The sequence below is a fragment of the Lathyrus oleraceus genome, chromosome 2, assembly GCF_024323335.1.
Source record: "Lathyrus oleraceus cultivar Zhongwan6 chromosome 2, CAAS_Psat_ZW6_1.0, whole genome shotgun sequence".
In the NCBI taxonomy this organism is placed as follows: domain Eukaryota; kingdom Viridiplantae; phylum Streptophyta; class Magnoliopsida; order Fabales; family Fabaceae; genus Lathyrus; species Lathyrus oleraceus.
In genome coordinates this window covers 277875394-278163751 of record NC_066580.1, presented here as the reverse complement: position 1 = coordinate 278163751, position 288358 = coordinate 277875394, and the positions used below count along the sequence as shown (strand labels likewise).

At 39.2% G+C, this 288358-nt stretch overlaps 2 protein-coding genes across 2 annotated transcripts; both read left to right on the top strand.

Moving 5' to 3' along the window:
* The first annotated feature begins 138938 nt into the window (after positions 1-138938).
* Positions 138939-139940, top strand: LOC127122897 (uncharacterized). The gene has a single exon (XM_051053172.1). It carries the CDS (start codon positions 138939-138941, stop codon positions 139938-139940), a length of 1002 nt encoding a protein of 333 aa, XP_050909129.1.
* Positions 139941-141342: 1402 nt separating this feature from the next.
* On the top strand, positions 141343-142332 carry LOC127122896 (uncharacterized). The gene has a single exon (XM_051053170.1). It carries the CDS (start codon positions 141343-141345, stop codon positions 142330-142332), a length of 990 nt encoding a protein of 329 aa, XP_050909127.1.
* The last annotated feature ends 146026 nt before the right edge of the window (positions 142333-288358 follow it).

Here is a 288358-nt window from a genome sequence, read left to right as displayed (position 1 = left end):
CATATAGAATATATAATAAACGATTACTTGCTGTGAAAGAGTCTGTACATGTCACTTTTGATGAATCCTATCTGAGAAACGTCGGAAAAGGTAGTGTTGTTCATGGTGCAGGTACATCTACGGAAGACATACTCAAGGGTGGCGAGCCGGGGATTGATCAACCCGACAAAGTCAAAGTTGAGGAGGATAAAGATGTACACCATGAGGAAACCGAGGTAGCTCATCCGCCTTCAAACGATGATCTCCCTCAAGCTTGGAAGTCTTCCAAAGACCATCCAATTGACAACATTCTCGGAGATATCTCAAAGGGTCTTACAACTCGATCGAAGCTAAGTAATTTCTGTTATCACTTCGCTTTCGTTTCACAAATAGAACCTAAAAACCCTAAAGAAGCCCTACTCGATGAACACTGGTTTTTGTCAATGCAGGAGGAACTAAATCAGTTTACTAGAAATGAGGTTTGGGACCTTGTCCCTCCTCTGCGAGGTCATCGAGTAATCGGCACCCGATGGGTGTTTAGGAACAAGTTGGACAAAAACGGGGTAATAACCCGTAACAAGGCGTGTTTAGTCGCGCAAGGGTATAACCAAGAAGAAGGCATCGACTATGAGGAAACTTATGCGCTGGTTGCCCGACTCGAGGCTATACGCCTTCTCCTTGCCTTCGCTTGTGCGAAAGACTTTAAACTATTCCAAATGGATGTTAAAAGTGCGTTCCTTAATGGTCACATAAATGAAGAGGTCTACGTCGCACAACCTCCGGGTTTTGAATCTCATGAGTATCCCGATCATGTTTACAAACTAAAAAGGGCTTTATATGGTCTCAAACAAGCTTCTAGAGCTTGGTATGAGCGACTAAGTAAATTTTTGCTTGATCAAGGTTACTCAAGAGGAAAGGTTGACACAACACTCTTCATTAAACGTCAAGGAAAGCACTTGATATTAGTACAAATTTATGTTGACGATATTATATTTGGGTCTAGTAACATGAATCTCGTGAGAGAATTTTCTGATCTTATGCAGGGTGAATTCGAGATGAGTATGATGGGGGAGCTCACATACTTTCTCGATTTGCAAATTAAACAACTCAATGAAGGAACATTCGTGAGTCAAACAAAGTATTGTTTGGACCTTATCAAGAGATTTGACATGGCAAAAGCTAAGGCCATTGACACCCCCATGCCAACATGTGCAAACTTGAATAAAGATGAAAACGGTAAGGACGTAGAGGTAAAAAGGTATAGAGGTATGATTGGATCTCTTCTCTATCTTACTGCTTCTCGTCCCGACATTATGTTTAGCGTGTGTATGTGCGCAAGATACCAATCATGTCCCAAGGAATCCCATCTAAAAGTTGTCAAACGGATACTTCGATACCTATCCGGTACTCCGAAGTATGGACTATGGTATTCCAAAGGGAATGATTGCTCATTGGTAGGCTTCTCCGATTCCGATTTTTCCGGTTGCAAATCGGATAGGAAAAGCACTAGTGGCACTTGTCACTTATTTTAAAATTCTTTGGTCAGTTGGCATAGCAAGAAACAAGTTTTTGTTGCTTTGTCAACCGCCGAAGCGGAATACGTTGCCGCCGGTAGTTGTTGTGCACAAATCCTATGGGTTAAGCAACAACTATTGGATTTTAATCTCAAACTCGAACGTATTCCCATTTTCTGTGACAATACAAGTGCCATTAACCTTACCAAAAATCCTGTGTTGCATTCTCGCACCAAACATATCGAAATTCGACACCATTTTCTTCGGGACCATGTAGAGAAAGGCGATGTTGTATTTCAACATGTTGACACTAAAAACCAACTAGAAGACATTTTCACAAAGCCGCTAGCTACTGAGCCTTTCTTTCATATTCGCCGAGAACTTGGTATTCTCGATATTTCGGAACGGGCATTATAAATTGCTGGTTTACCATTTCAAATTCAGTTTTTCTCTGCAAAAAACCTTCAAACTTCCCATGCATTTACCATTTCAAATTTTGAATTCATTGTGCATTCAACTCATTACATCATAAGTTGCATCTACCTAGTGCCTATTGTCTCTTGGCCTCTCCTCTTCCCAAAACCCTAAATCCTCATCTACAAAAAGGGAAAACTTCTTTCTTGACAATCATTCTCAACACACTTACACCAACCTTCACTCTCTCTTTTGCAAAAAGCCTCAGAACCATTACCTATGGCTTCCTCATCCCGAAGACCTACCGGTAAGAGATCAAGGGAAACATCCTCTGCCTCCTTACTCATCACCGCTGTGTCATTAGTTCCACCAGCACTTGTCGACACCTTCAACAAGGACATTGGTAAAAGAGGAGTTGTGCGGCAACATGCTTTCTACAAACTCACAACAGAGCGGATGCATCTCGTAGAAATCATGTCTCTGCTACAGTATCACGGCATTGTCAACTTCCTAGAATGCAATGCCAAATATAGTGAGGACCTGGTCCGTGTGTTCTACACCTGTCTTCATGACAAGTTTCGTGGTCAAAGGTTTCACTCCAGAATCGGCACAACAAAGGTATCCTTTAGGTCTACCGTTTGGAATAAATTTTTTGACACGACTGTGGCTGCTGATGAAAATCCTCTCGCTGAGGTAACTGATTCTAAAACAATCGAAGGGTATGAACTTAAGAGCGCTCTGAACGCTATGCTGAAACGACCCTACCAGGACCACATTGTAAACAGTGACGCGTTCCCACGAACTGTCACTGCCGGGAAACTGAAAACAGGTGAGCGCATTTTCCAGTGGATTGTGTCACGCATACTGCAACCTAAGAAGGGTGGTCTCTCCCGAGTTGAACAAGCTGAAGTTCATCTCATATACATCTTAAAGAATCAGCGGAAAATAAACTGGCCCTACTACATTGCTAGTAAGATGTTCAGCTTACAAGACTCCGGACGAGGAATGGCTCTGGCCTATGGATCTTTCATTCAATAGGTCCTTACGGCAGCTGACGTTGATTATCCGTCCTTTCCGTATACCTCCATTTCCTCAGACAAAGAATTCAGCCCAAAAACTTTGTCTATGATGGGATATTTTTGGTGTGATGAACGGAGAATATACAAGTTTGTTCGCAGAGGGTTTGTTCCTACGAGTGTTGAAGAAGATGATGAAAGTGATGAAAGTGAAGAAGATCAAGAGGATAACGAAGAAGAAGGAGCAGGACAAGCCTTTGACCAGCATGATAGTCCTCTACAAGCGGACACACACGACTACAATCACTCCGCTTGGGTTCAGAGTTCACATTCAACTGAAGAAAATGCTCCCAACCAGGGTGGCTGGGGTGAATGGCAACATATTGGCTGGTTAACACAACGACAATTCTATCAGCCATATCAACATGGTGCTGAAGCATCTCCACCGTCTCCTCCGCAACAAGGCAACTCGTCTGAGCTTTTAGATATGATGCGAAATATGCAGCTGGCTCAACAATCCTTCATACAAACTCAGGATGAGCGCTATGCTCATATTAGCAGCCAGCTTCAAGCACAAAATGAGAGGCTCGATTGCCTCTCTACCAGCATGAGTGAACGGTATGCAGCGTTCACCGAAACGTTTGAACGACATGAGCGGTCCGTCGATGTGGGCCTCAAGTATCTCGGTAGTGTTGCTGATCAAATAACGGATGCTTGTTTCAGTCGAGGACGAGGCCATTAGGACATCGAACCACATATGCATCTACATTTTTGTTGTTTGACTGTATTCATTTTTCTGTTATGCTTGTTTGTGCAAATCAAATTTAATGATTTACTCCGTTTAATTAATGATTATCATTCAGTAATGATATTTGGTGTGATATTGTTATCTGATATTGTTATCTCCTGTTGTATTTTCTGTTACGTTGACTACTCGTTCTTTTTCTCTTTTTTCTGTTGTCAAAGGGGGAAAAGACCATGTACCAAACCAAAGCCAAGATGATATTCACAACAGTTTGTTAGACAGTCTTAGATTACAAAAGAAAGGGGGAGTGTGTAAAATATGTGTAAATATTGCATGTTGTTTTCTCTTTGGTTTCACACAGGTTGTCATCATCAAAAAGGGGGAGTATGTAAGGGAAAACTGTCATACAACATACAATCATAGGTTTCGATGATGACAAATGACCACCATGGATGAATCGGCAATGTCGATTCCACCTCTACAAAACAAATGCAACGTATCACCTATCATATCCTTTTCATTGCTCATCTGTACTGGTATATTTTGTATAACATATGTGGACAAAGTGTGGTCATGACAAAAGGCATGAAAACTACAAAAATGTTATTTTTTGCAGATCTGCAGGGGATGAGTCGACCGTAGGGTCGGCGCATGACATAACACATTCCCCACGGGTCAGCGCATGAACACAGCGCTTTTCCCACGGGTCAGCGCACAAGATGCTTGCATCGACCGCAGGGGTCAGCACATGAACCACGGGTCAGCGCACGCCGACCTATGGTCGACGCATACTGAAGCATTGTTCAGTCTGACCAAAACTGCAGGCCATGCGTCGACGCATAGTCCTGTTATGGTCGACCGTTCGTGCGCAAATTCAGTTTTCTGATGTTTCCCACTCTGTTTGAAAAGCTGTTAAGTGGGTTGGTTGGTTGGTTACTATAAATAGAATTTCAAGTTACTTGTATCAACTAACATTTTGATATTTTGATTCAAGTGTTCAAAGAACAAGAAAAAGTGAAATAGGTGTCCAAGATTCTTCATCTTCATCTTCAACATCTCACAACACATCAACTACACACAACCATTTTTGAGGTGCTTTGTGATTGGTTAAAGGTGATAAGGTTCGAAGCCGTGATTGGGGAATCCGATTCGGGTTGAAGCTTGTGATAGGTTTTTTCTTGAATAAAACCTTTAGGGTTTTGTCCTCCAAGATAGGTTTGATTTTGGGGGTTTTTGGACGAATTGCTTCATCAATTTTCAGCTGAGCGAAGGTGATTGAGAAGAGGAAGTCTTCATCAGTCTAGTAGCGGATTCAGTGATATTGAAGGGAAGAATTCGGGTTCGATTTGTTGTAGTTGAGATCAGCCGGGCCGAGGGTTTGAAGAACTGAGGGTTATTCAACAAAGGGGCTGGAATCGGAGGTATATCAACAACAATCGAAGGACTTGATTCATCTTGAATCAAGGAACAAGGAGTGGAAGCAACATTCAACGTCTTGAGAGTTCTGTTGTATATTTGCTTTGCAATCCTTGTATAAACGGTTAAATTCAACAGGTGATATCTATTAAATCATCTCAATTCTAGTTTTAGAATTGAGGGCAGACGTGCCACGAAGCGAGGATGGTGGGGGAACTGCCTCATCAAATCTTTGTCTTCTCTAATTTTCTGCATAATTGCTTTCAGCTTAAAAATTAAGTGATTTTTGTATAAGCACTTTTATCAAACCTTGATATTAATTGAGTAAGGGGTTAAAACTCTGTTTTTGAATCCAAAGTACAATAGGATATTGTACTAGATTAATTGGAATCACTTACTCAACACAAATATCACTTGGAGTGTTTTCACACACCAAGTGTTTGATAATTTGCCTAAACCAAAATTATCTTAAGTGTGTATCTAGTTTGATTTGCTATTTGAATCATTGGAACTAGGAATCCTAGTAAGTGAAACAAATCATTGATTGTGTGACTAGTGTAGTGATTCTTCTTCCACATTATCACTAATCCATAGGCTTGACGCATATCCGGTTTTCCAATAACAGTTCGTTTTAGACTATTCAACCCCCCCCCCCCCCCTTCTAGATCCGTGCCATAGTCTAACAAAAAGGTGAGCAACTCAACCATTAATGCTAAGTGTCCAAACCTGAAACACAAGACAAGGTTAGTTCATGTACAAAACACTAGTACAAAGACCAAGTTCAAAACCAAACCAAATGATCCAAACAGAGGCCAATCTTTTGCACAAAGCACATTTAAACATGTCATAAAATGTCCTCAAAAGGACCAACATCAATTCACAAGGAAAGTGGCTCAAATGATCAATGTAAAGCAAAGGCAAGCAAATGTGCACAAAATGGACATCCAACTTAGAAAATCCAAATCAAAACAGAAATGCATGCAATGACCTTGATATTTTTATGTAAGTTTCTCATGTCATGAATAAGCAATGTGCAAAATACCAAATCCAGAAAGATTCAAATGATAGATGAACAAAAATGCACAAATGCAATGCAAAAAATGTGACACAAATTGTCACACTACATCCTCATGTGTCAAAAACAGTGATAGCATATGAGAAAAATTCCAAACCAATTCTCAAAAATCATATCATGAGTGAAGATCAAGCATGCAAAAAATCAGATCAATTGGCTCAAAGATAAGCATTTCACAAAGCAATGATCACAACATATCAACTTAACACAACTTCAAATCAAAAATTCCAAAATAAAAATCCAAAAACAAACAATTCATGAAAATAGTCCTATAAAAAACTAGACATTAAAGCAAGACTATGAAAAAAAATTGGAGTTAATTTGGAGCATTTTACTATTTTTTATGAATTTCCAAAGATGAAGAAAACATTTGAAATAATAAAAGAAAATATGGAAAGAAAATGATAATTTGAATTAACTCAGAATAAATGCCAGCCACACGATCAAGCGTGAAATCATGATCAACGGACCAGGTTTGAAACTCCAAAACGCACAGTTTCATTAAATTACATGGCAGCACAATCAGCAGTCAACAACATACATGGCATGGTCAAAGGAACATACACCAATCAATTGGACACGCAGGTGCTAGCATGGAAGCACAGTTGGATTAAATGAAACGAGGCGTTTCACTAATGATTCATCATCACACATCATCATTCAATAGCAAACGTGGCACGGTCAAACAAATCAGGACCAATCATATGGCCACGCAGGGTAACACATGGCACCACAGTGGACAAAACCCTCAGCAAACCAGACGGCGGTGACGGTCGTCTTCTCCGGCCAACCAGGCGGCGGAGCTCCATCAAAATTTCCAGAATCAAACAAATCTTATATCAATCGAAAGATCTTTCAACATACAATCCAAATATCATGTTCATATCATCTAAATCATCATGAATTGCACGGATCGAACAAAAACATAATCATGTTCAAAAATTCCAGTTCATCATACATGTTCATTTCTAAGCCAAATCAAAATCTAATCATATCAGCATGCTTAGCACAAAGAGATCTACACATTTATGTACATAAAATAGCAAAAGGAGAGGATCAATTTCAACCTACTTGGAAATGGTAGTTGCTGAATTCGTGTCCTCAAGCTCTCATAATCTCCAGATCTTCTTCCTTAACCTTGCCTTGAATCTTTAAGCACAAATCACCACTTGAAACCACCTAGATCTAGCTCAATTTCAGAAATCCATTTCCATGAAAGTGTTCTTGATCTGCTCGAAATCCAGTTCAATTATCCAATCCAAGGGTTGATTCTTGTTCAATGAAGCATGCTGAACATGATTATGCAAGTATATTGAAGAATTGTGTGGAGAAATGCAAGAATCGAAGAGAGAGAAAAATGGAGGGAAACTTGAATTTTTGATCTGAATTTTCTGTTATGAGCAAATGAGATTAGGGTTTGGCTTTTATATGGTGTGTTAATGACACTGAAAATCCAATTAGGCTTTGGTTAATCAAGATTAGTAAGATTTGAAGTGAATTGCAAAAATTTCAAATGGAGCTAGCATGGCCAATCCACACGTGCACTTGCTCATGTAAAGCTTGGATTTCACTTAAAATCAACCAAGGATCATCATGGAATTATTGGTTTGCTTGTACCATAATCAATTTTGAATTATGAAATTTCCCTCCAAAATGAACATGAATGGAATAGTGAGCATACAAGCTTCTCTCATGCATGGCAAGGCTTGTTTTGAGAAGTATTGGTCATGAGGAGTATTTTTCAAAAAGAATGGACCAATTTGGAGTTTTGTATCAAAAGTTATGCTACTTTGAATTTCCATGCACACCTTGAAATGCCCTGATCAGCTTGAGCCTCTACCACTTGGGGAAATTGCTCAAAAATGAAACCCTAGCTCATGTAAGCTCCTTATGATAACCCTGTGATCCTCGTCCCAATAAAATACCTCATCTCCTTGAGAAACCCTAGTTGGAAGAAAGTCATTGATTAGGGTTGACCAGAGGTCAGAACCCTAATCCAAAGGAACTTGAGAATGAACAATGAAACCCTTGATGATGATAGAACCATGATGATGGTGATATACCCTTGCAGATAAGATGATGCTCAAGACCTTTGAAGAACCAAAAACCCTAATTGAAGCAAACCCTCAGATGGTTGACAATCAATTCATAGAAACCCTCAGGCTTGAATCATGTAACTTCCCATCTTCTGAAAAGACTTTGGAGGATGACTTTCTTATTTCCATATGATATGCAAAATGCAATGCCTAATGCTCTAAGATATGAAATGCAAAGACCCAAGCTAGTCTCAAGAAGAGGAGGGCAAATTTTGAGGTGTTACAGCTGCCCCTATTCAATCCACTGTGAACCTGTCGATATGAACAGCCTCGGCTTTCAGATGATCAAGGTGAAGAGTGGTTGAATACAAAGAACAGACGAACAATTTACGCTCCGCTGGGAATTATTATTATTTTTTCGCTTTTCTTGAACCCCAAAACTTTTTTGATTTGATTTTTTTTGCTTTTCTTGAACCCCAAAACTTCTTTGACTCTTTTTTTTTGCTTTTCTTGAACCCCAAAACTAATATTTTTCTTCCGCGCGGATGATCCCTGATCACGCATTTGAACCCCGACAACTTCATGTCACTCTTGCTGCTAAACAATGAACCCCGTTCTCCATTTGAACCCCAGTCGCCGGACGATAGCTCTCGATCGTCATTGTGAACCCCGTTCTCCAGAAAACACCCCGTGTCTCCTTTTCTCCATTTGAACCCCGTTCTCCATTTTCCTGTGCTAATTCCGTTGGCAACGCCAGAAATAACACCAACCACCACTCTAACGGCGACATATCAGAGGGTACACCTTCACAAAAGGAAGGTAACATGTGCGTTTCTTCCTCGGAAGACACCCATAACGACTTCTCTTGGCCTTAGCCAAAGTCTAAGGTGACACATGATCAGAAGACAATCCTGAGGACCTCATCCCGGATACAATCTTCAACTCCAATCTCCAGTTGAACCCCGTTCTCCAGAAAATGCCCAGCACTTCCTTTTCTCCATTTGAACCCCAATTTTCGCGCTGATCGCGTAACGTTCTCCGATTTTCATTTCCATCTCCGCCCGACGGAAATTCTTCCTCCAATATCGCGCTACTGGGGAATATTGTTGATCCAACGTCTCGATGCTAAACTCCTCAGAGTAACATCTTCACCAACCAGCTAAACCAATTCTCAAACAGTAACCACGACTCGAGACTAGTTTATGCTTGCAATGCTGATGCATGAGTTTTTACAGCGTAATGCTCCATAACCATGGAAATGCTAAGCAATTAGCTATGCAATATGTTATGCTTCTCTAAATGATGAATGCATAAAAAGTATCCCCCTCAGGGGACGACACAAGCAACTCTGCTGAGGAACTCGATAGTGCTCCAATCTCCAACCCTGCTTGGGATAACACTGTTGTTGGGGAGATATCACTGCTGCTAGGGAAAGGATAATCCTCACTGGGGATGACCTCCATCAAAATCGATCCGCTTGGGGACTTCGCTGGGGAAAAAACTACCAACGCAAACCTCCGCTGGGGAAACAACAACCTTTAGGCCTGGTTGCTGAAAGAACACCGACCTCGAACCTGCTGGGGAGATAACAATCTCAAACCTGGTAGGGAGAAACAACAACCTTCAGGCCTGGCTGCCTAAGAAATACCGATCTCGAACCTGCTGGGGAGATACAACATATTTGACACGGAACGCCCGTCGACTCATCGAGTAATGGCATTCACCATCTAACCACAGTGTCAACTTTCCACTTCTGAGAGCTCCCAGACTCATCCGGTATCTTCTGATTCATCACCTTGTATTCTCGACTTCTCTCTACTCCGAGACAATCGACCTCCTCAGATTCGGGCCAACTCTCCAGTCCTCAGACTTTAAAGAGTCTTCTTGATTAACCCTTTAGGATCGTCGCAATTCTTTCGCCGTCTCTTCACCATTCTACAATTTCTTGTCCCTGATTGGGCTTCAAAGGAATCTTTTGTCAAAAAGACTCATATCACAACCTGCAAGGGAGTGAAAATAACCAACAGCACCTGCAAAAGAGACCGTTAGATAAAACGTTCCCCAGGCGTGCCAACATTTCAACACCCAGGTCACTCAACCTTCCGAATAAGATTTCAAGTTTTCAGCCCTATAAACATGCATTGGAAGGGACCCCTATGTCTCAAAATGCAAAGATTCTTTATCAAAATAAACAGATGTTTTTGCAATCAAAGCAGTAATGAAAACAAAAACAAAATTATTTGACTGAATATGCATTTTATTGATTGAAAAAGGTGGCTCGTAACTGACCAGTACACAGGAAGCAATCCCTGAAAAGAGGTAATTGCGCTCAAAAGGAAAATCTATCCTAATGACAATGTGAACCCATGATCTCATCGAGTTCCAACCCGGTTACAACCCATATGTCCTCAAGACTCTCCGTGCTTTCCGCCTTCTGAACAAGACGCTTCTGACCGATCTCTGTCGGAGATTACCCATGTGTCATATCCACAGTATAAACGATCACGCTAGACACAGTTGTTCGTTTCATTCCCCCTTTTGCCTGGACCGCCCTTTCGGGTTTTCAGTCCACCGGGATACCCTTTTTTGCCCAAACCGCCCATGTGGGGTTTTCGACTTGCCGGGTGTACAGTTTTTTTCTTTTTATCCCTAATTTTTGCCCAAACCTTTTCATTCATTTTTTTGGTTCGCCGGGATGCCCATTTTTGCCTGGACTATTTTATTCTTTTCGTCCAGCGGGTCTCTTATACGAAGTATTTTTTAACTGCGTCCGCATTCACAGGGGATGGAAAATCCTCACCATCCATGGTCGTCAACAACAAGGCTCCGCCAGAGAAAACCTTCTTGACCACGAATGGACCCTCATAATTGGGTGTCCACTTTCCCCGACGATCGTTCTGAGGAGGAAGGATCCTTTTCAACACCATATCTCCCACATGGTATACACGAGGTCGCACCTTTCGGTCAAAAGCACGCTTCATTCGTTGTTGGTACAAATGGCCGCCAGCCTCTTTTCCTCAATCAAGCTCAACTCTTCATACCGAGTCCTTACCCATTCAGCCTCTTCCAACTTCACGTCCATAAGGACTCTCAATGACGGAATCTGGACCTCAACCGGTAGCACGGCTTCCATCCCATACACAAGTGAGAAAGGCGTTGCCCTAGTAGATGTACGCACCGAGGCTCGATACCCATGCAATGCAAACAGTAACATCTCGTGCCAATCTTTATAGGTCACGACCATTCACATTAACGACCCCATCAAACATCAGAATCCATTCGGACTCAAGGTCGGGCCCCTCCTCCGGGATAGGTTCCTCACAATCTTTCGATTTGAGAAACATGATGTCCTCATCAGGGAATTCAAACTTCATCGGTTGATAATCCTCAATGGGTTGTTGTGCGAGGTAATCAGACAATACACTCCCCTTTATTGCCTTCTGAGAAGTGTACTGGAGATCGTACTCAGTCAAAATCATTTGCCATCTCGCAACCCGTCCGGTCAATGTTGGCTTCTCAAATATATACTTGATCGGATCCATCTTGGAAATTAACAAAATGGTATGAACCAGCATATACTGTCTCAGTCGGCGAGCAGCCCATGCCAAAGCACAACAAGTTTTCTCGAGCAGTGAATATCTTGTTTCACAGTCGGTAAACTTTTTGCTAAGGTAGTAAATTGCATGCTCTTTTCAACCAGACTCGTCATGCTTCCCCAGTACACACCCCATAGACCCCTCAAGGACTGTCAAGTACAGGATTAACGGTCGTCCCTCCACAGGAGGCATCAGAATCGGAGGCTCCTGCAAATATTCTTTTATTTTTTCAAATGCCGCTTGACAATCGTCATTCCACCTGACCGTTTGATCTTTTCTCAACAACTTGAATATGGGTTCACACGTGGCCGTTAGATGAGATATGAACCGTGAAATATAGTTCAATCTACCTAAGAAACCACGAACCTCCTTCTCTATTCTCGGTTCAGGCATTTCTTGTATCGCTTTTACTTTAGCAGGATCAACCTCGATTCCTCTTTCGCTTACAATAAACCCCAGCAACTTACCGGACCGCACTCCGAAAGTGCACTTATTCGGATTCAACCTCAATCTGAATTGTCTCAACCGATCAAACAATTTGGCCAAGTCTACCAAATGCCCATCTTCTGTTTGGGACTTTGCTATCATGTCATCAACATAACATTCAATCTCATGATGAATCATGTCATGAAACAAAGTCACCATAGCTCTTTGATACGTGGCACCGGCGTTCTTGAGACCAAATGGCATCACCTTATAACAAAAAGTGCCCCATGGTGTGATGAACGTTGTTTTCTCCATATCATCTGGCGACATTTTAATTTGATTATAACCAGAAAAGCCATCCATGAAGGAAAACACTGAGAATTGAGTTGTATTATCTACCAACACATCGATGTGAGGTAATGGGAAATCATCTTTCGGGCTAGCTCTATTCAAATCCCGATAGTCCACACACATACTCACCTTTCCATCCTTTTTCGGCACCGGCACAATGTTCGCGACCCAAGACGGATAATTAGTGACAGCTAGGAAACCAACATCCAACTGCTTCTGCACCTCCTCTTTAATTTTCATGGCCATCTCAGGTCGAGTTCTGCGCAACTTCTGCTTCACTGGAGGACAATCTTTTCTCAATGGTAACTTGTGCACAACAATATTGGTATTCAACCCTGGCATATCCTGATAAGACTAGGCGAAGATATCAACATACTCTTTCAACAGTGCTACCATTCTGCTCTAGACATTCGCCTCCAAAGCGGCCCCAATTTTCACCTCTTTTCTGACCTCCTCGGTGCCTAGACTAACAATCTCGACTTGCTCCTCGTGCGGTTGAATCACCTTCTCCTCTTGCTTCAACAACCTGGCTAATTCTTCCGGCAGTTCACAATCTTCTTCGCCTTCTTCTTCGGCATGATAGATCGGATTGTCGAAGTCATATAAGGGTGTAACAGGATTGTTATCAATGAGATCCGGAGAATGATCGCATCCGCATGAATGTTGATTCATGTGTTGCTTTTAAAGTCGGAACAAGATAAATTAAAAGGAGTGGAAAATGAAAACAAACATTGCCATTTTATTTATTTTTATTAAACTGCAAAAATAAATGGAAAACAGGGAACACCACTTTTAATGCGAAAAACATCATCATATTAATGATGCAAATGTTGCAAAATGAAACACATGAGGTGGCCCTTACAATGAACCATTACGTTTCGGGCAAAACGTATGGCTTTCATGCAAACAGAATTGAAAAAACAGAAATATTACTCTTCACGCAGAGTGACAGTGATGATCTTTTCGGCCTTCCAGTTCTGGATCTCCATCCCTGGAACACACGATTTTATCCATGAGTCTAGCTCGCAGTCACTGTCAATCTCTTCACCCGCCGCACAAACGCGATCTGGATCCTCAACAATTACATTCACCGTCATCTGACCATGCGTCAGCATGGGATTAGCATTAACATTCGGCGTCGGTGCAAAATTGATGGCTTTAGAATCTACCAAGTCCTGAACAACATGTTTAAAGGCCTTACAACCCTCAATGTTATGCCCGGGAGCACCAGAATGGAATTCGCACTTGGCGTTCTCATCATAGTTCGCAGGCCTTTCATCTGGTCTTACCGGAGCTAACGTCCTCAGTTGTACCAACCCAAGATCCTTCAACTTATTCAACAAAAGGGCATACGTCATTGGTGGCCTGTCGAACTGGCGATCAGTCATCCGTCCTCTCACTTGATACCCGGCCCGTTGTGTTCTCTGCTGAAATGGTTGTCGTTGCTGTTGTGCAGGTTGATTACCGACAGGAATCGTCACTGCAGCAGTATGCTGGTAGTAATGATTCCTACCATGTCCTCTCTGGGTATACACAGCACTCGTGTCACCCTCCTTCTTACGCTGATTGTTCCCAAATGGCTTCTTCGATCCAGACGACGAAGCATTTCCCTATATCTTCCCCATTTTTAACCAGCTTTCGATTCTCTCACCAGCCACTACTATGTCTGCAAAACCAGTGACAGGAGAACCCACCATCCTTTCAGCAAAAGTCCCCTGAAGGATACCCATGAACAGATCAGACATCTCCCGATCTACCAACGGTGGTTGAACTCTGGCGGCCAACTCTCTCCACCTTTGTGAATACTCTTTAAACCCTTCATTCGGCTTCTGACACATACCCTGTAACTGGGTACGGCTAGGTGCCATGTCAGCATTGAATTGGTACTGTTTAAAGAAAGCATCTCCCAAATCCTGCCAGCTCTTAATATCTGATGATCTCAACTTGGTATACCACTCAAGAGACCCACCAGATAAGCTATCCTGGAAGAAGTACATCCAGAGCTTCTGATCCATAGTGTAGGCAGATATCTTTCGGACAAAGGCCTGAAGATGAATTTCCGGGCAAGAACTCCCATTGTACTTATCAAACGTGGGCACTTTAAACTTCTGTGGGATCACAATCCCCTCGACTAGCCCCATGTTTGTCATATTAATAGCCCCGGGAGAGGTATGGCTTTCTAGAGCCCTGATCTTCTCTGCTAGTACCTGAATCTCTTTGTTCGGCGATTGAACACCATATTGACCAAATTTCTCGTTCAACACAGAGAACTGATCTTCTTCTCTATCCTCCACAGCCCCAAAGAAAGGAGGAAACTGATTATCCTTCAGAGTATTGCCCGCAGGACCTAGTCCACCACCTGCAGCGAAACCAAAACCACCACCATTGTTGATAACTACACCAGCAGTAGTTGCCTTCCTTTTGGGATCGCCACCATCCCTAGAACCACCAAGACCATTGTTGGAGATACCCTCTTGATTATTGCCACTATTGGCGACCGAAGCCCGCTCAAGCTTCTCCACCTTCTCAACAAGTGCTTTCTGCCCCAAGGCGAACCCTTGCATGACGTTGATCAGCTCACTCATCTTCTCTTTCAGCTCGAGAATGTCAGCGTTGGGTGGATCCATCAGTTTGGGTTTGTTGCGTCTTGTAGGGTATCTGTGCGGACGAGCTACATGCAAAGGAATGATTCTGCGTGCGCGAGCAATGATTCCTGTAACATTCAAACACGTTAGAAACCGACACCTGCAAAATAGAAGACAAGTTATTATGATTCATGCATGAATGCAATGTCTATCCATATGAGGAACACTCTGTCTTTCGATCCTGGTTTCATTGAGACGGATAATAATCCGACAACAACATTCTGACATCAATCATCCGGTTTTACCATGCAGAGCAGAGAGTTATGATTTAGCAAAGATATCACCCGACCATGTGTGTGTTATGTGAGTGTACACAGAAAAGCAAATAAAGCTTTGAGATCAATCACTAACTGATAATAACCACTGTATAGCAAAAGTGCACTACACATGCGAAACTCATACATCATGTTTGATACAAATCAACTTTACAATTCTCCAGAATCAGAAAGAAATACAAGCAAGTGAATTCCGTCAACATGCTTGACGGTAATCCAACACATGATAACAACTGCAATAAAAGCTAATCTGAAGAAGGTCTCACAGAAGGCTCTGCACCATCAACCATCCTGGTAAACTTCATAGCGAATCTGAGCTCAGTATTCTCCTGCTGAAGTCTTCCCAACTCTTTTTGATGAATCTTCATCTGACGGAAATAATGGTCCCTCTCAGTAAGATAGTGATCTCTCTCGGCCATAATCTTCGCTTTCTCTTCTTCCTTAACCCTTAGCTTCGCTTCCCACTCTGCAGTAAGGGCTTTGGCTCTAGCTTCCCTTTGAGTCTTCACAAGGACTTGTCTCTTCTTTTCATCTTCAATGACCTTCAAAGCTCTAACCAACTTCTCTTTGGTAATGTCGTGCTCCTTCGTGGATGACTCTAAAGCTTGGTTAATCTTACAGTAATAGGCGGTGTCTATCTCAAAACGCTTCACCTCCTGAGCATGTCTCCTAGCCTGGTCTTCTGCTTTCCCTTTGATTTCCTGATTAGCCAGTTGAATTCTAGCAACACTCATTTCCAACTCAGTCTTCTCTGCTTGCAGTTGATCTCTTTCCCTCTTCATCTCGAGAAATTCTTCCATACTAACAGAAGAGCGGGACTCCTCAATCAACGGGTACCAAAGATCACCCACAAGAAATGGCAAACGAGTGAGCTCAACCCTCCTTCCGAGCCAATCATCAAACGGAGGAAAAGACCTGTTATTAGCTCTACCAAAAGGAATCTTGCCTTTCCTTTGAATGTGGCGCCATGCACCAAACACTTGCCTCAACGATGACTGATTACCCTCAACCGGGAAGTAGAAAGACTCCTGAATCTCACACTCGAGAGGAGGAACCTCCATAGCAAACCCCATTTGCCTCTTAAGAAGCGTCGGGTTATAATTAATACAACCTTGAACTCCTATAAGAGGCACATTGGGAAAGCTCCCGCAACTGTAAATAAAAACTCGTCCATCCACACCACTGTGAGTCCAAGCGATGTCCTTGGCTCGCAAACCCATTAACTTGGTCGCCCAATTTACAGTATGGTCAAGAAAGACAAAGGCACCTCTGGTAGGCAAATATCCCATGAACCATTTATATAACAGTTGAGCACAACATCTAACCAATCCTCCACGCCGCTTCTCGTTCCGATTATGGACCGAGTAATAAACATCCCTGATCAAGGTAGGAATGGGATTCCTTTGAGAAAACACCCGGATGGCATTAATGTCCACAAAGTTCTTCTGATTAGGGAACAAGATGATTCCATAAATGCTTACGGCAAGTAAAGCACAGACAATCTTCCAATCACCCAAAATAGCATGCTCCTTGGCTTTGGCCTCCAAGAAACTCAGATGAAAATTGGGCAACTTTCCTTTCTCCTTTAAACCTCTCTTAGTCACTTCTGGGCTCAAATAAAGAGCACGAGAAATCTCACTAATATCAGGTTCTTCCTTAGTAGCATAAAAAGGAATCTGGTTTCTGACCTAAATACCCAGGATACGCGCATAGTCCTCCATCAAAGGTCCCAACAAGTAATCCGGGAAAACAAAGCATCTCAAACTCGGATCATAAAACTGGAGAAGAGTATGGATGGCACTCATATCCTCATCTGTGAGCCTGAAAACCATCTTCAGAATACCATCATAAGCCTCACGGAACATCCCCACATGGTCAGGCGTAATCAATGCTATCATATCTTTCAGCACACTAATCTCTGGATCAAAGAAACTGTAGACAACATCATCTTTCAAGCCGATCCTCATATCTGGAACAAGGATGTCTCTCAACCAGGATCTCAATCAAGAATGTACCCTGCATATGGATAAACATGAGTTAGATGCGGATAAATGCAAAATGGGAATGATGCAGATGCATGAATGCAATGCATAGTGCCATCCTCTAAGTCATCTGAACATCAACTATACTGGAGTCCGGTCTCTGAACTGATCACAACCACCTAAGGGACTAAGTAACCACAAATCCAACTCGGGGTTCCGAAATAAACAGAATCGGAGGATACATCACCATCATCACAGGTAAATCACTGAACGGATAACAACAAGATCCTCTGAACAAGTAACCTCAAATCCAACCCGGGGATCCGAAATAAACGGAACCCGCTGATAAATACCACGGACAGAACTCCGGCGTGTCAGAAATAAATATCCATAAATCCGACTTATAAATAGAACTCAGATTGCAAACCGAACCAAAGTCACCATCAAAGAGTCACCAACAGAACCTGTATCTGTAAGAATCAAACCCCTCCCCTCACAGGTGAATTCTAATAAGGTCATCCTAAGGCGGATAATGGTCTCGACAATCGGACAAGATACTCAACGGGTTTGCCCTTTCGGGTGTGCCGTTACAGCTCTCATAAGATCGTCTAAACCAAAGATTCGGGAAAGAACGGTCACCGAAGTCAACAACTCAAAAGAGCTAACTCAACCATAGTGGAGACTCCACCAGGAAGAGCTCTCTCAAAAGAACCTCGTCCGGCTGTGGTATGTCACGTCGCAACAACATGCTGATCCAACATGTGAGGAGACGTGAGACCACGCTAATCCTAGGTGTATACTCGGGCCTGGGTTTTAGCCCCACTCAGAACACCCACCCCAAATCATAGGAACCAAACCTGTCCAGAATCCAACACAGTGATAATATGATGCATGCGAACATATATGCAAATATACACAATCATAGTATAATAATCACAAATGCATAAATAAGCAGTAAAAGCAACCCAAACTACTCTAAATCTACGCTAGAGAGCGCTAGGATTGACTCGCTTAGGGAAAATGGACCAGCAAGAGGTCAATTTATGTCCCCTGCAGAGTCGCCAGCTGTCGCAACGCGAAAAACAACCGGCGGAAAAAAATAGTTTACAGAGCCGCCACCGACGCTATTCATCCTATGACGGAAAGGGAGCGCAGGACTAACCTCAGAAAGGGAAAGGAACGGTCTTACGACCAGAGATTGTAAGGTACGGGAGTCGGTTACGCAAGGGGAAGGTATTAACACCCATCACGTCCGCCGTACTCGACGAGATCCATGCTCAAAAGATAGTCCAAAGAATAGGAAAAGGTTGCTAATAAAACTGCTCAAAGAAATTGCACAAACTGGAATAATAAACAGGCGAAAGAAGATGGAGGAACTGGACTCGGCAGGATGTCGCATCCTGGGCCTACGTAATTTGTCAGAAACAAACATCAGAGTCAACGTAGTTCAAGGAAAGGGAGGCATGCTCGCTAGGACATCGCATCCTATGCCTACGTATCTCCTCTATCCTGAGGAGAATCAGAGCACTCGTAGCTCGACTAACGCACGCCGAAACGAAACACCAAACGGAGACGCTGAGACGTCAAAGAAATACTCAAAAGGAAACAGAATGCCAATACATGGACTTATATCCGACTCCTAACAACAACAAACAAAAGGAAACAGAATGCCAATACATGGACTCACATCCGACTCCGAACAATCAACACAAACAAGGAAACAGAATGCCAATACATTGACTTACATCCGACTCCGAACAACAACCAAACAAAAGGAAAAAGAATGCCAATACATGGACTTACATCCGACTCCAGACAAATACAAAACAAAGAAACAGAATGCCAATACATGGACTTATATCCGACTCCTAACAATAGCAATCGCTAACCAGCGAACACCAAAGAAAAGGTTATCAGAATGAACCCCAACAAAGTAACCAAATATCCAAAGATGAACCCCAAGTGAGTGACAACCGTCACAAATGAACCCCGAAGATGAACCCCAAATGAGTGACAACCGTCACAAATGAACCCCAAGATGATAACCATCATCATAAATGAACCCCGAAGATGAACCCCAAATGCGTGACAACCATCACAAATAAACCCCGCAGATGAATGATAGAAGAAATCCTCAAGGTATAAACATACCACACACGCCCACGCTGGACAAATAAGTACTCACACCAAAGAAGACAAACAAAGGGTGAACACACACAAAACAACAAAAGAAAAAAGAAAAGGTTGCCCAGAGAGATCTCGCTCAATCTCCTGCCTACGTATCTCATCTGGTATGAGAATCAGAGCGACGTAGTTCCCCTTAACAGGGGTACAACTCTCTCCTAACCAGAGACCAGGGAAACAACAAACTAATAGGGAGACTGACTCGAGCCTAATAGTTGTCATGCAAACAAATATCCCTAAGTTGAGGTCTCTAACATGCATCCTACTTCCTCAGAAGCGAATCAACTCAAACAGCAAATAAACATCAACACAAGTGAACAAACATCACACACTATATTCACACAAGAGGCCCCAAACAATGGGTAGGCTTTAGTCAAGAGGGGTCATATCAACCTCGACAAACAAGCCAAACTGTACAAGGGTAATCTGTAGCTCTTAACCACTAACATTGAGAGTTAGGGTGAAGTTGATTAAAATGGAAATGAGGATGAGACCTCATGCTCTTAACCTTGGCCTGGGTGAGCTCAAAACAAAGAAAGTGTGGGGATCCAGAAAGAGGGACCCTATTCCACTTGACAGACTCTGGACAGATCTTGGGTTCATGTTCAGAAGCATCAACACGTAGTGCGAGCATAAAGAACGACTCACTGAATAACGGGGGATTGATTGCTAATCCCTTTTATCCGTCAATTTCCTCTTCACTTAGGAGGACTTATCAAGTAGCACATGCCTCATCTTGGAGGTCTTTGGCACAAATGTAAACAAACACAAACAGAGCCTCTTAAGGAGGACTTCCAGCAAAATGCCTGCCAAAAAGGTGACAGGACTTCCAGACTACATGGAGTAAGAAGGTAGCTACCTAAGTGGTGTATCAACCACAATCCAAAGCTCAATCAAGAGCTAAAAGCAAGCAACTAATGTACCTGTACAAAAGCTAACCAATTAGTATTTCAGACAACCAATCAGAAAACAAACAGAGAAACCATCCAACTGTTACACAACTCAATGTACAATGGTCAAGCAATCAAATAAAGCAATGAGCTCACACATCAACTTAAATCCCTACAAAACATAAAGAAGTTAGAACATAATCCAATTTGCATCTCAAAAGGTGAGCAACTCATCCATTAATGCTAAGTGTCCAAACCTGAAACACAAGACAAGGTTAGTTCATGTACAAAACACTAGTACAAAGACCAAGTTCAAAACCAAACCAAATGATCCAAACAGAGGCCAATATTTTGCACAAAGCACATTTAAACATGTCATAAAATGTCCTCAAAAGGACCAACATCAATTCACAAGGAAAGTGGCTCAAATGATCAATGTAAAGCAAAGGCAAGCAAATATGCACAAAATGGACATCCAACTTAGAAAATCCAAATCAAAACAGAAATGCATGCAATGACCTTGATATTTTTTATGTAAGTTTCTCATGTCATGAATAAGCAATGTGCAAAATACCAAATCCAGAAAGATTCAAATGATAGATGAACAAAAATGCACAAATGCAATGCAAAAAATGTGACACAAATTGTCACACTACATCCTCATGTGTCAAAAACAGTGATAGCATATGAGAAAAATTCCAAACCAATTCTCAAAAATCATATCATGAGTGAAGATCAAGCATGCAAAAAATCAGATCAATTGGCTCAAAGATAAGCATTTCACAAAGCAATGATCACAACATATCAACTTAACACAACTTCAAATCAAAAATTCCAAAATAAAAATCCAAAAACAAACAATTCATGAAAATAGTCCTATAAAAAACTAGACATTAAAACAAGACTATGTAAAAAATTTGGAGTTAATTTGGAGCATTTTACTATTTTTTATGAATTTCCAAAGATGAACAAAACATTTGAAATAATAAAAGAAAATATGGAGGGAAAATGATAATTTGAATTAACTCAGAATTAATGCCAGCCACACGATCAGGCGCGAAATCATGATCAACGGACCAGGTTTGAAACTCCAAAATGCACAGTTTCATTAAATTACATGGCAGCACAATCAGCAGCCAACAGCATACATGGCATGGTCAAAGGAACATACACCAATCAATTGGACACGCAGGTGCTCGCATGGAAGCACAGTTGGATTAAATGAAACGAGGCGTTTCACTAATGATTCATCATCACACATCAGCATTCAATAGCAAACGTGGCACGGCCAAACAAATCAGGACCAATCATATGGCCACGCAGGGTAACACATGGCATCCACAGTGGACAAAACCCTAAGCAAACCAGACGGCGGCGACGGTCGTCTTCTCCGGCCAACCAGGCGGCGGAGCTCCATCAAAATTTCCAGAATCGAACAAATCTTATATCAATCGAAAGATCTTTCAACATACAATCCAAATATCATGTTCATGTCATCTAAATCATCATGAATAGCACGGATCGAACGAAAACATAATCATGTTCAAAAATTCCAGTTCATCATACATGTTCATTTCTAAGCCAAATCAAAATCTAATCATATCAGCATGCTCAGCACAAAGAGATCTACACATTTATGTACATAAAATAGCAAAAGGAGAGGATCAATTTCAACCTACTTGGAAATGGCAGTTGCTGAATTCGTGTCCTCAGGCTCTCACAATCTCCAGATCTTCTTCCTTAACCTTGCCTTGAAGCTTTAAGCATAAATCACCACTTGAAAACACCTAGATCTAGCTCAATTTCAGAAATCCATTTCCATGAAAGTGTTCTTGATCTGCTCGAAATCCAGTTCAATTATCCAATCCAAGGGTTGATTCTTGTTCAATGAAGCATGTTGAACATGATTATGCAAGTATATTGAAGAATTGTGTGGAGAAATGCAAGAATCGAAGAGAGAGAAAAATGGAGGGAAACTTGAATTTTTGATCTGAATTTTCTGTAATGAGAAAATGAGATTAGGGATTGGCTTTTATATGGTGTTTAATGACACTGAAAATCCAATTAGGCTTTGGTTAATCAAGATTAGTGAGATTTGAAGTGAATTGCAAAAATTGCAAATGGAGCTATCATGGCCAATCCACACGTGCACTTGCTCATGTAAAGCTTGGATTTCACTTAAAATCAACCAAGGATCATCATGGAATTATTGGTTTGCTTGTACCATAAGCCAATTTTGAATTATGAAATTTCCCTCCAAAATGAACATGAATGGAATAGTGAGCATACAAGCTTCTATCATGCATGGCAAGGCTTGTTTTGAGAAGTATTGTTCATGACGAGTATTTTACAAAAAGAATGGACCAATTTGGAGTTTTGTATCAAAAGTTATGCCACTTTGAATTTCCCTGCACACCTTGTGATCATTTGGCCATAACTTCTCAACCATTCATCATATGGACATGAATTAGGACTTTTTGGAAAGGGAAGACAAAGATCTACAACTTTCATGTTCACCAAAAATCCATTTGAAACTTTTTGGATGTTGATAAGTCAAGTTGAATGTGGACCAGAAACTTGCCATTTTTGGAAACTTTGAATTACAGGTCACTTTCCATTTTTGGAAACTTTTGCCATGACTTCAAAATATTCAAGATAGATGTTTAGAATGACAAATGGACCTCTTTTGAACATGACTGAGGTGTCTCAACTCATTTCCCCACCTCATAGCCCTCAGTTGACTGCACAGTTGACTTTTTGGTCCTCAGATGACCTTGAAATGCCTTGATCAGCTTGAGCCTCTACCACTTGGGGAAATTGCTCAAAAATGAAACCCTAGCTCATGTAAGCTCTTTATGATAACCCTGTGATCCTCGTCCCAATAAAATACCTCATCTCCTTGAGAAACCCTAGTTGGAAGAAAGTCATTGATTAGGGTTGACCAGAGGTCAGAACCCTAATCCAAAGGAACTTGAGAATGAACAATGAAACCCTTGATGATGATAGAACCATGATGATGGTGATATACCCTTGCAGATAAGATGATGCTCAAGACCTTTGAAGAACCAAAAACCCTAATTGAAGCAAACCCTCAGATGGTTGACAATCAATTCATAGAAACCCTCAGGCTTGAATCATGTAACTTCCCATCTTCTGAAAAGACTTTGGAGGATGACTTTCTTATTTCCATATGATATGCAAAATGCAATGCCTAATGCTCTAAGATATGAAATGCAAAGACCCAAGCTAGTCTCAAGAAGAGGAGGGCAAATTTTGAGGTGTTACACCAGAGTGCATTCGATAAAATCAAACAGTATCTGCAAGAACCACCAATCTTAGTGCCACCAGTTCCAAGAAGGCCTCTCATTATGTATTTGACAATACTCGATGAATCGATGGGATGTGTACTGGGGCAACATGATGAGACGGGTAGAAAAGAGCATGTTATCTACTACCTGAGCAAGAAGTTTACAGAATGTGAAATCAGGTACTCCATGCTAGAAAAGACTTGTTGTGCATTAACATGGGCTGCTCGTCGTCTGAGACAGTATATGATTTGTCATACAACAATGTTAATATCCAAGATGGATCCCATCAAGTACATCTTCGAGAAACCTGGATTAACTGGCAGAATCGCTCGTTGGCAAATGTTGTTATCAGAATATGACATTCAGTATGTAACTCAAAAGGCCATTAAGGGTAGTGTGTTATCAGAGTACCTTGCGCACCAACCAGTGGAGGACTATCAATCGATGAGACTCAACTTCCCAGATGAAGACATCATGTACATAAGAGACTATGAGATTCCAAGCTCGGAAGAAGGACTCGAACCAGGATCGCGGTGGACGCTCGTGTTCGATGGTGCCTCAAATGCATTGGGTAACGGAATTGGGGCTGTTATAACTTCTCCAAAGGATTTTCATCTTGCCTTCACGGCAAGGTTATGTTTCCAATGCACCAATAACATGGCGGAGTATGAAGCATGTATCTTGGGAATTGAAGCAACTATTGACCTAAGAGTCAAGATTCTTGAGGTGTATGGAGACTCAGCACTTGTCATCTATCAAATCAAAGGAGATTGGGAGACCCGCCATCCCAATTTGATCCTATACCGAGAGCATGTCATGAAGCTAATCCCCTACTTTGATGAGATTACTTTCCATCATATTCCTAGGGAGGAGAATCAGCTAGCCGATGCCTTGGCTACTCTGTCATCTATGTTCAAGGTCAAGTGGGCTAACGAATCACCTGTTATTACAATTCAACGTCTAGACGAGCCAACACATTGCTTGGCAGTTGAAGCAAAAACAGATGGCAAGCCTTGGTTTTATGACATCAAACGATATCTTGAGAAGCACGAGTATCCAAATGATGTATCCATCACAGACAAAAAGACCTTAAGAAAGTTATCAGCCAATTTCTTCCTAAGTGGTGGTGTTCTATACAAAAGAAACTTTGATTTAGTTTTGCTCAGATGCGTGGATAGACACGAAGCCGACCTACTCATCAAAGAAATCCACGAAGGTTCTTTCGGAATTCATGCAAATGGACATGCAATGGCGAAGAAAATCCTTAGAACTGGTTACTATTGGTTGACAATGGAAACAGATTGTTACCACTATGCCAGGAAATGCCACAAGTGCCAAATTTATGCTGACAAGGTGCACGTGCCACCTACTCCTCTGAATGTTTTATCATCTCCATGGCCATTCTCAATGTGGGGCATAGACATGATTGGTATGATTGAACCTAAAGCTGCAAATGGACATCGGTTCATTCTGGTTGCCATTGACTACTTCACTAAGTGGGTAGAAACAACTTCTTATGCCAATGTGACAAAGCAAGTCGTCACTCGATTTATCAAGAAAGAGATAATTTGTCGCTACGGAACTCCTAGCAAGATTATCACTGATAATGGATCAAATCTGAGTAATAAGATGATGAAGGAGTTGTGCGAGAATTTCAAGATTGAACATCATAACTCGTCACCTTATAGGCCAAAGATGAACGAAGCTGTAGAGGCAGCTAACAAGAATATCAAGAAGATCATTCCGAAGATGGTGAAAACTTATAAAGATTGGCACGAGATGCTACCCTTTGCTTTGCACGGATATCGAACATCTGTTCGCACTTCAACAGGGGCAACCCCTTTCTCACTAGTCTATGGCATGAAGGTTGTGCTATCGGTAGAACTTGAGATCCCCTCGTTGAGAGTCTTGATGGAGACAGAATTAGAAGAAGCGAAATGGATTCAAACCAGATTTGACCAGCTCAATCTAATCGAAGAAAAGAGGATGACAACGTTGTGTCATGGTCAGTTATATCATAGGAGGCTCAAGCGGGCATTTGATAAGAAGGTTCGACCTCGAAAGTTTAATGTAGGTGAACTAGTTTTGAAAAAGATAATCTCCCTCCATAAGGATTCACGTGGCAAGTGGATTCCAAACTATGAAGGACCATTTATGGTGAAGAAAGCTTTCTCTGGTGGAGCTTTAGTTCTCACGAACATGGACGGAGAAGAATTGACACACCCCGTCAATTCTGATGCAGTCAGAAAGTATTATGCCTAAGAAAAAGAGATGGATAATAAAAGCTCGCTAAGTTGAAACCCCGAAAGGGCGACTTAGGCAAAAAATGAGCATCCCGGTGAGTTGAAAACCCAAAAGGGAGGCTCATGCAAAAATTAGGGATAAACAAAAAAAATTTAAGCCCGGTAAGTCGAAAACCCGAAAGGGCGACTTAAGCAAAAAAGGGTAAAATCTCCCGGTGAACTGAAACTCTTAAGGAGCAGTTAGCGCAAAAGTTAGGGAATATCCAAAAGCATGATACTACAGCGACATAAGTCAACACTGCAACAAAGCTCAGATGGAAGAGAAAAGTCCAATTACCATCTCCAGAAGCAAAGTAATGAGGACTAGAGGACATAGGGGAAAGTAGCAAAGTTGTATTTCGTTGGAAAATCAGTTAAATTTTTTGTTGCCATTTACTTGCTTTCTTTCTCTGTAATCTCCTCTTAGAGGGGTTTACATCTTCATGAACCCCATGTATGAGTTATTCTTCTCATCAAATAAAATTGTTCAGTTGAACATTTCTTTACCAATTATTTCTGTTTTTCTGCTTAAATGTCGCTTTTTATTTTTGATAAGATAAAAACATTTAAATAGTGGAAACGACAAAGCTTTTGAAAACTTTAATTTGTTTTGATTTTGAAAGTATAAAAGGAATTTTTGTTGGTTTACAATAATGCATCTAGTTCACAAGACGTGGGACATTTCTTAGATCATTGTAATCTAAAGCAAGTTTGAAATGAATTTTCTTCCAGAAGCAAGAAGTCCTCATTGAAGCCCGCTTGGCGGAAAAGCAGAAATCAAGATATTTTGCAACAAAAAAAGCATCTTCATGATGACAGAACTATCCAAGACAAGGTGTTGGGGAATCCGAGCTTGATACCCACAAATGCATAAACTAATATATTCATGCATTCACATTCATTTTGCATATCATGTACAAAAACAGATCATGCATAAACCTCAGCAGAATTCAGCAACCTCTCAAGGAAGTTCAATATAATCCTCAAAAAACCAAGATTCAAGGGGTGTGTGTTCTCAGGAGTAGAACAATTATTCTCTTCAGTAAGTACTTTCAGAATTTGATCATTGTTGGCATTGATTCTTAAGATGAGTTTCTTCCCTAGCAAGGTGATTGATGTTCTCCCATTGGAACTCTGGTGTCAACGGAATTTCTGCTTGGTTTCCCCAGTAGATATCTGTAGCACCTCAAATTTGCACCCATCATTGTACATACATTCTCATATTAGATCATAGCATATCATGGTCCATCTGCATAGCATTGCATTGTCCTTTTTGCCTCAAGTGCAAGCCAATCAAGAAATTAGGTCAAACTGGTCAGGAGATCAGTCAGTCAAGCAAGCAAGCACAAATTCCATTGAGCCAAGGCCCTAGGGTTGGTCCAACATGTTCACATGACTTGGGGGTCCATTTGAAGTGATTAGGTCAAAGATTGGAGGCTCGGAGGTCATCAGTCAATGCACAGTCAGTCAGAAACCCTAAAAGTCAACTGTTGGTCAACTGTCCATTTAATCAGTGATTTGATGGTTGGATTTGGTTTGAGAGGTCTCATTCATGTCCATATAGGCCTCATATATCATGGTAAACACCATCATGGAAGAATTTGAAGCCAGATCAGAAATTTCCAAAAATGGAAACTGGACCTGTAATTGAAACTTACCCAAAATGGAAAGTCTTGATCCTCAAACTTACATCATGATACAAGCTTCAAATGAATTTTTGCCCAACATGAAAGTTGAAGATCTTGTTCTCCCATTTCCAAAAAGTCCAAGAACACTCAATTCCCATGTATGGTTGGCAAGTTATGATCAATTCATTTTCAAAAATTCTTGAACTTCAAAAGGCCATATCTCTCAAACCATTGGGCCAATTTGGGTGGGGTTTTTTCCTACAAGTCACATTTGATGCCCTCTTTCCAAATATGTCATCCTCATGCACCAAAACCTCATGGATCAAAATGGCATTTTTGAACTTGCCTTAATTAATTTCAAGTGAGTTGAATTTTGACTTTTCAAAATAATCATTTCTAACCAATTCTACCAATCAAACATGTTCTGAAAATGCATTTAAAACTTGTTGGAGGCCCATTCTTGTGCAGTACATACACACATTACCTACTTGCTTGAAAATTGGAAAGAAAGTACATTTTTCAACAACTACATCCCACATTTTCATGGACCATGGTTTGTACCATCAAACAGAAGATTAAAACATCATTTTCTGCAAGAAGCAACCCTAGAAGCAGCCACCAATTACAAACAGAAAACTCACTTTCTCTCATTTCACCATTTTTCCACTTTTGCATTTTTCTGCCAAGAACACCTAAGAACTCGAGTCATGCTTGCTTGTTCCATCATCCATTAACCATTTGGAAGCTATTGTGAGCCTCACATCCCAACTGTAAGCAAGAGAAAGGCAGCTGCAATATCAACTTCCATCCATGGCAGTCCACGATTTGAGCATTTTCCAACATTCTTGAGCCAAACTCCTTCACTCATTCATCATTTGGAGGCTTATTGAGCATCTGTTTTAGGCCAACAACATCAAAAAACCACTGTACCACGACTGTTCTTCAACTTAGGTGAGTTTTCGACCTCAACCTTTTTCAAAATCATGTTGTGCTTTGTATAGATCTTGCAATGCTGAACACAATGAGCTTTAGATCATGGAAAATGGTTGAGTATTTCGAAAGTTATGTTGTCATGAAATTTCATTTGTGAATGTTATGTTGCTTGTTGCTTCCTTGTTAGTTCGAACTAGGGTTAATGATGGTTGTAATGTTGATGTATACTGCAAGATGAACACATTGATATATTGCTTTTTGATTTTGGCTACCATTTGTTCTTGCTGGAAATTTTCGTGGAAGAACACTTTGAAAATGCATAAACCCTAAATTTCCTGGCCAAAAACCCGTGTTTGATCTTCCAAACCGTGCCCTGCATGAATTTCCAAGTTTCTGGGCCATGTGGCCAATGACCGCTTGCCACGTCTGGGAGCGCTGCGCTGCGTTTCATTAAACGCCCAGCCAAATTACAAGTTTGCCACCGTGCCCTAATTAAACCATTAAATCATGTTATTTTTCAATTTTCATTCCATTTTTTGAACTCCAACTTTGAAAAATCATAATTCATCCAATTTTAATCCAAAATTCATGGGACTTGTTGCATTGTGTTCATATGGATCCCTAGTTTTTTATCATGATTTTTCCAGAATTTTGTGATCAATGGATTTTAATTGGTATTAGGGTTTGTGACATGTATGCATATTTTGTACACTTTGCCAAAACACTTGTGAAATGGTGATACTTTATCCGATGGCTCCCAAATTTTTTGTGCTTAAACTAGACACACTCATGGTGATTTTGGTGTAGAGTTTGTGAATTTATCATTGCTGGCTTGTGAGTTATGATTTTTTGAAGTAGGGTGTGACAATTTGTGTCACACCATTGATGTGCAATTTCATGATTTTTGATACCATGCTTCTTGACCTCCAAATGAATTGATTTTTTGCATGAACCTACTCTTGTATGTCTAGTTTACATGTGAATTTTCTTGGAATTATTTGTGGCATTTCCTAATTGTTTGAGATTTTCTCCCCTGTTTAGTCATATGTTGACTTTTTGTGACACATGTTCCCATTTCATTTGTGAAATTCTCATACATTATTAGATGGACATGAAATTTTACATGAGATAACTAGACATCCTCATCTTTGCCATGGTTTTAGTCCCATTCATTTATCATACACCATCTCTGACTTATGATTTTTCTAAGTTGATGCATGTTTGGTTGACTTCTTTGAGCATGTTCAAAATTGCTTTGACTTTCTGATTTTCATTGACTGCCTTCCACTTGTCCAAATGGGATGAAATTTGATATGCATGTCATGCTATGGATTGTGATTGATCATGAATTATTTGATGATTTTTGGAATTGATTATGATTGGTTTTGAGTTAAGTCTTGCTGTTGACTCCTATGAGCTCTCATTTGCCATGCTTTGACTTCTTTTGCTTATGAAATGATGATGATGCATGATATGAACATGAAACCAATTGGATTTGCTTCCTAAATGTTTGAATTTGATTTTGATTGGACATTGCTTGCTGTTTTGACTTTCTCATTTATTTTTGACCCTAGGCTTGTCCTAGTGGTCCTGTTACTCACCTTTGAGCTTATGTTTTCAGGTTGACCAACAAATGACCAATGAGACCAACTCTTTTTGATTGAGCTTGCTTAAATATCATTGTCTAACTTGTTTGTTTTGTAGGTGGCTTGGCTCACATGCCTTAAGCCTTGTGCCTTGCACATCCATTTGCTTCTGACTGACTGTTGACTTCTGTTTCCTTTTGCTTTGTTTGAGGTTGTATACTAATGTCTGCTTGACTGTTTCAGGTACTTTAGTTGCTCAGTTCCTTGTGAACTTTTGCTTTGCTTTGCTTGTATAAGCAATTTGCATTGAGGTATATTTCTAATCTTCATGTAGTCTGGAAGACCTGGCCCGTTACTTGGCCAGGCAACTGTCTGAAGTCCTCCTTAAGAGGCAATGTTTGTGATTGTTTACATTTGTCCTTGTACAGAGTCAAAGACCTCCTAAGTGAAGAGGCATTGGCAGACACAAGGGATATGCAATCTATCCCCTGCTATTCTGTGTGTCATCTGCTTTGCTCACACCACTGTGTTGATGCATTGCAGATACAAACCCAAGATCTTGTACGATTGTACAGTTGAGTCAGTTTCAAATGTGTAGAAGGGTTCCCACTTTCTGAACCCACACATTCTTGTCTTAAGCTCTCCCAGGCCAGGGATAAGAGCTGTGAAGTCTTATCTTCACTCACCTTTCATCTGCTTCACCTTAGCCCCTCAATGGCAAGGTTAAGAGCATATTCACCCAGTTCCAGAGGTTTGTTTGTTGAGGTTGATATGACCCCTCGACTAAAACCTAACCCTTGTTTGAGCCACTTGCTTGTGTATAGTGTGTGCTATCTGTGCTTGTATGTTTGTTTGACTTGCTTCCTGTGCAAGTTAGGGTTAGTTTAGACTTGCTTCCTGTGCAAGTTAGGTTTTGCTTGGCTTGCTCCCTGTGCAAGTTAAGTGTGTGTGTGGCTTGCTTCCTGTGCAAGTCATGATTAGGATAGGCTGGCTCCCTGTGCCAGTTAGCTAGAAACCTTAACTTAGGGATGATTTGCATGATAACATCTAGGCTCGAGTCGTAGTCTCCCTAGTTGTGTCTCCCTCTGTTATCTGGTTAGGCTAATCCTTTATCCCTCCGTAGGGGAACTACGTCGCCCTGATCCTCATACCAGATGAGGTACGTAGGCAGGAGATGAGCAGATCTCTCCGGGCGCCTGTGTCTTTGTTTTGTCTTGTTGTGTGCTTGGAAGCTGATGTAAGTCCATTGAGTGGCATTTGGGTTCCAGTGTGGGTTTGTTGGTTCGGATGCTGATGTAAGTCCAGTGATTGGCAGTCAGGCTCCATGTTTGCCTTCTTGTGTGCGTTTTGGTTCGGATGCTGATGTAAGTCCAGTGATTGGCGTTCAGGCTCCACGTTTGCCTCTTTGTGTGTGTTTTGGTTCGGATGCTGATGTAAGTCCAGTGATTGGCATTCGGGCTCCACGTTTGCCCCCTTGTGTGTGTTTTGGTTCGGATGCTGATATAAGTCCAGTGATTGGCATTCAGGCTCCACGTTTGCCTTTGCCTGCATTTGTTCGTGTGCGTGTCAGCCGAGCTACGAATGCTCTGATTCTTCTCTCGTCCGAGAAGATACGTATGCATAGGATGCGACATCCTAGCGAGCATGTGTCGTTTCCCCAGTCCGAACTACTTCGACTCTGATGTCTATGCCTGATAGACTAAGTAGGCCCAGGATGCGATATCCTGCCGAGTCAGTCTCTTTTGTTTTCTTTTGTCTCTTTTCAGCCAGTGTGTGTGAGTTTGAGCAGTGTTTAGCAACCATTTATCCTTCCTTTTGTGCGTGGATCCCGTAGAGTACTACGGATGCGTAGGGGTGCTAATACCTTCCCTTCGCATAACCGACTCCCGAACCCATCCTCTTTGGTCGCGAGACCATGTTCTTTCCTAGGTTTACTCTGAGCGTTTCCTTTCCCTCTTTTGGGATAAATAACGCACGGTGGCGGCTCTGTTGTTTCTTCCTTTTCCCGCCGGTTTTTTCGCGTAATGCGACAATATCTCCCCACAGAGTTTCTCCAACATTATATTTTCTCCAACAAAACTTCATGAACTTCCCAAGAGAGTTTCATAGCAGTATGATTCCTTAATCAAGGGATCCCCCAATAATTTTATCTTCAGCAAGTCTTTTTGAAGTAGCTGTCTAAGATGGACATCTCTTTATAAGTTAGAAATCTCCTCAATGAGTTTAATGGACGAGAGTTCCATGAACAAACAAGTTTTACTGAATGTTCCTCAGTATATCTCTAGCAAGCCTCCTGAGTGTTTATTTCCCAAAGAGTCTCTTGTATTCCCTAACAGGTTTCTTCAATCAATCCTCGGAAGAGTTAGGGTTCCATGTTGATCTACTATGTGATGGAGCATTAGATTGGACATGTCAGTTCGATATTTGAGAGTAGGGTTAATCCTTTTGAATATCATTAACTTTTCATCCCCAGCAAGTCTCTAGGATATTCTCATTCACCAAAAGAGTCTTCTGTCAGCCAAGAGCAGCTGAATATGCGGTTATTCCCCAAAGGAAGCATTTTGTTTATTTCCCAACAATTTGCATCAACTAAGAGCAGTTGAATGCATTAGTTTCAGCTAAGAGCAGTTGAACACTATTTTATTTTATAGTTTTTCTTCAACCAAGAGCAGTTGAATGCATTAGTTTCAGCCAAGAGTAGCTTGACACCATTTTATTATATGCAGTAGTTTCAACCAAGAGTAGCTAAACACTATTTTTATCTCCCAGTTTTGCTTCAACCATGAGCAGTTGAATGCAGTGGTTTCAGTAAAAAACAAACTGAACACTATTTTATTTTACTGTTTTTCTTCAACCAAGAACAGTTGAATGCATTTGTTTCAGCCAAGAGTTGATTAATATGACATCTTTAGCCAAGAGCAGCTGGATATGATCATTTATTCCCCCAAGAGTGTCTGCCTTCAACGAAGAACGTCTGAAAACCAGTCGAGCATGTTACTTTATAACAGATCCAGCTCAAAGATCTAATGTCAGTCAAGAGCAACTGAACATGATTCTCTCATCCCCAGCCATTTGGATGTCATCTGAGAAATCAAGAGCATTTCCCACTTAAATTCATGATTAAGGAATCAAGAGTATTTCTTAATTCATCTGCATTTTCATGATTAAGAAATCAAGAGTATTTCTTAACTCATACATATCTCATTTACATCTGTGATTAAGAAATCAAGAGTATTTCTTAACTCATCTGCATGTCATCTGAGAAATCAAGAGCATTTCTCAATTCATTCACATTCATGATTAAGGAATCAAGAGTATTTCTTAATTCATTTGCATTTCATCTGAGAAATCAAGAGCATTTCTGAATTCATTTACATTCATGATTAAGAAATCAAGAGTATTTCTTAACTCATTTGCATGTCATCTGAGAAATCAAGATCATTTCTCAATTCATTCACATTCATGATTAAGGAATCAAGAGTATTTCTTAATTCATTTGCATTTCGTCTGAGAAATCAAGAGCATTTCTCAATTCATTTACATTCATGATTAAGAAATCAAGAGTATTTCTTAACTCATCTGCATGTCATCTGAGAAAATCAAGAGTATTTCTCAATTCATTTACATTCATGATTAAGGAATCAAGAGTATTTCTTAATTTACATTCATATCTTTTGAGAAATCAAGAGCATTTCTCAATTCATTTACATTCATGATTAAGAAATCAAGAGTATTTCTTAACTCATACCATTTCATATTTAAGAAGTCAAGAGTACTTCTTAACCTGTATAGCATCTGAGAAATCAAGAGCATTTCTCATATCATTTATCATCTGATGATTAAGAAATCAAGAGTATTTCTCAATTCATCTGCATTTTCATTCAGCCATATGATTAAGAGATTAAGAGTATTTCTTAATTCATTCATCTGTAAAGAGTCAAGAGTATTTCTTAACATCCATATCATTTTTCATTCATATAATTGAGAAATAAAGAGTATTTCTTAATTCATTTGCATTCATTTTTTTAAGGAGTCAAGAGTACTTTTTAACCTTCATTGCATCCCTATCGCCCGACAATTAGGAAATCAAGAGTATTTCTTAAATCTCGTTGCATTCATTTGCATTATCGTCTGTTGATTAAGAAATCAAGAGTATTTCTTAAATCCAAATGCATTCGGTCATAATCATAAGCATATCATTCTTCTACATTAGAAGGGCAAAATTTGGGTCTGTTTGGTATTTAAACTATCTTTTACCATGATAATTTTGAAGACAAGAGTTCTTGATATCCTCCGGTCAAAGATGTTTAAATAGGGGCAGCTGTCATACCCTAAATTTTACCCTGAATTTTTCACTCGCATCAGCATAGCATGAACCGATCCATTTTGTCGTGCATTTCATTAGTTAAAAAGCATTTATCAGAGTTTATATAAAAAGTTAGGAGTTCTGGCATTTTATCTGATCTTGATAATATTCATTTAGTCATATGTTGATTGAGAAGTCGAAAGACTTGATTTCTCGATCTCAGTGCATAATTTATTCTGGTGCATTTTGTTTCAGAGGTTTAGAGGGTGATAATCAAGAGTGTTGTCATTGTCTGAATATGTATAGGGTTTTGTTTGTGTTTGAGAAAGAGAAGCAAATGGTTCAAGGGTGATTCATTTGCGTCCATTGTCTGCTTGTATTTATTTAATCATTGAATCAGTATATTCACCAGACATTTGCATTTTATTACTTGTCGCAACATGCATTTTGTTTCGCATAGTGCTTGAAATTTCAGCCAGGTTAATTTTTTGGATCTACAGACATATCGGTCTCATCGTTTCTCAACTGTACGTCAAATTAGAGGGCGACAATTTTCAAAATTGAGCTTGAAGACGTCAGTTTTCTTAATCTATGGTTCGCGTAGTTTAACTTGGTGTGCTCATTTTAATTTTTCGACTACTTTTTCAGTCGCATTTTTTGTCCGCCTGAGCCTTTCAACCGATATTTATTTATTTTTATTTTTTTTCATTTTATTTCAAAATTTGATCAAAACCTGTCTATTTTCCAAAAGTTTGTTTCACGTTGGTCATTTTAGTGTTTTTCATTTTTAATTCTTCGAGCATTTTTTTGTCAAATTTTTAATCGTTTTGAATCATTTTATTTGAATGATCGAAATAATAAATAGATTTTTTTATATATATTTTCAGTTCAATTTTGATTATTTGAATAATATATTTTTTGTTTGGTTTGTATAATTTAACTCTTGTCGTCTTTTAAAATATCTAGAGGATTCTTTTATTCATTTAAAAAATAAGAAAAATTGGAGAAAGGACCACTAATTACTCCCGCGCGGCGTAGTTCAAGAAGAGCCGGCAAAATATTTAACTTGGGGGAGACGTGTGAGTGACTCTTCTTAAAGATGGGTGAGGGGCCAAGAAAAACATCATATCATATCATGATACTCTCTTTTTTTATTAGAAGAAAGATATTAAGGGAAAGCTTAGAAAAGTGCATAGAAAAAATAATAAGAGAATTTTAGTAAAAAGGAAATTGAATCCTCTCTCACCAATAACATCCACCGCCTATATCATTGTCATCTATCTATTTCAATTTTTTTTCAAAGAAAATATAATAAAATATAAGTGGAAGACCATTTTATTTTGCTATAAAAAAAACAGAGTACCTTCGAGTTCTCCTCTGGTCACTAACTCTCTTTCTGAATATTGAAGCAAACAACCCTTGTTTCCAACTCCACAAAAATCTCTCTATTTTTCAACCACAATAAACCATTTCATTTTCTTCTTCATGCTCCCATAACACACCATATGTTTTTTCTTCCAACCATATATCATACACTACATAAACCATTCACACCCACTCCATACACAAAAAATAAAAAAAAATGTTAGAAACATGAGCAACAACAACTTTCATCATCATCACCTCCATCTTTCATTATCATCATCTTCCAACACAACTAAACCATATTCAACCATCATCTTCTTTCTCCCTACTTACCATCCAAAGATCTTATGGTATTTCACTCTCTAAACTCCAACAAACAACCAACAATCTTCAACAACAAAAAAACTCCAAACACCTATTCGCAACTTCGACGGCCACCGGAAACGAAACTCAATGACTGAGCATCACTTCACCGCGTCATTGGCCAAATTCGACGCAACCACCACTACCGGCGAGTGTTGAGACGGTGAGCGGAGAGAGTTTGATATACTTATTTTATTCTTTTTATTATTATTGTTGTTTTTGAAATTGAAAAAAGTTATTGATTTTTTATAAAAAAAAAAATAGGTAGAAAAAGTGAAGAAAGAATATGTTGTTGTTATTACTGAACGATACAAGGGAAGGAGAAGAGGAAAAGAATTTTGTTTTTTTTTAAAAAACCTCTTCATGTCTGCCACGTGTCGCGTAGTGGGAGGTGTTTCTTTTTTTATTTTAAAATTTTAATTTTTATCTCTCTGCCATATTAATCTCACCGTCTTTTTATTTCTATTTTATTTATTTATTTTGTGTATTTTATTATTATTATTATTATTATTATTATTATTATTATTATTATTATTATTATTATTATTATTATTATTATTATTATTGTTGTTGATTATTATTAACAGTATTTATTATGATTATCGTTATTATTTTTGTTCATTACTATTATTATCATCCTTATTATTAGTTGTAGTATTATATTATTATTATTATTATTTATTGTTATTATTTGATTATTATTATTATTAGTTATCATTATTTATTATTGTTGTTATAATTTTTTAATTATTAATTGTTATGGTAACCACTAATTATTAATTTATTCATTATTGTTAATTTTATTGTTGATTATTGTTTGTATCTATTTACTATTATTAAATATTATTGTTATTATAATTTTTATATTATTAATATTTATTTGACTAATTATTTATTATTATTATTTATTTGTTTTTATTATTATTTATCATTATTTCTATTATTATAACTTTAATTGTTTACTATTATGGTTATTATTATTTATTGAGTTAATTAAATTATTTAAATTGTTAAATAGAAAGATTTGATTTATTTGTTCCAATCGGTTTTTCGCATATGTCTAACAATTTCGGGGTTAAAAAATTCAATTTAACTTCAGATTTCTTTTTAGTTTCGGGGTTAAAAAATTCAATTTAACAATTTCGGGGTTTTTCGCATATGCTTAACATAGCGCTAGATTTCTTTTTAGTTTAATTTCTAATTTTTATTTTGAGTCCCTTGGCTTTCTCTTGAGCCTTCTTACAATGAGATTCTTTTATTTTTACAAATGTCTTTCAAAACTTGTATGATTTAATTATTGTGTTGTATCCCCATTCCCAAAAATGTACCCCCATTCCCGAAAATGTGTAATAAGTTTTACTGCTTTCGTTTATTTTTATTGTATTAGTTGATTGTTAATTCCAAGATTAAAATCAACCCTTTTTTAGAAAAGAACAAAAAACAAACACTCGATCCAACGTCGAGTCTTTTGTCCTAAATCAAATCCAAATTGATTACAAAGTCAAATATACCCCCGTCACATCCAAATTATTTTCATAAGTCAACTTCTGACACTTGATCCAACGTCAAGTCGTCCCACTGTTTTTAAAAGCTGTTCACAATAAAAATGGAAGAAACTAATTAAGTTTAGACTTTCTCTGTTTCGAATGTTAGGATACTGTGGTAGAGCTCAATGTTCAAACATTCGTCTTCCATATTAATGTACAGTAATTACCAGAATTAGGATATTTCTCTTATAGAAGAAAAAGATTGATCGGGTATCGACCTTCTCTTTCCCGATTATTTGGACATTGCTGTAGAGCTCTCTGTCTGACTAATCGTCTTCCGTTAATGAACTTTGATCTAATTTGCCACAGATTTTCATAATAAACTTTTGGATGAAAAGAGAGTGATTGGGCTTAGGCCTCTTCCTTTTCGGGCATCTGAGTACTGCAGTAGAGCTCCCTGCTTGGATGCTTGTCTCCGCTTAAAATCAACTCAAACTCATCAAACTTATTTTCCGCCCTCGTGCGACCCCGAAAACATTTTCAGAAAAGAGTATGCAACATCTATTTTGATGCGAAACAAACAAAGACTTCAGCCTCCAAGAGTGAGCAGCAAGTAAAGGTTTAATCGCTCAAATGTGATCCAAGCATCACTCTCTTTAAAAGCAATCCATCTAGTAGTTCTCTTTGGGTAGAACTACGTATGCCTTGAGTTCTTCATAGCACCTGGAGATACGTAGGAGCAGGATTGCGAAATCTTGTCAGGCACATTAATATTAAAAAACCCTAAGTCTTTCCTTTCTTCCTTTCTCTTTCCTCACCCGATAAGTAGAAGATCGCAAACGATATCACGCTAACACTCTAACACAAAACTAACTAAATGGGTCCCATCGAGTACGATGGATGCGAGGGGTGCTAATACCTTCCCCTTGCATAACCGACTCCCGAACCCGATTTGGTTGCGACGACCATTTCTTTTTGATTTTTGTGGGTTTTATCGATATTTCCCCTTTCCCTCTTTGGAAATAAATAAAGTTCGGTGGCGACTCTGTTTTATTTATATTTCGAGCGTTCCTTACGCTCGGGTATTCCGCGACAGTGATCTTGATGAGGCACGGGTGGATGCACACACTACCTACAAAAGAAATAATACTACACTAGACATATTTTTGGTATTTTGGTTAGTAAAAAAATAAAAATAAAGTATAATACAATCACAAATGTGCTTGGTGATATCTCCCAATGCAAACCCAATGAATGAGGGGTTAGGAGGATACCAAGGTGTGTTCCCAAAGCCAATGCAAATTGATGAGATGGCATGAGGGATCTTAGGGTCAAAATTGGGGTCTTACTGCTATGTTAATTTCATTTCAGTTAATTGTAAGTTGTTGGTTTATGTTAGAAGAAAACAATTAGGCTAGTTGTTTATGGACTTAGATATTTATTAGTAGTTAGTGAATAGATGATGAGTTGTTAAGTTTGTTGAAATACTTGGTTAGGTTATTACGCTGTCAATCCTGTTGTTGCCAGTATGAACTATGCTTCTGAAAAGGTTAAATGAATTGCTACATATGTGAATTGGTGACGATGAATGGGATGTTGTGAATTTAGTTATACTAGGACGAATGATTGAAGTTATGTTGTTATGACGATGAACACTTGGCTGCTAGTTAGTAATGTTATGAATGTTGGTGAATTGCAAGGTGATGTTGGTATACTTATTTGGACATGTATGGTTTGCTGATGGTCAAATCATGTATTTGATAACACGAAAATGTATCATATATTTGCCTTGATTTACATTCAAAAATCATACCGTTTTCATTTATATTCCGATTATTCCGCAAGTGTTCGAGTTATTTTTGCAGGTATTTCAATTCCCATGCTTAAATGAGCAAAGTGTAGAAAAGGAAGGAAAAGAAGAAGAAACAGAAGAGAAACAACAGAAAAATCAGAAAATATGAATTTTGTGCATGTGACGCTCGCCACACACCCCGTCACAATCGTCACGCCTTGATTGTGACGAACGCCACAAGCCCAACACGACCGTCACGAATGCAAAGTCAACGTAATGAGTTTCAAACATAAGTGAACCACGTCGCCACAGTTTTCGCTCCTTAAACCATTTTCCCGTGAATCTCTCACTCAACCAAGTCATCCTTATTTCTCTCAAGCACGAAGACCAAGGGGTACTATAAAAGAATGGAAGTTGGAAACCTCCAGGGGGACTCTCTCAAGCCATCTCTTTAGAATCCTATCTCTCTGCATTTATTTTTCCAGTGCAATTTTGTTTTCACGTTATTTTTCTTCAGCAAGCATTGTTTTCTTTTACTGCAATTTGTTTACCGTTCCGTTCAGAGCTTTGATTTTTCCCTTCCCTTCCCATTTTTAGCTTAGCCAAAAGTAGTAGTTTCCTACATTGGGGAACTATTGCAGCTTAGTTAGTTTAGTTTAATCATTTGTTTCGAAGAAGCAGCATCCTACCGACTTGTGGAGGTCTGCTCAAGTACTTCAAGATTCAGGATATTCACTTAATTAAAGTTCCAGGTTTTTATTCAATTATTATTATTATTGCTTTATTATTAAATAATCATGTTTGCTTTATTGTTAATTCGTTTCTGTTCGTATGTGTTTGCATTATTTAACATGTCCGACTAAACTACCGGTATCGGTATGTAAATAATTTAATTAGACGGGATTTAATAATAATTGGTGTAAACTTCTTTTCTCAAATAATCTTTCTGGCTGTGGTTTTTAATTTGAATTTAATTAACTTTGTCACGAGAGTGAGAAGCTATTTAATATAGTTTTGCCACGAGAGTGGGAAATTAACTAAGGTTAGAACTGACAATCGTGAGAGCGTGAGGGTCGAACTGGATAGTAAAAACTAGGCATTGATTTTAAAAACAGCGAGAGCACTTTAAAAGCAATTAGAACTTATTTATTTTCAAAAAGTATTTTTAACTTCAAATGGGACAGCGAGAGCATAAATTCTGACTTAAAAGTATAGTCCGAGTCAACAATCATGAGAGTGTGAGATAAAGCCTTTTAAATGAGTATTTTCTACTGAAAGGTATTTGGTAATTAAAATATTCACCGGCGATTTATCGAATCCCTGAAAATTAATGCATTGCATATTGATATCCCTTCATTAATATTTTCTTAAAACTTAATTTTCTTTAGATTTAATTTTTATTCAACCAAACCTCTAAAAATCACCGTCTTAGCTAAACATAGTAACGTCGATAACATTAGTTTGACCATCGGCCCCTGTGGGTTCGATATCTTTTAAAACTAAATGACTAGACTGTGCACTTGCAGTCAAGTATCTGATAGACTATATTTTATATACAGTCACGGCCACGTATCAAGTTTTTGGCACCATCGTCGGGGACCAGATTTAGTCAAATAGTGTGATTATTTCGTTGCGCAGTATAGACTGAGGTAAAAACCAATTTCCTTTCCCTTATTTCTTGGTTGTATGCCAAGTACTCGCTCACAAGGCGAAAACTTAGTACCACCAATCGCAGAATTAGAGCGTTTCTTATATTTAAGACGCCGAATACTAGAGTACCAACGGAGGTACAATATTCCCGATATCTTCTTTCCTACTACTAAACCAGTTAAAAAACCAACCATGGCTGCAGTGGGACCACAAAATTGTCCTCTTAAGTTTTATGCTACCCCGTCACAACAAGAACCTCACAACAGCATTGTTGCCCCTGCTATCGATCAAAACGATTTCGAGTTGAAACCCTCATTGTTATCAGCTGTCCAACAACATCAATTTGCTGGAAATCCTATGAACGACCCTAATGAACATTTGACCAAGTTTGTGCAGTACACAGACACTGTGAAGGCGAATGATGTATCTCAAGATGCGATAAGACTATGCCTTTTTCCTTTCTCTCTAAGAGACAGGGCTTGGGCTTGGTTGCAATCCTTGCCATCCAACTCAGTCACTACATGGGAAGAACTAAAGAACGTTTTCTTAGCCCGATATTTTCCGCCGAGCAAAAATGTTATGCTGAGAGCTCAAATTAACAAATTTCGATAAAAAGATGCAGAATCTCTCTACGACGCGTGGGAGAGATACAAAGACATGATGAGGATGCGTCCACATCACGGTCTCGAAGACTGGGTGATTATTCACACATTTTACAATGGGCTTATGTATAACACAAGATTGACAGTAGACGCTGCCGCGGGCGGTGCACTTATGGACAAGCCATACAACGAAGCCTATCAACTCATTAAAAACATGGCCCAAAACTATTGCCAATGGGGAGGTGAAAGAACTCCAGTAGAAAAGTCCCAAACAAAAGGTGGAATGTACGAAATCAGTAGCCTTGACCATGTCCATGCAAAGGTAGATGCCATTGTTCAAAAGTTAGACAACTTGACTATACCACCCGCAGCCACTGTGGCTGCCATAACTCCAAACTGCGAGTTATGTGGAATTCCTGGACACACTGCACCAGAATGTCATATATTAGCAGGAGTCTCCACTGATCAAGTAAATTATACACAAGGAAACCCTTATTCGAATACCTACAACCCAGGTTGGAAAAACCATCCTAACTTTTCGTACAAGAACAACAACGCCTTGTATGCACCTGGCTAAGCACCCGATGTTCCACCTGGATATCAAAAGCCAACTACTAATTCTCGTAACATTCCTAGGAAGTCCAACCTTGAACTAATGATGGAAAGTTCATAGCTACCCAAGCTAAAAAAAACAAAGACTTCTTGAACCAAAACATACACACTAGTGAGAAACTTAAACAATTAACGAGCAAAGTAGACGATTTAGCGACCCACAATAAAATGCTTGAAACACAGATTTCACAAGTGGCTCAACAACAAGCATCTACTGCTGCTCCCGTTGGCACATTTCCTGGACAACCACAACCTAGTCCAAAAGGACATCCAAATGTCATTATATTGAGAAGTGGAAAAGAACTAGACGAACCCGTAGATCCAAGACTTCAAAATCATGCTATGTACCAAAAACCTGACAAAACAACAACTGAGAAGGTAAGTGGACCGAAGGAGAAGGAAGATAATACCCAAGAGGCCGAAGAGAAAGAAAAACCTTAGGTGCCTCCACCACCTTATAAACCACCCATTTCGTATCCTCAAAGACTCTCAAATTCTAAAACTGCAGGGAAATTTAAGAAATTTGTTGAACTTCTGAAGCAACTGAATATTACAATCCCCTTTACAGAAGTTATCACACAAATGCCCTCATATGCCAAGTTTCTTAAAGAGATCCTATCCAATAAGAAAAATATCGAGGATAACGAAACAGTTACACTTAATGCTATGTGTAGTGCAATAATCCAAAATAACATGCCTCCCAAACTAAAAGACCCATGTAGTTTCTCCATACCCTGTGTCATTGGAAACTTCGTCATAGACAAAGCTCTATGCGACTTAGGAGCCATCATTAGTGTAATGCCCTTATCCATCTGTAAAAGGCTCAACATGGGAGAACTAAGACCAACCAAGATGTTTGTTCAACTAGCTGACCACTCAATCAAATATCCTGTTGGTATACTAGAGAATGTCCTAGTACATGTAGGACAATTCTACATTTCTACAGACTTCATAATCATGGACAGCAAAGAAGATGCCACTACACCTATTATATTAGGAAGGTCATTCTTAGCTACCGCTGGAGCCATAATAGACGTGAAAAGAGGTAAGCTAACATTCAAAGTTGGAGAAGAAAAAGTTGAATTCATCTTGACACAATTCTTACAAGCGCCAGCTATAGACGATACTTGTTATCTACTTAATGTCATAGGCGAGTGCGTAAGAGAGACGGAGATGCAAGAAACCACATATTCTGATATAATGAAAATCCAAATCCCTCAAATCTTTGAAGATGATAATTGGCATGAACCATACCAAAATGATAGTCTAAGAGAATGCTTAGCCCTTACACCCAATCACATGCCATGCCCGAAGAAACCAGACTTAGAATTACAAACACTACCCAAGAACCTAAGATACGAATTCCTAGACACTGAACTCAAAAGACTAGTAATAGTCAACGCAAACTTAGGACATATTTAAATTGAAAAGTTATTATATGTCGTAAGAAAATAACCAACTGTGTTAGGCTACAACATTGCTGATCTAAAAGGAATAAGTCCTTCTATCTGTATGCATCGCATTGTGCTAGAGGAAGATTGTAAAACCTCTAGAGAACACTAGAGAAGGATCAACCCAATCTTAAGTATTGTAGTCAAGGATGAGGTAAAGAAGTTATTAGATGCAGGAATCATATACCCGATCTCCGAGAGTCAATGGGTTAGCCCCGTTCATGTAGTACCCAAGAAAGGGGGTGTTATAGTTGTTAAGAACTGTAAGACCCCAATTTTGACCCTAAGATCCCTCATGGCATCATAACATTGCTTTGCAAAGCCTCAAGGATCAAGAGCATCTTGGTTCCCTTTGCCTTTGGGCGGGGACCTCTTGTGAGTGGTTTGAGATCACCAAGCATGCTTGAATTGTATATAATTGTTTTTCTCATTTTTATTTACTAACCAAAAGCACAAAAATATGTCACTAACATTTCTTGTTTGCAGCTTGAGCAATCACAAGGTCTAAAGGCTTCTAGGAGATCCTTTGTGCAATGAAAAGGTCAAGAGAAGATGAAAGCAAGCATGGAAATGGTTCCCAAAGCACTCATCCATCATATATGCCTCCCTAGTATCTCAATTCATCATTTTTGATCAAATCAAGTCAAGGGGTTTGAGGTTTGTTTCCCAAGGAAACCCTAATTCATCTATTCATCAACTGTGCCTTGCTCATGAAGCAACCTCAGCCCATGGTCAAATACCATTAAGGTAAGTTCTTTAATTCATCATTCCATGCATATTTGAACTTATTTGAGTGCCCTCAATCATCAATTCATCAAGATATGAGTGGTGGAGTTGAGAAGTTGATCAGTCAATTCATCTCTCTATTTTGAAATGCACTGAGACCTAACTTTTTATGTGTTGGTCAAATGGAGATGATCCCAAGAGAAACAATGTTCTTAAGGACAATGTGAACAACTTTCATGTTCATCAAAGATTCATTTGAAGCTTGTAAGATCATCATCCATTCCAAGCCATTATAGGTCATTTTGACTGAAACCCTAATTTTGGGTCAACTTCCCAAGAACATAACTCATTCATTTTTTATGATTTTGAGGTGGGAACAAATGAACTGGAAATATTATTGTGTCTACTTCAAATGTTATGTTGAGAAAAATTTCAAAATCTCAAAATAAATACATGTGATAATGCAAAACATTATAGGTCACTTTGGGCCAAATGCATTGAAATGGAAAAAAGTCCAACTTCAAATGCCCATAACGTCTTCACTAAAAATCCAAATGATGCAAAATTTAAGTCCAAATTGATTGTCTTGAAAAGATATACAACTTTTATGTTTAAGGTTTTATCATTTGGAGCTTGCATCATTGAGACAGAAGGGCTTGAACATTGGCCGAATTTGGAAACTTCACTTATGCATGTTTTGCACCCTACACTTTACGTTCAAATTTCACTAATTTCCAAGGCCCAATTGGAATTTTGATCAACATATCATTTGTTCCTTATGCAACAAGCTTTCTAACCATTACTCACAAGGTTGCATTTGGAGTTTGGAAGCACCATTTTCGAAGGCATGAAGGATTAAGTGCATTTTGTGAAATTCAATCCAATTGCCATGCATGAGCTGATTACACTTAATGTACACGTCCATTTGCAATTCACATGAACTCAGCATGTCATTTCAGTCTTCATTGGGACTTCCACATGATCGCACAAGCCCATGCAATGAAAAATCCATTTGCCATGCACACGAGTTAACTCATGCACTCAGCCCTTTCCAGCTATAAATACATGTCCTATGCTTCATAATTCTCCAACCTGAAGACGCCTGAAATGCTGCAAGAGTGAATCCCTAACCATACCAAAGGAATAAAGTTCATTTTTCTTCAATAATTCAGATATGAAATTCAATTGCGTTTGGTTGAATTTTCAGATCTAAAGTTCCTAGACCTTCATCATTTGATCTATTGAAGTTCTGTTTTGCCAAAGGAACCAAGGAAAGGGACTCAAATCTTCATAATCCAAAGGTTTTGATCAACTATTTTTTGCTTCGAATCTCCTTATACTTTGATCCATTGGCCTTGATATTGTGTTGTCTGAAGTCCTCTCTATAGAGGCATCATTATTGAGTGCTTAAATGTTGAAATCGAGCAAGTTCAGTTGAACATCACCAAACTTCCATCTCTGATTTCTCTCTTAATAGGAATCTAGAGTGGAAGTGAGTGGTATAAGAGTGATGTACATCACTTCACCTTTCGAATGGTGCATGGATCGTTCATTTTAGTTAGCATTTAAACCTCTGTGTTTTTTGACCTTCGCCGGAGCTCATCGGAGAAGACGGTGGTGTTGGCCACCGTCTCATTGCCAGATCAACCCTGAGCCGTGTGATGCATTCTCCAGATTTAATCTCCACGCTCCATTCTTATGACTTTTTTAAATACCATGTGTGGTTGCATTGATTGTGGAACATGTTGGACGCGCGCCTCTGGATGCTTGGATCTGCCAGCTCAATTAATGAGCTCAGATCCAAGGGCTCACGCTTTTTGCCATTTTTAATTCTGATTTTATTTTCCATTTCATTTTTAATTCCATCTTATTTTCAAAAATTCATATCTCTTTTATTATTGGTCCAAAAAATATGGGACCAATTGCGTTATTTCTCTTTTAATTTCTAGTTTCTAAAAATGATTTTTAATATTTTTTATTTTATCATTTGCTACTTTTTAATAATTTTCTCTTTTCTGGTTATTTTTAATTCATTTTAAATAGTTTTTGATATTCAAAAAATACAAAAATATTTTTCTAACCTCTTTGAATGATGATGGATCTATGAAAAATATTCTCATCAATTTATTAATTGATTTGAGACTTATTTGAGATTTTAGTTCAATCAGGTTATTTTTATTCATTTTTAATTGATAAAAACTAGTTTCTGACTTTTAAAAATGCTGAAATTTTTTGTCAAACTTAGTTTGACCATGTTGAACTTGCGATAATTCACTTGGACTTTTTAAAGTTGATTTGAAGTGATTTTGAAGTTTGACCTTCTTTAATATTTTAATTCAAGTTTATTTTCAAATATTAAAATGCCAAAAAATATTTTGTTTATTTCTTGACTTCCAATCTTCATCCCATTTCTGATTTTTATGGTTTGACCTTGATCTTCCCTATCTTTGGTCAATATTTATGGATTGGTACGTTCCTTTTCATTTGATGCACTTTATTTTCTTCATTTCCATTATCCATCTTCTTCTTCTTCTTCTTCTTCTTCTCCTTCTTTTCTATTTGATCAATGAGTTAAAGGTTGATAAGTTAGCATTGATTAGGGAGGTTTAATCTTCCTTGATTCAAATCTAATTCATCTTGATCAAATGATCAAGTGAATGGCTTTGCATTAAGGATAGGTTGCTTTCTAAATCATGCAAAGGACTTAAACCAATACAAGATCATTTCTCTTCTTCTTTTTGGCATGGCAAGTTGTTGGAACTTGGTTCACTAATCAAGACTTCTAACTTGTGTTGTTGCCTACATTATTATTGACCGGCCTCAGATAGTTGTGACTTCTACATAAGTCCAATTACGATTGCTTAAGATAGCGCTAAATTTGCCTTATGGCACACTAACTACTAAATTTAACCATTAACAATTAACATTTACTTTTTGCTCTTTACTTTTGTGAAATTTACTATTCTTGTACATATTATTTATTTGCTTTTTCCTTTGCTCATTTGAGCACATGTTTATGTTAATGCAATTTGCCTTTTGCTCACTTGAGCACATAATTGTGTATATATTATTGTGCTTGTGCTTTTGTTTTGATTATTATGGACCAAAATGCAAAGAAATGGGCAAATGGACTTAGTTTCTAGGACTTTCCCTATGCAAAGTGGAGTAAAAGGATCTTAATATGAAGATGGATTAGAATGACCAAACCTCTAAACTCACTCTTGTCCATTCTTGATTTGTTTCATAAAACTTTTGATGTGTGTGCTCTTGTGCTAGGGAATCCTATGAGAGCTCAAATTGAAGAACCATTGCCATGTTCATCCAAAGTGAAAGATACAAGATGCATTAAGGATCTCTTAAGAGACTTGTTTGATTGTTGCTTGAGCTTACTATTATTTTGCTTTCATATTCCAAAGGATGGGAGCTACTTGGATCATCAATATGATCTCAAGAGAGGAACTCCATTTGTGGTCTTGTTTCTTATCCCTTATCTCTTGTATGATTAGGACCTTAGCCATTCTTCTTCTTCCCTCCACTCTAACCCAAGCCAAAACTTTTGTGCAAACATTTAACACTTCTTTTTCAAACATTAGAAACCTAAGCCTTATGCTTTTGATTTTCAAACTTACTTTTGATAACACTTATTTTGAATTGAACTTCTAAGTCAACTTTGGCCATATTTTGTACATACTTTTCATTGGTAAATATAACCCATTCTAATGTCTTTTTGTGGTTTCAATGGCCACTTTCTTAAGCAAACTTTTCATAACCTTTAGCTATTAGGTTTGAGTTATCCTTGAGGTAGATGTAATACTCACCTATATCCTTAGTGATGGACAATGAGTCTTCCATGCTTATTATAGGGTTAACCCCTCACTAGCATGTTGAAGCTATCCTCACATGGAGGATTTGTGGTTTTAGGTTGAGTTTTCTCCCTTGGATAACAAAAGACCTTAAGGCTTTTGGACCAATCAATTCACCAACTTATTTTGAGATTTTTACCCCGAACTACGAGGTTTTAATCCTAATCTTTTTAAGATGGTACGTAGGCAATGGGTTTATCCATCCAAACACAAATTGTAAATAAACTTGTATATTCTCTTCTCATCTCTTGAATCATGTTTGCACAAACAAATTTTCACAAAAATACCAACCTTACAGCAAGTATGAAAAGGGGGAATCTATAGCACAAAGATTTGTGACCGAAAGTAGAATGTGCATCGACTATAGGAAACTGAACAAATCCACTCGAAAGGATCATTTTCCTCTACCTTTCATTGATCAAATGCTTGAACGATTGGCTAAGCATTCCCACTTCTGCTATTGTAGCGGTGTATTCGTCACCATTGGAAATATTGACTAGATCCAAGGTAAATCATACAAAGATAGAGTCGCCACCGCACTTCTATTTATCCAAAGGAATGGCTAGAAAGCGAACAAAAGCCTAAGAAGTTTTGCAAAGAAAACTAATAAAACGGGGTACAGAGATCTGGGTAAGGGGGTAATTATGTTGTGGGAAGGTGTTAGGCACCCACATCATCCTAGGTACTCCTAGGGAACCTCTTTTCACAAATGTTGTATTATTATTGTTTATGAAATATTTATTATGCAAACATTGATTGAAGAGATGAGAAAAGAATGTACAAGTTAGTTATTTTTGTGTTTGAATGGATGAACCCATTGCCTACGTACCTTTTCATGAAAGATAAGGATCAAAACGCCGTAGTTCGGCTAAAAGATTTCCAAAAGTGAGTGGATTGATTTTAAACAAAAGCCTTAAGGTCTTTCATTATCAAAGGGAGAACACTCGACCTGAACAATAATCCACCATGTGAGAATAGCTTCGACATACTAGAGGGGTTAACCCTGTTATCAGTATGGAAGACTTACGATTCGATCACTAAGGATGAGGTGAGATTTACATCAACCGCTAAGATAATTCAGATCTATGGCTAATGCATGAAAATTTGATTAAGAGGTGGACAAGGGCCACAAAAGCAATTGAGTGAGTTGAATTAACCAATTAGCATTATTCACAAAGATGGTCAAAGTTGACATTAAAGTTCAATTCAAGAGAAGTATTGTGAAAGTAAAGTTTGAAAATCAAAGGCCTATGGCCTAAGTTTCTAGTTTTGAAAACAAGTGAGAATGTTTGCACAAAAGTTTTCTGGTTTGGGTTAAAGATGGAAAACAAGTCAAGGTTAAGCACAAAAGGGGTGAGGGTTAAGGGATGCAACCACAGATAGGAATTCCTTTCTCAAGATCATAGAGATGATCCAAGTAAGTTCCTTTGGAATTAGGAAACACAAAGCAATAAGCAGATAAGCAGGTTCAAAAAGAACAAAGCTGGAAATGGAGTGCCAATAAATGGTCTTACGTCCAACTCCAAAAAGAGATGGGAAACGGAGTGCCAATAAATGGTCTTACGTCCAACTCCATAAAGCAACATGGGAAACAGATAGCCAATCAATGGTCTTACATCTAACTCCACAAAAGAAAATAGAATAGGAAACAGATAGCCAATCAATGGTCTTACACCTGACTCCACAAAACAACACAAGAAAGGAAATGGAGTGCCAATAAATGGTCTTATATCCAACTCCCCAAAAGGAACAGGAAACAGATAGCCAATCAATGGTCTTACATCTGACTCCTCAAAAGAAAACACATAACAAATGCAAAACACATATGCAAATGCAAACACAAGCAATCACATCAATCAATTAGCACACTCTATACACAAGCAAGAGGCTCAATCAAAGTTGGGTTTTAGTCAAGGGGTCATATCAACCTTCACTACGCTAAAAACTGGAATAGACAACGCCCCTTAGAGGGCGCTTTATTACAAAAGCGCACTCTAAAGTGAAGAGAAAAAATAAGGAGCATACTATTGGAATAGACAGCGCACTTTAGAGAGCGCTTTTATAACAAAGCGCACTCTAAAGTGAAGCGAAAAAATAATGAGGAAATGGAGGGACACCAATAGAGGACGCTTTATTGAAAGCGCCCTCTAAGGGTAACCTTAGAGGGCGCTTTTTAAAAAGCGCTCTCTATGTCCATGTACATTTCCAGTTTATAAGGCGCTTTTGGAAAGCCTTAGAGAGCGCTTTTAGAAGCGCCCTCTTAGGCCCCCTTTAGAGGGCTCTTTTGTAACAAAGCGCCCTCTAAAGTGAAGCCAAAAAAAAATAATGAGGAAATGGAGGGACAACAATAGAGGGCGCTTTAGTGAAAGCGCCCTCTAAGGTTACCCTTAGAGGGCGCTTTTAAAAAAGCGCTCTCTAAGTCCATGTACATTTCCAGTTTAGAAGGCACTTTTGGAAAGCCTTAGAGAGCGCTTTCAGAAGCGCCCTCTTAGGCCCCCTTTAGAGGGCGCTTTTTTTACAAAAGCGCCCTCTAAGGTCCCCTTTAGTAAACATTAAAATTATAACATATACTGCATGTCTCTTTATTTTCCCTCTCTATAAGCTATTTCGTTTACGTAACTGGGTTTTCTCTCTACTGCGATTACTCTCTACTGCGATTACTCTCGTCCTCCATTCGTTCTCCCTCCCTCACCGTCATCGTCGTCGTCGCCTTTTTCTGCTGCTGCGTTCACGTTCACTGAGTTATTTGCGTCCACCGTCACTGTTCACTTTCTTCTCCATCGTTACCGTCACCTTGAAGGTATTTCTCTTCTCCATCGTTACCGTTCACTTTCTTCATGTGTTTGATTAGGGCATTTTCTAAACTTAGTTTTACATTTTGTGCATTATGTTGATTAATGTTGTTTAAGGCAAACTGAGTTTTTTATTTTTGATTGAAAACTGATATCATTTGAAGTGTGTTTGAGCTTGTGCTTGGAAGTTTGATGATTATGGATGCAAGTTTGTTCATGTTCCAAACACCATAAGTTTGCATTGGTCTTTTGCATGCAGTAGGTGTGTGTGAGTTTATATTCAATAATGATAAATAAAAAAAGAGTTTAGATTGTTGTAACATGAGAGAAATGAAAGGTATATGAATGTGTTCACGTATTGAATCATTGTCTTACTTGGGTCTTATTGAATCATTTCTATATTACAGATAAAATGGCTAACGAAGACGATACCCATGACGCGAATGGATCATGTAACAATGTTGAAAAAGAAATCAAACGAGGATTGACTGTTATGATGTCAATCATTCGTGCAAGAGACAAGGGTGTAAAATTTGAAGTACATTGGAGTGCTGAAGACCAACTAATTGAGCCTAACGGTTCAATGTTGGCAAGTTACATTGGTTTCCTTGTTCGACAACATATTCCGATTACATGTGATAATTGGAGAAGTCCGGACTTGAAGGTTGGCAAAGAAAAAATATGGTCGGAGATACAGGTACTTACCATATATTGTTATATGTTTTTTTTGTTGACTATTTGTTGACCATATATTGTTATAATATTACTTTATAATAACACACTCCATGTGTATGTTTTTTAGAGATCCTTTCACATCGATGAAAGTCGGCAAAAATATTGTATTCAATTGGCCGGAAAAAGACTCCGAGGATTTCGATCCTTTTTGTGCAACAAACTTCTCAAGGATGAGGAAGGAAAATTTGTTGAAGCAGAACGGCCAATGAAGTATGCCGAGATTATTTCAGCCGATGAATGGGATAACTTTGTCGCCAAACGAAGAAACGAAAAATTCCATGTAATGTCTATTAATTATGGTATTATACAATTGTTAAGTTACTTGGTTCTAATATGCCTTAAACTTTTTTATCCAGGAAGTAAGCGACAAAAATCGGAAAAGGGCATCAAAACCTGCGTATCCGTACAAAAAAGGGCGTACGGGATATGCACGGTTACAACAAAGAATTGTGAGTATATTCAAATGCTATGAGCTTATACATTGTCACAATATGTTATAATTGATGATCTTATAATCTAATTCAATGTGTAGCTAGCCGAGGAGAAAAGTGACGCAACATCTCTTCCGGAGCACGTATTATGGGAAGGATGGGGTTGTCGTTGAAGCGGTCCAAAATGTTTATGACGAATGTGTAAGTATATGTAACATTATTTCTTTAATTATATCGAAAATTTTGTTAGACATATAATTCATTTTTAATCTCCTCTAATAATATTTCAGGAGACTTTATCCCAAACCTTACCTTCAACCGAGGTCCAGGATTGCAGGAGCGTACTTAGTCGAGTACTAAATGTTCCTGAGTATTCCGGTCGTGTGAGGGGTAAGGGTTTTAGTGTGACTCCGTCGTCATTTTATAAAAAACCAAAAACAAAAAATCCTACCAACAAAGAGGTGATGGAGACCTTGGCGGAGTTAAGGGCACAAGTACTCCAACTGCAAAACGAGAATGCAAGGTATAGAGAGGAAAGGTGCGCCTCCGAGGCAAAAGATACTAGTGACAGAGCTAGTATCAATTGTCAACCGAAATTTCCCGAGGTAATTATATATGTTATTATGAAATTAAAACAGCACTTTTTTACTTGACACATATACACGTTAACAATAACATTTATTATTGGTTTAGGGCATTTCACCTTGTCAGCTGTATCTATTGTCACCAACTTATCGCATGGTTGGCAAGGGAAAAGTGCACAACACTTCGGGTGAATTACTTCACCATAATCCCCTCCCGGTGGGATATATGAAAGTTTCGGTTGACCTTGTATTAGATACCGACGCGCTTCTACCATTACCTGACGTTGTTTCAGAGACAACGTTGATGCGAGAAGCAGTCGGATCCTTTGTTGGATGGCCGTCAGATCTAATTTTCCCAGATGCCGAGGTATATATGTTCTAAATGATTATGAATATTTAGTATTCACATTTCAATTCAGCTACAATTATGATATTTAACCAATCCTTATTACATGGTAATGTTAAACTCCTACAAGACCCACACATAAAGTTGGTAAAGGGATTTCAAGACGCATCGAGTCGGTTGCATCTCAAAAAGAGGTACAAATATATATACCCATTGAATTATATACGCAACGATTCTGTTGCATCACAAAAAGTCATGATTTATTTTATATGAATTTTTAGGTTCCCGGTCGAAAGTTGAAAAGCGCTGCTAAGGATATTCCAACGACGTCCGGGACAAAATCTCAAATTATGATGCGTCTTGAGAAAATGGTGGATGAGTTCGATATTATGCAAGGGGCCATTCGTAGTATAGATTTTGATGAAGGTGTTTTCGGAGCTGCTCATTTCGAAATAATTGCAAAGGAGGACATGCAACAACTTTTTGAACACGACGAATTGGGCATCGCTGTCATTCATACATACATATGGTACTCCGATCAATCTATAATTTACTTAGTTGAACAATTTATTTACACATTTCAATGAGTAGTCTAATATTTATTATGTTTCTATTTAAGGTATATGTATGTAACATTGATGCGGGGAACTGAATTGTGTAACCGTTTCAATTTTATTGCTGCTTCCCGTATCAACGCAACGTTAATAACGAAAAATCCAACATCCGTAAAGAATGATCTAGTCGATAGATTCATGGCGGCCGGCGATAATACTACACCCAGTTTGTATTTTTTACCGTTTAATTCTGGCAACGGGTTAGATTTTCTTTCTAATAATTTCATTCTAATCTATGTATATCTTTTACGTAGAAAATTTTCATTCATCTAAATTTTTGTTTTATTTTACAGTGGTCACTGGGTGTTGGTTGCTATGGATCTTTCGAGACTAATAGTGTATTATCTCGATTCGTTATCAGGTGATTGGAATAAATATCCGAGTATGAAGAAGACGGTTGACGCGTAAGTGAAATTCCCCTAAATATTCGTGTGTATTTGTATATTTAATTATGTCTGTCAGATTGATCTCAATATACATTTTTATTTTGTTAGGGCAATAATAAAATTTAGATCGAAAAAGAATTATCGTAATAGGAAGGACATTACCTGGGTCAGAGTTGAGGTATATATTAAGTATCTTATTTTTGCTTAATTATAATAGTGTTTGTTTTTTTGCTTATAATAGTGTTTGTAAGAAATTAACTATATATATATTGTTTGTTTTTCTGTGTAGTGTCCTCAGCAAAATAATTCGGTCGATTGCGGATTTTTTGTATTGAGATTTATGAGAGATATCATTACGTTGAATCGTATAGACATCCCAAAAATGGTATGGAATAATAACTTAGGGTTTATTTTAATATTATCGGATATTTCATCTAATTTGTTACTAAATCATGAATATGTTTTATTCTCTTAATTGTAGTACTTTGAGGAATACAAATCTTACTCAAGAGCTCATTTGGATGAAATGAAGGATGAATTGTGTCAATTCATTGTTGATCAAAGAATCATATAGCTAGGTTGTATATTGTTGTACATATATGTATGGAATGTTGTTGTTGTATGCTGTTGTTGTATATTGTTGTTGTACTTTTACTAAATCATGAATATGTTGTTGTATATTGTTGATCAAAGAATCATATATTAATATTGTATATATGGAGGATTAATGTTGTATATAAATGGATTCATGTTGTATATATCAATGGATTAATGGTGTATAACATTGGATTAAAGGATGAAATCAATATGAATTTTACACTTTTGCAGCATGCGAATAGGTTACCAATTAAATATCCACTGTTTTTCAAACAAATTTTTTTAAAATAACTAACACTTTAGAGGGCGCTTTGTCCAGAAAGCGCCCTCTAAACACTTTACATTGACAACTTTAGAGGGCGCTTTTTCCTGAAAGCGCCCTCTAAACACTTTACATTGACAACTTTAGAGGGTGCTTTTTCCTGAAAGCGCCCTCTAAACACTTTACATTGACAACTTTAGAGGGCGCTTTTTCCAGAAAGCGCCCTCTAAGGTGTCCCTTTATGGACCACTCCAGAGGGCGTTTTTTTCTGAAAGCGCACTATAATGTGGCCACTTTAGACAGCGCTTTCTCCAGTAAAATAAAGCGCTGTCTTTACCTATGCCAGCGCCACTTTAGAGGGCGCTTAAAAGCGTTGTTATAGGCCAAAATAAGCGCCCTCTTTTCCCTTATTTGGCGTAGTGCTTGACAAACAAGCCAATACTGTTTATGGGTGGTGAGGCTCTTAACCACTGACATTGACCGTCAGGGTGAGCAGATGAAATGGGAGATGAGGATTAGACCTCATAGCTCTTAACCCTGGCCGGGGTGAGCTTGAATCAATGAAGGTGTGGGAGTCCAGAATGAGGAACTCTATTCCACATGACTGACTCGATATACAATGATCTTGGGTGTTTATTCAAATGCATCAGCACGTAGTGCGAGCAATATGAAAGACTCAACTGAATAGCAGGGGATGGATTGCAAATCCCTTCTATCTGCCAATTTCCTCTTCACTTAGGAGGACTTGAAGTACATGGCACAAATATAAACAATCATAGACATTGCCTCTTAAGGAGGACTTCAGCCAAATGCCTGCCAAACAGAAACGACATGGCTTCCAGACTACATGGAGTTAAAGAAATTACCTAAGTGGTAAACCAACCACAAGCAAAGCAAAGCTCAGATAATGAGCTTAAGCGGCTAAGGTACCTGTATGAAAAGCTAAACAATCAGTATTCACATTCAGACAACCAAACAATTAACAACAATCAGACATTCCCAATATGTACAACATGTAAGCCATAAGAGGCAAACACTCAAGTGAGTTAGCCACCCAAGGACCTACAACACAATCAAAATTAGTTAAACAAAGTAAATTGCATCTCAAACAAGGAGATCACATCCTCCATTAGAACTAATTGCTTGAACTTGAAAGGCAAAGCTCAAATTGTGAGTACAGACCCCTAGGGCAAAGCCTAGGGTCAAAGGCAAAGCAAAAAGTCAAAACATCAACCAATATTCAACATGAAGCTCATTTAATCAAGTAAGAACATGTCCTAAAAAGGACCAAGTCTAAAGCATCAAGCAAAGTCATCACATGAGCAAGATATGACAAAGGCAATTACAAAGCACACAATTGGACCTCAAGAATGAAAATTCCATATTAAAACAAAAATGAATCAAACAATCATGAAAAAGTTTATGTGTACACAACATGTTAAACACAAGCAGCATGCAAAAAATTGGAATCAGAAAAGATCAATTGACCTAGGAATGAAAATGAACAAGTATAACATCAAATTGTGTGACACACATTGTCACACCATGCATTCATGTGTCTAAAATAGAGATGAAAAATGCTAAAAATGCACAACCAAGCCTCAAAAATCATGTAACATGTTGGGAATCAGCATACCAAATTTCAAGTCAATTGGCCAATGTATGAGCATTTCACAATGGAATTGGTACAACATGTCACATTTGCATACATGTTCAAATAACAGTCCACAATTAAAATTCCAGAAATGATAAAATCATGAAATCAGCATCACAAAATAATAGACATCCATATGAACATGTAGCAAAAAATTGGAAGTGATTTGGATTAATTTTCAATTTACTATGATTTTTCAAAGTTGGATGAAAATATTTGAAATAATGTGAATCATGCATAAGAAAAATATGGAGGGAAATGATAAATGGCTTGAGTAATTTGAAAATATGCTGGAGGCTGGAATCGAACCAGGTTCAGAAAAATGAGCGCTGGGAGAATAAAATCCACAAAACTACATAGCCAGGAATCGAACCGTGCATAAAGGTTGATGTAGCGCATACATAATTGAAACGCAGCCGTTTCAATAATTGAGTTGGCATGCCAACTCAGATTCAATGCGCATGTGGACCAGGTCAATGGAACAGCAGCCAAACAAATGGACACTTAAGCGCACGCGTGGTGGATGACTGGGATAACCCCTAAGTTCATACACAGCGAACCAGACGGCGGCTCCTGCGGTGGTTTCCACCGTCTTCTTCATGAAGACGGTGGTGCTACAGTACACCATGGCCAAAAAAATTCCAGAATTGCGCCATATATACATCATTGGAAAGCTCTCATCAAGCACAACACGAATCCAGTATTATTTTGGCCAGAATCTCCATGGATCGAGAGAATCGAACGAAAATATTTATGCATTCAAAACTTCAATTCTAGATATCTCATGCAATTCTTCACCATTTTTCATGAAATTTATATCAGAATGCTCAGCATGGAAAGCTCTACCTAAACATGTGCATAAAAAGGAGAATTAAAAGGTTCGAAATCCCTACCTCTTGAAGAGAAGAATGAGGAAACAAGCGATTCAAGCTCCTAAAGTGTCCAGATCCAATCCTGAGATGATGTCTTGAAGTTTGATGTATGAATTGAAGCTTGGAGATGCTTGGATCTAGCTCAAATGGCAGTTTCCATCTTCATGTTCTTGAGCTTGCACAGCTTGATTTCTGCTCGAATTCTTCAAATCAAAGCTTGATTTGCATTCAATTACACTCCATAATCCAGAATATGCAAGAAAATTTCTATGTTATGTGGAGAATTTTCAAGTTTGAGATGAGAGAAAATTTTGGAGGGAACTTGGATCTAGATCTAGAATGTGTAAAAACTGTGAAATTCTGTTATGATTTGATTTATATATGGTGTCTTAATCACATCCAAATCAAAATTAGGCATGAGTTAATTATGATTAGTGAAAATGAGGTGTATGACAAAAATTGGAAAATGTGAGGTGCATGAAAAATTTGGACGTGAACAGTAGCATGTGCATGTTCAAATTCATTTAAAATCATCTCATTAGCATAATGGCAATGGTATTTTGTTCATATGATGCACCAATTTTGAATTTGTCATTTTCCCTCCAAAATGAACATGCATGGGCAAATGATCATGTGATTAAATTTCATGCAATGTGATGATGGATTTGGAAAATATATGTCATGACAAGCATTATGCAAAAAGAGGCACTCAATTTGGAGCTTTGGATCAAAAGTTATGGCTTGTTGAAGTTCCATGTGCACATTGCAATCATTTGATCATAATTCTTCAACCATTCATCAGATGCTCATGATCTTGGACTTCTTGGAAATGGGAGAGAAAGATCTTCAACTTTCATGTTGGACAAAAATTCATTTGAAGCTTCTTTAATGTTGGAAAGTCAAGTTGAAATTGGACTGAAAACTTTCCATTTTTGGAAACTTGAAATTATAGGTCACTTTCCATTTTGGGAAACTTTTGCACTGGCTTCAAATTCTTCAAAGTAGACGTTTGACATGATGAATAAGCCTTGTTTGAACATGAATGGGATGAAGAAATTCAATTCCCACACTCAAAGCCTTCAGTTGACTTTTAGTTGACTTGCATTGGTCCTTAGGTGACCTGAAATTGCCTGATGAACTTGGGCCTCAACCACTTGGAAAATTTGCTCCAAAATGAACCTCTAGCTCATATAAGCTCAATATAATGACATATGGTCCTCCTACCAAGAAAATACCATCACCTCATGTACAAAGGAAAACCTTGAATTGCCTGGCTTGTGGCTGCTTAGATTGCAAAAACAAATGTTAGATGACATATTTTTGATGCTTTTGGTTAGTAAACAAATGAGAAAAGCAAAGATATATAATGCAAGCAATGCTTGGTGATCCAAAACCACTCTCAAAGAGATCCCACCCACAGGGAAAGGAAGCAAGGTGCTTACTGATCCTTGAGGCTATGTAATGCTATGATATGATGCCATGAGGGATCTTAGGGACAAAATTGGGGTCTTACAGATGCCTCTATTTAAGATCATTCTAGCCGGAGAAGTGAAGGTTAAAATCTTCATCTTGACGCGGTAGAATGGTCTTAAATAACAACAATGAGACAAATTTTGGTCCCTGAGAGACCTCATGATGCAAATGTATGTATGCAAAACAAACAAACTCTGTGGGGAATATGGGTCCACAAAGAAGAAGAGAAAATCAGGAGAAAAGACAAATCCACAGGAATGATGCACTTCCTAGTGGAACAGAGACTCTGACGGGACTCTTATGGGGATAAGAAAAAAAGAATGCGTGAGCAGGACACGACTTGAAACTGGAGACTTTACTGGGGAATAAAAGACTGACACTGGGGAAAGATTTCCAAGGGAAGACAAATCCGATGGAAAGACTCAAGATGACTCAAAGATGCGTGTATTGGGAAATACGCCAACACAGCAAGACTATCCACAAAGGATACTTCGAATAAAAATCCAGACTCAGACTGGGGAAAGAGCGGACAAGACAACTCTGCCGGGAAAATGCATGTATTGGGGAGTTATGCCAATACAGCGAAAAGCGAATCACAACAACAACTCCGCTGGGGAAATCTAATAAAGAATCTCCAGGGGAAGCAAAAGGATGAGATGTTACCGGTTAGTGAGTAACAAGCTCGAGAAGAAAGAATATCTAAGACCTGTGTACGGGTGAAAGATATTAATCGACCAAATCATCTGAGGAAGACCTGAAAAAGGTATATTTCAACTCAAGGAAATCTGACTCCGCATGGGACCGAAGTCGCAATAGGGAGCAGACAGGAAGGAACACCAAGGATACCGGGTTGTAGGCATATAACAGGTGACCGACCAAGGCGTGAATTGGTGTGTGTTCCAAAACACTCATCATCCTGAAGAAAGCTGGGAAAGCAAACTTGTTTATAGGATGGACATTCGATTCTATAAAGAATACGAATCTTACTCAGTTGGGGAAACAAACAAAGGATTCAACCAAAGAGTGCATGAGATATATTATCTATAGCCGTTAAAACGTAGATAATATACTCGCAAGGAAGATTATCCGTAACCGGGTTGTAGGTTGTCAAAGGATAAATCAACCGAAATCGTGAATTGGTTTGTGTTCCAAAACACTCATCATCCTGAAGAAAGCTAGAAAAGCAGACTTGTTTATAGGATGGGCATTCGATTCCACAAGGAATACGAATCTTACTCAACTGGGAAGAACGAGACTTCGACTGGAGAGCGCATGAGATATATTATCTATAGCCGTCAAAACGTAGATAATATACTCGCATGGAAGATTATCCATAACCAGGTCGTAGGTTGTTAAAGGATAAATCAACCGAAAAGAGAAACAATCGTTACCAACAACAAAAGGGTAGACGAGAGATGACTCACTGGGGATAAATTGCAAGCAAGGCAATCACCAGAACAAATGGGGTAAATATTCGATTCCGCAAAGGGACAACGAATCTTACTCGACTGAGGGAAACACGAAAGGCTTCGACCGAAGAGTGCATGAGATATATTATCTATAGCCGTCAAAACGTAGATAATATACTCGCATGGAAGATTATCCATAATCGGGTTGTAGGTTGTTAAAGGATAAATCGACCGAAAAGAAAGGCATCGGAATACCAAACTAGGTATGATAATGATGACCAATCAAAAGGGACAATAAACATTACCGGCAAACGGTAAATGAAAGAGGACCCGCTGAGGATAAAATTGCTTACTTAGAGCAAATACCCACAAGGGAGGGGAAGACCCGCTGGAGATAAAATTGCTTAATCAAAGCAAATATCGAAAAGGGAGAAGGAATATCAATACCGCAAACTAGATAATGATAATCGCAAAGAGGGGATTACATCTACCGGGTAGTAGGCAGAAAACCATGAAAAAGTAACCGTCATTGGTTGGGATGAACAACAAGGTTAACTCTGCAAGGAGAGAAAATAGGGTTTACAACTACCGAGATGATGGGTAGAAGACCAAAGATTCCGCTGAGGAACAAAGCGAGAAAATAGGATTTACAACCACCGGTTAGTAGGTAGAAGACCACAAAATCCGCCAACAACCAGAATGAACCACAAAGGTTACCTCTGCTAGGGGATAAAAAGAATAGGATTTATAACTACCGGTTAGTAGGCAGTAAACCACACAGATAGGACTTACGAATACCGGTTAGTAGGTAAAACGCCACAAGTTCCACTGAGGATAAGATGAATGAGTTCCGGTTAGTAAGCAACTATTCATTTATACCACAGGGAAGCACAAGAGATAGCCACAAAGGAGCCAATTTAGGAACGATCCAAAAAGGCAAACTGAATCAAGACTCATCCTAATGAGGAAAGAACTCAAAAGGGAAAACCCATCCCATTATGTGTGTTGGGAGGGAACGGAAACAACCGTCATCCACGAGGATATAACTCAGTGGGGAAATGCAGAAGGAAAGGACAGACACTTTCTTCTTAAGGGGCTGACTCTATATTGAGAGATTAGACACCCGACATCTGCTTAGGGAGATCTACTGGGGAGATCTATATCACCAATTAGCAGGAGACAACAAACAAAGGATATATGGCAAAAGATGCAACATGAATATCTGAATGTTGAAAGTATGCATGAATATGCTTGATTTATGTTTGATGAATGCTGACAAAACAGACATATCTAACACAAACAGGTCCAGGAATCAAACGCCCGGTACTACATCTCGAAAGAGAAAGCCAGGATCACCGGAGAGCATCCAATCTGCCGGGATCAGAGACAACAAAATCATCTACAAGGATGGATCATCAGTCTCAACTAGGAAAGAGAGCTCGCTGCACAGGCAAGAACTGCCACGAAAGTAACTCCAAGCAAATTCACTGGGGAAGACCCATCTGAAGGAGAAAAGATCACACAAGTAGATACTGCCACACAAGCAACTCTACTAGGGATCAGAGATATCAGGAAATCACCAAATCTCTGCAGGGGAGGAAGGCCTCAAGAGGTTTCCAGAGGGATCGTCAGTCACAACCGGAGAAAAGAGTTCAATGCACAGGCAGAAATGCCACAACAGCAACTCAAGCTAGGGATCAGAGATGCCAGGAAGCAACCAGATCTCTGATGGGGATAGATAGCATAGATGAAGTTCATCATACCACTAACTCCGCTGGGGATCTATCCGAGGAAATGACGGGATACTGGGATGTCAAACCACCAAATACCGAATCTTCCAAAGAAAAGCACCCATGCTGGGGAGAGAATAATGCTGGAGAGGAAAGTTGAAATCTTCAACAAACACTCTGCTTGGGGCTGACCCACAAAAGCGTTCAAACAGCACTCTACTGGGGATGAAAACCACAATAGGACTAAGACAACACTCCACTAGGGATGAAAACCACCATAGGGCTAGTAGAGGCTAGGAGGAAGGATGATGTACTGCCGGGGAAATGAAGCTGAACAACTTCAACCAACACTGCACTGAGCAACCTTGCTGAGGAGAAACCATAAAAGGTTCTGTAGGAAAAAGATACAGTTATCTCGAGATATGAACAAATGTCTTACCCTGTTGAAAATCATACCACCCTTGGGAGAGCACTGCAGATCTCCTAAGTATCCTTTGATCATTGTGAATGTTCACTTTGTTTAAAAGCTGTGAAAGATTTGTTTATTTTGAAAACAATGATATTTTATCAATTAAAACATGCAAAACATTTGTTGATTAGAAACAAATAAGAGTGCAAATAATTGGATAAAAGCTCAAATTTATTTGATGGAATGGTAGTCTGCAAATGGCAAGACTCCATAGATCTGTACAAGTTTGAAATTGGTGATATATATTGGAAAGGGCTACATTGAACATAATGACCATTTCTCTACCAATTCCGAATTCGATGTATTTGAAGCTTCAGTTGGCGACGAATCGAGAATTTCTGGCGGATGACAGATGTAGAACACAGTCTTGTCAAGATGCAGTTACTTGCCAAATCCCTAATTTTTGCCTAGATTGCCCCAGGGTGAGGTACTCAATCTAGCGGGATGCAAATATACTTTTTTTTCCAAGTCTCTAACTTTTGCCTGGATCGCCCTTTCGGGTTTTCAATCCACCGAGACGCTCAGTTTTGCCTAAGCCGCCCTTTCGGGGTTTCAACTTAGCGAGCTATTCTGTTTTTATTTTTAGGCGAAGTATTTCTTGACTGCATCTGAATTCACAGGACGAGTGAAATCCTCCCCATCCATTGTTGTAAGCATCAAAGCACCGCCTGAAAAGGCTCTCTTGACAACATATGGACCTTCGTAGTTTGGAGTCCACTTGCCCCTGGAATCGGGCGCGAAAGACAAGACTTTCTTGAGCACGAGGTCACCTTCTCGGAACACACGAGACTTGACCTTCTTATCGAATGCTTTCTTCATTCTTTGCTGATATAACTGACCATGGCACATGGCAGTCAATCGCTTCTCTTCGATCATATTCAGTTGGTCGTAACGACTCTGAATCCATTCAGTATCATTCAACTTGGGGTTTGAGGGTGCTATTTCTTTTATTTTTTCTTTTGATTTTTTTTTATTTTGATTTTGATTTTGCTTTTTGCTTTTTGCTTTTTGCTTTTTGCTTTTCTTTCTTTTTTTGTAATGCCCCAGTTTGACTGTTTTGCTGATTCTCAAGATACAACTGAATGATCTTCCTTTTGTGCTCAAGAAGACGGGTAATCTCGTCAGGAATCCCCTTCAACATCGTCTTCCTCTGCTTTGAATACAGGGAACCCAAAATTGGGAGATGGCGTTGGATCATTATGTTCAATGGGTTTAAGAATCAACCTGCATAATGATTTTGATATGAAAAGCTTTTTGAAATCAAACAAGGCAATCATTATGCAGATGAAAAGATTGCTTTTATTCTTGTTTTTAGGGTTTTTTTGTGATCACCAATTTCATGCAAAAAGCAAAAAGTGAAAATAATTGGAAAAACAAACATTTAACATGAATTTATTGAATGAAATATCATTGTATAAATGTTGCCAACAATGTCATCACTTCTCCTTTTGGCATGGGAGAAGGGTTTTTAAACAAAGCAAACATATTACGCTGACTTATGAATGACCGTAGGAACATCCACAGCGACCCAATTGTAGCAGATCCCACCAGGGATGACAAAGTTGTCAGTATCCTTTGCATCTTCTTCCAGAACAGCAGCAGCTTCCTCGCTCTGACCGGCGTGGATGAAACCTCCACTCTTGAACAACCCTTCTTCATTGAAGACCCCAGAAGAATAGCCAATGCCAGCCCGAGACTTGTTATCTTCAAGCTCGATCATTTTTCCTAGACCAGCAACTGCACCACATTCGATGGCCAGTTTCGCATCTCGATAGGAACCAAATGAAGGAGTTCTCTTCTCAACAGGCTCGGCTATAGACAAAGCTTGGAAAGGCGTTCCAACTTCATCCTCAGCATCTATGTATGAGAAAGAAGATAAGTGGCTAACCAGGAGAGCCTTTTCTCCCCCTACCACAACCAGTTTCTTATTCTTAACAAATTTCAGCTTCTGGTGTAGGGTGGATGTCACGGCGCCAGCCTCGTGAATCCATGGTCTACCAAGGAGACAGCTATAAGATGGGTGGATATCCATAACCTGAAAGGTGATATGGAAATCACTTGGTCCAATCTTGATTGGGATATCAACTTCCCCAATCACCGTCTTACGCGACCCATCAAAATCTTTCACAACAACACCACTCTGCCTCATGGGAGGCCCTTGATATGACAATCTAGAGAGAGTGGTCTTCGGCAATACATTTAGGGATGACCCAGTGTCCACCAGCACGTTGGACATGGCATCGTCTTTACAATTCATCGAAATGTGTAATGTCAGGTTGTGGTCTCTTCCCTCCTCAGGGAGATCAGAGTCACAGAAACTCAAAGTGTTACAAGCAGTAATGATTGCAACAATGCTGTCAAAATGTTCGATAGTGACATCATGATCGACATAAGCTACATCCAAGACTTTCTGCAGAGCCTCTCTGTGCGGTTCTGAATTCAGAAGTAACGATAACACGGAGATCTTGGATGGCGTTTGTAGAAGCTGATCTACAACACTATACTCACTCTTCTTGATGAGCCTCATCATCTCATCACAGTCTTCTTTCGAATTGCCACTAGGGCCAACAGAAGAAATAGGAGTCTTTTGTACAGAGGAGGGTTTAACAACAGGTGCCGGGTTCAGAGAATTCAAAGCATTCCCAAACGGACGCTCAACAAAATCAGCCCTAGCCTGAGGCTTCGGGGGTGCTGAAAACACACGACCGCTACGGGTCAGCCCACTCACATCAGCAATGTTCACAACAGAAGGAGAAGACAAAGGCACTTCTTTCCCATCTTCTACAGCAACAGCACTGTAACAAAAGGGAATTGCTTTATCAGATGAATAAGACACAGGGCCTGCAGGCTTGATAATCAAGGAAGGAGAAACCTTCGGCTTGCTACCATCATATCGAATGACAACAGGCTCAGGGATCCTGAACACAGGAGAAATCACATTGACTTCCGGTTCATCTTCATCAACATTCCTGTTCTGAAGGATCTCGATGGTCCCATCGTCCAGCAATTCCTGAAGATCTTTCCGCACTTGGTGACAGCCCAGACGATTGACAGAACAGATACAGCATTTGTCATGGTCGTGCTCCAGATGACTGTAATCACACAGTAGACGATGCAACTCAACCAATGACTGTCGAATATGGCTAACATATTTGACCTTGTATTTACCAGGGTAACCCTGGACCATGTTAACAGACTTCCCATGCTCGGGCAGTGGGTTCTTCTTAACATTAGGACCTGCGTCCTCAAAGCTCAGAATACCGCATCTCATAAGGTCTTGAACCTTAGTCTTCAGCTAAAAGCAGTTCTCCACATCGTGGCCGGGAGCACCCGAGTGATAGACACAGTGCAAATCAGGCTTATACCACCACTGAGGGTTGACCGGTATAGCTGGCGGGTCTCTCGGAGTAATCAGTTTCCGCTCTATCAAAGAGGGATACACCTCTGCATATGACACAGGAATAGGATCGAAAGTGATCTTCTTCCTTTCATAACTCGTACTAGCTTGATTACTGTTGCGAGGCTGGTAAGCCTGCTGTTGAGGACGATGTTGTTGCTGATACTGCTGCTGTGGTTGTTGATTGTTGTGTTGCTGATGATATTGCTGATTGTCTCTGAAGACAGGTGCTATGTGAGCCACCTAGTGCTGATTACTGGCTGAACGCACAGGTTTCCTCCGCACAGAGGGTCTTCTGGGTTTCACATGGGATTGTACAGCATGTGCCTCTCCATCTTTCTTCTTCGCAAATGCCCCATATCGCTTGCTAGAAGAGCCTTCATCTTTGGATAGCCGTCCTTCACGGACTCCTTCCTCTAGACGCATCCCCATGTTCACCATCTCGGTGAAATCAGAAGGAGCACTAGCAATCATCCGCTCGTAATAAAATGAACTCAAGGTCTTCAGAAAGATCTTGGTCATTTCCTTCTCTTCCAGCGGAGGAGTAATCTGAGCTACCAGCTCTCGCCACCTCTGGGCGTACTCTTTAAATGTCTCTTTGTCCTTCTGGGACATGGCCCTGAGCTGATCCCGATCGGGAGCCATATCCACGTTGTATTTGTACTGCTTGACGAAAGCTTCGCCAAGATCATTGAAGGAGCGGATGTTTGCACTGTCCAAACTCATATACCAACGCAGTGCAGCACCGGACAAATTGTCCTGGAAATAATGAATGAGTAGCTAATCATTATCCGTTTGAGTAGACATTTTTCTGGCATACATAACTAGGTGGTTGAGCGGGCAAGTGTTCCCCTTGTACTTCTCAAAGTCTGGGACTTTGAATTTCAAAGGAATCTTCACACCGGGAACCAAACACAACTCGGCAGCAGACTTGCCGAACAAATCCTTTCCTCGAAGGGTCTTCAATTCCTTGTGGAGTTCAAGAAATTGGTCATTCATAGCATCCATCTTCTCATGGAAATCTGGGCCCTCAGACGGCTCAGAATGATAGATGGTGTCGTCTACCCTGGGAACGGTATGCACGACAGGAGGAGGCATTGCAAGGACCGGGCTAGATGCCGGCACAGAAGCAAAAGTTGGAGCAGGAATATCAGGCATAAAGCCAGGAGGCATCCCCCACTGAAACCCGGACGGCATGGCTGTTGGCACAAAGTGGGCACTAGCAGCAGGCACTGTAGAGGAGACAATCTCAGAAATGACTGTCCTCTGGGGAGGAGTTGCAGGTGTTGGAGACGGCTGATTCTGAGCAGCTAGGAAAGACTCCATCAAAGCACTCAGTCTGGCGACTTCCTCTTTGAGCTCTCGGTTTTCTTGCTCAAGATAATCCATCAATCTGGAAGAGTTGGCTCTGGTGTAGTACCAGTGAGTCAGCTTGTCTTCAAAATAAATGAAGAGCACAGAGTTAGACCACAAGACCAGAAGATGAAGACAACACCTGCTTATGCAAATGATGCATGCAATGCTTGTGCACATGATTTGTTTTTATTTTCGAAGGAACTTTAGGGTATTTATTTGCAAATTTTGAATATTAAGCATTTAATCGCATATGGAAAATATCTCATCAAATATATTTGAGAAAAAGAAGTACAGCATTGTCAAATCATTACATGAGAAAAGGAAAATAAACATCCTATGGATCCCTAGAAGCTCGGGATGCCGGAAGATAAGTTGCACGAAGCCTCTTAACCTCTCTCTCATATGCTTCTTCCATGTCCGCTTTCTCTTTGGCGAGTCTATCATACCTCCTTTTCCAGAACTTGGAAGACTAAGGAAGTAGAGAAGTCCATGCATCATTCGGATCATCAATGACCTGATGCTCGAGGAACTCGATCAGAGCATCCTTCTCCTTAAGTTGTTGAAGCAACTCTTCTCTTTCACGGATCCAGGAACGTGAAAGGTCTTCATCTCTCAACTCCTCTACGCCTTGGTTAGGGAGGGTTGAAGGCCCAGCCACAACCAAAGGTGTAGGTCTCGGATAATCATAAGGCATGAGATACTCGGATGCTCTCTTCCTCACCCAAGTAGTGTACGGCTCCAAAGCTATGCCGTTCTTCGGACCCAACTCACTTCTACCTTTCTTGTGAATCTTGCGCCACGCGCGGACCATCCTTGCTTTCAGGCCTTGGGGATCTTTACCCTCCTGAAAGAACACACCTTCTAACATAATGTTATTAGGTTTATCCTTTAGGGGGAACCCAAGCTGACGACGTGCTAAAATAGGGTTGTAGCTAATCCCACCACATGTACCAAGAAGAGGCACATTGGAGAATTCACCACAAGAATCAATAATCTGCACAGTGTCGTAGACTCGATCATACCAAGAGATATCATCATTAGTGAGAGACATAAGTCTCGTGGACCACCGTAGACATCCCTTGTTCTCCTTGAAAGCGACCGTCTGAGGTAAGTGAGAAATAAACCACTTATACAACAGAGGCAAACAGCACACAATAGCGCCACCACCCTTTGCATTCCTCAAGTGCAAAGAGAAATAGGTATCACCCAACAGAGTCGGAACGGGATTAAGAGCAAAGAAGATCCTAATAGCGTTCACATCCACAAATTTGTCGATGTTGGGGAACAATACCAATCCATAGATGAGAAGCACGAATATGGCTTCAAAGGCATCCTCACTCATGGCTTTCCCATAAATGGTAGCTTGAGTGATGAGGAACTCGGAAGGAAGACCTTGAATTCCACCTTTGGTAGAAATATGAGCTTTAACTAAGGATTCATCTATGTGCAACATGTCAGCTATCTCTTGAGAAGCAGGAATACTCTCCAAGCCACTGAACGGCACCTGATCCAGAATAGGAATACCCACAAGATGAGCATACTCCTCAAGGGTAGGCAATAACTGAAAGTCTGGAAAAGTGAAGCAGTGATACAGAGGATCATAGAACTGCACCAAAGTACCCATAAACCCTTCGTCAACCTGAGTAGTCAGAAGAGGCAGAAGCTTCCCAAAACGAGCTTTGAAACCCAAGGGATCTAATACATAGGATGTCAGATTCCTTAACTCTTTCAGGTCGAGTTGTCTGAAGCTGTACTTCTTTGTATGCCTTTTTTGTCTTTCCATATCTGAAAATTTTGCAAATAAACCCCTTAAGTTCCTTGAAAATTTTCTTTTTTTCTGATGATATGGATGCAGATGAATGCATGAATGCATGAATGCAACAATCACACTCAAGGATCAAGCAAAGCACACCAGACAAAGGTCATGGGATGGTTCGTATTATCCTTAATATCAATCATCCATTTTGGTGGATTACGGTTTTCACCTTATCAACACCCAAGTTCCATTGATATTAACGATATACGAACGGTTCAACCATCCTTAATATCAATCATCCATTTTGGTGGATTATGGTTTAAACCTTATCAACACCCAAGTTCCATTGATATTAAGGATGTGTGAACGGATCAACCATGAATCACGGGGTTGTTGTGAGTCACGAGCATGGAGTCTCGGTTAAGAACCACCCAAAGGGAGTGTACTATGGTTTAAACCTGCCGAACATGTTCTACCAGAGGTTCCCATAGTCATCATCCCATCTTTCGAATATTATCGGAGGAACGAATACTCGTATTCCAAAAATATTCTCAAGAGAGACTCTTATGAGTGTAGTATCGCGTATCAATCGCATCAAATCTGACATTTGAACGACCTCCGCACTACATCCTAAAAATAGGCCAAGATGGGCTTGGTAAACTAAGGTCCTTGTCTTCTATGGCACATATCGGAAGAATAATACCTAACCACAAATGACTTGTGTGACATCATTAATCCAACATGACCTCCACCAAGTGAATGGACTCGCAAGTCAACTTGCTAAGGAATAACTCCACACAAGTCGACGAGACTACGCCATTCTCCTACCATAGGGTGCACTCGAGTTCGGGTATAGAACTCATCTCACAGAGATCACCAAAGCAATACAAGCAATTGATATATCAAGCAAATCAAGCATTACAATCAATACAGTAATCCCAAATTGCACCAAAATATGTCATAAACAATATACAAATATAATACAACAAAGTGTGAAAAGTAGGCAAACCCACCAGGAAACTCATTCATTTTATCCCCAGCAGAGTCGCCACTTTTCTGTAGCGGTGTATTCGTCACCATTGGAAATATTGACTAGATCCAAGGTAAATCATACAAAGATAGAGTCGCCACGGCACTTCTATTTATCCAAAGGAATGGCTAGAAAGCGAACAAAAGCCTAAGAAGTTTTGCAAAGAAAACTAATAAAAGGGGGTACAGAGATCTGGGTAAGGGGGTAATTATGTTGTGGGAAGGTGTTAGGCACCCACAACATCCTAGGTACTCCTAAGGAACCTCTTTTCACAAATGTTGTATTATTATTTTTTATGAAATATTTATTGTGCAAACATTGATTGAAGAGATGAGAAAAGAATGTACAAGTTAGTTATTTTTGTGTTTGAATGGATGAACCCATTGCCTACGTACCTTTTCATGAAAGATAAGGATCAAAATGCCGTAGTTCGGCTAAAAGATTTCCAAAAGTGAGTGGATTCATTTTAAACAAAAGCCTTAAGGTCTTTCATTATCAAAGGGAGAACACTCGACCTGAACAACAATCCACCATGTGAGAATAGCTTCGACATACTAGAGGGGTTAACCCTGTTATCAGTATGGAAGACTTACGATTCGATCACTAAGGATGAGGTGAGATTTACATCAACCACTAAGATAATTCAGATCTATGGCTAATGCATGAAAATTTGATTAAGAGGTGGACAAGGGCCACAAAAGCAATTGAGTGAGTTGAATTAACCAATTAGCATTATTCACAAAGATGGTCAAAGTTGACATTAAAGTTCAATTCAAGAGAAGTATTGTGAAAGTGAAGTTTGAAAATCAAAGGCCTATGGCCTAAGTTTCTAGTTTTGAAAACAAGTGAGAATGTTTGCACAAAAGTTTTCTGGTTTGGGTTAAAGATGGAAAACAAGTCAAGGTTAAGCACAAAAGGGGTGAGGGTTAAGGGATGCAACCACAGGTAGGAATTCCTTTCTCAAGATCATAGAGATGATCCAAGTAAGTTCCTTTGGAATTAGGCAACACAAAGTAATAAGCAGATAAGCAGGTTCAAAAAGAACAAAGTTGGAAATGGAGTGCCAATAAATGGTCTTACGTCCAACTCCAAAAAGAGATGGGAAACGGAGTGCCAATAAATGGTCTTACGTCCAACTCCATAAAGCAACATGGGAAACAGATAGCCAATCAATGGTCTTACATCTAACTCCACAAAAGAAAATAGAATAGGAAACAGATAGCCAATCAATGGTCTTACACCTGACTCCACAAAACAACACAAGAAAGGAAATGAAGTGCCAATAAATGGTCTTATATCCAGCTCCCCAAAAGGAACAGGAAACAGATAGCCCATCAATGGTCTTACATCTGACTCCTCAAAAGAAAACACATAACAAATGCAAAACACATACGCAAATGCAAACACAAGCAATCACATCAATCAATTAGCACACTTTATACACAAGCAAAAGGCTCAATCAAAGTTGGGCTTTAGTCAAGGGGTCATATCAACCTTGAAAAACAAGCCAATACTGTTTATGGGTGGTGAGGCTCTTAACCACTGACATTGGCCATCAGGGTGAGCAGATGAAATGGGAGATGAGGATTAGACCTCATAGCTCTTAACCCTGGCCGGGGTGAGCTTGAATCAATGAAGGTGTGGGAGTCCAGAATGAGGAACTCTATTCCACATGACTGACTCGATATACAATGATCTTGGGTGTTTATTCAAATGCATCAGCACGTAGTGCGAGCAATATGAAAGACTCAACTGAATAGCAGGGGATTGATTGCAAATCCCTTCTATCTTCCAATTGCCTCTTCACTTAGGAGGACTTGAAGTACATGGCACAAGTATAAACAATCACAGACATTGCCTCTTAAGGAGGACTTCAGCCAAACGCCTGCCAAACAGAAACGACGGGGCTTCCAGACTACATGGAGTTAAAGAAATTACCTAAGTGGTAAACCAACCACAAGCAAAGCAAAGCTCAGATAATGATCTTAAGCGGCTAAGGTACCTGTATGAAAAGCTAAACAATCAGTATTCACATTCAGACAACCAAACAATTAACAACAATCAGACATTCCCAATATGTACAACATGTAAGCCATAAGAGGCAAAGACTCAAGTGAGTTAGCCACCCAAGGACCTACAACACAATCAAAATTAGTTAAACAAAGTAAATTGCATCTCAAACAAGGAGATCACATCCTCCATTAGAACTAATTGCTTGAACCTGAAAGGCAAAGCTCAAATTGTGAGTACAAACCCCTAGGGCAAAGCCTAGGGTCAAAGGCAAAGCAAAAAGTCAAAACAGCAACCAATATTCAACATGAAGCTCATTTAATCAAGTAAGAACATGTCCTAAAAAGGACCAAGTCTAAAGCATCAAGCAAAGTCATCACATGAGCAAGATATGTCAAAGGCAATTACAAAGCACACAATTGGACCTCAAGAATGAAAATTCCATATTAAAATAGAAATGAATCAAACAATCATGAAAAATTTTATGTGTACACAACATGTTAAACACAAGCAGCATGCAAAAAATTGGAATCAGAAAAGATCAATTGACCTAGGAATGAAAATGAACAAGTATAACATCAAATTGTGTGACACACATTGTCACACCATGCATTCATGTGTCTAAAACAGAGATGAAAAATGCTAAAAACGCACAACCAAGCCTCAAATATCATGCAACATGTTAGGAATCAGCATACCAAATTTCAAGTCAATTGGCCAATGTATGAGCATTTCACAATGGAATTGGTACAACATGTCACATTTGCATACATGTTCAAATAACAGTCCACAATTAAAATTCCATAAATGATAAAATCATGAAATCAGCATCACAAAATAATAGATATCCATATGAACAGGTAGCAAAAAATTGGAAGTGATTTGGATTAATTTTCAATTTACTATGATTTTTCAAAGTTGGATGAAAATATTTGAAATAATGTGAATCATGCATAAGAAAAATATGGAGGGAAATGATAAATGGCTTGAGTAATTTGAAAATATGCTGGAGGCTGGAATTGAACCAGGTTCAGAAAAATGAGCGCTGGGAGAATAAAATCCACAAAACTACACAGCCAGGAATCGAACCGTGTATAAAGGTTGATGTAGCGCATACACAATTGAAACGCAACCGTTTCAATAATTGAGTTGGCATGCCAACTCAGATTCAATGCGCATGTGGACCAGGTCAATGGAACAGCAGCCAAACAAATGGACACTTAAGCGCACGCGTGGCGGATGACTGGGATAAACCCTAAGTTCATACACAGCGAACCAGACGGCGGCTCCTGCGGTGGTTTCCACCGTCTTCTTCATGAAGACGGTGGTGCTACAGTACACCATGGCCAAAAAAATTCCAGAATTGCGCCATATATACATCATTGGAAAGCTCTCATCAAGCACAACACGAATCCAGTATTATTTTGGCCAGAATCTCCATGGATCGAGAGAATCGAACGAAAACATTTATGCTTTCAAAACTTTAATTCCAGATATCTCATGCAATTCTTCACCATTTTTCATGAAATTTATATCAGAATGCTCAGCATGGAAAGCTCTACCTAAACATGTGCATAAAAAGGAGAATTAAAAGGTTCGAAATCCCTACCTCTTGAAGAGCAAAATGAGGAAACAAGCGATTCAAGCTCCTAAAGTGTCCAGATCCAATCCTGAGATGATGTCTTGAAGTTTGATGTATGAATTGAAGCTTGGAGATGCTTGGATCTAGCTCAAATGGCAGTTTCCATCTTCATGTTCTTGAGCTTGCACAGCTTGATTTCTGCTCGAATTCTTCAAATCAAAGCTTGATCTGCACTCAATTACACTCCATAATCCAGAATATGCAAGAAAATTGCTATGTTATGTGGAGAATTTTCAAGTTTGAGATGAGAGAAAATTTTGGAGGGAACTTGGATCTAGATCTAGAATGAGTAAAAACTGTGAAATTCTGTTATGATTTGATTTATATATGGTCTCTTAATCACATCCAAATCAAAATTAGGCATGAGTTAATTATGATTAGTGAAAATGAGGTGTATGACAAAAATTGGAAAATGTGAGGTGCATGACAAATTTGGACGTGAACAGTAGCATGTGCATGTTCAAATTCATTTAAAATCATCTCATAAGCATAATGGCAATGGTATTTTGTTCATATGATGCACCAATTTTGAATTTGTCATTTTCCCTCCAAAATGAACATGCATGGGCAAATGATCATGTGATTAAATTTCATGTAATGTGATGATGGATTTGGAAAATATATGTCATGACAAGCATTATGCAAAAAGAGGCACTCAATTTGGAGCTTTGGATCAAAAGTTATGGCTTGTTGAAGTTCCATGTGCACATTGCAATCATTTGATCATAATTCTTCAACCATTCATCAGATGCCCATGATCTTGGACTTTTTGGAAATGGGAGAGAAAGATCTTCAACTTTCATGTTGGACAAAAATTCATTTGAAGCTTCTTTGGTGTTGGAAAGTCAAGTTGAAATTGGATTGAAAACTTTCCATTTTTGGAAACTTGAAATTATAGGTCACTTTCCATTTTGGGAAACTTTTGCATTGGCTTCAAATTCTTCAAAGTAGATGTTTGACATGATGAATAAGCCTTGTTTGAACATGAATGGGATGAAGAAATTCAATTCCCACACTCAAAGCCTTCAGTTGACTTGCATTGGTCCTTAGGTGACCTGAAATTGCCTGATGAACTTGGGCCTCAACCACTTGGGAAATTTGCTCCAAAATGAACCTCTAGCTCATATAAGCTCAACATAATGACATATGGTCCTCCTACCAAGAAAATACCATCACCTCCTGTACAAAGGAAAACCTTGAATTGCCTGGCTTGTGGCTGCTTAGACTGCAAAAACAAATGTTAGATGACATATTTTTGATGCGTTTGGTTAGTAAACAAATGAGAAAAGCAAAGATATATAATGCAAGCAATGCTTGGTGATCCAAAACCACTCTCAAAGAGATCCCACCCACAGGGAAAGGAAGCAAGGTGCTTACTGATCCTTGAGGCTATGTAATGCTATGATATGATGCCATGAGGGATCTTAGGGACAAAAATGGGGTCTTACAGCTATCTAAACGGTTATTCAGGATTCTTTCAAATTCCTATCCATCCTGACGACCAAGAGAAAACAACCTTCACATGCCCTTATGGTACATTTTCTTATCGACGAATGCCATTTGGACTATGCAACGCTCCCGCAACATTCCAAAGATGCATGATGTCAATCTTTGCTGACTTTATAAACGACATTATGGAAGTCTTTATGGATGATTTTTCTGTTTATGGGCAGAGCTTCGAAGGATGTCTATCAAACCTTGAAATGGTACTTGAAAGATACGTAAAGGTGAATCTCGTATTGAATTGGGAGAAATGCCATTTCATGGTCCAACAAGGAATCGTGCTAGGACACGTAGTATCTGATAAAGGGATTGAAGTAGACAAAGCTAAGATTGAAATTATAGAAAATCTTCAACCTCCGAAAACCATACGATAAATACGAAGCTTCTTAGGACACGCCGGTTTCTACCGACGCTTTATCAGAGATTTCTCGAAAATTACCAAACCACTGACTGGTCTATTAATGAAAGACGCTGACTTTATCTTTGATGAGAAATGTTTAACATCGTTTGAACAATTAGAAACATCTTTAATCACCACACATATCATGCCACCACCTGACTGGAGATTACCATTCGAAATCATGTGTGATGCGAGTGATTATACCGTAGGCGCAGTGCTAGAACAAAGGAAGGATAAAAAACTTCATGCGATCTACTACGCAAGTAGAACCTTAGATCCTACCCAAATGAACTACGCCACCACTGAAAAGGAACTTTTAGCTATTGTGTTCGCTTTAGACAAATTCCGTTCTTACTTAGTATGAGCGAAAATCATCATCTATACTGATCACGCTGCTATTAGATACTTGCTAGGTAAGAAGGATGCCAAACCAAGACTCTTAAGATGGATCCTACTCTTACAAGAATTTGACTTAGAAATAAAATATAATAAGGGTATTGAGAACGTAGTAGCAGACCACTTATCACGAGTCGAAGGGAATAAGCCTGAACAAGTTCCAATCAATGATGATTCCCTTACGAACGACTTATAGCCCAAATGGAAAGCGACATGTCTGAGCTAACCTTAAATGATACTGAAATAGAAGAATCCGTGGAAGAAATTCATACGAATATAACTCTGCCATGGTATGCTGACTTTGTCAACTACCTAGCTGCTGGAGCACTTCCACCGGACCTATCATACCAACAAAAGAAGAAATTCTTTCATGATCTAAAACAGTACTACTGGGATAAAACTCTGCTTTTCAAGAGAGGTACCGACGACATTTTCCGTCAATGTGTTCTTGAGGATGAAATAGACGATATAATCTCTCATTGCCATTCTGCTCCCTATGGTGGGCACGCAAGCACTTCAAAAACTTGTGCTAAGATCTTATAATCTGGCCTCTTTTGGCCTACTCTATGGAAAAATGTCCATAATGCGGTTATAAATTGCGACCGATGCTAACGCACTGGTAACGTTTCAAGACGCGACGAAATGCCACAAACAGGCATCTTAGAAGTGGAAGTCTTTGATGTGTGGGGGATTGACTTCATGAGACCATTCTCGTCTTCTTTTAGTAATAAGTACATACTCGTAGTTGTCGATTACATTTCAAAATGGATCGAGGTTGTAGCTTCTCCGACAAATGACACACGAGTAGTGATTAAGCTGTTCAAGAACGTAATCTTTCCTAGATTCGGTGTGCCAAAACTAGTAGTTAGTGACGGTGGCTCCCATTTCATATCAAATATCTTTGGAAAACTTCTTCTGAAGTATGGAGTCCGACACCGTGTAGCAACACCTTATCACCCACAAACCAGTGGGCAAGTCGAAGTTTCGAATAGAGAGATCAAACAAATTCTAGAAAAGACTGTCAGAATATGTAGAAAAGACTGGTCATCTAAACTAAATGAAACTTTGTGGGCGTATAGAACAGCCTACAAGACCCTAATAGGGACCACACCCTTTAAATTAGTTTATGGTAAATCATGTCATCTCCCTGTGGAGTTAGAACACAAAGCTTATTGGGCAATTAAGACCCTAAATCTAAATTATGCTTCCGCAGGCAAGAAGCGAATTTTACACATTCACGGATTGGAAGAACTTAGACTAGACGCCTATGAGAATGCCAAGATATACAAAGAACGAACTAAAAAATGACACGATAAACGTATATCTAGGAAAGAGTTTAATGTCGGCGACGTAGTGTTACTATTTAACTCAAGACTTAAGCTTTTTTTGGGAAAACTTAAATCTAGGTGGTCAGGTCCTTTCGAAATTACTAAAGTTTTTAAAAGCGGTGCGATAGAAATCAAGGGTAGAAATAGTGAATCATTCATTGTAAACGGGTAGCAATTAAAGCATTATCATAATATTGACAATAAAAACTATTCAAATAGTCTAAGACTTATAGAGCTGCCCACTCAACCCCAAAACTGATATATCGCGACATTACTGTCAAACTTACGACATTAAACAAAGTGCTCGGTGGGAGACAACCCGCCTCTTTTTAATTTGTTATTGATTTTTTTATTTTTATGTTTTGCATTTTAAGTGTTTTCCTTCTTTGATTATTACTTTTATTTTGCTCCCTTTTCCTTGATTCTATGTAGTAACGTACTTGTTGTTTTTCGTTACTAACTTAGTAATATTGGCCACTGATTAACAGGCAAACTTAAAACTAGTTAGTAACTAATTTTCATCATGCAACAAGTAGATACAATTTTCAGAGGCAGAGTTCAGAGAAGGCGTTATGATTATTTAGCTCATAAGGATATGGCTTTATCCATATATTATGATGGAACCACCATGGATACACTAGGTATCCACGATAGTATCTTGTTCATGTTTAACCAGCTAGGTTGGAAGAATGCTGCTATTAAGAGAAGGTTTGTCATATATCTTGAGCTTACCCTAGAATTCCTTAGCTCCCTAGTTTACAACCCCGAGCATGGTTACGGACTCAATAAAGGGTTAATTTCCTTTAGGCTGTTTGGTATTGATTTCACTTATAACCGTAGAGACCTTGCTGACCTTCTAGGATTTCCTAGTGGGTCATTTGTATTCACTACCCGCTAGGAAGAATTACTCGATGACATTAACTTGGACTACTTTTGGGGTAGTTTAACTGGAGATCACCACCCCGGCCCACACCAGATGCACTCTCAAGCGACACACAACCATGCTATCCGCTACTTCCACAAAATACTAGCCCACACCCTATTTGGAAAAGAAGAGAACAACACCTTAGTGTCAAGGGATGAACTTTTCATCTTACTCTGTGTCGACCAAGGTCGACATGTCAATGCTATAACATTCATGATGGAAAGATTTATTTACCTTGCACAGAACAATTGTTTCCCAATCATAATAGGTGACCTAGTAACCATGATAGCTGATGCTATTGGACTTAGACGCCCACTTAACGAGTGTACACCTTTTGGACCCATCTAACCCATGGATATTGACTTTTGCTTCGACCGAAGAATTTTAGGAAACCTTGGACTGGACACTTTTGACTACCTAATTAATAATGAAGTTGTCCATCTATTTACCTTACAAAACCATGAGAGAACGAGTGTTCATAACCGTAATAATTGGCTATATGATTTACATGAACATCACAGTGCTCCACCATCACCTCCTGAGACACCACCTATTTATGAGTATGTTGCTGACCCTATCTTTGTTGATGAATCTGACCCTGAAACCCCTGCAAACTACTATAATCTGAATGAACCAAAAATTCCATCTTATGCTGAAAATATGACCATAATTCTTAATCGTTTGGATGGTTTCCGTACTGAAATTACTAATGTGAAATATGACCTAAAAAGCATGTGTCTTGATGTCTTAGGCTTAATGGTTGTCACCGTCGAACAATTTGATCACTTGAACCAGACTGTAGCTTCTTTGGGACAACATTGTGGCTAATTACATCGATTGCTGAATTTTCCTACTCACTTTAAAGCAATGAGGACACTGCTATGTTTTAGTGTGGGGAGGGAGCACTTTACTGCTATTATTCTTTTAATGCTTACTGTTACATTTAAATTTAGTCTACATTTAACTTTAGTCTTTACATTGAATCTAAATGACATTGTTATTTCTTTTGCTTCTGTGATCAATTTAATTTACCTCTGTCAGTTCATTTTGTTGCTTTTACTGTTGTTACTGTCTTATTATTTTGTTTCCATACTGCTGCTATTTTATTTGCTTTTATACTATTATTGTCTTTACTTTCTTCTAGTTATTATAATGTCTATTTTTGCTATGGTACTGACAGTATGATTTGATCATAACATGCAAATAGCTTAGAAATTAATCATAAAGCATGCAGTAAATTTTTCAATTTTTCCGTTTCTGCAAAAATATGACCGTTGCATGTGACGTTCGTCACATGAACGTCACGACCGTTACGCGTCTGAAGACCGTAACAGGGATGTGACGCTCGTCACGCCTCTAGAATGCGCGTTCTGTTTTAATTAAAACAGAGGCGCACTACTCTCTTCTTCTTCCTCATCTGCTCTTTCTGTTTCCTTAACCGTCCCACTCACACCCATTTATTTCTCCATTAACCCCTAATTATTCACTCCATTACCCTTTCCATCACTTCCTATTTAAGCAAGAAACAAGTGAGTTTCCTATAACTCACGAAACCCACTTCCTCTACATCAAACCTCAATTTGCATACTCCATGGCCCGTCAAGAGAGACCTGCTCCCGACCTTTCAAATATCATATTCAGAGAGGGAGAAGCCGGCGAACGACAAAGAGACAACTACCTCGGGTTCTATCAACGTTCAGTTTAACCCACGAGGTACGTTGATAATGATTGTCTGACGAAGTTAGGGCTTTTAGATGGCATGGGATGGATGCTGAACACCTCTGGTTTGACGCAGCTATGCACCAACCCACAACCAACATATGAAGCTTTGACCCTAGAATTATTGAGTTCGTTCTCCTACATAACACCTCCCGGTGCACCTCAGTTTCTCACCGGACTCGTCGTATTCAGAATGTTCGGCACTGAGTATTCCTTGAACCAAACACAAATAGCGTAAATACTTGGTTTCCGACATGGAGATGGAGTTCACTGCCATATCCCTGACGGATGGTATGAAACAGAATTTGGAGTATGACACAGTCTTACCAATGTTAACGTCACAAGCTGGGATGCACTCAACGCAACGTACATTCACAAACCGGCTATCAGATATTTCCGCCGAGTCTTAGGACACACAATCTTCGGAAGAGTCAACAACCATAAGGTAAACTCTAAGGAGCTTTTCTTCCTTCGCTGTGTGTTCACTCCGGTGGCATTCAATGCCACCCCGTTCTTATTGGCCAACATCCAGGCTAACTGCATGAGAGGCAACACAGTATTCTGTTTTAGAGGAATCATCACTTCCATAGCATTGGGCCTGAATCTGGGAGACAGGCTTGCTAACTTACCTTCCTTGTTCGCCGAGTTCCTTAATATCGACTATTGCCACCCCTTGCACCTTATCAAAATCAGAGACGATGGGAGATACCACCCTGTGGTTCAGAACAAGATAGTCTGATGCGTCATTATGCCTAACAGGAATTGTATAGATCCGCAGAATATGAAAAATTGGATTTTTGATCTGAATGCTCCTGAGCCCATTGAAGACGATCCTAATAATAATGGAGCTAATGAAATTGAAGAAGAGTTGGACCGACAGGTGCCACAACCACCTCCCGAGCATGCTGCAGAGACATCTTCCCAAAACCAACGAAGAAATGAGTGCCGACCCGCCACCAAAAACATCTACACTGAGATGTTACGACATAACCAAAGGATGGAAGAGCGCCAAAACGAAATGATGCAAGGGATCCAGCAAATACAAAGAGATCAGCATGACTATGCAAACTGGCATGACCAAGGGATGGTGAAACTATCCGAAAAAATGCATGCCTTGACACATTGTGTTGATGCCATCCAGGAATACACTCAGCATGTGGGGTTGGACCCTACCCAGCGTGGAAGAAGTGAACGTGCACGAGCAAGAGTTAGAGCACGTAGAGCCCAACATCGTGGAGAAGAGTAGTGATCCTCCTGTTTCTCCCCTTTCCTCACTTTATTTTGTCGCATTGAGGATAATGCTTTGTGTAAGTGCGGGAGGGAGTCCTTACCGTTTCGTTTATTTGTTTCTTTCTAATTATTTATTTCTTTCTAATTAGCCATAACAAAAAAAATTTCTTTCGTTTATTTGTTTCTATCTAATCATATTTGTTTCTATCTAATCGTTTATTTGTTTCTATCTAATTAGCCATAACATTATTTTTTGTTTTTATGTTAAATGCATATCCTACGAGTATATAGGTTGTCTTACATAGGTTCTGTTAGGAAGCTGAGAAAAATCTAACAAGATTGATACCGTCCTGACACCTTAGATCTCTCACTTTTACGAGATCAGTTTGAGTACCCATTATACCGATACCTTAAGTTTCCATTCTAGATTAACCCCTAGTAGTTTATACTAGCAGTCAACACCGTCTTAAACACAAACCATGTGAAGAGCCGATGAATATAAGTGATTGATACCTACGAATTGAGAAGATCTTTCATACTTTTGCTATTGAGAAATTGAAAATGCATCATACAAACGATTGCAAGATATACAAAAGGAAAGAAAAAAAACCCGTTGCCGGTTGGTTCAGAGGTACCTAGTACTGGACTCGATAGGGCGAACTACGGTTCAATCCCCTACAGCCTTCAATTGGGATATATAAAGGGTTACCACACTAGTGTACCATACCCCATGCTAAAAAAGGATCAAAGCCACTAACTGGCTACTTCACTAAGTGCGTGTAAAGGCAAAGGGCTTAATGTGATTGCGCTAGAATGAAAACGGGTGAAATAGGAACAAGAAGCATTAGGTTGAGCTATAATAGCATGATTCGAACTGGTTTGTATAAAGGAGAGATTTATGTTAATGCTTGTTGCTTGTGTCGTCACTATATCTTTAATGTTTTATTTGAATATCCGTTATTCTAACGAAATACCTAAAAACCACGTACGAATTGGAAATGTGTCATGTATTCGCGTTTAACTAGTGTTTCGAATTTTATACTGATTATTAGCTTGAGGACACGAAAATATAGGGGAGTTTGATAACACGAAAATATATCGTATATTTGCCTTGATTTACATTCAAAAATCGTACTGTTTTTATTTATATTCCGATTATTCCGCAAGTGTTCGAGTTATTTTTGTAGGTATTTTAATTCCCATGCTTAAATGAGCAAAGTGTAGAAAAGGAAGGAAAAGAAGAAGAAACAGAATAAAAACAGCAGAAAAACCAGAAAATATGAATTTTGTGCATGTGACGCTCATCACACACCCCGTCACGATCGTCACGCTTTGATTGTGACAAAAGCCACAAGCCCATCACGACCGTCACGAATGCAAAGTCAGCGTAATGAGTTTCAAACAAAAGTGAACCACGTCGCCATAGTTTTCGCTCCTTAAACCACTTTCATGTGAATCTCTCACTCAACCAAGTCATCTGTATTTCTCTCAAGCACGAAGACCAAGGGGTACTATAAAAGATTGGAAGTTGGAAACCGTCAGGGGGACTCTCTCAAGCCATCTCTCCAGAATCCTATCTCTCTGCATTTATTTTTCCAGTGCAATTTTGTTTTCACGTTATTTTTCTTCAGCAAACATTGTTTTCTTTTACTGCAATTTGTTTACCGTTCCGTTCAGAGCTTTGATTTTTCCCTTCCCTTCCTGTTTTTCACTTAGACAAAAGTAGTAGTTTCCTACATTGGAGAACTACTGCAACTTAGTTAATTTAGTTTAAGCATTTGTTTCGAAAAAGCAACATCCTACCGACTTGTGGGGGACTGCTCAAGTACTTCAAGATTCGGCATATTCACTTAATTAAAGTTCCAGGTTTTTATTCAATTATTATTATTATTGCTTTATTATTAAATAATCATGTTTTCTTTATTGTTAATTCGTTTCTGTTCGTCTGTGTTTGCATTATTTAACATGTCCGGCTAAGCTACCGGTATCGGTATGTAAACTATTTAATTAGACGAGATTTAATAATAATCGGTGTAAAATTCTTTTCTCAAATAAACTTTCTGGCTGTGGTTTTTAATTTGAATTTAATTAACTTTGTCACGAGAGTGAGAAGCTATTTAATACGGTTTTGCCAAGAGAGTGGGAAATTAGCTAAGGTTAGAATCAACAATCGCGAGAGCGTGAGGGTCGAACTGGATAGTAAAAACTAGGCATTGATTTTTAAAATAGCAAGAGCACTTTAAAAGCAATTAGAACTTATTTATTTTCAAAAAATATTTTTAACTTCAAATGGGACAGCGAGAGCGTACATTCTGACTTAAAAGTATAGTCCGAGTCAACAATCACGAGAGTGTGAGATAAAGCCTTTTAAATGAGTATTTTCTACTGAAAGGTATTTGGTAATTAAAATATACACCGGCGATTTATCGAATCCATGACAATTAATGCGTTGCATACTGATATCCCTTCATTAATATTTTCTTAAAACTTAATTTTCTTTAGATTTAATTTTTATTCAACCAAACCTCTAAAAATCATCGCCTTAGCTAAACATAGTAACATCGATATCATTAGTTTGATCATCGGTCCCTGTGGGTTCGATATCTTTTAAAATTAAAGGACTAGATTGTGCACTTGCAGTCAAGTATCCGATAGACTATATTTTATATACAGTCACGACCACGTTTCAGTATTGTTGCAGGATGATTTTGTGGCATGATGCAGGTGCAGGACAGGTTAATCTTCATGCCAAAGCTTTTGTGCAAGCAGGTGGTGATTGGTTATTAAATCAAAGTTGACTGCTAGTGGTTAAATAGAACCAAATTATGTAAGTATGCGAATGTATATGATGCACTAGGTTATAGAAATATGTTGTCAATTAGATAGTATGTCACGATGAGGTTATATGCCATGCTTATACTTATGATATGGTTGTTTGGTTAAATTGAATGAGTGTTATGCCATGTGGTTGGGTTAAAAGTTAGTTGCACTACAAATTGGTTAGTTTGAAGTGGATTTGCGAATTCGAGAAGCACATGTTCAACTTATTTTTTCTTGTTGAGTTTCTGTTATGGAGCCTGCACTTGGTGTCTAAATTTCTTATCCTACAAAATGCTCACATGTTTCCTTTTCTTGGTTTGCATGATTGAATGGTGATTGAAATGAATTTCGGTTTTACATGCTTCCCTATCTTGGAATGGTGTATGTTGTTGTGTGAATGCAATGTTGATATGCTAATTTGATTGAGTTGGTGTTAATAACATGAAAGTTAGAGTTGGTTTTGAATGAAATGAAAGACCATGGCATGACGTTTGTAGAATAATGGTATTGAAATTGATGATTCAAGGCCTATGATGAAATTATGTGAAATGAGATGACTTTAGCTTGAATTTGGAAATGAACATTGGGTATTAAATGGTAAATATAGTCCAAGAAGGTCACGGTTTGGAATGAATCGAGGCCTTTGAAATGGACATGGGTTGAAGGTGAATGGTTTAGAAATGACTAATGGAAAGTGGATGACTTTGGTCAACTAGTTGACCAAAAAGTCAACAGTAGATCTCAAACTAGGATTTTTTGTATGGACTTGTGGAGATTGGCATGAACCCTAATTAATCACAGGTGAATCCATAATGATGACCTAGAAATGGTTTAAAAGCCTTGATGGACCAAAAGAAAATCCCAGCCCAAAGGATCAATGTATTGATGTAAGCCTGAATTCAAAAACCAATGACCAATGATTCACAACATGTGAATAGGAGACATGATTTTGAAAGAACTAGGAATATGTATGGGTATAATTGACAAGATGCAGGGCAAGAGCTTCTTCCCAAAGGACTAGGGCTTTAATCAGACCAGCATGGTTCCAAGTCAAACTCTACTAGCATAAGCCTTCAAGAACTTGAGATTAGGTTTTCAATAACACTTCCTTAAATCATGGCCTTTGGATGGATTACGGTTCTTCTAAATCAAGTATTTAGCAAATTATCCCCCAACTAAGGTTTTAGAAGTCCAGATAAGGCCCAAAGAACAAATCATGCAATTTTCACCCAATCACTAGAAAATTAGGGTTTGAACCCTTTTGAAGAGTATGATAATGGAACTTGAGTTGCACATATCAAATCATTAGGGTCTTGCCTCCCTTATCACTAGTTGAACACCCAAGCTGAACCTCTAGGGTTTCATTCACTCCAAAGTCCTAACTTTGCAAGCCAAGAACTTTGAATCCACAATGATCAACCACTAGATATGAATGCATGACTGATGAATATGCATGAAGCATGAGGGTGTGTAGATGATCCTCCAGTTGAGGGTTGGATGAAAAGATGAAACTGTGAGGGAAACTTTTGGGGTACAACACTTGGACATGTATATAATTGATGTCGTTAGACGCTTATGTTGTGTCGGTACCAATAAACATTGTGTATGATATTATTCTAGATTTATATTATACAAAGTGTTACAACGCTGATATCTAGTAAATAGTGAGGAACATGGATTGAAAAACTTACACACAAGTTAAAAAATAAACACAAATTACTATCCCTTAGCCGAACCAAGTTGTTATCACCAAATCCTCATAAAAAATACAAATTTGTAAAGATTTTAGTCATTTTTCTTTAAGAGTATATTTATAATTAAAATTGCACTTTTTTGATACATTAGTCCAGTTTCTTCTAAAATACACCAATCCAAACATCACCCAACTCTCATTATTTAACTTGATTTAATAGTTACAATCATTGATAAACTAACTTTAACAATCATTGATAAACTAACTTTTGCATTAAGCAATCTTGTAAACTCGAACCAGTAGAAGTTGCTAAAGCAGTTGACTATTCTCCCTTACTCCATCTGTCAAAACCAGTTTCGTTTTCGTGTTAATGATGCTATGGAGTTAACTAGTGATCAAGAAATACAACACTTTTATCAAATTTTAGTCAAAAACTCAAAATATGGTTTGAAAAAACGCAGTTTCAAAAATTGTTTCTCTAGTTTGGATATCATTTAACTAGAGGAAGAGTTTTTTTTGCAAAACATTCCTTTTTAGGATATTTGACAACAATACTATTTGTCAATAATAATGATTAAAAAAGGTAAATTGTTAAAGGTGGTCCATCCATTACTTAAATTGACTATATTGTAATCATCTAGAAAAAAAAAATGCTTGAGTTTACCTCAATCTTCACAACTTCTTTTTTCAAAGTTGCTTTTAGCTTCTCTGTTTCATGTTTTCAAACCGATCGAATAGCTAAGCCAAAATACTTAGACAATAATAAAAGAACGAAAATGATGACAGAGAGTGGCATAACAAAGTATTCTAAAATATATAATAAAAAAAAATATTCGAGATAGTAATGTTGATAAGCCAGTTCTTATGAACTAAAATATCGTAGCTTTAAGATGGTTTAGATCAATATGAATTCTAATATTATGTTTTTCAAGATAAATATAACGGTGAATGACATTAAATTTTGAAAGAAACTGCTCACTTTTATTCCATTATGCATTCTTCCTAATTAAATTTTAAAAGAATCATTTGATTGCTTAGAGGATTTCTACCCCATTTTCGTATATGAATTTTTGGCCAAAGTATGTCACTTATTGTTGTATTTTTTTTAAAGAAAATGTTTCTTAAGTAACTTCATTTACAAGTTAGTATATTAAACCCCCTCAAAATCTCATCTTAACTACCTAATGTTTATGGAGCACGGCCATCTTAACTACCTAATGTTTATGCTTGTTTATTGTGAACAAAATTAAAACACAATTTATATGTTACTTATTAGTGTTACATTGAGGTAATAACCAAGAAAAGAAAAAGAAAACTCTCATGAAAATGCAAGGATGTAACTTAGCATCCATCAACACAACAATATCAACTAAACGTAGAATAAATAAACTTGTACCAAATACAATATTATCGCACCTCGAAAAAATAGAACACGATTTACCGAAGCGCAATCGGACGCTCGCATGATGAATTGAACAGAACCGCCACCGAACTTTATTTATTCCTAAAAAGGAAATGGAAAATATCTATAAAACCCTAGAAAAGAACGACAATGATTATGGTCATCGCAACCAATATCAGGGTTCGGGAGTCGATTACGCAAAGGGAAGGTATTAGCACGCCTCATGTCCGTTGTACTCAACGGGAACCATTAGGTTAGTTGTGTGCGTTAGTGTCAGCTTGAAATGTTAGATTTTTCGGGTTATTAAGAGGGAAAGAAAGAATAGAAGAGAGAACAATATTTTTGGATTTTGCAATGAATGAGACTAAACCTAAGTTTTTTTTATTAATGGGTCTGACAAGATTTACAAATCCTGCTCCTACATATCTGACAAGATTTATTAATAGAGAACTCAAGACTTACGTGGTTCTGGGTAGAAAATATTTATTTTTTGGTCGATTTTAGCGAAAGCTAATTTGTGTCAATCGACGAAAACATTATTGGGCTACCGAAAACAAGTGGAGAAGGAAATGTTTGAATCACTGCCGAATGGATTTACAAATCAATATTCGTGGGAAACGTCGCAAGCTTACTCACACATTCAAGTGGATGAAACATTGTTTTGCATCATCTTAAGACAAAATACCTTTCGTTTATGAAAAGAGTTTTGTCGCTGTGAGAATCAGAGACCAAGCTATTGGATTAACTTGACTCGCAAAACATTGATATCACCACCGAGATTTTATTTTTTCAAGGGAAGGGGAAAAGATTCAAAATAAACCCAAATATAAACATGCATAGCAAATAGCAAAACAAGAAGAAAAGCAAGTAGAGATCAAAGGTACCTGGATTGGTTATGCAAAAGGGAATGTATTAGCACCCTAAGCATCTGTAGTACTCTATAGGAACCTTTTGAATTTATCTATATTTTTAAAAGTTATTTGTATTTTTGAATGGGGAATAAAAGGGGTAAAAATGTTTCGGAAAGTGCTACTTGAATAAAGGTAAGTCAAAGTTTGAGTTTGAGATGCTTCATGTGTACTAAAGCATTTTCAAGTGTAATTGAAAATTCCATTGACTAAAACTAAGTCAAGGTTTGTGTTTAAAATGCCTTATGTGTACTAAAGCATTTTCAAGTGTAGTTGAAAGTCCATTTATTAAAGGTAAGTCAAGGTTTGAATGAGTGTTTTAGTTTGAAAAAGGGGTAGGGTTAATGCATGAATGGACAAATAAAGTCAACAAACAAACAAACAATATATGACTAAGAATGGGTCAAAAAGGTTAAGGGTTCATGAAGTTATGAGTTTTTGAAGTTTGTAAAAAAGAATCCAAGTTCGAACCCACGCTCTTGGGGTTACATACGCTGTTTTAAAAAATAAAAACCAAAGGCTGGGGGCGAGGGGGATTTGAACCACAGACCTTTTGATTACAAGTGACTTAAGGTGTATGTTTCTACCACTGGGGTGGCAATACATCCATTAATTAAAACGCAAACAATTGTATATATTATATAACACGTTTCCTTTGACTTTTCCATGCCATGTCAGCATCTCCTTCAACCTCTAGCTCTTATTTTCGTTTTTTCCTTTCATTCTTTTTTTTCAGATTTTCAAACAAGCATATCTCTCTCATTTCTCAACCATTTTTCATGAAATAAAGATCAAAATCACTTAGAAAAATGTAAGGAACATAATGGTACGATAGGTTTTAGCTAATACTCAAAGGTGAAGATGCACGAAAGCCAAAACCAGAACTGAAACTTTAGGTTTCATGCAACATAAATTCACACAAACAACAATATACATGACATGTAAGCTAATGTTCCTTCTTAACACAATAAATGCTACATGTTTGCTTCAGAAATCAAAATGAAATGACGTAAGTATGATGAGTTTCAAAGTGCAAGAATATACCTATTGGAGCAAGGACTAATGCATCTTCAAGACTACTTCCAGCTACTATATAATGATTCTCCTAATGCTTATGAGTTCCCAGAAGATGATTGGAACCTTTGGTTTGCAAAATGCATGAGCCAAATGAGAGAATGGAGGTTAAAGTTGAAAAGCTATCAAGAATAAAGTTTTTCTTGGAAAGCTTGGTGTGTGGATAGATGAGGCTTTGTCCTTTATTTATAGGGATCCTTGAGGGTTCAAGAAGCCTCAGATATCATAAAATAATTGTGGCTTGTACTTCATTGCTTGCTTGCTTGGTCCTTGCACAATTCTCCAAGTGGGAAGCATGGCAAAATAAAGGAGTTCATGGAGTATTTTATGTTGTCCTTGCCGAAGCATAAGGGTTGACTTGAGGCTTGGAGTTGGTATGTATCAGATCCAAGTCCATTTGGGAGCTCAATGGTACTTCTTGTTGGATTAAAGCTATTTTATGCAACAAATGGAATAGTTCATTGTGTATTGGTTTAGTTACTTGGATAATAGCTCAAAAGTGGGTGAACTATTATGATTATGGGGGATTTGGAAGTAAGAAGTACATGTACTTGCGGATTTGTTTGAATTTGTAATGTACTTTGGCTTGGAATTCGACCTATGAACCATTCCATGAGGCTATCTTCCCAGATTCTGTTCTCTTAGCTCAAGAATGGGAAATTCTTGATCTTTGACATTTTGGAAATATGGAATCATGATCTACAACTTTCATGTTGATCACTTTGCTTTAATCAGTTGGGATCTTGGTGAAAAATTGGCATAAAGTTGGTCACTTGACTAGGTCAGCATGCTGAAAATTTCACCAAGTGTTTTACCACTTAACAAACAAATGAATCATCCACTCCATGGCCCGATATCTCCTTATTCGTGCATTTTTTAAGGTTTCATCACCTAGGACAGAGTTGAGTTATGAAGCAAGGTATTTAATCTGATTATTGGAGCAAAGAAAATGGCGGCTTGGATCACAAGTTATGGCCTTGGAAAGTTGGGTACTTGGACATGAGTTTTAGGGACTTAGTAAAAATTTCAAATTCTCCATCTTTGCCCTTTTTGCAAGTAACCTTGATTTTCTTGACTAAACTTGATCAAATTACTTCAATTATCATATTTTCATAATCCTTGACTTGAAAGTCTATAGTTGACCAAAAATCTTAAAAGTCAAACTTTGACTTTAAGAATCTATTGACCTTTTCATCAGTTGTGTTCAAACTTTCATTTGTTTATGAACCTAACCTATCGAGCCATTTTAATTGTATGAGTGGGTTATAACGACACATTTGAGTACCTTAGATCACGCCTCAAGCCATTGGATCATGCTTTGGTCAAAGAGCCAACATTAAGCTGACTTTGACCAAAACCCTAATTTGGAGTGTCAGATGAATTGTGGCTTGATGAACTTAAATTGAGGTGAGTACAAACTTTGATTGTTGATGGAGGGAGACTCTTGATCACCTTGATATATATATATATATATATATGATCACACTAAGCCTTGATTGACCAATCCCTTGCACTTCTTGACGCCAAAACCCTAACTTGCAAATAAAGCAAAGCAAGACATATATATATATATATATATATATATATATATATATATATATATATATATATATATATATATATATATATATATATATATTTGTGGGGTTAGCAAAGCATAAGGATATACACAAAAGTATTTGATGAACTTGATGTTATGAAAATGATAAAAATGATAAGGGATCTTAGGGGATGAAACTTAGGGTATTACAGCTGCCCCTACATCCGAAGATATGAAGGTTGAAATCTTCGTCTCGACGAGATTGGAGGGACTTGAATATTAAAATGAACAATTTCTTACCGTAAGATACCACAATGATGCTTATGATATGATATGCATGCAAGACTCTGAATTCAGTGGGTTATGATGCCACATGAGACACACTACTGCTGGAGAAACCAAGTAGAGAGAAGAGAGACTAACATCAGGGAATAGCACTAAAGGCTAACAAACTGGGGAAAGTGTTTAAATTACTAGAGGTAAAACTAACACTCCACTGGGGAACGAGAACGTAAGTTCTGATAATTGAATGAGAACCAACTTCCAATATTGGAAAAAGGATCCAGTTTCTTCTTTAATAGACTTTCATTTGAGAAAAGGGTGATCACTAAATGGGAGATGGGAACTAATGACTCCACCGGGGATCTTCAAAACAAATTTCTCAAGTAAGAGAAAATAGCATCATCTGAAAGGAATCTCATCAAACTTCTTTAGTGGGAATTTTCCGGAGAGATAGCCATTTGAATGAGGATGATTTTTTACAACGGGCTTATTGGGGAAAATGCCATTAGTCATTTTTAACTTCACTCTGGGAAGCAAAAGTGATAATTTTAGCCAAACTTCTCTGATGGGATTCTTCTAGAGAGATAGCCATTTGATGGAAGAGTAATTGATATGTTGATAAACTTCAACTTGGGGGATGGACAAACTTCTTGGAGAAGAGACTGCCATCTGTCATTGGATAATAAATTTCAACCATGATTCAGGTTGTATGCCACAAAATGGGTTTCCATTTATTTTTTAATCAAGTAATTCACTTGAAAAGGATAAATAAACTTTAACAAACTATTCGGGTTGTGTGCCTCGAACGAGTCTCGGTTTCTTCTTTAACCAAGACTTCCTCTTGAAAAGGGTGAAAGAGCTCCAACAAACTTCTATGACATGAATTTTCCGGAGAGATAACCATTTGGTGAAAGGACCTCACTGGGGATAGACAAACTTCTCAAAAAATACTTATATTTGTCGTCTAAAACAAAACAAGCTTCTCAAATAAAGAGACCGCCATTTGTTGTCGAATAAATTTACACACGAATCGGGTTGTATGCCACGAATGGGTTTCAGTTTCTTCTTTAATCAAGTCTTCCACTTGAAAAGGGTAAGTAAACTTTAACAAACGATTTGGGTTGTATTCCACGAACGGGTCTCGGTTTCTTCTTTAATCAAGTATTCCACTTGAAAAGGGTGAAAAAGCTCCAACAAACTTCTCTAACAGGAATTTTCCGAAGAGGTAACCATTTGACGGAAGAATAAGGAAGTTGATATGTGTGCTAACTTCATTGTGAAGAGACAAACTTCTCGAAAAAGAGACTTCCATTTGTCATTCGAAACAAAAATCTGGGAACAAAACAAGCTTCTCAAATAAATACACTGCCACTTGTTGTTAGGTAGGGATTTCAAAGGAAGTGTTACAAGAACACTACTGGGCAACAAAATTCGTCTTTGATGGGAAACCATAAACAAATTTTCTTCACGGGGGATCGAAGTATTTGAAGGTACAAAATAAATGTACCATCAATCTAGGTTTTTACAGCCTAGAGAGATTCAATATTAGACCTGTCAGAGATCAGGTTCAATCCAGGAATAAATTGGAGAAGGATAGTCAAACAAGACTCTTCTCAGTGAGGTATGATCTCAAACTGGGGATTTATCCTATCCAAGTAGGGAAAAGAGAGATAAAAGCAAAATCTTCCACGAGGAATAAACTCAATGGGGATTTAGAAAGGGTATACACTTTCTGCTTAAGGTCGATGACTCTACTGAAGAGAGGAAATATATATCACTTGGGGGATAAGCACAACCAAGTTAAGTAAAGCAACACAAGGGATGAAATATGAATATGAACTATGAATTTAATTATGTATGACGTATATGCATGTGTGAATACGTGTCACGTTTATGCTAACAAAAACAAGCAATAGTAGATGAACTGGAGTGAAGTAAACATCTCAGTATAAATGAACACTCGACTAATCTCAACAGGATGGAAGCCTCACTAGAGATAAAACAAGAAGTCGTCAATGGAGTAAAGTTTCCTTCAAGCCCAATCTTCTCTAGGGATACTATAGCACCTCAAATTTGCACCTCCCATTTGTACATTCATTTCATTTTTAGGTCATTAACATTGCATTGTCATTGCATCTCATGTTACATCTCATCAGTCAAAACTAGTCAGGAGAAGTCTATCTGTGCAAGAGAGCAAAAGCATTTCCATGAGACAAAGGCTCTATGGTTGTTCTAGAGAGCTTACATGACCCAAGGATCATTTTGAAGCAATTTGGCCAAGTGTTGAAGGCTCAGAGTCCACAGTGCATGTCCAAGTCATCTGAGGCCCATAAAAGTCAACTGCAAGTCAACTAAAAGCCAACTGCAAAGTCAACTGTGGATTTGGAGGTGGGATGTGGTTAGAGATGCTTCATTCATGTTCAAACAAGTCTCATTTGACATTTCAAACACTCACATTGAAGAATTTGAACTCAGGTCAAGAATTTCCCAAAATAGAAAGTGACCTATAATTTGAAATTTCCAAAAATGGAAAGGTTTTGGACCAACTTCAACTCAATTTTACATCATCAAGAAAGCTTCAAATGAAATTTTGTCCAACATGAAAGTTGAAGATCTTTCTCTCCCATTTCCAAAAAGTCCAAGATCATGGATTTATGATGTGTGGTTGAGGAGATATGATCCAATCATGGCAAAGTGTGCTTAAAAATTCAAATGGGCATAAATTTTGAACCAAGGCTCCAATTTTGGTGGTTCTTTTTGCATTTTGTTCATCATGACATGCACTTTCCAAACATCTCATTACATGGCATGAATTTCACTTGCATGATCATGTGCTCATTCATGAAGTTTTTGGAAGAAAAATTTCTAAAATTAATTTGGTTGATCATATGCATAAAAAACCAATTCCAAAGTGTGTATGGGCCTTGTTTAAGTGGATTTGGGTCAGCATAATACACTGTTCACGCATGCATCTCATGCATGAGGTGAAAATCCAATTTTGTGCATACACCTTATAACTTGTTAATCCTACTTAGCTTTGGCTTAAACTTGTTTTCAGTATCATTAGCAAGACATATATAATGTTAATCACAACTGCATTTGGCATTAACAGACATTTTCAGATCTGAATCTTGAATTGATCAAATTTTTCTCTCAAAAATATTTTCCAAATTCTTCACATAAACTTCCATTTTCTTGCATAATTCTGGTTGCTGGTAAGGTTTTGAGTGAATTTGAACGTAAATTTGGAGCAATTCATGCCATATTTGACCATACATGAAGCTTGGAGCATTAATGGAAATTGCAAATTCTACTGGATCCGTGCTTGTTTGAGCTTCAATCTTTCCATCAATCATCTCAACAATCATTGTAGAAGAGATTTGAGCCATTGCTGAGCCTTGTAGTTCACGATTCCCGCTTGCTGTTCTTCAAGAGGTCAAGTTTCGATCTCTCTAATTCTCAAATTCATTATGATATTTGTGTAGATCTTCGCTTGGTGATGATTCTGATATAAAAATTGATTGAAATGGTGCATTATTGATGAAGTTATGCAGGTTTGAAAGCTTGATGTCCAATTTTATTTCCTTCGATCTGAGCTTGTTATGATGATTCATGCTTAGCCAATACTCAATCCATTATCTCCATTGAACGTGCTACATGTTGATGTATTTGGTTTTGATTTCTGGAAAATTTTCTGGAAAAACGCATGAGCTTCATGTACTGTTCATCTTCTTCGTGAGGAAGAAGATGAAGATCATCCTATGGCAACGGTTTTTTCCAATTAGCAACAGTTCCTTGGTTTTGTGTGTGCTGGCTTAGGGTTTGATTTTGATTGGTTCATGCATGCGGCTCGCTAGCAGTTTGATTGGCTTACAGCACTTTGACCAAGACCACATCAGCGCTGACTGGCCACCTGTATTAATGAAACAGTGCGTTTCATTTGGCCTGGCGCGCTTCATTCAAAAATCCACCGAGTTCGATCCTTGGCTGGCGCTTTTCATTCGAATGTTCATGCATTTTATTCATTTTCCCTCCATGAACCATGCTATGTGCTTCACTTGTTTTTCAAACTTTTCCCAAACTTCATAAAATCATAACAAATTGGAAATTGATCCAATTTCATCCCAATTTTTTGCAAAATGCTCCTTATTCTGTCTAGTTTTTTATGATCATAATTTCCAAAATTGTGCATGGCTGGATTTTATTTGGTGCTAGGTTATGTGAACACATATGCATTTGTGACCTTGCCTTGCTTATCTTGTTGTGAAATGCTTGTTTTTAATCCAATGAACTTGAAATTTTGCATGTTGATTCTAGACACATTGATGGACATTTTGATTTTGGATTGACATTTTTCCCATGCTCCATTTCTGTTTTATGCTTGTGTTAACTTGGTGTGACAATTTGTGTCACACATTTGATTGTTTGACTTGTACAATGTGATTTCCATGCCAAATGATCTCCAATGCTTCTGATTTTTTGTGTGATGGATGTTTTGGATGTCTTGATTGCTCATTAATTTTTCCAGAATTATTTGAATCATTTTTGTTTTGATTGAGAATTTTCATTCATGTTGATCATTTGGATGCCTTGAATTGGTCTTTGACTTCACTTGCTTGTTACATGAACTTACTTATTGATTATGATTTGGTCCTTTTTAGGACTTGTTCTTGAGTGATTAAATATGCTTTGTGTTGAGTTTGAGGTTCTGTTTTGGATTTTTGATCCTCTTTTGACCCTAGGCTTTGACCTAGTGGTTTGGACTTACCATTTGGATTGTGAATTTCAGGTTCAAGTGTACATTTCTATGATTGGAGTGGCTCCTTCATTTAAGCTTGGTCAATTGTTGTCATGTGCTAACCTTTGTGTGTTTTGTACGCTTTGAGAACAATTCACTTGTGCTTGTGGCTTGCTCATTGTTGTCTGATGATGCTTTATCTGTCTGTTTGTTATTAACTGTTTATTGTTTGTCTGTACAGTTGAACTGATTGGTTTAGATGTTTCCACAGGTACCTAAGTTGCTTTAAGTTCATTTGAACTTGCTTTGCTTGCTTGTGGTTTGCATACCACTGAGATATAATTTCTTGATCTTCATGTAGTCTGGAAGACCTACTGTTATTGGTAGGCACCTGTCTGAAGCCCTCCTTAAGAGGCAATGCTTGTGTTTGTTTAATTTTTGTGCCAAGCAGGTAAAGACCTCTTAAGAGGCAATTGGCAGATAAAAGGGATGTGCAATCCATCCTCTGCTATTCAGTTGTGTCATTCACTTTGCTCACACACCATGTGTTGATGCATTGTGAATAAGAACCCAAGATCTTGTTGTGTCAGTCATCTGTGGAGAAGAGTTCCTACATTCTGAACTCCCACACTTTCTATTTGAGTCAAGCTCTCCCAGGCCAGGGATTAGAGCTATGAGGCATAACCCTCATCTCCATTTCATTTGCTTCACCCTAACTCTCAATGTTAGGGTTAAGAGCTAAAAACACCCCATTCCAGTTGGCTTGTTTCTGCAGCCTAGGCTTGTATGAGCCAATTGTTTGCATATAGTGTGTGTGCTTGCTGTATTGTGCTTGTTTGTTTGATTGTGCTGTTTAGGATAGCTTGCTTCCTGTGCAAGTTATGATAGAGACCTCAACATAGGGATCATATGCATCACAACTTCTAGGCTCGAGTCATAGTCTCCCTAGTAGCTTGTTATCTCCCTTTGTCTCTGGTTAGGTTAGAAGTTCTTTCCCTATTAAGGGGAACTACGTCGCCCTGATCCTCATACCAGATGAGGTACGTAGGCAGGAGATGAGTTGATCTCTCTGGGCGCCCTTTTTCTTTTGCAATCCCTTTGTGTGTGTTAGGAGTCTGACATAAGTCCAGCGATTGGCAGTTGGTTTCCTGTGTCTTGTTTGTTTGTTGGAGTCTGACGTAAGTCCAGCGATTGGCAGTTGGTTTCCTGTGTGTGTTTGTTGGTTCGGAGTCTGATGTAAGTCCAGCGATTGGCATTCGGTTTCCATGTTTGCCTGTTTGTGTGGAGTCTGACGTAAGTCCAGCGATTGGCAGTCGGTTTCCTGTGTGGGTTTTGTTTGGCGTGCGTTAGCCGAGCTACGAGTGCTCCGATTCTTACTCTGGTTAGAGAAGATACGTATGCACAGGATGCGACATCCTAGCGAGCACGTTTCCCCTGTCCCCGAACTACGTCGACTCTGATGTCTGTGTCTGACAGACTACGTAGGCCCAGGAGGCGATATCCTGTCGAGTCTCGTTTCTTCCGTTTCTTCCATCTTTCATCTGTGTTTGTTTCCAGCGTGTGTGCAGTGTTTGAGCAGTCTTTAGCAACCTTCTTTCTATTCCTTTCGAGCGTGGATCCCGTCGAGTACGACGGATGCGTAGGGGTGCTAATACCTTCCCTTCGCATAACCGACTCCCGATCCCATCTTTCTCTGGTCGTGAGACCATGTTCTTTCCAGGTTTACTTCGAGCGTTTCCTTTCCCTCTTTTGGGATAAATAACGCACGGTGGCGGCTCTGTTGTTTCGTTTTCCTGCCGGTTTTTCGCGTAATGCGACAGTTGGCGACTCTGCTGGGGACCAAGAGAAGTTGACCTCTTGCTGGTCCATCTTCCCTAAGCGAGTCAGTCCTAGCGCTCTCTAGGATAGCTTAAGTTGCTTTTACTACTTTATTTATTGCATTTATGATTATGATGTGATCGTTTATGTTTACATTTATGTTTGCATGCATCATATTTTCATTGTGTTGGCTGTGTGTTTGTCTCTCTGTGGGGTGGGAGTTACAAGAGGTAAAAGGCCCAATACCCAGGCTATGAGTGAACTCTAGGACACCTAGGAATAGAGCGATTCATGGGAAGCGGGTGGTATCGCGCCACTTAGCGGAACATGATATCACGAGCAGTTCAGACTTTGATGGGGTATTATCGGTGCATACATCGGGTGTGTACAGGATGATATTCTTGAAAGGGTTGTTTATCCTGCGTTTCTCTTATCCTTACCCTGGCCTAGATGACGCCCGTGAGTGGGGCGGGATTGAATCATTTGCAGGTACTGATGGTGACTATGGTTCAGATGAACTTATGGGTACTTACTTCTGACACGCCGGAATTCTGTCCGTGATATCTATCAGCGGGTTCCACTTATTTCGGATCCCCGGGTTGAATTTGAGGACACTTGTTCAGAGGATCTAGTTTCATCCGTTCAGTGGATTTCCTCAATGATGGTGATATATTCCCCGGTTCCGTTTATTTCGGAATTCCCCAAGTTGGATTTATGGTTACTCGGGCCCTCAGATGATTGTAATCAGTTCAGAGACCGGTCCAGTATAGTTGATCCTCAGTTGACTTGGAAGATGGCACAGTGACCTGCCTACACGCATTTGCATCATTCCCATTTCGCATTCATCTGCATTTAACCCATGTCTATCCGTACTCAGGGTCCATTTTTGGATTAAGATTCTGGTCGAGAGACATCCGGATGTCAGAATGTTGTTGATGAAATATTATTCGTCTCAATGAAGCTAGAATCAAAGGACAGAATATTCCTAGTACGGATAGATATTGCATGCGTGAGTCATATTAACCTGTTTCCTGTTTTGTAGGTGTCAGTATCTAACCAGTGCACATAGCTCTTCCGCTCAGAAGTCCTGCCAGACCCGACAAGTCCAAGCTAATGGATCCACCCAACGCCGACATTCTCGAATTGAAAGAGATGATGAGAGAGCTGTTCAAAGTCGTGCAGGGGCTTGCCTTGGGGAAGAAAGCAATTGATGAGAGGTTGGATAGGATTGAAAGCTGGATGATAAAGGAGAAAGTTCAGGGAAAGGCTCCGTCATCCGTAGTAAAGAAGCCCTCTGGCAATGGTCATCTCAAGAAGGAGGTTGAATCAGGTGGTGTGCAGGCCAAGAAAGAACGCGGTAAGGATCATTACCACCCTTATGCTGCCACTATAACCACTCCTGTTGGTTATCCACCTGTACAACAGCAACAACCGCTACCTCGACAGAAGGCACCGAAAGCTAAGGGCCAAGCGAAGAAGGGGACGACGGATCGTCAGTTTGATAAGCCACCCGTGACTTATACCCTTCTGTTCAAGAGGTTGAGGGATCTTGGGTTAGTTCGGCCAAGGATATTGGTTCCTGTAGAACTGCATCAGAGGCCTGCAAACTATGATGAGAATGCCAGGTGCGAGTTCCATTCTGGGGCACCAGGACATAACATTGAGGGTTGTAGAGCTTTTAAGCATGCCGTCCAGGACATGATGGATTCTAAGGCCATCAGTTTGGCGCCAACACTGAATGTTAACGCTAACCCCGTGCCAGGTCCCGTGGGGGTGAAGGTGATGTCAAAGAACAAGAGAGGAACAGAGGTGCCTGAGGGGGATCAGTTAAAAACTTCAGTGTCTGTGGTCCCAAAACATCTGATCAAGAGAGGAGCTTTCCCTAGTGTTGGGTGTGTAGTGATGGAGGAAACGGTCCAGAGGCCGATGGAAGTAGAAATGGACGGTGAAAAATTTGAAACACCAAGTCAGGCTGTTGAAACCGTCAAGGTAGAGGATGCCATCTGTGATGAGAAAGAGAAGAAGTTATCCATTTCTTCTTACAAACAGGCCATGGAAGTGGTGAAGAGCGGAGAAGCCCTAGGCTGGGGAAAGATCATAGACATTGTGGTGAAAGCAGATATGTTCGGGGTTGGCTATCAGCCAGATCAAGAGTCGTCTAGACAAAACAGAGGACGTTGTCAACCGTTCACATTCGTCAGTGCCGGAATGCTGGCTCCAGGTCACGCCTGTACAGTGGGTGAAGAGATTGACAGCGACTGCGAGCTTGACTCGTGGATAAAGTCGTGCGTACCAAGGAACTGGAAGGCCTCAAAGATCATCACTGTCACTCATCATGAAGAGTAGTATTTCTGTATTTCAATTCTATTTGCATGAAAGCCATACGTTTTTCCCGAAACGTAATGGTTCATTGTAAGGGCCATCTCATGTGTTTTATTGTGCAACATTTTGCATCATTAATAAATGGATGTTTTTGTAGTAAAAGCGGTGTTCCCTGTTGTTCATTTTTTTTTGCAGTTTAAAAATAAAAAATAAAAATGGCAATGTTTATTTTCATTTGTCTTTCCTTTTGATTCGTCTTGGTCCGACCTCAAAAGAGACTATCCTCCTGATCTCATTGATAACAATTCGGTTACACCTCTGTATGACTTCGACAATCCGATCTATCATGCCGAAGAATAAGGCGAAGAAGATTGTGATCTGCTGGAATTAGCCAGGTTTTTGAAATAAGAGGAGAGGGTGACTCAACCGCACGAGGAGCGATTCAAGATTGTTATTCCAGGCACCGCCGAGGTCAGAAAGGAAGTGAAAGTTGGGGGCCGCTTCAGAGGCAAATGTCAAGAGCAGAATGGTAGCACTGTTAAAAGAGCATGTGGATACCTTCGCCTGGTCGTACCAGGATATGCCAGGGTCGGATACCGATGTCGTTGTGCACAAGCTACCATGGAGAGAAGACTGTCCTCTAGAGAAGCAGAATGTCGGTGCCACGTATCAGAGTGACTTTGTTTCATGATATGATTCATCATGAAATTGAATGCTATGTTGATGACATGATAGCAAAGTCCCAAACAGAAAAGGGGCATCTGGTGGATCCAGGGCAAGTTGTTTGACCGGTTGAGACAACTCAGACTGAGGTTGAGTCCGAATCAGTGCACTTGTGGAGTGTTGTCCGGTAAGTTGTCGAGGCTTATTGTGAACGAAAGAGGAATCGAGGTCGATCCTGCTCAAAAAAAAAAAAAAAAAAAAAGAGAGATATAAAGAAGAAAAAGCAATACGAGAAATGCCTGAACCGAAAACAAAAGAAGGTTTGTGGTTTCTTAGATAGATTGAATTGCATTTCACGGTTCATATCTCATCTGATAGCCACGTGGGAACCCATTCAAGGAAAAAGGGAGAAAACGGTCAGGTGGATAATGATTGCCAAGGGGCATTGAGAGATAAAAGAATAAGTTGCAGGAACCTCTGATTCTGATGCCTCCTGTGGAAGGAACAACTGTTAATCTGGTACTTGACAGCCCTCGAGGGGTCTATGGGGTGTGTACTGGGGCGGCATGACTAGTCTGGTCGAAAAGAGCATGCAATTTACCTTAGCAAAAAGTTTATCGACTGTGAAACAATACATTCACTGCTCGATAAAACTTGTTGTACTTTGGCATAGGCTGCTCGCCGACTGAGATAGTATATGCTGGTTCATACCATTTTGTGGATGTCCAAGATGGATCCGATCAAGTATGCGTTTGAGAAGTCAGCATCGACCGGACGGGTGGCGAGAGGGCAAATGATGTTGACTGAATACGATATTCAGTATACCTCTCAGAAAGCAATCGAGGGGAGTGTATTGTCCGATTACATCGCCCCGCAACCCATTGAGGATTATCAACCAAGAAAGTTTGAGTTCCCTGATGAGGACATCTCGAGGTGCTCAAATCGAAAGATTCTGAGGAACCATTCCCGGAGGAGGGGCCTGACCCTGAATCCGAACGGACTCTGATGTCTGATGGGGGGAGGTTAATGTGGATGAGTTAGTGCCGTTTTGGTTACGCCAAAAAGATCCAACATTCCTTTTGTTGCCCGGATAACATTTGAATGCACCAACAATGGTGGCTGAGTACGAAGCTTGTATCCTGGGTATCGATCTTCGGTGCGTACGTCTACTGGGGCAACGCCGCGCTCGCTCGTGTATGGGATAGAAGTGGTATTACCTACTGAAGTCTAGATCCCATTGTGGAGAGTCCTGATGGATGAGAAATTAGAGAAGGCTGAGTGGATAAGGACTCGGTATGACGCGCTGAGCCTGACTGAGGAAAAGAGGCTGGCAGTTACTTGTCATGGGGCAGTTGTACCCAGTGAATGAAGCGTGTTGTTGACCGAAAGTGCGACCTCGTGCGTACCACGTGGGAGTGCTGGTATTGAAAAGGATCCTTCCTCCTCAACGATCGTAGGGGCAAGTGGACACACAATTATGAAGGTCCATTCGTGGTCAAGAAGGTTTTCTCTGGTGGAGCCTTGTTGTTGACGACCATGGATGACGAGGATTCTCCATCCCTTGTGAATGCGGACGCAGTTAAAAGATACTTCGTAAGAGAGACCCGCTGGACGAAAAGAATAAAAGAGTCCAGGCAAAAATGGGCATCCCGGCGAACCAAAGAAAAAAAAAAGGAAAAGGTTCGGGCAAAAGTTAGGGATAAAGAATGAAAAGAATTTGTACACCCGGCAAGTCGAAAACCCCACAAGGGCGGCTTGGGCAAAAAAGGGTATCCCGGTGGACTGAAAACCCGAAAGGGCGGTCCAGGCAAAAGAGGGAATGAAGCGAACAACTGCGTCCAGCATGATCGTTTGTGCTTGAGATATGACTTGGATAATCTCCGACAGAGATCGATCGGAAGCGTTTTGTTCAGAAGACAGAAAGTGCGGAAAGTCTTGAGGACATATGGGGTGTAACCGAGTTGGAACCCCATGAGATCACGGTTCCACATTGCCATTAGGATAGATTTTTCCTTTTGTGCGCAATCACCTCTTTTCAGGGATTGCTTCCTGTGTGTTGCTCGGTTCTGAGCCACCTTTTTTTTCAGTCAATAAATGCATGATCAGTCAAATAATTTTGTTTTTGTTTTCATGACCGCTTTGATTGCAAAAACATCCGTTTATTTTTGATAAGCATATTTGCATTTTGAAACATAGGGGTCCTTTCCGATGCATGCTTACGAGATTGGAATCTGGAAATCTTATTCGGAAGTTTGAGTGACCTAGGTGTTGAAATGTTGGCACGCCTGGGGCACGCTTTTATCTAACGATCTCTTGTGCAGGTGCTGTTAGATATCTTCATTCACTTGCAGTTTGTGATGGATAACCTTTTGACAAAAGATCCCTGCAGAGTCCAATCAGGGGCAAGGGATAGAAGAACGGTGAAAAGACGGCCAAAGAAGGACGACGATCCTAGAGGGTAATCAAGAAGACTCTTCAAAGTCTGAAGATTAAAGTAGCCCGGATCTGAGGAGTAATTGTCTTGAAGCAAAGAAAAGACGAGAATACTAGGTGATGAATCAGAAAAGACCGGACGAGTCTGGGAGTCCTCAAAAGTGGGAAGTTGACACTATGGTTGGATGGTAAATGCCAAGGTTAGACGAATCGATGGGCGTTCCATGTCAAATAGGCTGTATCTCCCTAGTGGGTTGGAGAGTGTTATCTCCCTAGCAGATTCGAGATCGGTGTCTCCTCAGCGAGCCTGAAGGTTGCCATATCCCCAGTGGAAGTGTCGGTGGGTAGATTGTTCCTAAGGGTTGAGGATGTTTCCCCAGCAGGCTTGAGAGTGGCCGTTTCCCCAAGCAAGTCTGAAAGCTGCTAGAACTGTTATTCCCCAGCAGTCGGGTGGCAGATCTGAAGGCTATTCTATCCCCGACCAGTCTGAAGGTTGTTGGTCCCCACTGAGTCTGAAGGTTGTATCCCCAGCGGAGGTATCAGTGAGTAGTCTGGTCCTCAGCAGTCGGGTATGAGGTACTGTAATCCTCAGCATGGTCGTGAATGCCTTTCCCCAGCAGGGTTGTGAATGTTTTCCCCTAGCAGATCTCCTCAGCGGAGTTTGCGTTGATGGTTTTCCCCAGCAAAGTCCCCAAGCGTATCATGTTTGGTGAAATTATCCCCAGTAGAGTTTATTCTGCTCGTGGGTTGGCAGTTATCCCCAGTAGAGGTGAGCATTGGTTGTTTCCCCTAGCGGGGTCCCTCAGTGGATTGGATTCAGTGGAAGTCGTCCCCGGTGGGATTTATCCTTTCTCCAGCAGCAATGCTATTCGCCAGCACGGTTGAGAAGTTGGCGTGTTCCTCAGACAGAGTCTCCCCGGAGTTGACTTGGTTTCCTCTGCCGTCTCCAGAGTATCAGATCAGCAAAGCACCCCCAGCAGTGCATCTCCCCACCGAGTCGGAGAATCTAATCAGATGTGTGCACTCAGCAGAGCAATCCGTTTGCTCCCCAGCAGGAGTTTTCATCATTTTGCATCTTGCATGTAGTAATCATTACATCCTCAAATCGCGTAGCATTTCCATTCAACATGGAGCATTACGCCATAGAAAAATTCAAACATATGCATTCATATGTCAAACCTAATCAGACCATATCCCCGGCAGAGGCGGATCATTGTTCAACGTTTGTACATCACATTTGCTACAGTTGCTCTTGACAGACAACATTCAAGGTTGATTCTCCCCAGTGGGCTCCCCAATGAGATCCCCAGCAAGTGTTTAGCCTTGCCTTGACATATGTAGATGTCATCCCTGTGATACCAGTAAGTGTCATATCGGCACCCGTGTGTGTTCTTTCTTGGGTGTCGGTACGCACCATTGTTTCGGTGTCGGTAAACATCGAGTCTCATTCCAGTCATCGGTAAATGTCTGATCGTCCTTTTTTTAGTGTCGGTAAACACCATTGTTTCGGTGTCGGTAAACATCGAGTCTCATTCCAGTCATCGGTAAATGTTTGATCGTCCTTTTTTTTAGTGTCGGTAAACACCATTGTTTTGGTGTCGGTAAACATCGAGTCTTACTCCCAGTTGTAGCACCTTAAATTTGCACCTCCCATTTGTATATTCATTTTAGGTCATTAACATTGCATTGTCCATTGCATAGTCCATCAAGACATCAGTCAAGACTGGTCAGGAGATTCAGTTGTGCAAGCAAGCAAGTGCATTTTCCATGGAATCAAAACCCTAGGGTTGGTTCAAGGAGCTCATATGATTCAAGGATCATTTTGAAGTGGTTTGGTCAAGCATTGGATGTTCAAAGCTCATCAATCAATGATCAATTCATCTGAAACCCTAGAAAGTCAACAAAAGTCAACTGTCAGTTCAATCATGGATTTGAAGGTGGGAGATGGTTAGAGATGCCTCATTCATGTCCATACAAGTCTCATTTGACATTTCAAACATCAACATTGAAGAATTTGAGGTCAGATCAAAACATTCCAAAAATAGTAAGTGACCTGTAATTTGAATTTGCCAAAAATGGAAAGGTTTTCTCCTCAAGATTACATCATCAAGAAAGCTTCAAATGAAATTTTGTCCAACATGAAAGTTTAATATCTTTCTCTCCCATTTCCAAAAAGTCCAAGATCATGAATTTCTCATGTGTGGTTGAAGAGATATGGATCAATCTTGGCCAAGTGAACATGGAACTTCAAATGTGCATAACTTTCAAACCATAAGTCCAAATGGAGTGGTTCTTTTTGCATTTTTCATGTCTTGACATATACTATCCAAAACATACATCACATGCCATGCATTCTCATCACATAATTTTTTGGAAAATCACTTGATTTTGGAGGGAAAAATTCAAGTTTGAATTTGGTTCATTATTTGATCATTCTAACACCTGCATTGGCTCCCAAATGACATTTTGAGTGAATCCAAGCCCTAACTCGTGTACTGTTCCATTCAAATTCCATGCATAAGGGTGAATTATCAAATTTGCATTTACACCTCTATTTCCCTAATCCAATTACCAAATGCTTAAGTGTGATTAACATCATGATTAAGAGGGAGTATAAAGCCCAAAGCATAACTGTTTCTGCATAATCACATTCACTTTTTCAGATCTAGATCCATTTTCTTGAAATTCGCCTCTATTCGATTCCTGGCCAGGACATTTATTCAAATGGCATTTCATTTTATCTCATTTCCCTCCACATGTTCATACATACTTCACATGCATTTTTTTATTTTTTCTTTCACTTTCAAAATTCATAAATGATTGAATAATGGTCCAAAAAATATGGGAGTTTTTGCATTATCTTCCTTGTTGTGTCTAGTTTTTTTTGGTTATTTTTCCATAAAATGTGCTTGGCTGGATTTTGTTTTGCCCTAGGGTTTGTGAACATGTATGCTATTTGTACCTTGCCTTGCTTCTCCATTTGTGAAATGATGGTTGTTTATCCAATGCCTATGAAATTGGACATGTTGAAACTAGACTCTTGGCTGGACATTTTGGTGTTGAGTTTGCATTTTTATCAATTGCCATTGCTGAGATATGATCATGTGAATGTAGGTGTGACAATGTGTGTCACACCTTTGCTTGTCCAACTTGATTAATTTCTTTTCCATGCCAAATGAACTCCAAATGCCTTGATCTTTTGTATGATAATTGATATGGATGTTGTGATTGATCATGATTTTTGCTGGAATTTTTGGATTGATTTCTGATTTGATTGAAAGTTTTCATTTTGGATGATCACTTGTGAACTTTTGGAGTGTCTTGATTTTCACTTGATCGTGAAATGCTTGTGCTTTATCCTATGGATGTGAAATTTTTCACATTGTTTCTAGACATACTAAAGGTTGTTTTGGCTTTGGTTTGAGGTTTTTAACTTGATTCATTTCTGTTTTAGGCTTGTGCTAAGTTGGTGTGACATTTGGTGTCACACATGTGTTTATTTTGATTACCATGCCTTATACAATTTGATTACCATGCTTAATCTTGCCCAATTGCCTTAATTTTTTGTGTGTTGATCATGTTTTATGTTCTGTTTACCCATGAATTTTGTTGAGATTAATTGAATCATTTTTGAATTAATGTGCATTTGTTCATTCTGTTGTCACAATGTGCTTTCAACTTGCATACCTTGCCATTTTTGGTTCATGAAATGAATTTGGTGAATGATAATGATATGAGACCTTTTGGATTGTGTTCTTAATTGATTAAGGTTGATTCATGTTGAATTCCATGTTCTGTTTTGAATTTTTTCTCCCTCTTTGACCCTAGGCCTTGCCCTAGTGGTTGGTGACTCACAGTTGAGCTTTGATTTCAGGTTAAGAAGCACATGGCCAGGATTGGATTGATTCACTTTCTTGAGTTGACTAATTGGTTGATGTTGACTGATTTTAAGTTGTTTTGTAGGTTGATGCCAAGTCATTAGTGTTGTGCACATTGACTCGTGGCTTGCATTGCTTGCTTATCTGTTTGACTGTTTGTTGTGTGGTTGTCTGTTTGACTTTTTGACTTGTATACTGATTGAGTTAGATTTTTTTCAGGTACATAAGTTGCTTAAGTTCTATTGAACTTGCTTTTGCTTTTGCTTGGTTGCTTAACCATTTGAGGTATAACTCTCTGACTTCATGTAGTCTGGAAGACCTGTCCTGTTACTTGGGTAGGCACCTGTCTGAAGCCCTCCTTAAGAGGCAATGCTTATGTTTGTTTATCTTTGTGCCAAGCAGGAAAAGACCTCTATGAGGCAATTGGCAGATAAAAGAGATGTGCAATCCATCTCCTGCTATTCAGTGTGTCATCCACTTTGCTCACACCATGTGTTGATGCATTGTGGATATTAACCCAAGATCCTTGTTGTGTCAGTCATGTGGAGAAGAGTTCCTACTTTCTGAACTCCCACACTTTCATTTGTCTGAAGCTCTCCCAGGCCAGGGATAAGAGCTTGAGGTCTTACCCTCACGTCCCATTTCATCTGCTTCACCCTAACTCTCAATGTTAGGGTTAAGAGCTAACTCCACCCGATTCCAGTTGGCTTGTGTTTCACAGCCTAGCCTTGTGTGAGCCCACTTTGTTTGTATATAGTGTGTGCTAATTGTGTGTATGTTTGCTTTGCCTGTGCTGTTTAGGATAGCTTGCTTCCTGTGCAAGTTAGATAGAAACCTTAACTTAGGGATCGTATGCATGATAACTTCTAGGCTCGAGTCGTAGTCTCCCTAGTAGTTTGTGTCTCCCTTTGTATTTGGTTAGGCTAGTCCTTTTTCCCTGCGTAGGGGAACTACGTCGCCCTGATCCTCATACCAGATGAGGTACGTAGGCAGGAGATGAGCTGATCTCTCCAGGCGCCCTTTTCTTTTTCAACCCTTTTGTGTTGTGTAGGAGTCTGACATAAGTCCAGCGATTGGCAGTCGGTTTCCTGTGTGTTTGTTGGTTCAGAGTCTGATGTAAGTCCAGCGATTGGCATTCGGTTTCCATGTTTGCCTATTTGTGTGGAGTCTGACGTAAGTCCAGCGATTGGCAGTCGGTTTCCTGTGTGGTTTTGTTTGGCGTGCGTTAGCCGAGCTACGAGTGCTCTGATTCTTCTCTAGTCAGAGAAGATACGTATGCATAGGATACGTATGCAGTCGACTCTGATGTCTGTGCCTGACAGACTACGTAGGCCCAGGATGCGATATCCTGCCGAGTTAGTTTCTTTTGTCTTTTCTGTGTCTCCTTCCAGCCTGTGTGTGCAGTTTGTGAGCAGTTTTTAGCAACCTTTATCCTTCCTTTTGTGCGTGGATCCCGTCGAGTACGACGGATGCGTAGGGGTGCTAATACCTTCCCTTCGCATAACCGACTCCCGATCCCATCTCCCTTTGGTCACGAGACCATGTCTTTTCCAGGTTTACTTCGAGCGTTTCCTTTCCCTCTTTTGGGATAAATAACGCACGGTGGCGGCTCTGTTGTTTTCGTTTTCCCGCCGGTTTTTCGCGTAATGCGACAGCTGGTCATCTTCCCTAAGCGAGTCTCTCCTAGCGCTCTCTAGGATAGGGTTTGGTTGCTTTTGCTGTTTTATTTATTGCATTCATTTATTTATTGTTTGCATTTATGTTTACATTTATGTTTGCATTCATTCATATTCATCTGTTCATCTGGCTGTGCTGTGTTGTCTCTCTGTTGGGGTGGGAGTTACTTGAGGTAAAAGGCCCAATACCCAGGCTATGAGTGAGATCTAGGATACCTAGGAATAGAGTGATTCATGGGAAGCGGGTGGTATTGCGCCACTTAGCGGAACATTGATATCACGAGCAGTTCAGACTCTGATGGGGTATTGTCGTTACATACTTCGGGTGTGTATATGACGGTATTCTATGAAAGGGTTATTTATGCTGTGTTTCTCTCGACGTTACCCTGGCCTAGATGACACCCGTGAGTGGGGAGGGAATGATCATTATTACAGGTACAGTTGGTGACTTGTCGGTGACTTGTTGGTGACTTGTGATCCTGTTGGTGACTCTTGGTTCTACAGATTGGGCTGTCTCAGATGACTTTGGGTTTCAGATGGATTATGGTTCCGAGTTCAAGCCGAAGCTTTGATCCTGTGTTCCGAGATGCACAGCCAGCCAGTCTTGTCTGCATCATTTGCATCATAGCATGTTTATTTTCAAAAACAAAAAAATACGCAATAAAAAAGAATTGAGAAAAAAGAAAGAAAAAGAAAAAAGCTAATCTCTGCATGCATATCATTTCTCAGGTTCATTCAGGAGTCTATTCACTGTGATAGATGACATCCGTCCCAGAGTTGAAGCGAAATACTTGCTCCTACAGCTTTCACCGTGAGCCTTTGGCGTCTTTGATAGAGTTGAGCAACCTTGTGACCAGTGGTAATCAGAAGGGGTTTGTTGATCAGTATGGGGATATTCTGACACTGTTGAGGATGGTAGTTGATCCAGTGTCGTTGCAGACTCTTCTACAGTTCTACGACCCAGAGCTTCGATGTTTCACCTTTCAGGATTATCAGTTGGCGCCCACTCTTGAGGAGTACTCCATTCTGCTGAATGTTCCTATCCGGTATCAGGTTCCTTTCTTGGATGTGCCTAAGGAGGTTGATTTCAGAGTCGTTGCTAGAGCTCTCCATTTGGGTATCAAAGAAGTCAGTGATAATTGGAAGTCCAGTGGGGATGTTGTGGGTTTGCCTTTGAAGTTCTTGTTGAGGGTAGCTAGAGGAGAAGCAGAGAAGGGGAATTGGGAAGCTTTTCATGCTCAGTTGGTCATCATGATCTATGGGATCGTCTTGTTTTCGAGTATGCCCAACTTTGTGGACTATGCTGCAATCACTATCTTTCTTGGAGGAAACCCGGTTCCTACTTTGTTAGCTGATACTTACTATGCTATCCACGGTAGGCATGGTAAGGGTGGTGCCATCAGATGCTGTCTACCACTTTTGCTCCGATGGTTCTTGTCTCTCCTGCCAGTCAATGGACCTTTCGTGGATGCTCAGAGCACTCATAAGTGGACTCAGAGGGTCATGTCTCTTACCTCATATGATATCAGATGGCAGTCTTACCGGATGGATGTGCGTGATGTCATTATGAGTTGTGGAGAGTTCCGAAATGTGCCACTTGTAGGGACTAAGGGTTGCATCAATTACAACCCGGTTCTTTCTCTTCTCCAGTTGGGGTTCGTGATGAATGGAAGACCACTTGACGCTGAGATAGCTGAGAGTGTGTATTTTGAGAAGCGGAGTGACCCTGTTAGATTGGAGCAGATGGGAAGAGCTTGGAAGTCCATTGGTGTTAAGGATGGAGCTGTCTTAGGGAAGAAGTTTGCCATTGCTATGCCTGACTACACTGAGTGGGTCAAGAAGAGAGTGGAAACTTTGTTGTTGCCCTATGATAGGATGAAGCCTTTACAAGTGCAACCACCTCTGATCTTCGCTGAGAGTGTACCTGCTGAGCAGTACAAGCAAGCCCTGATGGAGAATCGTAGGTTGAAGGAGAAAGAGCAAGATACCCAGATGGAGTTGTACAAAGCCAAAGCTGATAAGTTGAACCTGACTCATCAACTCAGAGACATCCAGAGTGTAGATGCTAGTGGGGTAAGGAGCAAGAAGAGATCCTATGAAGAGATGGAGAACTTGTTGAATGCAAAACACCGAGAATGCTTGAGGTTGCAGAGAGCTGAGGCCAGCTATCAGAAGAAGATAAGAGACTTGGAGAAGCAACTCAGAGACAAAGATATCCAGTTGAAGAAGGAAGTTGACTTGAGACATGCATCAGAGAACCAACTTGGAGGAGAAGTTGTGGAGCTCAGAAGACGGTTGAAGGAGAAGATCACTCCCTTGACAAAATGTTCGGAGTGTGACCTATTGATAGACCAGTGTCACCACTTGAAGACGCTCATTCCTGGAAGTTGTTTGTCTTAGCTTGTATTTCTGATGGTTATGTTGAGAATCACCCCTAGGCTTGTTGGGTGGGATTCATTTTTGTACTCTGGTTATTTGGATCTTTGTTGACTGTGTTGTATGATCCTGTTGCTCTTATCTATGGATGAGGTTGTTGGTTTCACCTTGTACTCATTACTCTTGTGTATGATTGTTCCTGTGCTTCTGTGGTGTTCTTGTGGTAGGTTGCCATCTTTCAAAGATGAATTAGGCTCTTTGAATGCCTGAGAAATGAACATATCATGTGCATCATACGCATCATTAGCATCATACTCATATCATATTGCATAACAGGTGTTCTTGTTCGTAACTTCTCACTCTGGTTCCTGTGTCAGGCAGGATAGCTGATCAACGACCGCACCGCTACTCAACTAGATTGAATCATCAGAGGAATATGGACCAGGTTCAAGCAGAATTGGTTGAGATGAGGGCAAACATGGCCCAGTTTATGACGATGATGCAAGGGGTTGTTCAAGGGCAAGAGGAGTTGCGTGCCTTAGCCCAGAGACAGGAAGCTATGATTCCGCCGTCCAACCGAGCGTCACCAGTGGGTGTACCCGTTAATGAGAATGTTACTGCTGCTCCCGTCAATGACTACGCTGTAGGGGATGAACTGAGGGGTATCAGAATTAACGGACAGCCTCTTGCTGCAGAGACTGTCAATGCTAGAGCTACCCGGGCTCCTATTCGTCATCCTGCTCCGATTGTTGATAGACAAGAGGACATGTTCACTCTGCTTAGTGAAGATGATGGTGATGTGGTGAGAGTTAAAGAGAGGGACCGTAAAGTTGACGCCCTTGCTAAGAAAATTAGAGCTATGGAATGTCAGAACTCCCTTGGGTTTGATGTGACGAACATGGGTTTGGTTGAGGGGTTGAGGATTCCCTACAAATTCAAAGTACCCTCGTTTGATAAATACAATGGTACTTCTTGTCCTCGTACCCACGTGCAGGCCTATTATAGGAAGATCTCTGCTTACACAGATGATGAAAAAATGTGGATGTACTTCTTCCAGGATAGCTTGTCTAGGGCATCCTTGGATTGGTACATGGAACTGAAGAGAGATTCTATCCGCTGCTGGAGAGATCTGGGTGAGGCCTTCTTGAGGCAGTATAAACACAACATGGACATGGCGCCGAGCCGGACTCAGTTGCAGAGTCTTTGTCAGAAATCTGGAGAAAGCTTCAAGGAGTACGCCCAGAGGTGGCGTGAATTGGCTGCAAGAGTACAACCCCCTATGCTGGAGAGGGAGTTGACTGACATGTTCATTGGTACGCTGCAGGGTGTTTTCATGGACCGGATGGTAAGTTGCCCATTCGGTAGTTTTTTAGACGTGGTAATCTGTGGTGAGAGAACTGAAAGTTTGATCAAGGCTGGTAAAATTCAGGATGCATGGTCCTCGTCTTCAAAGAAACCGTTTGTTGGGGCACCTCGTCGGAGAGAAGGTGAAACCAGTACTGTGCAACACGGTAGAAGGGTTGTAAACAGGAATCAGTATCGCCAGGTTGCTGCTGTGACAATTCCAGCACCTCAACCTCGTCAACAACAGCAACAACAGAGAGTTCAACCGCAACAACCACAACAACAACAACAACGTCCATATCAACCTAGACAAAGGATGCCTGATCGGCGTTTTGATCCTTTACCGATGACCTATGCTGAGTTGCTACCTGAGTTGCTCAGATTGGGATTCGTGGAGTTGAGAACCATGGCACCATTGACAAAAATACCACCTGGGTATGATGCCAACGTGCGTTGTGATTTCCACTCTGGTGCACCGGGGCACCACATTGAGAACTGCAGGGCTTTTCATCATAAAGTCCAGGACCTAATTGACGCTAAAACTATCAATTTTGCTCCTGTGTCGAATGTTGTAAATAACCATATGCCTCCACATGGTGCACACAGAGTGAACAGTGTGGAAGAGGGTGAAGCTGAAGATATGGGGGTCAGTGTGGATGATGTCCAGACTTCTTTGTTGGTTGTAAAGGGCCGTTTGTTGAATGGAGGTGTTTACCCGGGCTGTGATCAGGGTTGTGTTAATTATACGCATCATCTTTCGATGTCGGTAAACATTGTATCTTTTCCCAGTCATCCGTTGATATCTAGTCACCTCTCTGTTGGTGTCGATAAACGTCGAGCTTCTCCCGTTCGTCCGTTGACGTATGGTTGTATTTCTTCCCAGTTTATCCGTTGATGTCTGGTCACCTCTCCGTTGGTGTCGGTAAACGTCGAGCTTCTCCCGTTCGTCCGTTGACGTCTGGTCGAGTCTTTCCATTCATCTGTTGATGTTTGGTCACCTCTCCGTTGGTGTCGGTAAACGTCGAGCTTCTCCCGTTCGTCCGTTGACGTCTGGTCGAGTCTTCCCATTCATCCGTTGATGTCTGGTCACCTCTCCGTTGGTGTCGATAAACGTCGAGCTTCTCCCGTTCGTCCGTTGACGTCTGGTCGAGTCTTCCCAGTCATCCGTTGATGTCTGGTCACCTCTCTCTGTTGGTGTCGATAAACGTCGAGCTTCTCCCGTTCGTCCGTTGACGTCTGGTCGAGTTTTCCCAGTCATCCGTTGATGTCTGGTCACCTCTCCGTTGGTATTGGTAAACGTCGAGTTTTTCCCATTCGTCCGTTGACGTTTGGTTATATATCTTTCTCCCAGTTCATCCGTTGATGTCTGGTCACCTCTCCGTTGGTATCGATAAACGTCGAGTTTTTCCCATTCGTCCGTTGACGTATGGTTGTATCTCTTCCCCATTCATCCTTTGATGTCTGGTCGAGTCTTCCCAGTTCATCCGTTGATGTCTGGTCACCTCTCCGTTGGTGTCAATAAACGTCGAGCTTCTCCCGTTCGTCCGTTGACGTCTGGTCGAGTTTTCCCAGTTCATCCGTTGATGTCTGGTCACCTCTCTGTTGGTTTCGGTAAACGTTGAGTTTTTCCCATTCGTCCGTTGACGTCTGGTTGTATCTCCTTCTTCCAGTTCATCTGTAGATGTCTGGTCACCTCTCCGTTGGTGTCGATAAACATCGAGCTTCTCCCATTCGTCCGTTGACGTCTGGTCGAGTCTTCCCAATTCCTCCGTTGATGTCTGGTCACCTCTCCGTTGGTGTCGATAAACGTCGAGTTTTTCCTAGTCGTCAGTTGGCGTCTAGTTGTGATTTCTTTGTTCCCATTCATCATCTTTCGATGTATGGTTGTAGTTCCTTTTTCTGAAAATCAAAATCCCCAGTGAAGTCGTTGGTAGACGTCTTGTCTGGTCCCGTGGTAAATATCAGATCCCAGTTGAAGTTGCCCTTGGTGAACTTTCTGTTCTTGGATCCCTGCAGAGTGCAAATTTCTACGGTTCTTTGGTATTCAATCCCTGTGTACCTTGAAGGTCTGACAGCCGTTGCTCTCAACCGTTCAGGTTCCCAGTTGATTGAATAGGGGCAGCTGTAGCACCTCAAATTTGCACCTCCCATTTGTACATTCATTTCATTTTTAGGTCATTAACATTGCATTGTCATTGCATCTCATGTTACATCTCATCAGTCAAAACTAGTCAGGAGAAGTCTATCTGTGCAAGAGAGCAAAAGCATTTCCATGAGACAAAGGCCCTATGGTTGTTCTAGAGAGCTTACATGACCCAAGGATCATTTTGAAGCAATTTGGCCAAGTGTTGAAGGCTCAGAGTCCACAGTGCATGTCCAAGTCATCTGAGGCCCATAAAAGTCAAGTACAAGTCAACTAAAAGCCAACTGCAAAGTCAACTGTGGATTTGGAGGTGGGATGTGGTTAGAGATGCTTCATTCATGTTCAAACAAGTCTCATTTGACATTTCAAACACTCACATTGAAGAATTTGAAGTCAGGTCAAGAATTTCCCAAAATAGAAAGTGACCTATAATTTGAAATTTCCAAAAATGGAAAGGTTTTGAACCAACTTCAACTCAATTTTACATCATCAAGAAAGCTTCAAATGAAATTTTGTCCAACATGAAAGTTGAAGATCTTTCTCTCCCATTTCCAAAAAGTCCAAGATCATGGATTTATGATGTGTGGTTGAGGAGATATGATCCAATCATGGAAAAGTGTGCTTAAAAATTCAAATGGGCATAACTTTTGAACCAAGGCTCCAATTTTGGTGGTTCTTTTTGCATTTTGTTCATCATGACATGCACTTTCCAAACATCTCATTACATGGCATGAATTTCACTTGCATGATCATGTGCTCATTCATGAAGTTTTTGGATGAAAAATTTCTAAAATCAATTTGGTTGATCATATGCATAAAAAACCAATTCCAAAGTGTGTATGGGCCTTGTTTAAGTGGATTTGGGTCAGCATAATACACTGTTCACGCATGCATCTCATGCATGAGGTGAAAATCCAATTTTGTGCATACACCTTATAACTTGGTAATCCTACTTAGCTTTGGCTTAAACTTGTTTTCAGTATCATTAGCAAGACATATATAATGTTAATCACAACTGCATTTGGCATTAACAGACATTTTCATATCTGAATCTTGAATTGATCAAATTTTTCTCTCAAAAATATTTTCCAAATTCTTCACATAAACTTCCATTTTCTTGCATAATTCTGGTTGCTGGTAAGGTTTTGAGTGAATTTGAACGTAAATTTGGAGCAATCCACGCCATATTTGACCTTACATGAAGCTTGGAGCATTAATGGAAATTGCAAATTCTATTGGATTCGTGCTTGTTTGAGCTTCAATCTTTCCATAAATCATCTCAACAATCATTGTAGAAGAGATTTGAGCCATTGCTGAGCCTTGTAGTTCACGATTCCCGCTTGCTGTTCTTCAAGAGGTCAAGTTTCGATCTCTCTAATTCTCAAATTCATTATGATATTTGTGTAGATCTTCGCTTGGTGATGATTCTGATATAAAAATTGATTGAAATGGTGCATTATTGATGAAGTTATGCATGTTTGGAAGTTTGATGTCCAATTTTATTTCCTTCGATCTGAGCTTGTTATGATGATTCATGCTTAGCCAATACTCAATCCATTATCTCCATTGAACGTGCTACATGTTGATGTATTTGGTTTTGATTTCTAGAAAATTTTCTGGAAAAATGCATGAGCTTCATGTACTGTTCATCTTCTTCGTGAGGAAGAAGATGAAGATCATCTTATGGCAATGGTTTTTTCCAATTAGCAACAGTTCCCTGGTTTTGTGTGTGCTGGCTTAGGGTTTGATTTTGATTGGTTCATGCATGCGGCTCGCTAGCAGTTTGATTGGCTTACAGCACTTTGACCAAGACCACATCAGCGCTGACTGGCCACCTGTATTAATGAAACGGTGCATTTCATTTGGCCTGGCGCGCTTCATTCAAAAATCCACCGAGTTCGATCCTTGGCTGGCGCTTTTCATTCGAATGTTCATGCATTTTATTCATTTTCCCTCCATGAACCATGCTATGTGCTTCACTTGTTTTTCAAACTTTTCCCAAACTTCATAAAATCATAACAAATTGGAAATTGATCCAATTTCATCCCAATTTTTTGCAAAATGCTCCTTATTCTGTCTAGTTTTTTATGATCATAATTTCCAAAATTGTGCATGGCTGGATTTTATTTGGTGCTAGGTTATGTGAACACATATGCATTTGTGACCTTGCCTTGCTTATCTTGTTGTGAAATGCTTTTTTTTAATCCAATGAACTTGAAATTTTGCAAGTTGATTCTAGACACATTGATGGACATTTTGGTTTTGGTTTGACATTTTTCCCATGCTCCATTTCTGTTTTATGCTTGTGTTAACTTGGTGTGACAATTTGTGTCACACATTTGATTGTTTGACTTGTACAATGTGATTTCCATGCCAAATGATCTCCAATGCTTCTGATCTTTTGTGTGATGGATGTTGTGGATGTCTTGATTGCTCATTAATTTTTCCAGAATTATTTGAATCATTTTTGTTTTGATTGAGAATTTTCATTCATGTTGATCATTTGGATGCCTTGAATTGGTCTTTGACTTCACTTGCTTGTTACATGAACTTGCTTATTGATTATGATTTGGTACTTTTTAGGACTTGTTCTTGAGTGATTAAATATGCTTTGTGTTGAGTTTGAGGTTCTGTTTTGGATTTTTGATCCTCTTTTGACCCTAGGCTTTGACCTAGTGGTTTGGACTTACCATTTGGATTGTGAATTTCAGGTTCAAGTGTACATTTCTATGATTGGAGTGGCTCCTTCATTTAAGCTTGGTCAATTGTTGTCATGTGCTAACCTTTGTGTGTTTTGTACGCTTTGAGAACAATTCACTTGTGCTTGTGGCTTGCTCATTGTTGTCTGGTGATGCTTTATTTGTCTGTTTGTTATTAACTGTTGATTGTTTGTCTGTACAGTTGAACTGATTGGTTTAGATGTTTCCACAGGTACCTAAGTTGCTTTAAGTTCATTTGAACTTGCTTTGCTTGCTTGTGGTTTGCATACCACTGAGGTATAATTTCTTGATCTTCATGTAGTCTGGAAGACCTACTGTTATTGGTAGGCACCTGTCTGAAGCCCTCCTTAAGAGGCAATGCTTGTGTTTGTTTAATTTTTGTGCCAAGCAGGTAAAGACCTCTTAAGAGGAAATTGGCAGATAAAAGGGATGTGCAATCCATCCCCTGATATTCAGTTGTGTCATTCACTTTGCTCACACACCATGTGTTGATGCATTGTGAATAAGAACCCAAGATCTTGTTGTGTCAGTCATCTGTGGAGAAGAGTTCATACATTCTGAACTCCTACACTTTCTATTTGAGTCAAGCTCTCCCAGGCCAGGGATAAGAGCTATGAGGCATAACCCTCATCTCCATTTCATTTGCTTCACCCTAACACTCAATGTTAGGGTTAAGAGCTAAAAACACCCCATTCCAGTTGGCTTGTTTCTGCAGCCTAGCCTTGTATGAGCCAATTGTTTGCATATAGTGTGTGTGCTTGCTGTATTGTGCTTGTTTGTTTGATTGTGTTGTTTAGGATAGCTTGCTTCCTGTGCAAGTTATGATAGAGACCTCAACATAGGGATCATATGCATGACAACTTCTAGGCTCGAGTCGTAGTCTCCCTAGTAGCTTGTTATCTCCCTTTGTCTCTGGTTAGGTTAGAAGTTCTTTCCCTGTTAAGGGGAACGACGTCGCCCTGATCCTCATACCAGATGAGGTACGTAGGCAGGAGATGAGCTGATCTCTCCGGGCGCCCTTTTTCTTTTGCAATCCCTTTGTGTGTGTTAGGAGTCTGACATAAGTCCAGCGATTGGCAGTTGGTTTCCTGTGTCTTGTTTGTTTGTTGGAGTCTGACGTAAGTCCAGCGATTGGCAGTTGGTTTCCTGTATGTGTTTGTTGGTTCAGAGTCTGATGTAAGTCCAGCGATTAGCATTCGGTTTCCATGTTTGCCTGTTTGTGTGGAGTCTGACGTAAGTCCAACGATTGGCAGTCGGTTTCCTGTGTGGGTTTTGTTTGGCGTGCGTTAGCCGAACTACGAGTGCTCTGATTCTTATTCTGGTTAGAGAAGATACGTATGCACAGGATGCGACATCCTAGCGAGCACGTTTCCCCTGTCCCCAAACTACGTCGACTTTGATGTCTGTGTCTGACAGACTACGTAGGCCCAGGAGGCGATATCCTTCCGAGTCTCGTTTCTTCCGTTTCTTCCGTCTTTCATCTGTGTTTGTTTCCAGCGTGTGTGCAGTGTTTGAGCAGTCTTTAGCAACCTTCTTTCTATTCCTTTGGAGCGTGTGTCGCAACCTGAAAAATACAGTGCGAAAAAAAACAACCGGCGAAAGAAAATGACAGAAGAGTCGCCACCGTGCGTTATTTATCCCAAGGGAGGGAAAGGAAACGCTCGAAGTAAACCTGAAAAAGGAAAGGACAAGACGGGGTCTCGCAACCAAATCTTGGGTTCGGGAGTCGGTTATGCGAAGGGAAGGTATTAGCACCCCTACACATCCGTAGTACTCTACGGGATCCACTTTTGTAGTTCTTGTCTAAAGGGTGTGGGTTTATCTTGTGCTGTTTGCCAAAAAAAAGGGGTTAAATGAAAATGACTCGCGCGGATGTCGCATCCACTGCATACGTATCTCATATGAATATGAGAATCAGAGTCTTCGTAGCTCGGCTGACCTATGGGTTGGGGGTAATTGTGCTCGCTAAGACATCGCGTCTTATGCCTACGTATCTCATCTGGAATGCGAATCAGAGCAAGCCGTAGTTCGGCTAACTACGGGGTTATGGATTGGGTTTTGGACGAACGACGTCACTACGCAATCTACCGGATGCTCGACCTTTGGAGACTTACTCGCCTGTAGTAGAAGGAGTAAACGTGTTGCTTTGGGTTTTAGGGTTTGGGATGCTCGAGGGCAAACAGGCAGTCCTTGACGAAGGAACCGCGCTACATGTGGGGATATGAATACAAAACACAAAACATGTATCTCAAAGTAAAATGCCACCAAGGGGCTCAAACATTGCCTCCTATCGAGGTCTTCCAGCTAAGAAAGCGATAAAGTATGAGAAAGGGAAAAAATTACCACACGGATAAAGATCCGAAGCTATAGCAGTTAAAGGGGCAAGAAACCCTGAAATGTCTCCAACTGGACCGTCAAAGGAAATCAGTCAACACGAATAATCAGAATAAAACTCCAGGGGGTATCCCACAAATAAAGTGGGAAACCACGCGAGTGTCTCTGCGAAAGCCATGTGAGCCCTCACAAAACTCGACAAAGGGTTAGAGCAGCAGGATGAAATCAAGAGAAAACAATGTCATGGAAACACAAGACAGGTTAGAATAAACAAAATAGGGTAACCCAGAGTTGCCCCTAAATCAAAATGTAACCACATGAATAATGCCATCAAAATTCACAAAAGGCTCACAAAAAAAGTATCAAATTCAACCATAATACTTCATACATTTAGAGCATTCAAATAAAAGGCATAAAGATGATGGACATAGGGCAAACCTGATTGGAAAGCTTGATTGAAAATGAGTTGCACCCGTGAGGTTTACAAGTTGAGTTCCCTTCAGGGTTTGGAGGCTGCTCTGAGTTCTCTGTCAGGTCTTCTCTCACTATCTTTTTCCTCAGGGTTTTGTTCCAAGGAAACCTCAGAGTATTTTGCTTCTCTCCCTTTTTCTCAAGTGAATCTCCCAGTGTAACTCCAAGTGTGTTTTCCTCTACTGAAACTTCAGTATTTATAGACTGATTTTCGTGGGTAGTGGGCTCAAATGAGGGAGACCCAAGTCCAAAATAATTTGTTATATTTTATTTATTTATTTTATTTATTTATTTAATTAATTAATTAATTAATTTTATTTTTTTTCGTTTTTTTCGTTTTTTTGTTTTTTTTTTTTTTTTTTTTTTAAGGAAAAATGAAGGGTAAATTTTGGGGTATTACAGCTGCCCCTATTCAATCAACTGGAGACCCGGAAGGAAGATGACAACTGCTTTCGTGCTTTCGAGGTATCAAGGGATTGAATACAATAAAAGCCCAAAAATTTGCACTGAAGTGAAGTGAAGTAACAATGTCTGTCAGAATCGGCAAAGAGGTGGTCTTGAAAGAAGAATCCGTCTGGTACGGTGAAAGTCAGTCTGAATACCGAAAAAGAATGTTAACTTGGATACCAAAATAAATGGTAACACAGAAATAACCATGGCCTGAATGCCGCTCATCAGTCTGAATACTGGAAATGACTTCGATCTGAACATCGGAAACTTGGCCTGAATGCCACAAGTCGCATGACCTGAACGTCGGAAACTTCTTCGATCTGAACATAGGAAAATCGGCCTGAATGCCACAAGTCGCATCGACCTGAACGTCGGAAACTTCTTCGATCTGAACATCGGAAAGACTTGGCCTGAATACCACTTCGATCTGAATATCAGAAAATTGGCCTGAATGCCACTTCGATCAGAATATCGGAAAATTGGCCTGAATGCCACTTTGGTCTGAATATCGGAAAATTGGCCTGAATGCCACTTCGGTCTGGATACCGGAAAACTGGCCTGAATGCCACTTCGGTCTGGATACCGGAAAACTGGCTTGAATGCCACTTCGGTCTGGATACCGGAAAACTGGCCTGAATGCCACAAGTTGCATCGACCTGAACGTCGGAAACTTCTTCGATCTGAACATCGGAAAACTTCATGCCTGTCAGCATTGGCAGAAATAGGGAATGATAATAGAGGCGGCGCATGGGCCAATGACACTTGCTGGGGATAACAAAGGTAAGTCATGAACAATCTTCAGTCTGAGTACTGGAAACAACTTCTAGCTTATCACTTGGGATACCGAGAATGTTTTATGCTTACATGCGTATGTTTGAATTTTTCAATGGCGTAATGCTCCATGAAAATGGAAATGCTACGCGATTTGGAAGGATGCAATGCAATATGATTCTACATGCAGGGATGCGAAATGCTGGGTAGAATGCCAAGCCGAGGCAAGGGGATCTACTGGGGAAATGATCACCATCTTCTGGACCCTGGCCAGGCTGCTGGAGATACACACCACAATGAACTCTGTGGGGAGATGACTAGCCATGCGGTGTTCTGGCCATACCGAGACTCTGATCGGGGAAAGAATGGCATTGGAAGCCTGCTGCTGAGGAAAGCTACAATGGTTCTGGCAACCACGATTTGCGAGAGATGACTCAGCAGGGGGAGCAAACACTGATACGGTACCGAGGTTCTGCTTCAAGAAAAGAAACCATGGATCTTGCATTGGGATTATCGATCTGGCATCGAACTCTAAGGAGCAGCCACTTCTGCTGGGAAGATACAGTCTGGCATTGTCAACTCCGCTGGGGAGTGTATGTCCTGAAACAACCGCTTGGGGAAGTGCGGTGGTGAGAAACTGCTGGGGATTGAAGAATCCAACGCTCTGATCAGCTCTGCAGGGATAAGACACCGAATTTGTCTGTTGGTGACTTCACTGAGGAAGATATTCACGATCATCTGCAGGGAATTTTAAGGAAATGCCCCGAGGGTATCTGTTCTGAATAGACGATCCAAAGCACTTAAAATTTACAGCAATTTTAAATGTTTATTAAGCATGTACCTGTAAAGCCCTTATGTGTCATGATGCAATGTTTATCAAAAATTCGGACGTCATTTTTGCAAACAAAATAGTAAAATGAAAATGAAAACAGAGATATACTGAATAACATGATTTTATTGATTGAATGGCCTCTGAATAGGCATTTACATCAGGAAGCAATCCCTGGAAAGAGGTAATCGCACAAAAGATAAAAACAGAAATTAATCTAATGGCAATGTGAAATGGATTTCTATTGGGTTCCAATTCTGCTATGACTTGCTCGTCTTCAAGATCCTCCAGATAATCAGCCTTCTGAAAGAGTGATTGGACTGTTTCCTATCCTTCAAAAATTTCCAGTCATTGGCACGAGATGAGATTCAGAACTACTCAGAACGCAGTCATTCGCTTAATCCCTAACTTTTGCCTGGATCGCCCTTTTCGGGTTTTCAATCCACCGGGATACCCATTTTTGCCTAAGTTGCCTTTTCAGGTTTTCAACTTACCGGGTGTACAATCTTTTTTATTTTTGTCCCTAATTTTTGCCCGAACCCTTTCATTTTCTTGGTTCGCCGGGACGCCCATTTTTGCCTGGACTACTCTTTTTTACTGTCCAGCGGGTCTATTTTATGCGAAGTATTTTTTTAACTGCGTCTGAGTTCACAGGGGAAGTGAAGTTTTCACCATCCATAGTTGCAAGCATTAAGGCCCCACCATCAAAAACCTTGGTGACAATATACGGTCCATCATAGTTAGGAGTCCACTTGCCCCTGTGATCTGTCTGAGGAGGAAGGATCCTTTTCAACACTAAATCTCCGACTTGGAAACAACGAGGACGCACCTTCTGATCAAAAGCTCTCTTCATCCGACTCTGATACAACTGCCCATGACAAATGGCTGCCATTCGCTTCTCTTCGATAAGACTCAACTCATTGAACCTTGTCCGAATCCATTCAGCTTCGTCTAGCTTGACATCCAACAAGACTCTTAGAGAAGGAATCTCCACTTCAACAGGTAGGACTGCTTCCATACCATACACAAGGGAGTAAGGGGTTGTCCCGGTCGATGTACGTACTGAAGTGTGGTACCCATGCAAGGCGAAAGGTAGCATCTCATGCCAATCTCTGTATGTAACGACCATCTTCTGCACAATCTTCTTTATGTTCTTATTTGCCGCCTCAACAGCGTCGTTCATCTTAGGGCGGTAAGGGGAAGAATTGTGATGCTGAATGTTGAAGTTCTGACACAACTCCTTCATCATTTTGTTGTTGAGATTAGAACCATTATTAATAATGATTCTTTCGGGAATCCCGTAGAGACAAATGATTTCTTTCTTGATGAAACGGGCAACCACATGTCTGGTGACATTTGCGAACGACGCTGCCTCGACCCACTTGGTGAAATAGTCGATGGCAACAAGGATGAAGCGATGCCCATTGGAAGCAGTCGGATCAATCTTTCCAATCATGTCAATACCCCACATAGCAAACGGCCACGGCGAAGACATCACATTCAGAGGATTCGGTGGTACATGCACCTTATCAGCATAATCTGGCATTTATGACACTTCCGAGCATACTTGTAGCAATCTGACTCCATGGTCATCCAATAATAACCCGCCCTCAACAATTTCTTAGCCATTGCATGTCCGCCGGCATGAGTACCGAAGGAACCTTCATGAACTTCCTGCATTAACATGTCCGCCTTGTGTCTGTCCACGCATCTGAGCAAAACCATGTCGAAGTTCCTCTTATACAGCACATCGTCTTTGTTCAAGAAGAAACTGCCTGCCAATCTTCTCAAAGTCTTTCTGTCATTGTTGGATGCCCCTGCAGGGTACTCTTGATTCTTCAGAAAGCACTTGATATCGTGATACCAGGGCTTGTCATCGACTACCAGTTCAGCAGCAAACACATGCGCGGCCCTGTCAAGGCGCATCACATCGATCCTAGGAGCATGGTTCCAACGAATTACCTTGATCATGGAGGATAGAGTAGCAAGTGCGTCTACCATCTGGTTCTCATCACGAGGTATATGATACAATTTTACTGTTGCGAAGAAAGTCAACAGTCTTCTCGTGTAATCTCTGTAGGGGACCAGAGTGGGTTGGAGAGTATTCCAATCACCATTTACTTGATTGATCACCAGAGCTGAATCTCCGAAGATGTCCAGAGTCTTGATTCTCAGATCAATGGCTTGCTCAATACCCAAGATACAGGCCTCGTACTCAGCTTCGTTATTTGTGCACTCAAAAGTCAAACGAGCGGTGAAAGGTATGTGGGCACCTTTCGGAGTAGTAATAACAGCGCCAATTCCACTTCCTCTAGCATTGACAGCCCCATCAAACAACAAAGTCCACTTTTCGTTTGGATCAGGTCCCTCCTCAACAACTGGCTCTTCACAGTCTTTTATCTTGAGGAACATGATGTCTTCATCAGGGAATTCAAACTTCATCGGTTCATAATCATCAATCGGTTGCTCGGCAAGGTAGTCTGACAGAATACTCCCTTTGATGGCCTTCTGTGACGTGTACTGAATATCATACTCTGTTAAAATCATCTGCCAACGGGCAACACGTCCGGTGAGAGCCGGCTTCTCGAATATGTATTTCACTGGATCCATCTTAGAAATCAACAAGGTAGTATGGTTCAACATATACTGTCTCAGTCGGCGAGCAGCCCAGGCCAAAGCACAGCAAGTTTTCTCAAGCCGCGAATATTTGATTTCACAGTCGGTAAACTTTTTGCTAAGGTAGTATATGGCATGCTCTTTTCGACCAGACTCGTCATGCTGTCCCAATACACACCCCATCGAGTTCTCAGTCACTGATAGGTACATTATCAGAGGTCTCCCAGGAACTGGAGGTATAAGGATCGGAGGTTTCTGTAGATACTCTTTTATCTTCTCGAAAGCCCTTTGACAATCTTCATTCCACCTGATAGCCTGATCTTTCCTCAGCAATTTGAAAATTGGCTCACACGTGGTTGTTAGGTGGGAGATGAACCTTGCAATGTAGTTCAACCTCCCTAAGAAACTACGGACTTGCTTCTCCGTTCTTGGCTCTGGCATTTCCTGTATCGCTTTTACTTTGTCGGGATCCACCTCAATCCCTTTTCCGCTAACAATAAAACCCAGCAATTTTCCCGATCTCACCCCGAAAGTGCACTTGTTCGGATTAAGTCTCAGTTTGAATTTCCTCAAACGCTCAAACAGTTTCTGCAAATTCAACAAATGTTCTTCTTCTGTCTGAGATTTGGCAATCATATCATCAACATAAACCTCGATTTCATGATGAATCATATCATGGAACAGAGTTACCATAGCTCGTTGATATGTTGCTCCGACATTTTTCAGACCAAACGGCATCACCTTGTAGCAGAAGGTGCCCCATGGGGTTATGAAAGTTGTCTTTTCCATGTCTTCTGGTGCCATCTTGATTTGGTTATAGCCAGAAAAGCCATCCATGAAGGAGAATACCGAGAACTGAGCTGTATTATCCACCAAAACGTCGATGTGAGGTAATGGGAAATCATCTTTAGGGCTAGCTCTGTTCAGATCCCGGTAGTCGACACACATCTGTACCTTTCCGTCCTTCTTAGGTACTGGGACGATGTTCGCAACCCATGGCGGATAATTGGTGACTGCTAGAAACCCTGCATCCAACTGCTTTTGCACTTCTTCCTTTATCTTGACAGCCATCTCTGGTCTTGTTCTTCTGAGCTTCTGCTTGACCGGAGGACAACCTTCTTTGAGAGGCAAGCGGTGTACCACGATGTCTGTGTCCAGCCCAGGCATGTCCTGATAAGACCAGGCGAAGATGTCAACGTATTCTTGCAGCAATTCAATCAGCCCTTTCTTCACATCATCTCCCAAAGCAGCCCCTATCTTGATTTCTCTCTTGGCGTCTTCGGTGCCGAGATTAATCACTTCAACAGACTCTTGATGCGGTTGAATAACCCTTTCCTCTTGTTTCAATAACCTGGTAAGTTCTTCAGGGAGTTCACAATCTTCATCATCCTCTTCTTCAGCTTGAAAGATTGGATTTTCAAAGTCGAAGCGAGCCATAGCAGAACCGTTATCAATAGGATCCGGTGATGTGCATCTACATGAGTGATGGTATGTGCTTATGAGTGTGAACAAGAAGTGAAAACTAAACAAAACATTGCCATTTTTTTTTATTTTGAAAAACTGCAAAAATATAAAGACAAGGAACGAAATATTTGAATGCAAAAATACGTCCTTTATTTATGATAAAAAATGCAAGTGTCACATAGATGGGCCCTACAATGAGTCATTACGCCCTGGGCGGAACGTAAGACTTGGATATGCATGAATAAACAAAGAAAATTACTCTTCAAGAAGAGTGACTTGGATAATCTCTTCAGAAGACCAATTATTGAGAACTTCACCCGGGATCCTCGGACGCACCCAGTTGTCAATGTCACAATCACTATCCCCATCTTCTTCGTTGACTGCAGAGACTTGACCATACTGAATGATGCCAGCACTGGAGAAAGTGATCGGCCCCTGAAGTGTTGTAGTTGTAGAGATTTGACCAAACAAAATGAGAACACCACGGCGGTACCTGTTATGCATGACATGCTAATGGATATGCAAATGCAATGACATGTTTATCAATTCCAAAGGTATTCTACCCCCTTGATTCCAGTCTCACATTTGATAAACAGTGTAAAAAGAAAACCCCGACTAGAATCAAGAAGAAGATTTAAACCTCCTTGAAAAGGATAAACATGTGTTAAATGATATGAATGCAAATGATGTGATGATGTGAATGCAATGCAGTGGCGTGTCAATCAGGATTGCTGTATCTGCTTGAACATCTGTCAGGTTGCACTGTCTGGAGAGAAATCAAGAGCACACCAAACAAAGGTCATGGGATGGATCATGTTATCCTTAATATCAACCACCCATTTTGGTGGATTATGGTTTACACCTTATCAATACCCGAGTTTCATTGATATTAAGGATACCTGATCGGATCAACCATGAATCAAGGGTTTGTCGCAAGTTACGAGCATGGAGTTTAGGTTAAGAACCACCCAAAAGGAGTGTACTAAGGTTTAAACCTGCCAAACATGTTCTACAAAAGGTTCCCATAGTCATAATCCCATCTTTCGGATATTATCAGAGGAACGACTACTCGTATTCCAACAATATTCTCAAGAGAGACTCTTATGAGTGTAGTATCGCGTAACAATCGTATCAAATCTTACATTTGAACGACTTTCGCACTACGTCCTACGAATAGGCCAAGATGGGTTAGGTAAACTAAGGTCCTTGGCTTCTTAGGTCTATATTGGAACAAGTAATGTCTAACCACAACTTACTTATGTGACATTATTGATCTCAACATGACCTCCACCAAGTGAATGGGCTTGCAAGTCAACTCGCTAAGGAATACTCCACACAAGTTGACAGGACTATGCCATTCTCCTATCTTAAGTGCACTCGAGTTCGGGTATAGAACTCATCTCACAAAGATCACCAAGCAGCCATAGCCAACCAACAGATACAACAATGATATGTACACAATGCAATAAGGTAAAGCAGGTAAATAAATAACTGTACAAAAGCATGAACACCCAATAAACAAACAAACTACAAAAGCTAGGAGGGACTCGCTTAGGGAAGATGGACCAGCAAGAGGTCAACTTCTTAAAGATCCCCAGCAGAGTCGCCAGCTGTCGCAACCTGAAAAATACAATGCGAAAAAAAACAACCGGCGAAAGAAAATGACAGAAGAGTCGCCACCGTGCGTTATTTATCCCAAGGGAGGGAAAGGAAACGCTCGAAGTAAACCTGAAAAAGGAAAGGACAAGACGGGGTCTCGCAACCAAATCTTGGGTTCGGGAGTCGGTTATGCGAAGGGAAGGTATTAGCACCCCTACGCATCCGTAGTACTCTACGGGATCCACTTTTGTAGTTCTTGTCTAAAGGGTGTGGGTTTATCTTGTGCTGTTTGCCAAAAAAAAAGGGGTTAAATGAAAATGACTCGCGCGGATGTCGCATCCACTGCATACGTATCTCATATGAATATGAGAATCAGAGTCTTCGTAGCTCGGCTGACCTATGGGTTGGGGGTAATTGTGCTCGCTAAGACATCGCGTCTTATGCCTACGTATCTCATCTGGAATGCGAATCAGAGCAAGCCGTAGTTCGGCTAACTACGGGGTTATGGATTGGGTTTTGGACGAACGACGTCACTACGCAATCTACCGGATGCTCGACCTTTGGAGACTTACTCGCCTGTAGTAGAAGGAGTAAACGTGTTGCTTTGGGTTTTAGGGTTTGGGATGCTCGAGGGCAAACAGGCAGTCCTTGACGAAGGAACCGCGCTACATGTGGGGATATGAATACAAAACACAAAACATGTATCTCAAAGTAAAATGCCACCAAGGGGCTCAAACATTGCCTCCTATCGAGGTCTTCCAGCTAAGAAAGCGATAAAGTATGAGAAAGGGAAAAAATTACCACACGGATAAAGATCCGAAGCTATAGCAGTTAAAGGGTCAAGAAACCCTGAAATGTCTCCAGCTGGACCGTCAAAGGAAATCAGTCAACACGAATAATCAGAATAAAACTCCAGGGGGTATCCCACAAATAAAGTGGGAAACCACGCGAGTGTCTCTGCGAAAGCCATGTGAGCCCTCACAAAACTCGACAAAGGGTTAGAGCAGCAGGATGAAATCAAGAGAAAACAATGTCATGGAAACACAAGACAGGTTAGAATAAACAAAATAGGGTAACCCAGAGTTGCCCCTAAATCAAAATGTAACCACATGAATAATTCCATCAAAATTCACAAAAGGCTCACAAAAAAAGTATCAAATTCAACCATAATACTTCATACATTTAGAGCATTCAAATAAAAGGCATAAAGATGATGGATATAGGGCAAACCTGATTGGAAAGCTTGATTGAAAATGAGTTGCACCCGTGAGGTTTACAAGTTGAGTTCCCTTCAGGGTTTGGAGGCTGCTCTGAGTTCTCTGTCAGGTCTTCTCTCACTATCTTTTTCCTCAGGGTTTTGTTCCAAGGAAACCTCAGAGTATTTTGCTTCTCTCCCTTTTTCTCAAGTGAATCTCCCAGTGTAACTCCAAGTGTGTTTTCCTCTACTGAAACTTCAGTATTTATAGACTGATTTTCGTGGGTAGTGGGCTCAAATGAGGGAGACCCAAGTCCAAAATAATTTGTTATATTTTATTTATTTATTTTATTTATTTATTTATTTAATTAATTAATTAATTAATTAATTAATTAATTTTTTTTTTTTCGTTTTTTTCATTTTTTTTTTGTTTTTTTTTTGTTTTTTTTTAAGGAAAAATGAAGGGTAAATTTTGGGGTATTACAGCGTGGATCCCGTCGAGTACGAAGGATGCGTAGGGGTGCTAATACCTTCCCTTCGCATAACCGACTCCCGATCCCATCTTTCTCTGGTCGTGAGACCATGTTCTTTCCAGGTTTACTTCGAGCGTTTCCTTTCCCTCTTTTGGGATAAATAACGCACGGTGGCGGCTCTGTTGTTTCGTTTTCCCGCCGGTTTTTCGCGTAATGCGGCAGCTACCAACATAATGGTGCCAAATGGAGGGAAGGTCTCCTAAAGAAGCAAGAATCATCCGCTACTGCAATTCCGTTGGGGATAATAAAGACATTATTTTAAGAAAGCACTGAGCTCCGCACATCAGGATCCAACCTTTTATGGGATTACTATTGACACACGCACACTTCTTAAAAGAAAGAGCAAAATATTTTAAGCTTTTGTTTCAAGAATTTCTCATCAAAAGTAAAAAGTCATTTTGCGAGAAGGAAGTAAAATAAGAGTTGCAAAAAAATGGATAAAGTCTCGAATTTTATTGAAGGAATGGTAGTCCACAAATGGCGAGACTCCATAGATTATTTACAAAGATGAAAAAAAAGGTAAATACAAGAAAAGGCTACATTAAAATGCAATGTCCATTATTCTCCCTATCAACTTTGAAATCCATTGTGTTCGAATTTTTGGAGAGAGTAATTTGGTTGAGAAGACTTTGATGGGCGAGGTCGCTTTAAGTTGATCAAGTTTGGCCTGATACAATTACTTGCTATAATCCATAACTTTTGCTTGGATTGTCCCTTGCGGGTGTCAATCTACCGGGATAATCATTTTCTGTTTATGTCTCTAACTTTTGCCTGGACCGCCCTTTCGGGTTTTCGGCCCACCGAGACGTTCTTTTTTGCATAAGCTGCCCTTTCGGGTTTTCAACTTAGCGAGTTGTTCTTTTATATTTTAGGCGAAGTATTTCTTGACTGCATCAACATTCATAGGAAGAGGGAGCTCCTCACCATCCATAGTTGTAAGGATTAAAGCACCATCAGAGAAAGCTCTCTTAAGAACATATGTTCCTTCATAATTAGGAGTCCACTTGCCCCTAGAATCAGTAATGAAAGACAAGATCTTTTTTAGCACGAGGTCGGCTTCTCTAAACACACTAGGTCGAACCTTCTTATCAAAAGCTTTCTTCATCCTTTGTTGATACAATTGACCATGGCATAAAGCCTTTATCCTCTTTTCTTAAATTAAATTCAACTAATCAAATCTACTCTGATACCATTCAACCTCAGACAAATTTGCTTCCATCAACACTCTTATTGACGGGATCTCAACTTCCACGGAGAGCACTGCTTCCATTGCATATACAAGAGAGAAAGGGGTTGCCCAATTGAAGTGCGGACGGATGTACGATACCCATGTAGAGAAAAGTGAGCATCTCATGCCAGTCCTTGTAAGTCACAACCATTTTTTGGATGATCTCTTTATATTCTTGTTCGCAGCTTCAACGACCCCATTCATCTTGGGTCTGTAAGGAGATGAGTTATGGTGTTCAATCTTGAATTCTGCACACATTTCTTTATTCATCTTGTTGTTCAAGTTTGACCCATTATCAATAATGATCTTACTTGCAACACCATATCGGCAGATTAGTTGATTCTTGATAAATCGGACCACCACTTGCTTGATCACATTGGCGTACAATACAACTTCGACCCACTTGGTAAAGTAATCAATGACCACTAGAATGAAGCGATGCCCGTTTGAACCTCTAGGTTCTATCATACCAATCATGTCGATTCCCCACATAGAGAAAGGCCAAGGAGAGGAGATAAAATTGAGAAGAGTTAGAGGCACATGAATCTTATCAGCATAAACCTGACATTTATGGCACTTCTTTACATATTTGCAGCAGTCAGATTCCATTGTCAGCCAATAGTAACCTTCCCTTAACATCCTTTTATCCATTGCATGTCCATTGGCATGGGTATCAAAGGATCCTTCATGAATTTTCGTCATCAGCATGTCTGCTTCGTGTCTATCCACACATTTGAGCAAGACTGTAGCGGGAAATTCATGATCATCAAGCTATTGACAAGCTAGAGATCAAATAACAAGAGTCACCACCGCGCTTTTATTGTTTCCAAGGGAAAAGGGAAAAAGTACAAACAAAACCCAAAAGTAAGAAGTTTTCAAATCAAAACTAATAAAAAGTCAGAGATCAAAGGTAAGGGGGTTGGTTACACAGAGGGAAGGTGTTAACACCCAAAGTGTCCTAGGTACTCCTAGGTGTCATACCCCAATTTTGTCCAGGTTGTTTGAAGCTTTCATTGGTGTTTATAACCTTAAAGCAATCACGACCCAATCTTTGGATTTTTTGATATCGGTGGATAATCTCAGCGACATGAGAAACTATTTATTTTTGAGGCATTTGATTAAGCTGGTTCATGCCTTGACCATCGTGATTTGCGACATGTCCTGTTAATCAGATGGCCATGGGGTTAATATCTCATCTAGGTCCTGATCCTTGACTTCTTAGTTAGCTGTTTGGTTCTTGGTCAAGTATTTCGAGTGCGTAATTGGATCGATATTTGTTCGATCATTTAATTTTGGGTTCGATCTTATTTTCAAGTTGCATTCATCAATCCACGACATGTATAGTCATCATTTTGCCATCAAGTCATAATAATTGCTCCGATTATTTCTCAGTTTTGTTCAAATTCAATTTCCAAACCAACTTTCGAAGTTTAGAGTTGATTCGGAGGTTAGATTTGGCCTTTAAGAATATATTTGGTTTTTTTTTCGAAATCATTTTTGCTCTTTTCCGAATTAATTTTAGAAGCTCAAGTCAGGTTGGACGATCCAAATTGATTTTGAAAATTTGAGTTGCTTTTGGAAATTTAAATCCGGGATTTGTTTTTAGGCCCAATTCAAATTCAATTCATTTAGATCCATTTAATTCATTTTCATAATCCATTTTGCTAAAATCAATTTTTGTAAACCAGTTATTCATTGTTGGAATTGTTATCAACACAATTCTCCATTAAACTTTGTCCAGTCTACATATCCCAGAATAATATATATGTCCAAATTAGATAGAACATAAAAAGGATAATTAAAAAGTGGGAAAGCCATGAATGCAGCCGAAAAATCTGCTAGGTACACACCAGCAGACATAGCCAAAGCAATGTAAGGCTACGAACGATCCAAAACTCAGCATCTCAAATAAAAGCCTACCGACGGAAAATGCGGAAAAGTTCCAGCCACAGCAAACTAACGCGTTAATGTCGTACCAATTCGAAACGTCACTAGCCAGGCCATCCAAGTCCAAACTGCAACACCAGGCCAACTGTGAATAATGATGTCGCGGTGACGGTGAATTGCAGACAAGTTCAACCTACAGCAAAAGTTCAGGATCACTTGTTTTGCATTTTTTCTCCAAACCTTGGCCAGGCCCACTGTGCAATATTGGACCTGCAAAAACCAAGCGAGGTCAGCCAATTACCTAAACAAAATACACACAATGCTTTGTTTTCATCTACGATAAGAATCACAGTCTAAGCAACCTACGACAAAACCAACATCAACAATTACCTGCAGCAACAACTATTTGCATTGAACCTTAGCCTGACTTGCAATGTGCTAAGCATGTACATAGGTGTCCAAGCAACCTGAAATGCCAAAACCTACAACATGCAACTCGATTCAAAGTTGGTCCAGCAAGTCATCCAACACATTGCCACCTAACCGCAATAACATCCTGTAAATCCATGATTGGTTCAGCGGGTTGATCCACATATGTTTCCACTAAACAATTACATACAAATTACCTGCAACAATAGGACGGGATTTTATGCACGAATCAACTCAAATCGTTTTCATTTCAAAACCCCACACTTATACAACAACAAGCCAATAACAGATGCAGTGAAAAAGAGAGAGCATAATACAATGCATAGCAAAGCCGTGAGAACCATGCTACCAAATGCGCCACCAACATAAGATGCATAATGATCATTACCTACAATGCACCCATGAAACTATAAGGATTATAGTAACTAAGTACAAGAGTGTTATGAAAACTCTAAAGCCATGTACATGTTCAATACAACAATATGTTGGTTTAAACTACACAATCATCCAAACCTTGCCAACATGTGCATACCACAACGTAACCCTGCTGTAGAATCAGGACACAAGCGCTGCAACCACTAACCAAAATACATCATGATCGTAACAAGACCCTGCAATGCGTCAGCAGCAACAAAGACCTACAAGAGTCATACAACAGTTCAGACCATAGATCGTGTTATCAAAAAAAAAAATCAACCAAACATTAAGGCATGTACAATAATATTCTTATAGCTCTTACAACAACAGTCCAAGCCAAATTACTATGAGCAGGCATCAGCAACGCATACAGAAGTCCAGAATTTGACAAGTAAGGGTTCAAGTAAAAAACTCCATCAGGACAGAAGGCACAAAACAATCTCGTCTGCATTTTCATGTACAGGCATTGAGGAATAGGTGGGAAACACAAGTTAGAACTTAAAACGGACCCGCGGATTAAAAAATACGGTCAAGCATGAGTTGTGAATAAGACAGTAAAAACTGAGATTTTTACCACAAACACGCAAGTATTCCACAACAGTAAAATGGAGCTAATACAGGACCACATTTTTTGGTGGATTTCACTACTGATAAAACAAGGAAATGACTCACATACCTTTGGTCCCCACGAAATCCAGCAAAAATTCCCCCCTAACGGAATGATTTTGGATAGATTTGACAGCTCATGATTCGAGGATCCGAGGAGAAGGCTATATAAATAAATGTTGAGGGTCGTTTAGAGAGGAGATTTTGGCACCGTTACTCTGCTAGAATTTCACTCACACTCAATCACCAAAGCTCAATACTCCCGAAGTTTACTCAGAGTTCATCATTAGAACTTTGAGAAAACTGAGCTAAAGTCACTACAAAATCAAGATACACCCAAAATCAGTGAAGAAGAACGAAGAGAGGCGAGAAAAGAAACAGAACAAAGCTTACCATGGACCTGGAGGGAATTTTGCTCGAAGAGTCATCGGAATTCAAGTAGACGAAAACTTCAGATCTCCTTTTCTTTTCGTCGGTATTTTTTCTTCCACATTTACTCACTTCATGCTAAAACCTCTAACATAGTTGTTATTCATCCAATATTGAGTTGATATTTCGACTTCCATCATAATGCGTAATGAATTGATATTTGTTGAATGAGTAAGACCATCTCAATTACTGCTTTGAATGTACCATCGGAGCTCCTTGCGTCTCCTATTTCTCCGTTCATGTACGATTTGGTTTGAATGTTAGGTTATAAAGTCGGAAATTAGGGATTTAGTTTAGGACCGATGTTTATGTGTGGGTTTGTTGTGATGCTCACCATGGTTGGTTTGGATATTTCTTGAAGAAATTGGTTTAGAAATGCTTTTGTTTGTTTTGATAAGAAGAAATGGGGTTTCGTTTGAGAGGAAAATAAACATAGTTGTAAAAAAGCACTTTTGTAAAAAGCTTTGTTCCGCCTTTTCGTTCTTTCATTTTTTTATAGTTATTTAAGGCAATTCATTGTTTTGAGCTTGGAGATGTTAAATGGCTGTCACACGCGTCCCGAGAAATTCCCATGCGCCGCTTCAATTACTAGTTGTTATTCCCACACGTCAGGATTTCGGGAAGGCTAAAGGCCATTACTGCCGGTGTGCGCATGACAGTTGTACAACGGCCTGCCGTTTTCGCTTCCGGAAGTGATGTGTTGGACCCGGGTTTAAGGCCCGTTTTCATTTCTTTGTGATCTTCGGATCACCTCTTCAATGGGTGGAGTTTGGGGCCTTAGGGCCCATTATGTTTTTGGTTGCTTGGGACCATTCTATTTCTTGGGGAGGTGTATATTGGGAGTTTCATCTTTTCCTCATTTCCCACACATTCATATTTATCTCACTTAATATGTGCATTATTTTCCCAACGTCTTAATTAAAATAACTATGGCTAAATAAGGATATTCATTAGTTCGTTTTCAATTTTATTTTCATTTCATTTTTATTTCATTAGGATGTTATAATTAATCAAATGGTGGATTAACGGTTAATGCCAACAAATAATTTACCTTATTTTCTACAATAAATTTGGTTTTGGTCCAATACCAAATAGTCTTTCTCAAAGTATATTAATCCTAAATAAATTCAAATTCACCGTATTTAAATAATATTCTCTTAAAATCATTTAAATTAATCTTTGGATGAAAAAGGGAATAGTAAGCCTCTGCTTCACTATATCTCGATTATTCGAGTAATTGGCGTACGCCATATTACTCGGGTTTTTGTCATTCAATTAAAACCCTAAAAATTCCATAAAATTAAAATCACTCCCCCAAATTATTTATAAATTCTAAAAGCTTTATTTTAATAATCGATCTTTGAATGAAAAGGAGAATAGTAAGCATTCGTTTCACTATCTCTCGATTATCCGAATAATTGGCGTTTGCCACATTACTCGAATCTTCGTCATTCAATAAAAACCCTAATAATCATACAAAATACAAATCATCTTCCTAAATTAAAGTAATACTCAAAATATATCTTTTTATAAACTTGGTATGAAAAAGAATATAGGAAGCGTCCGATTCACTATTTCTCAAGTACTTGAATGATTGGCGCACGCCATATTGCTCGAGTTCTTGTCGCCCGATTAAAACATCAAACCATAACATTTCAAATCATTTCTTTTAAATAAACTATAAATTCCAAATTCTTTTAATTCTAAATTTCCGATAACTAAGGATGGGAGGCGTTCGCCTCACTATCTTCCGATTATTCGAATAATTGGCGCACGGCATATTGATCGAATTCTCGTCGTCAAAATTAAAACGCAATCGAATAATTTCAAATCACATTTTAGATCAAATCCAATTTCACAAAATAAACTTTAACTTAAACTTCAATTGAGAATGGGTGGCGTTCGCCTCACCATCCTATGATTATTTGAACGAGTGGCGCACGCCACATTGCTCAAATCACCGACTTTTCAAAACCTACCAATTCAAAATTCAAACTATTTTTGAAAATCAAAAAACAACATTTAAGAATACTTCTTTTCATAAACTAAACCTCGGGTGATAGAAGATGGGAGGCGTTCGCCTCACCATCTCTCGATTGTTTGAATAATTGGCGTTCGCCATATTGCATAAATCATCGACTTCCGATTAATACATTTTAAATAAACTTGGATAAAAGAATAAGTGGCGCACGCCTCATTATTCTTTGAATAAGCAAGTAGGAGGCGTACGCCTCACTACCGTGCATATTCAACATCCACGAACAAACTTTCAAAATAATTCGAACGAAAAAGGAGTAGAAGGCGTTCGCCTTATTATTCCTCGAAAGAATTGGACGATTGGTGTCCACCACATTGCTCAATCTTTCGTCATTCTTCAAAACACCTTAACAAATCAAACTAACTTCTCGCCCCCGCGCGATCGAAACCAAAAACATCAAACACATCAATTCAACTTGTCATCCCTGCATGACCAAAACTCTTTTCAAAAAGAACACTGTAAATCCTTTCTAATGCGTGCAACAAACCAGCGCTTAAGCCTCCGCCGAGAGTAGAAAGCCAGTGTTTAGCCTTTAGGACGCGATCTACACAGTCGTTCATTAAAAAACACCAACTAATCATAGTCCTCAAACTACGAATGCTCTGATTTCCTTATTGCATCATAAGGATACGTAGGCACAAGATTGCGAGATCTTGGCGAGCACACTAATAAAAAAACCTCCCTTTTCCCCTTTATGAGGTTTCCATCCATCTCTATTTCAATCTTTATTCACTTGAAGAAAGCAAAAAACATTCAACTAACATTCAAATAGAAAATTAGACTAAAAGGTTCCCGTTGAGTACAACGGACGTGAGGGGTGCTAATACCTTCCCCTTGCGTAATCGACTCCCGAACCCGAATATGGTTGCGACGACCATTATTCTATGTTTCAAAGGTTTTATCGATATTTTCTTATTCCTTTATTGGGATAAATAAAATTCGGTGGCGACTCTGTTCGAACTAAATTTTTTCGCGACCATCGTGAGGAATCGTATCTTTCGAGATGCGACAGATGGCGACTTCACTGGGGACTTGCTTATAGCTCCAAGCTAGAGAGAGTCAAACCTAACTTAGTCAATTTGCTATGAATGTTAAAATACCGCTTTTTATTTGCTTCTGTATATCTTGATGTATTATTTATGCTATGTAATTTATTCTGCATTGTGTTGGGTGATCTATGGTGTTTGACACATGTTGTGAGATAAGCTCTGTACCCGAGCTTTGAGAAGAACTTAGAACCCGGAGTTGTGTAGTATTGAACCGAGGGGTGTACACCTCATTGGGACAATACGAGAACTCCACCTAGAGTAGATCTGTTCAGAATTTCCATCATAATATGGCTAGCCCATTATTAGGAGGAAACGTTGAACATGGTCCATGACTCTGGGAACCTCATCTTAAACTGAAGTCCGTCTTCATGATTGGCGATCGTGTAGTATTGAACCTAAGGGTCTACACCCTGTTCGAACAATACGAGGATCCCACTTAGAGTAGACCGATCCAGAACTTCCATTTCGATGTGGCTAGCCCATTATGGCGATGGAGGACTGAACTTGGTCCATGACTCTAAGTTCTTATCATAAAAACGGATAACCTTATGAGCAATCCTTGATGTGTGGGGTAAAGGACATAGAACCGTTGTTAATTTGAACCTTGTGATATATTTGAAACCTGGATCCCTGTCATTGCATAAACATCATATTGCATTCATTATGAGAATAACAAAATCATTTACACACTTTTTATTTTCAGGGAATTTCAAAAATAAATAGTTAATTAAGCGTTCAAGAACAAATGGAGTCAGGAAAGAGAAAAACATTCCAAATCAAAGCCAAGGTACCGTGTGTGAAGGGGTTCATTGCATTCAGAGATGGGTTGACTAATATCCGTCGAGACGCATTCACACTCAAATATGGGAAGATTCTACACTTGTTGATTGTACCAGTATAGAAGGATGTTATTACCGCACTAGCCCAGTTTTATGATCCACCACTCAGAAGTTTCCTCTTTAGAGATTTCCAGTTGGCCCCGACTTTGGAAGAATTCGGAAGAATATTGGACTCTCCTAAGCAGAAGAAGGGACCATACAAGGGGTTAGGTCAAATCCCTAAACCCGAAGAGTTGGCAGAAGTATTAGGCATCCCAGTCGAAGATCTAACCCCTAACATCAAAATTTGGGGGAAGGTACAAGGAATTCCACAAGAGTACCTGGAGAAAATTGCTCAAAGCTTTGCTAAAGCCCAGAAGTGGGAAGCCCATGATACTATTATGGCTTTACTTATTTTTGGATTGGTGTTATTTCTTAATATGGAGAAGTTAATTGATGCAACAGCTATTAGCGTGTTTTGGGTCGTCAAGGTTAAGAATGAAGATCCAGTGCCCGCACTCCTAGCAGATGTTTATCACAACTTGCACTTACGCTTTGAGAAGAAGGGAGGATTGATGTTATGTTGCATACCACTCCTTTACCAATGGTTTATCTCTCATGTGTTCAAAGAGGTTGATACAATTGAAAAGATGGATGGATATGAGTGGTCTCAAAAGCTAGTAGGACTCACTGAAAATACCATTATTTGGTATCCTCATGGTTTGAATGTGGGAGATACAATTACTAGTTGTGGAGAATTTCCGAATGTACCACTAATAGGGTCAAAAGGGTGCATTAACTACAACCCTATTTTAGTAGTGAGGCAGTTGGGTTATCTTATCACATACAAGCCGGATGACCAGTTGTTAGAAGGTTTTGTGTTCCATGATATGGAGGATCTCGTTATGCTGAGAAGGGTTATCCGAGCCTGGGAAAAAGTTCGCTTCAGAGGACAAGACAAAGGAAAGGGTGTCATAGGGGATAGAGAACCCTATTATCAATGGGTCACCAGAAGAAGTCAAGAGATCAATCTGCCATTCATCCTCGATCCTCCAACTCAACCTCCACCACCAAAACCCATCCCCGTCTCCATGGAAGAAGTGGAAGCGTTGAGAGCTACTATAGCAAGACTTGGACGAGAAAATGAGGAGCTACAAACCAGCTTACAGCAAGTTTCAAATGAAAGAAATGAAATAGTGTGGGAACTAGAGAGGAAGAAGGCTCATCTAGAAGCGACTGAGGAAAAGGTCGACAAGGAAGAACACAAGAGAAAGAAAGTGAAAGTAGGCATGGAACAAGCTGACCACTGCCTAGAAACCATTAAAGAGCAGTTGAGACAAGTTAAGAAAGAATGCCAAAAGAATAAGCGATGGTGGCTACGAGCTACAGAAGAGAAAAAATAAGTTAGAGAGATATTGGAGGCTAAGGTACACGATCTCACTATCTCCCTCCACAATGCTGAGACCCAAGCCGAGCACGAGCGCCGACTTAAGGGAAGAGCCCTTGAAGCTTCTCGAGTCACACCTACGACTTGGGCCAAGAAATGTCAAGAAGCAAAAGATGCTAGAGAAGTTGCTCAACATTGGAAAGATAGATTCGAGGCATTCCATCAAGACAGTGTGATATGGATAAGGGAAAGAGAGCAAGTCATTAAGGATTACGATACCTTCAGGAGAACTATCAATTTCTTGCAAGAGGACAAAGATGGGTACCGTACAAAGCTCAACAGTTTGGTAGAATTCTGCAACTGGACGACCCAAGAAATGCCTTGGAGGTTGAGAGAGGCAGTGGAAAGATTGGACCAACATGGCACGCATCCCACTGTAATCCATTTTGTTACGATGTGTTAGGGGATGGCGAAGAGGTTCAAGTTTGAATTAGAAGAACTCATAACTCAAAAGACTGCTGTGTGATTCTTCTGTTTTTTTTTCTTCTTGTTTTCAGTTTATGTTTTTTCAAAGTTTAGTATTTGAGCTGTATCAATTTGGGCGGCCATGCCTTTGTACTCCGTACTTTAAACATTTGAGTAGAGGAGGATAATCCTCATTTTTATTTCCTGACTTTATGTTTTCTTCGAATGCTTAATATAACTACAACCGTGATGAAAATTCCCTGAAAATAAAATATGCATAACATTTGCATCCTCATTATGCATCACGCTTCATAAAAACTCAAAAAACTTACCCAACCTTTTTTACCCTTTATTCAGCAACGCTGACTAATAAACACCGATACGAGACACGAAGCAACTACAAGATGACGTTAGAACAAGTAGAGGCTAACTAAGTTACCATGAGGACATACATCAATGCGATCCAAGAGAAAATGGATCAACTGTTAGAAACAATGCTCGCAATCACCCAGAGAGAGAGGGTTGTGGATGCAGAAGTTGGGGCTAGGAGGAATGATAGCACATCAGGTTTGGTCTACCAAGACGAGAGCTTCGTCCACGCCAAGAAGAGTCTAGTTCATATACCGGTAGGAAGCAAAGGAGATGGGGATTGTGCAGAGCCTTCTGAGGCGCCTGCTTATTATGGGTCCGAAATGGGAGATGACCCGTACGACGCTTTCTATGTGCCTGAATAACTGAAGCCTAAGATACTTCCAAATCCTACTGCAGATAGGCTTCGTGCCTTGGAAAAGAATATCAAAGCTATAGAAGGGAATAATATCTTCGACGCCTCTGCCATGAACATGCGCTTGGTATCAAATTTGGTCATCCCTACTAAATTTAAAACTCCTGATTTCGAGAAATACAAAGGCCAGACTTGCCCAAGAAGTCACCTAGTGATGTACTTCAGGAAAATGGCTGCTCATACCGAAAACGAAAAACTACTTATACACTGTTTCCAAGACAGTTTGAGTGGAGCGTCTCTAAGATGGTACACGAGCTTAGAGCAAGGGCGGATTCAAAACTGGGAAGATTTGGCTGACGCATTTCTTCGTCAATACAAATATAATCTAGATATGGCGCCCAACCGAATGCAGTTACAAGGGATGGCAATGAAAGAAAATGAGTCATTTAAAGAATACACCCAGCAATGGAGAGAGTTGGCTGCTCAGGTAGAGCCACCATTGTCTGAGAAGGAAATGACTGGAATATTTATGGACACACTGAAGGACCCATTCTTTGATAGATTGGTGAGTAGTGCAGCGTCCGGTTTTGCGCATCTAGTCACAATCGGAGATCGCATAGAAAAAGGATTGAGGGATGGAAAAATTCCAGGAGCCGCGGCAGCCCCTAGCGCACCGAAAAAGTATTCTGGAGGCTTCCAGAAGAAAAGAGAAGGTGAAACGAACGCTATATCTATAGGCTATAAGGGGAAGCAACATGCTTCATATGGCCAAGTCGCTGTCGTGGTACCCATACCTTATCAACAACCCATACAGCAACAACAAATGTATCAACCACAACATCAACAACATCGTCAACAGCAGAACACCGCGCCACCAAGACAGTTCAGGCCAAGGCCTCCAAGAAGGCAACTTGACCCTCTACCAGTACCTTATAGCCAAATATTCCCATATTTGCAAAAGGAGGGCCTTCTGACATTGAGGGAGCTAAAACCGGATGTTTTTCCATATCCACCAGGATATGATGCTAACGCCCATTGTGAATTTCACATGGGAGCGCCCGGCCATACCCTGGAGAATTGTTTTGCATTTCAAAATCGGGTACAAGACTTGATTGAAGCAAAGGTTGTCACCTTCACTCTGAGACGCCCGAACATGAACACCAATCCCATGCCAACACATGGAGATGCTTCCGTCAGTGCCATTGAGGAGAGTGATTAGGGAGAACTGATTCTTAAGGTTGAAGAGATTCAAATCCCTATCACCAGGATAGGAGAATAACTGCTAAAGAGTGGTCTAATCCCGGAGGAGCTAGTCGATGATGAGAATGATAAAGAGTTGAGAAATTTTATACAACAAATGATGGATCAAGGCGAGTTACCGATAAATCATCGTGCCAAGAACAAGGGAGAGGAAGAGATAGCCGTGGTGGACATCCCTTATGATGAGGTTAATGTGGACATCCATTATGATGAGGTTAATGTGGAAATCCCTATAAGCCCATTGGTGATAGAGTTTCCAGCACCGTTCGCGTATAAAGATGAGAAGGTGGTCCCATGGATATATTAGCCCAGAGATTTTAAGCAAGGGCAGGAAGACCAACCCTTGGCGATCATTGAACCAAACATCACTTCGATAGTAGGGCCAGCTGGAATGACACGTAGTGGCCGAGTGTTTGCGCCAAGGACTGCTGATACTTCTGCAAAGGTTAAAGGGAAGGAAGTTGTTATCTAGATCTTCGTCCCTAATCAAGAAATGAAAGACATGCACCTATCTCCTAAAGCCGCAGTCACTCACGAGGAGGCCGAGGAATTTCTAAGGATAATCAAGAAGAGTGATTATAAAGTGGTGGACCAATTGAATCAAACACCTTCAAAAATCTCCATGTTATCTCTGTTGCTCAACTCAGAAGCACACAGGAATTCGTTATTGAAAGTGTTAAGCGCAACACATATCACGAAAGACATAACGATAGAACAGTTTAACGATGTGATAGCTTGCGTAACCATTGGAAATTTTTTGGGGTTTAACGATGATGAATTTCCAGTTGAGGGAAATAACCATAACAAGGCCCTACATATTTCCTTGAAATGCATAGACACTATACTATCAAGGGTATTAGTAGACACAGGTTCCTCACTGAACGTCATGCCAAAAACCACTTTGATAAAGCTGCCAATGAAGGGGATGAATATGAAGCCCAGTACCCTAATTGTAAAGGCATTTGATGGCTCAAGATGAGCAGTGATAGGAGAGGTTGACTTACCAATCAAAATAGGCCCAACTTTTTTCAATATCACATTCCAGGTTATGGACATACATCTTGGTTATAGTTGCCTACTTGGGAGACCATGGATCCACTCTGCAGGCGCCGTCACCTCCACTCTACACCAAAAGCTAAAATTCATTACAAATGAAAAGATGATTGTGATTGGAGGGGAGGAGGATATCTTAGTTAGCCACTTAACATCTTTCCGGTATATCGAGGTGGATGGCGAGTTAACCAAGACACAATTCCAGTCCTTGGAAGTGGTAAATATGATGGCTGTCCAACAGACATTGGAGACCCCGAAGTCAGGACCGTCCATGGCCTCGTGGCAAGGAGCTAAGGCTGTGATGGAAAGTGAAAATGCTGAAGACTAGGGCAAAGTGGTGGAAGTGAGAGAGAAGCGAGACAAGTTTGGGTTAGGGTATGACCCGTCGTCAATTGAAGCCGGTAACCAACACGATAAAGAGCAGATTCCTCCTGTAGAGGAAACGTTCACCAGCGCTGGCCACATTTTTGGCAACCAGGTGGCAATGATCAATGTTGAAGATCACAAGGAGGGGGTGTCTAGCTGGATACGACAAGCCGCGCCTAATGAAGAACTGACAAACTAGAAGGCTGTGGAAGTCCCCCAATTTTTTCAAAAGTAATTTTATTAGTTTAGACAAAACCATGTGCTCTGCCCAAGGCACAGTGGCGTGTTGTAGGGCCTCCTTTATCTTTTTAAGATTTTCTGAATATCATTGATAAAATGGCGTTTTGCATTCAAAAATTTTGTTCCTTTCCTTTCATCTTTTATTACAATAAAGAGGCATTAATTCATTATGCACACACTTTCTAAATAAACTGCATAAATCATAACATGCAGAGACACCACCGAGACCATTGATAACGACACTACTAGGGTCTCAAAAATATGTCTAGTGTAGCTTTGTTTCTTTTGTAGGTAGTGTTTGTATCCACATGTGCCTCATCAAGCTCACAACTAGGGTTTGAGACCCTCAATGCAAGGGATCAAGTTAGAAAAGATCCACATTGGGTCAAAGCATCATATATGGATCCCCCATGTTATTTATTTGTTATTTTGATCAAGAATTTATCAAGAGTTTGAAGGTTGTTTGTCAAGGAAGCCCTAATTCATCTAGGTATCTTGTGTACCTTCCTCAGCAAGTTTCTTCAACATTTAGTCAAACATATCAAGGGGTGCTTCATTGTACTTCATCATAAGCATATATGATCTTCCATGAGCCCCAAATAGCAAAAGAACTTCAATTTTTCAAGTTGGTTCGAGGAGGTTGACCAGAGAAGTCAACTAGTTAAATCTAGGGTTCCCTAGACCCTATCTCCTACAATTTTTATTGTATGAAAATGTTTCTAAGAGAAAGGTTACTCTTTATGACATTACAAACAACTTCCATGTTGACATCAAGAGCTAATTTTGCTTGGAAATTCATTTTTTATGGTGAAAGATTATAGGTCATTTTGTTTGTGCCCTAGATAGAAGGTCAACTCCCAAGAACCATAACTTCCTCAATTTATATGATGTGAAGATTATCCAAGTTTCATGATAAATTTCATGATGTCTTATACAAATTTTATTCTTTGATAAATATCAAATTCCACTTGCAAGGGCGTGTTCCATGAGGAAATATTATAGGTCAATTTGGGTCCTTATCATTGAACAAACAATTTTCCTCAACTTCTAAAATTCATAACTCCATCATGATAGCTCCAAATTGTGTCAAATTTGTGACCAAATTTAAGATGTTTGAAAGAGATACAACTTTGAAGAAGGAACCAAACTCATTTGAAGCTCATAGCAAAAGTTATTCAAGGTGGAAAAAGGGGTCATTTGACTTTTAACTTAGAAAATTTTCAAGTATGTTTGATTCCTCCAACTTCAAGGCCATAATTCATAATGTTCCAAGCTTCAAATGGAAAAGTTCCCAACATCAAAGTTGTTCCCCATGACGGTAGCTTTCTAAAGAGTCAAAGGTTATTCCATTTGGATCAAAATTAAAAGGGTTGGACATAGTTTCTTTGTATGTCCCAATTTGGCAACTTTTGAACTCAAATGTTACACACCTTTGCATGGCCTCATGTTATGATCTCAGCATCTTTTGTGCACGAATTTGGAGTGGATTACATGATCATTTGGGCCTGAACACATGCTCATGCACCCGTGCACATCAATTACTATTTTTGTATTCAAATTTGAAAGGTGTAGAAATCATATTGCATTGCCTATAAATTGAACTCCATTGCCTCAGATTCGAAGAGGACCTTTGCCCAAGCTCTGCCCAGCAATCCCATAGCCACAATTGAAAGAATACCTTAAGGATTTCACTGAAATCGAGCTTCTACTTCAACTTCTGTTTGTGAACTAGAACTCCAAGGATTCACATCCATTTTGATTCTAATCATCTCCTGCAAGCAAGAGGAAGCAAGGCCATGTGGAATTGCATCAAGATCAAGCCTCATCACTACAACCCGAAGGTGAATTTTCCAGAATTTCAACTCTTTGATTCTCTTTCATTTCTTAAGATTTTTGCTTGATTTGTGGTTGGCTGGAGTCCTACCAATGTAGGCATTGATATTGAGTTGCTTTGAGGTTGAATCGAAGCAACTCAGTTTTGGAACCTCAATTTTCAATTCCATATTTCTCATTATAGAGTGAGTTGGAAAAACTGGAGGTCATATTTGGAATCCTCGTGATTTTCTCTTTAAATTAGTGTATGATCTATTAATTTTGGTGAGCTTTTTATCCTTACTAGTCTGGTGAGGTGGCCGAAGAAGATGACCGGAGCTAGGGCTCCGGTAGTGTGTTGGCGCAGTCCAGGCCATCGATCCATTTACCATATTTTAATCTGGTCCCTTGATTCTGATTACCAATTGTGCATACGTGTTGACTGTGGACTATGGTGGATGATACACACTTGGCCATCAGATCTGCCACCTCCTCAATTAATGAGGGAGATCTGATGGGCCTTGTTTTTCTGAATTATTTTAATTTTCAAAATTATTTTTTAAATAGCATTTTCTCATTTAATTCACTATAATTTCAATTTTAATCCAAAAAATATGGGACTTTCACCAAAATTTAACAAATAATTTCCTCTTGCCATTTCTGAATTAAAATTAATTTTTGGATTGAGTTTGATATTTTTTGTGAATTTTGTGGTTTTTGACTTGTTTTTAATTGATTTTAAATACTTATGACTTTCAAAAAATGCCAAAAAACTAGTATATGGTCCTTTGACCTTGTTTGACCTATGATAAATCCCTTGGCCATTTCTTTGGTGATTTGAAGGGATTTGAGATTTTTAACCTTTTAAGATATATTTTTCTTCATTTAAAAGTTGATTTAAATTATTTTAATTGCTTTAATATTTTGTTGAGCTATTTTATTGACTTTGTGTTGACTCAACTTCTGTTTGGTCTTGATCTTGATTGAATTGGACTTTAATTTTATCAATACCATTGGATTTAGGGGGTTGATGAAGTTTGAACTCCATCCCTCAAGATGAATGAAGGGTATTGATCAAGTGAGATTCATCTCTTGATCAATTTGGGGTCTCTTCATGTTCATCTATTCATCTCCATCTCATTTCTCCCTCAATCTCTCATTGATCAATGATTTCTCATAGATGAAAATGCTAGTAAGGGACTGACTCCTTATGTCGAAAGTCTTCCTAATATGGTGGTCAGACGACGTATCCCGTTGAAGTGTTTATGGCTATATTTCATACTAATTTCATTGATACTATATTTTATAAATACTATACATTTTTTAGAAATTACATTTCATACTTAAATTTTATACATACAAACTATATATATTTATTTTCATACTACATTTCATACAATTATATATTTTATACATACTTAAAAAATATATATATTTACTTAAATAAAATTATATATACTTGCAGACAGGGTCGGTGGAGGAGCAGTGCAAAGAAACACTCATTGCACAGGGTCTCATAACAGGGCCGGTGGAGGAGCAGTGCAAAGAGACCTATTGCACATGGCCTCAGAATTCATAAGGCCTTAAAATTTAGTATTTTTATTGCTGACATTAAAATAATTATAGGATCATTGATGGTGACTTGTTCAAAATTCATTGCATATATTGAGTATCAACTTATTTGTCCTTTTAAAACATAAATGTGAATTTTTTTTTAAATATCCAGAATTTTAAAAAAAAATTCAAAAATACACCATTTTTCAAAAAAATTATAAAAATGGTCATTTTTGGCCCTAAACTACACCTAGGCGCCACCCTAGTTGGCGCCTACCCTTAAGGGGTAGGGCAAGTCGCCACTAGGAGTGGCGCCTACACTCTTTCTTTTTTTTTTTTTTAATATGTTTTTTTTTTAATTTTTTTTAATTAATGAGTTTATATTTTTTATAAATTATATAAATTTATATTAACACATATATATAAATAAAATTATTTACAAGATATATATATATATATATTAATTATATATATATATATATATATATATATATATATATATATATTAATTTATATATATTAATTTAATTTATAAGTAATTAAATTTATTTATAGATTTATATATATATTAATTTAATTTAAAAGTAATTAATATTTATACACATGTAAATTAATATATATATATATATATATATATATATTATATATATATTATATATATATATATATATATATATATATATATATATATATATATATATATTATATATATATATATATATATATATATATATATATATATATATATATATATATAAAGATATGATAGACAATATCTTTAAAGATAAAGATAAAGTATAAAGATAATAAACAGAAAATATTTTTATTTAAATAATAGACAAGACAAATATTACAAAGATATGATTAAAATGCATTATTTATTTATCACATATGATGCGGTCCCTGGTACGATCCGCACGGGGGAGGTCTAATTACTCGCCTAGACGGTTCACGTGGTGGTGGTGCTTCCCTATTACCACCCCTAGTCCCAACGCGTCCCCTTGCCGTTTGCCGTTGTGGTTGGGTCGAAGTCCCTTCAGTGCTGTAGGAAAGACGGGTCCCCTCTGCGCCCTCAAAGCTTTGTCTCGGTGGGACAAACTGACTACTGCTGGGTGCGCCCTCGAATTGTGGTCTTTGGTAGTTTAGGGTTGAATCGGGTTGGCCAAAGAACAATGTTTGTGTTGGTGTGTAGTAGTCTTGTTGGTAGTCCTCTTGTATACCCGTGTCGGGGCTAGGTGGAGGACTGGAAGAGCTCGGGACATTGTCGTGATGGAAGTGTTGGGATTGGTGGAAGTGGGGGGATTGATATTGTGGTAGGTGTTGGGACTGTTGATGGTGGTGGGAATGTTGAGTTTGGTGTTGGTAATCTTCATGGTATTGGGGTTGAGTTTGTGGTATGTATTGTTGATTTGGTTGGGGGGTGGACATGTGTTGTGGTGGTTGTTGTTGGTAATATGGTGGTGGTGGTTGTTGTTGGTAATAAGGTGGTGGTGGTTGTTGTTGGTAAAATGGTGGTGGTGGTTGTTGTTGGTAATAAGGTGGTGGTTGTTGTTGTTGGGAATATTGTGGTGGTTGTTGTTGTTGGAAATATGGTTGTTGCATCCGGGGATCGTCCAAATAGAACGGGTTAGACACAATCATTTCTGGATTTGTATTTGCTCTATACCAATCCACATATTCCCTTGTCGGCTTCATTTCGTTGGGCGCCACCGGAAATTGTAGAACATAGTGGGCACGGTCTTTCCACATTTTACGAAACTCCTTAGCAAATTCCTTCCAATTTGGGCATACCACTGGTGGCTGACTTTTTTTAGATGCCAAGGTTCCATAGACATTGGGGGGCCTGGGATTTCTTGATGCATTCCGAATTGCAGCTTGACACGGTCACTTTGGTGCATCTCCACAGTGGTGAACCGCATTATGGCCGTTTTTGCTGTCCAAACAGCTGCATCTTCGGGGTTGGGTTGATGTTCCAATCCCAAATATGGCCTCCAAATAAACTGCAAAGAAAAAAGAAAATATGTTATTTATCGAGAATGCATGATATTAATAAATCAGTTAGAAGCTGAGTGATTTAGTGGTAATACATCTTGTGCTCGGAGACGATCCAAGAGTTGACGATAAAATATAATTTTATTTTTGGGGGTAAGACTGTAATCCAGCCCGGTTGTGATGAACCTAAACAAAAAAAGATAAATAATATTATTTACAAATATTTATAGAATAAATATACAAAATGAAATAACATCATAAATTTACCTAGTTGCGTAGGGGAAGGAGTAGACATTAGGATTTTCTGGGGCTAGCCTCGGCAATCTCCACCACCCCCATGTTTAGAGCAAAAAAGCACATCCAGAAAATGTACAGTGCTCATTTTGTGCATTTTTACACAAAGAGCTATATAGGAATGCTAATACAGCAGAACCCCAACTATATGTGCTTATTCTATCAATGTCCCCGAGCAAACTCAAGTACATAAAGTTTATGCTATTTCCCGTCCCTTCGGGAAATAGCAAGTTCCCAAACAATAGCATAATGTAAACCCGGGTTTTTATGACTTTTTCTTGTTCGGAGGATTCCTCAGTCAAAGTTATGGAGTCGTGGTACAATTGTAGGCTAGTTAATTTAATACCCTGACCCCTTGCTTTGGCAGATCCCTCACCCTCGACCAGATCTACCCCCAACATTTGAACACATATTTGGTTAGGCTGTTGAACATTTCCAGTCACAGGCTTACCATCTATTCTAAGACCCAAAAGCATGTACACATCCTCTAATGTGACGGTACATTCACCAGTTGGTAGGTGAAAAGTGTGTGTCTCGGGTCTCCAACGTTCACACAGAGCCAAAATGAATTTGACATCAATTGTGGCATTTACGACATGCATAACATGACCGAAACCCGCACGCTCTATGTAAGGTATGCACCATGGGTCTGGATAAGGCATAGGGTGTGAACGTTGACGAAATTTCTTGGGATCCTTTAAAAACAAACAATATAAACAATCATTATATTGGACTTTTAAAAAACAAATTACAAACATACGAAAGAGGCAATGTTCAAGAAAAACTTACGAATGAGGCAATGTTTGCCCTAGTGCCTCTGTGTTCTTGGTCCATGGTAAGAAGAGACATGACTGCAATGTAGAACGAAGCTTGGTGGATGAGAAGTTTCGCCGGAGTTCTCTGAATAAAAGTGTTAGTGGTTGATGAAAACTTGCAAGAATGACCCTCTATTTATACTCGTTTTCAAGTAGACTGAATATGCAAAAATGTGACAAGTGGAAGGCATGCGTGGGAATCTTGCAGAATAGGTGCAGGCTAGGTGGTAGTGTTGGCATGCATTGGTGCAGACTAGGTTGCACTTGTCTTGTCTTGGGGAAGACTTGGTGGAACCTGATGATGCAAAGGTGTGACACGTGGAAGGCATGCGTGGGAATCTTGCAGAATAGGTGCAGGCTAGGTGGTAGTGTTGGCATGCATTGGTGCAGACTAGGTTGCACTTGTCTTGTCTTGGGGAAGACTTGGTGGAACCTGATGATGCAAAGGTGTGACACGTGGAAGGCATGCGTGGGAATATTATTTAAAATAAATAATCAGGTTGTTCAAAATAAATAATTAAGCTTAAATAAGATTGAATATTATTTTAAACACATAATGGAAAAAAGAGGTAGTTTAGTATTGGAATTGTGATATTCAGTATTGGAAGTTTAAGAAGTTTAAGTTTTTGGTGCAAGCAAAGCTAAAGCCGAGACTGTAAGGCATGCGTGGGAATCTCTGAGACTAAGTTCTAGGTGGAGGCTAGGTGGATAGGTTGGCATGCATTAGTACAGACTAGGTGGGAGTGATTCATTCAAAGGTGTTACACGTGTAAGGCATGTGTGGGAATCTTGCAGACTTGGTGGTGAATACTTTTGAGGAACCGGCATGCGTGGGAATCTCTGAGACTAAGTTCAGACTATGTGGAGAATACATTTGATGGATAGGCAGTAGACGTGTCAAAATTATTACATGCATGCAGCTCCACCTAGCCTGCAAGATCCTTGCATGCTTTACACGTGTCCAAGTTTTGCATGCGTTGCTCTTGGGGAAGGCTTGGTTGAAGACATGCATGCAAAGATGTGTCGGAATCTTGCAGTATAAATATTCACACACATTTTCACAAAGGTATTCACAATATCTTCACAGCAATCTTCACAAAACCTTCACAAGATCTTCACAAAACCTACACAATATCTTCACAAAACCTTCACAAAACCTTCACAATATCTTCACAAGACCTTCACAAAACCTTCACAATTTCTTCACAAAACCTTCACAAAACATGTCATCTTCTTCACAATACAAAATCAAAGCTCACGTCAATGGTGAGACTTATGAATGTGATATGTCTGGCTTCCTATTTAGAAACACCGAATGCACTCGTTTTTGTCTAAATAGAGGAGCTGACTTCTCTTATCTGAAAAGGAAGATTGAGTCCAAACTAAGACAACCCGTGTCCCAAATTTTTTATCAACAACCTTTTTTTTTCAGAAAATAACTCTGTCAAGTTTTATAAGTCATTGATTCAGAATGACATGGAGACACAATACATGTTTCGTAACCATGAGTATTCTGGTTACGAATACATAGTGTTGTACATTGTGTTGGAACAATTTCAACCAGCTCAGAATATTCAGTCACAGGTTATTGATCCTGTGATTGATGACGAACAAGATGTTGAGCACCACGTTGAAGACGATGTGGTTGATGATGCTGAAGACGTGGTTGATGACTTGGTGAACCGTGATTCTGAAGACGAAGACCAAGTTCAAATACCTATAGCGCAACGCTACTCACCGCCTGCGCACTTCACAACACTTAACTTGGGCGAGGATGAGCCCTCATCAGATATGTTCTACAACCCATATATGAGGTCTGATGAGGAGTTAAAGAAGGGTGACCAATTTCGGACCAAGGAAGAGTGTCTGTTAGCAATAAAGAACTGGCACTTGAAAAACTGTGTTGACTACGATGTTATCAAATCAAATCCGGAAAGATACGTTATTGTATGAAAAAATCCGGAGTGTGGGTATAGGTTGATGGCATCGTACAAGAAGAAACATAATGCGTGGGTGATAGGGTCCATTTCTCAAGCTCACATTTGCGTCAACACCAACATGGCACAGGATCATCGCAAACTTAGCCATGATATGATCTGCCATTCCATATTACCTCTAGTTGAGGCTGACCCGTCACTGAAGGTCAAAACAATTATCTCCCATTGTGTGGCTGTTTTCAAATATACACCGTCATACAGAAAGGCTTGGTTAGCGAAAACCAAGGCAATTGAACTGGTATACGGTAACTGGGAGGAATCATACAAACAACTACCACACTACCTGGTTGCACTACGATTGTATTCACCTGGGACGGTTTCTATAATGGAGACCTTGCCGGCACAATCCCCTGACGGAACTCGTCTAGAAGGTAATGGAATATTCCATAGACTTTTCTGGGCATTCCGTCCCTGCATCATCGGTTTCACATTTTGCAAACCACTTGTTCAAGTCGATGGAACTTGGCTGTATGGGAAATACAAAGGATCGTTACTGATGGCGGTCGCACAAGATGGAAATTCTAATATTTTCCCAATAGCCTTTGCATTGGTAGAAGGAGAAACGGCTGCTGCTTGGAGTTTCTTCCTTAAGAATCTCCGAACGCACGGGACTCCACAAGCTGGCATCTGTGTGATTTCTGACAGGCACGCTTCAATAGACAGTGCATACAATAATCCAGCAAATGGTTGGCATGACCCCCCGTCTACCCATGTCTACTGCATCAGGCATATTGCTCAAAATTTTATGCGGGAGTTCAAGGATAACTTCTTGAAGCAACATTTGATAAACGCGGGGTATGCATTAAACCAACCTGGATTCCAATACTACCGCCGGGAAATAGTGTTGGCAAATTCTGATGCAGGGAGGTGGATCGATAATATCGACAGAGCAAAGTGGACTAGATCATACGACGATGGGGTGAGGTGGGGCCACATGACAACAAATCTTGTGGAATCAATGAACGGCGTCTTTAAGGGCATACGTAACCTCCCGGTAACCGCATTGGTGAGTGCGACCTATTTTCGGATGGCAACGTTGTTCGTAACAAGAGGCAGGCGCTGGCATGAAGTGTTGCAGACGAGTCAAGGATATAGTGATGCCTGCATGAAGTTTATGAGGCAGGAATCTGCCAAAGCCAGCAGCCATCGGGTTACGGAATTCGACCGCCATGGCCACACTTTTAGTGTCAAGGAAACAATTGACCACAACCAAGGGCTGCCCAGACAAGAGTATAGGGTCCTAATACCAGACCGTTGGTGCGACTGTGGTCAATTTCAGACCTATCGTATGCCTTGTTCCCATGTCATTGCAGCGTGTTCACACAGCCACTTCGATGCATTATCGCTAGTGTCTCCCATCTACAAAGTTGCAACATTGCTCAATGTATACGACAATCCCTTTCCGGTGGTAGCATTGGAGGCGTATTGGCCAGAGTATGACGGGGAAATTGTTTGGCACAACGAATCGATGCGGCGGAATAAAAGTGGTCGCCCAAATAGCAGGCGCATTAGAACTGAAATGGACGTCGCAGAGAAAATGCAGAGGAAGTGTAGCATATGTAGACAACTAGGGCATAATAAGAACAAATGTCCATATCGTGGATCTAGTTCCACAACTTAGTTTTCATATTCATAAATCTGTGTACCAATGCTATTTATCATTAAAGTTTACTTTTTATTCCAAATAGAAGATGACACTGGAACAACAAACACAAACATCTAACATTACAACACCAATTACTAAAACAAAAACAAATACTGGAACAAAAACAAGTACTAAAACAAGAACAAGTACTAGAACAATAACAAATACAACAACAACATGACAAACAACCATTAAAATCTAAGAAATTACAACAGTTAACACTATGTCGTCTGACCCATGCATCATTTGGATGCAATCAATGTCGCTTTCAACTTCAACCCACCAACGTATCATTTCTCCAGTTTCAAATGAGAACCTTGTTCTAAGCCTCTGAATCCTTCTGATGACTTCACCAGGTTGGTAATCTCCCTCTAACCAAGACATCAAGGACCTTTTTAGTTGGTCCAACGAACGGATGTTCCAAAATTTCATCTCCATTGGGGGTTTCAAAGGCGAGAAAATAACATGCCCATCCCTTTTTAAGATTACTTGTTCAGGATCCGGGCGCCTTGATGATGTTCGCTGCTATGACGACGGTCTTGGGGATGCCATGACCAGATCTAGATAGAGAAAGTGATAGGAAATAGTGGTGAAGAAAATGCAAGGAAATAACACTTTATTTATAGGAAAAGATCTGGGTTGTACACCAATCTACTTAACCCTAACTAGTGTCGCAGTTGATTAATTAGTCTTATGGGGATTTAGGGTTTCAATTAGGTCATAACTACCAAACTCTAATTATAACCGATCAATAAACCCTAATTATAATTGATAAATTAACCTTAACATGATTAACCCTAATTCTCCCAAAAATTTATACATAATATTAATTACTTCTAAATTAAATTAATATATATATAAATTAATATATATATATATATATATATATATATATATATTATATATATATATATATATATATATATATATATATATATATATATATATATATATATATATATATATATATATATATATCTTGTAAATAATTTTATTTATATATATGTATTAATATAAATTTATATAATTTATAATAAATCTAAATTCATAAATTAAAAAAAAAATAAAAAAAATAAATAATACATATTAAAAAAAATAATAAAAAAAAATGAGTGTAGGCGCCACTCCTAGTGGCGACTTGCCCTACCCTTTAAGGGTAGGCGCCAACTAGGGTGGCGCCCAAGTAGAAAATTAGGGCAAAAATTGGTCATTTGTGTAATTTTTTTGAAAAAATGTCTATTTTTGTAATTTTTTAAAAAAATCTAGATATTTAAAAAAAAAATCCATAAATGTAATAGTTATTGTTTCTTCTTTTAACTAACATGGAATTACTCTTTTATTTATGAATGGTGGATAGACCCACGAACCCATTTATCCAAACCAATTTAATTTATAAATTATCCGAATTCATTCATTTAGGAATATATCCACAGATTCATTGACCAAACTCATTGATGTGTCGTTAATAATTTCTTATTTTTTATTATTATTTTAAATAAAAATATAAAATTAATATCTCACTACTAACCATAATTTTACCAAAAAAAATTATTCTCCATCAATAATATTACTATTAGACCAATTAGTTTACATAATTCTAAAACTAAATGTTTTTTTACGTCATTTCTAACTTATAATTTTTATGGAAATAACATGTCTAATGAAATTTTATACTATTATCAAACGTTATGCCGTGTTGATGAATTTTATTAGACATTATATGATGTGTTTCATTCAATTTGAATTGTGTTAAAAAAATTATACTGAAAAAAAATCATTAAAAAAATAATTTGTATTTAAAATACAACTTGCGAACCCAACTCAACTCAACTCATAAATGAACGGGTCGATTCGGATCGGTTTCAACAATGAAATTGTGGGTTGGACGACAAATTCAACCCATTAAAATTTAAATGAATTGGGTAATGGATTAGTAAATAACATGAAATTAATATAAATTATTTATTATCTTAAAATATATTTTAAAAAAAATACCTATTATAAAACGGAGTGAGTATATGATAACGGCTAAAGCTATTTTTTTCTATTTAATAATATGAAAGTGATTATTGCCATAAATTAGTGCATTAATCTCTTTATAATAAAAATATATTGTATCTTAATATAAACCTAAAATTTTAAGACTATTGTTGCTTCAGGTAACATAAATTGTTTTAATTTCGATTTTTTTATTGATTCTTAATTATGTTTTAATTTTATAAATTAATTTTTAATTATTACTCATTATGTCATTTGTGTTTTGAAAGTGTGTAATTAAAGTATTTTCACCTAATTATTCTTTTGTATGCTTAAAGTATTTTAACTAATTATTCTTTTGAAATGATTTAGTTCGATTTAGTGACTAGTTTAAATTATTATAGAATATGTTGAACATATCATTTAGGCAACAACCAAATTTAAAAGCGCTATTATACTTAATTTAAATTAAAAATATGTGTAATTGTAAATAAATCATTCTATAACAAATTGCAAGAAAATCTCGACAAATTTAAAGGGTTAAAACTCTAATGTGCAAGATATTTTTAAACAATATGATAATGTTGAGCTAGGAAAATAAATATATTGAAAAAAATAATACTTAAAATTATTCATATAATGAATTTTTGCATCCAAAGATCGATAATGAAAATATTGAAGATGAAGTGAGAAATATTTATATTAAACAACCATTAGTGTTAAAATAGAATATCAATGCATAAATACTTAAGAGCATTAAGCATCATCGCTATGTATACTACAAATTAAAAAAAAAATATATTACAATTTAGAGTGTTGTCATTGTCTTTATTAAGGATCCAATTATAATATTAGAACAGGTTCTAAATTATTGGGGACGATCCTGTTTAAAAAAATAAAAAAAAGCTAATATATATATAATGTTTTAAAAATACTCCTCCGTCTTAAAATAAAAAGTAAAAATCATATTTATTAAAAAGAGTAAAAATATAATAATTTGACTTATAATTTTTTTGAAATAATTTATTTAGGAAGATGTAAAAATAATTCTAATAGATTATTGGTTATAAAAAAAATGAGAGGAAGAGAAAATTAAATGCATTTAATTTTACCTTTAAAAAGATAAATGTTATTTTTTTTCTCTTATATTTTGGAATAAGAAAAATGCATTTTTTTCTCTTATAATTTGAAAGAGAGGGAGTATATATTATGTTTTAGTATTTTATAACATATATTATATTTTATTGTTTTATAATATATATATATATATATATATATATATATATATATATATATATATATATATATATATATATATATATATATATATATATATATATATATATATATATATATATATATATATATATATATATTATAGAGAAATATTAAGACTTAGAAACAGCTATTTTAAAGAAGTCATTATCTTATTATACTAAAAAAATGGTAAAAAATATAAATTATGTTTAAAAAAATTATTTATTATATTTTAAAAAACTATATTATATTTTAGTATTTTATAACATATATTATGTTTTAGTGTTTTATAACATACTAACTTCCAAACGGGCATGGACACGTCTGTTTGTCCATATTTTTTAACATACACACACCAAATCATAAACATATTTTTTATTTAATTTTAATTTTAATTATTTGTATAATAAATTTTGTGATATGCAATTGTGTATAATATTTATTTTTTATTAAATATGTAATAAATATGACACAATTAATATATAATTATATAAAATAAAAATCAATGAAATGAAATAAACATGTTTTTATTTATATGGAGATTTATCTCTCATCCAGTAAAATGAAATAAAATTACTATATGTTTCATATCATTACATCAACATCTAATTCAATAAAATTAAATTAAAAAAAATGTAAAACAACTATTTGGTAGAATTCACTCTCTTATTTAAATTACTTCCAATATGCAATATTTTAAAAAACCAGCAATTCTGTTAGTAGAGAAATATTAAGACTTAGAAACAGCTATTTTAAAGAATCCATTATCTTATTATAATTAATTCTAATATTCAACCTCTTGAAAAAAAAACTCAATCCCGTTAATGGAGAGATATTAAGACATGCATGAATGAATGGTTTCCTAGATAACTTACTTTCATTTCCATTTTCATTCTAATTTATATTCATTATTCTTCTTTCATCTTTTTAACTTCTAACAACATATGCTCAATTAAAGTTAATTTTTAAAGTACTAAGAAAAGAAAATATTGTTACGTGTAATAATTGAATATCAAAAATATAAATATTTGTTTTCAATTAATAAAATAAGTTCTGTGAATATTAAAGTAAAAATACAATGACTTTAAAAAAAATAAAAATACATTAATCACGTTTATATATATTCAATTGAAAGTGGTAATGGATTTAAAGAAAGTGGTAATGGATTTTCACAATAGAAGAAGTTAAAGAAAAGTAAAATATAATGATCACTTATTTAAAGATAATTTTATAGTAAAATAAAAGTTTAGACCGAAAATACAGACATACTATGAAATTATGAAATCATATATTTGTATACAATCATATACAAACAACAATTTTCAGATGTCTTAATTTTTCCGGTCAAAAGAAAATGATTATTTTTTAAAATTAATCATTTTTTTCAGTTTAAATAATAAATTTTTAAATTAATTATTGAAATAACCACATTTCACTACTAATGTGTTAGTTGAACGGGCACATCCAATTATCATTTAAAGGAGGCGCCCAAGCATCTGACACATGCTTGCAATGCAAATAGACTTAGGCGTCTAAGCATCTGGCGCAATCATGCCTTGAAGCCACATGCATTGACGCATGCATACATTACATCAGTGTATCCGTCAATGCATGTGGCGCATGCACTTTCTATTTTTTTATTTTTAATTTTATAATTATAATTAATTAAATTAAAAACTTAAATTAAATATTATATTATAAAGTAAAAATACATTAAATTGACAATAAAATCAATGACTCGTCCGATTGAAACGCCCCCCTGTTCCACATCCAGGTGCGTTAGCCTGTCTTCGAGGTCTCCCACGATTTTTCTGAGTTGTTTGGGGTCTTTGAGTGCCAACATGATGCAATGGTGGCTGGTGTGAAGGTCCGGTTGCAGGTCCAACGGTATTTGACAGATTTGTCATCATTTGTCCCCCAATAGCTCGGGGGGTTATCGCCAACGGCGCTTCCGTAATTGAGTTCAGTGCCCATGTTGTAATAGTTGGGTCGTTGTGGTTGGGTGACAATCCCCCCCCCCCCCCCTCCCCCGAGCTATTGGGAACAAATTAAGCAATGGTTCTTGCGGTGTACTAGAGTCAAACGATGGTTGTGTGTTGTGGCGATGGGATGTTTGAGTGTTCATTGGTGGGGCTACGATGGCATGACACTGAATCGTATGAATCATTTGGGCTATAGACTGTTGTGGTGGCTGCGTATGGTTGTTGGTGGTTAGGTTTTGATTCCTGGTTTTGAGGTTGGGTGTGTAGCATGAATTGGTTGTGAGGTTGGGTGTTCGGTGGTTGGGTGTATATGGTAGGGTGATGGTGTGAGGTTGGTTATTGGGTTTGGGTGGGTTGACATTGTTCTTGGGCGGGGATATGTTGTTAGGTGTTTGATGACGAAGCTCGTTGGTGTGGATCAATCAAATACCTTGGCTCAGACACAAAGTGTGGCCTTATAACCAACCTAAACCATGCCATATAATGTTGAGTTGGTCTAGCACCATGCATGACTGGTACGTTTAAGATATGTTGTCGTCGATTCCTCAAATGACGACACATCTCTTTTGCAAAGTTTCTCAAGTCGGAATAATCACAATGGCCATCGACTTTTTGCTGATGTCAATCTCAAAAACATGTCAGAGGTTCTGGAATTTGTTGTTGCATGCCAAATGTTAGATGCCCAAAAGTGTTTATTTGAGCTATCATATGTGGGCATCTTTCACTCTTTTGCCTTGCTAAAATTGTCAAAATCACATTTATTTTACATGGAAATGCGTACATTGATAAACAAGCTTGGTGCCTTTGATGTGTTTGTTATTGTGCAGGAAAGGCATGAGTTAATTGATAATAAAGACACAAGAGAATTGGCAAAGGAACCAAAGCAAAGGAGCATTTCATCTGCCTGCTCGCTAGGCGAGGCTGTGGCGAAGAATGGGTTCGCTAGGCGAGCTCCTGGCGAACAGCTCCAGTAAATTAGCAAATTAATTCGCTAGGCGAGCTCATGGCGAAGTCTGCAGCGAATTCATTCTGTTTTGGTGAAAAAGTGCAGCCAGCACTCACTCGCTAGGCGAGGCTCTAGCGAGTCCCCAGCGAGCATTCCAGTAGCAAAACCTCTCAACCTCGCTGGGGGCGAGCTTGAGGCGCTTCCTTCGCTAGGCGAAGGTATGTTCGCTAGGCGAACATGACAGTTCACCAACGCCCTGTTTTCTCTGGGCGCAGGAGCCTTCTGTGCTCATTTTGGACCTTCGCTAGGCGAGCCATTCTGCTCGCCTAGCGAACATGACAGTTCTGCACTTGTCTATAAGTAGCAGGTGCCACTTTTGGGCACCATACCTCATTTTTACCAACTTTTCCATTTTTTGTACTTTCTCCTAGATATTTTACAGCATTGCTTTGTGGGAGATTTTATGCCCTAATTTCATTTCTCTTCATCTAGCAACCATCTTCTACAAAAAGAAGGTGGATTCCCATCCAACTTCGATTATTCGACTTGGATGTTGATCAACCCTCTTTTCTTACTTGCCGACCAAGCTACCATGAAAATGAGTAGCTAAGTCTTCCATTTGTCAAGGTTAGATGTAGGTGATTGCTAGCTTTGTGTGTAAATGTAAGGATCCTCATATGTAAACTCTTTAACGGTAAATATATGATGAAAACTTTGTTTCTATTTAAAACTCTTTGTGTTGGTATTTGATCGAGAGATGTTTACCGATTCTTGACCTAGGTTTTCATCCAAACTTGTTTGTTAGCTAGAGATAGTAACGAATGATTTTGTTCACCATAAGGTTGAACCAAAACGTTGTCTTTTTGATAGATTGTGTTCGAGAGAAACAATGGATCAAAATGACAAAACTCACAATGGGTGTTCGAGAGAAACGCATTGAGAGGACTTTGTGAAATAATTTATCATCTAAAGGAGTTTATAAGATGATTGACCGAGCAAATACATGCAAAGCAAATGTAATCATTGAAACCTAACTTTGACAATATTTCTCATATTAATCAAAACGTAACTTTTACCGCAATTAATTACTTTGTATGCAAGATAACTTGATTAAAACCAAAACCCTTGTGTTACATTAAGTTAAGATTAATTCAACCATTGAACGGCAGTGATATCTTACAATCTCTGTGGATACGATAACAAAAACCCGACACTTAAAAACTGTCTCAACAAAATGGCGCCGTTGCCGAGCATCGCATTGGTTGTTTAAGTTTAAGCTTGTGAATTTTTGACTTGTGCTTGTAATTTGTTTGGTTTAGTGTGCAGCTTACGTTTTATGCGAGGGAAAATCCCTGTGGACGAACTTCTTTTTGATCCTGAGATCGAGAGAACCGCAAGGAGGCTCAATAGCAAAACAAGACGTAGGAGGCAACAGGCTAGGCAACGCCAAGAGCAAGGAGAAAGTTCTTCAACCACAAATCCACACCCATTCATACCAAACATGGAGCCACAACCACCACCACCGATTTCTACTCCATGTATCAACAGTCCAAGGAACACCGCTCAGTTTGCCAACCAAACTGGAAGGCAAGCTGAGATGAAGACGGGAACTCTGAATTTATTGTATGGGAGTCCATTCACCGGAATGGACCATGAAGACCCATTTGCTTTTCTCACAAAATTCTATGAGATAGCATTGGCTGCCGGAGTGGATCAGGCTCAGGAGCTTCCGTTGTTCAGACGTTTATTTCCTCACGCTTTGCTCGGTAAAGCAAAGGATTGGTATCTCGATCAAACACCTGCCGTAATGACAGATTGGAATGTGTTAGAGGAAAAATTCATTGAAAGATTTTTCTCTCATAACCGATTCATGGAATCAAAGACGGCCATCTCGGTGTTTTCTCAAGGAACCAGTGAATCGTTGAATGAAGCGTGGGAGAGATTCAAGTCCATGCTAAGGAAATGCAAAGGGCATGGATTTGATGAATTAACTCAAATCCATATCTTCAGAAATGGACTTCAACCAAACTGTAAGACGTTGTTGGATGCCACCTCGGGTGGCTCGTTGATGTCAAAAAGTGTCGAAGAAGCCACAAACATTATCAACCGTATGGCTTTGAATGATCTTCAAAGTCAAAGTCGTGGAAATTCTTTGAAGAAGGCGGGAGTGCTTGAGTTAGGGACGAATGATGCCATACTTGCCCAAAACAAGCTCATCTCACAACAAGTGGAACTTTTAACGCAACAAATCAAAGAGTTAAGAGAACCGTCAAAAGCTAAACAAATAGCTTGTTGTGAACTTTGTAAAGGTGAACATGACACCGAATTTTGTCCACCTCCCGGTTTTGACGAAGTAAATTACATGGCCAATCAACGGGACTATCAACCAAGACAACAACAACCTTATCAACCGCACCCTCAACAACAACAACAACAACAATTCCAAGGGAACCAAGGGTTCCAACCTAGAAGCAACTATTATCATAACCAAGGTTATGGAGGTGGTTCTTCTAGCCGTCAAAATCCTCCCCAAAACCCGTATCAATCTCAACAACCGCCGGTAGTCAATTCTAAATTGGAAGAGACATTGACGCAATTCATGCAAATGTCAATGGCCAATCAAAAGAGTAATGACGCGGCCATAAAAAATCTTGAAACTCAAGTTGGGCAACTTGCCAAGCAACTAGCTGAACAACAAACCGGTCCTTCTTTCTCGGCCAATACGCAAACAAATCCTAAGGAGCATTGTAAGGCGATTGTGACGAGAAGTGGAAGGGAGTTGGGTAGTGAAAATGAAAAAAAAGTGGAGAGTGAAAAAAGAGAGAAAGAGAAGGAGATTGAGGAGAAATAGTGGATGAAAATGTTGACGGTGAAGTAGGAGTGTGGAGTGATGAGGAAGTAGTTGAAAATAATAAAAATAATGGTGAAGTTGAACAAGAAAAAGGTGTGGAGATTGAGGAAAATAATAATGATGAGGTGCTAAGGGAGGTAGTGAAGAAGCCTAGATGGAAAAGTGCTAGAATTGCAAAGGGAAAGGAGGTAGTGAGCGCTACTCCGGTCCAAAATCTTCCTTACCCTCATGCCCCTTCCAAAAGGGAAAATGAACGGCATTACGCCCGGTTCATGGATATTTTTAAGCAATTACAAATAAACATTCCGTTTGCTGAAGCTTTGGAACAAATGCCAAAGTATGCCAAGTTCATGAAGGACATACTAACCAAAAAGCGGAGGTATACGGAACCGGAGACCATCGTCCTTGATGCGAGCTGTAGTGCCATCATTCAAAGGACGCTTCCTAAGAAAGAGGTTGATCCGGGAAGAGTTACATTGCCGGTTAAAATTGGTGATGTTTATGTCGGGAAGGGACTTATTGACTTGGGGTCGAGCATAAATCTTATACCTTTGTCAATTATCAAGAGGCTAGGAAACATCGAGATTAAGTCCATCCGAATGACATTACAATTGGCGGATAAGTCGACGACCCATCCTCATGGCGTAGCCCAAGATGTGTTGGTGAAGGTCGACAAATTCTTTTTCCCGGTGGATTTTATTGTAATTGATATGGAGGAAGATGATGATGCTCCGCTCATATTGGGCCGACCATTCATGAAGACCGCAAGAATGATGATCGATGTTGATGACGGTTTAATGAAGGTGCGTGTTCAAAATGAGGAGGTCACCTTTGATCTATTCGAGGCGATGAAGCATTCCAAGGATAGAAATGATAGCTTTCGCATCGATGTGATCGAAGACGCTATTATGGAAGTTTCAAAGCATATCCACGAGATATCTCCTATGGAGTTAGCTCTCGACGACTCATTAGAGGTTTTCACTGTTGAAGAGGAGCTAGCTCTTGAGGAATGTTTGAAGGAACTTGATAGCTTGGAAGACCTACAACCGTGGGAAGTAGAGGAAGAAAATTTGAAGAAGGAGGTAATTGACGAGAAAGCGCCAATTGAATTAAAAGAGTTACCTTCGACTTTGAAATATGTGTTCCTAGATGAGACCGAGGCAAAGCCGGTCATCATAAGCAACCTTTTGACAAAAGAAGAAGAAGCCCGTCTAATCATTGTGCTAAAAACCAATCAAGAAGCTATGGGTTGGACTCTTTCCGATCTTAAAGGAATTAGTCCATCCTATTGTATGCACAAGATTTTGATGGAGGAGGATTTCAAGCCGGTGGCTCAACCACAACGCCGCTTAAATCCTACAATGAAAGAGGTTGTAAGAAAGGAAGTGGTGAAGCTTTTGGATGCGGGAATGATTTACCCGATCTCGGATAGTCCGTGGGTTAGTCCCGTGCACGTGGTTCCGAAGAAGGGTGGAATGACCGTAATCCGTAATGACAAAGACGAATTGATCCCGACTAAAGTAGCAACGGGGTGGAGAATGTGTATAGATTATAGACGGTTGAATACCGCGACTCGTAAGGACCATTTTCCACTCCCATTTATGGATCAAATGCTTGAAAGACTATCGGGCCAACAATACTACTGTTTTTTAGACGGCTACTCCGGGTACAACCAAATTGCGGTTGACCCGGTTGATCATGAGAAGACGGCTTTCACGTGTCCGTTTGGAGTGTTCGCATACAGAAAAATGCCTTTTGGGCTTTGCAATGCGCCGGCGACATTCCAACGATGTGTCCAAGCTATTTTTGCCGATCTAATAGAGAAAACAATGGAAGTCTTCATGGATGACTTCTCGGTGTTTGGTGGGACGTTTAGTCTATGCTTGGCAAATTTGAAGACGGTGTTGGAAAGGTGTGTGAAGACTAATTTGGTGCTAAATTGGGAAAAGTGTCACTTTATGGTGACCGAGGGGATTGTGCTAGGCCACAAAGTCTCTAAAAGGGGGCTTGAAGTGGATAGAGCTAAGGTTGATGTAATTGAAAAATTACCCCCTCCGGTCAATGTGAAGGGCATCCGTAGTTTTTTGGGGCACGCGGGGTTCTACCGGCGCTTCATCAAGGACTTCTCAAAGGTGGCTAAACCTTTGAGCAATTTACTCGCCAAAGATCAGGTATTTCTCTTCACCGACGATTGTTTGCAAGCTTTCGAGGTTTTAAAAGAAAAATTGGTTACCGCTCCAATAATAGTCGCTCCCGATTGGAATGAAAATTTTGAACTAATGTGTGACGCGAGTGACTATGCCGTTGGAGCGGTACTTGGCCAAAGAAAGGACAAAACTTTTCATGCTATACATTATGCGAGTAAGGTTCTTAACGAGGCTCAAATAAATTATGCCACAACGGAAAAAGAACTACTCGCAATAGTGTATGCGCTAGAAAAGTTTAGGTCCTATCTTATAGGGTCTAAAGTCGTGGTGTACACCGACCACGCGGCGATTAAATATCTGCTGACCAAGCCGGATTCGAAGCAAAGGCTCATCCGTTGGATCCTCTTGTTACAAGAATTCGATGTCGAAATTAAAGACAAGAAGGGGTCGGAAAACTTGGTAGCGGATCATTTATCCCGCTTGGTGAATGTCGAGGTTACCGCATCTGAAAAGGAAATCCGGGAAGAATTTCCTGATGAAAAATTGTTTAAGGTTCAAGTTAGGCCGTGGGTTGCAGACTTTGCAAACCACAAGGCTAGTGGTTGTGTGCCGGCCGACCTAACTTCGAACCAAAAGAGGAAGTTCCTTTCGGATGCGAAGTATTATGTTTGGGATGACCCATACTTGTTTAAGTTGGGTAGCGATAACCTGTTAAGGAGATGCGTAACTGGTGATGAAGCCCAGAGCATCCTTTGGCATTGTCACAACTCGCCTTATGGCGGTCATTATAATGGGGTTAGAACGGCCACTAAAATTCTTCAATCGGGATTTTATTGGCCAACTATTTTTAAAGACGCACATACCCATGCGCAAAGTTGTGACAGTTGCCAAAGAAGTGGTGGGATAGGTAAGAGAGATGAGATGCCTCTCCAAAATATCCAAGAAGTGGAAGTGTTCGATTGTTGGGGCATAGATTTTGTTGGACCTTTCCCACCCTCTTACGGGAATGAGTACATGCTTGTAGCTGTTGATTATGTCTCTAAGTGGGTTGAGGCGATTGCCTCACCTCGGGCGGATGCCAAAACGGTGATAAAATTTTTAAAGAAAAACATCTTTTCCCGTTTTGGAACACCCCGAGTGTTGATAAGTGACGGAGGGTCACACTTTTGCAATGCACCTTTGGAAACAATTCTAAAACATTATGGTGTGTCGCATAGGGTGACAACTCCGTACCACCCTCAGGCTAACGGGCAAGCGGAGGTCTCTAATCGAGAGATTAAGAGAATCCTAGAAAAAACCGTGTCTAATTCTAAAAAAGAGTGGTCCCAAAAATTGGACGAAGCATTATGGGCCTACCGTACGGCCTTTAAAGCTCCAATTGGCCTAACTCCGTTTCAATTGGTATTTGGTAAAACTTGCCATTTGCCGGTTGAATTGGAGCACAAGGCCTTGTGGGCCCTAAAATTTCTAAATTTTGAACATGAGTTGGCCGGTAACAAAAGGAAAGTACAACTACTTGAGTTGGAGGAGATGCGCAATGCCGCATACCACTCAAGTTGGTTGTACAAGGAAAAAGCAAAGAAGTATCATGACAAGAAGATCCGGACCAAAGAATTTGTGCCCGGACAATTGGTCCTATTGTTCAACTCCCGGTTGAAGTTGTTTCCCGGGAAGTTGAAATCGAAATGGTCCGGGCCATTTCGGGTGAAAGAAGTAAAAGAGTACGGGGCCATTATCATTGAAGACATGGACGAGAAAGACAGTTGGACCGTGAACGGCCAACGATTGAAAGTGTATCTCGGCGGTCATGTGGATCGCGAGAGTTGTGCTCAGCCGCTCGATGCTCCCCTGTGAGCATCGCACCGTCGAGCTTAGCCGACGTTAAACAAGCGCTAGTTGGGAGGCACCCCAACATTGTAAGTATTTCCTGTTTTATGTTTATGTTGTATTGAGTACAATGTGCTGTACCCAAGCTGGATGACTTGCAAGTGCTGCATTTGCCTTTGCACTTGCTGTCATGTTCGCTTGCAGCTCGCTAGGCGAGTCTGCAGCGAGCGCGCTCGCTGACTGCTCGCTAGGCGAGGCAGTAGCGAGCGCACCAGTACGGTTCTATTTAAATACCTCAGCAGAGCAGTTTTGCCCTACCTTCAAAAATTTGTCTGAACGGCTCTGCTGAGGATTTCGTGCGTGGCTTCTCAAACTCCCTCTGTTGCATCTTTATCACCGACACGTGCTTCTTTCGCCAATTGCAAACTCTCCCCACTTCTCTTTTCCAAATCCGTTTGCCAAAGGTTTGCCCCACTTCTTTTTCTTTTTGTTTGCTCTTAAATTCCAAATATGCATAGCAAATAGGATAAATTTGGTATGGGAAACATGGAGGTTGCATGAGATATTGTGGAGTTTGCAATGTTAGGTCGTTTAGGTTTTCGAATTGGGGATTTCATCTATTTTAGGTTTTGCATGCAATTAGCCAATCCCCAATAGCATAGAACGACTCATTGTCATTAGAAATCATTAGGTTCTGTGTAGGAACCATAGAGTACGGGTATTGGGAGAAACATCGTTGAAAATGCAGAAAATCCCAAAACCCGTAAGGTTCGCTAGCAGCTCGCTAGGCGACCTGGGGCGAACGTTCGCTGCAGCTTCGCTAGGCGAAGCAGCAGCGAGCATGACAGTATTTTGAATTTTGTTTTAATGGCTAATCTGTTTGTTGGTGTGTATTGTTTCTTTGTATATTTTGCAGAATGGAGTCTAGATCTGGAGCTGGTAAGAAGAGAAAAGGAGATGCAACTACTTCCAGGACCGTGCCGATTCAATTCGACAACGACAAGTTCGTAGGCCCGAAACAAGCGGCACGTTACATCGCTTTGGAGAAGCGAAAAATCCTTCCTGAGAGGCGTTTTCTGATCAACCCGCAGGGCACTTACCGAACTTTCGCCGGGTTGATAGACGCCAAGAAGTGGGATAGGCTGATAAGTCCCTTGGAGCATTATGACATTGGTACAGTGCGGGAGTTTTATGCTAACGCACTGCCCGACGACGACGAGCCCTTCACTTGGGTTTCTAGAGTTGCCGGGCGTACTATTCCTTTTGACCAGGATGCGATCAACAGAATCCTAGGGGAACCGCTCCAGCTGGGAGCTGATCAGAGAGACCAGTACCACACCGACCTCAGACTTCATCGAGACGTCGCTGCCATTACCACCGACCTGCTTTTGGCTGGGAGATCGGTTGAGCCGAACCCATCTGGGGTTCCTGTGAGATATCACCGGGAGGACATGACTCCCATGGCTCAGCTGATTCTACTTCTGGTTTTAACCAACATCCAACCCAAATCACACACCTCTACTGTGCCGATCCCAGTGGCACATTTAGTCCATTCCATCATGACTAATGTTGAGATTGATGTGGCGAGGATAATCGCCAATGAGCTGAAGACTGTGGTTGAGAGTGGGCTGAAATCGGGGGCTCGTGTGAATTGCCCACTGGCCTTCCCGTGTTTGATTATGAGCTTATGTATTCAGGCTAGGGTGAGACTTCCGTCTCGTGGACAGGTTAGGATCCCGGCTCCAATTGATGATCGGTATGTAGCTAAGTATTGTAGAGCTAAGACTACCGCTGGCAGTGCGGCCTCGGGAAGTACTCGGGCTGCTGATGGTCCTAGTGCTTCTTCTCCCGGACTTGATCCGTACCTGAGGGCTGTTTGTGACTACAGTTTTGAGTGGATGGCAGCATCCCAACGAGCTATGATTGACATGCACAACAGTATGCAGAGGTTGGAGCTGCAAGGTAATGACCCCTCCGGTGCTCGAGCATTGTTAGCGCGTGAGCAGTTTATCCTCAACGCTAATTGGCCTGTGGACAGGCCAGTCTATGGTGAGGGGGAGGGAGCTGAAGCTGATGATGAGGATATTGATGATGAGGCTACCGGTTCTGAAGCCGGTAGTGAAGAGGAGTCTTGAGCCCTTTGTGGGTTAAGTTTTTGAGTATTTGTATTTCAGTTTTTATTATGTCATTTTTATTTGTACTTTCGAATTTTGTATTTTGACCATGGGTTGTACTATTGGGGTGTTTTGTCCCCCACGAACAAAATTTTATTTTTCAGTTAATGTCATTTATGTTTGTTGTTAATTTTGTGTGTTTAATAAATTTTTGGTTGCATGAGTGGCAAACCCTTCTAGATTGGTTGCTCCTCAAGAAGTACCCAATGAAGGTGCATCCGAGCTTGGATGGCAATGATAAGAATAACAAGTGAATGAAGCTAAGGTACATGGTTACCGTCGGCTAGAATTTTAGAATGCATTAGGAACTTTACTCTTTTTGGTAAATTGAATATTATCTTTGTGCAACATAATTGAATGAATGTTTCATCTAGAACCTAAAACCACAAAGTGTGAGGAAACCTCCATTGTTCACTTAAATGCTGGATTCTAATAAGTTTTGTTGATTCATGTGATTCATTATTTGTCTGTTATTATTGTGAAATTGTGGAAGCAATTAGAAATGATCAAGGCACTTGTTTTCTTTCGAGCACAACTACATCCAAAAACAACTTACCTGTGAGCAGAGAGAGTATTTGTTAACCCCTTTGAGCCTAAACAGTTGAATCTCGGCTTGAAATAAAGCGAGATCTCAGAAATCTTTTTTTTTACAACCCGGAAAATATTGATTATTGTTCTTTTGCCGTAAAAAGGTAAGAGCATTCACTTAGGGTGTGGAAGAAATAAGTTGGGGAGAACGAAAAAGAATTGGTAAGCACCACAACTCTTGAAAAAGAAAAGAAAAACCGAGCAAGCATAGAAAAATATATGTATAGAAAATATAGAAAAGAAACATCTGTTTTGTACATTTGATGTGAAAGAAAAGAACAAAAATATAAAGAATGAAAATGAATGCTTGCTTGGAAGAAAAATAGTGAAAAATAAGAGTTGAGTTGTGGAATATGTGTTGTGAAGGTTACAAATAAGAAACAGATGAAACAAGTCGAGTAGTGTGAATAATACTGTGAATGTCTCTTTTGCATCGGCACTTTCGTTTCAATGACCTTAGAAATGACCCTTGTTTGTTAACCTGACCAAATTTCAACCGAAAAGCCCTTAGTGATCTTTATGCTTCCACAGTACCATTTTTAATTGATTAGACATTGTATGAATCTGTTTGATTTCTTCATTATTTGTTAGAGAGCGAGATTAGTCCCGCGGTTGCAAACGCGCAAAATCTTCATTCCTGATTCGAAGAGGAGAGATAGGATGATTCATTCAGAAGAGTATTGTTGTAGATAGATAAATATTTTGCATTGCTATTTAAGTTTAAGTTCCTAGGTATTATTTTATTCAAACCGTTGGGAACTTGTATATGCGAATTTCGCTTGTGTTTGAGCCGTTTATCCAACTTCGGAGAAACCGTTTCTTTATGCAAATCCTCTTGTCTTTCAAGAGGCATACTTTGCTTGAGGACAAGCAAGAATCTAGTTGGGGAGAGTTGTTAGATGCCCAAAAGTGCTTATTTGAGCTATCATATGTGGGCATCTTTCACTCTTTTGCCTTGCTAAAATTGTCAAAATCACATTTATTTTACATGGAAATGCGTACATTGATAAACAAGCTTGGTGCCTTTGATGTGTTTGTTATTGTGCAGGAAAGGCATGAGTTAATTGATAATAAAGACATAAGAGAATTGGCAAAGGAACCAAAGCAAAGGAGCATTTCATCTGCCTGCTCGCTAGGCGAGGCTGTGGCGAAGAATGGGTTCGCTAGGCGAGCTCCTGGCGAACAGCTCCAGTAAATTAGCAAATTAATTCGCTAGGCGAGCTCATGGCGAAGTCTGCAGCGAATTCATTCTGTTTTGGTGAAAAAGTGCAGCCAGCACTCACTCGCTAGGCGAGGCTCTAGCGAGTCCCCAGCGAGCATTCCAGTAGCAAAACCTCTCAACCTCGCTGGGGGCGAGCTTGAGGCGTTTCCTTCGCTAGGCGAAGGTATGTTCGCTAGGCGAACATGACAGTTCACCAACGCCCTGTTTTCTCTGGGCGCAGGAGCCTTCTGTGCTCATTTTGGACCTTCGCTAGGCGAGCCATTCTGCTCGCCTAGCGAACATGACAGTTCTGCACTTGTCTATAAGTAGCAGGTGCCACTTTTGGGCACCATACCTCATTTTTACCAACTTTTCCATTTTTTGTACTTTCTCCTAGATATTTTACAGCATTGCTTTGTGGGAGATTTTATGCCCTAATTTCATTTCTCTTCATCTAGCAACCATCTTCTACAAAAAGAAGGTGGATTCCCATCCAACTTCGATTATTCGACTTGGATGTTGATCAACCCTCTTTTCTTACTTGCCGACCAAGCTACCATGAAAATGAGTAGCTAAGTCTTCCATTTGTCAAGGTTAGATGTAGGTGATTGCTAGCTTTGTGTGTAAATGTAAGGATCCTCATATGTAAACTCTTTAACGGTAAATATATGATGAAAACTTTGTTTCTATTTAAAACTCTTTGTGTTGGTATTTGATCGAGAGATGTTTACCGATTCTTGACCTAGGTTTTCATCCAAACTTGTTTGTTAGCTAGAGATAGTAACGAATGATTTTTTTCACCATAAGGTTGAACCAAAATGTTGTCTTTTTGATAGATTGTGTTCGAGAGAAACAATGGATCAAAATGACAAAACTCACAATGGGTGTTCGAGAGAAACGCATTGAGAGGACTTTGTGAAATAATTTATCATCTAAAGGAGTTTATAAGATGATTGACCGAGCAAATACATGCAAAGCAAATGTAATCATTGAAACCTAACTTTGACAATATTTCTCATATTAATCAAAACGTAACTTTTACCGCAATTAATTACTTTGTATGCAAGATAACTTGATTAAAACCAAAACCCTTGTGTTACATTAAGTTAAGATTAATTCAACCATTGAACGGCAGTGATATCTTACAATCTCTGTGGATACGATAACAAAAACCCGACACTTAAAAACTGTCTCAACACCAAACAACAGTTTTACACGGTCACTCTAGTGCATTTCCATAGTAGTGAACCAGATAATTGGTGTTTTTGCTGTCCAAACTTCAACATCATCATGGTTAACCTGATGATCAAGACCTAGATATGGCCTTTAGATAAACTGTACAAGAATATGACATGATTAGATGATATATAATTGGATAATTTTTGTTAAATCAAATGTAGAGTTGTGTAGTAGTATTACATCGTCTAGTCCAATGTGGTCTAAAAGATTGCGATAAACTGCTACAGCGTGTTTCAGACACCTGTTATAGTTCATCCCTTTAACTGATCACCTAGATCAAAAAGATTTGAAAAATATTATTTACAGATAGTTGTAGTATAAAGATTAATAAATTAGATGGTAAAATTTTAAACTTACTTTGTTGCAAATAGGAATATGAATGACTTCTCATTGACGGGGGCGAGTGACGACAGTCTTGACCAACTCATGCTTGTAGAAAATAGGCGCAAGAATAAAACGTACATGTATTTTTTTTGGCATTTTTAGATAACGAACTATATAGATGAGACAAAATAGATGAACCCCAACTATATGTGCGTACCTTATTTATGTTTCGTAACAACGACAAATATATAATATTTACCGTATTACCAGTACTTTCAGGAAATAAAAAATTACCAAAGAGAATCATAATATAACACCGAGCTTAAATTATCTTTTCATACTCGATAGATTCTTCGTTTAATGTTATACTTGCATAATATTGTTTAAGATATTTTAAATTAATACATTGACCCCTAGCTTGACCAGAAGTATCTCCCATAGTTGTGTCTTCACCCAAAGGGGCACCCAACAATTCATCGCATATAGAGTTATATTAGTTAACTCTACCATTTACGGTTTTCCCATCGATACGTAGACCTAATAACATGTAGACGTCCTCAAGTGTGACGGTACATTCACCGAAAGGAAGGTGAAATATGTGGGTCTCGGATCTCCATCTCTCTAACAAAACAAGAATAAATTTGTAGTCAACCGAGAATGAGAGTATGTTGAGTAGATTACCAAAACCGCATCCTCGAATATATGGTTCTATCAAAGGATCGTGTGGTAAATATTCATGTACACGACATCAAAATCTCTTCGGGTCCTAATAAAGCATAAGTAAGAAATAAGGAAGAAGAAGTAATAAACAATATAGACATTTTACTTTTGAGTGTGCAGAGGTGGAGTGTTGTATAGGTTAAGTGTTGTAGAGGTTGAGTGTTGCAGAGGTTGAGTGTTGCAGAAATAGAGTGTTACAGATATTGAGTGTTGCAGAGGTTGAGTGTTGCAGGTATTGAGTGTTACAGATATTGAGTGTTGCAGAGGTTGGGTGTTGTATAAGTTGAGTGTTATAGAGGTTGAGTGTTGCAGAGGTTGAGTGTTGCAGGTATTGAGTGTTACAAATATTGAGCGTTGTAAATGTTGAGTGTTGTGAGTTGCTACAATCTACAATATTTATAGATGAGATAGGTTGGCATGTGATGTATGGTAGTAGGCTCCAAAACTAAGGGTGCATGCCTTTTACTTTTGCATGCATGATAGTAGGCGTTAAAGTTAAGGGCACATGCATGGGAGTAGGCGATAAAGCTAAGGGCGTATAGTTTGCTTTATGCGCCATTGATAAGGGCGTATGCCTTGACGTATTAGGGCAGAATCATCTTTACAGGCACATGCCTTGGCTTATTAGGGAAGAGAATCATGCAGGCGCATGCCTTGACTTGACTTGTCTCTACATGGAATTCTGTCTTGCCTTGCCTTGTCTTGTCTTGTCTTGTTTATGCATGGAATCATGCAAGCACATGGCTTGCCTTGCCTTCACCATCTACCCTATTTAACTACATGCTAATATGTGATCAAGCATTCACCATCAAACACTAAATTTACATTTAAAAAAAAGTCTTCATCACCACATTACATGATCAGTGCTCATACCGATGGTGAAATATTTGAGCATCACTTATTCGGCTTTTATTTTCGTAACACAAAAGTAATTCGGTTTACAATAAATCGACGATAAAAAATTTCAAATTTGAAACAAAGAATAAAAAAGAAATTGCAGTGTAGCCAGGTGGGACAAATCATCTACAAAAATCTGGTGTTCTTTGCAGACAACCAAGTAAAGTTTTATCAGTTGAAGATTCGAGATGATGATGATGTTCAACATATATTTATCAGTCATGAACGATCTGGGTACAATGATATAGAGTTATATATATATATATATATATATATATATATATATATATATATATATATATATATATATATATAACAGAAGAAGCCGAGTTATTGGTTGATTCAATGGTGAATGATGATGAAGAAGAAGAGTCATTACCAGCTAGTCATGTATATTGTTCACCTCAATACATGACAAGTTTGAATTTGGGTGCAATTGAACCTTCATCCGAAATATTTTACAATCCTTATGTACAAATTCAAGGATCATTGAAAGAATGAGATACAGTTTGCATAAAAGAAGATTGTGTCAGAGCCATTAAAAAGTATCACATGGAATTATCAGCTGATTATAGGGTTGATCGAACTAATGCAACGAGGTATAAGATTTATTGTCGAAATGAACGTTGTATGTTCCGATTGTCAGCATCTTATCGGAAGAGGAGTGATTCTTGGGAGATTTGTTCTATGGATCCAGTTCACACATGCTTAATCACGAACCAATACAAGACCATCGCAAACTCAGCTCTCAATTAATATGCGATGAAATTTTGTCTGTCATTAGAGACAATCCGTCGTTAAAGGTGAGTATAATAATCTCGCATATTATAACACAATACAATTATACTACATCATACAAGAAGACTTGGATAGCTAAGACCACTAGGACCAAGGCGGTTGAAAAAGTGTTTGGCAATTGGGAGGAGTCTTACAAACAACTTCCAAAATACTTGGTGGCTCTTAAACATTATGCTCCAAGGACTATTGTTAATTTGGAAACGTTGTCAGCGTATACCCCAGACGGGACTTATGCTATTGTTAATGGAATATTTCACCGACTCTTTTTGGCGTATCAACCATGCATCAAATGTTTAAATTGATGGTACATGATTGTATGGAAAATATAAAAGAACGCTACTGATGAAAGTGACCCAAGATAACAACAACAATATTTTTCCAATCGTTTTTACCCTAGTTAAAGGGAGAATACTGACATAATATATAATTTAAAGTCCAAAATATAATTTAAAAATTATGATAACAATTTTATTGATTTAGCGTTAGAAAAATAGATACCAAAATAATTTAAAGTCCAAAAAATTTAGCGTTATCATTGACGATTTTATTGCATTTATCGATTGAATAATTGTTTCAAAATGTTACTATTAGGAAAAGAATAAAAGTAAAAAAATGATATTATAAAAACATTACTGTTGGATAATTGTTTTGCAATATTAGTTCCAAAATGACAAAAGAGTTAAATAGCATTTAATGCTTTGCTTTAAGTCTCACATAGAAAGTGGAGACATCCTTTAAAGCATTTATAAATGCTTTGGAACTTTAACTCACCAAAGGAACAAAGAGAATAAGGTGCCACATGGACATGCGGTGGTCCCAAGCATTAGTGCTCAGAATTTTAGTTATTGTTTTGTTTGAATTTTGAATTCAATTTTCATATCTTTTCATGAAATAGTGTCATATATGAAACATTGTGTTTTATGGTGAAATGGTGTTGTTTCATCAAAGGTTGCAAACTTTTGAAACAACATCCATATCTCCTATAAATATATGATTCTATTCAGAAAAATAACACAAAAAACTAAAAACGTATTTCTCTTCCAAATTCCAGAAAAACCTTCCTTGCATTTCGGGTTCTTCACTTGTCTTGTGCAGACTCGAAATTAAGGTTGATATTATCCTGAGTGTTCTTGCATTTTCCAACTCTAAGACATAATAAAAGAGTGCTTAAAATACTTTTAAGGAAAGTGATTCTCAATCACGATTCAGTCCTGGATCCATTTAATTTTACCGAAGTTTCTAACAATCTTAAAAGTATTAGTAACATAATGGCTTCAGACGCTGCTGTTTCAAGCATCAAAGTGATGAACCAGGATCTTGTCAAGTTAGATCGATTTGATGGAACAAATTACACAAGATGGCAAGACAAGATGACATTCCTATTGACTGCCCTGAAGGTTCACTATGTTCTTGATCCCGACCTACAACCAATACCTGAACCAACAGAAAATGATTTGGAAGAACTCAAGAAGGAGCGCAAGAAACGCAAGGAGGACGAACTGCTTTGCCGTGGACACATTCTGAATACTTTATCTGATCGTCTCTACGACCTCTACACAGACAATCCATCGGCAACAGAAATATGGAAGGCACTAGAATTCAAGTTCAAGGCTGAAGAGGAAGGTACGAAGAAGTTCTTAATATCTAAATATTTTGATTTTAAATTCTTAGATTCTAAGCCCATTCTTCCCCAAGTGCATGAATTGCAAGTTCTGGTCAATAAAATAAAGGCAGTAAAAATAGACATCTCTGAGACCTTCCAAGTCGGTGCAATTATTGCAAAATTACCACCTTCATGGAAAGGCTACCGAAAGAAATTGTTGCACAGTTCCAAGGACTTCTCCTTGGAGAAAATTCAGAAACATCTTCGAATCGAGGAGGAATCGAAGGAGAGGGAGAAATCAGAACCCCCTACTCATTTCAAAACAAACGCTGTGACCAACAAGGGAAAGAAGAGACATGATGGCATGAAGAGTCATCTTGGACCAAAGAAAGAACATAACAAGTTCAAGAACTCTGGCGGTCATAAAGGTCCAAAGAACGGATGTTTCGTATGCAGTAAACCTGGATACTATGCTCGAGATTGCAGACAAAATAAAGCAAAAAAATGAGATCAATGCAATTCGATCAGATGATGGCATAATTGCTACAGTGAGCGAAATTATGGCAATCAAAGGAAAAGTTCAAGGTTGGTGGTATGACACTTGTGCTATGGTGCATGTTACTTATGACAAGGCTGCATTCAAAACCTATTCTGAAGCAATTGATGGACAAGATGTACAAATGGGAAATGAAGTCCGCTCTAAAGTTGTTGGAACCAGTTCGGTCGAACTTAACTTCACTTTTGGAAAGAAAGTTACACTTGTAAATGTGCTTCATGTTCCAGACATGAATAGGAATCTTGTTAGTGGGGATTTATTGGGAAAACCGGGTATTAAATCTGTATATGAATCGGGCAAACTTATTTTGACCCGTAATGGTGTATTCATAGGAAAAGGATATTCCGCAGAGGGAATGATCAAACTATGTACTAATGATAATATTATTAATGAAATTTCTAATTCCGCTTACATGCTTGATTCTGTTTCTTTATGGCATAATAAATTAGCACATTGTGGTATTAGTTCTATGAAGAGACTAATCAAATCTGGACTAATTTCATGTAATATAAAGGATTTCAAAAAATGTGAATTATGTGTTGAATAAAAAATGATTAAGAAGCCTTTCAAAAGCGTTGAAAGGAAAACGAAATTACTTGATCTTGTGCACTCAGATTTGTGCGAATTTAATGGCATGTTGACACGTGGAGGGAATAGATACTTTATTACATTCATAGACGATTCCTCTAGATACACTCATGTATATCTCTTAAAGCATAAAGATGATGCATTTAATGCCTTTAAGACTTATAAAGCAGAAGTCGAAAATCAATTAAATAAAAGTATAAAGGTCCTTAGAAGTGATAGGGGCGGAGAATACTTTTCAATTGAATTTGATGCATTCTGTGAAGAGCACGGTATAATACATGAATGTTCGACACCACGAACACCGCAACAAAATGGCATGGCAGAAAGAAAGAATCGAACATATCAAGAGATGATGAATGCAATGTTGATGCATTCTAAATTACCCCTTAACTTGTGGGGTGAGGCATTATTGTCCGCCTGTCATATAATCAATAGAATCCCGTTAAAGAAAACTGGTATATCTCCATATGAGTCATGGAAAGGCAGAGCGCCAAATATCGGTTACTTTAAAGTGTGGGGGTGTGTGGCATACTACAAAAACATGGACCCTAAAAGAACCAAGTTGGGTCCTCGAGGAATAAGATGTGCTTTTGTAGGATATGCACAACACAGTAAAGCATATAGACTCTTAAATCTAGAATCTAATGTAATTGTTGAATCCCGGGATGTAGAATTCTTTGAAAACCTTATCACAAAGGATAAAGGATCGGAGTCGGCCACTAATAAAGAATCTCATGAAGATAACTCTTCTCGGATTGTAGAAATACAAACTGAAGGCACTCCTATAATCATTGAACCACAACCCGAGCCTAGGATAAGCAAGAGAATTCGGAAAACAAAGAATCTAGGACCAGATGAGATTGATTCTCAATCTATTTCCTTTTATCTTGTTGAGGGAAATTGTAAGAACTTTGTTCAACGTATTCCGATTATTCTTCAAGTGGAAAATGATCCAAAAACTTATAAGGAAGCAATAACTTCAAGGGACTCCACCTTTTGGAAAGATGCTATCCAAGATGAAATGGATTCAATTGTATCAAACCACACTTGGGAACTTGTTGACTTACCTAAGGGATCAAGGCCCATTGGATGCAAGTGGGTGTTTAAGAAGAAATACCATAGCGATGGTACTCTAAACACTTATAAAGCCAGATTAGTGGCAAAAGGATTTAGACAGAAAGAAGGCATAGATTACTTCGACACATACGCAGCAGTAGCAAGAACAACTACTATTAGATTGTTGTTTGCCTTAGCATCTTTGGATGATCTTATAATCCATCAGATGGATGTTAAAACAGCGTTCCTAAATGGAGATCTCGATGAGGAAATCTACATGGAACAACCAGAAGGCTACCTGCTTCCTGTAACACCCCGATAAAAATAAGATAATTATTTAATTTAAGTTAATATTATATTTATTAATTTAATTAAATAATTGGAATTATTGGATTATTATTATTATTATTATTGGAATAATAATTATTGGAAAATATATATAAGTTGGAAATAAGAAAAAGAGTCCATTTGGTAAAGAAAGGGTTTTTACGTGAAAAGCAGAGAAGCGGCTGAAAAGTGGAGAAAGGGCAAAGAGGAAGAGCAAGAGAGCAAAGGTTGGAGAAGAGAAGAGCTGGAAGCTTAAAAGATTGCCGGATTAACTCAGGTAAGGGGGGTTTATCGTCGTTTAATGGGTATTATGGGTTAACATGTAATGGGTAGTGATAAGCCGTTGATTTGACCCTAATTGGGATGTTGAATGCTGAAAAATTATGATGAATAAACTGTGTTAAAGCTGTAATTGAGTCTGTAATTGGATGGGTAGTGGTTTTCCGAACGTGTAGCTTTTTACGGAATTGGAATCGGAGGTCCGGAAGTCCTCCAACGGCGAGAAATGCGGAGAATTCTGCATTCTGTTCGTGTTAGCGCAGGAACAGCTTTCTGTCTTGCGTTAACCGGTTAACCCAGGATGTTAACCGGTTAACACTGTTATGAATTGTGAAAATATTGTTGTCTGTCTTGCGTTAACCGGTTAACCCAGGGCGTTAACCAGTTAACACTGTTGTGATTTATGAAAATTTACTGTTCTGTTTGCGTTAACCGGTTAACCCAGGGTGTTAACCAGTTAACACTGTTGTAAATGGCCAGAAAGCGTGTTCTGTGTTGCGTTAACCGGTTAACCCAGGGCGTTAACCGGTTAACACTGTTGAAAAGTGGGAAAATTGGTATTCAAATGTTGTGTACATATTTGATGGTTGGCCTATATCGGTGTGTGATATAGTAGGGATCATTTCTCGTTATTTTGAGTAGTATAGGTATTAGTAGAGGGTGCTAATACTGTGATTGACTTATTTGGCATGACATGATATGATTATGTGATAAATATGCTGATGATGTGTGAAAATATGCATAATGTTGTGAATGTATATATTATGTATGTAATTGTGGATGGACTGTTTTATGGCTTAGAGTGTGAGCATATGTCCATTGTGGGTTGTTGTTGATGTTTGCATGACTAAGTGATTTAGCTTGCATATTGTGGCCTTTATGGTGGTAGCTAATTCCCATGGTGAGGAATTAGTGAGTAAATCATTGTGGATTGTTGTTGATGTTGCATGCTAGGTGATTAGCGTGCATAGCATAGCCCTTGGGGTGGTAGCTAATTCCCATGGTGAGGAATTAGTGAGTGAGTCACTAGGTCTCAAATGAGTGGGACTAGTGAGCTTGGTAGCCGTATCTGGATTTGATCGGTGAGGTTGAACTATATGTTCACGAATAGTCGGTACCGCATGCATGGAGTCTCATTGCATAATTTATGTATGGCGTATAATATGAATGGATGTATTCCAGTATTATACGTGTGTTGTGTGTTGTGTTGATGTTGAGTATGATTGAGTTGATATTGCCGTTGCTGAATGTGTAATCTGATTTGGGTGATGAGATGTGTTAAATTACTTAACATTGCATGATATTTTATAATGCTTATTATATCGATTGAGGAACTCACCCTTACAACTATTTTTCAGGTAACGAGCAGTGATTGAGTAGAAGCTAGTGCTTGAAGTCTAGTGTAGTCTCCTTAGTGGGTCGTGCTCTGATAGATGTAACATCGGGACGGGATGTTTTACCTTGTTGAATAATTTTACATGTAATGTGTTACATGTTTTACATGATTGATGAGATTTCTATCCGTTGCGTATTATGCAAATGCTTATGTTTTGAATTAATAAAAGAGCATGACAGTTATTATGGTGAATGGTGTGAAATAATTGTGTGACGCCCTTAATTGCATAGTTACTCTGATTGACATATTGTTATTTTAATTAAATATTTGGGGTATTTTAGAAGGGTGTTACATTAGTGGTATCAGAGCATAGTCGGTCGAGTCGAGTCGTAATTATTTTGTTTCCCCTGTACGGGATAGGTGTTGTGTAACCCTACCAGTACTTATTGGTTTAGCTTGTTGGGTTTTCAGAATAGAGATGGCTGGAAGAGGTAGAGACGATGCTGCGATTGCTGAGGCTCTGGGTATGCTAGCTGGAGTACTTGGAGGGAACCCGAATGTTGTGGGAATGGGAGCTGCTCGTCAACTGAGTGAGTTCCAGAAGAACAATCCTCCAATGTTCAAGGGAGCATACGATCCAGATGGAGCTCAGAAGTGGTTGAAGGAGATCGAGAGAATCTTCCGAGTGACTGAGTGTGCCGATAACCAGAAGGTCAGGTTCGGTACGCATATGCTGTCAGAGGAAGCAGATGATTGGTGGGTTGCTACCCGCACTGAGTTGGAAACTGCTGGGAATGCTGAGATCACTTGAGCGGTGTTCAGAGAGAGATTCCTGAGGAAGTACTTTCCAGAGGATGTCAGAGGAAAGAAAGAGATAGAGTTCTTAGAATTGAAGCAGGGTAACAGGTCTGTTACTGAGTATGCTGCTAAGTTCACAGAGCTGTCAAAGTATTACACTCCCTATAATGAGGCTGCTGGAGAATTTTCAAAATGTGTGAAGTTTGAGAACGGGTTACGTCCCGAGATCAAGCAGGCTATTAGATATCAGCGGATCAGAGTGTTTTCTGACTTGGTTGACTGTTGCAGGATTTTTGAACAGGATTCCCAAGCCAGAGCGGAGAGCTATCAGCAGAGGGTTGATAGGAAAGGCAAGAATCAGAATGATTGTGGGAAACCGTATGCAGCTGGCAAAGGTTTCCAGAGACAGAGTGGGATGAAGAGACCTAGTGGGGGAGACTCCAGTGCTCCTGCTAAGTGTTTCAGATGTGGTCAGGCTGGACATCGTATCCATGAGTGTACCAGTAATGAGAAGAAGTGTTTTAAGTGTGGAAAAGGTGGTCACTTGGCTGCAGAGTGCCGGTTGAAGACTGTGACTTGTTTTAACTGTGGAGAGGTGGGTCATATCAGTCCACAGTGTCCTAAGCCGAAGAGAGAGAACCAGTCGGGAGGCAAGGTCTTTGCCTTATCGGGTTCTGAGACTTCTGTAGATGATCGTTTGATCAGAGGTACGTGTTATATTAATGGCTTTCCTCTTGTAGCTATTATTGACACAGGTGCGACTCATTCCTTTATATCTTTGGATTGTGCTGTGAAACTTAAATTGGAGATATCTGAGATGCATGGTAGTATGGTGATTGATACTCCTGCGAAGGGTTCAGTGACTACTACTTCAGTTTATTTAAATTGTCCTTTGAGTATTTTTGGTAGAGACTTTGGGATGGACCTTGTGTGTCTTCCACTAGTGCAGATTGATGTTATCCTAGGTATGAACTGGCTGGTGTTTAACCGAGTTTATATCAACTGTTTTGATAAGACTGTGATCTTTCCTGAGATTGAGGAAGGAAAGAGTTTGTTTCTATCAGCAAGGCAGGTGAATGAGGCAGTAGCAGATGGGGCAGAGTTGTTTATGCTGTTAGCGACTTTGGAGGCTAAAGATAAACTGGTGATTTGCGATCTAGCCGTGGTGTGTGATTTTCCTGATGTGTTTCCTGAAGAGGTGAATGAATTACCGCCAGAGCGTGAAGTTGAGTTCTCGATTGATTTGGTACCTGGTACTAGACCGATATCGATGGCTCCGTACCGTATGTCTGCTGTTGAGTTGACTGAATTGAAGAGTCAGCTGGAAGATCTGTTGGATAAGAAATTTATTCGTCCGAGTGTGTCACCGTGGGATGCACCAGTGTTATTGGTTAAGAAGAAAGAAGGTACTATGAGGTTGTGTGTGGACTGCAGGCAACTGAATAAAGTGACGATCAAGAATCGGTATCCTTTACCGAGGATTGATGATTTGATGGATCAGTTGGTTGGTGCGAGTGTGTTCAGCAAAATAGATTTGAGATCGGGGTATCATCATATACGTGTGAAAACTGAGGATATTCAGAAGACTGCTTTCAGAACAAGGTATGGACATTATGAGTATTCTGTAATGCCTTTTGGTGTGACTAATGCGCCTGGAGTATTTATGGAGTATATGAATAGGATTTTCCATCCGTACCTAGACAAGTTTGTTGTGGTATTTATTGACGATATTTTGGTGTATTCGAAATCTGAAGAAGAGCATGCTGAACATTTGAGAGTGGTTTTAGGAGTTCTACGAGAAAAGAAGTTATTTGCTAAACTCTCTAAATGTGAATTTTGGTTAGAAGAGGTTAGTTTTCTCGGTCATGTGATTTCAAGAGGTGGTGTTGCTGTTGATCCTTCTAAGATAGAAGTGGTATCTAAGTGGGAAGCTCCGAAGTCAGTTTCTGAGATCAGGAGTTTTCTTGGACTTGCAGGTTATTATAGGAAGTTCATTGAAGGATTTTCTAAGTTGGCGTTACCGTTGACGATGTTGACTAGAAAGGGGCAAGCGTTTGTTTGGGACTCAAAATGTGAAGAAGGTTTCCAAGAGTTAAAGAGAAGGTTAACTACTGCTCCTATTTTGATATTACCGAGTCCGTCAGAACCATTTGAGGTTTACTGTGATGCTTCATTGTTAGGTTTGGGTGGTGTTTTGATGCAGAATAAGCAGGTTGTAGCTTATGCTTCGAGACAACTGAAGATTCATGAGAGGAACTATCCGACACAAGATTTAGAGTTGGCAGCTGTGGTATTTGTTCTGAAGTTATGGAGGCATTATTTGTACGGGTCAAGATTTGAGGTTTTCAGTGACCATAAAAGTTTAAAGTATTTGTTTGATCAGAAAGAGCTGAATATGAGACAGAGGAGATGGTTAGAATTTCTGAAAGATTATGACTTTGGTTTGAATTACCATCCGGGTAAAGCAAATGTAGTAGCTGATGCATTGAGTCGGAAATCGTTACATATGTCTATGTTAATGGTTAAGGAATTGGATTTAATTGAGCAGTTTAGAGACTTGAGTTTGGTGTGTGAGAGTACTCACAATAGTGTTAAATTGGGAATGTTGAAATTAACGAGTAGTATTTTGGATGAGATTAGAGAGGGTCAGAAATCCGATGTGTTTTTGGTTGATAAGTTGACTCTAGTGAATCAAGGTCAAGGTGGTGAATTCAGAGTTGATGAGAATGGTGTTTTGAAATTTGGTAATCGGGTATGTATTCCGGATGTTACCGAACTTAAGAAGAGTATTCTTGAGGAAGGACATCGTAGTGGCCTGAGTATTCATTTTGGGGCTACGAAGATGTATCATGATTTGAAAAAGTTATTTTGGTGGCCGGGAATGAAAAGAGAAATTGCGAGTTTTGTTTATTCTTGTTTGACTTGTCAGAAGTCAAAGATTGAGCATCAGAAGCCGTCTGGGCTAATGCAACCGTTGGCTATTCCAGAGTGGAAGTGGGATAGTATCAGTATGGATTTTGTTTCTGGTTTACCGAGGACAAGTAAGAATTTTGAAGCTATTTGGGTGATTGTTGATAGATTGACGAAATCGGCTCATTTCATTTCGATCAGAATGGATTATCCGTTAGAGAGATTAGCTGAGTTGTATATTGAGAAGATTGTAAGTTTGCATGGTATTCCGTCGAGTATTGTTTCAGACAGAGATCCTAGATTTACATCGAAGTTCTGGGAAGGTTTGCAGAGGGCTTTGGGAACTAAGCTGAGATTGAGTTCTGCATATCATCCGCAGACTGATGGTCAGACTGAGAGGACGATTCAGTCACTGGAGGATCTTTTAAGGGCTTGTGTTTTGGAAAAGGGAGGTGCTTGGGATTGTTATTTACCTTTGATTGAGTTTACCTACAACAATAGTTTTCATTCGAGCATTGGTATGGCACCGTTTGAAGCTTTGTATGGTAGGAGATGTCGGACACCTTTATGTTGGTATGAGTCCGGTGAGAGTGCTGTGGTTGGACCGGAGATTGTTCAACAAACTACGGAAAAGATTAAGATGATTCAGGAGAAGATGAGGATTGCTCAGAGTCGTCAGAAGAGTTATCACGACAAGAGGAGGAAGTCACTTGAGTTTCAAGAGGGAGATCATGTGTTTCTTCGAGTTACTCCGATAACTGGTGTTGGTCGAGCTTTGAAGTCGAAGAAGTTGACACCTCGATTTATTGGTCCTTACCAAATTTTAGAAAGGATAGGGGAGGTAGCCTATCGTATCGCTTTACCGCCGTCACTTGCGAATTTGCATGAGGTTTTTCATGTGTCTCAGTTGAGGAGGTACATTCATGATCCGTCGCATGTAGTCTAAGTAGATGATGTACAGGTGAGAGATAACCTGACTGTTGAAACATCACCTATGAGGATCGAGGATCGAGAGTTGAAGCAGTTGCGGGGTAAAGAGATTGCTTTGGTAAAGGTAGCTTGGGGAGGACCAGCAGGTGGCAATGTGACTTGGGAACTTGAGAGTCAGATGAAGGAGTCTTATCCAGAGTTATTCGCTTGAGGTATGTTTTCGAGGACGAAAACTCTTTTAGTGGGGGAGAGTTGTAACACCCAGATAAAAATAAGATAATTATTTAATTTAAGTTAATATTATATTTATTAATTTAATTAAATAATTGGAATTATAGGATTATTATTATTATTATTGGAATAATAATTATTGGAAAATATATATAAGTTGGAAATAAGAAAAAAAGTCAATTTGGTAAAGAAAGGGTTTTTACGTGAAAAGCAGAGAAGCGGCTGAAAAGTGGAGAAAGGGCAAAGAGGAAGAGCAAGAGAGCAAAGGTTGGAGAAGAGAAGAGCTGGAAGCTTAAAAGATTGCCGGACTAATTCAGGTAAGGGGGGTTTATCGTCGTTTAATGGGTATTATGGGTTAACATGTAATGGGTAGTGATAAGCCGTTGATTTGACCCTAATTGGGATGTTGAATGCTGAAAAATTGTGATGAATAAACTGTGTTAAAGCTGTAATTGAGTCTGTAATTGGATGGGTAGTGGTTTTCCGAACGTGTAGCTTTTTACGGAATTGGAATCGGAGGTCCGGAAGTCCTCCAACGGCGAGAAATGCGGAGAATTCTGCATTCTGTTCGTGTTAGCGCAGGAACAGCTTTCTGTCTTGCGTTAACCGGTTAACCCAGGGTGTTAACCGGTTAACACTGTTATGAATTGTGAAAATATTGCTGTCTGTCTTGCGTTAACCGGTTAACCCAGGGCGTTAACCGGTTAACACTGTTGTGATTTATGAAAATTTGTTGTTCTGTTTGCGTTAACCGGTTAACCCAGGGTGTTAACCGGTTAACACTGTTGTAAATGGCCAGAAAGCGTGTTCTGTGTTACGTTAACCGGTTAACCCAGGGCGTTAACCGGTTAACACTGTTGAAAAGTGGGAAAATTGGTATTCAAATGTTGTGTACATATTTGATGGTTGGCCTATATCGGTGTGTGATATAGTAGGGATCATTTCCCGTTGTTTTGAGTAGTATATGTATTAGTAGAGGGTGCTAATACTGTGATTGACTTATTTGGCATGACATGATATGATTATGTGATAAATATGCTGATGATGTGTGAAAATATGCATAATGTTGTGAATGTATATATTATGTATGTAATTGTGGATGGACTGTTTTATGGCTTAGAGTGTGAGCATATGTCCATTGTGGGTTGTTGTTGATGTTTGCATGACTAAGTGATTTAGCTTGCATATTGTGGCCTTTATGGTGGTAGCTAATTCCCATGGTGAGGAATTAGTGAGTAAATCATTGTGGATTGTTGTTGATGTTGCATGCTAGGTGATTAGCGTGCATAGCATAGCCCTTGGGGTGGTAGCTAATTCCCATGGTGAGGAATTAGTGAGTGAGTCACTAGGTCTCAAATGAGTGGGACTAGTGAGCTTGGTAGCCGTATCTGGATTTGATCGGTGAGGTTGAACTATATGTTCACGAATAGTCGGTACCGCATGCATGGAGTCTCATTGCATAATTTATGTATGGCGTATAATATGAATGGATGTATTCCAGTATTATACGTGTGTTGTGTGTTGTGTTGATGTTGAGTATGATTGAGTTGATATTGCCGTTGCTGAATGTGTAATCTGATTTGGGTGATGAGATGTGTTAAATTACTTAACATTGCATGATATTTTATAATGCTTATTATATCGATTGAGGAACTCACCCTTACAACTATTTTTCAGGTAACGAGCAGTGATTGAGTAGAAGCTAGTGCTTGGAGTCTAGTGTAGTCTCCTTAGTGGGTCGTGCTCTGATAGATGTAACATCGGGACGGGATGTTTTACCTTGTTGAATAATTTTACATGTAATGTGTTACATGTTTTACATGATTGATGAGATTTCTATCCGCTGCGTATTATGCAAATGCTTATGTTTTGAATTAATAAAAGAGCATGACAGTTATTATGGTGAATGGTGTGAAATAATTGTGTGACACCCTTAATTGCATAGTTACTCTGATTGACATATTGTTATTTTAATTAAATATTTGGGGTATTTTAGAAGGGTGTTACACTTCCTGGAAATGAACAAAAGGTGTGTAAACTTGTCAAATCCTTATACGGACTAAAACAAGCACCAAAACAGTGGCATCAAAAATTTGACTCTGTAATACTCTCAAATGGATTTATTCCTAATTCTTGTGACAAGTGTTTATACACAAAGACGTTCAAAACCACTGTAATATTCCTTTGTCTCTATGTCGACGATATGTTGATCATTAGTAATGATTTAAAAGGAATCTTAGAAACAAAGAAGTTTCTAACATCCACTTTCAAGATGAAAGATCTTGGACTTATTGACACAATTTTAGGGATCAAGGTTAAGCGAAATAGTGGGGGTTATGAACTTAGTCAAACCCACTATATTGAGAAAATGCTTGATAAGTTTAAACATCTAAACTTTAAGGAAGTAACCACTCCATTTGATCATGCCAACAAACTTCAAAAGAATAATGGAAGATCAGTGGCTTAATTGGAATATGCAAGTGCAATAGGGTGTCTAATGTACCTAATGCAATGTACCAGACCCGACATATCATTTGCAGTCAGTAAAATGAGTCGATTTACTAGTAATCCAAGTAATGAACATTGGAAGGAAATTACAAGGATTTTTGGCTATCTACTGAAAACCAAGGACCTTGGTCTTCACTATGGAAGGTTCCCTGCCATATTAGAAGGATACACTGATGCGAGTTGGATATCTAATATTGGAGACCATAAATCTACAACTGGATGGATATTTACACTTGCTGGTGGAGCAATTTCTTGGAAGAGCAAGAAACAAACATGCATTACACTTTCGACCATGGAATCAGAGTTCGTGGCTCTCGCTTCCGCCGGTCAAGAAGCGGAATGGTTGAGGGATCTTCTGTTGGAAGTTCCATTGGCTAAAGACAATGTCTCAAAAGTGATGATACATTGCGATAGCCAAGCCACATTAGCAAGAGCATTCAGCGAAGTGTATAATGGAAAGTCTAGACATATAGGACTTAGACATTCGTTCGTAAGAAAATTGATTAAGGATGGAATCATTTCACTCACCTACATACGAACATGCTATAACTTAGCAGATCCGTTTACTAAGCCACTGGCCAGAGACTTAGTACGAACAACCTCGAGAGGAATGGGGTTGAAACTCCTTAAATAAAAGTTCCGACAGCGGCAGCAACCCAATCTTATGTTAACAAAACATTAACTTCAAGATTCAATGGGTAACAACAAGTCGTTGAATTGGATGTAAGTCAAGAATTTGGGAAATAAGGTTGACTGTGTTGAATTGAGGGTTGAGGTTTCCAAAACCTCTTAATGAAGTTCATTAACGAAGAAGAGTATCTATTGGAAAGGATGCTATATGAACCTCACCTATGTGAATTTTGAGATGGTGCCGTCTCAAAGTGAGAGTTGGAGTTTCTCTCATGAAAAATTCATGAAAAAGATAGCATATGGCCATAAATAAGTGCTAAGCGAGATATGTAAAGGAAGAACCTTTAAAGAGTGTGTGTAAGGTAACACCGGTCTGATCCCATGGATTAATGGTTTAAAAGCTTTGCTACCAAACATTCCGATTAAACTTTGCGTTATCCTCACTAAGGTTAAGTTTAAAATCGAAAGATACCTAACTGTATTAACACTTTTTTATATTTCACTATCTGGAATGATTTTTGTCATTATTAGAACTAGTGGGGGATTGTTGGAAATTGTTTTGCAATATTAGTTCCAAAATGACAAAAGAGTTAAATAGCATTTAATGCTTTGCTTTAAGTCCCACATAGAAAGTGGAGACATCCTTTAAAGCATTTATAAATGCTTTGGAACTTTAACTCACCAAAGGAACAAAGAGAATAAGGTGCCACATGGACATGCGGTGGTCCCAAGCATTAGTGCTCAGAATTTTAGTTATTATTTTGTTTGAATTTTGAATTCAATTTTCATATCTTTTCATGAAATAGTGTCATATATGAAACATTGTGTTTTATGGTGAAATGGTGTTGTTTCATCAAAGGTTGCAAACTTTTGAAACAACATCCATATCTCCTATAAATATATGATTCTATTCAGAAAAATAACACAAAAAACTAAAAACGTATTTCTCTTCCAAATTCCAGAAAAACCTTCCTTGCATTTCGGGTTCTTCACTTGTCTTGTGCAGACTCGAAATTAAGGCTGATATTATCCTGAGTGTTCTTGCATTTTCCAACTCTAAGACATAATAAAAGAGTGCTTGAAATACTTTTAAGGAAAGTGATTCTCAATCACGATTCAGTCCTGGATCCATTTAATTTTACCGAAGTTTCTAACAGTTTCAAAATGTTACTATTGGAAAAAGAATAAAAGTAAAAAAAAATGATATTATAAAAACATTTTAATTTTAAATAAAAAAAATAATAATAAATGCAGATAGAGGGAGAGAGAGGGAGGTAATTATTATTGATTGAAAGTAATTAAATGAGATAGCAAATGCAGTTACAGTGTTAAAAGAGTAAATGAGGGCTTTTGATTTAGACTACAGGATACAATTCGTTGACAGAGAAGCAAATTAAAAGAAAAATAGCACACCATTTCCAAAATAATCTCTACAAATTCATAAGTGTTCTTTCAAAAAAAATAAAATAATTAAAAACTGATCTAATTATGCTGCAACAATAATATATTATATATCATAGCAATATATTCTTCAACTTTTTAGAAAAAAATGGAAGTTCAATAGTTAAATTTCATCACAAAAAATAGAATGAAAATTAGATGTATTCCAAATTTATTTCATATCGATTTTTTCAAATCATTCTCGTCATCTTACTACAAAAATAAGTTGACGGAAATAGTTGCATAAATAATAAAATAAAATAAAAATGACTATATAGAAGTGTTTTTTAAAAATGATAAAATAAAATAAAAGTGCTACATGAAAGTGTTTTTAAAAAATAATAAAATAAAATAAAATTGCTACATGAAAGTGTTTTTAAAAAAGAAAGTGGTAATGGATTTTCACAATAGAAGTTAATGAAACGTAAAATATAATGACCACTTATTTAAAGCTAATTTTATAATAAAAAAAAGTTTAGATCGAAAATTCAGATACTATGAAATTATGAAATGGGATATTTGTATACAATCTTATACAAACAACAATTTTCAAATGTCTTTTTTTTCCAGTCAAAAGAAAATGATTTTTTTTAAATAATTAATTTTTTTTAATTTAAATACTAAAATAATATATTTTTCAAACTAATTACTGAAATAACCACATTTTATTACTGATGCGCCAGTTAAACTGCCGCATTCAATTATCATTCAAAGGAGATGCCCAAGTATTTGGCGCATGCTTGCAATACAAATGAGCTTAGACGCCCAAGCATATGACACATGCATGTCTTGAAGCCACATGTGTTGACGCATGCATACACTACATCAGTGTATGCGCCAATGCATGTGGCGCAGACACTTTCTATTTTTTTTTTAATTTTTAATTTTATAATTATAATTAATTAAATTAAAAACTTAAATTAAAAATTATATTATATTATAAAGTAAAAATACATAAAATTGACAAGAAAATCAATGACCTGTCCGATTGAAACGCCCCATGTTCCACATCCAGGTGCGTTATGTAACACCCTTCTAAATACCCCAAATTATTTAATTAAAATAATAATAAATCAATCAGAGTAATTATGCCCCGAAGGGTGTCACACAATCATTTCACAACCATCATCAGAATATCCTGTCATGCTCATTTATTTAATCCAAATTATAAAGTATCTGCATAATACGCAGCGGATAAAATCAATTCAATTATTCACATCATGTAACATATTACATGCAAAATGGTTCACAACCAATCAATAAAATATTCAAACAACCCATCCCGATGTTACATCTATCAGAGCATGACCCACTAGGAGACTACACTAGACTCCAAGCACTAGCTCCTACTCAACTCACTGCTCGTTACCTGAAAAATAGGTGTAAGGGTGAGTTCCTCAATCAATATAATAAGCATTATACACATCATCACATATCATCACAAAAGCAACTCATATCATGCCATATAATCAATCATAGTATTAGCACACCTTACTAATACCTATGCCACTCAAAACAACGGGAAATGATCCCTATTACATCAGTCCCCAGCTAAGTCACATCACTCAGCCTAAACAGCCAAAAACTGCACCACCATAACACAGGAAATCACAATTTAATATCCACTTCTGCACAGCACAGTTCGCGTCGCGCAGCAGGGTTCGCGCCGCGAACGGTGTGTTACAGAACCCTTCTGGAATTGACAGTTCGCGCCGCGAACGGGGCTTCGCGCGCGAACAGAACCCTCTGCTACAGAAAACAGATTTCAGGTCTACAATGGTTTTCCCTATTACGAAACCTATCCGATCCAACCTTCCACAGTCCAATTTACATCAATTAATCGTCCTCATTGTCAACACAATTCGTATCTTATTTGATTACACCAAACCTAACACGTTTACATCAAATTCCTACGAATTTCCTCTCGATTCTTCCCCAATTTCATTCATCCCAAAAGTTCACAATTTCACCCTAATCATCCAATTCAGAGGTAATTCAAAGGTCTATCACTACCCATGACATATTATCATATAATACCCGTTAAATCAACGATAAACCCCCCTTACCTGAGTTAATCCGGCAAATTCTGCAGCTTCAAGCTCTTCCTCTTCTCTTGTTCTGCCTTTTGCCCTTTTTCTCTTTCAGCCGCTTCTCTTTTCCTTTTCACGTGAAAACCCTTGTTCCAAAATTGGGACTTTTTATTCCAACTTATATATTCCAATAAATAATTATTCCAATAATTATTATTCCCAAAATAATAATAATAATAATCCAAAATTCCAATTATTCAATTAAATTAATAAATAAAATATTAATTTAAATTAAATAATTATCTTATTTTAATTGGGGTGTTACAACTCTCCCCCACTAAAAGAGTTTTCGTCCTCGAAAACATACCTCAAGCGAACAACTCTGGATAAGACTCCTTCATCTGACTCTCCAGTTCCCAAGTCACATTGCCACCTGCTGGTCCTCCCCAAGCTACCTTCACCAAGGCAATCTCTTTACCCCGCAACTGCTTCAACTCTCGATCCTCGATCCTCATAGGTGATGTTTCAACAGTCAGGTTATCTCTCACCTGTACATCATCTACTTGGACAACATGCGACGGATCATGAATGTATCTCCTCAACTGAGACACATGAAAAACATCATGCAAATTCGCAAGCGACGGCGGTAAAGCGATACGATAGGCTACCTCCCCTATCCTCTTCAAAATCTGATAAGGACCAATAAATCGAGGAGTCAACTTCTTTGACTTCAAAGCTCGACCAACACCAGTTATCGGAGTAACACGAAGAAACACATGATCTCCCTCTTGGAACTCAAGTGACTTCCTCCTCTTATCATGATAACTCTTCTGACGACTCTGAGCAATTCTCATCTTATCCTGAATCATCTTAATCTTTTCCGTAGTCTGTTGAACAATTTCCGGTCCAACCACAGCACTCTCGCCGGACTCATACCAACATAAAGGTGTCCGACATCTCCTACCATACAAAGCTTCAAACGGTGCCATACCAATGCTCGAATGAAAACTATTGTTGTAGGTAAACTCAACCAAAGGTAAATAACAATCCCAAGCACCTCCTTTTTCCAAAACACAAGCTCTCAAAAGATCCTCTAATGACTGAATCGTCCTCTCAGTCTGACTATCAGTCTGCGGATGATATGCAGAACTCAATCTCAACTTAGTTCCCAAAGCCTTCTGTAAACCTTCCCAGAACTTCGATGTAAATCTAGGATCTCTGTCCGAAACAATACTCAACGGAATACCATGCAAACTCACAATCTTCTCAATATACAACTCAGCTAATCTCTCCAACGGATAATCCATTCTGATCGGAATGAAATGAGCTGATTTCGTCAATCTATCAACAATCACCCAAATAGCCTCAAAATTCTTAACTGTTCTCGGTAAACCCGAAACAAAATCCATACTGATACTGTCCCACTTCCACTCTGGAATAGCCAACGGTTGCATTAGCCCAGACGGCTTCTGATGCTCAATCTTCGACTTCTGACAAGTCAAACAGGAATAAACAAAACTCGCAATTTCTCTTTTCATTCCCGGCCACCAAAACAACTTTTTCAAATCATGATACATCTTCGTAGCTCCAGGATGAATACTCAAACCACTACGATGTCCTTCCTCAAGAATACTCTTCTTAAGTTCTGTGACATCCGGAACGCACGCCCGATTACCAAATCTCAAAATACCATTCCCATCAACTCTGAATTCACCACCCTGACCTTGATTTACTAAGGTCAACTTATCAACCAAAAGCATATCGGATTTCTGACCCTCTCTGATCTCATCCAAAATACCACTTGTTAGTTTCAACATTCCCAATTTAACACTATTGTGAGTACTCTCACACACCAAACTCAAGTCTCTAAACTGCTCAATTAACTCCAATTCCTTGACCATTAACATAGACATATGCAATGATTTCCGACTCAAAGCATCGGCCACTACATTTGCTTTACCCGGATGATAATTCAAACCAAAATCATAATCCTTCAAAAATTCTAACCATCTTCTCTGTCTCATATTCAACTCTTTCTGATCAAACAAATACTTTAAACTCTTATGGTCACTGAAAACTTCAAATCTTGACCCATATAAGTAATGCCTCCATAACTTAAGAACAAATACCACAGCTGCCAACTCTAAATCATGCGTCGGATAGTTCCTCTCATGAACCCTTAACTGTCTTGAAGCATAAGCTATAACCTGCTTATTCTGCATTAACACACCACCTAAAACCAACAATGAAGCATCACAATAAACCTCAAATAATTCCGACGAACTCGGTAATATCAGAATAGGAGCAGTAGTCAACCTTCTCTTCAACTCTTGGAAACCTTCTTCACATTTTGAGTCCCAAACAAACGCTTGCCCCTTTCTAGTCAACATCGTCAATGGTAACGCCAACTTAGAAAATCCCTCAATAAACTTCCTATAATAACCTGCAAGTCCCAGAAAACTCCTTATCTCAGAAACTGACTTCGGAGCTTCCCACTTAGATACCGCTTCTATCTTAGAAGGATCAACAGCAATACCACCTCTGGAAATCACATGACCAAGAAAACTAACCTCTTCTAACCAAAATTCACACTTGGATAGTTTAGCGAATAACTTCTTTTCTCGTAGAACTCCCAAAACCACTCTCAAATGCTCAGCATGCTCTTCTTCAGATTTCGAATACACCAAAATATCATCAATAAACACCACAACAAATTGATCTAGGTACGGATGGAAAATCCTATTCATATACTCCATAAACACTCCAGGCGCATTAGTCACACCAAAAGGCATTACAGAATACTCATAATGTCCATACCTTGTTCTGAAAGCAGTCTTCTGAATATCCTCAGTCTTCACACGTATCTGATGATACCCAGATCTCAAATCTATTTTGCTGAACACGCTTGCACCAACCAACTGGTCCATCAAGTCATCAATCCTCGGTAACGGATACCGATTCTTGATCGTCACTTTATTCAGTTGCCTGTAGTCCACACACAACCTCATAGTACCTTCTTTCTTCTTAACCAATAACACTGGTGCACCCCACGGTGACACACTAGGACGAATAAATTTCTTATCCAACAAATCTTCCAACTGACTCTTCAATTCAGTTAACTCAACAGCAGACATACGATAAGGAGCCATCGATATCGGTCTAGTACCAGGTACCAATTCAATTGAGAACTCAACTTCGCGCTCTGGCGGTAATTCATTCACTTCTTCAGGAAACACATCAGGAAAATCACACACCACGGCTAAGTCGCCAATCGCCAGTTTACCTTTAGCCTCCAAAGTCGCTAATAGCATAAACAGCTCTGCCCCATCAGCTACTTCCTCATTCACTTGCCTTGCTGATAAAAACAAACTCTTTTCTTCCTCAACTTCAGGAAATACCACAGTCTTATCAAAACAATTGATAGAAACTCGGTTAAACACCAACCAATTCATACCCAAGATAACATCAATTTGCACTAACGGGAGACACACAAGGTCTATCTCAAATTCTCTACCAAAAATACTCAAGGGACAACTTAAACAAACAGAAGTAGTAGTCACTGAACCCTTCGCAGGAGTATCAATCACCATACTACCAAACATCTCAGATATCTCTAACTTAAGTTTCACGGCACAATCCAAAGATATAAAAGAATGAGTCGCACCTGTGTCAATAATAGCTACAAGAGGAAAGCCATTAATACAACACGTACCTCGGATCAAACGATCATCTGCAGAAGTCTCAGAACCTGATAAAGCAAAAACCTTGCCTCCTGACTGATTCTCTTTCTTTGGCTTTGGACACTGTGGACTGATATGACCCGACTCTCCACAGTTGAAACAAGTCACAGTCTTCAACCGGCACTCTGCAGCCAAATGACCACCTTTTCCACACTTGAAACATTTCATCTCAGCACTGGTACACTCATGAACACGATGTCCAGCTCGACCACATCTGTAACACTTAACAGGAGCACTAGAATCTCCCCCACTAGGCCTCTTCATCCCACTCTGCCTCTGAAAACCCTTGCCAGCTGCATACGGTTTTCCATGATCAATCTGATTCTTGCCCTTCCTATCGACTCTCTGCTGGTAGCTCTCAGCTCTGGCCTTGGAATCCTGTTCAAAAATCCTGCAACAGTCGACTAAATCAGAAAACACTCTAATCCTTTGATACCCAATCGCCTGCTTGATCTCGGGACGCAACCCGTTCTCAAACTTCACACACTTAGAAAATTCCCCAGCAGCCTCAGCATAGGGAGTGTAGTACTTCGACAGCTCTGTGAACTTAGCCGCATACTCCGTAACAGACCTGTTACCCTGCTTCAATTCCAAGAACTCTATCTCCTTCTTTCCTCTGACATCCTCGGGAAAATACTTCCTCAGAAATCTCTCTCTGAACACAGCCCAAGAAATCTCAGCATCTCCAGCAGCCTCCAACTCAGTGCGGGTAGCAACCCACCAATCATCGGCTTCTTCTGATAGCATATGCGTACCGAACCTGACCTTCTGGTTATCAGCACACTCAGTTACTCGGAAAATTCTCTCTATCTCTTTCAACCACTTCTGAGCACCATCTGGGTCGTATGCTCCCTTAAACATTGGAGGATTGTTCTTTTGGAACTCACTCAACTGACGAGCAGCTCCCATTCCCACAACATTCGGATTTCCTCCAAGTACTCCAGCCAGCATACCCAGAGCCTCAGCAATCGCAGCATCATCTCTACCTCTTCCAGCCATCTCTATTCTGAAAACCCAACAAGCCAAAACAATAAGTACTGATAGGGTCACACAACACCTATCCCGTACAGGGAAAACAGAATAATTACGACTCGACACGACCGACGATGCTCTGATACCACTAATGTAACACCCTTCTAAATACCCCAAATTATTTAATTAAAATAATAATAAATCAATCAGAGTAATTATGCCCCGAAGGGTGTCACACAATCATTTCATAACCATCATCAGAATATCCTGTCATGCTCATTTATTTAATCCAAATTATAAAGTATCTGCATAATACGCAGCGGATAAAATCAATTCAATTATTCACATCATGTAACATATTACATGCAAAATGGTTCACAACCAATCAATAAAATATTCAAACAACCCATCCCGATGTTACATCTATCAGAGCATGACCCACTAGGAGACTACACTAGACTCCAAGCACTAGCTCCTACTCAACTCACTGCTCGTTACCTGAAAAATAGGTGTAAGGGTGAGTTCCTCAATCAATATAATAAGCATTATACACATCATCACATATCATCACATTTTATCACAAAAGCAACTCATATCATGCCATATAATCAATCATAGTATTAGCACACCTTACTAATACCTATGCCACTCAAAACAACGGGAAATGATCCCTATTACATCAGTCCCCAGCTAAGTCACATCACTCAGCCTAAACAGCCAAAAACTGCACCACCATAACACAGGAAATCACAATTTAATATCCACTTCTGCACAGCACAGTTCGCGCCGCGCAGCAGGGTTCGCGCCGCGAACGGTGTGTTACAGAACCCTTCTGGAATTGACAGTTCTGTCGCATCCTGCGAAAAATCAACCGGCGAGACTCAAAATAAAAACACACAGAGCCGCCACTAAACGTTATTTATCCCAAGATAGGGAAAGGAAACGCTCAGAGAAACCTGGAAAGACATGGTCTCGCGACCAGAGAGAAAAGGTTCGGGAGTCGGTTACGCGAGGGGAAGGTATTAGCACCCCTCACGTCCGTCGTACTCGACGGGATCCACGTCCTAGAATAAAGAAAAGGTTGCTAAACATCACACACACACACGGGGAACGCAGGTGGGGTTAAGAGAAACGGGCTCGATAAGGCGTCGCACCTTAGGCCTACATATCTTGTCTGAACAAGAATCAGAGCCACTGTAGTTCGGCTTACGCACGCCAAACAACACAAAACAATCATACACATGCAAGGGTGGCAAACATGGAGCCCGACAACCACTGGATGGAATTACGTCGGCATCCGAACCAAAACACACTCAAAAGGGCAAACATGGAGCCCGATTGCCAATCCCTGGGCTTACGTCGGCATCCGAGCCAAAACACACAGTCAGATAACAAGTAAACGCACGCAAAAAAGAAAAAAGTTGCCCGGAGTGGTCTCGCACGACCACCTGCCTACATACCTCGTCTGGCACGAGGATCAGGGCGATGTAGTTCCCCTGAAAGGGACTAAATTGCTAACCAGAAACCGGGGAAAGATACACAACTAGGGAGCTGAGACTCGAGCCTAATGTTGTCATGCATCGTTAACCCTAAGTTCGGTTTTCTATCCTACTTGCATAAGCAAACTAACCTAACCAGGAAAGAAGCTAGCACACAAGCATACAATCATATATCATCGAATGAGAACAGGTATCTCAAACAAACATGTCAATCAAATAATCACAAAACACCCACTATAACCAAACAAGAGGCTCAATCAATGGGGTTTGACCGCCGAAGCGAGTCGTCTGTACAGGCTGGTTTTGCTCTTAACCTTGCCATTACGAGGCTAAGGTGAAGCAGATGAAAGGATGAAGTGAGGATCAGACCTCACAGCTCATATCCCTAACCAGGGAGAGCTGACAAATGAGCATGGGTCCAGAATAGGGGAACCCTTTTATACTCGATGACTCAGACACAATGTGCACTGCACAGGATCTTGGGCTTTTGATCTCAATGCTACAACCATGTAATGGGAGCAAGGAGAAGACTCAACTGAATAGTGGGGGACAGGTTGCTTGTCCCTACCTTCCACCAATTGCCTTACTTGAAGGGCTTTTCCTGCTTGGCTTAAAAATAAACATACACAATCATTGCCTCTTAAGGAGGACTTCAGACATTTATTTGCCCGGCCCGGTAACAGCCGGGTCTCCAGACTACATGAAGTCAAGAGGACTTACCTCAATGCAAGTTGCTTAAGCAACGCAAAGCAAAGCAATAGTTCACAAGGAACTGAGCAACTAAAGTACCTGGAAACAATCAAACTCAGTCAATACTCAATCAGACAAACTATACAGCAAACAATCAAACAGTTTAAACAATACAACACAAAGCAAGCTCAAGGCTCAAGCCCAAGCTCCAACCTACAAAACAATGTTATGTTAGTGTACAAATATCAACAACATCAATTAAAATTGATTTGGATCATTCTCCATATACATTGCTTTTTTGATCCTGAAAAATCAAGCAAATATTAGCACCTAGACCACTAGGCCAAGCCTAGGGTCCAAAAGCAAGAAAAAATCTAAAACAGCAAGGTATTCATCAACCAACATCAAATTATCATCAAACAAGAGCCAACATCATTGGTCTCATGTTTATATCATCCATCATATTCAATTCATGCACAAAAGAAATCAAATGATGCCAAATGAACCACCAAACATACAAACAGAAGTATTGCATTCAAATCCCTATCAAAATAAATCCAAAAATTCTCAAATTAAATACACCTAAACAGGGGTCAATCAAGGTCTACCATGTCAAATTTGAGCTTAATTGGGCAAATGGAACCATGTCAATGAAAATCAACAAAAACAGACACAATTTCATGCTTCAATTCACACCATCAATGCATACATCCACTTCAAAAATTCATATCTCATTGAAAACAAAAAAGAAATGGATGAGACCAAAACAGGGAGGTCCTAACATGTGTCTAGTTCATGCATATCAAATTTCATGGCCATACAATACAATATGAGGATTTCCCAATCAATCTACCAACCTATGTCACATGAGCTTGCAATTTCAACGACCAGAAATGAAAAATCAAGATTAAATTGAAAATACAGTGAAAAATCCTACAAAAATTCATCAAGCATCCTAACATGTCAACAAGTCATCATGCAAAATTTCAGCCAATTCCAACATGCATAGGTCATCCAATTAAATTCAACAAGTTGACATCGAGAGGTGTGACACAAATTGTCACACCTAAGTTCCAGAATTTTCTGCTCTCTAACCAGGTATCAAAAATTCATGAAATTTACATATAAATAATCCTCAATGAGTCAAGAACCACCACAAAAATTTTCAAGAATTTATTCTACATTATGAGCATTTCATGATCAAATTACAAACATGTATCAAAAATGGACATACAATGGAAAACCCTAGGTCAAATAAAATATTCCCCAAGCACAACTTTGACCAATAGGTCAAAAAAAACCTACACTCAACAAGGAAGCTATAGAAAAAATTTCCATATTTTTCTGAATTTTCTACAATTTTTTATGAATTTTTAAACATGTTAATGATTTTTTATGAATTTATTAAATTAAAATGAATATCCAATGGCATTATTGTAATTAATTAAGGCGGGAGCGGGAAACAGGTAGTTTAAATTTTCAAACGAGAATGAAGATCAAACTCAACAATTTTCAGAAAACTTCCTCTTCTTCCTCCAGCACACGAAGAACACATGAACACAAAACTTTCACCAAAACAAGCAAATGGATAACCGTTGGACTCGTCTCACCACGTAGATCTCAAATATCAACTCAATTTAACCTAAAAGTTCCTCTATCTCATGAATCGATCAACTTAGGGTTTTGGTTCATAATTTCAAATCCAGATCTCTTAGCCTACAGTGCATCATTTGCTAAACTACTCACATCACCATAACCTACGTTCTATGCTCTACAAAACGCACCTAAGCACTTGAAGAATCGTGACACTCGAAAAAATCACATACCTGTAATGGCAGTGGTGTTCTAGCTGTTCTTTGCGTGCTTCAACCTCAAACAGATGAACTAGATGCTTCAGGGAGTTGAATGATGCGATTAGGTTTGATTGAAACAGCTCCTAACGCGCGAAATCACAATCCACCATGAATGATGCTTCTTTGAACAGTCGTGTTTGGAGGCTTGATTGATGATGAGAAGCAAAAACAGATGTAGAAGATGATGATACAAGATCAATGCAAGAAGAATTTCGAAGATTGATCAAGATTTGATGAAGTTTGATGAAGTTGAAGGTTTTGTATTCTTGAGGAAATTGAGAGAATGTGATGAGTTTTCAGATCTGGTTTTGGAAAGTGTGTCTTCTCTTAGGAGTTTGTTATGATTAGGAATATATACTCCAACTTAATCCATCCTTAATCACCTCAATTAGCAAAATGAAGTGAAATTAGTGAAAAATGAGTTATGTGAACAAAATCTGGAAAATAACTAACTTAACAACCAAAAAACAGCTCCACACAGCAAAAAATACCCAGAAAACTGCATTTTCGCGCGAGCGGTCGACTCATAGCCTGCTATGCGTCGACTCATAGCCTGCTATACGTCGACCCGAAGCCTATGCGCTGACCTATGCGTCGACTCATAGCCTGCTATGCGCTGACCCGTGGTCTATGCGCTGACCCTATGCGTCGACTCATAGCCTGCAAAAAAAAAAAAATTTTTTTTTTTTTTTTTTTTTTTTTTAAGAAGAGGAGGGCAAATTTTGAGATGTTACAAGTTCGCGCCGCGAACGGGGCTTCGCGCCGCGAATCGCGCGCGAACAGAACCCTCTGCTACAGAAAACAGATTTCAGGTCTACAATGGTTTTCCCTATTACGAAACCTATCCGATCCAACCTTCCACAGTCCAATTTACATCAATTAATCGTCCTCATTGTCAACACAATTCGTATCTTATTTGATTACACCAAACCTAACACGTTTACATCAAATTCCTACGAATTTCCTCTCGATTCTTCCCCAATTTCATTCATCCCAAAAGTTCACAATTTCACCCTAATCATCCAATTCAGAGGTAATTCAAAGGTCTATCACTACCCATGACATATTATCATATAATACCCGTTAAATCAACGATAAACCCCCCTTACCTGAGTTAATCCGGCAAATTCTGCAGCTTCAAGCTCTTCCTCTTCTCTTGTTCTGCCTTTTGCCCTTTTTCTCTTTCAGCCGCTTCTCTTTTCCTTTTCACGTGAAAACCCTTGTTCCAAAATTGGGACTTTTTATTCCAACTTATATATTCCAATAAATAATTATTCCAATAATTATTATTCCCAAAATAATAATAATAATCCAAAATTCCAATTATTCAATTAAATTAATAAATAAAATATTAATTTAAATTAAATAATTATCTTATTTTAATTGGGGTGTTACACGTTAGCCTCTCTTCGAGGTCTCCCACGATTTCCATGAGGTGTTTGAGATCTTTGAGTGCCGACATGATGCAATGATGGTTGGTGTGAAGGTCCGATTGAAGGTCAAGTGGTATTTGATATATTTGTCATCATTTGCCCCTAATAGCTAGGGGGTTGTTGTAACACCCTTCTAAAATACCCCAATAATTAATTAAAGCAACAAAATATGAATCAGAGTAGATATGCAATTTAAGGGTGTCACACTTGACACTTCACACCATTCATCAAAATAGTTCGTCATGCTCATTTATTTATCAAAACAAAACATTGCACAATACGCAGTGGTTAGAAATCTAACAACATACAAGCCATGTAACACATTACATGTAAAGTTGTTCAACAACCAAATGAAAACAAGTAAAACATCCCGTCCCGATGTTACATCTACCAGAGCATGACTCACTAAGGAACTACGCTACACTCCAATCACTAGCTTCTACTCAATCACTGCTCGTTACCTGAAAACATAGTTGTAAGGGTGAGTTCCTCAATCGATATAATAAGCATTATAAAATATCATGTAATGCTAAGTAAATTAACACATTTCATCACCCTAATCAGATCACACATTCAGTAACGGCAACACCAACTCATAATCACAATCATATTCAACACAACACAAAACACACGTATAATATTGGAATACATCCATTCATATTATACGCCATACATACATTATGCAATGAGACTCCATGCATGCGGTACCGACTATTCGTGAACATATAGTTCAACCTCACCGATCAAATCCAGATACGGCTACCAAGCTCACTAGTCCCACTCATTTGAGACCTAGTGACTCACATCACTAATTCCTCACCATGGGAATTAGCTACCACCCCAAGGGCTATGCCATGCACGCTAAATCACCTAGCATGCAAACATCAACAATAATCCACAATAATTCACTCACTAATTCCTCACCATGGGAATTAGCTACCACCATAAAGGCCATATTATGCACGCTAAATCACCTAGCATGCAACCATCAACAATCCACAATGGACATATGCTCACACTCTAAGCCATAAACAGTCCATTCACAATAGCATACATAATAGATATATTCACAACATTATGCACACCATCATACATCATCAATACAATTATCACAGAATCATATTATGTCATGCCACATAATCAATCACAGTATTAGCACACTCTACTAATACCTACACTGCTCAAAACAACGGGAATTTGATCCCTCTTATATCATACACCAATATAGGCCAACCATCGATTGTTCACAATATTTAAAATATCAGTTTTCCACTTTTCAAACAGTGTTAACCGGTTAATGTAACACCCCGATAAAAATAAGATAATTATTTAATTTAAGTTAATATTATATTTATTAATTTAATTAAATAATTGAAATTATTGGATTATTATTATTATTGGAATAAAAGTTGGAATTAGAAAAGGTCCCATTTGGTAAAAAGAGTTATTTTTCACGTGAAAAGGAAAAAGAGACAAAAAAGTGGAAAGAGGGCAAAGAGCAAGAGAACAAGGGTTGGAGAGAGGAAAAACTTGAAGCTCAGAGATTTGCCGGATTAACTCAGGTAAGGGGGGTTTATCATCGTTTAATGGGTATTATGGGATAATATGTAATGGGTAGTGATAAACCATTGATTTGCCTCTGATTAGAATGATGCATGATGAAATTGTGAACTTTTGAGTGAACGAAATTTGGATTATAATCGAAGGAAATTCGTAGGAATTAGATGTCAAAATGTTAGAATTTGTGAAATCGAATAGGATATGAATTGTGTTATATGATATGGACGAATATTGGGTGAAATTGGACTGTGGAAGGTGGAATTGGATAGATCTCGTAGCAGAGAAAACCAGAGCAGATCTGGAAATTCTGGTTTCTGGTCATACGCGTATGGCACTAGGCAATACGCGTATGAGATGGTCTGGTACGCGTATGGCACTAGGCAATACGCGTATGGATGAGGAAGATGATGTTTTGAACGTGTTTTGGTCTCTGTTGGTACGCGTATGGGGAAGTGATACGCGTAACATACGCGTATGAGATGGTGTTACGCGTATGGGAATTGGTCAGGAGATGGGCCATACGCGTATGGGAATAGGCAATACGCGTATGGGCAGGATTGTGATTTTCCTGAGCTGTTGTTGTGCAGTTTTTAGCTGTTCAGCTGAGTAATGTAATTTAGCTGATGTATGGTATATTAGGGATCATTTCCCGTTGTTTTGAGTAGTGTAGGTATTAGTAGAGTGTGCTAATACTGGGGTTGTTATTTGGCATGATCTAATATGCTTATGTGATAAAATACTGATGATGTGTGATGGTATGCATGATGCTGACGATAACCCGCGATCGCCAATATGAACCCCGTTCTCCAGAAAATGCCGCAACATATCCTTTTCTCCATTTGAACCCCAGAAAATGCCTCAACATCTTCTTTTCTCCATTTGAACCCCAGAAAATGCCTCAACATTTCCTTTTCTCCATTTGATCCCCAGGAAAATGCCTCAGCATGTCCTTTTCTCCCATCTCTCGTGATAATTCCGCTAGCAACGTCGGAAATAACACCAAACCACTCTGAGGGCGACATGTCAGAGGGTATACCTTCACAAAGGAAGGTAACATGTGTATCTCTTCCTCAGAAGACACCTATAACGACCTCCATTGGCCTCAGCCAGAGTCTACGGTGACACATGAACAGAAGATAATCCTAAGGACCTCATCCCGGATGTAATCTTCAACTCCATCTTCATTTGAACCCCAGAAAATGCCGCAACACTTCCTTTTCTCCAGTTGAACCCCGAAATCGCGCTGATCGCGTAACGTCTTCTGATTTTATTTCCATCTCTGCCCGACGGAAACATTTCCTCCAATATTGCACTACTGGGGAACACTGCTGACCTGACGTCCTGATGCTAGACTCCTCAGAGTAACACCCTCACCCTCAGGCGAAATAAAGACTCCAAGCGGTAACCACGGCTTGAATTGCGCTGAACGCCAAACATTTCCCATCTCGGCTCGACGGAAAACCTCCTCCAGTATCGCACTACTGGGGAAATACCTTTACTCAAATTATAAGGCTAAACTCCTCGGAGTAACACCTTCACTGTCTGGCCAAAACCACTCCTCAAACGGTAACCACGGCTTGAGACTAGCTTATGCTTGCAATGATGTATGATTGATTTTTTCTGCGTAATGCTCCATAATTATGGAAATGCTACGCTATTATTTATTTTTCTATGCAATATGCCATGTTATTTCTTCATGATGAATGCATAAAAAACAAAAACATCCCCCTCAAGGGACCCTTCTGGGGAATACGAGACACTCTGCTGAGAACTCGCCACCACTCGGATTTCCACCCTGCTGGGGAATAACGCTGCTGCGGGGAATAAGGCAACCCTTGCTGGGGAAGAACCTCCTTTGCACCCAATCCACTCGAGAAACTGCTGGGGATAAGCACCACCAACACTCTGTGGGGAATACAACAATCTTTGACTTGCTGAGGATATCAATACTGACTCCGCTTCGGGAAAACCCTCACAGATACCTGTTGACTTCACTGGGGAAACACTCACAGAGGCTCTGCTAGGGGAATAGCAATCTCCGGACTCACCTGGGGATTCCCCACTCTATCACCTGCTGGGTAACCATCCTGACCCTGCTAGGGAAACGAATACTACTCCGCTGGGGACAACCCATGCAACCCATAGGTATAATCCGCTCAGCTGGGGATGCAAAAATCCATCCGTCCGCTACGGAAACTTGTCCAATCCTCAGGTAGGATGAACACTGCTGGAGATATATTTCATTGAAACCCGCTCCACTCGGGGAACTGCTACCCTCAGGCCTGGCTGCTGAGGAACACCATTGTAAACCTGCCGGGGATAACCATCCTGACTCGGCTGGAGAAGTCCACAGACATTGGATCTGCTGGGGAGCTAGCCCTATAACTCTGCTTGGGGACCTAGCTGGAAAATGAGAAAAGTTGGTATAGAACACCCATCGACGCATCGAACCACAGTATCCACCTTCCAGTCTCGTATCAGCTTTCCACTTTTGAGAATTCCCAGACTCATCTGGACCTTTTCTGCTCCATCATCTTGTATTCCAAGTCGCTCCGCGCTCGACGAGAAACGTACTCCTGGGATTTATACAGAAATTTCAATTTTCCGACTTTGAAGAGTCTTCTTGATTAATTTCAAAGGTCGCCGGACGTCTCTCGTCGTCTCTTCGTCACCCTTCTTCGTGCACTCGTCCCTGATCGAACTCTGCGGGGAATTACATACTTTCCAATCTTCCGATTTTGAAGAGTCTTCTTGGTTACCACCAAGGATCGTCGTACGCCTCAACGTCACTTCGTCGCTTTTCATTCATTCGTCCCTGAGCGAACTCTCTAGGGATCTGTTACAAAGCTTCCATATCACAACCTGCAAGTGAGTGACGAATACCTAACAGTTCCTGCAAAACAGACCGTCAGATAAAACCGTGCCCCAGGCGTGTCAAGATTTCAACACTTGGGTCACTCAACCTTCCAAATAAGATTTCAAGCTTTCAATCTTATAAACATGCATTGGAAGGAAACCTGTATGTTTTAAAATGCAAAGATTCTTTATCAAAAATATCTGGATGTTTTTGCAATCAAAGCGGTTATGAAAAACAAAAACAAAATTATTTGACTGAATGTGCATTTTATTGATTGGAAAAGTGTGTGGCTCAAATGAGCAATACAAAAGGAAGCAATTCCTGAAAAGAGGTAATTGCGCTCAAAAGGAAAAATCTATCCTAATGGCAATGTGAAACCCGTGATCTCATCGAGTTCCAACTCGGTTACACCCCATATGTCCTCAGACTCTCCATGCTTTCTGCTTTCTGAACAAGACGATTCCAACTGATCCCTACCGGGTATTATCCATGATGCTTTAACCAAAGCGCAAACGATCATGCTAGACGCAGTTGTTCGTTTCAATCCCTCTTTTGCCTGGACCCCCCTTTCGGGTTTTCAGTCCACCGGGATACCCATTTTTGCCCAAGTCGCCTTCTCAGGTTTTCGACTTGCCGGGTGTACATTTTCATTTTTATCCCTAATTTTTGCCCGAACCTCTTTTCTGTTTTTGGTTCGCCGGGATGCCCATTTTTGCCTGGACTATTTTATTCTTTTCGTCCAGCGGGTCAATTATACGAAGTATTTTTTAACCGCGTCCGCATTCACAGGGGATGGGAAATCTTCACCATCCATGGTCGTTAACAACAAGGCTCCTCCAGAGAAAACCTTCTTGACCACGAATGGACCTTCATAATTCGGTGTCCATTTGCCCCTTCGATCGTTTTGAGGAGGAGGGATCCTTTTCAGCACCATATCACCTACGTGATACACCCGAGGTCGCACCTTCTTGTCAAAAGCACGCTTCATCCTCTGCTGGTACAACTGCCCATGACAGATGGCTGCTAGCCTCTTTTCCTCTATCAGGCTCAATTCTTCGTACCGGGTCCTTACCCATTCAGCCTCTTGCAATTTCACGTCCATCAGGACTCTCAAAGAGGGAATCTGAACCTCAACGGGTAATACAGCCTCCATCCCATATACCAACGAGAACGGAGTTGCCCCAGTAGATGTGCGTACCGACGTTCGATACCCATGCAATGCGAACGGCAACATCTCATGCCAATCCTTGTAGGTTACCACCATTTTCTGCACAATCTTCTTTATATTCTTGTTGGCTGCCTCAACCGCCCCATTCATCTTCGGACGATAGGGAGAAGAATTGTGATGCTCAATCTTGAATTCCCGACACAGCTCTGCCATCATCTTATTATTCAAGTTAGAACCATTATCAGTAATGATTCTCTCGGGAACTCCATATCGGCAAATGATGTCTCTCTTGAGAAATCTAGCAACAACCTGCTTCGTCACATTCGTATAAGAGGCTGCTTCTACCCACTTGGTGAAGTAATCAATAGCCACTAATATGAATCTGTGCCCATTCGAAGCCGTAGGCTCTATCTTTCCAATCATATCAATGCCCCACATAGCAAACGGCCATGGAGACGACATTAAGCTCAACGGATTTGGAGGCACGTGCACCTTATCAGCATAAATCTGGCATTTATGACACTTCCGCACGAAATTAAAACATTGGGCCTCCATTGTCATCCAATAATAACCTGCTCTCAGCAGCTTCTTCACCATTGCATTCCCACTGGCATGGGTACCGAACGATCCCTCATGAACCTCTTTCATCAATTGGCTTGCTTCTGCATCATCAACACATCTGAGCAAGACCCAATCAAAATTCCGCTTATACAAAACCCCATCCTTATTCAGGTAGAACACCATGGCTAACCTCCGCAGAGTCTTTCTATCTTTCTTCGATGCTCCCTCAGGATACTCTTGAGTCTCTAGATAGCGCTTGATATCATAATACCACGGTTTCTCATCATCAGAGGCCGTATCAACAGCAAACACATAAGCCGGTCTATCCAGACGTCCCACTTCAACATGGGGGAACTGATTCCACCTCTGCACCTTAATCAAGGCGGCCAGAGTAGCCAAAGCATCTGCCAAAGGGTTCTCCTCTCTGGGCACGTGATGCATCTTCACCTTAGTAAAAAACGTCAACAATCTCCTCGTATAATCTCGATACGGAACCAAATGAGATTGATGCGTATACCATTTTCCGTTAACCTGATTTATCACCAGAGCTGAATCTCCATATATCGCAAGGTTCTTGATTCTCAAATCAATAGCCTCCTCAATACCCAATATGCAAGCTTCATATTCAGCTACGTTGTTGGTACACTCAAATGTTAGCCGGGCAGCAAAAGGAATATGGGATCCTTTCGGCGTAACCAAAACAGCACCAACACCGCTTCCGTTCACGTTAACGGCCCCATCAAACATCAGAATCCATTTGGATTCAGGGTCAGGCCCCTCCTCCGGGATCGGTTCCTCGCAATCTTTCGATTTGAGAAACATGATGTCCTCATCAGGGAATTCAAACTTTATCGGTTGATAATCATCAATGGGTTGCTGGGCGAGGTAATCAGACAATACACTCCCCTTGATCGCTTTCTGAGAGGTGTACTGAATATCATATTCTGTCAAAATCATTTGCCACCTTGCAACCCGTCCGGTCAATGCTGGCTTCTCGAAAATGTACTTGATCGGATCCATCTTGGAAATCAACAAAGTGGTATGAACCAACATGTACTGCCTTAGTCGGCGAGCAGCCCAGACCAAAGCACAGCAAGTTTTCTCGAGCAGTGAATATCTTGTTTCACAGTCGGTAAACTTTTTGCTAAGGTAGTATATGGCATGCTCTTTTCGACCAGACTCGTCATGCTGCCCCAATACACACCCCATAGACCCCTCGAGGACTGTCAGGTACAGAATTAACGGTCTTCCCTCCACAGGAGGCATCAGAATCGGAGGCTCCTGCAAATACTCTTTTATTTTTTCAAACGCCGCTTGGCAATCATCATTCCACCTAACCGTTTGATCTTTTCTCAACAATTTGAATATCGGTTCACACGTGGCTGTTAAGTGAGATATGAACCGTGAAATGTAGTTCAATCTACCTAAGAAACCACGAACCTCCTTCTCTGTTCTCGGTTCAGGCATTTCTTTTATTGCTTTTACTTTTGCAGGATCAACCTCAATTCCTTTCTCACTTACAATGAACCCCAGCAGTTTACCGGACCGCACTCCGAACGTGCACTTATTCGGATTCAACCTCAGTCTGAATTGTCTCAGCCGGTCAAACAACTTGGCCAGATCTACCAAATGCCCCTCTTCTGTCTGGGACTTTGCTATCATGTCATCAACATAGCATTCAATTTCATGATGAATCATATCATGAAACAAAGTCACCATAGCTCTCTGATAAGTAGCACCGGCGTTTTTGAGACCAAATGGCATTACCTTGTAACAAAAGGTGCCCCACGGTGTAATGAACGTTGTTTTCTCCATATCATCTGGCGACATTTTGATCTGATTATAGCCAGAAAAGCCATCCATGAAGGAAAATACCGAGAATTGAGCTGTATTATCTACCAACACGTCAATGTGAGGTAGTGGAAAATCATCTTTCGGACTAGCTCTATTCAGATCTCGGTAGTCCACACACATTCTCACCTTCCCATCCTTCTTCGGGACTGGAACAATGTTCGCAACCCATGGCGGATAATTAGTGACAGCAAGGAAACCAGCATCCCACTGCTTCTGCACTTCCTCTTTAATTTTCATTGCCATGTCAGGTCGAGTTCTGCGCAACTTCTGCTTCACTGGAGGACAATCTGTTCTCAACGGTAGCTTGTGCACAACGATATCGGTATCCAACCCTGGCATATCTTGATAAGACCAGGCAAAGATGTCGACATACTCTTTCAACAACACTACCAATCTGCTCTTAACACTTTCCTCCAAAGCAGCCCCGATTTTCACTTCTTTCTTAACCTCATCGGTACCCAGATTCACAACCTCAATCTGTTCCTCATGTGGCTGAATCACCTTCTCCTCTTGTTTTAACAACCTGGCTAATTCCCCTGGCAGTTCACAATCTTCTTCGTCTTCTTCTTCAGCAAGATAGATCGGATTGTCGAAGTCATACGAGGGTGTAACAGGATTGTTATCAATGAGATCCGGAGAGGAATTGCATCTGCATGAATGTTGATTCATGCACTGCTTTAGAACCGGTGTGAGAAATCGAAAAAGAAAAATGAAAACATTGCCATTTTTATTTCGTTTTTATTTTTTAAACTGCAAAAATAAATGAAAAACAGGGAACACCGCTTTTGACTAAAAAACATCCTTTTATTAATGATGCAAAATCTTACAAATTTATGAACATGAGGAGGCCCTTACAATGGACCATTACGTGTCGGGCAACACGCATGGTTTGCATGCAAATAAGAAAGAAACAAGAAAAATATTACTCTTCGAGGAGAGTGACCCGGATGATCTCTTCGGCCTTCCAGTTGCGGATTTCAATCCCTGGTTCGCACGGCGTTATCCATTGATCCATGTCACAGTCGCTGTCAGAGTCTTCACCCAGCATGCAGATGTGATCCGGATCCAGCATTCCAGCACTGGTGAAAGTTACACGCACACGACCCCCTCTGCTCGGCTCAGAGCCTCGGCTCGGCTTATATCCAACCCCGAATCGGTCCTTCTTCTCAGGAACCTCCATTACTCTGCCCCAGCCTGGAGCTTCTCCGCTTTTAACCACCTCAGCAGCCTGCTTATAGGAAGCGATGGACGGTTTCTCTTCCTCTTGCTTCGCAAACAGAGCATTCTCCACTTTAACGGTTTCAAATGCCTGGCTAGGCGTCTCCCATATCTCGCCGTCCATCTCAACGTATTTGAACGAAGACAGGTGGCTGACAAAGATGTCTTCTTCTCCGCAAACAGTAACGACCTGGCCCTCCCAGATATACTTCAGCTTCTGGTGCAAAGTCGATGTAACTGCTCCCGCAGCATGGATCCATGGCCTACCCAACAAACAACTGTAGGCTGGCTGGATGTCCATAACATAGAAGGTTGACTTAAACACCTCCGGGCCAATCTTTACTGGTAACTCCACCTCCCCGAATACGGCTCGCTTTGACCCATCAAATGCACGCACTATCAAATCAGTCGGGGTCAAAATCAGCCCTTCACAGTTCAATTTGGCCAAGGCTTTCTTAGGCAACACGTTCAAAGAAGAGCCGGTATCAACCAGCACATGCGAAAGCACGGCTCCTTTGCATTCCATTGCAATGTGTAAAGCCCGATTGTGGTTCCTTCCATCCACGGTCAAATCCATATCAGTAAAGCCCAACCCATGGCTAGCATGCACGTTGGATACGACCGTCTCTAGTTGGTTGATCGTGATCTCTTGAGGCACATAAGCTTTCTTCAGAATCTTTAACAGAGCTTCCCTATGTCCCTCAGAACTCAACAGCAGTGAAAGAATTGAAATCTTTGAAGGAGTCTGCTGCAAATGATCCACCAATTTATACTCTGACTTTTTAATGATTCTGAGGAACTCCTCCGCATCATCATCAATTTTGTTATCCGACCCCGCGGGCGCCGGTGTCATCACAGGAGTACTACCACTATCTGCCACAGCCTTTCCCTTTGCCCTGGCTAAAGCCTCGGCCTTTTCCTTTTTATCTTTTTCTTCCTCCCCCCTCCTCAAAGCATCGGGAGCAAACAGCCTTCCACTGCGAGTGAAACCGCTGGGACCGGCATTATCCACCTTTAGCACGGTGGTTTCACTAGCAGATTGTTCTTCCAACCTCTCACCATTACAATATACCTCTCCCCCATAATGCCATGGCACGGCATCCTCTTTGTCGTATGGAATCGGCCCAGGTACCGTGATGGTAACTGGAGCCTCCTCCACCAGGTTAGACAAATCAACCGGATCGTAGAAAATGGTTATGGTGGAAACCTCTTCCTTCTCTTCACCAGCCCTTTCAATCAGAATAACCCCTGCGTCCATCAGCCCCTGGACATGCTTCCGCAGAAGCTCACAACCGTTTGCAGAAGTAGTGCACTCAGCACACTCAGACCCGCAGCCCGGATATACCCCATTCATCAACAATTGTCTTTTCAACTCAGCCAAAGGCGTCCTCAGTTGATCAACCTCAGACAGTCCAACCCTATTTTCCTCAGAAATTGCGTTCACCCCCCTTTGACCATGCGCAGGCATGGGATTTGCATTGACATTGGGGGATGGAGCAAAATTAATCGCCTTGGAATCCACTAAGTCTTGAACTGTGTGCTTAAAAGCTTTACAGTTCTCAATGTTGTGCCCGGGCGCACCCGAGTGGAATTCACATTTAGCATTCTCATCATAACTGGGCGGCCTTTGATCAGGTCTCAAAGGTGCCAGAGTTCTAGTTTGCACAAGGCCCAAATCCTGCAGCTTCTTAAACAAGAAAGCATAGCTCACTGGAGGCCTATCAAACTGACGATCCTGTGCTCTGCCACGGATCTGATAACCAGCCCTTTGCTGCCTCTGCTGAAAGGGTTGTTGTCTCTGTTGCTGTTGCTGCTGTTGTTGCTGTGCTGGCTGAGACTCAGCAGGAATTGTTACCGCAGCATTGTGCTGGAAGTAACGGTCCCTACTGGGTCCACGTTGTGTATAGACTGCACTGGTGTCTCCTTCCTTCTTCCTCTGCCCACCATTACTACCGAATGGCTTTTTCGAACCTGAAGAAGAAGAAGACGCACCACTCTGGATCTTGCCCAGTTTTAACCAACTTTCAATACGCTCTCCAACTACCACTATATCTGAGAAGTTGGTCACAGGACATCCTACCATTCTTTCCGCAAAGGGCCCCTGCAATGTCCCCATAAACAAATCCGACATCTCCCTGTCCACCAGAGGAGGTTGCACCCTCGCAGCCAGTTCTCTCCATCGCTGAGCATACTCCTTGAATCCTTCGTTATGCTTTTGAGACATACCCTGCAGCTGGGTACGACTCGGAGCCATATCAGCATTAAATTGGTATTGCTTAAAGAAAGCATCTCCCAAATCTTGCCAGCTTTTGATATCGGACGATCTCAACTTGGTGTACCATTCCAAGGAGCCTCCAGACAGGCTGTCCTGGAAAAAGTACATCCACAGTTTTTGATCCGCGGTGTATGCTGAGATTTTGCGGACAAATGCCTGGAGATGAGTTTCCGGGCAGGAACTACCGTTGTATTTATCGAACGCAGGCGCCTTGAACTTCTGAGGAATCACAATTCCCTCCACCAATCCCATGTTGGACATGTTTACCATCCCAGGCGTGGCATAGCTCTCAAGCACTTTTATCTTCTCAGCCAGCAGCTGAATTTCCTTGTTCTGAGGAGGAATGTCATAAGGCACAAAAGGCTCATTTCGCATAGAGAACTGGTCAGCCTCTCTATCTTCCTCCTGATCTTCGTCAAAACCATAAAACGGAGGCACAAAGTTGTCTTTCGTATTCTGCCCCGGTTGGCCACCAACACCACCAGCATTATTCACCAGACCAACTGTTGTCCTCTTTCCACCATCACGAGATCCCTGCCCCTGGTTGGAGACTCCATCCAGGTTGACCCCACTGTTTGCTGCAGAAACCCGCTCGAGTTTCTCAACTTTATCTGCCAACGCTTTCTGACCAATTGCAAAGCCTTGCATTATATTGATCAGCTCGTTCATTTTATCCTTCAGTTCAAGCATATCAGCACTGGGAAGCTCCATGAGTCTGGGAGTATTCCTTCTGGTATAATATCTGTGAGGGCGTGTTGAGCGCAAAGGTACTGTCCTTCGAGCGCGAGCAATGATTCCTGTCACAAGCAAGCACGTTAATAACAAACACCTGCAAAATAAAGCACAGTCATTATGATCAATGCATGGATGCAGTGTCTATTCATATGAAGGACACTTTGTCTCTCGATCCTGGCATCACTGAGACAAATAATAATCCGGCATCAATATTCTGATATTCAGCGTCTGATTTTATCGTGCAGATTGGAGATATGTGATTTAGCATGATACCCCCAACCATGTGTGTGCTCGTGAGAGTGCATACAGCAAAGCAAATAAAGCTTGAAAACCAATCACTGAATGAAAAATCACCATCACATAGCAAAAGTGCACAATCAGTGCAATAGTCATACATCAACCAGATAAGGTCAGATACAATCCTCCAGAATAGGAAAGAAATACAGACAAGTGAATTCCGTCAACAAGCCTGACGGTAATCCAACACAAATGAAAGATCTAACTGGATGAGGGTCCCGCAGATGGCCCTATCTCGCCTTCCATCCTCGCGAACTCTGCGGCGAACCTGAGCTCGGTGTTCTCCTGCTGCAATCTCCCAACTTCCTTCTGATGAATCTTCATCTGTCTGAAGTAATGGTCTCTCTCAGCAACATAATGATCTCTCTCAGCCCTGATCTTCAGATTCTCTGCTTCCTTGACCTTCAGCTTGGTCTCCCACTCAGCAATGAGGCTTCTGACTCTCTCCTCTCTCTGATCCCTGGCAAGGATTTGCCTCCTCTTCTCATCCTCAATGACCTTCGATGCTCTGAACAGCTTCTCCCTCGTGATGTCGTGCTCCCGGTTGGATGATGCTAAAGCTTGGCTGATCTCCCCATAGTAGGCTGTATCCATTTCGAAGCGTTTGGCCTCCAAAGCATGTCGCTTGTCTTGTTCTTCCATCTTTACCTTGATCTCCTGATTAACTGCCTGAAAACGAGCAACACTTCTCTCCAACTCAACTTTCTCTGCAAGTAACTGGTCTCTGGCCCTCTTCATCTCAAGGAATTCTTCCATGCTGACAGAAGAACTTGGACCCTCAATCATAGGACACGCAGGATCACCTCCAGGAAATGGTAGAAATGTAGCTTCAATCCTCTTCCGCAACCAATTTTCAAAGAGTGGAAAATACTGACAGTTAACTTCCCCATAAGGAACCTTACCCTTCCTCTGAATGTCACGCCACTCATCCAATACCTGCCTCAGCTTAGTCTGGTTACCATCAATCGGGAAATAGAAGGACTCCTGAATCTCTTGCCCGAGAGGAGGACCCTCTATAGCAAACCCCATCTGTCTCCTGAGAAGCATTGGGTTGTAATTAATGCAACCCTGAACTCCTACCAAAGGCACATTAGGTAAACTCCCACAACTGCATATAAGATCTCTTCCAGCCAGACCATTATGAGTCCAAGAAATATCATCAGCCCGCAGACCCATCAACCTGAAGGACCACTTGACACTAGGATCAATCTGAACGAAGGCACCTCGAGAAGGCAAATACCCCATGAACCATTTGAAGAGCAACTGGGAACAACATCTGATCAAGCCACCACGCCTCTTCTCATTCCTGTTATGCACTGAATAGTAAACATCCCCGACCAGAGTAGGAATAGGGTTCTTCTGCATGAACAATCTGATAGCATTATAGTCCACAAAATTCTTCTGATTAGGAAACAAAACAATCCCATAAATGCTCACAGCAATCAATGCGCACACCGTCATCCAGTTACCCATAGCAGCATGTTCCTTGGTATTAGCCTCCAAGAAACTCAAATGAAAACCGGGTAACTTCCCCTTTTCCTTCAATCCTTCCTTGACCGTTTCCGGACTCAAATAAAGAGCACGTGAAATTCCAAGGACATCAGGCTCTGCTCTGGTGACATGGAACGGAATCTGATCACGGATCTGAATACTCAGGATGCCAGCATAGTCCTCCATCAGAGGTCCCAACAGATAATCTGGAAATACAAAGCATCTCAGCCCCGGGTCATAAAACTGGAGAAGGGTATGGATGGCGCTTCTGTCACTGTCAGTGAGCCTGAAAACCATCTTCAGGATACCGCCATATGCCTCTCTAAACGTCCCCACATGGTCGGGAGTGATCAATGCTATCATCTCCTTTAGCACACCAATCTCTGGATCAAAGAAACTGTAGGCAATGTTGTATTTCAGGCCGGTCCTCATCTCTAAACAGAAAGTCTCTCAACCAGAATCTCGATCAAAAGTGTCCCTGCATATGGATAAACATGTGTTAGATGCAATTAATGCAAGATGTAATGATGCTGATGAATGAATGCAATGCGTTGCCATCCTCCAAGCTATCTGATCATCTGCACTGAATCTGGTCTCCGAACTGATCATAACCATCTGAGGAACACAATCACAATTCTGACCCACGGGTTCCGAAATAAACGGAAGACAGATACATCATCATCACCACTGGTCTCTGATCAGACACACCATCACCATCTGAATCGGCCCAGGGAATCCGAAATAAACGGATCCCCACTGATAAAATATCTCGGCGCGGGGAATCCGAAATAAACGGATTCCCACTGATAAATGCCACGGACAACACTCCGGCGTCTCAAAAATAAACGGCCATAAATCCGACTTATAAATATGACTCGGATCCACGGAACCATTAGCCACCATCTGAGTCACCATCAATCACCAACAGTCACCATCTGTACCTGTTAAAATGATCATTCCCTCCCCACTCACGGGTGTCATCTAGGCCAGGGTAAAGTCGAAAGAAACGCAGCATAAATAACCTTTCGCAGAATACCATCATATACACACCCGAAGTATGTAACGATAATATCCCACCAGGGTCTGAACTGCTCGTGATATCAATGTTCCGCTAAGTGGCGCCATACCACCCGCTTCCCATGAATCACTCTATTCCTAGGTTTCCTAGATTTCACTCATAGCCTGGGTATTGGGCCTTTTACCTCGAGTAACTCCCACCCCAAAACAGAGGAACCACCTGTACAGAGGACGGCAACAATATGATAGTATGATGCATGCAGACATTAAATGCAAATATATACACAATCAGAATAATAAATGCAATAAATAACACACACAAGCAACCTAAACTAATCCTAGAACGCTAGGAAGGACTCGCTTAGGGACGATGGACCAGCATAGGTCTACATCGTAGGTCCCCAGCAGAGTCGCCAGCTGTCGCATCCTGCGAAAAATCAACCGGCGAGACTCAAAATAAAACACACAGAGCCGCCACTAAACGTTATTTATCCCAAGATAGGGAAAGGAAACGCTCAGAGAAACCTGGAAAGACATGGTCTCGCGACCAGAGAGAAAAGGTTCGGGAGTCGGTTACGCGAGGGGAAGGTATTAGCACCCCTCACGTCCGTCGTACTCGACGGGATCCACGTCCTAGAATAAAGAAAAGGTTGCTAAACATCACACACACACACGGGGAACGCAGGTGGGGTTAAGAGAAACGGGCTCGATAAGGCGTCGCACCTTAGGCCTACATATCTTGTCTGAACAAGAATCAGAGCCACTGTAGTTCGGCTTACGCACGCCAAACAACACAAAACAATCATACACATGCAAGGGTGGCAAACATGGAGCCCGACAACCACTGGATGGAATTACGTCGGCATCCGAACCAAAACACACTCAAAAGGGCAAACATGGAGCCCGACTGCCAATCCCTGGGCTTACGTCGGCATCCGAGCCAAAACACACAGTCAGATAACAAGTAAACGCACGCAAAAAAGAAAAAAGTTGCCCGGAGTGGTCTCGCACGACCACCTGCCTACATACCTCGTCTGGCACGAGGATCAGGGCGATGTAGTTCCCCTGAAAGGGACTAAATTGCTAACCAGAAACCGGGGAAAGATACACAACTAGGGAGCTGAGACTCGAGCCTAATGTTGTCATGCATCGTTAACCCTAAGTTCGGTTTTCTATCCTACTTGCATAAGCAAACTAACCTAACCAGGAAAGAAGCTAGCACACAAGCATACAATCATATATCATCGAATGAGAACAGGTATCTCAAACAAACATGTCAATCAAATAATCACAAAACACCCACTATAACCAAACAAGAGGCTCAATCAATGGGGTTTGACCGCCGAAGCGAGTCGTCTGTACAGGCTGGTTTTGCTCTTAACCTTGCCATTACGAGGCTAAGGTGAAGCAGATGAAAGGATGAAGTGAGGATCAGACCTCACAGCTCATATCCCTAACCAGGGAGAGCTGACAAATGAGCATGGGTCCAGAATAGGGGAACCCTTTTATACTCGATGACTCAGACACAATGTGCACTGCACAGGATCTTGGGCTTTTGATCTCAATGCTACAACCATGTAATGGGAGCAAGGAGAAGACTCAACTGAATAGTGGGGGACAGGTTGCTTGTCCCTACCTTCCACCAATTGCCTTACTTGAAGGGCTTTTCCTGCTTGGCTTAAAAATAAACATACACAATCATTGCCTCTTAAGGAGGACTTCAGACATTTATTTGCCCGGCCCGGTAACAGCCGGGTCTCCAGACTACATGAAGTCAAGAGGACTTACCTCAATGCAAGTTGCTTAAGCAACGCAAAGCAAAGCAATAGTTCACAAGGAACTGAGCAACTAAAGTACCTGGAAACAATCAAACTCAGTCAATACTCAATCAGACAAACTATACAGCAAACAATCAAACAGTTTAAACAATACAACACAAAGCAAGCTCAAGGCTCAAGCCCAAGCTCCAACCTACAAAACAATGTTATGTTAGTGTACAAATATCAACAACATCAATTAAAATTGATTTGGATCATTCTCCATATACATTGCTTTTTTGATCCTGAAAAATCAAGCAAATATTAGCACCTAGACCACTAGGCCAAGCCTAGGGTCCAAAAGCAAGAAAAAATCTAAAACAGCAAGGTATTCATCAACCAACATCAAATTATCATCAAACAAGAGCCAACATCATTGGTCTCATGTTTATATCATCCATCATATTCAATTCATGCACAAAAGAAATCAAATGATGCCAAATGAACCACCAAACATACAAACAGAAGTATTGCATTCAAATCCCTATCAAAATAAATCCAAAAATTCTCAAATTAAATACACCTAAACAGGGGTCAATCAAGGTCTACCATGTCAAATTTGAGCTTAATTGGGCAAATGGAACCATGTCAATGAAAATCAACAAAAACAGACACAATTTCATGCTTCAATTCACACCATCAATGCATACATCCACTTCAAAAATTCATATCTCATTGAAAACAAAAAAGAAATGGATGAGACCAAAACAGGGAGGTCCTAACATGTGTCTAGTTCATGCATATCAAATTTCATGGCCATACAATACAATATGAGGATTTCCCAATCAATCTACCAACCTATGTCACATGAGCTTGCAATTTCAACGACCAGAAATGAAAAATCAAGATTAAATTGAAAATACAGTGAAAAATCCTACAAAAATTCATCAAGCATCCTAACATGTCAACAAGTCATCATGCAAAATTTCAGCCAATTCCAACATGCATAGGTCATCCAATTAAATTCAACAAGTTGACATCGAGAGGTGTGACACAAATTGTCACACCTAAGTTCCAGAATTTTCTGCTCTCTAACCAGGTATCAAAAATTCATGAAATTTACATATAAATAATCCTCAATGAGTCAAGAACCACCACAAAAATTTTCAAGAATTTATTCTACATTATGAGCATTTCATGATCAAATTACAAACATGTATCAAAAATGGACATACAATGGAAAACCCTAGGTCAAATAAAATATTCCCCAAGCACAACTTTGACCAATAGGTCAAAAAAAACCTACACTCAACAAGGAAGCTATAGAAAAAATTTCCATATTTTTCTGAATTTTCTACAATTTTTTATGAATTTTTAAACATGTTAATGATTTTTTATGAATTTATTAAATTAAAATGAATATCCAATGGCATTATTGTAATTAATTAAGGCGGGAGCGGGAAACAGGTAGTTTAAATTTTCAAACGAGAATGAAGATCAAACTCAACAATTTTCAGAAAACTTCCTCTTCTTCCTCCAGCACACGAAGAACACATGAACACAAAACTTTCACCAAAACAAGCAAATGGATAACCGTTGGACTCGTCTCACCACGTAGATCTCAAATATCAACTCAATTTAACCTAAAAGTTCCTCTATCTCATGAATCGATCAACTTAGGGTTTTGGTTCATAATTTCAAATCCAGATCTCTTAGCCTACAGTGCATCATTTGCTAAACTACTCACATCACCATAACCTACGTTCTATGCTCTACAAAACGCACCTAAGCACTTGAAGAATCGTGACACTCGAAAAAATCACATACCTGTAATGGCAGTGGTGTTCTAGCTGTTCTTTGCGTGCTTCAACCTCAAACAGATGAACTAGATGCTTCAGGGAGTTGAATGATGCGATTAGGTTTGATTGAAACAGCTCCTAACGCGCGAAATCACAATCCACCATGAATGATGCTTCTTTGAACAGTCGTGTTTGGAGGCTTGATTGATGATGAGAAGCAAAAACAGATGTAGAAGATGATGATACAAGATCAATGCAAGAAGAATTTCGAAGATTGATCAAGATTTGATGAAGTTTGATGAAGTTGAAGGTTTTGTATTCTTGAGGAAATTGAGAGAATGTGATGAGTTTTCAGATCTGGTTTTGGAAAGTGTGTCTTCTCTTAGGAGTTTGTTATGATTAGGAATATATACTCCAACTTAATCCATCCTTAATCACCTCAATTAGCAAAATGAAGTGAAATTAGTGAAAAATGAGTTATGTGAACAAAATCTGGAAAATAACTAACTTAACAACCAAAAAACAGCTCCACACAGCAAAAAATACCCAGAAAACTGCATTTTCGCGCGAGCGGTCGACTCATAGCCTGCTATGCGTCGACTCATAGCCTGCTATACGTCGACCCGAAGCCTATGCGCTGACCTATGCGTCGACTCATAGCCTGCTATGCGCTGACCCGTGGTCTATGCGCTGACCCTATGCGTCGACTCATAGCCTGCAAAAAAAAAAAATTTTTTTTTTTTTTTTTTTTTTTTTTTTTTTTTTTTTTTTTAAGAAGAGGAGGGCAAATTTTGAGATGTTACAAGTTCGCGCCGCGAACGGGGCTTCGCACCGCGAATCGCGCGCGAACAGAACCCTCTGCTACAGAAAACAGATTTCAGGTCTACAATGGTTTTCCCTATTACGAAACCTATCCGATCCAACCTTCCACAGTCCAATTTACATCAATTAATCGTCCTCATTGTCAACACAATTCGTATCTTATTTGATTACACCAAACCTAACACGTTTACATCAAATTCCTACGAATTTCCTCTCGATTCTTCCCCAATTTCATTCATCCCAAAAGTTCACAATTTCACCCTAATCATCCAATTCAGAGGTAATTCAAAGGTCTATCACTACCCATGACATATTATCATATAATACCCGTTAAATCAACGATAAACCCCCCTTACCTGAGTTAATCCGGCAAATTCTGCAGCTTCAAGCTCTTCCTCTTCTCTTGTTCTGCCTTTTGCCCTTTTTCTCTTTCAGCCGCTTCTCTTTTCCTTTTCACGTGAAAACCCTTGTTCCAAAATTGGGACTTTTTATTCCAACTTATATATTCCAATAAATAATTATTCCAATAATTATTATTCCCAAAATAATAATAATAATCCAAAATTCCAATTATTCAATTAAATTAATAAATAAAATATTAATTTAAATTAAATAATTATCTTATTTTAATTGGGGTGTTACACGTTAGCCTCTCTTCGAGGTCTCCCACGATTTCCATGAGGTGTTTGAGATCTTTGAGTGCCGACATGATGCAATGATGGTTGGTGTGAAGGTCCGATTGAAGGTCAAGTGGTATTTGATATATTTGTCATCATTTGCCCCTAATAGCTAGGGGGTTGTTGTAACACCCTTCTAAAATACCCCAATAATTAATTAAAGCAACAAAATATGAATCAGAGTAGATATGCAATTTAAGGGTGTCACACTTGACACTTCACACCATTCATCAAAATAGTTCGTCATGCTCATTTATTTATCAAAACAAAACATTGCACAATACGCAGTGGTTAGAAATCTAACAACATACAAGCCATGTAACACATTACATGTAAAGTTGTTCAACAACCAAATGAAAACAAGTAAAACATCCCGTCCCGATGTTACATCTACCAGAGCATGACTCACTAAGGAACTACGCTACACTCCAATCACTAGCTTCTACTCAATCACTGCTCGTTACCTGAAAACATAGTTGTAAGGGTGAGTTCCTCAATCGATATAATAAGCATTATAAAATATCATGTAATGCTAAGTAAATTAACACATTTCATCACCCTAATCAGATCACACATTCAGTAACGGCAACACCAACTCATAATCACAATCATATTCAACACAACACAAAACACACGTATAATATTGGAATACATCCATTCATATTATACGCCATACATACATTATGCAATGAGACTCCATGCATGCGGTACCGACTATTCGTGAACATATAGTTCAACCTCACCGATCAAATCCAGATACGGCTACCAAGCTCACTAGTCCCACTCATTTGAGACCTAGTGACTCACATCACTAATTCCTCACCATGGGAATTAGCTACCACCCCAAGGGCTATGCCATGCACGCTAAATCACCTAGCATGCAAACATCAACAATAATCCACAATAATTCACTCACTAATTCCTCACCATGGGAATTAGCTACCACCATAAAGGCCATATTATGCACGCTAAATCACCTAGCATGCAACCATCAACAATCCACAATGGACATATGCTCACACTCTAAGCCATAAACAGTCCATTCACAATAGCATACATAATAGATATATTCACAACATTATGCACACCATCATACATCATCAATACAATTATCACAGAATCATATTATGTCATGCCACATAATCAATCACAGTATTAGCACACTCTACTAATACCTACACTGCTCAAAACAACGGGAATTTGATCCCTCCTATATCATACACCAATATAGGCCAACCATCGATTGTTCACAATATTTAAAATATCAGTTTTCCACTTTTCAAACAGTGTTAACCGGTTAATGTAACACCCCGATAAAAATAAGATAATTATTTAATTTAAGTTAATATTATATTTATTAATTTAATTAAATAATTGAAATTATTGGATTATTATTATTATTGGAATAAAAGTTGGAATTAGAAAAGGTCCCATTTGGTAAAAAGAGTTATTTTTCACGTGAAAAGGAAAAAGAGACAAAAAAGTGGAAAGAGGGCAAAGAGCAAGAGAACAAGGGTTGGAGAGAGGAAAAACTTGAAGCTCAGAGATTTGCCGGATTAACTCAGGTAAGGGGGGTTTATCATCGTTTAATGGGTATTATGGGATAATATGTAATGGGTAGTGATAAACCATTGATTTGCCTCTGATTAGAATGATGCATGATGAAATTGTGAACTTTTGAGTGAACGAAATTTGGATTATAATCGAAGGAAATTCGTAGGAATTAGATGTCAAAATGTTAGAATTTGTGAAATCGAATAGGATATGAATTGTGTTATATGATATGGACGAATATTGGGTGAAATTGGACTGTGGAAGGTGGAATTGGATAGATCTCGTAGCAGAGAAAACCAGAGCAGATCTGGAAATTCTGGTTTCTGGTCATACGCGTATGGCACTAGGCAATACGCGTATGAGATGGTCTGGTACGCGTATGGCACTAGGCAATACGCGTATGGATGAGGAAGATGATGTTTTGAACGTGTTTTGGTCTCTGTTGGTACGCGTATGGGGAAGTGATACGCGTAACATACGCGTATGAGATGGTGTTACGCGTATGGGAATTGGTCAGGAGATGGGCCATACGCGTATGGGAATAGGCAATACGCGTATGGGCAGGATTGTGATTTTCCTGAGCTGTTGTTGTGCAGTTTTTAGCTGTTCAACTGAGTAATGTAATTTAGCTGATGTATGGTATATTAGGGATCATTTCCCGTTGTTTTGAGTAGTGTAGGTATTAGTAGAGTGTGCTAATACTGGGGTTGTTATTTGGCATGATCTAATATGCTTATGTGATAAAATACTGATGATGTGTGATGGTATGCATGATGCTGTGAATGTATCAGTTATGTGTGCATTTGTGAATAGACTGTTTTATGGCTTAGAGTGTGAGCATATGTCTATTCTTGAATTGTTGTTGATGATTTAGCATTGCTAGGTGATTAGCATGCATATTGTGGCCTTTATGGTGGTAGCTAATTCCCCTGGTGAGGAATTAGTGATGTTGGTCATTTTGGACTGTTGTTGATGTTTGCATGCTAGGTGGTTAGCGTGCATAGCATGGCCCTTGGGGTGGTAGCTAATTCCCATTGTGAGGAATTAGTGATGTGAGTCACTAGGTCTCAAATGAGTGGGACTAGTGAGCTTGGTAGCCGTACCTGGATTTGGTCGGTGAAGTTGAACTATATGTTCACGAATAGTCGGTACCGCATGCATGGAGTCTCATTGCGTAATATGTGTATGGCGTATAATATGAATGGATGTATTCCAATATTATACGTGTGTTTGTGTTAATATTGAGTATGAGTATGATATTTGAATTGATGTGCCGTGACTGAATGTGTGATATGATTTGGGTGAATGAATGTGTTAAATTACTTAACATGACATGATATTTTATAATGCTTATTATATCGATTGAGGAACTCACCCTTACAACTATTTTTCAGGTAACGAGCAGTGATTGAGTAGAAGCTAGTGCTTGGAGTCTAGTGTAGTCTCACTAGTGGGTCATGCTCTGATAGATGTAACATCGGGATGGGATGTTTTAAATGTTTTATTGTTGGTTGTGAACCAGTTTACATGTATCGTGTTATATGTTTTGAATGATCGATTTGATCTCTATCCGCTGCGTATTGTGCAAATGTTTTATGTTTTGAGTTAATAAAAGAGCATGACAGTTATTATGGTGTGAAATGTTGTGTGACACCCTTGATTGCATAATTACTCTGATTTATATACGTTGTTTTAATTAAATATTTGGGGTATTCTAGAAGGGTGTTACATTAGTGGTATCAGAGCATAGTTGGTCGAGTCGAGTCGTAATTATTCTGTTTCCCCTGTACGGGATAGGTGTTGTGTAACCCTATCAGTACTTATTGTTTTAGCTTGTTGGGTTTTCAGAATAGAGATGGCTGGAAGAGGTAGAGACGATGCTGCGATTGCTGAGGCTCTGGGTATGCTAGCTGGGGTACTTGGAGGGAATCCGAATGTTGTGGGAATGGGAGCTGCTCGTCAACTGAGTGAGTTCCAGAAGAACAATCCTCCAATGTTCAAGGGAGCATACGATCCAGATGGTGCTCAGAAGTGGTTGAAGGAGATCGAGAGGATCTTCCGAGTAACTGAGTGTGCCGATAACCAGAAGGTCAGGTTCGGTACGCATATGCTGTCAGAGGAAGCAGATGATTGATGGGTTGCTACCCGCACTGAGTTGGAAACTGCTGGGAATGCTGAGATCACTTGGGCTGTGTTCAGAGAGAGATTCCTGAGGAAGTACTTTCCAGAAGATGTCAGAGGAAAGAAAGAGATAGAATTCTTAGAATTGAAGCAGGGTAACAGGTCTGTTACTGAGTATGCTGCTAAGTTCACAGAGCTGTCAAAGTATTACACTCCCTATAATGAGGCTGCTGGAGAATTTTCGAAATGTGTGAAGTTTGAGAACGGGTTACGTCCCGAGATCAAGCAGGCTATTGGGTATCAGCGGATTAGAGTGTTTTCTGATTTGGTTGACTGTTGCAGGATTTTTGAACAGGATTCCAAAGCCAGAGCGGAGAGCTATCAGCAGAGGGTTGATAGGAGAGGCAAGAATCAGAATGACCGTGGAAAACCGTATGCAGCTGGCAAAGGTTTTCAGAGGCAGGGTGTGATGAAGGGGCCTAGTGGGGGAGACTCCAGTGCCCTTGCTAAGTGTTACAGATGTGGTCAGGCGGGACATCGTTTCCACGAGTGTACCAGTGCTGAGAAGAAGTGTTTCAAGTGTGGTAAAGGTGGTCATTTGGCTGCAGAGTGCCGGTTGAAGACTCTGACTTGCTTCAACTGTGGCGAGGTGGGTCATATCAGTCCACAGTGTCCTAAGCCAAAGAAGGAGAACCAGTCGGGAGGCAAGGTCTTTGCTTTATCGGGTTCTGAGACTTTTGCAGATGATCGTTTGATCCGAGGTACGTGTTATATTAATGGCTTTCCTCTTATAGCTATTATTGACACAGGTGCGACTCATTCCTTTATATCTTTGGATTGTGCTGTGAAACTTAAGTTAGAGATATCTGAGATGCGCGGAAGTATGGTGATTGATACTCCTGCGAAGGGTTCAATAACTACTACTTCAGTTTGTTTGAACTGTCCTTTGAGTATTTTTGGTAGAGACTTTGGGATGGACCTTGTGTGTCTTCCATTAGTGCAGATTGATGTTATCTTGGGTATGAACTGGTTGGTGTTTAACCGAGTTTCTATCAACTGTTTTGATAAGACTGTGATCTTTCCTGAGATTGAGGAAGGAAAGAGTTTGTTTCTATCAGCCAGGCAGGTGAATGAGGCAGTAGCAGATGGGGCAGAGTTGTTTATGATGTTAGCGACTTTGGAGGCTAAAGATAAACTGGTGAATTGCGATCTAGCTGTGGTGTGTGATTTTCCTGATGTGTTTCCTGAAGAAGTGAATGAATTGCCGCCAGAGCGTGAAGTTGAGTTCTCGATTGATTTGGTACCTGGTACCAGACCGATATCGATGGCTCCGTACCGTATGTCTGCTGTTGAGTTAGCTGAATTGAAGAATCAGTTGGAAGATCTGTTGGATAAGAAATTTATTCGTCCGAGTGTGTCACCGTGGGGTGCACCAGTGTTATTGGTTAAGAAGAAAGAAGGTACTATGAGGTTGTGTGTGGACTACAGGCAACTGAATAAAGTGACGATCAAGAATCGGTATCCTTTGCCGAGGATTGATGATTTGATGGATCAGTTGGTTGGTGCGAGTGTGTTCAGCAAGATAGATTTGAGATCGGGATATCATCAGATACGTGTGAAAACTGAGGATATTCAGAAGACTGCTTTCAGAACAAGGTATGGACATTATGAGTATTCTGTAATGCCTTTTGGTGTGACTAATGCGCCTGGAGTATTCATGGAGTATATGAATAGGATTTTCCATCCGTACCTAGATCAGTTTGTTGTGGTGTTTATTGATGATATTTCGGTGTATTCGAAATCTGAAGAAGAGCATGCTGAGCATTTGAGAGTGGTTTTAGGAGTTCTCCGAGAAAAGAAGTTATTTGCTAAACTGTCGAAGTGTGAATTTTGGTTAGAAGAAGTTAGTTTTCTTGGTCATGTGATTTCGAGAGGTGGTGTTGCTGTTGATCCTTCTAAGATAGAAGCGGTATCTAAGTGGGAAGCTCCGAAGTCAGTTTCTGAGATAAGGAGTTTTCTTGGTTTGGCTGGTTATTATAGGAAGTTCATTGAAGGATTTTCTAAGTTGGCGTTACCGTTGACGATGTTCACTAGAAAGGGGCAAGCGTTTGTTTGAGACTCAAAATGTGAAGAAGGTTTCCAAGAGTTAAAGAGAACGTTAACTATTGCTCCTATTCTGATATTACCGAGTCCGTCGGAATCATTTGAGGTTTACTGTGATGCTTCATTGTTGGGTTTGGGTGGTGTGTTGATGCAGAATAAGCAGGTTATAGCTTATGCTTCGAGACAGCTGAGGGTTCATGAGAGTAACTATCCGACACACGATTTAGAGTTGGCAGCCGTGGTATTTGTTCTGAAGTTATGGAGGCATTACTTGTACGGATCAAGATTTGAGGTTTTCAGTGACCATAAAAGTTTAAAGTATTTGTTTGATCAGAAAGAGCTGAATATGAGACAGAGGAGATGGTTAGAATTTCTGAAGGATTATGACTTTGGTTTGAATTACCATCCGGGTAAAGCAAATGTAGTGGCTGATGCATTGAGTCGGAAATCATTACATATGTCTATGTTAATGGTTAGGGAATTGGATTTAATTGAGCAGTTTAGAGACTTGAGTTTGGTGTGTGAGAGTACTCACAATAGCGTTAAATTGGGAATGTTGAAGTTAACGAGTGGTATTCTGGATGAGATTAGAGAAGGTCAGAATCCGATGTGCTTTTGGTTGATAAGTTGACTCTAGTGAATCAAGGTCAAGGTGGTGAATTCAGAGTTGATGAGAATGGTGTTTTGAAATTTGGTAATCGGGTGTGTATTCCGGATGTTACCGAGCTTAAGAAGAGTATTCTTGAAGAAGGACATCGTAGTGGCCTGAGTATTCATCCTGGAGCTACGAAGATGTATCATGATTTGAAAAAGTTATTTTGGTGGCCGGGGATGAAAAGAGAAATTGCTAGTTTTGTTTATTCTTGTTTGACTTGTCAGAAGTCAAAGATTGAGCATCAGAAGCCGTCTGGGCTAATGCAACCGTTGGCTATTCCAGAGTGGAAGTGGGATAGTATCAGTATGGATTTTGTTTCTGGGTTACCGAGAACAATTAAGAATTTTGAAGCCATTTGGGTGATTGTTGACAGATTGACAAAATCGGCTCATTTCATTCCGATCAGAATGGATTATCCGTTAGAGAGATTAGCTGAGTTGTATATTGAGAGAATTGTGAGTTTGCATGGTATTCCGTCGAGTATTGTTTCGGACAGAGATCCTAGATTTACATCGAAGTTCTGGGAAGGTTTGCAGAGGGCTTTGGGAACTAAGTTGAGATTGAGTTCTGCATATCATCCGCAGACTGATGGTCAGACTGAGAGGACGATTCAGTCACTAGAGGATCTTTTGAGGGCTTGTGTTTTGGAAAAGGGAGGTACTTGGGATTGTTATTTGCCTTTGATTGAGTTTACCTACAACAATAGTTTTCATTCGAGCATTGGTATGGCACCGTTTGAAGCTTTGTATGGTAGGAGATGTCGGACACCTTTATGTTGGTATGAGTCCGGTGAGAGTGCTGTGGTTGGACCGGAGATTGTTCAACAAACTACGTAAAAGATTAAAATGATTCAGGAGAAGATGAGAATTGCTCAGAGTCGTCAGAAGAGTTATCATGACAAGAGGAGGAAGTCACTTGAGTTTCAAGAGGGAGATCATGTGTTTCTTCGTGTCACTCCGATAACTGGTGTAGGTCGAGCTTTGAAGTCGAAGAAGTTGACACCTCGATTTATTGGTCCTTATCAGATTTTGGAGAGGATATGGGAAGTAGCCTATCGTATCGCTTTACCGCCGTCGCTTGCGAATTTGCATGAGGTTTTTCATGTGTCTCAGTTGAGGAGGTACATTCATGATCCGTCGCATGTAGTCCAAGTAGATGATGTACAGGTGAGAGATAACCTGACTGTTGAAACATCACCTATGAGGATCGAGGATCGAGAGTTGAAGCAGTTGCGGGGTAAAGAGATTGCCTTGGTGAAGGTAGCTTGGGGAGGACCAGCAGGTGGCAATGTGACTTGGGAACTTGAGAGTCAGATGAAGGAGTCTTATCCGGAGTTATTCGCTTGAGGTATGTTTTCGAGGACGAAAACTCTTTTAGTGGGGGAGAGTTGTAACACCCCGATAAAAATAAGATAATTATTTAATTTAAGTTAATATTATATTTATTAATTTAATTAAATAATTGAAATTATTGGATTATTATTATTATTATTATTATTATTGGAATAAAAGTTGGAATTAGAAAAGGTCCCATTTGGTAAAAAGAGTTATTTTTCACGTGAAAAGGAAAAAGAGACAAAAAAGTGGAAAGAGGGCAAAGAGCAAGAGAACAAGGGTTGAAGAGAGGAAAAACTTGAAGCTCAGAGATTTGTCGGATTAACTCAGGTAAGGGGGGTTTATCATCGTTTAATGGGTATTATGGGATAATATGTAATGGATAGTGATAAACCATTGATTTGCCTCTGATTAGAATGATGCATGATGAAATTATGAACTTTTGAGTGAACGAAATTTGGATTATAATCAAAGGAAATTCGTAGGAATTAGATGTCAAAATGTTAGAATTTGTGAAATCGAATAGGATATGAATTGTGTTATATGATATGGACGAATATTGGGTGAAATTGGACTGTGGAAGGTGGAATCGGATAGATCTCGTAGCAGAGAAAACCAGAGCAGATCTGGAAATTCTGGTTTCTGGTCATACGCGTATGGCACTAGGCAATACGCGTATGAGATGGTCTGGTACGCGTATGGCACTAGGCAATACGCGTATGGATGAGGAAGATGATGTTTTGAACGTGTTTTGGTCTCTGTTGGTACGCGTATGGGGAAGTGATACGCGTAGCATACGCGTATGAGATGGTGTTACGCGTATGGGAATTGGTCAGGAGATGGGCCATACGCGTATGGGAATAGGCAATACGCGTATGGGCAGGATTGTGATTTTCCTGAGCTGTTGTTGTGCAGTTTTTAGCTGTTCAGCTGAGTAATGTAATTTAGCTGATGTATGGTATATTAGGGATCATTTCCCGTTGTTTTGAGTAGTGTAGGTATTAGTAGAGTGTGCTAATACTGGGGTTGTTATTTGGCATGATCTAATATGCTTATGTGATAAAATACTGATGATGTGTGATGGTATGCATGATGCTGTGAATGTATCAGTTATGTGTGCATTTGTGAATAGACTGTTTTATGGCTTAGAGTGTGAGCATATGTCTATTCTTGAATTGTTGTTGATGATTTAGCATTGCTAGGTGATTAGCATGCATATTGTGGCCTTTATGGTGGTAGCTAATTCCCCTGGTGAGGAATTAGTGATGTTGGTCATTTTGGACTGTTGTTGATGTTTGCATGCTAGGTGATTAGCGTGCATAGCATGGCCCTTGGGGTGGTAGCTAATTCCCATGGTGAGGAATTAGTGATGTGAGTCACTAGGTCTCAAATGAGTGGGACTAGTGAGCTTGGTAGCCGTACCTGGATTTGGTCGGTGAAGTTGAACTATATGTTCACGAATAGTCGGTACCGCATGCATGGAGTCTCATTGCATAATATGTGTATGGCGTTAAATATGAATGGATGTATTCCAATATTATACGTGTGTTTGTGTTAATATTGAGTATGAGTATGATATTTGAATTGATGTGCCGTTACTGAATGTGTGATATGATTTGGGTGAATGAATGTGTTAAATTACTTAAAATGACATGATATTTTATAATGCTTATTATATCGATTGAGGAACTCACCCTTACAACTATTTTTCAGGTAACGAGCAGTGATTGAGTAGAAGCTAGTGCTTGGAGTCTAGTGTAGTCTCACTAGTGGGTCATGCTCTGATAGATGTAAATCGGGATGGGATGTTTTAAATGTTTTATTGTTGGTTGTGAACCAGTTTACATGTATCGTGTTACATGTTTTGAATGATCGATTTGATCTCTATCCGCTGCGTATTGTGAAAATGTTTTATGTTTTGAGTTAATAAAAGAGCATGACAGTTATTATGGTGTGAAATATTGTGTGACACCCTTGATTGCATAATTACTCTGATTTATATACGTTGTTTTAATTAAATATTTGGGGTATTCTAGAAGGGTGTTACAGTTAACGCCCTGTGTTAACCGGTTAACGCAAACAGAACACGCTTCCTGACACATTTTAACAGTGTTAACCGGTTAACGCCCTGGGTTAACCGGTTAACGCAAGACAGACAGCAATACTTCACAATTCATAACAGTGTTAACCGGTTAACACCCTGGGTTAACCGGTTAACGCAAGACAGAAAGCTGTTCCTGCGCTAACACGAAGCAGAATGCAGAATTCTCCGCATTTTCCGCCGTTGGAGGACTTCCGGATCTCCGATTCCAATTCCGTAAAAAGCTACACGTTCGGAAAATCACAACTCACCCAAATATAGATTCAATTACAGCTTTAACATAACTTATTCATCACAATTTTTCAGCACTCATCATCCCAATTAGGGTCAATTCAATGACTTATCACTACCCATTACATGTTAACCCATAATACCCATTAAACGACAATAAACCCCCCTTACCTGAGTTAATACGGCAATCCTTTAGCTTCAAGCTCTTCCTTCTTCAACCTTCTTCTCCTGCTCTTCCTCTTTGCCCTTTTCTCACTTTCGTCGCTTTTCTGGTTTTCACGTGAAAAAAAAACCCTTTTTACCAAATGGAACTCTTTATATATATATATATATATTCCAACTTTATTATTCCAATTTATATTATTCCAATAATAATAATAATTCCAATAATATTCCAATTATTTAATTAAATTAATAAATATACTATTAACTTAATTTAAATAATTATCATATTTTATCGGGGTGTTACAACTCTCCCCCACTAAAAGAGTTTTCGTCCTCGAAAACATACCTCAAGCGAATAACTCTGGATAAGACTCCTTCATCTGACTCTCAAGTTCCCAAGTCACATTGCCACCTGCTGGTCCTCCCCAAGCTACCTTTACCAAAGCAATCTCTTTACCCCGCAACTGCTTCAACTCTTGATCCTCGATCCTCATAGGTGATGTTTCAACAGTCAGGTTATCTCTCACCTGTACCTCATCTACTTGGACTACATGCGACGGATCAGGAATGTACCTCCTCAACTGAGACACATGAAAAACCTCATGCAAATTCGCAAGTGACGGCGGTAAAGCGATACGATAGGCTACCTCCCCTATCCTCTCCAAAATCTGATAAGGACCAATAAATCGAGGTGTCAACTTCTTCGACTTCAAAGCTCGACCAACCCCAGTTATCGGAGTAACACGAAGAAACACATGATCTCCCTCTTGAAACTCAAGTGACTTCCTTCTCTTGTCGTGATAACTCTTCTGACGACTCTGAGCAATCCTCATCTTCTCCTGAATCATCTTAATCTTTTCCGTAGTTTGTTGAACAATCTCCGGTCCAACCACAGCACTTTCACCGGACTCATACCAACATAAAGGTGTCCGACATCTCCTACCATACAAAGCTTCAAACGGTGCCATACCAATGCTCGAATGAAAACTATTGTTGTAGGTAAACTCAATCAAAGGTAAATAACAATCCCAAGCACCTCCCTTTTCCAAAACACAAGCCCTCAAAAGATCCTCCAGTGACTGAATCGTCCTCTCAGTCTGACCATCAGTCTGCGGATGATATGCAGAACTCAATCTCAGCTTAGTTCCCAAAGCCCTCTGCAAACCTTCCCAAGACTTCGATGTAAATCTAGGATCTCTGTCCGAAACAATACTCGACGGAATACCATGCAAACTTACAATTTTCTCAATATACAACTCGGCTAATCTCTCTAACGGATAATCCATTCTGATCGGAATGAAATGAGCCGATTTTGTCAATCTGTCAACAATCACCCAAATAGCTTCAAAATTCTTATTTGTCCTCGGTAAACCAGAAACAAAATCCATACTGATACTATCCCACTTCCACTCTGGAATAGCCAACGGTTGCATTAGCCCAGACGGCTTCTGATGCTCAATCTTTGACTTCTGACAAGTCAAACAAGAATAAATAAAACTCGCAATTTCTCTTTTCATTCCCGGCCACCAAAATAACTTTTTCAAATCATGATACATCTTCGTAGCCCCAGGATGAATACTCAGGCCACTACGATGTCCTTCCTCAAGAATACTCTTCTTAAGTTCGGTAACATCCGGAATACACACCCGATTACCAAATTTCAAAACACCATTCTCATCAACTCTGAATTCACCACCTTGACCTTGATTCACTAGAGTCAACTTATCAACCAAAAGCACATCGGATTTTTGACCCTCTCTAATCTCATCCAGAATACCACTCGTTAACTTTAACATTCCCAATTTAACACTATTGTGAGTACTCTCACACACCAAACTCAAGTCTCTGAACTGCTCAATTAAATCCAATTCCTTAACCATTAACATAGACATATGCAATGATTTCCGACTCAATGCATCAACCACTACGTTTGTTTTACCCGGATGGTAATTCAAACCAAAGTCATAATCCTTCAGAAACTCTAACCATCTCCTCTGTCTCATATTCAGCTCTTTCTGATCAAACAAATACTTTAAACTTTTATGGTCACTGAAAACCTCAAATCTTGACCCGTACAAATAATGCCTCCATAACTTCAGAACAAATACCACAGCTGCCAACTCTAAATCATGTGTCGGATAGTTCCTCTCATGAACCTTCAGTTGTCTCGAAGCATAAGCTACAACCTGCTTATTCTGCATCAAAACACCACCCAAACCCAACAATGAAGCATCACAGTAAACCTCAAATAGTTCTGACGGACTCGGTAATATCAGAATAGGAGCAGTAGTTAACCTTCTCTTTAACTCTTGGAAACCTTCTTCACATTTTGAGTCCCAAACAAACGCTTGCCCCTTTCTAGTCAACATCGTCAACGGTAACGCCAACTTAGAAAATCCCTCAATGAATTTCCTATAATAACCTGCAAGTCCAAGAAAACTCCTTATCTCAGAAACTGACTTCGGAGCTTCCCACTTAGATATCGCTTCTATCTTAGAAGGATCGACAGCAACACCACCTCTTGAAACCACATGACCAAGAAAACTAACCTCTTCTAACCAAAATTCACACTTAGACAGTTTAGCAAATAACTTCTTTTCTCGTAGAACTCCTAAAACCACTCTCAAATGTTCAGCATGCTCTTCTTCAGATTTCGAATACACCAAAATATCGTCAATAAACACTACAACAAACTTGTCTAGGTACGGATGGAAAATCCTATTCATATACTCCATAAATACCCCAGGCGCATTAGTCACACCAAAAGGCATTACAGAATACTCATAATGTCCATACCTTGTTCTGAAAGCAGTCTTCTGAATATCCTCAGTTTTCACACGTATCTGATGATACCCCGATCTCAAATCTATTTTGCTGAACACACTCGCACCAACCAACTGATCCATCAAATCATCAATCCTCGGCAAAGGATACCGATTCTTGATCGTCACTTTATTCAGTTGCCTGTAGTCCACACACAACCTCATAGTACCTTCTTTCTTCTTAACCAATAACACTGGTGCGCCCCACGGTGACACACTCGGACGAATAAATTTCTTATCCAACAGATCTTCCAGCTGACTCTTCAATTCAGTTAACTCAACAGCAGACATACGGTACGGAGCCATCGATATCGGCCTAGTACCAGGTACTAAATCAATCGAGAACTCAACTTCACGCTCTGGTGGTAATTCATTCACTTCTTCAGGAAACACATCAGGAAAATCACCCACCACGGCTAGATCGCAAATCACCAGTTTATCTTTAGCCTCCAAAGTCGCTAACAGCATAAACAACTCTGCCCCATCTGCTACTGCCTCATTCACCTGCCTTACTGATAGAAACAAACTCTTTCCTTCCTCAATCTCAGGAAAGATCACAGTCTTATCAAAACAGTTGATATAAACTCGGTTAAACACCAACCAGTTCATACCCAGGATAACATCAATCTGCACTAGTGGAAGACACACGAGGTCCATCCCAAAGTCTCTACCAAAAATACTCAAAGGACAATTTAAACAAACTGAAGTAGTAGTCACTGAACCCTTCGCAGGAGTATCAATCACCATACTTCCATGCATCTCAGATATCTCTAATCTAAGTTTCATAGCATAATCCAAAGATATAAAGGAATGAGTCGCACCTGTGTCAATAATAGCTACAAGAGGAAAGCCATTAATATAACACGTACCTCAGATCAAACGATCATCTGCAGAAGTCTCAGAACCCGATAAAGCAAAGACTTTGCCTCCCGACTGGTTCTCTTTCTTTGGCTTAGGACACTGTGGACTGATATGACCCACCTCTCCACAGTTGAAACAAGTCAAAGTCTTCAACCGGCACACTGCAGCCAAGTGACCACCTTTGCCACACTTGAAACACTTCTTCTCAGTACTGGTACACTCATGGAAACGATGTCCAGCCTGACCACATCTGTAACACTTAGCAGGGGCACTGGAGTCTCCCCCACTAGGTCTCCTCATCCCACTCTGTCTCTGGAAACCTTTGCCAGCTGCATACGGTTTCCCACGATCATTCTGATTCTTGCCTTTCCTATCAACCCTCTGCTGATAGCTCTCCGCTCTGGCCTTGGTATCCTGTTCAAAAATCCTGCAACAGTCAACCAAATCAGAAAACACTCTAATCCGCTGATACCCAATAGCCTGCTTGATCTCAGGACGTAACCCGTTCTCAAACTTCACACATTTCGAAAATTCCCCAGTAGCCTCATCATAGGGAGTGTAATACTTCGACAGCTCTGTGAACTTAGCAGCATACTCAGTAACAGACCGGTTGCCATGCTTCAATTCTAAGAACTCTATCTCTTTCTTTCCTCTGACATCCTCTGGAAAGTACTTCCTCAGGAATCTCTCCCTGAACACCGCCCAAGTGATCTCAGCACTCCCAGCAGCTTCCAACTCAGTGCGGGTAGCAACCCACCAATCATCTGCTTCCTCTGACAGCATATGCGTACCGAACCTGACCTTCTGGTTATCGGCACACTCAGTCACTCGGAAGATCCTCTCGATCTCCTTCAACCACTTCTGAGCGCCATCTGGATCGTATGCTCCCTTGAACATTGGAGGATTGTTCTTCTGGAATTCACTCAGTTGACGAGCAGCTCCCAATCCCACAACATTCGGATTCCCTCCAAGTACTCCAGCTAGCATACCCAGAGCCTCAGCAATCGCAGCATCGTCTCTACCTCTTCCAGCCATCTCTATTCTGAAAGCCCAACAAGCTAAAACAATAAGTACTGATAGGGTTACATAACACCTATCCCGTACAGGGAAACAGAATAATTACGACTCGACTCGACCGACTATGCTCTGATACCACTAATGTAACACCCTTCTAAAATACCCCAATAATTAATTAAAACAACAAAATATGAATCAGAGTAGATATGCAATTTAAGGGTGTCACACTTGACACTTCACACCATTCATCAAAATAGTTCGTCATGCTCATTTATTTATCAAAACAAAACATTGCATAATACGCAGCGGTTAGAAATCTAACAACATACAAGCCATGTAACACATTACATGTAAAGTTGTTCAACAACCAAATGAAAACAAGTAAAACATCCCGTCCCGATGTTACATCTACCAGAGCATGACTCACTAAGGAACTACGCTAGACTCCAATCACTAGCTTCTACTCAATCACTGCTCGTTACCTGAAAACATAGTTGTAAGGGTGAGTTCCTCAATCGATATAATAAGCATTATAAAATATCATGTAATGCTAAGTAAATTAACACATTTCATCACCCTAATCAGATCACACATTCAGTAACGGCAACACCAACTCATAATCACAATCATATTCAACACAACACAAAACACACGTATAATATTGGAATACATCCATTCATATTATACGCCATACATACATTATGCAATGAGACTCCATGCATGCGGTACCGACTATTCGTGAACATATAGTTCAACCTCACCGATCAAATCCAGATACGGCTACCAAGCTCACTAGTCCCACTCATTTGAGACCTAGTGACTCACATCACTAATTCCTCACCATGGGAATTAGCTACCACCCCAAGGGCTATGCCATGCACGCTAAATCACCTAGCATGCAAACATCAACAATAATCCACAATAATTCACTCACTAATTCCTCACCATGGGAATTAGCTACCACCATAAAGGCCATATTATGCACGCTAAATCACCTAGCATGCAACCATCAACAATCCACAATGGACATATGCTCACACTCTAAGCCATAAACAGTCCATTCACAATAGCATACATAATAGATATATTCACAACATTATGCACACCATCATACATCATCAATACAATTATCACAGAATCATATTATGTCATGCCACATAATCAATCACAGTATTAGCACACTCTACTAATACCTACACTGCTCAAAACAACGGGAATTTGATCCCTCCTATATCATACACCAATATAGGCCAACCATCGATTGTTCACAATATTTAAAATATCAGTTTTCCACTTTTCAAACAGTGTTAACCGGTTAACGCCCTGTGTTAACCGGTTAACGCAAACAGAACACGCTTCCTGGCACATTTTAACAGTGTTAACCGGTTAACGCCCTGGGTTAACCGGTTAACGCAAGACAGAAAGCAATACTTCACAATTCATAACAGTGTTAACCGGTTAACACCCTGGGTTAACCGGTTAACGCAAGACAGAAAGTTGTTCCTGCGCTAACACGAAGCAGAATGCAGAATTCTCCGCATTTTCCGCCGTTGGAGGACTTCCGGACCTCCGATTCCAATTCCGTAAAAGGCTACACGTTCGGAAAATCACAACTCACCCAAATATAGATTCAATTACAGCTTTAACATAACTTATTCATCACAATTTTTCAGCACTCATCATCCCAATTAAGGTCAATTCAATGGCTTATCACTACCCATTACATGTTAACCCATAATACCCATTAAACGACGATAAACCCCCCTTACCTGAGTTAATCCGGCAATCCTTTAGCTTCAAGCTCTTCCTTCTTCAACCTTCTTCTCCTGCTCTTCCTCTTTTCCCTTTTCTCACTTTCTGTCGCTTTTCTGGTTTTCACGTAAAAAAAAACCCTTTTTACCAAATGGAACTCTTTATATATATATATATATATATATATTCCAACTTTATTATTCCAATTTATATTATTCCAATAATATAAATAATTCCAATAATATTCCAATTATTTAATTAAATTAATAAATATACTATTAACTTAATTTAAATAATTATCATATTTTATCGGGGTGTTACAGTTGTCGCCAACGGCGCTTCCGTAATTGTGTTCGGTGCCCATGTTGTCGTAGTTGGGTTGTTGTGGTTGGGTAATTATGGACGGTATGATTTCCCGAATTGAGACATTGAATCGTTTTGAACGAAGCAATGGTTATTGTGGTGTACTAAAGTCAAACAATGGTTGAGTGTTGTGGCGATGAGATGTTTGAGTGTTCATTCGTGGGGGGCTACAATGGCATGACGCTGAATCGTATGAATTATCTGGGCTATAGATCATTGTGGTGGCTGCGTATGGTTGTTGATGATTAGGGTTTAATTCCTGGTTTTGAGGTTAGGTGTGTGGCATGAATTGGTTTTGAGGTTGGGTGTTTGGTGGTTGGATGTATATGGTAGGGTGATGGTGTGAGGTTGGTCGTTGGGTTTGGGTGGGTTGACATTATTCTTGGGCGGGGATTTTTTGTTGGGTGTTTGACGACGAAGCTCGTTGGCGTGGATCAATCAAATCTCTTTTGTGAAGTCTCTCCAGTCGGAATAATCCCATTGGCCATCGACTTTTTGTTGATGCCAATCTCCCAAACACGTCGGAGGTTCTAGAATTTATTATTGCATGCCGAACTGCAATTTTACACAGTTGCTCTGGTGCATCTCCACAGTAGTGAACCGAATAATTGGTGCTTTTACTGTCCAAACTGCATCATCATCGTGGTTAACCTCATGATCAAGATCCAAATATGACCTCTAGATAAACTGTACAAGAATATGACATGATTAGATGAAATGTAATTGGATAATTTTTTTAAAATCAAATGTAGAGTTTTGTAGTAGTATTACACAGTTTGGTCCAATGTGGCCTAAAAGATTGCGATAGACTATTACAACGTGTTTCAGACACCTGTTGTAGTTCATCCCTTTAACTGACCATCTAGATCGAAAATATTTGAAAATATTATTTACAGTTAGTTGTAGTATAAATTCTAATAAATTAGATGGTAAAATTTTAAACTTACTTTGTTGCAAAGGGGAATATGAACGACTTCTCCTTGACGAGGGCGAGTGACTGCAGTCTTGACCAACCCCATGCTTGTAGCAAATAGGCGCAAGATCAAAACGTACAAGTTTTTTTTTTTTTTTGCATTTTTACACAACAAACTATATAGATGAGACAAAATAACTGAACCCCGACTATATGTGCGTAACTTATTTTTGTTTCGTAACAACGACAAATACATAATATTTACCGTATTACCACTACTTCTAGGAAATAAAAAATTACCAAAGAGAATCATAATATAACACCGAGCTTAAATTATCTTTTCATACTCAGTAGATTCTTCGTTTAATGTTATACTTGTATAATATTGTTTAAGATATTTTAAATTAATACCTTGACCCCTAGCTTGACCAGAAGTATCTCCCGTAGTTGTGTCTTCACACAAAGGGGCACCCAACAATTCATCGCATATAGAGTTATATTGTTTGACTCTACCATTTACGGTCTTACCATCGATATGTAGACCTAACAACATGTAGACGTCCTCAAGTGTGATGGTACACTCACCGAAAGGAAGGTGAAATGTGTGGGTCTCGGGTCTCCATCTCTCTAACAAAACAAGAATAAATTTATAGTCAACTGAGTATGAGAGTATGTTGAGTAGACTACCAAAACCGCATCCTCGAATATATGGTTTTATCAAAGGATCGTGTTGTAAGAACAAAAATTGTTCTACAACAGATTCCTTGATTTTGATGATAACAAAGGATGAAACCAAAAATGGCACCCTAACGAAAAGTTTCTAAGTGTGTAGGGTTCTAAAGAAAGAAGAAATGAATCTGATGATGTCATCAGATGCACAACAAGATCAGATACAAATTCTAGAGTATTAGGAGCATCAGAAGTGGAAGCACGTTCAAGAAAGTCTAGAAGCTCTGACTCTGGACAAAACTGCAAAGTATCAGAAGCATCTGAACATGAAGTAAAGTCTAGAAGCTCTGATTCTGGAGAAACATTATCTGTATATTCTGATAGTTATCAGCGCCATCTGAACTCTCAAGAGATCAACATCAGAAGCAAGATTCCAAGATTCTCCAGAAACACAAATACTCTGATTATGGATTTGCTAATCATGAAGAAGTAACGTTCAAGTCAAGTAAAGATTTTCAAATAGATTTCCTAAACAGAGAAAGAGACGTTAATCTCCACTTCCAAGAGAGAAGATACTACTTGTGGTAAGTAGTCACTTCAAAGATGAAAAGTTAAACTGCAGAAGCTATTTAAGTGATGGAGTAAACTCAGTTTAATATCCACCAGATTCAACCACTACTTCAACTCATATATAAATAGAGCTGCAATCAACATTCAGTAACAAGAAATCAACTAGCCAAAACTATACTGAATTATTTCACGCTCAAGAAAATCATCTTTGCTCTCAAAGAATTTCACTAAGCTTTTGCTTATTAAGTGAAAAATCTGTTCTTAAGTTTGTAATACTTGCTTTCTTAGAAGCACTCTAGATTACATATCTTGTATCTTTTATTTGTTTGATTTCCTCAAGTGACTTTGTGTGGTCAGTAGACTTGAGAAGACTAAGAGATTTTCTTCTCTCTTAGGTGTTGTTTGTAATCTTTCAAGATTAGTGGATTAAGTCCTTGTTGAAGGCAAAATCACCTTGGCCGGGTGGACTGGAGTAGCTTTGTGTTATAAGCGAACCAGTATAAAATCCTCGTGTGATTTTCTTTTTGAAAAGCGCTTATTTTTCCAAACAATTCAAACCCCCCCTTTCTTGTTTTTTCTCACCTTCAATTGGTATCAGAGCTCCGGCTCTGTTATTGATTTTCTAATCAAACACTTAACCGTGTAGAGAGATCCAGTACGAGAAAAACAATGGCCCACTCAAATGAAAGAGATTCTTACAATGCCAAGCCTCCTGTTTTTGATGGAGAAAAATTTGATTACTGGAAGGACAAAATCGAAAGTTTCTTTCTGGGTTATGATGCTGACCTCTGGGACATTGTCACAGATGGATACAAACCTCCAGTCTTAAATGGAGCTGAAGTTCCCAAAAGCAAAATGTCAGAAGATCAGAAACGTGTTTTCAAAAATCACCACAAGGCCAGAACAATACTTCTAAATGCTATATCATACAATGAATATGAAAAGATCACCAACAGAGAGACTGCCAAAGATATACTTGACTCTCTGAAGATGACCCATGAAGGAAACTCCCAAGTCAAGGAGACGAAGGCTCTGGCACTTACCCAGAAATATGAAGCCTTCAAAATGGAAGACGACGAAGCTATAGAGGCTATGTTTTCTAGATTTCAAACTCTTATTGCAGGTCTTAAAGTGTTAGACAAAGGATACACGACTGCAGATCATGTTAAGAAGATAGTCAGAAGTCTGCCAAAGAAATGGAGACCTATGGTTACTGCTCTGAAGCTGTCAAAGGATCTGAACAATATCAGCCTTGAAGAACTTGTTAGTTCTCTCAGAAGCCATGAGATAGAACTAGAGGAGGATGAGCCTCAGAAAAGGAACAAGTCAGTAGCGCTGAAGTCCAGATCTGTAAGACGGAAACCTGACAGAACCAAAGCTCTCCAGGCAGAAGCTGAAGATACTGACGATTCTGAACCAGAAGACTCTGATGACGAAGAAGAGTTGTCCCTACTAACCAGAAGAGTCAAGCAACTCTGGAAAAAGAGGAACAACAACTTCAGAAGACCTAGACCCAGAGGGGATCGATCAGAGTCAACTTCAAAAGGTAAAGCTAACAAAGATATTACCTGTTATGAATGTAAAGAAACAGGTCATTACAGAAATGAATGCCCCAAGTTGAAGAAGGACAACCCTAGGAAAGAAAGCTTCAAGAAAAACACCTTCAGAACAAAGAAAGGACTGATGGCTACCTGGGATGACAGTGAATCTGGATCATCAGAATCTGACTCTGATGAACAAGCCAACGTAGCACTTATGGCTACCACATCCAGCTGCTCAGACGAAGAATCTGAAGAGGTATTTTTTGAACTTTCTAGATCTGACTTAGAATCATGTTTGTCAGAAACTCTTACTTCTTATCAGAAATTAAAACAAAAGTTTAAAAACGTTAAAGGCTGTCTTAAAACAAAATTTGAAGAATGTAGTGAACTTGAAACAATAATTCTAGCATATGAAGATACAATCAAATCTTTAACGTTAGAAAGAGATGGAGCTAAAACAAAAAGCTTAGAATTAGAAGAAGCGTTGTCTCAAGCACCACAAACTTCAAATGAAATTATTTATAAATATGAAGAAGCCTTTCAAAAATTTCTGAAGAATGGAATAGATAGGAGTATTATGGCATCCATGATTTATGGAGTAAGTCAGAATAATAAAAGGGGAATTGGGTATGATCCTAAGGAAGATGAAACCTCTACCAGTAACCAAATTAAATCGCCTTTTTCATATCACTACACACACACACAAGAACACAAATTTAAAAATGCTAGAAGACCCAAAGTTGTAAGAAACTCTGGGAAAACTAATCTGAAAGGACCCAAGAGATTCTGGGTACCGAAAGATAAGATTATCTATGTTGCAGATATCCTATGCAGCAAAGTTCAGACACCAGTCATGGTACCTGGACTCTGGATGCTCGCGACATATGACGGGAAGAAAGTCTATGTTCCAAAGCCTGGAACTTAAAGACGCTGGATTTGTAGGCTTCGGAGGAGATCAGAAAGGAAGGATCAGAGGCTCCGGAACTATTGGTAATGGTACTCTTCCCTCTATATCTGATGTTCTTTATGTAGAAGGATTAATGCATAACTTGTTATCCATAAGTCAATTAAGTGATAACGGTTATGATGTAATCTTTAATCAAAAAAACATGTAAAGCCATTAATCAGAACGATGGCTCTGTCCTTTTCACAGGCAAGAGGAAAAACAACATTTATAAAATAAATCTTTCTGATTTAAAAGATCAAAATGTTAAATGTTTAATGTCAGTTCACGAAGAGCAATGGGTATGGCATAGACGCTTAGGCCACATTAGCATGAGAAAACTTTCTCAACTAACTAAACATGAGTTAGTCAGAGGCTTACCTAAACTGAAGTTTTCTTCAGATGCTCTGTGTGAAGCTTGTCAGAAAGGAAAGTTTTCAAAAACATCTTTTAAAAAGAAAAATGTTGTTTCTACCTCTAAGCCTCTGGAGCTTCTTCACATTGACTTATTTGGCCCTGTGAAAATAGCATCAGTCAATGGAAAGAAGTATGGACTAGTAATCGTTGATGATTACAGCCGCTGGACATGGGTAAAATTCCTAAAGCACAAGAGTGAGTCTCACTCTGTATTCACCAGTTTCTGTTCTAAAGTGCAAAAAGAATTTGACTCTAAAATTGTTAGAGTCAGAAGTGATCATGGTGGAGAATTTGAAAATAAAGATTTTGAAGAATTATTTGATTCTAATGGAATATCCCATGATTTCTCCTGCCCTAGAACTCCACAACAAAATGGAGTTGTAGAAAGGAAGAATAGGACACTCCAAGAAATGGCCAGAACCATGATCAATGAAACTAATGTAGCAAAGCACTTTTGGGCAGAAGCTGTAAATACAGCGTGTTATATTCAGAATAGAATCTCTATAAGACCTATTCTAGAAAAGACTCCCTATGAACTGTGTAAAGGAAGAAAACCCAACATCTCATATTTTCATCCTTTTGGATGCTCTTGTTTTATATTAAATACTAAAGAACATCTGAACAAGTTTGATTCCAAAGCACAGAAAGGTATTATGTTAGGATACTCAGAACGCTCTAAAGGCTATAGAGTATACAACACAGAAACCAAAATTGTGGAGGAATCAATTCATGTCAGATTTGATGATAAGCTTGACCCTGAAAAGTCAAAGCTAGTTGAAAAGTTTGCAGATTTGGAAATCACTCTTGTAGAATCTGAGAAAACTCCAGAAGCAACTGTCACTCAAGACTCTGAAGAAATTAAATCTCCAGAAATTCCGAGGAAAGTTAAAAGTCGCATTAACGTATCTGAAGATTTGATTTTGGGAAACAAAGATGAACCTGTTAGAACCAGATCTACTTTCAGAACTTTTGAAGATATTCCTCTGGGACTAGTGTCTCTGATTGAGCCTACGTCCTGTGATGAAGCTCTTCAAGATAACGATTGGGTGGCAGCTATGCAAGAAGAGTTAGATCAATTCTCCAAGAATGATGTCTGGGATCTCGTTCCTAAACCCAGAGGCACTCATGTCATTGGAACCAGATGGGTTTTCAGAAACAAGCTGAACGAAAAAGGAGAAGTTGTCAGAAACAAAGCACGACTGGTAGCTCAAGGTTATAGTCAACAAGAAGGTATTGATTATAATGAAACCTTTGCTCCAGCCGCGAGGTTAGAATCTATTCGTCTTCTTGTATCTTTTGCTATTAATCATTCTATCAAATTATACCAAATGGATGTCAAGAGTGCATTTCTTAATGGTTATATTTCAGAAGAAGTGTATGTCAATCAACCTCCAGGCTTTGAAAATTCAAATTTTCCAGAACATGTTTTTAAACTTAAGAAATCCTTATATGGACTTAAACAAGCTCCCAGAGCTTGGTATGAACGCTTAAGCAATTTTCTTCTGGAACAAAATTTTATCAGAGGGAAAGTTGATTCTACACTCTTCTGTAAAAACCTTAATAATGATCTCATGATATGCCAAATTTATGTTGATGATATTATTTTTGGTTCTGCTAATATCTCTGTTTGCCAAGAATTTTCTAAGTTAATGCAGGCAGAATTTGAAATGAGTCTAATGCAAGAACTAAAGTTCTTTCTGGGAATTCAAATTAATCAAACTCCAGAAGTCACGTACGTCCATCAAAGTAAATACATTAAAGACGTTCTGAAGAAGTTTGACATGACTGAATGCAACTCTGCAAAGACTCCCATGCACCCAACTTGCATTCTGGAGAAGGAAGAGGTAAGCAACAAAGTTTGTCAGAAGCTCTATCGAGGTATGATAGGCTCTCTTCTCTATCTGACTGCTACTCGTCCTGATATTCTCTTTAGCGTCTGTCTTTGTGCCAGATTCCAATCAGATCCTAGAGAATCTCATTTAACAGCTGTTAAGAGAATTCTTAAGTATCTGAAAGGAACTCCTAACCTGGGCCTGATGTATGAGAAAACATCAGAGTATAGACTTTCTGGTTACTGTGATGCAGACTACGCAGGAGATAGAATAGAACGAAAAAGTACTTCTGGAAATTGCCAGCTTCTGGGAAACAATCTAATCTCCTGGGCTAGCAAAAGACAGTCAACTATCGCTCTATCAACTGCAGAAGCAGAATACATCTCAGCATCACTGTGCACAACTCAGATGCTCTGGATGAAGCATCAACTAGAAGATCTTCAGATATTTGAGAGTAACATTCCTATCTTTTGTGATAATACTGCTGCTATTTGTTTAAGTAAGAATCCTATTCTACATTCCAGAGCCAAACACATAGAAATAAAACATCATTTTATCAGAGACTATGTTCAGAAAGGGATAGTAACATTGAAGTTCATTGATACAGAACATCAATGGGCAGATATCTTTACTAAGCCTCTAGCTGAAGATAGATTTCTTTTTATCTTAGAAAATCTGAACATTAAAAATTGCCCTGAGTAAAATTTGGCTCTGAACATGTAAAATGAGACTCTGATAAAAACAAATACACTTCTGCCTCTGACTCTGATACTTCTACAAGTTAAGAAGATATCTGAGTTAGAAATCTTCAGAAACCAATCCTTTGGTATTCCTGAAGATCAGATACATCAACACGTGGAGCATTAAATGTCTAACCCTAGAACTTCTAGACAGCTGTCAATAGAAATCAAAGGTCAGAACGTTTGAAATCTCCTAGAGCAGTGTGCGTACTGTTGGGATTAGACATTCATTTATTAGCTGTAATCATTTTTCCCCCCAAGCGTGCTATTTTGAGTGTTGTGTCTAACGCATTCTGAGGTGTCGTTTTGCATGTGTTTTACTTAGAGTATATAAACACTTTCTCTCACATTTCACACTTATCACTCTCACTCACTCTAAAACCCTAAACCCTCTCTCGAGCATTCTCTGCAAGTTTCTTCATCTTCATCTTCTTCTTTACAATGGATGCTCAACAACAATAACTGTTCAACTACTCACAGCAAATGGAGTCAAGTTCCACCGCTCAAACCTCTAGTATTTCAACTCCAACCGTCACCGGTGTTTCTATAACCCCTGTTTATCAAGAACCCCACATTCTTGACCGAGAACGCCACATAAACCTTTCAACTCCCTTTGAAGGTTTGGATGTTTTGTGTGAATCTTTGGTTGATTTTGACAACCTAAGAAGAAATGGCGTTGATCTTACTAAGGAACTTCGTCAACAAGGATGGGAAACCTACTTCAACAGGCTTTATGGTCCTATCTACCCTCTTCTTGTCAAGGAGTTCTGGAGACATGCTGATGCAGATGACCAATTCATTGTCTCTTTTGTTCTAGGGGTAAAGATTATTATCACTGAAGCATCAATTGCCTCCTTGCTGAACATGGAGACAACTGGAGGAAAAAGGATTTACAACATCCCTCCTAGGTCTAAACGCATCACTGAAGTTATCAACCCAACAATATTCAAACCAAATGTTGAAGGAAACCCCTCTAAGAACAAAGAGCTACACCAGAACCTCCGAGTATGGCTAAAAATCATTCTGGGTACTATTCACCATCGCCCAGCCTCCAACTCCTCTGATTACATAAATGCTGATCAAAAATGCATTTTATACTGTATTCAGAAGGGTATCCAGATCAACCTCCCTGTTCTCCTTTTCAGATATCTGAGGGATTCTGTCAAAGAAACCAGAAACAATATGAAGCCAAGGTCTTACATCCCTCTGGGAAGATTGCTTTCTGATGTCTTCATTGAGCATGGATTGGTTGACCAACTGGAAAAGACCAGATGTATGGATGATCTGGCAATTGATGTGGGAAAGCCTCTGAATGCCAGAAACCTCAAAAGCATGGGAATCATCAAAGAGATTAGAGTCAAGCCCACTCTGGATACAACCTGGGAATCTCTAAAAGATCAGAGGAAGATGCCTCATGGCCTTACCAGATTCTTCAAGAACGAGCCAAGAGATGCTGTTGCCATCTATCTTCAGCGTCTACTGAATGATGGTGTGGATATATCTGATTTCAGCCTCGATGACTGTCTGGATTCAGAAGAAGATCTAGTCAGATACAAGAGAGGTGTCTCTGAGAAACAGATAGCTGCTGAGGCAAGGAAAGCAAAGAAAGCCAGACTTGAAGGAGCTTCTGGAAGCGGATCTTCAGCTCCTCTGCAAATCTCAACTGGTAAGTCTGTTCCTCCTGTCTCCTCTAATCTTCAGATGGCTTCCTCTAACCCTCTCTCCTCTCAACCCATTTATACTACATCTGAAATCCCACCCTCAATCACCAGAACCTCCCAACCTACACCAGTTCTAAACATAGCCAGAACTTTCATTCCTCCCTCTATACCTGCACAAACTCACCAAATCACTTCTTCTTCTTCATCATCCTCTATGCCAGAATCACCTCCCTACGTTACTGTTTCCTCTGACCATGAACCTTCTGATCCTGACTCCCCAACCATAGCCACTCTATATGCTCATAGACTTGCTTCACAACAACCACAAACCACAGAACCTGAAACAACTTCACTTCCACCACAACAAACAACAACCATACCCTCTGAAACTCAACCCTCTGAAATTCAACCATCTGATCCCCACACCTCTGATATCACCCCACCAATCCTTCCCGCTGTCCCAGAACCAGAATCCGAACCCTTAGATTTAAACCCACTTTATGCTTCATCCCCCAGTCTTCAACCAGAAGCAGAATCTGAACTCCAACCTGAGTCAGAATCTGAACCTCAAACCTTGAATCTCAGCCCTCCACCTCATACCTCTGAACCAGAACCTGAACCTAAGCTTTCTAAACCTACCCTTAAGGAAGCCATCTTTATGATTGCAGAGGCTTCAGCTCAAAAGGTTGATTCTCTGGTCATTAACTCTGAAATCAGTGATGATCCTGAATCTGTAAGGACACACTGGAACATAGTCATTGGCTGGATGACATCTGAGTCCTTTAGGCTGAAGAGCATATCTGAACAAGTCAGAAATGACTACATCAGAAATGCTGAGGCAAGACTCCAGGAGAGACTTGCTAGAGAGGCTGAAGCCAGAAGGCTTGAGGAAGAGAGGTTGGCCAGAGAAGCAGAAGAAGCAAGAAGAATAGAAGAGGAAAGAATTGCTCAGGAAGCAGAAATCCTAAGGCAACAAGAAGCTGAAGCTAAGGCTCTGGCAGATGCAGAAGCTCAAGCTGCTGCAGAAGCTGAAGCCCAGCAGGCTCTGACTCAGGGGGAGTCTTCAACTGCTGTTCCCATGATCCTTCAGACTCTGAAGGACCTTAAGGAAGATCAGAACATCCTCCGAGACAGAATGGACAAGCAAGATACGGTCAATGAGAACATCCAGAAGATGCTTGCCATGATCTTGCAGAAATTGCCTCAGAACCCTTAGGCACTTAGGATTTTATGTTTTGCTTGCCTTTTGTTGTTTTTGCTTCTGTCTTCTTTTTGAAACTGATGTTTTGTGTTTCTATCTTTAATGAAATGTTTTTCTCTTTAATTCAATTTTTATTACTATGTCTTTTTGATTCTGACAAAAAGGGGGAGAAATCATTAAATAGCTCTGATGAAAATTGTCTAAAAACCTTAAGCACTCTGCAACAATTGTAGAAATAGCTCTGATAAAAATAGCTCTGATTAAATAGCTCTAACATTAAATTTAAGAAATTGCAGAAAGTTTTCAGAAATCTCATTACTTGGAAAGCTCTGGTAAGAACTTCTGAACTCCCTAGCACTAACTCAGGGGGAACTTCTGTCTATCTGATCTTATTTCATTCATGTTTCATCTGCTATTTTAAGTTGTTTTGTCATCATCAAAAAGGGGGAGATTGTAAGAACAAAAATTGTTCTACAACAGATTCCTTGATTTTGATGATAACAAAGGATGAAACCAAAAATGGCACCCTAACGAAAAGTTTCTAAGTGTGTAGGGTTCTAAAGAAAGAAGAAATGAATCTGATGATGTCATCAGATGCACAACAAGATCAGATACAAATTCTAGAGTATTAGGAGCATCTGAAGTGGAAGCACGTTCAAGAAAGTCTAGAAGCTCTGACTCTGGACAAAACTGCAAAGTATCAGAAGCATCTGAACATGAAGTAAAGTCTAGAAGCTCTGATTCTGGAGAAACGTTATCTGTATATTCTGATAGTTATCAGCGCCATCTGAACTCTCAAGAGATCAACATCAGAAGCAAGATTCCAAGATTCTCCAGAAACACAAATACTCTGATTATGGATTTGCTAATCATGAAGAAGTAACGTTCAAGTCAAGTAAAGATTTTCAAATAGATTTCCTAAACAGAGAAAGAGACGTTAATCTCCACTTCCAAGAGAGAAGATACTACTTGTGGTAAGTAGTCACTTCAAAGATGAAAAGTTAAACTGCAGAAGCTATTTAAGTGATGGAGTAAACTCAGTTTAATATCCACCAGATTCAACCTCTACTTCAACTCATATATAAATAGAGCTGCAATCAACATTCAGTAACAAGAAATCAACTAGCCAAAACTATACTGAATTATTTCACGCTCAAGAAAATCATCTTTGCTCTCAAAGAATTTCACTAAGCTTTTGCTTATTAAGTGAAAAATCTGTTCTTAAGTTTGTAATACTTGCTTTCTTAGAAGCACTCTAGATTACATATCTTGTATCTTTTATTTGTTTGATTTCCTCAAGTGACTTTGTGTGGTCAGTAGACTTGAGAAGACTAAGAGATTTTCTTCTCTCTTAGGTGTTGTTTGTAATCTTTCAAGATTAGTGGATTAAGTCCTTGTTGAAGGCAAAATCACCTTGGCCGGGTGGACTGGAGTAGCTTTGTGTTATAAGCGAACCAGTATAAAATCCTTGTGTGATTTTCTTTTTGAAAAGCGCTTATTTTTCCAAACAATTCAAACCCCCCTTTCTTGTTTTTTCTCACCTTCACGTGTGGTACATATTCATGTACACGTTGGGTCCTTATAAAACATAAGTAAGAAATAAGTAAGAAGAAGTCATAAAACAATATATACATTTTAGTTTTGAGTGTTGCAGAGGTTGAGTGTTGTATAGGTTGAGTGTTGCAGAGGTTGAGTGTTGCATAGGTTGAGTGTTGTAGGTATTGAGTGTTATAGATATTGAGTGTTGCAAAGGTTGAGTGTTGTATAGGTTGAGTGTTGCAGAGGTTAAGTGTTGCAGGTATTGAGTGTTACAGATATTGAGCATTGCAGATGTTGAGTGTTGTGAGTTGCTACAATCTGCAATATTTATAGATGAGATAGGTTGGCATGTGATGTATGGTAGTAGGGGCCAAAGCTAAGGGTGCATGCCTTTTACTTTTGCATGCATGATGGTAGGCGGAAAAGCTAAGGGCGGATGCATGTGTTTATGCATGCATGAGAGTAGGCGCCAAAGCTTAGGGCACATGGCTTGCTTTATGCGCCATTGATAAGGGCGCATGCCTTGGCGTATTAGGGCAAAAACATCTTTGCAGGCGCATGCCTTAGCTTATTAGGGAAGAGAATCATACATGCGCATGCCTTGCCTTGTCTTGTCTCTGCATGGAATCTTGTCTTACCATGCCTTGCCCTGTCTTGTCTATGCATGGAATCATACAGGTGCATGCCTTACCTTGCCTTCACCATATACCTTATATCATTGTATGCTAATATGTGATCAATGCATTCACCATTAAACACTAAATTTACATTTTAAAAACATTTCCTCATCACCACATTACATGATCAATGCCCATACCGATGGTGAAATATTTGAGCATCAATTATTCAGTTTTTGTTTTCGCAACATAGAAGTAACTCAGTTTACAATAAATCGACGATCAAATTTTTCACATTTGAAACAAAGAATAGAAAAGAAATTGCAGTGTAGTCAGGTGGGACAAATCATCTACAAAATTTGGTGTTCTTTGCAGACAACCAAGTAAAGTTTTATCAGTTGGAGAGGATGATATTCAACATATTAGCGACAATCCGTCGTTAAATGTGAGTAAATAATCTCACATATTAATAACACAATACAACTATACTCCATCATACAGAAAGACTTGGATAGCTAGGACCAATGCGGTTGAAAAAGTATTTGGCAATTGGGAGGAGTCTTACAAATAACTTCCAAAATACTTGGTGGCTCTTAAATATTATGCTTCAGGGGCTATTGTTAATTTGGAAATGTTGCCGACGTATACCCCAGACAGGACTTATGCTATTTGTAATGGAATATTCCACCGACTCTTCTGGGCGTATCAACCATGCATCAAAGGTTTTTCTTTCTGTAAACCTATTATATAAATTGATGGTACATGGTTGTATGGGAAATATAAAGGAATGATATTGATGGCATTGGCACAAGATGACAACAACAACATTTTTCCAATCTCATTTGCTCTAGTTGAAGGGGAGACTGCCGAGGGATGGAGTTTTTTCCTAAAAAATATCTCATTGCACGTTGCTCCTCAGCCTAACTTATGTTTGATCTCAGACCGACACCCTTCAATAGTGAGTGCCTACAAAAAAATTGATAATGGATGGCAGGATCCTCCGTCGATGCATGTCTACTGCATTAGACATATCGCTCAAAATTTTATACGGGAGATCAAAGACAAAACTTTACGGAAGAAGGTTGTCAACGCAGGGTATGCATTAACAAAACCTTCTTTCAAACACTGCTGCGAAGGCATCATATTGTCAAACGCAAATACAATATGATAGATCGACAATATTCCATTGGAGAAATGGATTAGGGTATATGACAACGGTCAACATTGGGGCCACTTGACAATAAATCTTGTGGAATCAATGAACTATGTCTTCAAATGCATCCGAAAACTACCTATAACCGCTTTAGTGAAAGCAACCTATTTCAGGCTAGGGGCGCTGTTTAAGATCAGACGTTCCAAATGGAGTTCAGTGTTACAATCTGAGCAGTTGTTCAGTGATGCTTCAATGAAATTAATTAGATAGAAATCTGCCAAAGCTAACACACATGTGGTCACGCTGTTTGGCCGTACTAAAGGTTGGTACAGTGTTGCTGAGTCCATGGATCACAATGAAGGCATGCCGAGGGGACACTATAAAGTGGAACTAGATAGAGGTTGATGCGACTGCGGAAAATTCTAAGTCTTTCGTATGCCCTGCTCCCATGTCATAGCGGCATGTTCAAAGGTTCGACGGGATCCATCTTACCTATTATCCGACGTTTACAAAGTCATAATCCTTTCCAATGTTTACAAAATTAGTTTTTCAGTGGTAGCAAAAGAGGACTATTGACCTGCATATCAAGGATACATTCTCTGGCATAATGAAATAATGCGAAGAAAGAAAAATGATCGTCCAAACAGCACCCGTATTTGAACCGAAATGGATACGGCGAACAAAATGGTTAGATTATGTAGTTTATGTCGCTAGCCCGGTCATAATCGTACTAACTGTCCCAATGTTGGAACAAACACAACATGATAATTTTAATTGTAACTCTTTTGCTTTATATGAAAAACAACTTTTATTTCATATGATAACTTTGTGAGGAAATACCATCACAAACAAATACAACACATAAGTAACACGTAAGCAACAACACAACAAATTGCAACAAATAAAATACCATTACTAACAAATACAACACATAAAGAACATAACTATGCGATTACAACAACATAACTGTGCGATTACAACTATCAAAACCATTTTGAACATAGTATACATCATCTTGTGAACGTCTCTGTCAGTCTTAATATCCACCCATACACGAACTTCTCCATTTTGGTTGAACGTAGACTCAAGCTATTGAATTCTTCTGATCCTTTCACCCTCTGCAATTTCTCCATCTATCCAACGGTTCAACATCCTATTAAGACGTTCAGACGTTTCTATATTCCAAAGTCAGATCTTTATCGGAGGCTGCACTGCTGAAAAGATTAAATCGAAATTTCTCTTGTGAATATATGAGTATTCAGACATGGTTAAAGAAAAGAAATTGAAGGAGATTGAAGAAAAATGAAGGAAAATGGAAGGAGTGTAAGAAATTGTGTGAAAAATTATGGAAGATGCGCAATATATTTATACACACATGTATGCGCCATTGTCCTAGATGCCACACACACATGTCACATGCATGCGCCAATGCATGTGGCGCACACTCACCAGCACACATGCATGCGCCAGATGCTTCAACGCCTCCTTTAAATGGTAATTGGATGTGTCAGTTAGTGAAATGTAGTTATTTCGGTAATTAATTTAAAAAATATGTTGTTTTAGTATTTAAATTGAAAAAATTGGTTATTTCAAAAAAAAAATTCAAAGAAAATTCAACCTAAATAGAAAAAAAAATCAATATATGTAATTGACATTTGACACTTTTATCCCATCTTTTCCACTTTATTATTCTCTCTTTCATACAATGTTCACCTAATTAATGGATATTGTATATGAATAAGACAAATTATCTCACAATGACCTTCCTATAAAATGCATAATTAAATTACCATGAATATATTCATTAAATTACAAATAAAAAATATAATAGAAATTAAATTACCATGAAAATATTCATTAAATCCCACATTTTAAAGAAGTAGTAGTGAGGAAATTAATGTTTCTATCATGAAAGTTTAGATGGACCCAACACAAATAAGTATTATCATTAAAAGATAGAAATTAAATAGTAAAAAAGTAAAAAGTAAACATTATAGTAGATTAAGCAGTTTTTTTAAACGAAAGTAAGATATAATTGATATGAATATTGCAGTAGAAAATCCATCTTTTTGCATTGCTTGTCCTTCATAATGCTTTGGAACTTAAAGTCATTCCAATTTCGGTTCAAGATTTCTTTGATATTTTTTTATTTATAATTTTTGAGAAGTTGAAAATGAAAAATAAAGAAGCTTCAGTTTCCTTCTTTGATGACTTCTGAGAAGCTGGAAACTAAAGAGAATGAGAAGAAAATTCATACAATAAATAATTTTTTGATGGAGACAAAAGAGAATGAGAAGAACATCATAATTAATTTTTAATAAAAGATACTGTATCCGATTGTTTTGCATTTTTTTACAAATAAACTTTATAGTGTTATATTTTAGTTTAAAAGAAATTTACAAAAAATATTCATAAAAATTTTAAATGAAAATTTAATTTAAATGATTATACTTAAAATATTATTTTAGATATTTTATCATTTTATCAAAAAAAAAATTTGATATAAAATTTCAAAAGATAATTTAATTTTAAAACTATCCCAAATAGTTTTTCATAAAAAGTATTTTTTTATACAATTTTTGAAAACTATTAATTATCCCTGCCTTGTTTTCTTTCAGTCTTGGCTTGTTCAATTATGTGTAATGCACAACGGCTGTTTCCCAACAATAACTACAAATATGAAATCTGATTTACATCTACGAGTATCATCTACGAGTATCATCTTTGATAAATTCTAGTGCTACAGCTTTGGAGTCTGAATTGTTCTTATCATGATATTTGTTGTTAAGGAAATAATATGGAAAATGCTAGCAAAACAGAAGCGTAGCCAAGATCAAGATCGTAGAGTTGTCGCTAGTGGATGCCAAGGTTGAGTTTTGAATCTTGGCTCCTTATAAAATTTTGGTTATCATTTCCATTCTAATTCATTAATTTCTAAAAGAAAAAATGGGATATGCACTAATTCTTAATTGTCAATCAATAGGCATTATATATTCTGTCCTATCAGATTGTAATTTTTAAGTTATATGTCAGATCAAATTATAATTTTTAAGTTAATCATATGAGATGATAGATGGACGAATTTCTATTAGATGGCATTATAAAATTATTTTAAGTTAATCACATAAGGTGATAATTCCTATTAGATATTAGTGTAAAATATATAACTAATATTAAAAAAATATATAATTAATTTAACCAATGTTAATGTATAGAAAATATATTAAAATTTTTTAATATAATTTATTTCATGTTATTTTAGTTTTTTTAAATATATTCTTATATTATTTTAAACAATATTATAAATGTTAATTAAGGTTTTTATTTTATCTTTTATATTATTTTAATTTTGTTATCCTAATCACCAATGTTACTTCGTTGCAATCTACGCAAATTTAAAGGAGATAAAAAAATCCAAAAAATATTAAACATAAAGATTAAAAAGTCAAACTTTTAAAAGAAAACTAAAACATTAAAAAAAATTAAAATAAAGAATCAAGAGTGCATATAAGCCAAATAATAATCAAAAGAATATTTGTTATTTTTTTATAATATTTGTTATTTTAAATAATGTTTGAACGAAAACAATAAGCAAAAGAATTTTTTATTTTTATTTTTCCTTTTACTTTTGTTTTAAGCACAACGTTACTTATTTTTTTTAGTTTTTAAAATTTAAATATATTTTTAGTCCTTCTAATTTGATATTTTTACTTCTAATCTCTTATTTTAAAAATTAGCATTTTAACAATTAATTCATGATCATCCTCCGATTTTGCTCATATGGCAAACTCATTAATGACATTGCAGTGAGCCATGTCATGTTTTAAGTTTTTTTAATGGAAATTATTTATTTTTATAATTTGTATAACATATATAATTAATATAAACATTTTAAATTAATTTAATCAATATGAATTAAAAGAGGAAAGAACAGATCTGCAGTCTTCTTCTTCCTCACTCGTATATATAATTCAAGAATCAATACATTCAACACCCAACAACAACACAACTCAATAGCTCAGTAAAAAAAAGGAAAACGAAACATGCGCTGTCGTTCCTTCTCATCGCTTCTAGATCTGAGTTCTCACAAGGTTCTATTGTTGGAGTGAAATACGATCGTTCTTTCTATCACCACTAACTGCCACAACCACACCACTTCGCTTTCATTAACCTTGTTCTTATGTAATGGAATCTTACTTTTTACTTTGCACAATAGAATCAAAACATTCTAAAAAGGATTTAAGGTGATTGAAGGATAATTTTATTCAATGGAAAGAAAGGGATTTAGGGTTGAATGAAACAAAAGTCTTGGGAATTTACGTGTTTGTCGCGTTTTTTTTTTTTTTTTTAATGTTTGTTGATTTTTCAGATTTGGGATATTAATGTTGGTTGATTTTTCATATTTACAAATTTTTAAGATTTGCAGAGATTATTTAAGATTAGTAGATTTGGGACTTTAATGTTTGTTTGATCAGATTTAGAAATTTTATTCATGTCTTAGATTTCTTTAAATTGACTGAGAATGAATGGAGGAGAAATTAAAAGAAATTGAAGATGATGATATTTTGCAGATTTCTTTTAACTAATTGAGAATGAATGAAGGAAAAATTTGAAGATGAATTATGATGTTGAATATGAATGAAGGATGAGATCGGTAGATTTTTTAGTTTTTTATAATTTAATTTATATTAATATTAATATAAAAATGATTATAAAAAGTTTAGTAATTTACGGACAGAAAAAGGGATATGCACGTTATAAAATATTTTTACACTGTCAATCAATGAGATTTTAAAATATTTTGATTGAATGTGAGTGTAATATTTTTTTACACTGACAATGCACTACCTTTAATCTCATTTATAAATTATAAAATTCCTAATTTAGAATTTAAAAATATAGACACATCGTAGAAGTGTCATGTCATTAATGAGTCTCTGATATAAGCAAAATTGGAGTGGACCATAAAAATCTCAACGGATGTAAAATTTAGGGATAAAAAATTTATTTTTAAAATGGAGGAATAAGAGTTAAAAGAAGTGTTAATACCTTTGAAACATTGTCTTTAGACAATGAAACTTCCAATAAAAAGTCTCGTTCATCTTTGAATTCTCTTGCAACTTTAGCCATGAAACTCTCATTCCCAAGATTAAGCATTATATTTCTATTAAAAACCTCCATTTAATTAAGATGTCAATTGTTTAGATAACTACCCAATGTGTGTTTCCATATTATTGATGAATGTTTCATCGTCATTGGTCATTATTTCAAAGTTGTTTTGGATCATCTTCACGAATTGATGCATAGTTTCTTGTAGAGAAGATGGCTTCCTTGGTGGTGGATTTTGAGAAGCTTCTTGATAAATATTTTAATACTAATTTTCACTCCATTGGAAATTTGAATGATCTTCCCACCATAAATTCCAGCACAATGAGCCTCTTCAGCGTATCCCTATGGTACACAATGTCCATTGGCATGATCTTCACCACAAAAACATATTTTAATATCAAGATTCAATTAACATTGCCTTAACATATATTATAGACACCTAATTGCTTTGATACAACTTCAATTTATGCTAACAGTGCAAGTTGAAAATCAAGTTCAACCATACATTACTTGCTTTGACCTTTTTCACTTTATGTGTGGTCTCCTGAATCAAAAAGCAATCTAGTAAATCATTTACCTCACATATACAATAAGAAAGAAAAACAATACATCAATAGCACTGCATAACTGAAAAACAACTAATACGCGGGAATACTTGAAAATAACAAAAACAAAAAATAGATAGAAACTAGAAAAATAAAAACAAAAAAACAAAAATAAAAACAAATCCTAAGCACAATTTAATTTCCTTGTTGAATTAATAAACTATCTCCGACGACGGCACCGGAAACTATTGAAAATAGGACTTCATACACAAGACGGGGTCAAATTTTGGAGGTTTGTTGGTGTTAAACAAAATCATTTGAGAAATCATAGTTTAAAAACATTTTGTAAATCAAATGAGTAAATCGGAAGTGGAAAACCAAAGGAAATAAATATACTGAAAACTGAAAGAGTTAAGGGAAGAGAAAAAACACTATAGAATTATATAGGTTCGGCCTTAAGGTGATCTACTCTTATCCCCGAGAACTACTCTTGAGAGTGTCTACTAAACTTGAGATATTTTAGAAGGATGTTTCCACGAACCTTATACAAAGAAATGAAGTTTTCAGGTTAACTTCAAACTAAATAGCGAACAATCAGATCAAGAAGAATCATCTTAATTTCTTCATCAATATTCTTCCTATGAGGCGGGTTCCTAGGTAAAACTAGCCTTGGGGGGGGGGGGGGGGGGGGGATTCATGAAAATAGAATTAGGTTTTGTGATTTTTTGCTATGTGTGTGAAATTGATGTTGATGCATGATAATCTTAATGTTTTGCACGCCTAATTATCTTAAACCATCGCTAGGTAAACATATCAGTTCTAGTGCAAAAGTTGTTATGCTATACTCTCTAGGCGAGACAACAAATTTTGAGAAAAATGTCATTTTTTTTACCTCTCTTGAGCTTCGGTGGGAGCTCTTTACGGGAAAGCTCTCTTGGACACCTCGCTAGGCGAGAGTCCTGGAACCTTGAGGAATCACTTGTTTCCCTTTCCACCATAAAACGAGATTCGTAACTCCGATTGATGAGAGGTCAAATACATTAGAAAGCTAGTTCAATTATATACCTTTTGGTAAGATAAACCATGTATGTGTTCCAATTATTACTTAGATAATGATAATGAACTATAACATAGTGGAACTTATATGTTCTTATTCCAATCTAATTCCCCGTTTGGTATGTTTAACCCTACCATATGATGATCGGTCGTGCACTTACCATGTAGCGTATGAGTGAATTTACTTAGGCTAAAGCAGGTTGTAATACCCTAATTTCACCCCTAAGATCCCTTATCATTTTCATAACATCAAGGTCATCAAAAACACAAAAAAACATTTGTCTTGCTTTGCTTTGTTTGCAAGTTAGAGTTTTGGCATCAAGAAGTTCAAGGGATGGGTCAATCAAGACTTAATGTAATCATAAATATCTCAAGGTGATCAATAGTCTCCCTCCATCAACAATCAAAGTTTGTACTCACCTCAATTCAAGTTCATCAAGCCACAATTCATTTGGCACTCCAAATTAGGGATGATCTAAGGTCTTCAAATGTGTCCTCACAACCTACTCATATGATTAAAATGGTCCAAGAAGTTAGGTTCATGGACAAATGACAGTTTTGAACACAATTGATGAAAAGTCAACAGATGCTTAAAGTCAAAGTTGACTTTTAAGATTTTTGGTCAACTATGGACCTTTCAAGTCAAGGATCATGAAAATATGATCAATGAATTAATTTGATCAAGTTTAATCAATAAAATCAAGGTTACTTACAAAAGGGGCAAAGATGGAGAATTGGAAATTTTACTAAGTCCCTAAAAACCATGTTCAAGTACCCAACTTTCCGAGGCCATAACTTGTAACCCAAGCCACCGTTTTCTTTCCTCCAATGATCAAATTGAATGTATTACTTCATAATTCAACTTTGTCATAAGTGATGAAACCTCAAAAAATGCATGAGTGAGAAGATAGGAGGCCATGGAGTGGAAGTTTTATTTGCTTCACAAGTGGTAAAACACTTAGTGAAATTTTCAGCATGCTAACCTAATCAAATGACCAACTTTATGTCAACTTTTCACCAAGATCCCAACTGATTCAAGCAAAATGCTCAACTTGAAATTTGTATATCATGATTCCATCTTTCAAAAATGTCCAAGAGCAAGAATTTCCAATGCTTGAGCTAATAGAATCAAATTTGGGAAGACAACATCATGAAGTGGTTCATAGGTTGAATCCAAGCCAAAGTACATTGTAAATCCAAACAAATCCATAAGATCTCCAAGTACATGTCATTCTTGCTTCTAAATCTCATTCTAATTAGAAGATTTCACACACTTTTGAGTCATTACCCAAGCAACTAAACCATTACACAATGAATTATTCCATTTTTGCATAAAGATCACACTTCCATTCATGTAAAGTGACTTTAATCCAACAAGAAATACCATTGAGCTTCCAAATGGATTTGGTTTTGATACATACCAACTCCAAACCTCAAGTCAACTCCTATGCTTCAAAAAAAGTAGTACCAAACACTCCATGTACTTCATACTTTTTCCATGCTTCCCACTTGGTGATTTGTGCAAGAACCAACCAAGCAAGCAAACCAGTACAAGCCACAATTATTTTATGATATCTGAGACTTCTCAAACCCCCAAGGATCATTATAAATAGAGGACAAAGCCTCATTTGTCCATACATCAAGCTTAAGAAGCAAAACTCCATTCTTGAGTGCTTTTCAACCTTAAACTCCACTCTCATATTTTCCTCGTGCATTCTGCAAACCAAAGGGTCCAATCACCTTCTGGGAATTCATAGGCATTGGGAGGGACATCAAACAACAGCTGGAAGTAGAGTTTAAGAGGCATTATACCTTGCTCCAATAGGTATACTTTGACTTCGAAACTCATTATACATGCATCATTTCCATGTGATTTCTGAAGCAAACATGTAGCACTTATTGTGTTAAGATTGATCATTAGTTCACATGCCATTTATCTTGCGGTTAATGTGAATTACACTTGCATGAAACCTAGGGTTTCAGGCCTGGTTTTGACCTTTGTATGTCATTATCTTTGAGTTTTAGCTAAAACCTATTGTACCATTTTGTTCCTTGTTTTATTTTGAGCAACTTTGATCTTTATTTTATTAGAAATGGTTGAGAAATGAGAGAGATATCATTGTTGAAAAATATGGAAAAATAATAAAAAATGAAGAATGAAAAATGAAAAGTGTAAGTTTGAAGATGATGCTGATGTGGCATTGACAAAGTCAAACAAAACACGTTATATAGTATATACAAATGTGTGTTTTAATGAACAGATGTATAGCCACCCCAGTGGTAGAAGCGTGCACCTTAAGTCACTTATAACCAAAAGGTTTGGGGTTTGAATCCCCCTCGCCCCAACCTTTGGTTTTTATTTTTTCAAACAGCGCATGGAACCCCAAGAGTGTGGATTCGAACTTGGCCAATGTAATGTTTATTTTTCTCACTTGTTAAAATGTTCATTTTCCTTCATAACTTCAAAAATCCATAACTTCATGATCCCTTAACCTTTTTGAACCATTATTTTTGCCATGTATTCATGAGAATTTCTATTTTATGATGATACCAAAAAATCCCAAAAATATTATTTATTTCACCATTTTTGGTTGAATGTAAAACATGTGCTTTTAAGTGTTTTTTTAGGCTCCTAACCAATTCCTTTAGTTCATCTCTTGGTTGTTCTTGTTGTTGAATGTTTGTATGATCATAGAACACTCTTTCAAGTGTTGATTATTGTCCCTAACATGTTTAAACTTGATTATTTTCATACCTTGTCTCAATTGATTCACCTTGAAAACATGCTTGAATGAATGGTTAGGAGGTGATTAGGCTTAGCACTTACTTGTTCCTTATTCATTCCATGATTAGGGTTTAGCACTAAACTTGTCCCTAAAATTCTTGCCTATTGTATGACTTGAATGCATGGTGATCCATTTAGGGTTTTACTTTATCCATACTATGTTCATATGATCCATGTGTTGAATGTCTTTCTGTCACAACTTTGCTTGATAACCATATATCTTGATTATGATACTTGTCTTATGTGGTTTGATACCCTTGTGTTTAATGATGTACACTTGTTTAAATCATGTCTTGTAATTATATCTCAATATGTGATGTTATATCCATATCTTGTAATTGTTTATCATTTCATTCAAGTATTTACTTCATAAACTTCCAAAATGATTGAATATGTATCTTATGCTTGTTCATGTGCTATCTTTTGTGATGTTATATGAACCTTTGTCATGCATTGTTTATGTTTATCATGCCTCAAAAAAATGCAATTAGCTTGTTCATGTATTACAAATTTATGTGTCTTTATGCACTAATCCAAGGGAAAGGATCTTATGTTGACTTCTTAGTCATATAATGTCTGTTTGTTTGTTGACTTTGTTTGTCCATTCAGGCATCTATCCTAAACCTTTTTCAAACTAAAACACTCATTCAAACCTTGACTTACTTTTAGTCAATTGATTTTCTTTATTACACTTGAAAATGCTTTAGAACACATGAAGCATTTCAAACATAAACTTTGGCTTACTTTTAGTCAATGGACTTTCAATCACACTTTCAAATGCTTTAGTACACATGAAGCATATCAAACTCAAACTTTGACTTACCTTTAGTCAAGTAACACTCTCCAAAACATTTTTACCTCTTTATTCCCCCATTCAAAACTGCAAACAACTTTTAAACCAAAACTTAGATAAGTTCAAAAGGTTCATGTAGAGTACTACAGATGTTTAGCATGCTAATACCTTCCATTTGCATAACCAACCCCCGTACCTTCGATCTCTACTTGCTTTTCTTCTTGTTTTACTATTTGCTATGCATGTTTATTTTGGGTTTATTTTGAATCTTTTCCCCTTCCCTTGGAAAATAAAAGTCTGGTGGTGATATCGATGTTTTTTGCGAGTCAAGTTAATCCAATAGCTTGGTCTCCGATTCCTACTGCGACACAGGTTGCATGAAACCTTTGCCTAATCGGTATGTTAATTAAAGAACTTGTAAGAAAAAAATTATATGTGAATGCCAAATACTACATGACTGATAATGTTATACTATCATGTATGCTCTATGACTTATACTATGACAAATTGCATTGAATAAAGTAATTGATCCAATACTATGATGATGAGTGAGATTAAACCTAAGCTCATAGCTAGGTGAATAATATTAACAAAGGTAACTTAGATTATGGTAAATAACTTAAGTTGTGATACTCAAATGGAAGAGGTACCTCGCTATGTACCCATTGTTATACCCCAAAATTTTCCCTCGCCTTTTCACTTTTCATCTAACATATGGCTTCAGATTCCTCTGTACTCATTCATGCCTCATTCATGTGCATCATTCATTCATGATTAACACTTTCTAACAAGCATCATAGATTCAAGGTTTATTGTTGATAAAAACCAGGGTTTTTCTTGGAGATTATGATATTGCTCATCATATGGGGTAAAACCCTAATTTATTGATCCTTTGGGACCTTGATTCATGAAGTCTACACCATGGCATTCATCTATGCATCCAGGCCATAACTATTGACTTTTCTTCTGTGGGATCACGTGTTTGACTTTTTGTGTATTTGACTTGACTTCTACACCCTAATTATGGGCCCATGGTTTGAGATGTGTTTGTGGAGCTTTGTGATTTGTTTGAAACCCTAATCAGGGATAATTGGTGCTTGAGTGCCATGTTGGTTGAATTTTGGATTTGTGATTAATCAAAACTCTAGTTGCTAGATGCTTGAGGCCTTAGAGATTGGATCTTGGAGTTCAGTCCATGATAAACCCTATTTCTTGATCTTAAGGTTGGTGAATCTTGTGGATTACTTTGAGAAAGTTGAAAACCCTAGTTTGGCTCAAGGCATTGACGATTTGTTGTTCACTTGGTTTGAGCTTTGGTTATTGTTTGACTTGGAGTTTGACCTGGCTAAATCATAGTTCATGGTGTCATATGATTGGTCTAAGATGTGCTTGCATTCATGTTTCATTCACATTCCATTCATTGGTTGCATGTTCTTATTGGTCATCATTTAATACTCATGGTCTCATTAATTCATAATGATCCCTTCATTCTTTAGCCCATTAACTCAATTTCACTATCCATTGGTTTAAGGCATTTCATTGGTCCTATGTTTTCCATTACATTTAACTTATTTTAAAAGGCACTTAAGTCATTTGTTTCATGGTAGAAGGTGATCATTTGACTTAAATTTGTGTCATGTGATTCATTGGAACATTTAAACATATTCCATTCACTTGATTACATTGCCCATATTGCGTTGAAAAGAGATTACAAATTACATCATTTTTGCATAAGTTGACTTTTGGTCAATTGTTGACTTTTTGGTCAACCAGTTGACCAAAGTCAACTCATCGTTTCCATTCATTCTACCATTATCATCACTAAAATCCTTATTTCATTGGTTTTCTTCATGACTTTGGGACTTGGTCCATTTCTAGACCAGACCAACAATTGGACCACTTAAACCATTAATCCAAGTTCCATTTTTAAAACCATTTTCCATGGTTAAATGCATTTACCATTTTCAAACATTCAAGTTCATACAAATTTCCATTAAGCCAATGTTCATTCAACCATCATGCATTAATCAAAGTTTCCAAACATAAACCATTTTAAAGCCAAATTCCATTCAACCATCAATTTTCCACATTCAAACACAAATACATTTAACCATCAATAACCATTTCATGCATTCAACTTCCATACATTTGAACCATTACAACAATGTGACAGCAAAATTACAACATTCGATAGTCATCCTAATCCTAAGTCAGAGCAAGAATGTCCAAATACATTCCAAACAAGCTCCATAACAAGACTCCAAAAGCCAATGATCCAAGACCTATAAAAACCAAGCATCTCTAAGTAAAATCCACTCCAATATCCAATGCAAGATCACAAGCCAAGCATGATTCAGACCCTGCATAACATGATAGCACATTTCCACAACAACAAAGCATTGATCTGCATAATGGTAACAAGTCAATGTAAACCATTTGAAAAGGCCCTGCAAATTCTAACAAGAGACATTAACTAACATAAATATTCTTTTTTCTTAAATTACCTGAACTTCCCTTCTAATTGAAAGTTTTGACACAACTAATTCCAATTAACATTTATTTCATTTCATTTTCCTCAAATAACTAACTGCATTTGCAATTTCATTTGGATTTCCATTTCAATTTCACCTTAACAAACTTTCTAAATGTGGATTTCGATTGAATTTACATTTTAATTTCTAACTGAATATGAGATTCCAAACTCTATAAATATTAGTCATTGCTTCAATCATGAAGGATTCAAGATCATTTTTCACACTCTCAGATTTTTCAGTCTTCGTTCTCTCTCACGTTCCCTCATCAAACCTAGAGCTCCTTCTACATACTCATTGAAGCTTCACCTTGAAGCTTCAACAGAGTAGATTTAGGCCTCTCATGGTTATCTTTCTCTCTCAGGAATCCACTGTTCAGAGGCACTAATCGGAACATAAGGATTCAGAGGACCTCCCTAGAATTCCGGTGATGTTCGCGCTTGCTCCATCGGTGAGTTTTCATTTTCTTCCACCGATTTCTTCGATTCTTGTTACTGTGATGTAGTTTGAGGTTAGGGGAATCAAAGCCCTAACCCCTAGGGCTTTGATTCCAAGCGAATGTGATTTAATTTCAAATCTTGGACCTATGGTTCTTCCCTTCTTTGATTCGATTCGAGCATATCTGTTAGAATTAGGAGATTTCATAAGGTTCTTTGGAATAAATGCATCTGATTTAATTTAGGTGATGCTTTCAATTTTTGTTTTGTAGAGTCTCCGCCACCGGAGAGGACCTCCGACACGTCGGAAGGTGAACTAAGGTTGAAGACGAGAGGAACACATTTATGCTTTGATCCGAGTTCTATGAACATGTTTATCACATGCGCATCATTGCCTTTAATTCATTAATCTTACATGGAATTGAATCTCTAGATGTTGACTCATCTCCCACTCATTTTCCTTATCCATATTTTTTACTTGCTGATTGCATTTGGGATTATGTTTCGGCCTTTGGCCAATTATGCTGATGTTGCTCTGTTTCTACTTGTGCACCCCCTGGCTGCATGAGTGTACATTAGATATGGGTCTTTGTTTGGGCCCATGCGCCCTTTCTATTGGCACCACTTTATTGCCAATTAAACCCCATATGTTTGCATTGTTTTACACTTCTTTTTTTTCTAATTGATGTATTACAGTTTGTTTAAAAATTGTGCAACTTGATAGGAAATTAACTTGATAGTTTTAATTAGGATTTTAACATGATTAATTGATTAGGTTAGAATTAATTGAGTGATTAATTTTTGATTAATTATTGGAAAATGAATTGAAAAATATATGATTTAACATGGTTTTTTGTTTAGATTTAGATTGTTAATTGCATAATGCTTGGTGATTCTATTATGTGATTTGATTCATTCATGTTTTAGATGTTTAATTATTTCATGATTAGACTTAAATTGATTAGGATTTGTTTGTTCATTAATCTTGTTCATGAATTGTTAGGTTTAATTTCATCTTTTTAATCATTTATTTCTTGATAGAATTTTGGTGTTGATTTTCTTGATTAGATCACACTTTAACCATGGCATGTTCCCTTAGACTTATATGTTTAGGATTTAACCCCTATGGTTCAGATATGAATGTCCCCCTATTTTAGGGCTTGTAAATAATTGTTTGATGTAAATTGATTGATTAACCCTTTAGATATGTTTTGTACATAATTCAACTAATCTTCCATTCCCTTTGGTTGTGTTGATTAAAGTTTACTTTGATCATCTAAATCTTTTGTACTATGCAAATTTGCCAAGCCTGTTCAAGTGATCAAAAGATCCTTGATCACTTGATAAGGCAAGTCCCTTGTGTTTAAGCTGTGCTGGACCTCAAGATTCAAATTCAAGTTCAAGTTCAAGACTTCAAGGCAGTACAAGGCAAATAGAGTGGACTACTATTCAAGAACAACAAAGGTGTATCACCACTTTTCAATCATGATTCAAGTTGCGTGCCATGATCCTTAAGCAATACAGAATGGGTGAGATTGGAGAATTCTTATCGTCATTCTTAATATCTTTGGGTACGGGATGAATGACATAGTTGCTCATCGTATTCACCTCTATTCATAGACTTTAATACATTTTGAATCAAATGATTTTCAATTCTCTTTCTTCAAAATAAAAAGTATCTTTATTGATCACAGGAAGCAACAAGGCGATTCAACTTCAACACTCGTCAGTTTTGATGCAAGTGGCACAGCATGAGCCTTAAGTAATAGAGCAGGGTGAGAGTGGAGAATTCTTATCTTCATTTTGAATATCTTTGGGTACGGGACGAATGAACCAATTGCTCATTGTACTCACCTTTAATCATAGACTTTAGTGCAATTTAAATCGAATAATTGACAAGTCTTTCTACACAGACATGGGATGCATACTGAAGATCAAGCTTTCAACCTTCCAGGGTTTTCTTTCCTCTTTCTTTTCTTTCTCTTATAAGACTAAAACCATTTTTGTGAATAAACTCAAAACAATTAAAAATTCGATTAGAATTTTACGCCACGAGCCTTAAGCAATGGAGAATGGGTGGGAGTGGAGAATCCCTATGCCCATTATGAATATCTTTGGGTACAAGACGAATGACCCAATTGCTTATCATATTCATCTTCATTCATAGACTTTAGGATATTTCTAATAAAGAATTTCTTTTCAGAATAAAAGCAAACTCACCTCATCAAACTCATTTTTTCCTTTGGGCATCTTCTTTGTTCATTTTTTTTTCCAGAAAGGACGTGTTACTTCCGTTCTACCGTGAACGAAACTTAAGCCTCCATGCGTGAGCATACAAGCAATGTTTAACTTCTAGAGCGCGATCCATACACATCCATTCTATTGCAAATAAACAAACGCTTAAAGCTCTCATGCTCGAGCATACAAGCAAGTTAACTGTAGAACGTGAACATTAACACTGTTCATTAAAAAAACTAACACATCTGTCTCAGTTCCACGAACTACAGAGCTCTGATTTCCTTATTGCATTTTGAGGATACATAGGCACGAGGGCCCCAATCCTTGGCGAGCACCCTAATTGTTAAAACCCTTTTCTCCTTTCGCGAGTAAAGCTTTAGATAGTAACACTCGTTCTTGCATAGAACAATTGGAATGGTTCCCATTGAGTACAACTGATGTGCGGGATGCTAATACCTTCCCATTGCACAACCGAATTCCTTACCCTTTTTTTCTTCCCCCGGGTTTTATCAATGTTTTCCCTTTCCTTCGAGAATAAATAAAGTTTGATGGTGACTATGTTGTATCTTTGAGAGTGCGATGCACTCAAGTATATTTCGCGTAGCTTCAGTTGACGACTTTGTTGGGGAAGCCTAAGCAAGTCGAGCCTAATTTTGGTTTCTTTCTTTGCATGCTTTGAGTGTTTATCTTTATTGCTTTAAATATTCTGCATACTCTGGATATATTTGCTATACTCTCTATTGGGTTGGGATGATGCTGTATGAGAGAAGCTTTATACCAGAGCTTGAGTATACACACATGATAGATTCGTGGATAGTCGTGTCAACCTATGTTTCATGCGTTCGGTTGGCACAAGAACTACACCCATACTAGATTCACTTGGAAGTACTTTTTTCTTGCGAGAATTTTCTACGGCAGGGTATTTTCATTTTGGATCGATGATTCTGGGAACCTTCTAGGGACCACCTTTGAAGACTAGTCCACACTTGTGAGGGGATATTGGGTTTTTCTACAGGAAACCAAGACCCTACATACCTTGTTCTCACATAAGGTTAGACCTTTGAACCTGTGTCAGTTAGTATACATAGGCTATCAAGAAGATGTTGTGCCTTTAACTTACATCATTGTATACTATTGTTATAACAGTGTGTGCATACTGAACCTCAAAAGCTGATTTATTGCATCGTCAAACCTTTGAATCTATGATGTTGCATCTTATCATACCATCAAAATTGCTCCAGCATATGCATTTCCCTTGGGAACAAAAACCTTTTTGAATACATTGCATGCATAATCTTGCACTTCATCAGACCAAAATACGGAGAGTTCACTGTTGTTTGGCCTTTATCCAGAACCTGCGACTGTCAAGCTAACTTCTCGGCATTTGTATAATAGACGTAGTAATCAGAAACTACTCATGGATCTGTTGGAGCAGAATCAGGTTGTTATGAGGAAGGATATGACCATTGTAAGGGCCCAGATGAGTAAACTTATGGAAGCTGTACAAGCTATATCCAAGGGCCATGAAGAGACCCGTTAGGATAATCTGAGAGCCGCTGCTGCTAATCCTGTTGTGACAATGCTAATGAATCCATTGGGGGGTAATGGTACTCCAATTGTAACTCAACCACCACCTGAGGGTGGTCCTATTAACCAGAATGTTGCTTATACTTACAACATCCCTGTGTGAGCCCATACCGAGATTTATGAATACCAAGATGATTTCTTCATTCCTTAAGTTGATTCAGTCTATGATGCATATGGGCCCTCACCCGCTAAAGTGGAGAAGAAGTTTCATGTTCTAGAAGATAAAATGAAAGCTATTGAAGGTTCTGGTGCCTTAGGTTTGGATGATGCATATATGTGTTTGGTACCCGGTGTGAAGATTCCCACCAAATTCAAGATCCCTTATTTTGAGAAGTACAAGGGGGTTAGCTGCCCAATGACTCAAGTTTGATCTTATTGCAGAAAGATGGATTTCTACTCTAACGATGAAAAGATGTTAATGCATTTTTTTCCAAGATAGCCTTAGTGAGGCTTCCCTCGAATGTTATATACTATTGGAACATACCCATATACGCACTTGGAGGGAGTTGGCTGATGCCTTCATAAAACACTATCAGTACAATACAAATATGGTGCCAAACATGACTCAACTCCAAAATCTTACCAACAAATTAGAGGAATCGTTCAAAGAATATGCCCAACAGTGGATAGATCTGGATGCCAGAGTTCAACCTCCTCTTTTGGAGATAGAACTCATAGACATGTTCATGAGTACCCTTCAAGGGCTTTATTTGGACCGCATGGAAATGCATCTTCGAGATTTTCTAATTCGGTGGTCGCCGGTGAAAGAATTGAGAATTGTATGAAAAGTGGGGAAATTCAAGGTGTTGTTGTTGTGTCAAATATGGAAAAGAATCCTTATGCCGGGTTCACTAAAAAGAAAGAAGGAGAGGCGAATGCTGCCTCAATATCTAAGGGAAAAGGCAAGGCTTACAAGGTGCCTTATTATCAAGTTGATGAAGTAACTCCTAGTCCGTATCAACAACAAGCTTTTGCAATTCCAGCTGGCCAATAACCTATGCCATATCAACTACAAATGTAGTATCAACAATCATATGTTTCTCAACGTCTGTCACCGCTGGGGTTTCGGGTTAGCGAGGAGACTGGACGAACTGAACAAAAGAACTGCCTCCCCAAAGAGAAGAAAGACAATATCAGAAGAGTCGCCACTGAATTTTATTTGTGTGCCTATATCAGAGAGGCGAGGGGAAATAATCAATAAAACCCTCAAAAAAGATAAGCGCACGAGAAGCACTAAAAGGGATAAGGTATCGGTCTCGCAACCGAGATTAGGGTCCAGAAGTCGATTACGCAAGGGGAAGGTATTAACACCCCTCACGTCCATGGTACTCCATGGGAACCATTATTTTTGTTTTACATATACGGGGATTTATCTCGTTATTGTTTTATTTTTCAAAAGAATGTGTGTGAAAGAGAGGGGTTTTGGTTTTTTATTAGGGTGCTCGCTAAGGATTGTGGCCCTTGTACTTGCGTATCACTCATTCGGGGATGAGGAATCATACCTCCGTAGTTCGGAGTAGAAAATGTTTGTGTTGGTTGATTTTACCTTTGAGAAAAGAGTTTTCGGGTGGATGCCCTAAGGCACAAAAATTAGATTTGATGGATTATGTTGATTTTACCTTAAAACAGGGTTTATGAAAAGAGTTTGTGATTAGATTGCACTAAATTCTAGGGGCGGAGGTGAATATTCTAGACAACAAGTCAAGCGTCTTGTGTCAAAAATAATAAGAGTGAGGGTAGGAATGCTCCATTCTCACTCATTCTCCACCACTTAAGGCTCGTGGCGTATAACACTAATCGTAGTTATTAAGTGTTTTGAATTTGATTAAGAAAAAGCCGTTTGACGTTGAATCAAGGGTTTGTTTATTTTATTAATAAATTTTGGCTTATGCAACATGAATTCAAAGTAGCCAACAAGAAAATAAAAGGAGATCATTGTAAGGTAGCCCAAGAGAATGCCTTGTGTGTGCAAAAGTGACCTATACTAAACAAAAGGATAATGGTATTACAAACATGTCCCCATAAGGTGGTGCCATGATGACATTCTTACAACATGTATGTAAGTACAAATGAAACCCAAAGTTTGAAACAAAGTATCACAAAGAAAAGGAAAAAGGCCTCAAAGCAAAGGTCCTGAATGGGATCCTCTAAGTCCAAGTGATTAAGTGAAGTGAATTATCTTTGGTCTTATAATTTTATCATGTTTTTGTAGTTTTTAAATGTGATGATAGCAATAAGGTAAAGAAAATGTAAATAAACATGCATGATGAAGTTTATACAACGATGATGATAATGAGTACTTGAATGTAAATGACATAAAAGTAATGAATAATAGCAATGATAATAATAGTAACAAAAGGTTAGTAGTAATCAAAGCAAAGTTAAGTTAAGCCATGGTTATGAACAAGTGGACCAACACTTGGGGATTATCTATCCTTAAGTCAATATATTCAAAATATGGAGCATCAAAGGATAACTTATCATTGATGCAAAGTACGGAAGATGATCAATGGATCAAATTACTATAGATTTGCAACAAAGAAAGTTATTCATTCTCAAGTCAATCTATTAATAGATTGACAAAAGGAAGACTATAACTAAACCAAAGGTTGACAAATTAAAATTTGATTGAGTTATTAGGTTAACAAGTTATATGGACAATGCATAATAATAACATGCTAGGGTTAGTATAAACAAGTTAGTAAAGTGTTAGTAGGGTTAGTATAAACCAAATGAAGCAATGTATTAGATGAAATTACAAGGTAACAAGTGATACTTCATCCACAAATCAAATGACCAGGTTATTCAAAGTAAGGGTAACTTATCCATGCTTCAAAGTACCACTAATGAACACTTGATCATCCAATGGTAGGTTTGAAGTATGGAAGGTTTCAATCAACCCTAAACCAAACATGTCATGAATTAAGTAGATTTCATTAGTCCATAAGTTCAAGACTTCACAAGTCTTTAAAAAAATATCCAAATGAAATAAAACAAGTCACCAATAAATTCTAGAGGCAAAAATAATGGGAGTTTATGTTCAACATGTTTGCAAAATAATAAAAATGAAAGGGGTAAAAATATAAATCAAAAGTAGAAAAATAAATGGATAAAAATAACATAAGTAAAAAAATAATGGAGATTTGCATACACTAGGGGTTGAACCCATGACCCAAGGTCATGGGGGGATCAACGCCCTCTCCCACTGGGCCATAAGCTCGGTGGTGATATGAAATGAACCAAAGCGAATAAATGATAAACACAATAACTAAATGTGATGCGTGCGCATTTTAACCAAACATGACATGACAACAAATATTTTTGAAATCAATCGCGCGCAACAGTCATCTTCTTCCTCGAGTCAAACTCAGAAATCAAAACTTGGAAATACATATTTTCAATCATATATTTTTATGGAATCATGTTGCAAAGACATAGACAAATCATCCTCCACACTCATGAGCCATTGATTGGATTTGAGTGTGGAATTCGTTCTCAAAAATCAGAAAGATGAACTTAACCTAAAACAAAAATTAAACTCCAAATGTATCAAAGTTGCAAAGTTGGGGGAAATGATCAGAGTAACATTTAGAGGGAGGTGGTAACTTGTTTGGATGATGGGGGTGGGGAAAACTACCTAATCAGAAGTAGCTCGAGGAGGATTTCCGATGGTATGACTCAGCTCAGGTGAGGCTTGGGGAAGAGAAGTTAGGTGTTTGGAAAGCTTGAGTGATGGTTGGTGAAGGTTTCTGGGTGGTTATTTGAAGTTGAAACTCACTAAAACTCAAAACTTGATGTTCTATTTTGGAAGCACTAAGTGGAAAATGCAATAAAGGTTTTAGGAGCTTGAGATCTTGGTTCTGAAGTAGAACACCTTCCCCTATATATAAAAAAGGTGTGTGGATGGTTTTGGAGGGAGAAAATGGAGGTTTGATAAGAAGTGGCATGTGACTTGAAGCATGCTCAAGGTGGGATCATGGGGAACAAAGGAGGATGAGTTATGAGCTTCTTTACACCACAAACAAGTTGGTTTTGGTCCCTAGAATTGATTTGGAACAACCAAAGGCAATGATAAGCTCTGTTGCAGAATTTGCTTTTTCATATTTTGGGAAAAATTTGATTTTTGAACATGGGATCGGTTTCCTTCCTTGGTGAGGTTTTGGCTTGCAAATTGACTTCCAAACATGTCACACTATGATATGAAATATGTTAGGGGTAAAAAAGAATCAGATTGGAATGATTTGGGAGCTTGGTGCATTGACTTGCAAAACCTGCCTTGGGCATGTCTGGTTTATGCATCATGGCAAGTCAACAACTTTGAACCAAGGCCAAATAAAATTGGCTCGTGCACTTTGTCTCAATTTTGGGAAATTTGTTACTTTCCATGATCTTGATTGAATTTAAAAAGAATCATGTCAAAAGGGTTTATGTTTGGAAATGGAAATGTGTCAAAGTAGTGGCCATGACATGATTTTAGGGCATGATAGGCATGTTGGACCAGCTTAGCCAATAGCAAAATTGAACCCCTTCCTCAATGAATTAGGTCTTGGGATTTGAAACAAAGTTGGAGAGGAAGTTATTTAGGATATTTGGATCGAAGATGAATTTAAAAAGCTCAAAAAATGAGGAAGTAATGGTCTTTGGAACTTCCCATAGGCCATTCTTACCAAAATGTGACCGACCAACATGACCTAATTTGGGGATTTTGTGATTTCTTGATTTCCAAGGCACAATGATGGATGTTTTGAGTTCATATGATGACACCATGATGGGAAATGAGGCTTAGACATTTGTGGAATGATTTTAGGTCAAATTGGTGGGTGGATCAAGTCATGGAAAGTTGAAAAATCAAGAGCAAACCAACTACTTGTAACATGGAATGAATGTATGTTTAAATGGTGGATTGTGATTGTAATGGACATAAAATAATGATGAATGAATGGTAGGGTGATTGGATGGTCAAGAATGAGAAATATCAATGACCAAGGGGTCCTCAAGCTAGGGTTTCTTGAGCCACAAGTTTCATTAAGAACCAAAGGCAAAATGCACAAGGGTTTAAGATGTAGAGATCAAGTTGAGATGTTTAAAGGGTGTAGGGCATGAAAAAACTTTGGATTTGAGGGATCCTAAATGGCATGGCCAAGATACATGGGGAATCAAGACTTGTATAAACCAAAGGAGGGTCAAGAGATAGGGTTTGGTCCTTGGGTGACCAGAAGAACCTTGAAGCTTCTTCAAAGGGGATTTCACCACCCAAATTGGGTTTGAGGAGTGAGTGAGATGTCTTGAGTGATCCTCCAAGCTTTATAGGGTGCTTGAGGATTAGATTAGGGTTAAGGTGGCTTGGGAATACCTCATCATGATCAGATGGTCTTAGGGCCTTACAGATGAATCCCATGCCTTGGGCTTGTGGAATATTATGGTCATTAAGTGCATATGTATATAAGATGATATGTATGAGATGTATGCTCATGAATTAGGGTTTAAGAAGGTGATATGGGGTATGGAAAATTTGAGGGTATGACAACTGCCCCTATTTAATCTTCTCGGACCTGAAGGTATGGATATCAACGACTTCCAATACATTCATGGTAGGAGGGGATTAGATACTATTAGGAGTAATCGAGAATTTACTTTTTTGGGGATAATAGTGATATGAATTGGTTTAATGGATTATGAAATAGTTATAAGGATTTATGCATGCAATGCGATGTATACAACATAAGCATCCTTTGATGTTGAGATCTCAGGGAGACGGAGGGAAGATAATTCGTTGGGGGAATGATCATCTCTAAAAAAGAGAAAGAATGACTGTCCCTAGCAATAACTGGGGAGAAAAAGAGGGTGATTTCTAGCAACGGTCGGAATACTTAACTCTGATGGGGAAAATATAGATTCAGTGAAGATTCCTAGCAATGACTAGAATACTTGGCATCTACTGGGGAAACAACCAATGAATTCAACGATGATTCTTAGAGACAACTTGAATGCCTGACTCAGTGGGGAATGATAACTAGGTTCAATTACAATTCCTAACAACGGATGGAATACCTGACTTAGTGGAGGAAAGAATTTGTTCAATGATGATTCTCAGTGACGATTGGAATACCTGACTTGATTGGGGATACTCTTCTCAAGAAGGTACAATGATGATTCTGAGCAACGATTAGAATACCTGACTCTGCTTAGGAATATACAGAAGTTTAGTGAAAATTTCTAGCAACGGCTGGAATACCTGACTGAACTGTTGGGGAGGTAAATAACTAATTTAGTGATAATTCCTAGCAACGGCTAGAAATACCTGAACTTAGTTGGGGAAGAGAGCATATCAATGATGATTTATTATGAAAGTTGGAATACCTGACTCATGATGGGGGAGAAAATTCAAAGGTGATTTTTGGCTATGAATATCTAACACAACTTTGGGGAATGAGCCCAACACCTTGTGTTCGAAGAAAAGGAAAAACTCAGTGATGATTCTTAACAACGTCTAAGAATAGATGACTCTGAGGGGAGGAGTGAAAATATGGTAATGACTCTCCGGGGTTAGAAAAAGTACAATGATGATTCTTAGTGACGCCTAGAATACATGACTCTTCTAGGGAAGCAAAATAGTTCAGTGACGATTCTCAGCAACTGCTGGAATACTTGATTCTTCTTGGGGAAATATGTTAGACTCTACTGGGGAGAATCCCTCGTTGGTGTAATCCCTAAAGGCCAATACTTTTGGTACTTGTATAGAATTATTTATTAATAATAAAAGGCTTTTTCTTTATTATGTTTGTTTAATAAAGTCCCTAGAATAGCTGGTCCGTTTAATGTATCAAGTATGACTTAATCATGAGATCACATTAAACATAAGGACACTATTCTTAAAGTATCCGTAGTCGAGATTTATTGTGAAGTGGGATAACATTAAAGCATTAAGACTATTATGTATATAGACTGATGATCACATATCATGGATCATGGATAAGGAGTTATCAAGTCTTAAACATAGGTATGAATATTAAGAGTAATATTTATACTGGATTAACCCGCTATGAGAATACTATATAGAATGTTATGCAAAGTGTCATAAGTTATTCTCATGGTGATAATGGTGTATACCACCCTTCGACCTGAAACCACTATGGACCCTAGATGTAGAGTCGAGTGCCTTGTTGCTGATCAAACATTATCCGTAACTGGATGACCATAAAGACAGTTGATGGGTACTCAACGAAGCATGCTAAGGGACATGAGTTACCTAGATGGAATTTTCCCATCCTGCGTAACAGGATAAATGTCTATGAGCCCAATATTGAACTGGACAAGGATGACACGCTCTATGCCTTGTGTTCAATATAGACATAAGGGCAAAAGGGTAATTATACACATAAGTATTGTCACAGAAGGATTTGTCAGATCACATGTCATTTTCGTGTCTTGGGTAGTAGTGATGTGTTGCTAGATACCGCTCACTGTTTATTATGTTAAATGCGTGATTTAATATAATTGCCAATGCCGCGAAAACCTACATGGTCACACACAAAGGACGAATTGATGAGAGATAAAGTAACTAAGGAACACCGTAAGGTACGGTCCACTTAAGTGAATTGTAGAACATCGTAAGGTACAGTGTATTTGAGTAGAATACAAAATATGGTAAGGTACCACGCGCTTAAGTGATTTTGGCATATTATAAGATATGGGCCACATACACTTAAGTGGGTTTTTTAGCTTGAAGCCCACACAAGTGGTTCTATAAATAGAACCCTTGTGCAGAAGTAGTAAGTGCAATTGTAATTTTCGTTTTCTCTCTCTCTCACTCAAAGCCTTCATTCGTAGCAGCTAGCACTGAGATTGAAGGAATCCGTTCGTGTGGACTGAGTAGAGGCGTTGTCGTCATTCAATGTTCGTGATCGCTCCATAGATCTGCATCAAAGGTTTCAATCGTCACAAGAGGTAACGTTTCTATCACTGATCATGCCCATTCGTAAGGATCACTAAAGGAGAAAATTTTAATTTCCGCTGCGTTTTGGATCGCTCTTCTCCTTCATCCCTAACAACGAATAGGAAGTTCCAAATTTTAGCGAGTTGACTATAAATTTCCAGAAGATACTTATGATGTGATGCTATGTATATAATATATTGATGCGTGTTTGGGCTGCTGCAGGGGAATCATGAAAATGCAAGGTTTGTGAGTTATGCCAAGTGATTGGGCTTTGTGAGGGATATATATGAGGAGTGCCAATAGTGGTTGGGCTTGGAAAGCAGGTAGGGGAAAGTGTACTGACTTTCTGGTATTAGGAAATTGGATTCTTTGAGATCCAAGCAAGCAGTGGGTGCAATAGCTGAGGATTCTTGTCGAGGATAAATTTGATTGGCCAAGTCCACGGGACTGTGCAGTGCTTTCAGGATGGGGACACCAAAATGCGTTTTGGTTACCCTTAGGTTCTTTTTGAAAGAGAAGTAAATCGATGTTGCTTTTTCCTTTAAAGCTTTTTTTCGTTTTGAAAAAGTTTTCTTATCAAGGAAATTCCGATGTGATATCATTTTGAGAAAAGTCATATTTCGTAAACAAAGCATTCAAAGCAAAAAATATGGAGCACATATAAAAGAATTATTTTTATTGATAAATGGTCCCAAAAGTGGGTAATTTGTACAAAGAGGCAATTCCTAAAAGAGGTGATTGCAAAAAGAAATTCAAAAAATGTAATGGCAATGAAATATCTCAGATTTCCATAAAATTCTAATTCTGTTATAGTCTTGATGTCTTCGGTCGTCCTTTGATCTTGCTTCAGAAGGAGAGCAACTGGATTGACTTGTTGGAGAAGCCTATGGATTGACCCGCTAGGGAGAGAATAATGATTCTTCACGGGATGCAGCCTCTCGCTTTTTATGAATCCCTAATTTTTTCCTAGATCGCCCTTTCGGGTTTTCAACCTACCAGGATACCCATTTTTGCATAAGTCACCCTTTCGGGTTTTCAACTTATCAGATTCTTTTTTTTCTCAAGTGTAGTATTTTTTGACTACATCCGGATTCACAGGGGATGAAAGATCTTTTCCATCCATAGTTGAATGGATTAAGGCTCCTTTAGAGAAAACCTTTCTTACAATGTATGGGCCTTTATAATTCGCCATCCATTTGTCCCTTGAGTCATAGTGAATGGGCATAATCTTCTTCAATACAAGGTCTCTAACCTTGAGGCTGTGGGGGAAGACTTTCTTGTTATGTATGTAAGACCCCAATTTTGACCCTAAGATCCCTCATGCCATCTCATCATTTGCATTAGCTTTGGGATCACACCTTGGTATCCTCCTCACCCCTCATTCATCGGGTTTTCATTAAGAGAGATCACCAAGCATATTTGATTGTATCATACTTTATTTTTCTTTGTTTACTAACCAAAATACCAAAAACATGTCTAGTGTAGTTTCATTTCTTTTGTAGGTAGTGTGTGTGTGCATCCACTGATATGTCTCGTGACTGTATATAGAATATAGTCTATCGGGTACTTGACTGCAAGTGCACAGTCCAGTCGTTTTAGTTTTAAAAGATATCGAACCCACATGGACCGATGGTCAAACTAATGTTACTGACGTTACTATGTTTAGCTAAGGGAATGATTTTTAGAAGTTTGGTTGAAGAAAATTAAATCTAAGGGAAGTTGAGTTTTAAGAAAATATTAATAGGAGGATATCAGTATGGAACGTATTAATCGTCAGGGATTCGATAAGTCATTGGTATATAATTTAAGTACCAAATATCTTTCAGTAGAAAATACTTATTTAAGAGGCTTTATCTCACACTCTCGTGATTGTTGATTCAGACTATACCTTTAAGTCAGAATGTACGCTCTCGCTGTCCCATTTGAAGTTAAAAATACTTTTTGAAAATAGATAAGTTCTAATTGCTTTTAAAGTGCTCTTGCTGTTTTTAAAATCAATGCCTAGTTTTTACTATCCAGTTCGACCCTCACGCTCTCGCGATTGTCGGTTCTCACCTTAGTTAATTTCCCACTCTCGTGGCAAAATCGTATTAAATAGCTTCTCACTCTTGTGACAAAGTTAATTAAATTTAAATTAAAAACCACAACCAAAAATATTGTTTGAGACAAGAAGTTTTTCACCGATTATTATTAAATCCCGTCTAATTAAATTGTTAAACAGATCAACAATAATATAGACATGATTACAATAATAATAAAGCAATAACAATTAAATAAAAATCTGGAAATTGGATTAATAGAATACGTCGAATCTTGAAGTACTTGAGCAGTCCGCCACAGGTCGGTAGGATGCTGCCTCTTCGAAATAATTGCTTAAACTAAATTAAATAAATTGCAGTAGTTCCCTAGTGTAGGAAACTACTACTTTGGATAAATGAAAAACGGAAAGGGAAAGGGAAAATGGAAACTCTAAACGGAACGGTAACTAAATTGCGATAGAGGAAACAATGTTGCTGAAGAAAAATAATACTAGAAAGCAGAATTACTGTAGAAAATAAATTGCAGAGAAAAATTAAGCGTCCCCGTAGGTTTCCAACTTCCGTCTTTTTATATTCTCCATTAGGTCATGGCAGTTGAGAGAAACAAGGATGACTTGGTTGAGTGAGGAATCCACGGGAAAGTGGTTGTGGAACGAGAATTTAGGCATGTTGGCTCACTTCTGTTGACTGTTTCAAGGCACTGATTTTGGCCGTGTGACGTTCGTGATGGGCCTGTGACAGTCGTCACAGGCTGGGCGTACCGGTTGTTACATGCTTTGTGACGGTCGTCACATGTTTCTTCTTCTTTTCCTTCCTTTTCTATACTTTGCTCATTTAAGACGGGGATTGAAATACCTGCAAAAATAACTCGAACACTTGCGGAATAATCGGAATATAAATGAAAGTGTTACGATTTTTGAGTGTAAATCAAGGAAAATATACGATATATTTTTGCGTTATCAAACTTCCTTAAACTTGAATCTTTGCTTGTCCTCAAGCAAGTAAAATTTGAAAAGACTAGTTAAACGCGAATACATTTCCAATTCATACGTGGTTGTTAGGTGCTTTGTTAAGATGGCAGATACTCAAGTAAAACACTAAAGATACAGTGACGACACAAGCAATAAGCATTAACATAGATCTCTCCTTTGTATAAGCCAGTTCGAATCATGCTATTATAGCTCAACCTAGTGTTTCTCATTCCTATTTCACCCGGTTTCATTCTAGCGCAATCACATTAGTGAAGTAGCCGGTTAGTGACTTTGATCCTTTTCTTAGCACGGGGTCTGGTACACTAGTGTGGTACCCCATTATGTATCCCCTTTGAAGGTTGTGGGGGATTGAACCGTAGTTCTCCCTACCGAGTCCAGTACCAGGTACCTCTGAACCAAACAACCGGGTTTTTCTGTTCCTTCCTTTTGTATATCTTGCAATCGTTTGTATGGTTCAATTATCAATTTCTCGATAGCAAAAGTATGAAGGATCTTCTTAATTCGTAGGCATCAATCACTTATATTCATCGGCTCTTCACATGGTTTGTGCTTAAGACGGTGCTGACTGCTAGTATAAACTACTAGGGGTTAATCTAGAACGGAGATTTAAGGTATCGGTATAATGGGTATTCAAACTGATCTCACAGAAGTGAGGGATCTAAGGCATCAGGACGGTATCAATCTTGTTAGATTTTTCTCAGTTTCCTAACAGAACCTCTGTAAGACAACCTATATACTCGTAGGTATGCATTTATTCTTAAGAACAAAAATTTTGTTATGTCAAATTAGGTATAAATGAATGAACGATGGTAACGATTAAATAAAGACAATTTTTTTTTGTTATGGCTAAAAATAGAAACCAGTAAAGGAAAGATAAGGATTTCCTCCCACATTTAAACAAAGAATTGTCCTCAATGTGACAATATAAAGAAAAAGGGAAGAAACACAAAGATCACTACTCGTCGTCACGACGTTGGCCTCTGTGTGCTCTGGATCTTGCTCGTGCACGCTCACTTCTTCCTCGCTGGGTAGGATCCAACCCCACATGCTAAGTGTACTCCTGGATGGCATCAACGTGATGTGTCAGGGCACTCATCTCTTCGGAAAGCTCCGCCATCCCCTGGTCGTGCCAGTTTGCATAGTCGTGCTGATCCCTCTGTATCTGTTGGATTGTTTGCATCATTTCTGTCTGGCGCTCCTCCATCCTCTGGTTGTGTCGCAACATCTCAGCGTAGATGTCTTCAATGGTGGCGGATCGTCACTCATTTCTTCGCTGGCCTCGGGAAGATGTCTCAGCAGCGTACTCAGGAGGTGGCTATGGAATTTCTCGGTCAAGTTCCTCCTCGAATTCATCTACTCCATTATTAGGATCTCCTTCATTTGCCTCAGGGCGTTCAGATAAAAAATCCAATTTGCCATATTCTGTGGATCTGTATAGTTCCTGTTGGGCATGATGATGCTTCGAACTATCTTGTTTCTAACCACAGGATGATACTTCCCGTCGTCTCTGGCCTTGATGAGGTGTGAAGAACGACAATAGTCGATGTCGAGGGACTCGGCTGGCAAGGCTGGCAAGTCGGCGAGCCTATCCCCCAGATTCAGGCCTAGTGCTATGGAGGTGATGATTCCTCCAAAACAGAACACTTCGCTGCCTCTCATGCATGTAGCCTGTATGTTGGCCAATAGGAATGGGGTGGCATTGAACATGATTGGGGTAAACACACAGTGAAGAAAGAAGAGTTCCTTAGAGTTTACCTTGTGATTGTTGACTCTTCCGAAAACCGTGTGCCCTAGGACTCGGTGGAAATATCTTATAGCTGGGTTGTGGATGTAAGTTGCGTTAAGCGTATCCTAGCTTGTGGCGTTTATGTTGGTAAGGCTATGCCATACTCCAAATGCTATTTCTGACCATCCATCAAGGATACAACAATGAACTCCCTCTCCATGTCGGAAGCCAAGCATCGCGCTATTTGAGTTTGGTTCAGGGAATACTCGGTACCGAACATTCTGAATGTGGAGACTCCGGTGGTGAACTGAGTTGCGCTAGGAGGGGTAATGTAGGAGAAAGAACTCAAGAATTCCAAGGTCAGCGCCTCATAAGTTGGTTGCTGTGTGGTGCAAAGCTGTGTCAAGCTGGAGTTGGTCAGCATTGAAATTCTGGCGTAGTCAGAATTCAGATGTTCTACTCCAAGTCATGACATCTGATCCAACATTGTAACTATCATAGCAAGACAGTTAACACATTAAACCCTGTACTAAAGCACGCTTTCACAGATGTCACGACATCTCCTTCTATGTCACCCTAGAATGAAAGAACCCCTAGTCCTGTGCATCAGGTATACAACCTCAGCAGAGATCAATCATAGCTATCACTTATGTTGTTTTCCTACACAGTTATCAGCACGATGTCTTAATTGATCACCTGTTACATTATTCCAGTGTGCTTGCCTTTTACTTGTATTTCCTGAAATAAAGGTTGAATACATTAATCTAATTACCACTTATTAGATTGCTAACAAATAGGCTATTTGTTAGGTTCATTAATTGTAGGGTAGTCGTTGGTTTCCTGGATTTTAGCTCAGCTGTTGGATTCCTAAAGAATAGCCTGAGAAAAATACTGAACCAGAAAAACTAATCATCCTACACTTTAGCACATGCTATCAGGAATGAATGTCACAACATTCAGTTTGACAGTCAGAACATATACATCATGTTGATTCTGTTATGTTCCTGAAAAACAGACTGTGCTAAATTTGCTGTACTGTAAAAGACCAACCAGTCTCTAATTCAGTATCAGCCTACATGAACAACTGTCTAGACATTCAGTTTGACAGTTTCACAATGATCCTTTGGTCAGGTCTGTTTTCCACTTGAAAACCAGACTTAAATATATACTGAACTGAAGTATAAAAACCAACATGCCTATTATTCAGTATATGCTGTCAATGATGAATGTCAAGACATTCTGATTGACATTCAACCAGAAGGCTATGTATCAGGTCTGTTATTATCTTGGTAGGCAGACTGAAATACAAGCTTAGTTATGGCATACAGGATTATAACATGTGCAGAAGTAAAACAAACACAAAAAATTGTTTACCCAGTTCGGTCCAACATGACCTACATCTGGGGGCTACCAAGCCAGGAAGAAGATCCACTATCAGCAGTATTAATTCAGAGTTAAACTCCCCCGTTTACAACTCTTCACTTAATCCCTACCCAATGCAATCTATACCTAGGAACTCCTAGATAGAAACCTCCAGTTTCCATTCCTATCACTACAAATACAATGTAATGTTCAAACACCTTGAACTTGCTTCACAGCTTCATTCAAGAACATAATCACTCTTGCCTACAGGCTTTGAGTTACAAATACTCTCAGCTTTTACCACTGAGAAACACATGGTAACCTTCCCACAGATTGGGAGGTTTACCTCACACACACCCCTAAATTTTCATTCTATGAGGCTTACAAAAACTAGGTTACAATATGCTATTTATAACCTAATCACCCAACTGGATTTGGGCCTTCAGAAATCGCAACAAACTTGTTCTTTGCTGTTACAAAGTCAGCAGAAACTTTCTGCTACAATCAAGGTCTTCAATCCTAAAATCTCTCCATATATATCTCCTTATTTTGAGCCTATATATATTTTGATTGAGTCTTTAAGACCTCCACATGGGAGTTAGGATATTCACCAAATATCCTTACTAATCCCAGAATATATACTGAATTAATTAATTCAGTTTTCTACACATGTACGATGTCACAGGCATGATGTCGTGACATCGTACATGACATGTTGGTCCAGATGTTGAACTTCTTCAACCCAACATATTAAAACAACAGAGATGATTACATTATTTGTTTTACAAAATTAATGTCAATCCTAAGGTATTAACAAGCATCCAACCCACGCCATCTGAAAGTCCCAGCTCCGTCAGACATTTGTTATCAACATACCTCGTAGCTTGGACTGAACGTTGATAGAATTTGAGGTAGTTATCTCTCTATCGCTCGTCGGCTTCTCCATTTTTGAATACGATAGTTGAGAGGTCGGGAGCAACTCTCTCTTGACGGGCCATTAATGTGGTTTATGAAAATATAGGTGTTGGTGGGAGAGATGGATTTCGTGAGTTATAAGTTACTCACACGTTTCTCGCTTAAAAGGATGTAAAGAAATGGTTAATGGAGAAAAGAGTGGTGTGAGTGGGAAAGTAGGATGATTTGATGAGGAAGAAGAGAGGGAGTGCGTCTGTTTTTATAGGCGCGCCCTCTGAATCCGTGACGGTCGTCACAGAGGGGTTACGGCCGTCACACATAACGGTTGTGTAAAGGTCATCTACAACGGTCATCTATGTGTAACGGTCATCTGCCTGATGTGTGACGGGCGTGGTGCATCCTTGACGGGCGTCACGCCTCTGTGGTGGGTGTCACACTACATGTGACGGTCGTCACATGCATGTTCACAAATTTTTAAAGTAAATGTAGCAGAAGTATAATAAAATGACTGGAAAATTGAATTTATTGTAGAAGCATAAATAAATAGCAACGTTATTTAAATTAAATTAAAAGATTAAAGTTAAATGTAATATTAAAAGAAATAATAACGATAAAAGTGCTAAATAAGAGCAATAAATAAAAGCAATAAAAATGCTCCCTCCCCACACCAAAACATAGCAGTGTCCTCATTGCTTAATGTGAGTAGGAGAGGTCAGCGGTCAATGAAATCAGCCATGCTTCTGTCCCAATACAGCTACAGCCTGGTTCAAGTGATAAAACTGTTCGACGGCGACATCCATTAGGCCTAAGACATCAAGGCGCATGCTCTTTATTTCTTCTTTCACAGTGGTAATGTCAGTATGGAAATCATCCAGACGGGTAAGGAGTATGGCAAGATTTTTTGCATAGGATGGAAGTTCTGGTTCATCTATGTTATAGTAGTCTGGAGGGGTTTCAGGGTCAGATTCATCAACATGGATATGGTCATCTAAATACTCATATATAGGCGGTGTCTCAGGAGGTGAAGGTGGCTTAATGGGTGTTCATTTAAATCATAAATCCAGTTATTTCGGTTATGAACACTTGTTCTCTCATGGTTAGGTAGGGTAAACAGTTGGACAACTTCGTTATTAATTAGGTAATCAAAAGTATCCGGCCCAAAGTTTCCTATGTGTCGCATTACGCGAAAAACCGGCGGGAAAACGAAACAACAGAGCTGCCACCGTGCGTTATTTATCCCAAAAGTGGGAAAGGAAACGCTCGAAGTAAACCTGGAAAAGACATGGTCTCGCGACCAGAGAGAGATGGGATCGGGAGTCGGTTATGCGAAGGGAAGGTATTAGCACCCCTACGCATCCGTCGTACTCGACGGGATCCACGCTCAGAAAGAATAGAAGAAAGGTTGCTAAAAACTGCTCAGACACAAACTGCACATACAGGCTGGAAAGAGACACAGGAAAGAAAAAAGAAACTAACTCGGCAGGACATCGCATCCTGGGCCTACGTAGTCTGTCAGGCACAGACATCAGAGTCGACGTAGTTCGGGACAGGGGAAACGTGCTCGCTAGGATGTCGCATCCTATGCATACGTATCTTCTCTAACTAGAGGAGAATCAGAGCACTCGTAGCTCGGCTAACGCACGCCAAACAAAACCACACAGGAAACCGACTGTCAATCGCTGGACTTACGTCAGACTCCACACAAACAGGAAAACATGGAAACCGAATGCCAATCGCTGGACTTACATCAGACTCCGAACCAACAAACACACACTGGAAACCAACTGCCAATAGCTGGACTTATGTCAGACTCCAATAAGCAAACAAGACACCGGAAACCAACTGCCAATCGCTGGACTTATGTCAGACTCCAAACACACACAAAGGGCTTGAAAAGGAAAAAGGGCGCCCGGAGAGATCAGCTCATCTCCTGCCTACGTACCTCATCTGGTATGAGGATCAGGGCGACGTAGTTCCCCTACGCAAGGAAAATGGACTAGCATAACCAAATACAAAGGGAGACACAAACTACTAGGGAGACTACGACTCGAGCCTAGAAGTTGTCATGCATATGATCCCTATGTTAAGGTTTCTATCTAACTTGCACAGGGAGCAAGCTATCCTAAACAGCACAGGCAAAGACAAAGATACACACAATTAGCACACATACTATACAAACAAAGTGGGCTCACACAAGGCTAGGCTGTGAAACACAAGCCAACTGGAATCGGGTGTAGTTAGCTCTTAACCCTAACATTGAGAGTTAGGGTGAAGCAGATGAAATGGGAAGTGAGGGTAAGACCTCATAGCTCTTATCCCTGGCCTGGGAGAGCTTCAGACAAATGAAGGTGTGGGAGTTCAGAAAGTAGGAACTCTTCTCCACATGACTGACACAACAAAGATCTTGGGTTAATATCCACAATGCATCAACACAAGGTGTATGAGCAAAGTGAATGACACACTGAATAGCAGGAGATGGACTACACATCTCTTTTATCTGCCAATTGCCTCATAAGAGGTCTTTTCCTGCTTGGCACAAAGATAAACAAACACAAGCATTGCCTCTTAAGGAGGGCTTCAGACAGGTGCCTGCCCAAGTAACAGGACAGGTCTTCCAGACTACATGAAGTCAGAAAGTTATACCTCAAATGGTTAAGCAACCAAGCAAAGCAAAAGCAAGTTCAAAAGAACTTAAAGCAACTTAGGTACCTAAAAAAAATCTAACCCAATCAGTACACAAGTCAAACAATCAAACAGACAGTCAATCATACGATCAGACAGATAAGCAAGCAATGTGCAAGGCATAAGCCAATGGGCACAACACAAGTGACTTGGCATCCACCTACAAAACAACTCAAAGTTAGTC

Bases quoted from the DNA above. Each gene is read 5' to 3' on its own strand.
- LOC127122897 (XM_051053172.1), top strand. From the start codon at position 138,939: ATGGCTTTACTTATTTTTGGATTGGTGTTATTTCTTAATATGGAGAAG.
- LOC127122896 (XM_051053170.1), top strand. From the start codon at position 141,343: ATGGCTGCTCATACCGAAAACGAAAAACTACTTATACACTGTTTCCAA.